Raw genomic sequence first — 288358 nt, 5'->3', positions numbered from 1 at the left:
GTCTTTCTCTACATTTTTTCCTTCCAAATATAGGAGTGTGTGTAAAAAAGACATCTATTTGAGAAATTCCCTGTAATTCACGTGCTACTATGGTCACCCCGGAATTCAGAGATGTGCAAATAACCACTGCTCCTCAACACCTTATCTTGTGCCCTTTTTGGAAATGCAAAGGTTTTCTTGATAGCAATTTTTTACTCCTTATATTTCAGCAAATGAATTGCTGTATACCCGGTATAGAATGAAAACGCACTGCAGGGTGCAGCTCATTTATTGGCTCTGGGTTCCTCGGGTTCTTGATGAACCTACAAGCCCTATATATCCCCGCAACCAGAGGAGTCCAGCAGACGTAACGGTATATTGCTTTCGATAATCTGACATTGCAGGGAAAAGTTACAGAGTAAAACGTAGAGAAAAATTGATGTTTTTTTCACCTCAATTTCAATATTTTTCTTTTTCAGCTGTTATTTTCTGTAGGAAACCCTTGTAGGATCTACACAAATGACCCCTTGCTGAATTCAGAATTTTGTCTACTTTTCAGAAATGGTTAGGTTTCTGGGATCCAGCATTGGTTTCATGACCATTCCTGTCACTGACTGGAAGGAGGCTGAAAGCACAAAAAATTGCACAAATGGGGTATGCCCCAGTAAAATGCCAAAATTGTGTTGAAAAATTGGGTTTTCTGATTCAAGTCTGCCTGTTCCTGAAAGCTGGGAAGCTGCTGAGTTTAGCACCGCAAACCCTTTGTTGATGCCATTTTCAGGGGAAAAACCACAAGCCTTCTTCTGCAGCCACTTTTTCCAATTTTTTTGAAAAAAACGAAATTTTCACTGTATTTTGGCCAATTTCTTGGCCTCCTTCAAGGGAACCCACAAAGTCTGGGTACCTCTAGAATCCCTAGGATGTTGGAAAAAAAGGACGCAAATTTGGCTTGGTTAGCTTATGTTGACAAAAAGTTATGAGGGCCTAAGCGCGAACTGCCCCAAATAGGCAAAAAAAGGCCCGGCACAGGAGGGGGAAAAGGCCTGGCAGCGAAGGGGTTAAAAGAGGTCAGGCTGCCTGAAACACAGAGAGTCCACAGTAAAACAGAAACAGGTAGCTGAAATAAACACTCTTGAACAAATAATACTATTTACCCAGAAAAATCTCAGGGCTCCTTACCTATGTATTTTTGCAATCCTTGAACACTGAGCTGTATCAGGACACAGGGAAGATGCTGAGGCTCACAAAATGGAGGTGGCTGTCTTGGGCTTCCCTCCACAAACTTAAGGGGCCAGAGCAGGTGTGGGATGGCGGGGCTCAGGTGCACCAGGGACTCAGAGAGGCAATCACCTAAGTCCAGTCCCTGTGGGCAGGGGAAGGGCAGCTGCTGCTCTATTCAGAATCTCCTTGGACACAGACAGGCTGAATCCACACTTCCAAGCGAGCAGGGTCTACTTTCCAGGTAAGGGAGAGATTATTTAAAAAACAAACACTGGAATGCTGCTGGGCGCGCACTCTGAAATCGGGCTTTTTTTAAAGGCAAAAAACAGGGGGGGCAGACAGTTTTTAAACACAATTCAAATCACAGAAACAGATTAAAACAGTCTCCTAAAACACACTCTGCAAGATGTATGTAGCCTTTTTACTTAGAAGAAAAAAAGGGGGGTTATGTGCCACAAACTAGCAAGGCAATTCACACAGTCACGGCAAACAAAAATAAAAAAAAACACCACTTTAAAACAGGCCAGGCTGCCTGAAACACAGAGAGTCCACAGTAAAACAGACACAGGTAGCTGAAATAAACACTTTTGAACAAAGAATACTTTTTATCCAGAAAAATCTCAGGGCTCCTTACCTAGGTCTTTTTGCAATTCTTGAACACTGGGCTGTATCAGGATACAGGGAAGATGCTGAGGCTCACAAAATGGAGGTGGCTGGCTTGGGTTTCTGTCCACAAACTTAAGGGGCTAGAGCAGGTGTGGGGGGATGAGACTCGGGTGCAACAGGGATTCAGAGAGCCAATCAGCTAAGTCCAGTCCCTGTGGGCAGGGGGAAGGGCAGCTGCTGCTCTATTCAGAATCTCCTTGGATACAGATAGGCTGAATCCACACTTCCAAGCTAGCAGAGTCTACTTTCCAGGTAAGGGAGAGATTGTTTAAAAAACAAACACTGGAATACTGCTGGGCGCGCACTCTGAAATCGGGCTTTGTTAAAGGCAGAAAACAGGGGGGGCAGACAGTTTTTAAACACAATTTAAATCATAGAAACAGATTAAACAGTCTCCTAAAAACACAATCTGCAAGATGTATGTAGCCTTTTTACTTAGAAGAAAAAAGTTGTGGGTATTTGCCACAAACTAGCAAGGCAATTAACACAGTCACTGCAAAAACAAATTAAAAAAAAACACCACTTTAAAATTGACTAGGCTGCCTGAAACAAAGAGAGTCCACAGTTTAACAGACACAGGTAGCCGAAAGAAACATTTTTGAACAAATGATACTATTTACCCAGAAAAATCTCAGGGCTCCTTACCTAGGTCTTTTTGCAATCCTTGAACACTTGGCTGTATCAGGACACAGGGAAGATGCTGAGGCTCACAAAATGGAGGTTGCTGTCTTTGGCTTCCCTCCACAAACATAAGAGGCCAAAGCAGGTGTTGGGGGCGGGGCTCAGGTGCAACAGGGACTCAGAGAGCCAATCAGATAAGTCCAGTCCCTGTGGGCAGGGGGAAAGGCAGCTTCTGCTCTATACAGAATCTCCTAGGATACAGACAAACTGAATCCACACTTCCAAGATAGCAGAGTCTACTTTCCAGGTAAGGGAGAGAATGTTTAAAAAACAAACACTGGAATACTGCTGGGCGCGCACTCTGAAATTGGGCTTTTTAAAGGCAAAAAACAGGGGGCCAGACAGTTTTTAAACACAATTTAAATCACAGAAACAGATTAAAACAGTCTCCTAAAAACACACTCTGCAAGATGTATGTAGCCTTTTAACTTAGAAGAAAAGGGGGGGGTGGAGTTATGTGGCACAAACTAGCAAAGCAATTCACACAGTCACAGCAAAAACAAATAAAAAAAAAACACCACTCTAAAAGAGACCAGTCTGTCTGAAACACAGAGAGTCTACAGTAAAACAGAAACAGGTAGAATAAATAAACACTTTTGAACAAATAATACTATTCACCCAGAAAAATCTCAGGGCTCCTTACCTAGGTCTTTTTGCAATCCTTGAACACTGGGCTGTATCAGGACACAGGGAGGATGCTGAGGCTCACAAAATGGAGGTGGCTGTCTTGGGCTTCCCTACACAAACTTAAGGGGCCAGAGCAGGTGTGGGACAAAGGGGCTCAGGTGCAACAGGGATTCAGAGAGCCAATCAGCTAAGTCCAGTCCCTGTGGGCAGGGGGAAGGGCAGCTGCTGCTCTATTCAGAATCTCCTTGGATACAGATAGGCTGAATCCACACTTCCAAGCTAGAAGAGTCTACTTTCCAGGTAAGGAAGAGATTGTTTAAAAAACAAACAATGGAATACTGATGGACACGCACTCTGGAATTGGGCTTTTTTAAAGGCAAAAAACAGGGTGGCAGACAGTTTTTAAACACAATTTAAGTCACAGAAACAGATTAAACAGTCTCCTAAAAACACACTCTGCAAGATGTATGTAGCCTTTTTAGTTAGAAGAAAAAAGGGGGGGGTTAGGTGCCACAAAGTAGCAAGGCAATTCACACAGTCACGGCACAAACAAATTAAAAAAAGACTCCACTTTAAAAGAGACCAGGCTGCATGAAACACAGAGAGTCCACAGTTAAACAGACACAGGTAGCTGAAAGAAACACTTTTGAACAAATAATACTATTTACCCCAAAAAAATCTGGGCTCCTTACCTAGGTCTTTTTGCAATCCTTGAACACTGGGCTGTGTCATAACACAGGGAAGATGCTGAGGCTCACAAAAAGGAGGTGGCTGTCTTGGGCTTCCCTCCACAAACTTAAGGGGCCAGAGCAGGTGTGGGGCGGCGGGGCTCAGGTGCAACAGGGACTCAGAGAGCCAATTAGCTAAGTCCAGTCCCTTTGGGCAGGGGGAAAGGCACCTGCTGCTCTATTCAGAATCTCCTTGGATACAGACAGGCTGAATCCACACTTCCAAGCTAGCAGAGACTACTTTCCAGGTAAGGGAGAGATTGTTCAAAAAACAAACACTGGAATACTGCTGGGCGCACACTCTGAAATTGGGCTTTTTAAAGGCAAAAAACAGGGGGGCAGACAGTTTTTAAACACAATTTAAATCACAGAAACAGATTAAAACAGTCTCCTAAAAACACACTCTGCAAGATGTATGTAGCCTTTTAACTTAGAAGAAAAGGTGTGGGGGGGGTTATGTGCCACAAACTAGCAAGGCAATTCACACAGTCACAGCAAAAACAAATAAAAAAATAACACCACTCTAAAAGAGACCAGTCTGTCTGAAACACAGAGAGTCTACAGTAAAACAGAAACAGGTAGAAGAAATAAACACTTTTGAACAAATAATACTATTCACCCAGAAAAATCTCAGGGCTCCTTACCTAGGTCTTTTTGCAATCCTTGAACACTGGGCTGTATCAGGACACAGAGAAGATGCTGAGGCTCACAAAATGGAGGTGGCTGTCTTGGGCTTCCCTCCACAAACTTAAGGGGCCAGAGCAGGTGTGGGGCGGCGGGGCTCAGGTGCAACAGGGACTCAGAAAGCCAATCAGCTAAGTCCAGTCCCTGTGGGCAGGGGGAAAGGCAGCTGCTGCTCTTTTCAGAATTGCCTAGGATACAGACAAACTGAATCCACACTTCCAATCTAGCAGGGTCTACTTTCCAGGTAAGGGAGAGATTGTTGAAAAAACAAACAATGGAATACTGCTGGACGCGCACTCTGGAATTGGGCTTTTTTAAAGGCAAAAAACAGGGGGGCAGACAGTTTTTAAACACAATTTAAATCACAGAAACAGATTAAAAAGTCTCCTAAAAACACACTCTGGAAGATGTATGTAGCATTTTTACTTAGAAGATAAAAGGGGGAGGGCTTATGTGCCACAAACTAGCAAGGCAATTCACACAGTCAAGGCAAAAACACATTTTTAAAAAACACCACTTTACAAGAGGCCAGGCGGCCTGAAACACAGAGAGTCCACAGTAAAACAGACAAAGGTAGCTGAAATAAACACTTTTGAACAAATAATACTATTTACCCAGAAAAATCTCAGTGCTCCTTACCTAGGTCTTTTTGCAATCCTTGAAGACTGGGCCGTATCACGACACATGGAAGATGCTGAGGTTCACAAACTGGAGGTGGCTGTCTTTGGCTTCCCTCCACAAACTTAAGGGGCCAAAGCAGGTGTGGGGGGGTGGGGCTGAGGTGCAACAGGGACTCAGAGAGCCAATCAGCTAAGTCCAGTCCCTGTGGGCAGGGGGAAGGGCAGCTGCTGCTCTATTCAGAATCTCCTTGGATACAGATAGGCTGAATCCACACTTCCAAGCTAGCAGAGTCTACTTTCCAGGTAAGGGAGAGATTGTTTAAAAAACAAACACTGGAATACTGCTGGGCGTGCACTCTAAAATGGGGCTTTTTTAGAGGCAGAAAACAGGGGTGCAGACAGTTTTTAAACACAATTTAAATCACAGAAACAGACTAAAACAGTCTCCTAAAAATACAGTCTGCAAGATGTATGTAGCCTTTTTAACTAGAAGAAAAAAGGGGGGGGCATATGCGACAAACCAGCAAGGCAATTCACACAGTTACTGAAAAAAACAAATTTAGAAAAAACACCACTTTAAAAGAGGCCAGGCTGCCTGAAACACAGAGAGTCCACAGTAAAACAGAAACAGGTAGCTGAAATAAACACTCTTGAACAAATAATACTATTTACCCAGAAAAATCTCAGGGCTCCTTACCTATGTATTTTTGCAATCCTTGAACACTGGGCTGTATCAGGACACAGGGAAGATGCTGAGGCTCACAAAATGGAGGTGGCTGTCTTGGGCTTCCCTCCACAAACTTAAGGGGTCAGAGCAGGAGTGGGGGGACGGGGCAGTGGTGCAACAGGGACTCAGAGAGCCAATCAGTTAAGTCCAGTCCCTGTGGGCAGGGGGAAAGGCAGCTGCTGCTCTATTCAGAATCTCCTTGGATACAGACAGGCGGCTGAATCCACACTTCCAAGCTAGCAGAGTCTACTTTCCAAGTAAGGGAGAGATTGTTTCAAAAACAAACACTGGAATACTGCTAAGCGTGCACTCTGAAATCGGGCATTTTTAAAGGCAAAGATCAGGGGGGCAGACAGTTTTTAAACACAATTTCAATAACAGAAACAGATTAAAACAGTCTCCTAAAAACATACTCTGCAAGATGTATGTAAACTTTTTACTTAGAAGAAAAAAGGGGGGGTTATGTGCCACAAACAAGCAAGGCATTTCACACAGTCATGGCAAAAACAAATTAAAAAAAAAACACCACTTCAAAGGAGGCCAGGCTGCCTGAAACACAGAGAGTCCACAGTAAAACAGACACAGGTAGCTGAAATAAACACTTTTGAACAAATAATACTATTTACCCAGAAAAATCTCAGGGCTCCTTACCTAGGTCTTTTTGCAATCCTTAAACACTGGGCTGTATGAGGACACAGGGAAGATGCTGAGGCTCACAAAATGGAGGTGGCTGTCTTGGGCTTCCCTCCACAAACTTAAGAGCCCAGAGCAGGTGTGGGGGGAGGGGCTCATGTGCAACAGGGACTCAGAGTCCAATCAGCTAAGTCCAGTCCCTGTGGGCAGGAGGAAAGGCAGCTGCTGCTCTATTCAGAATCTCCTTGGATACAGACAGGCAGATTCCACAATTCCAAGCTAGCAGAGTCTACTTTCCAGGTAAGGGAGAGATGGTTTAAAAAACAAACACTGGAATACTGCTGGGTGCGCGCTCTGAAATCGGGCTTTGTTAAAGGCAGAAAACGGGGGGCAGACAGTTTTTAAACACAATTTACATCACAGAAATAGAAAACTGGCTCCTATAAACACACCCTGCAAGATGTATGTAGCCTTTTTACTTAGAAGAAAAAATGGGGGGGGGTTTATGTGCCACAAACTAGCAAGGCAATTTATACAGTCACAGCAAAAACAAATTAAAAGAAAAACACCACTTTAAAATGGGCCAGGCTGCCTGAAACACAGAGAGTCCACAGTAAAACAGACACAGGTAGCTGAAATAAACACTTTTGAACAAATCATAATATTTACCCAGACAAATCTCAGGGCTCCTTACCTAGGTCTTTTTGCAATCCTTGAACACTGGGCTGTATCAGGACACAGGGAAGATGCTGAGGCTCACAAAATGGAGGTGGCTGTCTTGGGCTTCCGTCCACAAACTTAAGGGGCCAGAGCAGGTGTAGGGGCAAGGGTCAGGTGCAACAGGGACTCAGAGAGCCAATCAGCTAAGTCCAGTCCCTATAGGCAGGGGGAAAGGCAGCTGCTGCTCTATTCATAATCTCCTTGGAAACAGACAGGCTGAATCCACACTTCCAAACTAGCAGAGTCTACTTTCCAGGTAAGGGAGAGATTGTTTAAAAAACAAACACTGGAATACTGCTGGGCACGCACTCTGAAATAGGGCTTTGTGAAAGACAGAAAACAGGGGGGCAGACAGTTTTTAAACACAATTTAAATCACAGAAATGGATTAACAGTCTCCTAAAAACACAATCTGCAAGATGTATGTATCCTTTTTACGAAGAAGATAAAAGGGGGAGGGGGGTTATGTGCCACAAACTAGCCAGGCAATTCACACAGTCACAGTAAAAACAAATTTTTAAAAACACCACTTTAACCCCTTCCCCGCCACGGACGTAATGGTTACGTCCATGGCAGCGCCCGTGTGGCGCCATGGACGTAACCATTACGTCCAGGGACTGGCAGTCGGGGGAAGCGCTAGCGCTTCCCCCGAGGGCCGCCCCCCAACACCCCCAGGCCAGGGCTGAAAGGGGAATCCCTTCCCCTTTCACGCCCAACCCCCCGCACCCCCCCATGACGTCAGCGCGCGATCGCGCGCTGATTTCATGGAAACGGGGAATGACGCGCTGGAAGCCATTTGCTTCCAGCGCGTCAAGGGAGAAGGTGAGTATTTCACCTTCGTGCGGGGTGGGGGTGCTCTCAGAGAGGCATCGAGGGAAAGGAAAGGGTTTTCCTTTCCCTCGATGTCTCTTTGAGCATTCCTGCTGCCCGATCGCGATGCGATCGGGCAGCAGGAATGCCCACTAGACACCAGGGATTTCTGTATGTGTGTGTGTGAGTGAATATTAGTGTAGGGGAGCGACCCCTTGGGCAAGGGTCGCTCCCCTTTGGGGGCACATGCTTTTTACGTCGTTTCTGCCCCCCCTGGGGGCAGATTGGCCCTATTTTTAGGCCGATCTGCCCCCAAGGGGGGCAGAAAGCCACTAGACACCAGGGATTTTATTGTTGCTGTGTATTTTTTGTGTTGGGGGGCGGCCCCTTGGGCAAGGGTCGCTCCCCTTTGGGGGCACATGTATTTTACGTCGTTTCTGCCCCCCCTGGGGGCAGATTGGCCCTATTTTTAGGCCGATCTGCCCCCAAGGGGGGCAGAAAGCCACTAGACACCAGGGATTTTATTGTTGATTTGTATTTTTTGTGTTGGGGGGCGACCCCTTGGGCAAGGGTCGCTCCCCTTTGGGGGCAAATGTATTTTACGTCGTTTTTGCCCCCCCTGGGGGCAGATTGGCCCTATTTTTAGGCCGATCTGCCCCCAAGGGGGGCAGAAAGCCACTAGACACCAGGGATTTTATTGTTGATGTGTATTTTTTGTGTTGGGGGGCGGCCCCTTGGGCAAGGGTCGCCCCCAGGGGCCCTCATGTATTTTTGGGCAGTTCTGCCCCCCTTGGGGGCAGAGAGGCCTATTTTTTTTAGGCCTTTCTGCCCCCAAGGGGGGCAGAATCCCAATAGCGCCAGAAATAGTATGTATGTATGTGTGCTTTGTGTTGGGGGGTGGCCCCTTGGGCAAGGGTCGCTCCCCCCAGGGGCGCAATGTATTTATTGTCGTTTCTGCCCCCCTTGGGGGCAGATTGGCCCTATTTTTAGGCCGATCTGCCCCCAAGGGGGGCAGAAAGCCACTAGACACCAGGGATTTTATTGTTGATGTGTATTTTTTGTGTTGGGGGGCGGCCCCTAGGGCAAGGGTCGCCCCCAGGGGCCCTCATGTATTTTTGGGCAGTTCTGCCCCCCTTGGGGGCAGAGAGGCCTATTTTTTTTAGGCCTTTCTGCCCCCAAGGGGGGCAGAATCCCAATAGCGCCAGAAATAGTATGTATGTATGTGTGCTTTGTGTTGGGGGGTGGCCCCTTGGGCAAGGGTCGCTCCCCCCAGGGGCGCAATGTATTTATTGTCGTTTCTGCCCCCCTTGGGGGCAGATTGGCCCTATTTTTAGGCCGATCTGCCCCCAAGGGGGGCAGAAAGCCACTAGACACCAGGGATTTTATTGTTGATTTTTATTTTTTGTGTTGGGGGGTGGCCCCTTGGGCAAGGGTCGCCCCCAGGGGCCCACATGTATTTTTGGGCAGTTCTGCCCCCCTAGGGGGCAGATATGCCTATTTTTTAGGCCTTTCTGTCCCCAAGGGGGGCAGAATCCCCATAGCGCCAGGGATACTATGTATGTGTGTGTGTGCTTTGTGTGGGGGTGTGGCACCTTGGGCAAGGGTCGCCCCCCCCAAATGGTGCAATGTAATCTGGGTGATTTCTGCCCCCTCCCCTTGGGGGTAGATTGGCCTATTTTTTTTTTAGGCCCATCTTCCCCCAAGCAGAGAAGACTAGACACGGGAAAATGAAAAAATGGTTAGTGGCGGAGTGTTTGTCAACTGGCGAAGTATTTACTTTTATGATAATAACAGTTTTTCTCCTTTTTGTTTTAGTTCAAAGCTTTTGCTGACTTTGCTGTGGCTTGTTGCAGTTTTGGCAGTAGTTGTCCTGCGGTTTGCGTAGTTGCATGTTTTAGGTAAGTAAATAAATTTACTCCAAGTGAGTATTGTTGCAATGCATGAATGACATGTTTGTAGGTGGTGTACTGAATGCAGGATTGTGTGTGAAATTGTCCTTAGAGTTATGCACAATGATTATTGTGTTGTCTTATGTCTAATTTGCTTTTTTTTTTCTCTTTTTAGTGGGATATCGTTGGTGATTGCTGTGGCTGTGCAGAGTAGTTGCTGGTGAGTCAAGCTTTTTCAGGCAAGTGAGCAGTATAGTTTTTGAGTTTATAATTCTTAGTGATAAACCTATACTTTGTTACTTATCTTACACAGTGCTGGTTGTTGGTGGTGTATTTGTCCAGTTAATTTTAGTAGGAATGATCATGGCCAGCCGTAGGATGACCGCTCAGCAGGTTGTTAGTGTGCTTTTTGAGTCATCTTCTGACCATGAATATGAGACTGACTCTGCATCTGAGGCAGAGGAGGAAGTGCAGGATTCTGGAAGTGAATTTTCTGTCAGAGATGAATCATCTGATGATGAAGCCACTCTCAGTGCTGATGAAGGGCCTGTTTTAGAGGAGGACAGTGATGTGCCAATGGTGCAGGAGCCAGCGGCTGAAAGGCTTCCCATTGGAAGACCTGACGCATGGGTTGCACCAAACATGGAGCAGCCACAGTTGCCTGCGTTTACTGGTTTTCCAGGGTGTCGAGTTAATAGGGAAAACTTTTTGCCCGTCAACTTTTTTGAGTTGTTTATGGACGATATATTTTTGGAAGAGATTGTTGAGCAGACTAATTTGTATGCAGAGCAGTTTTTGAGGGACAACGCTGCCAGACTTAGGCCACACTCTAGAGCTAGCCGGTGGATTCCCACAAATCTGGAAGAGTTGAAAAAGTTCTTGGGTTTAACTTTTTTGATGGGGCTGATAAGGAAGCCGTCGCTGTCTTCATATTGGTCTACTAGTCCCTTGATGGCAACTGCTATATTTCCTGCCATCATGAGTCGTAACCGGTATGAGCTTCTTCTTCGGATGTTACATTTTGTAGATAATGCTTTAGCCTTGCCACGAGATCATCCTGATTCTGACCGTCTTTTTAAGATTAGACCTGTCCTTGATCATTTGGTAGATCGGTTTTCAGAGATCTATGTTCCAGGGAAAGAAATATCTGTAGATGAGTCTTTGGTCCTGTTCAAGGGTCGTTTGGTTTTTAGGCAGTACATTCCTAGCAAGAGGGCACGGTATGGAATTAAATTGTATATGCTGTCAGAAAGTAGTACAGGATATGTTTATAATTTCCGGGTCTACACTGGTAGGGATTCCAATATTGACCCCCCTGGTTGTCCTCCCACTTTTGGAGTTAGTGAGAAAATTGTGTGGGAACTTGGTAGACGACTGTTTAACAAAGGTCACCATTTATATGTAGATAACTTCTACACTGGAGTTCGGTTGTTCAAGGAGTTGTTCAGAGTGGACACTGTTGCTTGTGGCACAATCCGCTCTAATCGGAAAGGCTATCCAAAAGAGCTTGTCTGTAAAAAACTTGAGAAGGGACAGTGCAGTGCCTTGCGGAATGATGAGCTGCTAGCTCTGAAATTTGTAGACAAGAGGGATGTATACATGCTAAGCACCATCCATGATGAGAGTACTTCACCTGTGGCTGTTTGGGGTCAGGTTGCCGAAGTGCGCAAACCTGTGTGCATCTTAGACTATAATAAGCACATGGGTGGTGTTGATAGAGTAGATCAGAGGTTAGAACCTTACACTGCTGCTCGTAAGTCTTATGTGTGGTATAAGAAATTAGCGCTTCACTTGTTCCACTTGGCAACTTTTAATGCTTTTGTTGTGTTTAAGGATAGTTCTCCAGAGTCAAGGATGACATTTGTGAAATTTCAGGAGTCTATCATAGCTAGCCTTGTTGTGCTGGAACAGGCAAGAGTTCCTAGAGAAGCAGTGGTGGAGGATGTGGCTAGATTGAAAGATCGTCACTTTGCTGAGCACATTCCTCCCACGGCCAAAAAAAACTTTCCTGCTAAGAGATGTAGAGTCTGTGCTCGAAGAGGTATCAGGAAGGAGACTAGGATGTACTGCCCTGATTGTCCTTCAAAGCCTGGGCTGTGTGTGGGTGGCTGTTTCAGGAGCTACCACACACAGAAGAATTATTGGGAAATTCCGTGAGCGTAAACTGGTGTTTTATATTTTTATATGTTCGGTTTCACGGTTGGCATTAGTCATGTATTCAGTTAGAGCTTTTGTGTTTGTAGTTTTGTACTAATTTATGATTAGTGGTTTCTTTGTTGTTTAAAAACAAAAAAAAGGGGATGGCATGTGTAGAGTGGCGCTTGGCTGGCGGCGTGGGTGTGGTGGCGCTTGGCTGGCGGTGTGTGTGGGGTGGCGCTTGGCTGGCGGTGTGTGTGGGGTGGCGCTTGGCTGGCGGTGTGTGTGGGGTGGCGCTGGGCTGGCGGTGTGTGTGGGGTGGTGCTGGGCTGGCGGTGTGTGTGGGGTGGCGCTTGGCTGGTGGTGTGGGTGGGGTGGCGCTTGGCTGGCAGTGCCGGCCAAACGCCAGTCCACACACTCATCAGCTGGTGTGATTGCTGTATCAGGCATGTGGGCGTATGAAAGTGATGGGCCCTTGACTGGCGCTGTCTGTGGATGCGAGTCTTGTAATGTGCTGGGCCCGTGGCTGGCGGCGTGAATGGTCTAGTGCATGTCATGTATGAAAGGTGTGTGAATGGACTGTAAAGCGGTTGGTGCCTTGTCGTGGCTTTACAGCTCACGAGCTGTGAGTCATTGGTTCAGTTTTTTGGCCTTTCAGTTATTACCAGTGCATTTCACTTTTGTGAAATCTCTTGTTAATAAAATTTGATCTACTGAACCATCACTCACCCTCGTGCCAAATCCAACCAGTATGTGTGGTACAAATGACAAAACCTGCTCCGCTGTAATCAGGCGTCGCAGCACACTTGAGACACGCTAGGTGCCTCAGGTGGGACCCCGATGATGAAGCATGCCACCAACTTGGTTGGTGGGTGAGGGGTCTTCTTCACATAACCTAAGTGTGTTTCTTTTCACAATTTTAGTGTTTGGCACATCACGGACGTATGTGCACACATCAAAGTGATATATTCCAAAAATACCTGTGTTTGGGGGGGAGGGCCCACCTATGTTTTTGGTCCTGGGTGCGGCCGTCATGTAGGGAAACCTACAAAACCCAGAAACTTTTTAAAACTAGGCACCCCAAGGAGTCTAGGGAGGTGTGGCTTGTGTGGCTCCCCCAACATTTTCTTACCCAGACTCCTCTGTAAACCTCACAATTTGCATAAAAAAGCATATTTTCCTGATTTTTCTTAGTAGGATCACCGCTCCAGCACAAAATTCCTACTCCCCAGTTTTCCCCTCAGTCTCCCAAGTAAAATGACACCTCACTTATGTGGGTCCCCAAAGCAGAGTCCGTCTAAAGATGTATAAAAGAATATGCCCTTATAAACTTGCTGTGCTATCCCTTCTATCCCTTCAGGTTTTGGGCCTTATTATGTTGCAGGCACCTGGGCCACCCACACAAGTGAGGTATCATTTTTATCGGGAGACTTGGGGGAAAGCTGGGTGGAAGGAAATTTGTGGCTCCTATCAGATTCCAGAACTTTCTGCCACAGAAATGTGAGGAACATGTGTTTTTTTAGCCAAATTTTGAGGTTTGCAAAGGATTCTGGGTAACAGAACCTGGTCCGAGCCCCGCAAGTCACCCCTCCTTGGATTCCCCTAGGTCTCTAGTTTTCAGAAATGCACTGGTTTGGTAGGTTTCCCTAGGCGCCGGGTGAGCTACAGGCCAAAATCCGCAGGTAGGCACTGTTTTCTCCCAAAATTGTGGATGTGTCCACGTTGCGCTTTGGGGTGTTTCCTGTCGCAGGCGCTAGGCCTACCCACGCAAGTGAGGTATCATTTTTATCGGGAGACTTGGGGGAACGCTGGGTGGAAGGAAATTTGTAGCTCCTCTCAGATTCCAGAACTTTCTGCCACAGAAATGTGAGGAACATGTGTTTTTTTAGCCAAATTTTGAGGTTTGCAAAGGATTCTGGGTAACAGAACCTGGTCCGAGCCCCGCAAGTCACCCCTCCTTGGATCCCCCTAGGTCTCTAGTTTTCAGAAATGCACAGGTTTGGTAGGTTTCCCTAGGTGGCGGCTGAGCTAGAGGCCAAAATCTACAGGTAGTCACTTTGCTAAAAACAGCTCTGTTTTCTGTGATATGTCCACGTTGTGTTTTGGGGCATATCCTGTCGCGGGCGCTAGGCCTACCCACACAAGTGAGGTATCATTTTTATCGGGAGACGTGGGGGAACGCTGGGTGGAAGGAAATTTGTAGCTCCTCTCAGATTCCAGAACTTTCTGCCACAGAAATGTGAGGAACATGTGTTATTTTAGCCAAATTTTGAGGTTTGCAAAGGATTCTGGGTAACAGAACCTGGTCCGAGCCCCGCAAGTCACCCCTCCTTGGATTCCCCTAGGTCTCTAGTTTTCAGAAATGCACAGGTTTGGTAGGTTTCCCTAGGTGGCGGCTGAGCTAGAGGCCAAAATCTACAGGTAGGCACTTCGCAAAAAACACCTCTGTTTTTTTCCAAAATTTAGGATGTGTCCACGTTGCGCTTTGGGGTGTTTCCTGTCGCCGGCGCTAGGCCTACCCACGCAAGTGAGGTATCATTTTTATCGGGAGACTTGGGGGAACGCTGGGTGGAAGGAAATTTGTAGCTCCTCTCAGATTCCAGAACTTTCTGCCACAGAAATGTGAGGGACATGTGTTTTTTTAGCCAAATTTTGAGGTTTGCAAAGGATTCTGGGTAACAGAACCTGGTCCGAGCCCCGCAAGTCACCCCTCCTTGGATCCCCCTAGGTCTCTAGTTTTCAGAAATGCACAGGTTTGGTAGGTTTCCCTAGGTGGCGGCTGAGCTAGAGGCCAAAATCTACAGGTAGTCACTTTGCTAAAAACAGCTCTGTTTTCTGTGATATGTCCACGTTGTGTTTTGGGGCATATCCTGTCGCGGGCGCTAGGCCTACCCACACAAGTGAGGTATCATTTTTATCGGGAGACGTGGGGGAACGCTGGGTGGAAGGAAATTTGTAGCTCCTCTCAGATTCCAGAACTTTCTGCCACAGAAATGTGAGGAACATGTGTTATTTTAGCCAAATTTTGAGGTTTGCAAAGGATTCTGGGTAACAGAACCTGGTCCGAGCCCCGCAAGTCACCCCTCCTTGGATTCCCCTAGGTCTCTAGTTTTCAGAAATGCACAGGTTTGGTAGGTTTCCCTAGGTGGCGGCTGAGCTAGAGGCCAAAATCTACAGGTAGTCACTTTGCTAAAAACAGCTCTGTTTTCTGTGATATGTCCACGTTGTGTTTTGGGGCATATCCTGTCGCGGGCGCTAGGCCTACCCACACAAGTGAGGTATCATTTTTATCGGGAGACGTGGGGGAACGCTGGGTGGAAGGAAATTTGTGGCTCCTCTCAGATTCCAGAACTTTCTGCCACAGAAATGTGAGGAACATGTGTTTTTTTAGCCAAATTTTGAGGTTTGCAAAGGATTCTGGGTAACAGAACCTGGTCCGAGCCCCGCAAGTCACCCCTCCTTGGATCCCCCTAGGTCTCTAGTTTTCAGAAATGCACAGGTTTGGTAGGTTTCCCTAGGTGGCGGCTGAGCTAGAGGCCAAAATCTACAGGTAGTCACTTTGCTAAAAACAGCTCTGTTTTCTGTGATATGTCCACGTTGTGTTTTGGGGCATATCCTGTCGCGGGCGCTAGGCCTACCCACACAAGTGAGGTATCATTTTTATCGGGAGACGTGGGGGAACGCTGGGTGGAAGGAAATTTGTGGCTCCTCTCAGATTCCAGAACTTTCTGCCACAGAAATGTGAGGAACATGTGTTTTTTTAGCCAAATTTTGAGGTTTGCAAAGGATTCTGGGTAACAGAACCTGGTCCGAGCCCCGCAAGTCACCCCTCCTTGGATCCCCCTAGGTCTCTAGTTTTCAGAAATGCACAGGTTTGGTAGGTTTCCCTAGGTGGCGGCTGAGCTAGAGGCCAAAATCTACAGGTAGTCACTTTGCTAAAAACAGCTCTGTTTTCTGTGATATGTCCACGTTGTGTTTTGGGGCATATCCTGTCGCGGGCGCTAGGCCTACCCACACAAGTGAGGTATCATTTTTATCGGGAGACGTGGGGAAACGCTGGGTGGAAGGAAATTTGTAGCTCCTCTCAGATTCCAGAACTTTCTGCCACAGAAATGTGAGGAACATGTGTTATTTTAGCCAAATTTTGAGGTTTGCAAAGGATTCTGGGTAACAGAACCTGGTCCGAGCCCCACAAGTCACCCCTCCTTGGATTCCCCTAGGTCTCTAGTTTTCAGAAATGCACAGGTTTGGTAGGTTTCCCTAGGTGGCGGCTGAGCTAGAGGCCAAAATCTACAGGTAGGCACTTCGCAAAAAACACCTCTGTTTTTTTCCAAAATTTAGGATGTGTCCACGTTGCGCTTTGGGGTGTTTCCTGTCGCCGGCACTAGGCCTACCCATGCAAGTGAGGTATCATTTTTATCGGGAGACTTGGGGGAACGCTGGGTGGAAGGAAATTTGTAGCTCCTCTCAGATTCCAGAACTTTCTGCCACAGAAATGTGAGGGACATGTGTTTTTTTAGCCAAATTTTGAGGTTTGCAAAGGATTCTGGGTAACAGAACCTGGTCCGAGCCCCGCAAGTCACCCCTCCTTGGATCCCCCTAGGTCTCTAGTTTTCAGAAATGCACAGGTTTGGTAGGTTTCCCTAGGTGGCGGCTGAGCTAGAGGCCAAAATCTACAGGTAGTCACTTTGCTAAAAACAGCTCTGTTTTCTGTGATATGTCCACGTTGTGTTTTGGGGCATATCCTGTCGCGGACGCTAGGCCTACCCACACAAGTCAGGTATCATTTTTATCGGGAGACGTGGGGGAACGCTGGGTGGAAGGAAATTTGTAGCTCCTCTCAGATTCCAGAACTTTCTGCCACAGAAATGTGAGGAACATGTGTTTTTTTAGCCAAATTTTGAGGTTTGCAAAGGATTCTGGGTAACAGAACCTGGTCCGAGCCCCGCAAGTCACCCCTCCTTGGATCCCCCTAGGTCTCTAGTTTTCAGAAATGCACAGGTTTGGTAGGTTTCCCTAGGTGGCGGCTGAGCTAGAGGCCAAAATCTACAGGTAGTCACTTTGCTAAAAACAGCTCTGTTTTCTGTGATATGTCCACGTTGTGTTTTGGGGCATATCCTGTCGCGGGCGCTAGGCCTACCCACACAAGTGAGGTATCATTTTTATCGGGAGACGTGGGGGAACGCTGGGTGGAAGGAAATTTGTAGCTCCTCTCAGATTCCAGAACTTTCTGCCACAGAAATGTGAGGAACATGTGTTTTTTTAGCCAAATTTTGAGGTTTGCAAAGGATTCTGAATAACAGAACCTGGTCCGAGCCCCGCAAGTCACCCCTCCTTGGATTCCCCTAGGTCTCTAGTTTTCAGAAATGCACAGGTTTGGTAGGTTTCCCTAGGTGCCGGCTGAGCTAGAGGCCAAAATCTACAGGTAGGCACTTCGCAAAAAACACCTCTGTTTTTTTCCAAAATTTAGGATGTGTCCACGTTGCGCTTTGGGGTGTTTCCTGTCGCCGGCGCTAGGCTTACCCACGCAAGTGAGGTATCATTTTTATCGGGAGACTTGGGGGAACACTGGGTGGAAGGAAATTTGTAGCTCCTCTCAGATTCCAGAACTTTCTGCCACAGAAATGTGAGGAACATGTGTTTTTTTAGCCAAATTTTGAGGTTTGCAAAGGATTGTGGGTAACAGAACCTCGTCCGAGCCACACAAGTCACCCCTCCTTGGATTCCCCTAGGTCTCTAGTTTTCAGAAATGCATAGGTTTGGTAGGTTTCCCTAGGTGGCGGCTGAGCTAGAGGCCAAAATCTACAGGTAGTCACTTTGCTAAAAACAGCTCTGTTTTCTGTGATATGTCCACGTTGTGTTTTGGGGCATATCCTGTCGCGGGCGCTAGGCCTACCCACACAAGTGAGGTATCATTTTTATCGGGAGACGTGGGGGAACGCTGGGTGGAAGGAAATTTGTGGCTCCTCTCAGATTCCAGAACTTTCTGCCACAGAAATGTGTGGAACATGTGTTTTTTTAGCCAAATTTTGAGGTTTGCAAAGGATTCTGGGTAACAGAACCTGGTCCGAGCCCCGCAAGTCACCCCTCCTTGGATTCCCCTAGGTCTCTAGTTTTCAGAAATGCACAGGTTTGGTAGGTTTCCCTAGGTGGCGGCTGAGCTAGAGGCCAAAATCTACAGGTAGTCACTTTGCGAAAAACAGCTCTGTTTTCTGTGATATGTCCACGTTGTGTTTTGGGGCATATCCTGTCGCGGGCGCTAGGCCTACCCACACAAGTGAGGTATCATTTTTATCGGGAGACGTGGGGGAACGCTGGGTGGAAGGAAATTTGTGGCTCCTCTCAGATTCCAGAACTTTCTGCCACAGAAATGTGAGGAACATGTGTTTTTTTAGCCAAATTTTGAGGTTTGCAAAGGATTCTGGGTAACAGAACCTGGTCCGAGCCCCGCAAGTCACCCCTCCTTGGATTCCCCTAGGTCTCTAGTTTTCAGAAATGCACAGGTTTGGTAGGTTTCCCTAGGTGGCGGCTGAGCTAGAGGCCAAAATCTACAGGTAGTCACTTTGCTAAAAACTGCTCTATTTTCTGTGATATGTCCACGTTGTGTTTTGGGGCATATCCTGTCGCGGGCGCTAGGCCTACCCACACAAGTGAGGTATCATTTTTATCGGGAGACATGGGGGAACGCTGGGTGGAAGGAAATTTGTGGCTCCTCTCAGATTCCAGAACTTTCTGCCACAGAAATGTGAGGAACATGTGTTTTTTTAGCCAAATTTTGAGGTTTGCAAAGGATTCTGGGTAACAGAACCTGGTCCGAGCCCCGCAAGTCACCCCTCCTTGGATTCCCCTAGGTCTCTAGTTTTCAGAAATGCACAGGTTTGGTAGGTTTCCCTAGGTGGCGGCTGAGCTAGAGGCCAAAATCTACAGGTAGTCACTTTGCTAAAAACAGCTCTGTTTTCTGTGATATGTCCACGTTGTGTTTTGGGGCATATCCTGTCGCGGGCGCTAGGCCTACCCACACAAGTGAGGTATCATTTTTATCGGGAGACGTGGGGGAACGCTGGGTGGAAGGAAATTTGTGGCTCCTCTCAGATTCCAGAACTTTCTGCCACAGAAATGTGAGGAACATGTGTTTTTTTAGCGAAATTTTGAGGTTTGCAAAGGATTCTGGGTAACAGAACCTGGTCCGAGCCCCGCAAGTCACCCCTCCTTGGATTCCCCTAGGTCTTTAGTTTTCAGAAATGCACAGGTTTGGTAGGTTTCCCTAGGTGGCGGCTGAGCTAGAGGCCAAAATCTACAGGTAGTCACTTTGCTAAAAACAGCTCTGTTTTCTGTGATGTGTCCATGTTGTGTTTTGGGGCATATCCTGTCGCGGGTGCTAGGCCTACCCACACAAGTGAGGTACCATTTTTATCGGGAGACTTGGGGGAACATAGATTAGCAAAACAAGTACTATTGCCCCTTGTCTTTCTCTACATTTTTTCCTTCCAAATATAGGAGTGTGTGTAAAAAAGACATCTATTTGAGAAATTCCCTGTAATTCACGTGCTACTATGGTCACCCCGGAATTCAGAGATGTGCAAATAACCACTGCTCCTCAACACCTTATCTTGTGCCCTTTTTGGAAATGCAAAGGTTTTCTTGATAGCAATTTTTTACTCCTTATATTTCAGCAAATGAATTGCTGTATACCCGGTATAGAATGAAAACGCACTGCAGGGTGCAGCTCATTTATTGGCTCTGGGTTCCTCGGGTTCTTGATGAACCTACAAGCCCTATATATCCCCGCAACCAGAGGAGTCCAGCAGACGTAACGGTATATTGCTTTCGATAATCTGACATTGCAGGGAAAAGTTACAGAGTAAAACGTAGAGAAAAATTGATGTTTTTTTCACCTCAATTTCAATATTTTTCTTTTTCAGCTGTTATTTTCTGTAGGAAACCCTTGTAGGATCTACACAAATGACCCCTTGCTGAATTCAGAATTTTGTCTACTTTTCAGAAATGGTTAGGTTTCTGGGATCCAGCATTGGTTTCATGACCATTCCTGTCACTGACTGGAAGGAGGCTGAAAGCACAAAAAATTGCACAAATGGGGTATGCCCCAGTAAAATGCCAAAATTGTGTTGAAAAATTGGGTTTTCTGATTCAAGTCTACCTGTTCCTGAAAGCTGGGAAGCTGCTGAGTTTAGCACCGCAAACCCTTTGTTGATGCCATTTTCAGGGGAAAAACCACAAGCCTTCTTCTGCAGCCACTTTTTCCAATTTTTTTGAAAAAAACGAAATTTTCACTGTATTTTGGCCAATTTCTTGGCCTCCTTCAAGGGAACCCACAAAGTCTGGGTACCTCTAGAATCCCTAGGATGTTGGAAAAAAAGGACGCAAATTTGGCTTGGTTAGCTTATGTGGACAAAAAGTTATGAGGGCCTAAGCGCGAACTGCCCCAAATAGGCAAAAAAAGGCCCGGCACAGGAGGGGGAAAAGGCCTGGCAGCGAAGGGGTTAAAAGAGGTCAGGCTGCCTGAAACACAGAGAGTCCACAGTAAAACAGAAACAGGTAGCTGAAATAAACACTCTTGAACAAATAATACTATTTACCCAGAAAAATCTCAGGGCTCCTTACCTATGTATTTTTGCAATCCTTGAACACTGAGCTGTATCAGGACACAGGGAAGATGCTGAGGCTCACAAAATGGAGGTGGCTGTCTTGGGCTTCCCTCCACAAACTTAAGGGGCCAGAGCAGGTGTGGGACGGCGGGGCTCAGGTGCACCAGGGACTCAGAGAGGCAATCACCTAAGTCCAGTCCCTGTGGGCAGGGGAAGGGCAGCTGCTGCTCTATTCAGAATCTCCTTGGACACAGACAGGCTGAATCCACACTTCCAAGCGAGCAGGGTCTACTTTCCAGGTAAGGGAGAGATTATTTAAAAAACAAACACTGGAATGCTGCTGGGCGCGCACTCTGAAATCGGGCTTTTTTTAAAGGCAAAAAACAGGGGGGGCAGACAGTTTTTAAACACAATTCAAATCACAGAAACAGATTAAAACAGTCTCCTAAAACACACTCTGCAAGATGTATGTAGCCTTTATACTTAGAAGAAAAAAAGGGGGGTTATGTGCCACAAACTAGCAAGGCAATTCACACAGTCACGGCAAACAAAAATAAAAAAAAACACCACTTTAAAACAGGCCAGGCTGCCTGAAACACAGAGAGTCCACAGTAAAACAGACACAGGTAGCTGAAATAAACACTTTTGAACAAAGAATACTTTTTATCCAGAAAAATCTCAGGGCTCCTTACCTAGGTCTTTTTGCAATTCTTGAACACTGGGCTGTATCAGGATACAGGGAAGATGCTGAGGCTCACAAAATGGAGGTGGCTGGCTTGGGTTTCTGTCCACAAACTTAAGGGGCTAGAGCAGGTGTGGGGGGATGAGACTCGGGTGCAACAGGGATTCAGAGAGCCAATCAGCTAAGTCCAGTCCCTGTGGGCAGGGGGAAGGGCAGCTGCTGCTCTATTCAGAATCTCCTTGGATACAGATAGGCTGAATCCACACTTCCAAGCTAGCAGAGTCTACTTTCCAGGTAAGGGAGAGATTGTTTAAAAAACAAACAAAGGAATACTGCTGGGCGCGCACTCTGAAATCGGGCTTTGTTAAAGGCAGAAAACAGGGGGGCAGACAGTTTTTAAACACAATTTAAATCATAGAAACAGATTAAACAGTCTCCTAAAAACACAATCTGCAAGATGTATGTAGCCTTTTTACTTAGAAGAAAAAATTTGTGGGTATTTGCCACAAACTAGCAAGGCAATTAACACAGTCACTGCAAAAACAAATTAAAAAAAAACACCACTTTAAAATTGACTAGGCTGCCTGAAACAAAGAGAGTCCACAGTTTAACAGACACAGGTAGCCGAAAGAAACATTTTTGAACAAATGATACTATTTACCCAGAAAAATCTCAGGGCTCCTTACCTAGGTCTTTTTGCAATCCTTGAACACTTGGCTGTATCAGGACACAGGGAAGATGCTGAGGCTCACAAAATGGAGGTTGCTGTCTTTGGCTTCCCTCCACAAACATAAGAGGCCAAAGCAGGTGTTGGGGGCGGGGCTCAGGTGCAACAGGGACTCAGAGAGCCAATCAGATAAGTCCAGTCCCTGTGGGCAGGGGGAAAGGCAGCTTCTGCTCTATACAGAATCTCCTAGGATACAGACAAACTGAATCCACACTTCCAAGATAGCAGAGTCTACTTTCCAGGTAAGGGAGAGAATGTTTAAAAAACAAACACTGGAATACTGCTGGGCGCGCACTCTGAAATTGGGCTTTTTAAAGGCAAAAAACAGGGGGCCAGACAGTTTTTAAACACAATTTAAATCACAGAAACAGATTAAAACAGTCTCCTAAAAACACACTCTGCAAGATGTATGTAGCCTTTTAACTTAGAAGAAAAGGGGGGGGGGTGGAGTTATGTGGCACAAACTAGCAAAGCAATTCACACAGTCACAGCAAAAACAAATAAAAAAAAAACACCACTCTAAAAGAGACCAGTCTGTCTGAAACACAGAGAGTCTACAGTAAAACAGAAACAGGTAGAATAAATAAACACTTTTGAACAAATAATACTATTCACCCAGAAAAATCTCAGGGCTCCTTACCTAGGTCTTTTTGCAATCCTTGAACACTGGGCTGTATCGGGACACAGGGAGGATGCTGAGGCTCACAAAATGGAGGTGGCTGTCTTGGGCTTCCCTCCACAAACTTAAGGGGCCAGAGCAGGTGTGGGACAAAGGGGCTCAGGTGCAACAGGGACTCAGAGAGCCAATCAGCTAAGTCCAGTTACTGTGGGCAGGGGGGAAGGCAGCTGCTGCTCTATTCAGAATCGCCTAGGATACAGACAATCTGAATCCACACTTCCAAGCTAGCAGGGTCTACATTCCAGGTAAGGAAGAGATTGTTTAAAAAACAAACAATGGAATACTGATGGACACGCACTCTGGAATTGGGCTTTTTTAAAGGCAAAAAACAGGGTGGCAGACAGTTTTTAAACACAATTTAAGTCACAGAAACAGATTAAACAGTCTCCTAAAAACACACTCTGCAAGATGTATGTAGCCTTTTTAGTTAGAAGAAAAAAGGGGGGGGTTAGGTGCCACAAAGTAGCAAGGCAATTCACACAGTCACGGCACAAACAAATTAAAAAAAGACTCCACTTTAAAAGAGACCAGGCTGCATGAAACACAGAGAGTCCACAGTTAAACAGACACAGGTAGCTGAAAGAAACACTTTTGAACAAATAATACTATTTACCCCAAAAAAATCTGGGCTCCTTACCTAGGTCTTTTTGCAATCCTTGAACACTGGGCTGTGTCATAACACAGGGAAGATGCTGAGGCTCACAAAAAGGAGGTGGCTGTCTTGGGCTTCCCTCCACAAACTTAAGGGGCCAGAGCAGGTGTGGGGCGGCGGGGCTCAGGTGCAACAGGGACTCAGAGAGCCAATTAGCTAAGTCCAGTCCCTTTGGGCAGGGGGAAAGGCACCTGCTGCTCTATTCAGAATCTCCTTGGATACAGACAGGCTGAATCCACACTTCCAAGCTAGCAGAGACTACTTTCCAGGTAAGGGAGAGATTGTTCAAAAAACAAACACTGGAATACTGCTGGGCGCACACTCTGAAATTGGGCTTTTTAAAGGCAAAAAACAGGGGGGCAGACAGTTTTTAAACACAATTTAAATCACAGAAACAGATTAAAACAGTCTCCTAAAAACACACTCTGCAAGATGTATGTAGCCTTTTAACTTAGAAGAAAAGGTGTGGGGGGGGTTATGTGCCACAAACTAGCAAGGCAATTCACACAGTCACAGCAAAAACAAATAAAAAAATAACACCACTCTAAAAGAGACCAGTCTGTCTGAAACACAGAGAGTCTACAGTAAAACAGAAACAGGTAGAAGAAATAAACACTTTTGAACAAATAATACTATTCACCCAGAAAAATCTCAGGGCTCCTTACCTAGGTCTTTTTGCAATCCTTGAACACTGGGCTGTATCAGGACACAGAGAAGATGCTGAGGCTCACAAAATGGAGGTGGCTGTCTTGGGCTTCCCTCCACAAACTTAAGGGGCCAGAGCAGGTGTGGGGCGGCGGGGCTCAGGTGCAACAGGGACTCAGAAAGCCAATCAGCTAAGTCCAGTCCCTGTGGGCAGGGGGAAAGGCAGCTGCTGCTCTTTTCAGAATTGCCTAGGATACAGACAAACTGAATCCACACTTCCAATCTAGCAGGGTCTACTTTCCAGGTAAGGGAGAGATTGTTGAAAAAACAAACAATGGAATACTGCTGGACGCGCACTCTGGAATTGGGCTTTTTTAAAGGCAAAAAACAGGGGGGCAGACAGTTTTTAAACACAATTTAAATCACAGAAACAGATTAAAAAGTCTCCTAAAAACACACTCTGGAAGATGTATGTAGCATTTTTACTTAGAAGATAAAAGGGGGAGGGCTTATGTGCCACAAACTAGCAAGGCAATTCACACAGTCAAGGCAAAAACACATTTTTAAAAAACACCACTTTACAAGAGGCCAGGCGGCCTGAAACACAGAGAGTCCACAGTAAAACAGACAAAGGTAGCTGAAATAAACACTTTTGAACAAATAATACTATTTACCCAGAAAAATCTCAGTGCTCCTTACCTAGGTCTTTTTGCAATCCTTGAAGACTGGGCCGTATCACGACACATGGAAGATGCTGAGGTTCACAAACTGGAGGTGGCTGTCTTTGGCTTCCCTCCACAAACTTAAGGGGCCAAAGCAGGTGTGGGGGGGTGGGGCTGAGGTGCAACAGGGACTCAGAGAGCCAATCAGCTAAGTCCAGTCCCTGTGGGCAGGGGGAAGGGCAGCTGCTGCTCTATTCAGAATCTCCTTGGATACAGATAGGCTGAATCCACACTTCCAAGCTAGCAGAGTCTACTTTCCAGGTAAGGGAGAGATTGTTTAAAAAACAAACACTGGAATACTGCTGGGCGTGCACTCTAAAATGGGGCTTTTTTAGAGGCAGAAAACAGGGGTGCAGACAGTTTTTAAACACAATTTAAATCACAGAAACAGACTAAAACAGTCTCCTAAAAATACAGTCTGCAAGATGTATGTAGCCTTTTTAACTAGAAGAAAAAAGGGGGGGGCATATGCGACAAACCAGCAAGGCAATTCACACAGTTACTGAAAAAAACAAATTTAGAAAAAACACCACTTTAAAAGAGGCCAGGCTGCCTGAAACACAGAGAGTCCACAGTAAAACAGAAACAGGTAGCTGAAATAAACACTCTTGAACAAATAATACTATTTACCCAGAAAAATCTCAGGGCTCCTTACCTATGTATTTTTGCAATCCTTGAACACTGGGCTGTATCAGGACACAGGGAAGATGCTGAGGCTCACAAAATGGAGGTGGCTGTCTTGGGCTTCCCTCCACAAACTTAAGGGGTCAGAGCAGGAGTGGGGGGACGGGGCAGTGGTGCAACAGGGACTCAGAGAGCCAATCAGTTAAGTCCAGTCCCTGTGGGCAGGGGGAAAGGCAGCTGCTGCTCTATTCAGAATCTCCTTGGATACAGACAGGCGGCTGAATCCACACTTCCAAGCTAGCAGAGTCTACTTTCCAAGTAAGGGAGAGATTGTTTCAAAAACAAACACTGGAATACTGCTAAGCGTGCACTCTGAAATCGGGCATTTTTAAAGGCAAAGATCAGGGGGGCAGACAGTTTTTAAACACAATTTCAATAACAGAAACAGATTAAAACAGTCTCCTAAAAACATACTCTGCAAGATGTATGTAAACTTTTTACTTAGAAGAAAAAAGGGGGGGTTATGTGCCACAAACAAGCAAGGCATTTCACACAGTCATGGCAAAAACAAATTAAAAAAAAAACACCACTTCAAAGGAGGCCAGGCTGCCTGAAACACAGAGAGTCCACAGTAAAACAGACACAGGTAGCTGAAATAAACACTTTTGAACAAATAATACTATTTACCCAGAAAAATCTCAGGGCTCCTTACCTAGGTCTTTTTGCAATCCTTAAACACTGGGCTGTATGAGGACACAGGGAAGATGCTGAGGCTCACAAAATGGAGGTGGCTGTCTTGGGCTTCCCTCCACAAACTTAAGGGGCCAGAGCAGGTGTGGGGGGAGGGGCTCATGTGCAACAGGGACTCAGAGTCCAATCAGCTAAGTCCAGTCCCTGTGGGCAGGAGGAAAGGCAGCTGCTGCTCTATTCAGAATCTCCTTGGATACAGACAGGCAGATTCCACAATTCCAAGCTAGCAGAGTCTACTTTCCAGGTAAGGGAGAGATGGTTTAAAAAACAAACACTGGAATACTGCTGGGTGCGCGCTCTGAAATCGGGCTTTGTTAAAGGCAGAAAACGGGGGGCAGACAGTTTTTAAACACAATTTACATCACAGAAATAGAAAACTGGCTCCTATAAACACACCCTGCAAGATGTATGTAGCCTTTTTACTTAGAAGAAAAAATGGGGGGGGGTTTATGTGCCACAAACTAGCAAGGCAATTTATACAGTCACAGCAAAAACAAATTAAAAGAAAAACACCACTTTAAAATGGGCCAGGCTGCCTGAAACACAGAGAGTCCACAGTAAAACAGACACAGGTAGCTGAAATAAACACTTTTGAACAAATCATAATATTTACCCAGACAAATCTCAGGGCTCCTTACCTAGGTCTTTTTGCAATCCTTGAACACTGGGCTGTATCAGGACACAGGGAAGATGCTGAGGCTCACAAAATGGAGGTGGCTGTCTTGGGCTTCCGTCCACAAACTTAAGGGGCCAGAGCAGGTGTAGGGGCAAGGGTCAGGTGCAACAGGGACTCAGAGAGCCAATCAGCTAAGTCCAGTCCCTATAGGCAGGGGGAAAGGCAGCTGCTGCTCTATTCATAATCTCCTTGGAAACAGACAGGCTGAATCCACACTTCCAAACTAGCAGAGTCTACTTTCCAGGTAAGGGAGAGATTGTTTAAAAAACAAACACTGGAATACTGCTGGGAACGCACTCTGAAATAGGGCTTTGTGAAAGACAGAAAACAGGGGGGCAGACAGTTTTTAAACACAATTTAAATCACAGAAATGGATTAACAGTCTCCTAAAAACACAATCTGCAAGATGTATGTATCCTTTTTACGAAGAAGATAAAAGGGGGAGGGGGGTTATGTGCCACAAACTAGCCAGGCAATTCACACAGTCACAGTAAAAACAAATTTTTAAAAACACCACTTTAACCCCTTCCCCGCCACGGACGTAATGGTTACGTCCATGGCAGCGCCCGTGTGGCGCCATGGACGTAACCATTACGTCCAGGGACTGGCAGTCGGGGGAAGCGCTAGCGCTTCCCCCGAGGGCCGCCCCCCAACACCCCCAGGCCAGGGCTGAAAGGGGAATCCCTTCCCCTTTCACGCCCAACCCCCCGCACCCCCCCATGACGTCAGCGCGCGATCGCGCGCTGATTTCATGGAAACGGGGAATGACGCGCTGGAAGCCATTTGCTTCCAGCGCGTCAAGGGAGAAGGTGAGTATTTCACCTTCGTGCGGGGTGGGGGTGCTCTCAGAGAGGCATCGAGGGAAAGGAAAGGGTTTTCCTTTCCCTCGATGTCTCTTTGAGCATTCCTGCTGCCCGATCGCGATGCGATCGGGCAGCAGGAATGCCCACTAGACACCAGGGATTTCTGTATGTGTGTGTGTGAGTGAATATTAGTGTAGGGGAGCGACCCCTTGGGCAAGGGTCGCTCCCCTTTGGGGGCACATGCTTTTTACGTCGTTTCTGCCCCCCCTGGGGGCAGATTGGCCCTATTTTTAGGCCGATCTGCCCCCAAGGGGGGCAGAAAGCCACTAGACACCAGGGATTTTATTGTTGCTGTGTATTTTTTGTGTTGGGGGGCGGCCCCTTGGGCAAGGGTCGCTCCCCTTTGGGGGCACATGTATTTTACGTCGTTTCTGCCCCCCCTGGGGGCAGATTGGCCCTATTTTTAGGCCGATCTGCCCCCAAGGGGGGCAGAAAGCCACTAGACACCAGGGATTTTATTGTTGATTTGTATTTTTTGTGTTGGGGGGCGACCCCTTGGGCAAGGGTCGCTCCCCTTTGGGGGCAAATGTATTTTACGTCGTTTCTGCTTCCCCTGGGGGCAGATTGGCCCTATTTTTAGGCCGATCTGCCCCCAAGGGGGGCAGAAAGCCACTAGACACCAGGGATTTTATTGTTGATGTGTATTTTTTGTGTTGGGGGGCGGCCCCTTGGGCAAGGGTCGCCCCCAGGGGCCCTCATGTATTTTTGGGCAGTTCTGCCCCCCTTGGGGGCAGAGAGGCCTATTTTTTTTAGGCCTTTCTGCCCCCAAGGGGGGCAGAATCCCAATAGCGCCAGAAATAGTATGTATGTATGTGTGCTTTGTGTTGGGGGGTGGCCCCTTGGGCAAGGGTCGCTCCCCCCAGGGGCGCAATGTATTTATTGTCGTTTCTGCCCCCCTTGGGGGCAGATTGGCCCTATTTTTAGGCCGATCTGCCCCCAAGGGGGGCAGAAAGCCACTAGACACCAGGGATTTTATTGTTGATGTGTATTTTTTGTGTTGGGGGGCGGCCCCTAGGGCAAGGGTCGCCCCCAGGGGCCCTCATGTATTTTTGGGCAGTTCTGCCCCCCTTGGGGGCAGAAAGGCCTATTTTTTTTAGGCCTTTCTGCCCCCAAGGGGGGCAGAATCCCAATAGCGCCAGAAATAGTATGTATGTATGTGTGCTTTGTGTTGGGGGGTGGCCCCTTGGGCAAGGGTCGCTCCCCCCAGGGGCGCAATGTATTTATTGTCGTTTCTGCCCCCCTTGGGGGCAGATTGGCCCTATTTTTAGGCCGATCTGCCCCCAAGGGGGGCAGAAAGCCACTAGACACCAGGGATTTTATTGTTGACTTTTATTTTTTGTGTTGGGGGGTGGCCCCTTGGGCAAGGGTCGCCCCCAGGGGCCCACATGTATTTTTGGGCAGTTCTGCCCCCCTAGGGGGCAGATATGCCTATTTTTTAGGCCTTTCTGTCCCCAAGGGGGGCAGAATCCCCATAGCGCCAGGGATACTATGTATGTGTGTGTGTGCTTTGTGTGGGGGTGTGGCACCTTGGGCAAGGGTCGCCCCCCCCCCAAATGGTGCAATGTAATCTGGGTGATTTCTGCCCCCTCCCCTTGGGGGTAGATTGGCCTATTTTTTTTTTAGGCCCATCTTCCCCCAAGCAGAGAAGACTAGACACGGGAAAATGAAAAAATGGTTAGTGGCGGAGTGTTTGTCAACTGGCGAAGTATTTACTTTTATGATAATAACAGTTTTTCTCCTTTTTGTTTTAGTTCAAAGCTTTTGCTGACTTTGCTGTGGCTTGTTGCAGTTTTGGCAGTAGTTGTCCTGCGGTTTGTGTAGTTGCATGTTTTAGGTAAGTAAATAAATTTACTCCAAGTGAGTATTGTTGCAATGCATGAATGACATGTTTGTAGGTGGTGTACTGAATGCAGGATTGTGTGTGAAATTGTCCTTAGAGTTATGCACAATGATTATTGTGTTGTCTTATGTCTAATTTGCTTTTTTTTTTCTCTTTTTAGTGGGATATCGTTGGTGATTGCTGTGGCTGTGCAGAGTAGTTGCTGGTGAGTCAAGCTTTTTCAGGCAAGTGAGCAGTATAGTTTTTGAGTTTATAATTCTTAGTGATAAACCTATACTTTGTTACTTATCTTACACAGTGCTGGTTGTTGGTGGTGTATTTGTCCAGTTAATTTTAGTAGGAATGATCATGGCCAGCCGTAGGATGACCGCTCAGCAGGTTGTTAGTGTGCTTTTTGAGTCATCTTCTGACCATGAATATGAGACTGACTCTGCATCTGAGGCAGAGGAGGAAGTGCAGGATTCTGGAAGTGAATTTTCTGTCAGAGATGAATCATCTGATGATGAAGCCACTCTCAGTGCTGATGAAGGGCCTGTTTTAGAGGAGGACAGTGATGTGCCAATGGTGCAGGAGCCAGCGGCTGAAAGGCTTCCCATTGGAAGACCTGACGCATGGGTTGCACCAAACATGGAGCAGCCACAGTTGCCTGCGTTTACTGGTTTTCCAGGGTGTCGAGTTAATAGGGAAAACTTTTTGCCCGTCAACTTTTTTGAGTTGTTTATGGACGATATATTTTTGGAAGAGATTGTTGAGCAGACTAATTTGTATGCAGAGCAGTTTTTGAGGGACAACGCTGCCAGACTTAGGCCACACTCTAGAGCTAGCCGGTGGATTCCCACAAATCTGGAAGAGTTGAAAAAGTTCTTGGGTTTAACTTTTTTGATGGGGCTGATAAGGAAGCCGTCGCTGTCTTCATATTGGTCTACTAGTCCCTTGATGGCAACTGCTATATTTCCTGCCATCATGAGTCGTAACCGGTATGAGCTTCTTCTTCGGATGTTGCATTTTGTAGATAATGCTTTAGCCTTGCCACGAGATCATCCTGATTCTGACCGTCTTTTTAAGATTAGACCTGTCCTTGATCATTTGGTAGATCGGTTTTCAGAGATCTATGTTCCAGGGAAAGAAATATCTGTAGATGAGTCTTTGGTCCTGTTCAAGGGTCGTTTGGTTTTTAGGCAGTACATTCCTAGCAAGAGGGCACGGTATGGAATTAAATTGTATATGCTGTCAGAAAGTAGTACAGGATATGTTTATAATTTCCGGGTCTACACTGGTAGGGATTCCAATATTGACCCCCCTGGTTGTCCTCCCACTTTTGGAGTTAGTGAGAAAATTGTGTGGGAACTTGGTAGACGACTGTTTAACAAAGGTCACCATTTATATGTAGATAACTTCTACACTGGAGTTCGGTTGTTCAAGGAGTTGTTCAGAGTGGACACTGTTGCTTGTGGCACAATCCGCTCTAATCGGAAAGGCTATCCAAAAGAGCTTGTCTGTAAAAAACTTGAGAAGGGACAGTGCAGTGCCTTGCGGAATGATGAGCTGCTAGCTCTGAAATTTGTAGACAAGAGGGATGTATACATGCTAAGCACCATCCATGATGAGAGTACTTCACCTGTGGCTGTTTGGGGTCAGGTTGCCGAAGTGCGCAAACCTGTGTGCATCTTAGACTATAATAAGCACATGGGTGGTGTTGATAGAGTAGATCAGAGGTTAGAACCTTACACTGCTGCTCGTAAGTCTTATGTGTGGTATAAGAAATTAGCGCTTCACTTGTTCCACTTGGCAACTTTTAATGCTTTTGTTGTGTTTAAGGATAGTTCTCCAGAGTCAAGGATGACATTTGTGAAATTTCAGGAGTCTATCATAGCTAGCCTTGTTGTGCTGGAACAGGCAAGAGTTCCTAGAGAAGCAGTGGTGGAGGATGTGGCTAGATTGAAAGATCGTCACTTTGCTGAGCACATTCCTCCCACGGCCAAAAAAAACTTTCCTGCTAAGAGATGTAGAGTCTGTGCTCGAAGAGGTATCAGGAAGGAGACTAGGATGTACTGCCCTGATTGTCCTTCAAAGCCTGGGCTGTGTGTGGGTGGCTGTTTCAGGAGCTACCACACACAGAAGAATTATTGGGAAATTCCGTGAGCGTAAACTGGTGTTTTATATTTTTATATGTTCGGTTTCACGGTTGGCATTAGTCATGTATTCAGTTAGAGCTTTTGTGTTTGTAGTTTTGTACTAATTTATGATTAGTGGTTTCTTTGTTGTTTAAAAACAAAAAAAAGGGGATGGCATGTGTAGAGTGGCGCTTGGCTGGCGGCGTGGGTGTGGTGGCGCTTGGCTGGCGGTGTGTGTGGGGTGGCGCTTGGCTGGCGGTGTGTGTGGGGTGGCGCTTGGCTGGCGGTGTGTGTGGGGTGGCGCTGGGCTGGCGGTGTGTGTGGGGTGGTGCTGGGCTGGCGGTGTGTGTGGGGTGGCGCTTGGCTGGTGGTGTGGGTGGGGTGGCGCTTGGCTGGCAGTGCCGGCCAAACGCCAGTCCACACACTCATCAGCTGGTGTGATTGCTGTATCAGGCATGTGGGCGTATGAAAGTGATGGGCCCTTGACTGGCGCTGTCTGTGGATGCGAGTCTTGTAATGTGCTGGGCCCGTGGCTGGCGGCGTGAATGGTCTAGTGCATGTCATGTATGAAAGGTGTGTGAATGGACTGTAAAGCGGTTGGTGCCTTGTCGTGGCTTTACAGCTCACGAGCTGTGAGTCATTGGTTCAGTTTTTTGGCCTTTCAGTTATTACCAGTGCATTTCACTTTTGTGAAATCTCTTGTTAATAAAATTTGATCTACTGAACCATCACTCACCCTCGTGCCAAATCCAACCAGTATGTGTGGTACAAATGACAAAACCTGCTCCGCTGTAATCAGGCGTCGCAGCACACTTGAGACACGCTAGGTGCCTCAGGTGGGACCCCGATGATGAAGCATGCCACCAACTTGGTTGGTGGGTGAGGGGTCTTCTTCACATAACCTAAGTGTGTTTCTTTTCACAATTTTAGTGTTTGGCACATCACGGACGTATGTGCACACATCAAAGTGATATATTCCAAAAATACCTGTGTTTGGGGGGGAGGGCCCACCTATGTTTTTGGTCCTGGGTGCGGCCGTCATGTAGGGAAACCTACAAAACCCAGAAACTTTTTAAAACTAGGCACCCCAAGGAGTCTAGGGAGGTGTGGCTTGTGTGGCTCCCCCAACATTTTCTTACCCAGACTCCTCTGTAAACCTCACAATTTGCATAAAAAAGCATATTTTCCTGATTTTTCTTAGTAGGATCACCGCTCCAGCACAAAATTCCTACTCCCCAGTTTTCCCCTCAGTCTCCCAAGTAAAATGACACCTCACTTATGTGGGTCCCCAAAGCAGAGTCCGTCTAAAGATGTATAAAAGAATATGCCCTTATAAACTTGCTGTGCTATCCCTTCTATCCCTTCAGGTTTTGGGCCTTATTATGTTGCAGGCACCTGGGCCACCCACACAAGTGAGGTATCATTTTTATCGGGAGACTTGGGGGAAAGCTGGGTGGAAGGAAATTTGTGGCTCCTATCAGATTCCAGAACTTTCTGCCACAGAAATGTGAGGAACATGTGTTTTTTTAGCAAAATTTTGAGGTTTGCAAAGGATTCTGGGTAACAGAACCTGGTCCGAGCCCCGCAAGTCACCCCTCCTTGGATTCCCCTAGGTCTCTAGTTTTCAGAAATGCACTGGTTTGGTAGGTTTCCCTAGGCGCCGGGTGAGCTACAGGCCAAAATCCACAGGTAGGCACTGTTTTCTCCCAAAATTGTGGATGTGTCCACGTTGCGCTTTGGGGTGTTTCCTGTCGCAGGCGCTAGGCCTACCCACGCAAGTGAGGTATCATTTTTATCGGGAGACTTGGGGGAACGCTGGGTGGAAGGAAATTTGTAGCTCCTCTCAGATTCCAGAACTTTCTGCCACAGAAATGTGAGGAACATGTGTTTTTTTAGCCAAATTTTGAGGTTTGCAAAGGATTCTGGGTAACAGAACCTGGTCCGAGCCCCGCAAGTCACCCCTCCTTGGATCCCCCTAGGTCTCTAGTTTTCAGAAATGCACAGGTTTGGTAGGTTTCCCTAGGTGGCGGCTGAGCTAGAGGCCAAAATCTACAGGTAGTCACTTTGCTAAAAACAGCTCTGTTTTCTGTGATATGTCCACGTTGTGTTTTGGGGCATATCCTGTCGCGGGCGCTAGGCCTACCCACACAAGTGAGGTATCATTTTTATCGGGAGACGTGGGGGAACGCTGGGTGGAAGGAAATTTGTAGCTCCTCTCAGATTCCAGAACTTTCTGCCACAGAAATGTGAGGAACATGTGTTATTTTAGCCAAATTTTGAGGTTTGCAAAGGATTCTGGGTAACAGAACCTGGTCCGAGCCCCGCAAGTCACCCCTCCTTGGATTCCCCTAGGTCTCTAGTTTTCAGAAATGCACAGGTTTGGTAGGTTTCCCTAGGTGGCGGCTGAGCTAGAGGCCAAAATCTACAGGTAGGCACTTCGCAAAAAACACCTCTGTTTTTTTCCAAAATTTAGGATGTGTCCACGTTGCGCTTTGGGGTGTTTCCTGTCGCCGGCGCTAGGCCTACCCACGCAAGTGAGGTATCATTTTTATCGGGAGACTTGGGGGAACGCTGGGTGGAAGGAAATTTGTAGCTCCTCTCAGATTCCAGAACTTTCTGCCACAGAAATGTGAGGGACATGTGTTTTTTTAGCCAAATTTTGAGGTTTGCAAAGGATTCTGGGTAACAGAACCTGGTCCGAGCCCCGCAAGTCACCCCTCCTTGGATCCCCCTAGGTCTCTAGTTTTCAGAAATGCACAGGTTTGGTAGGTTTCCCTAGGTGGCGGCTGAGCTAGAGGCCAAAATCTACAGGTAGTCACTTTGCTAAAAACAGCTCTGTTTTCTGTGATATGTCTACGTTGTGTTTTGGGGCATATCCTGTCGCGGGCGCTAGGCCTACCCACACAAGTGAGGTATCATTTTTATCGGGAGACGTGGGGGAACGCTGGGTGGAAGGAAATTTGTAGCTCCTCTCAGATTCCAGAACTTTCTGCCACAGAAATGTGAGGAACATGTGTTATTTTAGCCAAATTTTGAGGTTTGCAAAGGATTCTGGGTAACAGAACCTGGTCCGAGCCCCGCAAGTCACCCCTCCTTGGATTCCCCTAGGTCTCTAGTTTTCAGAAATGCACAGGTTTGGTAGGTTTCCCTAGGTGGCGGCTGAGCTAGAGGCCAAAATCTACAGGTAGTCACTTTGCTAAAAACAGCTCTGTTTTCTGTGATATGTCCACGTTGTGTTTTGGGGCATATCCTGTCGCGGGCGCTAGGCCTACCCACACAAGTGAGGTATCATTTTTATCGGGAGACGTGGGGGAACGCTGGGTGGAAGGAAATTTGTGGCTCCTCTCAGATTCCAGAACTTTCTGCCACAGAAATGTGAGGAACATGTGTTTTTTTAGCCAAATTTTGAGGTTTGCAAAGGATTCTGGGTAACAGAACCTGGTCCGAGCCCCGCAAGTCACCCCTCCTTGGATCCCCCTAGGTCTCTAGTTTTCAGAAATGCACAGGTTTGGTAGGTTTCCCTAGGTGGCGGATGAGCTAGAGGCCAAAATCTACAGGTAGTCACTTTGCTAAAAACAGCTCTGTTTTCTGTGATATGTCCACGTTGTGTTTTGGGGCATATCCTGTCGCGGGCGCTAGGCCTACCCACACAAGTGAGGTATCATTTTTATCGGGAGACGTGGGGGAACGCTGGGTGGAAGGAAATTTGTGGCTCCTCTCAGATTCCAGAACTTTCTGCCACAGAAATGTGAGGAACATGTGTTTTTTTAGCCAAATTTTGAGGTTTGCAAAGGATTCTGGGTAACAGAACCTGGTCCGAGCCCCGCAAGTCACCCCTCCTTGGATCCCCCTAGGTCTCTAGTTTTCAGAAATGCACAGGTTTGGTAGGTTTCCCTAGGTGGCGGCTGAGCTAGAGGCCAAAATCTACAGGTAGTCACTTTGCTAAAAACAGCTCTGTTTTCTGTGATATGTCCACGTTGTGTTTTGGGGCATATCCTGTCGCGGGCGCTAGGCCTACCCACACAAGTGAGGTATCATTTTTATCGGGAGACGTGGGGAAACGCTGGGTGGAAGGAAATTTGTAGCTCCTCTCAGATTCCAGAACTTTCTGCCACAGAAATGTGAGGAACATGTGTTATTTTAGCCAAATTTTGAGGTTTGCAAAGGATTCTGGGTAACAGAACCTGGTCCGAGCCCCACAAGTCACCCCTCCTTGGATTCCCCTAGGTCTCTAGTTTTCAGAAATGCACAGGTTTGGTAGGTTTCCCTAGGTGGCGGCTGAGCTAGAGGCCAAAATCTACAGGTAGGCACTTCGCAAAAAACACCTCTGTTTTTTTCCAAAATTTAGGATGTGTCCACGTTGCGCTTTGGGGTGTTTCCTGTCGCCGGCGCTAGGCCTACCCATGCAAGTGAGGTATCATTTTTATCGGGAGACTTGGGGGAACGCTGGGTGGAAGGAAATTTGTAGCTCCTCTCAGATTCCAGAACTTTCTGCCACAGAAATGTGAGGGACATGTGTTTTTTTAGCCAAATTTTGAGGTTTGCAAAGGATTCTGGGTAACAGAACCTGGTCCGAGCCCCGCAAGTCACCCCTCCTTGGATCCCCCTAGGTCTCTAGTTTTCAGAAATGCACAGGTTTGGTAGGTTTCCCTAGGTGGCGGCTGAGCTAGAGGCCAAAATCTACAGGTAGTCACTTTGCTAAAAACAGCTCTGTTTTCTGTGATATGTCCACGTTGTGTTTTGGGGCATATCCTGTCGCGGGCGCTAGGCCTACCCACACAAGTCAGGTATCATTTTTATCGGGAGACGTGGGGGAACGCTGGGTGGAAGGAAATTTGTAGCTCCTCTCAGATTCCAGAACTTTCTGCCACAGAAATGTGAGGAACATGTGTTTTTTTAGCCAAATTTTGAGGTTTGCAAAGGATTCTGGGTAACAGAACCTGGTCCGAGCCCCGCAAGTCACCCCTCCTTGGATCCCCCTAGGTCTCTAGTTTTCAGAAATGCACAGGTTTGGTAGGTTTCCCTAGGTGGCGGCTGAGCTAGAGGCCAAAATCTACAGGTAGTCACTTTGCTAAAAACAGCTCTGTTTTCTGTGATATGTCCACGTTGTGTTTTGGGGCATATCCTGTCGCGGGCGCTAGGCCTACCCACACAAGTGAGGTATCATTTTTATCGGGAGACGTGGGGGAACGCTGGGTGGAAGGAAATTTGTAGCTCCTCTCAGATTCCAGAACTTTCTGCCACAGAAATGTGAGGAACATGTGTTTTTTTAGGCAAATTTTGAGGTTTGCAAAGGATTCTGAATAACAGAACCTGGTCCGAGCCCCGCAAGTCACCCCTCCTTGGATTCCCCTAGGTCTCTAGTTTTCAGAAATGCACAGGTTTGGTAGGTTTCCCTAGGTGCCGGCTGAGCTAGAGGCCAAAATCTACAGGTAGGCACTTCGCAAAAAACACCTCTGTTTTTTTCCAAAATTTAGGATGTGTCCACGTTGCGCTTTGGGGTGTTTCCTGTCGCCGGCGCTAGGCTTACCCACGCAAGTGAGGTATCATTTTTATCGGGAGACTTGGGGGAACACTGGGTGGAAGGAAATTTGTAGCTCCTCTCAGATTCCAGAACTTTCTGCCACAGAAATGTGAGGAACATGTGTTTTTTTAGCCAAATTTTGAGGTTTGCAAAGGATTGTGGGTAACAGAACCTCGTCCGAGCCACACAAGTCACCCCTCCTTGGATCCCCCTAGGTCTCTAGTTTTCAGAAATGCACAGGTTTGGTAGGTTTCCCTAGGTGGCGGCTGAGCTAGAGGCCAAAATCTACAGGTAGTCACTTTGCTAAAAACAGCTCTGTTTTCTGTGATATGTCCACGTTGTGTTTTGGGGCATATCCTGTCGCGGGCGCTAGGCCTACCCACACAAGTGAGGTATCATTTTTATCGGGAGACGTGGGGGAACGCTGGGTGGAAGGAAATTTGTGGCTCCTCTCAGATTCCAGAACTTTCTGCCACAGAAATGTGAGGAACATGTGTTTTTTTAGCCAAATTTTGAGGTTTGCAAAGGATTCTGGGTAACAGAACCTGGTCCGAGCCCCGCAAGTCACCCCTCCTTGGATCCCCCTAGGTCTCTAGTTTTCAGAAATGCACAGGTTTGGTAGGTTTCCCTAGGTGGCGGCTGAGCTAGAGGCCAAAATCTACAGGTAGTCACTTTGCTAAAAACAGCTCTGTTTTCTGTGATATGTCCACGTTGTGTTTTGGGGCATATCCTGTCGCGGGCGCTAGGCCTACCCACACAAGTGAGGTATCATTTTTATCGGGAGACGTGGGGAAACGCTGGGTGGAAGGAAATTTGTAGCTCCTCTCAGATTCCAGAACTTTCTGCCACAGAAATGTGAGGAACATGTGTTATTTTAGCCAAATTTTGAGGTTTGCAAAGGATTCTGGGTAACAGAACCTGGTCCGAGCCCCACAAGTCACCCCTCCTTGGATTCCCCTAGGTCTCTAGTTTTCAGAAATGCACAGGTTTGGTAGGTTTCCCTAGGTGGCGGCTGAGCTAGAGGCCAAAATCTACAGGTAGGCACTTCGCAAAAAACACCTCTGTTTTTTTCCAAAATTTAGGATGTGTCCACGTTGCGCTTTGGGGTGTTTCCTGTCGCCGGCGCTAGGCCTACCCATGCAAGTGAGGTATCATTTTTATCGGGAGACTTGGGGGAACGCTGGGTGGAAGGAAATTTGTAGCTCCTCTCAGATTCCAGAACTTTCTGCCACAGAAATGTGAGGGACATGTGTTTTTTTAGCCAAATTTTGAGGTTTGCAAAGGATTCTGGGTAACAGAACCTGGTCCGAGCCCCGCAAGTCACCCCTCCTTGGATCCCCCTAGGTCTCTAGTTTTCAGAAATGCACAGGTTTGGTAGGTTTCCCTAGGTGGCGGCTGAGCTAGAGGCCAAAATCTACAGGTAGTCACTTTGCTAAAAACAGCTCTGTTTTCTGTGATATGTCCACGTTGTGTTTTGGGGCATATCCTGTCGCGGGCGCTAGGCCTACCCACACAAGTCAGGTATCATTTTTATCGGGAGACGTGGGGGAACGCTGGGTGGAAGGAAATTTGTAGCTCCTCTCAGATTCCAGAACTTTCTGCCACAGAAATGTGAGGAACATGTGTTTTTTTAGCCAAATTTTGAGGTTTGCAAAGGATTCTGGGTAACAGAACCTGGTCCGAGCCCCGCAAGTCACCCCTCCTTGGATCCCCCTAGGTCTCTAGTTTTCAGAAATGCACAGGTTTGGTAGGTTTCCCTAGGTGGCGGCTGAGCTAGAGGCCAAAATCTACAGGTAGTCACTTTGCTAAAAACAGCTCTGTTTTCTGTGATATGTCCACGTTGTGTTTTGGGGCATATCCTGTCGCGGGCGCTAGGCCTACCCACACAAGTGAGGTATCATTTTTATCGGGAGACGTGGGGGAACGCTGGGTGGAAGGAAATTTGTAGCTCCTCTCAGATTCCAGAACTTTCTGCCACAGAAATGTGAGGAACATGTGTTTTTTTAGGCAAATTTTGAGGTTTGCAAAGGATTCTGAATAACAGAACCTGGTCCGAGCCCCGCAAGTCACCCCTCCTTGGATTCCCCTAGGTCTCTAGTTTTCAGAAATGCACAGGTTTGGTAGGTTTCCCTAGGTGCCGGCTGAGCTAGAGGCCAAAATCTACAGGTAGGCACTTCGCAAAAAACACCTCTGTTTTTTTCCAAAATTTAGGATGTGTCCATGTTGCGCTTTGGGGTGTTTCCTGTCGCCGGCGCTAGGCTTACCCACGCAAGTGAGGTATCATTTTTATCGGGAGACTTGGGGGAACACTGGGTGGAAGGAAATTTGTAGCTCCTCTCAGATTCCAGAACTTTCTGCCACAGAAATGTGAGGAACATGTGTTTTTTTAGCCAAATTTTGAGGTTTGCAAAGGATTGTGGGTAACAGAACCTCGTCCGAGCCACACAAGTCACCCCTCCTTGGATTCCCCTAGGTCTCTAGTTTTCAGAAATGCATAGGTTTGGTAGGTTTCCCTAGGTGGCGGCTGAGCTAGAGGCCAAAATCTACAGGTAGTCACTTTGCTAAAAACAGCTCTGTTTTCTGTGATATGTCCACGTTGTGTTTTGGGGCATATCCTGTCGCGGGCGCTAGGCCTACCCACACAAGTGAGGTATCATTTTTATCGGGAGACGTGGGGGAACGCTGGGTGGAAGGAAATTTGTGGCTCCTCTCAGATTCCAGAACTTTCTGCCACAGAAATGTGTGGAACATGTGTTTTTTTAGCCAAATTTTGAGGTTTGCAAAGGATTCTGGGTAACAGAACCTGGTCCGAGCCCCGCAAGTCACCCCTCCTTGGATTCCCCTAGGTCTCTAGTTTTCAGAAATGCACAGGTTTGGTAGGTTTCCCTAGGTGGCGGCTGAGCTAGAGGCCAAAATCTACAGGTAGTCACTTTGCTAAAAACTGCTCTATTTTCTGTGATATGTCCACGTTGTGTTTTGGGGCATATCCTGTCGCGGGCGCTAGGCCTACCCACACAAGTGAGGTATCATTTTTATCGGGAGACATGGGGAAACGCTGGGTGGAAGGAAATTTGTGGCTCCTCTCAGATTCCAGAACTTTCTGCCACAGAAATGTGAGGAACATGTGTTATTTTAGCCAAATTTTGAGGTTTGCAAAGGATTCTGGGTAACAGAACCTGGTCCGAGCCCCGCAAGTCACCCCTCCTTGGATTCCCCTAGGTCTCTAGTTTTCAGAAATGCACAGGTTTGGTAGGTTTCCCTAGGTGGCGGCTGAGCTAGAGGCCAAAATCTACAGGTAGTCACTTTGCTAAAAACAGCTCTGTTTTCTGTGATATGTCCACGTTGTGTTTTGGGGCATATCCTGTCGCGGGCGCTAGGCCTACCCACACAAGTGAGGTATCATTTTTATCGGGAGACGTGGGGGAACGCTGGGTGGAAGGAAATTTGTGGCTCCTCTCAGATTCCAGAACTTTCTGCCACAGAAATGTGAGGAACATGTGTTTTTTTAGCTTAATTTTGAGGTTTGCAAAGGATTCTGGGTAACAGAACCTGGTCCGAGCCCCGCAAGTCACCCCTCCTTGGATTCCCCTAGGTCTTTAGTTTTCAGAAATGCACAGGTTTGGTAGGTTTCCCTAGGTGGCGGCTGAGCTAGAGGCCAAAATCTACAGGTAGTCACTTTGCTAAAAACAGCTCTGTTTTCTGTGATGTGTCCATGTTGTGTTTTGGGGCATATCCTGTCGCGGGTGCTAGGCCTACCCACACAAGTGAGGTACCATTTTTATCGGGAGACTTGGGGGAACATAGATTAGCAAAACAAGTACTATTGCCCCTTGTCTTTCTCTACATTTTTTCCTTCCAAATATAGGAGTGTGTGTAAAAAAGACATCTATTTGAGAAATTCCCTGTAATTCACGTGCTACTATGGTCACCCCGGAATTCAGAGATGTGCAAATAACCACTGCTCCTCAACACCTTATCTTGTGCCCTTTTTGGAAATGCAAAGGTTTTCTTGATAGCAATTTTTTACTCCTTATATTTCAGCAAATGAATTGCTGTATACCCGGTATAGAATGAAAACGCACTGCAGGGTGCAGCTCATTTATTGGCTCTGGGTTCCTCGGGTTCTTGATGAACCTACAAGCCCTATATATCCCCGCAACCAGAGGAGTCCAGCAGACGTAACGGTATATTGCTTTCGATAATCTGACATTGCAGGGAAAAGTTACAGAGTAAAACGTAGAGAAAAATTGATGTTTTTTTCACCTCAATTTCAATATTTTTCTTTTTCAGCTGTTATTTTCTGTAGGAAACCCTTGTAGGATCTACACAAATGACCCCTTGCTGAATTCAGAATTTTGTCTACTTTTCAGAAATGGTTAGGTTTCTGGGATCCAGCATTGGTTTCATGACCATTCCTGTCACTGACTGGAAGGAGGCTGAAAGCACAAAAAATTGCACAAATGGGGTATGCCCCAGTAAAATGCCAAAATTGTGTTGAAAAATTGGGTTTTCTGATTCAAGTCTGCCTGTTCCTGAAAGCTGGGAAGCTGCTGAGTTTAGCACCGCAAACCCTTTGTTGATGCCATTTTCAGGGGAAAAACCACAAGCCTTCTTCTGCAGCCACTTTTTCCAATTTTTTTGAAAAAAACGAAATTTTCACTGTATTTTGGCCAATTTCTTGGCCTCCTTCAAGGGAACCCACAAAGTCTGGGTACCTCTAGAATCCCTAGGATGTTGGAAAAAAAGGACGCAAATTTGGCTTGGTTAGCTTATGTGGACAAAAAGTTATGAGGGCCTAAGCGCGAACTGCCCCAAATAGGCAAAAAAAGGCCCGGCACAGGAGGGGGAAAAGGCCTGGCAGCGAAGGGGTTAAAAGAGGTCAGGCTGCCTGAAACACAGAGAGTCCACAGTAAAACAGAAACAGGTAGCTGAAATAAACACTCTTGAACAAATAATACTATTTACCCAGAAAAATCTCAGGGCTCCTTACCTATGTATTTTTGCAATCCTTGAACACTGAGCTGTATCAGGACACAGGGAAGATGCTGAGGCTCACAAAATGGAGGTGGCTGTCTTGGGCTTCCCTCCACAAACTTAAGGGGCCAGAGCAGGTGTGGGACGGCGGGGCTCAGGTGCACCAGGGACTCAGAGAGGCAATCACCTAAGTCCAGTCCCTGTGGGCAGGGGAAGGGCAGCTGCTGCTCTATTCAGAATCTCCTTGGACACAGACAGGCTGAATCCACACTTCCAAGCGAGCAGGGTCTACTTTCCAGGTAAGGGAGAGATTATTTAAAAAACAAACACTGGAATGCTGCTGGGCGCGCACTCTGAAATCGGGCTTTTTTTAAAGGCAAAAAACAGGGGGGGCAGACAGTTTTTAAACACAATTCAAATCACAGAAACAGATTAAAACAGTCTCCTAAAACACACTCTGCAAGATGTATGTAGCCTTTATACTTAGAAGAAAAAAAGGGGGGTTATGTGCCACAAACTAGCAAGGCAATTCACACAGTCACGGCAAACAAAAATAAAAAAAAACACCACTTTAAAACAGGCCAGGCTGCCTGAAACACAGAGAGTCCACAGTAAAACAGACACAGGTAGCTGAAATAAACACTTTTGAACAAAGAATACTTTTTATCCAGAAAAATCTCAGGGCTCCTTACCTAGGTCTTTTTGCAATTCTTGAACACTGGGCTGTATCAGGATACAGGGAAGATGCTGAGGCTCACAAAATGGAGGTGGCTGGCTTGGGTTTCTGTCCACAAACTTAAGGGGCTAGAGCAGGTGTGGGGGGATGAGACTCGGGTGCAACAGGGATTCAGAGAGCCAATCAGCTAAGTCCAGTCCCTGTGGGCAGGGGGAAGGGCAGCTGCTGCTCTATTCAGAATCTCCTTGGATACAGATAGGCTGAATCCACACTTCCAAGCTAGCAGAGTCTACTTTCCAGGTAAGGGAGAGATTGTTTAAAAAACAAACAAAGGAATACTGCTGGGCGCGCACTCTGAAATCGGGCTTTGTTAAAGGCAGAAAACAGGGGGGCAGACAGTTTTTAAACACAATTTAAATCATAGAAACAGATTAAACAGTCTCCTAAAAACACAATCTGCAAGATGTATGTAGCCTTTTTACTTAGAAGAAAAAATTTGTGGGTATTTGCCACAAACTAGCAAGGCAATTAACACAGTCACTGCAAAAACAAATTAAAAAAAAACACCACTTTAAAATTGACTAGGCTGCCTGAAACAAAGAGAGTCCACAGTTTAACAGACACAGGTAGCCGAAAGAAACATTTTTGAACAAATGATACTATTTACCCAGAAAAATCTCAGGGCTCCTTACCTAGGTCTTTTTGCAATCCTTGAACACTTGGCTGTATCAGGACACAGGGAAGATGCTGAGGCTCACAAAATGGAGGTTGCTGTCTTTGGCTTCCCTCCACAAACATAAGAGGCCAAAGCAGGTGTTGGGGGCGGGGCTCAGGTGCAACAGGGACTCAGAGAGCCAATCAGATAAGTCCAGTCCCTGTGGGCAGGGGGAAAGGCAGCTTCTGCTCTATACAGAATCTCCTAGGATACAGACAAACTGAATCCACACTTCCAAGATAGCAGAGTCTACTTTCCAGGTAAGGGAGAGAATGTTTAAAAAACAAACACTGGAATACTGCTGGGCGCGCACTCTGAAATTGGGCTTTTTAAAGGCAAAAAACAGGGGGCCAGACAGTTTTTAAACACAATTTAAATCACAGAAACAGATTAAAACAGTCTCCTAAAAACACACTCTGCAAGATGTATGTAGCCTTTTAACTTAGAAGAAAAGGGGGGGGGTGGAGTTATGTGACACAAACTAGCAAAGCAATTCACACAGTCACAGCAAAAACAAATAAAAAAAAAACACCACTCTAAAAGAGACCAGTCTGTCTGAAACACAGAGAGTCTACAGTAAAACAGAAACAGGTAGAATAAATAAACACTTTTGAACAAATAATACTATTCACCCAGAAAAATCTCAGGGCTCCTTACCTAGGTCTTTTTGCAATCCTTGAACACTGGGCTGTATCGGGACACAGGGAGGATGCTGAGGCTCACAAAATGGAGGTGGCTGTCTTGGGCTTCCCTCCACAAACTTAAGGGGCCAGAGCAGGTGTGGGACAAAGGGGCTCAGGTGCAACAGGGACTCAGAGAGCCAATCAGCTAAGTCCAGTTACTGTGGGCAGGGGGGAAGGCAGCTGCTGCTCTATTCAGAATCGCCTAGGATACAGACAATCTGAATCCACACTTCCAAGCTAGCAGGGTCTACATTCCAGGTAAGGAAGAGATTGTTTAAAAAACAAACAATGGAATACTGATGGACACGCACTCTGGAATTGGGCTTTTTTAAAGGCAAAAAACAGGGTGGCAGACAGTTTTTAAACACAATTTAAGTCACAGAAACAGATTAAACAGTCTCCTAAAAACACACTCTGCAAGATGTATGTAGCCTTTTTAGTTAGAAGAAAAAAGGGGGGGGTTAGGTGCCACAAAGTAGCAAGGCAATTCACACAGTCACGGCACAAACAAATTAAAAAAAGACTCCACTTTAAAAGAGACCAGGCTGCATGAAACACAGAGAGTCCACAGTTAAACAGACACAGGTAGCTGAAAGAAACACTTTTGAACAAATAATACTATTTACCCCAAAAAAATCTGGGCTCCTTACCTAGGTCTTTTTGCAATCCTTGAACACTGGGCTGTGTCATAACACAGGGAAGATGCTGAGGCTCACAAAAAGGAGGTGGCTGTCTTGGGCTTCCCTCCACAAACTTAAGGGGCCAGAGCAGGTGTGGGGCGGCGGGGCTCAGGTGCAACAGGGACTCAGAGAGCCAATTAGCTAAGTCCAGTCCCTTTGGGCAGGGGGAAAGGCACCTGCTGCTCTATTCAGAATCTCCTTGGATACAGACAGGCTGAATCCACACTTCCAAGCTAGCAGAGACTACTTTCCAGGTAAGGGAGAGATTGTTCAAAAAACAAACACTGGAATACTGCTGGGCGCACACTCTGAAATTGGGCTTTTTAAAGGCAAAAAACAGGGGGGCAGACAGTTTTTAAACACAATTTAAATCACAGAAACAGATTAAAACAGTCTCCTAAAAACACACTCTGCAAGATGTATGTAGCCTTTTAACTTAGAAGAAAAGGTGTGGGGGGGGTTATGTGCCACAAACTAGCAAGGCAATTCACACAGTCACAGCAAAAACAAATTAAAAAATAACACCACTCTAAAAGAGACCAGTCTGTCTGAAACACAGAGAGTCTACAGTAAAACAGAAACAGGTAGAAGAAATAAACACTTTTGAACAAATAATACTATTCACCCAGAAAAATCTCAGGGCTCCTTACCTAGGTCTTTTTGCAATCCTTGAACACTGGGCTGTATCAGGACACAGAGAAGATGCTGAGGCTCACAAAATGGAGGTGGCTGTCTTGGGCTTCCCTCCACAAACTTAAGGGGCCAGAGCAGGTGTGGGGCGGCGGGGCTCAGGTGCAACAGGGACTCAGAAAGCCAATCAGCTAAGTCCAGTCCCTGTGGGCAGGGGGAAAGGCAGCTGCTGCTCTTTTCAGAATTGCCTAGGATACAGACAAACTGAATCCACACTTCCAATCTAGCAGGGTCTACTTTCCAGGTAAGGGAGAGATTGTTGAAAAAACAAACAATGGAATACTGCTGGACGCGCACTCTGGAATTGGGCTTTTTTAAAGGCAAAAAACAGGGGGGCAGACAGTTTTTAAACACAATTTAAATCACAGAAACAGATTAAAAAGTCTCCTAAAAACACACTCTGGAAGATGTATGTAGCATTTTTACTTAGAAGATAAAAGGGGGAGGGCTTATGTGCCACAAACTAGCAAGGCAATTCACACAGTCAAGGCAAAAACACATTTTTAAAAAACACCACTTTACAAGAGGCCAGGCGGCCTGAAACACAGAGAGTCCACAGTAAAACAGACAAAGGTAGCTGAAATAAACACTTTTGAACAAATAATACTATTTACCCAGAAAAATCTCAGTGCTCCTTACCTAGGTCTTTTTGCAATCCTTGAAGACTGGGCCGTATCACGACACATGGAAGATGCTGAGGTTCACAAACTGGAGGTGGCTGTCTTTGGCTTCCCTCCACAAACTTAAGGGGCCAAAGCAGGTGTGGGGGGGTGGGGCTGAGGTGCAACAGGGACTCAGAGAGCCAATCAGCTAAGTCCAGTCCCTGTGGGCAGGGGGAAGGGCAGCTGCTGCTCTATTCAGAATCTCCTTGGATACAGATAGGCTGAATCCACACTTCCAAGCTAGCAGAGTCTACTTTCCAGGTAAGGGAGAGATTGTTTAAAAAACAAACACTGGAATACTGCTGGGCGTGCACTCTAAAATGGGGCTTTTTTAGAGGCAGAAAACAGGGGTGCAGACAGTTTTTAAACACAATTTAAATCACAGAAACAGACTAAAACAGTCTCCTAAAAATACAGTCTGCAAGATGTATGTAGCCTTTTTAACTAGAAGAAAAAAGGGGGGGGCATATGCCACAAACCAGCAAGGCAATTCACACAGTTACTGAAAAAAACAAATTTAGAAAAAACACCACTTTAAAAGAGGCCAGGCTGCCTGAAACACAGAGAGTCCACAGTAAAACAGAAACAGGTAGCTGAAATAAACACTCTTGAACAAATAATACTATTTACCCAGAAAAATCTCAGGGCTCCTTACCTATGTATTTTTGCAATCCTTGAACACTGGGCTGTATCAGGACACAGGGAAGATGCTGAGGCTCACAAAATGGAGGTGGCTGTCTTGGGCTTCCCTCCACAAACTTAAGGGGTCAGAGCAGGAGTGGGGGGACGGGGCAGTGGTGCAACAGGGACTCAGAGAGCCAATCAGTTAAGTCCAGTCCCTGTGGGCAGGGGGAAAGGCAGCTGCTGCTCTATTCAGAATCTCCTTGGATACAGACAGGCGGCTGAATCCACACTTCCAAGCTAGCAGAGTCTACTTTCCAAGTAAGGGAGAGATTGTTTCAAAAACAAACACTGGAATACTGCTAAGCGTGCACTCTGAAATCGGGCATTTTTAAAGGCAAAGATCAGGGGGGCAGACAGTTTTTAAACACAATTTCAATAACAGAAACAGATTAAAACAGTCTCCTAAAAACATACTCTGCAAGATGTATGTAAACTTTTTACTTAGAAGAAAAAAGGGGGGGTTATGTGCCACAAACAAGCAAGGCATTTCACACAGTCATGGCAAAAACAAATTAAAAAAAAAACACCACTTCAAAGGAGGCCAGGCTGCCTGAAACACAGAGAGTCCACAGTAAAACAGACACAGGTAGCTGAAATAAACACTTTTGAACAAATAATACTATTTACCCAGAAAAATCTCAGGGCTCCTTACCTAGGTCTTTTTGCAATCCTTAAACACTGGGCTGTATGAGGACACAGGGAAGATGCTGAGGCTCACAAAATGGAGGTGGCTGTCTTGGGCTTCCCTCCACAAACTTAAGGGGCCAGAGCAGGTGTGGGGGGAGGGGCTCATGTGCAACAGGGACTCAGAGTCCAATCAGCTAAGTCCAGTCCCTGTGGGCAGGAGGAAAGGCAGCTGCTGCTCTATTCAGAATCTCCTTGGATACAGACAGGCAGATTCCACAATTCCAAGCTAGCAGAGTCTACTTTCCAGGTAAGGGAGAGATGGTTTAAAAAACAAACACTGGAATACTGCTGGGTGCGCGCTCTGAAATCGGGCTTTGTTAAAGGCAGAAAACGGGGGGCAGACAGTTTTTAAACACAATTTACATCACAGAAATAGAAAACTGGCTCCTATAAACACACCCTGCAAGATGTATGTAGCCTTTTTACTTAGAAGAAAAAATGGGGGGGGGTTTATGTGCCACAAACTAGCAAGGCAATTTATACAGTCACAGCAAAAACAAATTAAAAGAAAAACACCACTTTAAAATGGGCCAGGCTGCCTGAAACACAGAGAGTCCACAGTAAAACAGACACAGGTAGCTGAAATAAACACTTTTGAACAAATCATAATATTTACCCAGACAAATCTCAGGGCTCCTTACCTAGGTCTTTTTGCAATCCTTGAACACTGGGCTGTATCAGGACACAGGGAAGATGCTGAGGCTCACAAAATGGAGGTGGCTGTCTTGGGCTTCCGTCCACAAACTTAAGGGGCCAGAGCAGGTGTAGGGGCAAGGGTCAGGTGCAACAGGGACTCAGAGAGCCAATCAGCTAAGTCCAGTCCCTATAGGCAGGGGGAAAGGCAACTGCTGCTCTATTCATAATCTCCTTGGAAACAGACAGGCTGAATCCACACTTCCAAACTAGCAGAGTCTACTTTCCAGGTAAGGGAGAGATTGTTTAAAAAACAAACACTGGAATACTGCTGGGCACGCACTCTGAAATAGGGCTTTGTGAAAGACAGAAAACAGGGGGGCAGACAGTTTTTAAACACAATTTAAATCACAGAAATGGATTAACAGTCTCCTAAAAACACAATCTGCAAGATGTATGTATCCTTTTTACGAAGAAGATAAAAGGGGGAGGGGGGTTATGTGCCACAAACTAGCCAGGCAATTCACACAGTCACAGTAAAAACAAATTTTAAAAAACACCACTTTAACCCCTTCCCCGCCACGGACGTAATGGTTACGTCCATGGCAGCGCCCGTGTGGCGCCATGGACGTAACCATTACGTCCAGGGACTGGCAGTCGGGGGAAGCGCTAGCGCTTCCCCCGAGGGCCGCCCCCCAACACCCCCAGGCCAGGGCTGAAAGGGGAATCCCTTCCCCTTTCACGCCCACCCCCCCCGCCCCCCCCCCCCATGACGTCAGCGCGCGATCGCGCGCTGATTTCATGGAAACGGGGAATGACGCGCTGGAAGCCATTTGCTTCCAGCGCGTCAAGGGAGAAGGTGAGTATTTCACCTTCGTGCGGGGTGGGGGTGCTCTCAGAGAGGCATCGAGGGAAAGGAAAGGGTTTTCCTTTCCCTCGATGTCTCTTTGAGCATTCCTGCTGCCCGATCGCGATGCGATCGGGCAGCAGGAATGCCCACTAGACACCAGGGATTTCTGTATGTGTGTGTGTGAGTGAATATTAGTGTAGGGGAGCGACCCCTTGGGCAAGGGTCGCTCCCCTTTGGGGGCACATGCTTTTTACGTCGTTTCTGCCCCCCCTGGGGGCAGATTGGCCCTATTTTTAGGCCGATCTGCCCCCAAGGGGGGCAGAAAGCCACTAGACACCAGGGATTTTATTGTTGCTGTGTATTTTTTGTGTTGGGGGGCGGCCCCTTGGGCAAGGGTCGCTCCCCTTTGGGGGCACATGTATTTTACGTCGTTTCTGCCCCCCCTGGGGGCAGATTGGCCCTATTTTTAGGCCGATCTGCCCCCAAGGGGGGCAGAAAGCCACTAGACACCAGGGATTTTATTGTTGATTTGTATTCTTTGTGTTGGGGGCGGCCCCTTGGGCAAGGGTCGCTCCCCTTTGGGGGCAAATGTATTTTACGTCGTTTCTGCCCCCCCTGGGGGCAGATTGGCCCTATTTTTAGGCCGATCTGCCCCCAAGGGGGGCAGAAAGCCACTAGACACCAGGGATTTTATTGTTGATATGTATTTTTTGTGTTGGGGGGCGGCCCCTTGGGCAAGGGTCGCCCCCAGGGGCCCTCATGTATTTTTGGGCAGTTCTGCCCCCCTTGGGGGCAGAGAGGCCTATTTTTTTTAGGCCTTTCTGCCCCCAAGGGGGGCAGAATCCCAATAGCGCCAGAAATAGTATGTATGTATGTGTGCTTTGTGTTGGGGGGTGGCCCCTTGGGCAAGGGTCGCTCCCCCCAGGGGCGCAATGTATTTATTGTCGTTTCTGCCCCCCTTGGGGGCAGATTGGCCCTATTTTTAGGCCGATCTGCCCCCAAGGGGGGCAGAAAGCCACTAGACACCAGGGATTTTATTGTTGATGTGTATTTTTTGTGTTGGGGGGCGGCCCCTTGGGCAAGGGTCGCCCCCAGGGGCCCTCATGTATTTTTGTGCAGTTCTGCCCCCCTTGGGGGCAGAGAGGCCTATTTTTTTTAGGCCTTTCTGCCCCCAAGGGGGGCAGAATCCCAATAGCGCCAGAAATAGTATGTATGTATGTGTGCTTTGTGTTGGGGGGTGGCCCCTTGGGCAAGGGTCGCTCCCCCCAGGGGCGCAATGTATTTATTGTCGTTTCTGCCCCCCTTGGGGGCAGATTGGCCCTATTTTGCGGCCGATCTGCCCCCAAGGGGGGCAGAAAGCCACTAGACACCAGGGATTTTATTGTTGATTTTTATTTTTTGTGTTGGGGGGTGGCCCCTTGGGCAAGGGTCGCCCCCAGGGGCCCACATGTATTTTTGGGCAGTTCTGCCCCCCTAGGGGGCAGATATGCCTATTTTTTAGGCCTTTCTGTCCCCAAGGGGGGCAGAATCCCCATAGCGCCAGGGATACTATGTATGTGTGTGTGTGCTTTGTGTGGGGGTGTGGCACCTTGGGCAAGGGTCGCCCCCCCCCAAATGGTGCAATGTAATCTGGGTGATTTCTGCCCCCTCCCCTTGGGGGTAGATTGGCCTATTTTATTTTTAGGCCCATCTTCCCCCAAGCAGAGAAGACTAGACACGGGAAAATGAAAAAATGGTTAGTGGCGGAGTGTTTGTCAACTGGCGAAGTATTTACTTTTATGATAATAACAGTTTTTCTCCTTTTTGTTTTAGTTCAAAGCTTTTGCTGACTTTGCTGTGGCTTGTTGCAGTTTTGGCAGTAGTTGTCCTGCGGTTTGCGTAGTTGCATGTTTTAGGTAAGTAAATAAATTTACTCCAAGTGAGTATTGTTGCAATGCATGAATGACATGTTTGTAGGTGGTGTACTGAATGCAGGATTGTGTGTGAAATTGTCCTTAGAGTTATGCACAATGATTATTGTGTTGTCTTATGTCTAATTTGCTTTTTTTTTTCTCTTTTAAGTGGGATATCGTTGGTGATTGCTGTGGCTGTGCAGAGTAGTTGCTGGTGAGTCAAGCTTTTTCAGGCAAGTGAGCAGTATAGTTTTTGAGTTTATAATTCTTAGTGATAAACCTATACTTTGTTACTTATCTTACACAGTGCTGGTTGTTGGTGGTGTATTTGTCCAGTTAATTTTAGTAGGAAGGATCATGGCCAGCCGTAGGATGACCGCTCAGCAGGTTGTTAGTGTGCTTTTTGAGTCATCTTCTGACCATGAATATGAGACTGACTCTGCATCTGAGGCAGAGGAGGAAGTGCAGGATTCTGGAAGTGAATTTTCTGTCAGAGATGAATCATCTGATGATGAAGCCACTCTCAGTGCTGATGAAGGGCCTGTTTTAGAGGAGGACAGTGATGTGCCAATGGTGCAGGAGCCAGCGGCTGAAAGGCTTCCCATTGGAAGACCTGACGCATGGGTTGCACCAAACATGGAGCAGCCACAGTTGCCTGCGTTTACTGGTTTTCCAGGGTGTCGAGTTAATACGGAAAACTTTTTGCCCGTCAACTTTTTTGAGTTGTTTATGGACGATATATTTTTGGAAGAGATTGTTGAGCAGACTAATTTGTATGCAGAGCAGTTTTTGAGGGACAACGCTGCCAGACTTAGGCCACACTCTAGAGCTAGCCGGTGGATTCCCACAAATCTGGAAGAGTTGAAAAAGTTCTTGGGTTTAACTTTTTTGATGGGGCTGATAAGGAAGCCGTCGCTGTCTTCATATTGGTCTACTAGTCCCTTGATGGCAACTGCTATATTTCCTGCCATCATGAGTCGTAACCGGTATGAGCTTCTTCTTCGGATGTTGCATTTTGTAGATAATGCTTTAGCCTTGCCACGAGATCATCCTGATTCTGACCGTCTTTTTAAGATTAGACCTGTCCTTGATCATTTGGTAGATCGGTTTTCAGAGATCTATGTTCCAGGGAAAGAAATATCTGTAGATGAGTCTTTGGTCCTGTTCAAGGGTCGTTTGGTTTTTAGGCAGTACATTCCTAGCAAGAGGGCACGGTATGGAATTAAATTGTATATGCTGTCAGAAAGTAGTACAGGATATGTTTATAATTTCCGGGTCTACACTGGTAGGGATTCCAATATTGACCCCCCTGGTTGTCCTCCCACTTTTGGAGTTAGTGAGAAAATTGTGTGGGAACTTGGTAGACGACTGTTTAACAAAGGTCACCATTTATATGTAGATAACTTCTACACTGGAGTTCGGTTGTTCAAGGAGTTGTTCAGAGTGGACACTGTTGCTTGTGGCACAATCCGCTCTAATCGGAAAGGCTATCCAAAAGAGCTTGTCTGTAAAAAACTTGAGAAGGGACAGTGCAGTGCCTTGCGGAATGATGAGCTGCTAGCTCTGAAATTTGTAGACAAGAGGGATGTATACATGCTAAGCACCATCCATGATGAGAGTACTTCACCTGTGGCTGTTTGGGGTCAGGTTGCCGAAGTGCGCAAACCTGTGTGCATCTTAGACTATAATAAGCACATGGGTGGTGTTGATAGAGTAGATCAGAGGTTAGAACCTTACACTGCTGCTCGTAAGTCTTATGTGTGGTATAAGAAATTAGCGCTTCACTTGTTCCACTTGGCAACTTTTAATGCTTTTGTTGTGTTTAAGGATAGTTCTCCAGAGTCAAGGATGACATTTGTGAAATTTCAGGAGTCTATCATAGCTAGCCTTGTTGTGCTGGAACAGGCAAGAGTTCCTAGAGAAGCAGTGGTGGAGGATGTGGCTAGATTGAAAGATCGTCACTTTGCTGAGCACATTCCTCCCACGGCCAAAAAAAACTTTCCTGCTAAGAGATGTAGAGTCTGTGCTCGAAGAGGTATCAGGAAGGAGACTAGGATGTACTGCCCTGATTGTCCTTCAAAGCCTGGGCTGTGTGTGGGTGGCTGTTTCAGGAGCTACCACACACAGAAGAATTATTGGGAAATTCCGTGAGCGTAAACTGGTGTTTTATATTTTTATATGTTCGGTTTCACGGTTGGCATTAGTCATGTATTCAGTTAGAGCTTTTGTGTTTGTAGTTTTGTACTAATTTATGATTAGTGGTTTCTTTGTTGTTTAAAAACAAAAAAAAGGGGATGGCATGTGTAGAGTGGCGCTTGGCTGGCGGCGTGGGTGTGGTGGCGCTTGGCTGGCGGTGTGTGTGGGGTGGCGCTTGGCTGGCGGTGTGTGTGGGGTGGCGCTTGGCTGGCGGTGTGTGTGGGGTGGCGCTGGGCTGGCGGTGTGTGTGGGGTGGTGCTGGGCTGGCGGTGTGTGTGGGGTGGCGCTTGGCTGGTGGTGTGGGTGGGGTGGCGCTTGGCTGGCAGTGCCGGCCAAACGCCAGTCCACACACTCATCAGCTGGTGTGATTGCTGTATCAGGCATGTGGGCGTATGAAAGTGATGGGCCCTTGACTGGCGCTGTCTGTGGATGCGAGTCTTGTAATGTGCTGGGCCCGTGGCTGGCGGCGTGAATGGTCTAGTGCATGTCATGTATGAAAGGTGTGTGAATGGACTGTAAAGCGGTTGGTGCCTTGTCGTGGCTTTACAGCTCACGAGCTGTGAGTCATTGGTTCAGTTTTTTGGCCTTTCAGTTATTACCAGTGCATTTCACTTTTGTGAAATCTCTTGTTAATAAAATTTGATCTACTGAACCATCACTCACCCTCGTGCCAAATCCAACCAGTATGTGTGGTACAAATGACAAAACCTGCTCCGCTGTAATCAGGCGTCGCAGCACACTTGAGACACGCTAGGTGCCTCAGGTGGGACCCCGATGATGAAGCATGCCACCAACTTGGTTGGTGGGTGAGGGGTCTTCTTCACATAACCTAAGTGTGTTTCTTTTCACAATTTTAGTGTTTGGCACATCACGGACGTATGTGCACACATCAAAGTGATATATTCCAAAAATACCTGTGTTTGGGGGGGAGGGCCCACCTATGTTTTTGGTCCTGGGTGCGGCCGTCATGTAGGGAAACCTACAAAACCCAGAAACTTTTTAAAACTAGGCACCCCAAGGAGTCTAGGGAGGTGTGGCTTGTGTGGCTCCCCCAACATTTTCTTACCCAGACTCCTCTGTAAACCTCACAATTTGCATAAAAAAGCATATTTTCCTGATTTTTCTTAGTAGGATCACCGCTCCAGCACAAAATTCCTACTCCCCAGTTTTCCCCTCAGTCTCCCAAGTAAAATGACACCTCACTTATGTGGGTCCCCAAAGCAGAGTCCGTCTAAAGATGTATAAAAGAATATGCCCTTATAAACTTGCTGTGCTATCCCTTCTATCCCTTCAGGTTTTGGGCCTTATTATGTTGCAGGCACCTGGGCCACCCACACAAGTGAGGTATCATTTTTATCGGGAGACTTGGGGGAACGCTGGGTGGAAGGAAATTTGTGGCTCCTATCAGATTCCAGAACTTTCTGCCACAGAAATGTGAGGAACATGTGTTTTTTTAGCCAAATTTTGAGGTTTGCAAAGGATTCTGGGTAACAGAACCTGGTCCGAGCCCCGCAAGTCACCCCTCCTTGGATTCCCCTAGGTCTCTAGTTTTCAGAAATGCACTGGTTTGGTAGGTTTCCCTAGGCGCCGGGTGAGCTACAGGCCAAAATCCGCAGGTAGGCACTGTTTTCTCCCAAAATTGTGGATGTGTCCACGTTGCGCTTTGGGGTGTTTCCTGTCGCAGGCGCTAGGCCTACCCACGCAAGTGAGGTATCATTTTTATCGGGAGACTTGGGGGAACGCTGGGTGGAAGGAAATTTGTAGCTCCTCTCAGATTCCAGAACTTTCTGCCACAGAAATGTGAGGAACATGTGTTTTTTTAGCCAAATTTTGAGGTTTGCAAAGGATTCTGGGTAACAGAACCTGGTCCGAGCCCCGCAAGTCACCCCTCCTTGGATCCCCCAAGGTCTCTAGTTTTCAGAAATGCACAGGTTTGGTAGGTTTCCCTAGGTGGCGGCTGAGCTAGAGGCCAAAATCTACAGGTAGTCACTTTGCTAAAAACAGCTCTGTTTTCTGTGATATGTCCACGTTGTGTTTTGGGGCATATCCTGTCGCGGGCGCTAGGCCTACCCACACAAGTGAGGTATCATTTTTATCGGGAGACGTGGGGGAACGCTGGGTGGAAGGAAATTTGTAGCTCCTCTCAGATTCCAGAACTTTCTGCCACAGAAATGTGAGGAACATGTGTTATTTTAGCCAAATTTTGAGGTTTGCAAAGGATTCTGGGTAACAGAACCTGGTCCGAGCCCCGCAAGTCACCCCTCCTTGGATTCCCCTAGGTCTCTAGTTTTCAGAAATGCACAGGTTTGGTAGGTTTCCCTAGGTGGCGGCTGAGCTAGAGGCCAAAATCTACAGGTAGGCACTTCGCAAAAAACACCTCTGTTTTTTTCCAAAATTTAGGATGTGTCCACGTTGCGCTTTGGGGTGCTTCCTGTCGCCGGCGCTAGGCCTACCCACGCAAGTGAGGTATCATTTTTATCGGGAGACTTGGGGGAACGCTGGGTGGAAGGAAATTTGTAGCTCCTCTCAGATTCCAGAACTTTCTGCCACAGAAATGTGAGGGACATGTGTTTTTTTAGCCAAATTTTGAGGTTTGCAAAGGATTCTGGGTAACAGAACCTGGTCCGAGCCCCGCAAGTCACCCCTCCTTGGATCCCCCTAGGTCTCTAGTTTTCAGAAATGCACAGGTTTGATAGGTTTCCCTAGGTGGCGGCTGAGCTAGAGGCCAAAATCTACAGGTAGTCACTTTGCTAAAAACAGCTCTGTTTTCTGTGATATGTCCACGTTGTGTTTTGGGGCATATCCTGTCGCGGGCGCTAGGCCTACCCACACAAGTGAGGTATCATTTTTATCGGGAGACGTGGGGGAACGCTGGGTGGAAGGAAATTTGTAGCTCCTCTCAGATTCCAGAACTTTCTGCCACAGAAATGTGAGGAACATGTGTTATTTTAGCCAAATTTTGAGGTTTGCAAAGGATTCTGGGTAACAGAACCTGGTCCGAGCCCCGCAAGTCACCCCTCCTTGGATTCCCCTAGGTCTCTAGTTTTCAGAAATGCACAGGTTTGGTAGGTTTCCCTAGGTGGCGGCTGAGCTAGAGGCCAAAATCTACAGGTAGTCACTTTGCTAAAAACAGCTCTGTTTTCTGTGATATGTCCACGTTGTGTTTTGGGGCATATCCTGTCGCGGGCGCTAGGCCTACCCACACAAGTGAGGTATCATTTTTATCGGGAGACGTGGGGGAACGCTGGGTGGAAGGAAATTTGTGGCTCCTCTCAGATTCCAGAACTTTCTGCCACAGAAATGTGAGGAACATGTGTTTTTTTAGCCAAATTTTGAGGTTTGCAAAGGATTCTGGGTAACAGAACCTGGTCCGAGCCCCGCAAGTCACCCCTCCTTGGATCCCCCTAGGTCTCTAGTTTTCAGAAATGCACAGGTTTGGTAGGTTTCCCTAGGTGGCGGCTGAGATAGAGGCCAAAATCTACAGGTAGTCACTTTGCTAAAAACAGCTCTGTTTTCTGTGATATGTCCACGTTGTGTTTTGGGGCATATCCTGTCGCGGGCGCTAGGCCTACCCACACAAGTGAGGTATCATTTTTATCGGGAGACGTGGGGGAACGCTGGGTGGAAGGAAATTTGTGGCTCCTCTCAGATTCCAGAACTTTCTGCCACAGAAATTTGAGGAACATGTGTTTTTTTAGCCAAATTTTGAGGTTTGCAAAGGATTCTGGGTAACAGAACCTGGTCCGAGCCCCGCAAGTCACCCCTCCTTGGATCCCCCTAGGTCTCTAGTTTTCAGAAATGCACAGGTTTGGTAGGTTTCCCTAGGTGGCGGCTGAGCTAGAGGCCAAAATCTACAGGTAGTCACTTTGCTAAAAACAGCTCTGTTTTCTGTGATATGTCCACGTTGTGTTTTGGGGCATATCCTGTCGCGGGCGCTAGGCCTACCCACACAAGTGAGGTATCATTTTTATCGGGAGACGTGGGGGAACGCTGGGTGGAAGGAAATTTGTAGCTCCTCTCAGATTCCAGAACTTTCTGCCACAGAAATGTGAGGAACATGTGTTATTTTAGCCAAATTTTGAGGTTTGCAAAGGATTCTGGGTAACAGAACCTGGTCCGAGCCCCACAAGTCACCCCTCCTTGGATTCCCCTAGGTCTCTAGTTTTCAGAAATGCACAGGTTTGGTAGGTTTCCCTAGGTGGCGGCTGAGCTAGAGGCCAAAATCTACAGGTAGGCACTTCGCAAAAAACACCTCTTTTTTTTTCCAAAATTTAGGATGTGTCCACGTTGCGCTTTGGGGTGTTTCCTGTCGCCGGCGCTAGGCCTACCCACGCAAGTGAGGTATCATTTTTATCGGGAGACTTGGGGGAACGCTGGGTGGAAGGAAATTTGTAGCTCCTCTCAGATTCCAGAACTTTCTGCCACAGAAATGTGAGGGACATGTGTTTTTTTAGCCAAATTTTGAGGTTTGCAAAGGATTCTGGGTAACAGAACCTGGTCCGAGCCCAGCAAGTCACCCCTCCTTGGATCCCCCTAGGTCTCTAGTTTTCAGAAATTCACAGGTTTGGTAGGTTTCCCTAGGTGGCGGCTGAGCTAGAGGCCAAAATCTACAGGTAGTCACTTTGCTAAAAACAGCTCTGTTTTCTGTGATATGTCCACGTTGTGTTTTGGGGCATATCCTGTCGCGGGCGCTAGGCCTACCCACACAAGTCAGGTATCATTTTTATCGGGAGACGTGGGGGAACGCTGGGTGGAAGGAAATTTGTGGCTCCTCTCAGATTCCAGAACTTTCTGCCACAGAAATGTGAGGAACATGTGTTTTTTTAGCCAAATTTTGAGGTTTGCAAAGGATTCTGGGTAACAGAACCTGGTCCGAGCCCCGCAAGTCACCCCTCCTTGGATCCCCCAAGGTCTCTAGTTTTCAGAAATGCACAGGTTTGGTAGGTTTCCCTAGGTGGCGGCTGAGCTAGAGGCCAAAATCTACAGGTAGTCACTTTGCTAAAAACAGCTCTGTTTTCTGGGATATGTCCACGTTGTGTTTTGGGGCATATCCTGTCGCGGGCGCTAGGCCTACCCACACAAGTGAGGTATCATTTTTATCGGGAGACGTGGGGGAACGCTGGGTGGAAGGAAATTTGTAGCTCCTCTCAGATTCCAGAACTTTCTGCCACAGAAATGTGAGGAACATGTGTTTTTTTAGCCAAATTTTGAGGTTTGCAAAGGATTCTGGGTAACAGAACCTGGTCCGAGCCCCGCAAGTCACCCCTCCTTGGATCCCCCTAGGTCTCTAGTTTTCAGAAATGCACAGGTTTGGTAGGTTTCCCTAGGTGGCGGCTGAGCTAGAGGCCAAAATCTACAGGTAGTCACTTTGCTAAAAACAGCTCTGTTTTCTGTGATATGTCCACGTTGTGTTTTGGGGCATATCCTGTCGCGGGCGCTAGGCCTACCCACACAAGTGAGGTATAATTTTTATCGGGAGACGTGGGGGAACGCTGGGTGGAAGGAAATTTGTAGCTCCTCTCAGATTCCAGAACTTTCTGCCACAGAAATGTGAGGAACATGTGTTTTTTTAGCCAAATTTTGAGGTTTGCAAAGGATTCTGGGTAACAGAACCTGGTCCGAGCCCCGCAAGTCACCCCTCCTTGGATCCCCCTAGGTCTCAAGTTTTCAGAAATGCACAGGTTTGGTAGGTTTCCCTAGGTGGCGGCTGAGCTAGAGGCCAAAATCTACAGATAGTCACTTTGCTAAAAACAGCTCTGTTTTCTGTGATATGTCCACGTTGTGTTTTGGGGCATATCCTGTCGCGGGCGCTAGGCCTACCCACACAAGTGAGGTATCATTTTTATCGGGAGACGTGGGGGAACGCTGGGTGGAAGGAAATTTGTAGCTCCTCTCAGATTCCAGAACTTTCTGCCACAGAAATGTGAGGAACATGTGTTTTTTTAGCAAAATTTTGAGGTTTGCAAAGGATTCTGGGTAACAGAACCTGGTCCGAGCCCCGCAAGTCACCCCTCCTTGGATTCCCCTAGGTCTCTAGTTTTCAGAAATGCACAGGTTTGGTAGGTTTCCCTAGGTGCCGGCTGAGCTAGAGGCCAAAATCTACAGGTAGGCACTTCGCAAAAAACACCTCTGTTTTTTCCCAAAATTTAGGATGTGTCCACGTTGCGCTTTGGGGTGTTTCCTGTCGCCGGCGCTAGGCTTACCCACGCAAGTGAGGTATCATTTTTATCGGGAGACTTGGGGGAACACTGGGTGGAAGGAAATTTGTAGCTCCTCTCAGATTCCAGAACTTTCTGCCACAGAAATGTGAGGAACATGTGTTTTTTAAGCCAAATCTTGAGGTTTGCAAAGGATTCTGGGTAACAGAACCTCGTCCGAGCCACACAAGTCACCCCTCCTTGGATTCCCCTAGGTCTCTAGTTTTCAGAAATGCATAGGTTTGGTAGGTTTCCCTAGGTGGCGGCTGAGCTAGAGGCCAAAATCTACAGGTAGTCACTTTGCTAAAAACAGCTCTGTTTTCTGTGATATGTCCACGTTGTGTTTTGGGGCATATCCTGTCGCGGGCGCTAGGCCTACCCACACAAGTGAGGTATCATTTTTATCGGGAGACGTGGGGGAACGCTGGGTGGAAGGAAATTTGTGGCTCCTCTCAGATTCCAGAACTTTCTGCCACAGAAATGTGAGGAACATGTGTTTTTTTAGCCAAATTTTGAGGTTTGCAAAGGATTCTGGGTAACTGAACCTGGTCCGAGCCCCGCAAGTCACCCCTCCTTGGATCCCCCTAGGTCTCTAGTTTTCAGAAATGCACAGGTTTGGTAGGTTTCCCTAGGTGGCGGCTGAGCTAGAGGCCAAAATCTACAGGTAGTCACTTTGCTAAAAACAGCTCTGTTTTCTGTGATTTGTCCACGTTGTGTTTTGGGGCATATCCTGTCGCGGGCGCTAGGCCTACCCACACAAGTGAGGTATCATTTTTATCGGGATACGTGGGGGAACGCTAGGTGGAAGGAAATTTGTGGCTCCTCTCAGATTCCAGAACTTTCTGCCACAGAAATGTGAGGAACATGTGTTTTTTTAGCCAAATTTTGAGGTTTGCAAAGGATTCTGGGTAACCGAACCTGGTCCGAGCCACACAAGTCACCCCTCCTTGGATTCCCCTAGGTCTCTAGTTTTCAGAAATGCACAGGTTTGGTAGGTTTCCCTAGGTGGCGGCTGAGCTAGAGGCCAAAATCTACAGGTAGTCACTTTGCTAAAAACAGCTCTGTTTTCTGTGATGTGTCCACGTTGTGTTTTGGGGCATATCCTGTCGCGGGTGCTAGGCCTACCCACACAAGTGAGGTACCATTTTTATCGGGAGACTTGTGGGAACATAGATTAGCAAAACAAGTTCTATTGCCCCTTGTCTTTCTCTACATTTTTTCCTTCCAAATATAGGAGTGTGTGTAAAAAAGACATCTATTTGAGAAATTCCCTGTAATTCACGTGCTACTATGGTCACCCCGGAATTCAGAGATGTGCAAATAACCACTGCTCCTCAACACCTTATCTTGTGCCCTTTTTGGAAATGCAAAGGTTTTCTTGATAGCAATTTTTTACTCCTTATATTTCAGCAAATGAATTGCTGTATACCCGGAATAGAATGAAAACGCACTGCAGGGTGCAGCTCATTTATTGGCTCTGGGTTCCTCGGGTTCTTGATGAACCTACAAACCCTATATATCCCCGCAACCAGAGGAGTCCAGCAGACGTAACGGTATATTGCTTTCGATAATCTGACATTGCAGGGAAAAGTTACAGAGTAAAAAGTAGAGAAAAATTGATGTTTTTTTCACCTCAATTTCAATATTTTTCTTTTTCAGCTGTTATTTTCTGTAGGAAACCCTTGTAGGATCTACACAAATGACCCCTTGATGAATTCAGAATTTTGTCTACTTTTCAGAAATGTTTAGGTTTCTGGGATCCAGCATTGGTTTCATGACCATTCCGGTCACTGACTGGAAGGAGGCTGAAAGCACAAAAAATTGCACAAATGGGGTATGCCCCAGTACAATGCCAAAATTGTGTTGAAAAATTGGGTTTTCGGATTCAAGTCTGCCTGTTCCTGAAAGCTGGGAAGCTGCTGAGTTTAGCACCGCAAACCCTTTGTTGATGCCATTTTCAGGGGAAAAACCACAAGCCTTCTTCTGCAGCCCCTTTTTCCAATTTTTCTGAAAAAAACGAAATTTTCACTGTATTTTGGCCAATTTCTTGGCCTCCTTCAGGGGAACCCACAAAGTCTGGGTACCTTTAGAATCGCTAGGATGTTGGAAAAAAAGGACGCAAATTTGGCTTGGTTAGCTTATGTGGACAAAAAGTTATGAGGGCCTAAGCGCGAACTGCCCCAAATAGGCAAAAAAAGGCCTGGCACAGGAGGGGGAAAAGGCCTGGCAGCGAAGTGGTTAAAAGAGGCCAGGCTGCCTGAAACACAGAGAGTCCACAGTAAAATAGAAGCAGGTAGCTGAAATAAACACTTTTGAACAAATAATACTATTCACCCAGAATAATCTCAGGGCTCCTTATCTGGGTCCTTTTGCAATTCTTGAACACAAGCTGTATCAGGACACAGGGAAGATGCTGAGGCTCACAAAATGGAGGTGGCTGTCTTGGGCTTCCCTCCACAAACTTAAGGGGTCAGAGCAGGAGTGGGGGGACGGGGCTCAGGTGCAACAGGGACTCAGAGAGCCAATCAGCTAAATCCAGTCCCTGTAGGCAGGGGGAAAGGCAGCTGCTGCTCTATTCAGAATCTCCTTGGATACAGACAGGCAGAATCCACACTTCGAAGCTAGCAGAGTCTACTTTCCAAGTAAGGGAGAGATTGTTCCAAAAACAAACACTGGAATACTGCTAGGCGTGCACTCTGAAATCGGGCATTTTTAAAGGCAAAGATCAGGGGGGCAGACAGTTTTTAAACACAATTTAAATCACAGAAACAGTTTAAAACAGTCTCCTAAAAACACAATCTGCAAGATGTATGTAGCCTTTTTACTTAGAAGATAAAAGGGGGAGTGGAGTTATGTGCCACAAACTAGCAAGGCAATTCACACAGTCACAGTAAAAACAAATTAAAAAAAACACCACTTTAAAAGAGGCCAGGCTGCCTGAAACACAGAGAGTCCACAGTAAAATAGAAACAGGTAGCTGAAATAAACACTTTTGAACAAATAATACTTTTCACCCAGAATAATCTCAGGGCTCCTTACCTAGGTCCTTTTGCAATTCTTGAACAAAACCTGTATCAGGACGCAGGGAAGATGCTGAGGCTCACAAAATGGAGGTGGCTGTCTTGGGCTTCCCTCCACAAACTTAAGGGGTCAGAGCAGGAGTGGGGGGACGGGGCACTGGTGCAACAGGGACTCAGAGAGCCAATCAGCTAAGTCCAGTCCGTGTAGGCAGGGAGAAAGGCAGCTGCTGCTCTATTCAGAATCTCCTTGGATACAGACAGGCTGAATCCACATTTCCAAGCTAGCAGAGTCTACTTTCCAAGTAAGGGAGAGATTGTTTCAAAAACAAACACTGGAATACTGCTTGGCGCACACTCTGAAATCGGGCATTTTTAAAGGCAAAGATCAGGGGGGCAGACAGTTTTTAAACACAATTTAAATCACAGAAACAAATTAAAACAGTCTTCTAAACACACTCTGGAAGATTTATGTAACTTTTTTACATAGAAGAAAAGGGGGGTGGGGGTTATCTGCCACAAACTAGCAAGGCAATTCACACAGTCATGACAAAAACTAATTTGAAAAAAACACCACTTTAAAACAGTCCAGGCTGCCTGAAACACAGAGAGTCCACATTAAAACAGACACGGGTAGCTGAAATAAACACTTTTGAACAAATCATACTATTTACCCAGACAAATCTCAGGGCTCCTTACCTAGGTCTTTTTGCAATCCTTGAACACTGGGCTGTATCAGGACACAGGGAATATGCTGAGGCTCACAAAATGGCGGTGGCTGTCTTGGGCTTCCCTCCACAAACCTAAGGGTCCTGAGCAGGTGGGGGGGCGGGCGGGGCTTAGGTGCAACAGGGACTCAGAGAGCCAATCAGCTAAGTCCAGTCCCTGTGGGCAGGGGGAAAGGCAGCTGCTGCTCTATTCAGAATCTTATTTGATATAGACAGGCTGAATCCACACTTCCAAGCTAGCAGAGTCGATTTTCCACTTAAGGGAGAGATTGTTTAAAAAACAAACACTGGAATACTGCTGGGCATGAACTCTGAAATCGGGCTTTTTTGAAGGCAAAAAACAGGTGGCCTGACAGTTTCTAAACACAATTTAAATCACAGAAACAGATTAAAACAGTCTCCTAAAAACACACTCTGCAAAATGTATGTAGCCTTTTTACTTATAATAAAAAAGGGGCGTTATGTGTCACAAACTAGCAAAGCAATTCACACAGTAACAGCAAAAACTAATTTTAAAAAAGCACCACTTTAAATGAGGCCAGGCTGCCTGAAACACAGAGAGTCCACAGTAAAACAGACACATTTAGCTGACATAAACACTTTTCAACAAATAGTACTATTTCCCAGAAATATCTCAGGCCTCCATACCTAGGTCTTTTTGTAATCCTTGAACACTGGGCTGTATCAGGACGCAGGGAAGATGATGAGGCTCACAAACTGGAGATGGCTGTCTTGGGCTTTCCTCCACAAACTTAAGGGGCCAAAGCAGGTGTGGGGGGGCGGGGCTCAGGTGCAACAGGGACTCAGAGAGCCAATCAGCCAAGTCAAGTCCCTGTGGGCAGAGGGAAAGGCAGCTGCTGCTCTATTCAGAATCTCCTTGGATACAGACAGGCTGAATCCACACTTCCAAGTTAGCAGAGTCTACTTTTCAGGTAATGGAGAGATTATTTAAGAAGCAAACACTGGAATACTGCTGGGTGTGCAGTCTGAAAACAGGATTTTTTAAAGTCAAAGTACAGGGGGGCAAACTGTTTTTAAACACAATTGAAATCACAGAAACAGATTAAAACAGTCTCCTAAAAACACACTCTGCAGGATGTATGTAGCCTTTTTACTTAGAAGAAAAAAAGGGGGGGTAGGTGCCACAAATTAGCAAGGCAATTCACACAGTCACGGCAAACACAAATTTTTAAAAAAACACCACTTTAAAAGAGACCAGGCTGCCTTACACACAGAAAGTCCACAGTTAAACAGACACAGGTAGCTGAAATAAACACTTTTGAACAAATAATACTATTTACCCAGAAAAATCTCAGGGCTCCTTACCTAAGTCTTTTTGCAATCTTTGAACACTGGGCTGTATCAGGATACAGGGAAGATGCTGAGGCTCTCAAAAAAGAGGTGGCAGTCTCGGGCTTCCCTCCACAAACTTAAGGGGCCAGAGCAGGTGTGGGGGGTGGGGCTCAGGTGCAAAAGGGACTCAGAGAGCCAATCAGCTACGTCCAGTCCCTGTGGGCTGGGGGAAAGGCAACTGCTGCTCTATTCAGAATCTCCTTGGATACCGACAGGCTGAATCTACACTTCCAAGCTAGCAGAGTCTACTTTCCAGGTAAGAGAGAGATTGTTTCAAAAACAAACACTGGAATATTGCTGGGCGCGCACTCTGAAATCTGGCTTTTTTAAAGGTAGAAAACAGGGGAGCAGACAGTTTTTAAACACATTTTAAATCACAGAAACAGATTAAAACAGTCTCCTAAAAACACACTCTGCAGGATGTACGTAGCCTTTTTAATTACAAGAAAAAAGGGGGGTTTAGGTGCAAAAACTAGCAAAGCAATTCACACAGTCACGGCAAAAAAAAAAAAAAAAAAAAATCGCCACTTTAAAAGAGACCAGGCTGCCTGAAAAGAGAGTCCACAGGTAAACAGACACAGGTAGCTGAAATAAACACTTTTGAACAAATAATACTATTTACCCAGAAATATTTCAGGGCTCCTTACCTAGGTCTTTTTGCAATTCTTGAACATTGGGCTGTATCAAGACACAGGAAAGATGCTGAGGCTCACAAAATGGCGGTTGCTGTCTTTGGCTTCCCTCCACAAACTTAAGGGGTCAGAGCAGGTGTGGGGCGGCGGGGCTCAGGTGCAACAGGGACTCAGAGAGACAATCAGTTAAGTCCAGTCCCTGTGGGCACGGTGAAAGGCAGCTGGTGCTCTATTCAGAATCTCCTTGATACAGACAGGCTGAATCCACCCTTCGAACTAAGCACAGTCTACTTTCCAGGTAAGGGAGAGATTGTTTAAAAAACAAACACTGGAACAATGCTGGGCGCGCACTCTGAAATCTGGCTTTTTTAAAGGCAAAAAACAGGGGGGGCAGACAATTTCTAAATACAATTTAAATCTCACAAACTGATTAAAATAGTCTCCTAAAAACACACTCTCCAAGATGTATGTAGCCTTTTTACTTAGAAGAAAAAAGGGGGCGTTATGTGCCACAAACTAGCAAGGCAATTCACACAGTCACAGCAAAAATAAATTTAAAAAACACCACTTTAAAAGAGGCCAGGCTGCCTGAAACACAGAGAGTCCACAGTAAAACAGAAACAGGTAGCTGAAATAAACACTTTTGAACAAATAATACTATTCACCCAGAAAAATCTAAGGGCTCCTTACCTAGGTCTATTTGCAAACCTTGAACACTGGGCTGTATCAGGACACAGGGGAAATGCTGAGGCTCACAAAATGGCGGTTGCTGTCTTTGGCTTCCTTCCACAAACTTAAGGGGCCAGAGCAGGTCTGGGGGGACGGGGCTCAGGTGCAACAGGGACTCAGAGAGCCAATCAGCTAAGTCAAGTCCCTGTGGGAAGAGGGAAAGGCAGCTGCTGCTCTATTCAGAATCTCCTTGGATACAGACAGGCTGAATCCACACTTCAAAGTTAGCAGGGTCTACTTTCCAGGTAAGGGAGAGATTAAAAAAAAAAAAAACACTGGAATACTGCTGGGCGCTCACTCTGAAATCGGGTTTTTTTAAAGACAAAAAACAGGGGGGCAGACAGTTTTTAAACACAATATAAATCACATAAACAGATTAAAACAGTTTCCTAAACACACACTCTGCAAGATGTATGTAGCCTTTTTACTTAGAAGATAAAAGGGGGAGGGGGGTTATGTGCCACAAACTAGCAAGGCAATTCACACAGTCACAACAAAAACAAATAAAAAAAAAACACCACTTTGAAAGAGGCCAGGCTGCCTGAAACACAGGGAGTCCACAGTAAAACAGACAAAGGTAGCTGAAATAAACACTTGAACAAATAATACTATTCACCCAGAAATATTTCAGGGCTCCTTACCTAGGTCTTTTTGCAATCCTTGAACACTGGGCTGTATCAGAACACAGGGAAGATGCTGAGACTCACAAACTGGAGGTGGCTGTCTTGGGCTTCCCTCCACAAACTTAAGGGGCTAAAGCAGGTGTGGGGGGGCAGGGCTCAGGTGCAACAGGGACTCAGAGAGCCAATCAGCTAAGTCAAGTCCCTGTGGGAAGAGGGAAAGGCAGCTGCTGCTCTATTCAGAATCTCCTTGGATACAGACAGGCTGAATCCACACTTCAAAGTTAGCAGAGTCTACTTTTCAGGTAAGGGAGGGATTATTTAAGAAACAAACACTGGAATATTGCTGGGCGTGCAGTCTGAAAACAGGCTTTTTTAAAGGCAAAGAACAGGGGAGAAAACTGTTTTTAAACACAATTTAAATCACAGAAACATATTAAAACAGTCTCCTAAAAACACACTCTGCATGATGTATGTAGCCTTTTTACTTAGAAGAAAAGGGGGGGGGGGTTATGTGCCACAAACTAGCAAGGCAATTCACACAGTCACAGCTAAAACGAATATTTAAAAAAAAATCACTTTAAAAGAGGTCAGGCTGCCTGAAACACAGAGAGTCCACAGTAAAACAGACACAGGTAGCTGAAATAAACACTTTTGAACAAATAATACTATTTACCCTGAAAACTTTCAGGGCTCCCTACCTAGGTCTTTTTGCAATCCTTGAACACTGGGCTGTATCGGGACACAGGAAAGATGCTGAGACTCACAAAATGGAGGTGGATGTCTTGGGCTTCCCTCCACAAACTAAAGGGGCCAGAGCAGGTGTGGGGGGCAGGGCTCAGGTGCAACAGGGACTCAGAGAGGCAATCAGCTAAGTCCACTCCCTGTGGGCAGGCAGCTGCTGCTCTATTTAGAATCTCCTTGGATACAGACAGGCTGAATCCACACTTCCAAGCTAGCAGAGACTACTTTCTAGGTAAGTGAGAGATTGTTTAAAAAAACAAACACTGGAATACTGCTGGGAGCGCAGTCTGAAATTGGGCTTTTTTTTTAATCAAAAAACCGGGGGCAGACAGTTTTTAAACACAATATAAATCACAGAAACAGAATCAAAAAGTCTCCTAAAAACACACTCTGCAAGATTTATGTATTCTTTTTACATAGAAGAAAAGGGGGGGTTATGTGCCACAAACTAGCAAGGCAATTCATACAGTCACGGCAAAAACGAATTTGAAAACAACACCACTTTAAAAAAGGCCAGGCTGCCTGAAACACAGAGTCCACAGTAAAACAGACACAAGTAGCTGAAATAAACACTTTTGAACAAATCATACTATTTACTCAGACAAATCTCAGGGCTCCTTATCTAGGTCCTTTTGCAATCCTTGAACACTGGGCTGTATCAGAACACAGGGAAGATGCTGAGGCTCACAAACTGGAGGTGGCTGTCTTGGGCTTCCCTCCACAAACTTAAGGGGCCAGAGCACGTGTGGGAGGCAGGGCTCAGGTGCAACAGGGACTCAGAGAGGCAATCAGCTAAGTCCACTCCCTGTGGACAGGCAGCTGCTTCTCTATTCAGAATCTCCTTGGATACAGACAGGCTGAATCCACACTTCCAAGCTAGCAGAGACTACTTTCTAGGTAAGGGAGAGATTGTTTAAAAAAACAAACACTGGAATACTGCTGGGCTCGCAGTCTGAAATTTGGCTTTTTTTTTAAAAGCAAAAAACGGGGGCAGGCAGTTTTTAAACACAATATAAATCACAGAAACAGAATAAAACAGTCTCCTAAAAACACACCCTGCAAGATTTATGTAGCCTTTTTGCATAGAAGAAAAGGGGGGGGTTATGTGCCACAAACTAGCAAGGCAATTCACACAGTCACTGCAAAAAGAATTTGAAAAAAACACCACATTAAAAAAGGCCAGGCTGCCTGAAACACAGAGAGTCCACAGTAAAACAGACACAGGTAGCTGAAATAAACACTTTTGAACAAATCATACAATTTACCCAGACAAATCTCAGGGCTCCTTACCTAGGTCTTTTTGCAATCCTTGAACACTGGGCTGTATCAGAACACAGGGAAGATGCTGAGGCTCACAAACTGGAGGTGGCCGTCTTGGGCTTCCCTCCACAAACTTAAGGGGCCAAAGCAGGTGTGGGGGGGCGGGGCTCAGGTGCGATAGGGACTCAGAGAGCCAATCAGCTAAGTCAAGTCCCTGTGGGAAGAGGGAAAGGCAGCTGCTGCTCTATTCAGAATCTCCTTGGATACAGACAGGCTGAATCCACACTTCAAAGTTAGCAGAGTCTACTTTTCAGGTAAGGGAGAGATTATTTAAGAAACAAACACTGGAATATTGCTGGGCATGCAGTCTGAAAACAGGCTTTTTTAAAGGCAAAGAACAGGGGGGAAACTGTTTTTAAACACAATTTAAATCACAGAAACAGATTAAAACAGTCTCCTAAAAACACACTCTGCAGGATGTATGTAGCCTTTTTACTTAGAAGAAAAGGGGGGAGTTATGTGCCACAAACTAGCAAGGCAATTCACACAGTCACAGCAAAAACAAATATATAAACAAAAACACTTTAAAAAAGGTAAGGCTGCCTGGAACACAGAGAGTCCACAGTAAAACAGACACAGGTAGCTGAAATAAACACTTTTGAACAAATAATACTATTTACCCTGAAAACTTTCAGGTCTCCTTACCTAGGTCTCTTTGCAGTCCTTGAACACAGGGCTGTATCGGGACACAGGAAAGATGCTGAGAATCACAAAATGGAGGTGGATGTCTTGGGCTTCCCTCCACTAACTAAAGGGGCCAGAGCAGGTGTGGGGGGCAGGGCTCAGGTGCAACAGGGACTCAGAGAGGCAATCAGCTAAGTCCACTCCCTGTGGGCAGGCAGCTGCTGCTCTATTCAGAATCTCCTTGGATACAGACAGGCTGAATCCACTCTTCCATGCTAGCAGAGACTACTTTCTAGGTAAGTGAGAGATTGTTTAAAAAAACAAACACTGGAATACTGCTGGGAGCGCAGTCTGAAATTGGGCTTTTTTTTAAAGCAAAAAACCGGGGGCAGACAGTTTTTAAACACAATATAAATCACAGAAACATAATCAAAAAGTCTCCTAAAAACACACTCTGCAAGATTTATGTAGCCTTTTTACATAGAAGAAAAGGGGGGGTTATGTGCCACAAACTAGCAAGGCAATTCACACAGTCACGGCAAAAAGAATTTGAAAAAAACACCACATTAAAAAAGGCCAGGCTGCCTGAAACACAGAGAGTCCACAGTAAAACAGACACAGGTAGCTGAAATAAACACTTTTGAACAAATCATACTATTTACCCAGACAAATCTCAGGGCTCCTTACCTAGGTCTTTTTGCAATCCTTGAACACTGGGCTGTATCAGAACACAGGGAAGATGCTGAGGCTCACAAACTGGAGGTGGCTGTTTTGGGCTTCCCTCCACAAACTTAAGGGGCCAAAGCAGGTGTGGGGGGGCGGGGCTCAGGTGCAACAGGGACTCAGAGAGCCAATCAGCTAAGTCAAGTCCCTGTGGGAAGAGGGAAAGGCAGCTGCTGCTCTATTCAGAATCTCCTTGTATATAGACAGGCTGACTCCACACTTCAAAGTTAGCAGAGTCTACTTTTCAGGTAAGGGAGAGATTATTTAAGAAACAAACACTGGAATATTGCTGGGCGTGCAGTCTGAAAACAGGCTTTTTTAAAGGCAAAGAACAGGGGGGAAACTGTTTTTAAACACAATTTAAATCACAGAAACAGATTAAAACAGTCTCCTAAAAACACACTCTGCAGGATGTATGTAGCCTTTTTACTTAGAAGAAAAGGGGGGAGTTATGTGCCACAAACTAGCAAGGCAATTCACACAGTCACAGCAAAAACAAATATAAAAAAAAAAAAACACTTTAAAAAAGGTCAGGCTGCCTGGAACACAGAGTCCACAGTAAAACAGACACAGGTAGCTGAAATAAACACTTTTGAACAAATAATACTATTTACCCTGAAAACTTTCAGGGCTCCTTACCTAGGTCTTTTTGCAGTCCTTGAACACTGGGCTGTATCGGGACACAGGAAAGATGCTGAGAATCACAAAATGGAGGTGGATGTCTTGGGCTTCCCTCCACAAACTAAAGGGGCCAGAGCAGGTGTGGGGGGCAGGGCTCAGGTGCAACAGGGACTCAGAGAGGCAATCAGCTAAGTCCACTCCCTGTGGGCAGGCAGCTGCTGCTCTATTCAGACTCTCCTTGGATACAGACAGGCTGAATCCACACTTCCAAGCTAGTAGAGACTACTTTCTAGGTAAGGGAGAGATTGTTTAAAAAAACAAACACTGGAATACTGCTGGGAGCGCAGTCTGAAATTGGGCTTTTTTTTAAAGCAAAAAACCGAGGGCAGACAGTTTTTAAACACAATATAAATCACAGAAACAGAATCAAACAGTCTCCTAAAAACACTCTCTGCAAGATTTATGTAGCCTTTTTACATAGAAGAAAAGGGGTGGTTTTGTGCCACAAACTAGCAAGGCAATTCATACAGTCACGGCAAAAACGAATTTGAAAAAAACACCACTTTAAAAAAGGCCAGGCTGCCTGAAACACAGAGAGTCCACAGTAAAACAGACACACGTAGCTGAAATAAACACTTTTGAACAAATCATACTATTTACTCAGACAAATCTCAGGGCTCCTTATCTAGGTCCTTTTGCAATCCTTGAACACTGGGCTGTATCAGAACACAGGGAAGATGCTGAGGCTCACAAACTGGAGGTGGCTGTCTTGGGCTTCCCTCCACAAACTTAAGGGGCCAGAGCAGGTGTGGGGGGCAGGGCTCAGGTGCAACAGGGACTCAGAGAGGCAATCAGCTAAGTCCACTCCCTGTGGGCAGGCAGCTGCTGCTCTATTCAGAATCTCCTTGGATACAGACAGGCTGAATCCACACTTCCAAGCTAGCAGAGACTACTTTCTAGGTAAAGGAGAGATTGTTTAAAAAAACAAACAGTGGAATTCTGCTGGGCGCGCACTCTTAAATCGTGCTTTTTTAAAGGCAAAAAACAGGGGGCAGACAGTTTTTAAGCACAATTTAAATCACAGAAACAAATTAAAAAAGTCTCCTAAAAACACACTCTGTAAGATGTAAAAGCCTTTTTTCTTAGAAGAAAAAAGGGGGGGGGGGAGTTATGTGCCTCAAACTAGCAAGGCAATTCACACAGTCACGGCAAAAACTGATAAAAAACAAAAAAACACCTGCCTGAAACACAGAGAGTCCACAGTAAAACAGACACAGGTAGCTGAAATAAACACTTTTGATCAAATCATACTATTTACCCAGAAAAATCTCAGGGCTCCTTACCTAGGTCTTTTTGCAATCCTTGAAAACTGGGCTGTATCAGGACAGAGGGAAGATGCTGAGGCTCACAAAATGGAGATGGCTGTCTTGGGCTTCCCTCCACAAACTTAAGGGGCCAGAGCTGGTGTGGGGGACCGGGCTCAGGTGCAACAGGGACTCAGAGAACCAATCAGCTACGTCCCGTCCCTGTGGGCAGGGGAAAAGGCAGCTGCTGCTCTATTCAGAATCTCCTTGGATACAGACAGGCGGAATCCACACTTCCAAGCTAGCAGAGTCTACTTTCCACTTAAGGGAGAGACTGTTTAAAAAACAAACACTGGAGGGGGTGTGGCCAGGGCGTCAAGATGGCGGTCGCACTTTTGTAGTGCTCAGGACCCCTCCGTCATCCGCCTCTCATAAAATCACCATCCTTACACATCAACACTGTGAAAGCTTCATCGGGGTTCATTTATCCTGCCCCGTCTCGAGTGGCGGGTTCCCGGCCCTCCCAGCCCCATGAGATAGCGGTTTTGGCTGCCCAGCGTTCGACCGCTGCTTCCCCGATCAAGATGGTGGCTGAGGGACAGACCTGAGACGCGGCCCGCTGCGGCGGAAAGGCGTGGTGGCCCGGACGGCCTAGAGGCATGGCTGCAGACCCCGAGCCAAAGAAGGTGCGGGTCGCGGACGGGGCCACTGTGACTGGGAGAAATCAATTTAGGCCCCGGGCCGGCAGCGCTGCGATTCTCTGGTCCCTCTGATTTTTCCCCCTCTTCCCGTGGTGACCGAGGGCTGGGAAGGGGGTCGGGGGCGCTTCGTGGGACGGAGGCCTGGGTGCTTGGCCGCGAATTGTGCGGGGCCTGGCAGGCCCAGAGCCCGATATTAGGAGGAGGACCTGCAGACCGCTGGGAGGGCTGCCTGAGCGGACGGGTGGTCGCCGGGGCACGGGGATCCCTGCTGATGCTGCTATAGGATGGGACGCGGGGCCGGGATGGAGGGCCTACCACGGGTGTGATCAGCTGGAGGACCAAACTGGCCGGCTCGTTGCCCCCCTTACCCCCCGAGATAAGAGACTCCATGGCAGCGAGGGGCCCCCCAGCTGGAGCCCGGGAGAGGGTTTTGGAGCCCAGGGCTGGCTGCAGACGGGGCTTAGACATTACATCGCCTTGAGGGCGGCCAACTACGGACCGTGTTGTGGTGACGCGCTCCCCACTGGTCTCCCCGGGAGAGGGGAAAGAAGAAATTAAGTAGCAGTAACAAGCAGCAACCACAAACGTGAGCTGGGACAAACACTGGGATACAGAGAGGTGTATCTGGACCTTCGGGCCCCGTGAGCAGAGAGGGGCCCCATCTCCGTCCTTCGGACCACAGTGGGGTGCAGTCTGAAGGTGACACATTAGGGATTACAAGGAGTGCCTCCCTTTTCACCTTTCCTTATTCGCTGACCGCCCCTCCTCAGGGCGCCAGGCACCCTTACTGGCTGGACAGGGGAAGAGTCCCGGGATCATATCGAGTGAATAAAAACGCTGCCGGGGTAAAGGACACAGAAGGGGATAGGACAATAACAAAACAGAAAGATGAAATAAAGTCTGCAACACCGTGTTCCCACAATACCCCTGGAACTATCTAATAGGTTCATAAATTAGGATATACCACAGGGGGAATCAGATTAGATCCCTAGGGATCTCCCATTAGGCCCTACAGTAGGGCAGAACGAAATTGACCGATCACTGCAACCCTAGAGAGGTTAGAAACGCACCCAACATCATGGGCAAAGACAAAGCGATCAAACAAACAACGGCACAAACTCGTATGGACCAATTCACCACAGGTACAGTGGGCCCACGGTCGGAAGGCCCAACCACAAATGGCGGTAATAACCCACAAACATCGTCCAGCGACCTGGCGGCGATCCTTCAGGCAATTCAGGCCTCCCAGACAGCAGTCGAATCAAAAATAGGGGGGGTCAGAGTGGATGTCGCCCTGATCCGGCAAGATCTCCGAAATGCAGTATCCCGAATCACAGAGGCCGAGTCGAGAATCTCCACGACAGAAGATGAAATAACAACTCTAAAAACCCAAATCTCAATGCTGACCAAACGCACCTCAGATCTGCACAGGAGGGCTGAAGACGCCAAAAACAGATCTCGACGTAACAATCTTCGCCTACTGGGTCTTCCCAAGGCCACTGCAGAATCATCATTGGATACGTTCCTAGAGGAGTGGTTCCGGTCCTGGTTGCTGGCAGACCACCTCACGCCATGGTTCACAATCGAACGAGCCCATAGGTCGCGGCACGCAAGCCCTCCACCCGGCTCCCCACCCACACCAGTAATAATCTGCCTCTTCAACTTCAAAGACAGAGACTTGGTCCTGCGGGAGGCTCGCTCCAGGGGAGATCTCCTCTGCAATGGAACGAAAGTACTCCTTATCCCGGATTACACATTAGAGGTACAGCAACAACGCTGCTCGTTCATGGAAGTGAAACAAAAGCTTAGATCAATGGACATCCAGTATCATCTCCTGTTTCCAGCCAGACTCCGGGTGATCTATAATAATAAAACCTACTTCTTTGAGCAGCCGACCGCGGGATGAACCTGGCTAACGGAAGAAACCCCACTAGATATGCACAGAACAGGATCACGCCCACCGCTTAAGACAACACCAGCTCACCCAAGCGGGAAACAACCGATGCACAGTCAGCGCACACGCTCTCGGAAACGAAGAGGAAGACATAGATCCAGCTCAGACCCGCCTCCTGAGGCTCATCGATCGGAACCCAGACACCCACAATTGAAAGAGAATTCCAGAGCCACCCTGACAAGCCTGAAACCACAGGACACAACCAAGATCCAGCTAGAGACACAAGAAGACTCTGACTTGTCCCGTAGTCCTATCCTGTGACTGCATAGGTGGAACTTATTCTGGGAAAGACTTAAGACAATGAACACAGAAATAGAAGCATAATGCCTAACTTGATCACACATCGAGCATTGTACATTTATGCATGATCCGATACTAGGGAGGGGTCCATCGCCACCAATACCAAAGCCTTACCACTCAAAAGCATTCTCACCAGCTTTAGAAGTGAGGGGCTATGTATATGGGCGACAGATGCTTCTGGGGGGAAGTATGGGGTGGGGATGGAGTTGGGGGGGCAAGGGGGTTCCGGCCTCATTCTAAAGGCCAATGTTAGAATTTGTACGCAAAGGCAAGATTCATATTTTTTTTAATTGAGGCACAGGGCAGGATGCTTAATGACTCAACAGATATAATAGAGTCTGAGAATCGGCAGCAGGAAGATAGAAAGATAAGTCCTTCAGAGTCGCACAAACTAGTAGCTAAAGGTTGGCTCAACAACAGTAAAATTCCACCTACAATCATCCCCCCCATGAATCAAGTACAAATTATGTCATGGAACATCAACGGGCTCCTAAACAAAATTAAACGTACTGCAGTATTCACCTTCATACATAGATACCATCCAGAAATACTCATGTTGCAGGAAACCCACCTTTTGGGGGATAAATACCCATTCCTGACTCGTCGAGGATTTGATAGAGTGTACCATGCGGGATACACACGTGGGTCACGAGGAGTAGCCATATTATTGCATTGTACCTTCCCTATGACACACATCCAAGTACGGAGAGACCAACAGGGGCGGTTTGTAGCCGTTACCGGTAAGGTAGAAGGGATCACGTTCAATATAATAAGTATCTATGCCCCTCCCTCCCTGGTCAGCTCAACCCTCCATGCACTCACAAAACTTCTCTCTGACCTACCCCCTGGGCACACTATACTAGGTGGCGACTTCAAAGCAACCCCATACCCGACTTTAGATGTAGACGGCCAACTCACCACATATAGACGTACACTGGCAACCAAAATTAAGGGGTGGTTATCTGCCACGGGACTATGTGACGCCTGGCGGCTAGGGCATCCGAGGCAGAGACAATTCACCGACACCTCAGCAGCCCATGGCTCCCAATCCAGAATAGACCTGATGCTTCTTCTGAGCACAGATTGTACAACCCTCTCACACATCAATATTCTAGCCAGAGGAATCTATGACCATGACCCTCTCCAGATCATACTAGGCCCGGCCCGCCCCCAGCGTCGCCCCATGTGGCGGCTAAACGCATTGTGGGGGTCATTCCGACCCTGGCAGTCCATGACCGCCAGGGCCTGGGACCGCGGAAGCACCGCCAACAGGCTGGCAGTGCTTCCTGGGCCATTCTGACCGCAGCGGTAAAGCCGCGGTCAGAAAAGGTCAACCGGCGGTTTCCCGCCGGTTTACCCCTGGCCCAGGGAATACTCCATGGTGGTGGTGCTGCTTGCAGCGCCGCCATGGGGATTCCGACCCCCTTCCCGCCATCCTGTTCCTGGCGGTAACAGGATGGCGGGAACGGGTGTCGTGGGGCCCCTGGGGGCTCCTGCACTGCCCATGCCAGTGGCATGGCAGTGCAGGGGCCCCCTAACAGGGCCCCATAATGATTTTCAGTGTCTGCTTAGCAGACACTGAAAATCGCGACGGGTGCCACTGCACCCGTCGCACCCCTACAACTCCGCCGGCTCCATTCGGAGCCGGCTTCATTGTTGAGGGGGGTTTCCCGCTGGGCCGGTGGGCGGCCTTCTGGTGGACGCCCGCCGGGCCAGCGGGAAAGCCAGAATGGCCGCCGCGGTCTTTTGACCGCGGTGCGGTCATTCGGCAGTTCCCTCCAGGTGGGCGGCTCCCGCCGCCCTCCGGGGTCAGAATGACCCCCTGTATCTCCAAGATGAACACTTTAAGGAACAATTACGTCAGACACAAGCAGAATACTTCCACCTAAACAAAGGCTCGGTATCCTCGGAGGGCGCTCTATGGGCGGCAGGGAAGGCGGTATTAAGAGGTATGGCTAAAAATCTGATACGTTATCAGGAACGTGCCAAAGCGCTACATATCACACAGCTAGAGCTCCGAGCAATAAACCTCTAAAGAGACAACGTAATAAACCCAAGCGAGAAACTGATGCGACAACTCCTCCTAATCTGAGAGGAGATACGGGGTCAATCCCTGGAGGCCGCGAAACATTTATGGAGGGCCAGCACTGGAAGGATATATGGCTTTGGGGACAAGACCGGGAAGATGCTGTATTGGTTGATCTCCCGCAATCAGCCCTCCAAGATCGTCTCTGAAATTTATGACGGGGATGGGGCCCTGGTTATGGGTCATACCGAAATTGTGAATGCCTTTGCCAACTATTATCATACACTGTACCAAGCATCTACACAAATAGATTCACATCAAACACGTCAACTACTTGACGAGATCCCCCTCCCACAGTTACCTATGATAGAAGCACAGCTTTTAGAAGAACCCATTAGAGAGGAAGAAATTGGGGCGGCAATCTCGACATTAAACGCTGGCAAGACACCTGGTCCCGATGGGTTCCCCCCACAATATTATAAGGTGTTTAGAGAAGACCTGACCCCACGTCTCCTATGCCTTTTCGCAGAAATAGGAAAAGGTGGATCCTTTCCTCCTGAACTAGATACAGCCATGATCGTGGTGGTCCCCAAAACCCAGCCCCCTTCGCCTCAATGCGCGGATTACAGACCAATATCATCGATTAACACAGATATTAAAATTTTCACCTCTATCCTTCCCACTCGCATCAAAAGGGTACTGCCGCAGCTAATCCATCCTGACCAATGTGTGGTTTATAGCAACCCGCAGTACACAACACTGTTTCCGCCGGTCACACGTAGCCTTGGCGGAGAAACGTCGGTTGCCCCAAAGCCTGTCCCTCTTGCTCATAGATTTTGAAAAGGCTTTTGATTCGGTTGACTAGGGATTTCTTCTACTGGTGCTCCGACAGGCAGGCATAGAAAAACATTTTGCCACCTAATTAAATCATTATACACTAACCCTACGGCCTGTGTACATGTTAATGGTACCAAATCCCACAGGTTTGACATCCGCAGAGGTACTCGACAGGGATGCCCCCATCCCCTCTTTTGTTTACCCTGGCCATTGAGCCTCTAGCCCAGATGATCAGAGCGGGCTCAGTATACAGAGGATGGAAATGGGGTCCATCTCATGAAGACAGGATAGCTCTATATGCATATGACCAACATGCAAATTAAGTTTTAAATACCGAGGGATCTGGGCAACCTTTCTGACCAAATTAACATGGGCCAAAAATCTATCTCCTCTGCTAACAAGAATCAAAACGGACATTTAGAGATGGCAAACCCTCCCCTTGAATGTGATGGTGGCAGGTGGCCCTATACAAAATGATGATCTTGCCAAGACTCCTATACATATTCCAAAATGTTCCCATCCTCATCCCCCACTCCTGGTTCAAAAATCTCGAAAGCATCACCGGAAGATTTCTATGGAGAGGTAATAGACATTGAGTAGCGATACAACATTGCCAGAGAGGAATGTATGATGGAGGTTTGGGTGCGTCAGATCCCTATCTATATTACCTGGCTACCCAATTGATAGTGGTCCATGACTGGTTTAATGGGGGCTGGGAAGACCCGGCATATAAGACAGAATTGACACTCCTGGGGTTTCCACAGGTTCTTGACATGCTGTATGGAGCATCGCTTCCTCGTGACATGGAGGAAACAACCAAAGTGGTTTTCCTGGCATGGAGAGCCGCGTTACGCCACACTCACTGGAATACTGTTATCACCCTCCAGACTCCGCTATGGAGAAGGAAATGGATGTATGCCTCGGCCACGCTGGAGGGATTCGCAACATGAGACCTAATAGAAATTTCCCTGGTTGGGGAAATATGGAAAGGGAGGGCCATGAAACTGTTCCAAGACCTACAAGCAGAATTTCAATTAAACCAAACAGAGTTCTTTGGATACCTTCAACTAAGACATGCACTGCGAACCCATCTGCCCACTACCAGCCCTATACCGAACTTTAACCCACTGAAAGCCAAAATACTCATGGGAAATATGGAGGGTAAAGGCATTTCTCAACTTTACAAAACATTAATCAACAACACTCCTGATAACTTAGTCATTTTTAGGACTAAGTGGGAATCATGGCTCGGACCCCTAGAAGAAACGGAATGGAGGGAAGCCTTGATGGCGCCTAAGGTATTGGCAATATCGCAAGATTCTGCATGATACAATTCTATTATTTATATGGGGCCTATCTGACACCATCCAAACTACACAAAATGTGAGCCCGCCCTTCTGCCAAATGCCCCAGATGCCCAAATGAAGCAGCAGACTTCTTTCATATAAAAAAAAACAAAAGTACTGGGAAGGGGTGATCCGAGATATAGGAAGGGCACTGGGTCAAGAAATACAAAAATCAGCTAAGCTAATCCTATAGGAGTTAAAGGAAGAAATGGGAGGAACACGTGCTAAACTAACACTGACCGCTACGGCATTATTAGTCGCTAATAGAGATATCGCTGCAGCGTGGACGTCCCCAGAAGGCCAGTTGATCCAGAAATGAAGGAAGGGGTGGATTGGTGTGCCAATCAGGAGAAACTGGTATTTGAGTCTAGAGGGTGCCCACACAAATTCGAAAAGATATGGGGACAATGGCTAGAATTGATGACATAAACCAGATACGTAATAAGATACTTAGGGGGTCATTCTGACCTCGGCGGTAAAAGGCCCTTACCGCCGGTCAGAAGTCCGCCATTCTACCGCTGCGGCCGCGGTAAACCGCCACGGTCATTCTGACCACCAACTGTGAAACCGCCAAAAATCCGACATCCAAGGAAGGCCGCCTCATCAGCCTCATCAGCGGGCCGCGGAAAACTGGAGATGACCAAACCTCCACCGTCACGCCAACACAAACACACCCATGCCATTCTGACCCACGAATCCACGCGGCGGTCTTTCAACCGCGGTATTCCATTGGCGGTACACACCGCCGCGCTCAAAATACACACCCAGCTCCAAAACACAGCCACATTGGACAATTTGAAATACACACACCTGACACACATACAAACAACACTCCCACACATCCAATCAACTATAAAACACACACCCATATCACCCACAAACCCCCACTAGTTGGAAATCGGAGAGAAGGAGATAGAGATAGAGAGAGCGAGCACAGGAAACGAAAACCCCAACACACACAGGAACCCACCTTCATCACCCACACCACATTTACGCACACATCACCACATATCACCACGCACATCACCACAAACACCACCCCACACCTCATCCACACCACCCCATGGCACCCCAAAGACACCCCAGGTTCTCGGACCAAGAACTCAGGGTCATGTGGAGGAAATTATAAGGGTTGAGCCCCAGCTCTTCGGCACACAGGTGCAGCACACCACTATAGCAAGGAAGGCTGAGCTATGGCAAAGGATCGTAGACAGGGTCAATGCTGTGGGACAGCATCCCAGAAATCGGGAAGATATCAGAAAGCGATGGAACGACCTACGGGGGAAGGTGCGCTCGATCGTGTCGCGACACAACATCGCTGTGCAGAAGACTGGCGGCGGACCCCCACCCACTCCACCCCAATTCACTGCATGGGAGCAAGAGGTAGTAAACATCCTGCATCCTGATGGCCTCGCTGGAGTACACGGAGGAATGGACTCTGGTAAGTCGAATCTCAACTACTTCACCCCCCCCAACCACCAGCATCCCCCCCCTCACCCCCAATCTCAACCCCCCAGCACACAACCTCCCTGCCAATGTCTCACCAGCACAACCCACCCTAAACAACACCAACCCCCCCACCCTCACAACACCTCCCACAAGGGAATGCCAGCACTGGGGGACAAGGGCACTCAAAATGCACCCCATGGCACACACAGAAACAATAACCATACTCCTTTACCCCTGCAGGGCCCGAACGCCAACACACCGCCACGGAGGGTCCAGATTTGTCCATCCCACCCCCAGAACAGGCCCCCAGCGAGGACAGCAGCTCTGTCGACCTAGAACCTGATGACCAGCCCGGACCATCGGGGACCTCTGGACAGTCGGTTCCCCACACACAGACACAGGCCACAGCAGACCCAACCCCCTCTGGGAACACCAGCACAGCTCCCACCCAGCGGGCCCATGCCTCTGTCTCGCAGACGCGTCAATCAGCGGTGTGTCCGCCACTACAGGGCACCCAGGCTGACCCAACACCCCAACAACAACACGGACCTGGGGGCAGTGGTAGTGGGCACACCGTCCAGGGGACAGAGGCCCGGGGAAACAGGGCAACTGGGAAGGCTGCTGTGCGACAGGGGGGGGAGGACAGGCCCAGGGAACCAACTCTCCAAGAGGCCCTCACCACCATCATGGGAGCATACCATCACTCCCAGGAGACGATGGCGACGGTACTGGCCAGGTTCACCGAGATCCAGGCACAGCAGGAGGAACGGTACATGGGGTTCAGCAATGAACTCAGGAACATCGCTACCGCTATGGGGACCATAGTCCAGGCCCTCAACCGGATAGAAACCACATTGCGGGACCATGTGGCACCACAAAGGGCCCCTGTCACTAGCCAGGAACAGCCTACCACCTCCGCCGGCGCTAGTGGTAAGGAGGCCCCCACAGAATGACGGGCCCCCAGAACCCCACCTCCTGCTGAAGAACAACCACCCCGAAAGAGGAACCTGAGATCTCACAGGAAGACAGAGTAGGATGCCAAGACCCCCGCCAGGATAAGATACCCCCTGATGTCATCCCACTGTCCCACAGTATCACCCTGTCCAACCTTGAACTGCCCCTGCTCCATCCTTCCACAGGCATATGGAAAATGCACCTGTGAAACTGAGAACTGGGCTCTGCCATGGACATTACTCCACCCTCACCCATCACCGTTTTAATATCATGTACCAATATCTAGCTCTAAAAATAAATCACTCATTGCACTGAAATCATTCTGGAGTCAGCCTGTATTATTTACAAATGTATAACACATTACTGATCAATAATGTTCTGTTATTTTTGTGATGACAACATACCGATGTCAATAAGCATTAGTCCATGGGCTAACCAAGCAGAAGTCACGCAGTGGGTCATACAGAACTGAAAAGGGAAGGGAAAATCAAACATCAGTTTAAAAGAACTGGGGGGAAATACACAAAGTAAATATGCAGGGGGCTTTCAGTAAATGTTAAATGGCGTGGGTGATTCTTACCAGTGTGCTACTGAAAATACTGTTGGATAACTCTGTCCCTGTTGTCTGGGTCGTCCTCTTCGTCTTCCTCCTCTTCAATCTCCGCAGGCTCCACAGCTGCTTCAACACCACCATCTGGACCATCCTCCTGCAGGAAAGGCACCTGACGTCGCAATGCCAGATTGTGAAGCATACAGCAGGCCACGATGATCTGGCACACCTTCTTTGGTGAGTACATCAGGGATCCCCCTGTCATATGCAGGCACCTAAACCTGGCCTTCAGGAGGCCAAAGGTTCTTTCTATGATCCTCCTAGTTCGCCCATGGGCCTCATTGTACCGTTCCTCTGCCCTGGTCCGGGGATTCCTCACTGGGGTCAATAGCCAAGGCAGGTTGGGGTAACCAGAGTCACCAATTAGCCACACACGTTGTCTCTGTAGCTGTTCCATCACATAAGGGATGCTGCTATTACGCATCACATACGCGTCATGCACTGACCCAGGGAACTTGGCATTCACATGGGAGATGTACTGGTCAGCCAAACAGACCACCTGGACGTTCATAGAATGGTAACTTTTCCTGTTTCTGTACACCTGCTCATCGTCTTTTGGGGGTACTAAAGCCACATGGGTCCCATCAATGGCACCAATTATGTTGGGGATATGTCCAAGGGCATAAAAATCACCCTTCACAGTGGCCAACTCAACCTCCTCAGGGAATACAATGTAGCTCTGCATGTGTTTCGTCAGAGCAGACAACACTCTAGACAAAATTTTTGAAAACATAGGCTGAGACATTCCAGATGACATGGCCACTGTTGTCTGGAATGAGCCACTTGCCAAAAAATGGAGGACTGACAGAACCTGCAATAGAGGGGGAATTCCTGTGGGTTGGCGGATGGGGGACATCAGGGCTGGCTCCAGCTGGGCACACAGTTCATTTATAGTGGCTCGGTCAAGTCGGTATCGTAGTATGATATGGCGTTCTTCCATTGTCGACAGGTCCACCAGCGGTCGGTACACGCGAGGATTCATCTTTCTCCTCGCAAGTCCCAGCGGACGGTGCCTAGGAAGGACAACATGGAGCACAAAGTCAAGCAAATCACAGGTACGTTCACCACAGCATGCCGAGCACACGGTTATCTATGTATTAAAAGGCGTGTATGTGTAGCAATGCAAGGCCTAGGCCTGTGTGACGCAGTACAAAATATGCCATGTGGGCCCTTGAAATGGCGGCTGCCTGACCTGTGAAGTGGGACAATGGGATGTGAGGTCAATGCGCTGGCGTGGCACACCGTGGCGGTAGGCGGTCGAAGACCACTATACGAAGCCGCATTGGCTAACATTGAAGCCTATGGGTTTCAGGAGCCAATGACGAGGTGCGCCGGCGGTCGCGGTACGCACCGCAGCGGTAGGCACCGCCGCGGGCGTGACCGCCATTTTCTATCTGCTTAATCACTCGAGACCTGATCATCCACAGGAGAGGACCTATACTGCAAGTGCTGCTGTGACCTCGGTCTGGAAGTGACAATGGCTGCTGCGACTGGGGAAAGGGCCCCTGCCTTCACTGCGGAGGAGTTGGAGAAACTTGTGGATGGGGTCCTCCCCCAGTATGCGTTACTCTACGGTCCTCCAGACCAACAGGTAAGTACACTGGGTGCACATTGAATGGGCTATGCCTGTGTGGAGTGGGGTGGATGTAAGTTGGTGGGGTGGGGGGCGAATGAGGAGTGCAACGCACAACAGATGAGAGCATGTGCCATATGGCAAGGTTGGGGAGGGGGGGGCCAATCGCATCTAACATGCAGAAAATTGATTATTTTTTCCTTCCCACCCTGTACATGTCAAATAGGTCAGCGCCCATAAGAAAGTGGACATTTGGCGTGCCATCGCCAAGGAAGTCCGGGCCCTGGGGGTCCACGTCAGACGGGGCACCCACTGCCGCAAGAGGTGGGAGGACATCCGCCGCGGGACCAGGAAGACCGCCGAGTCACTGCTGGGGATGGCCTCCCAACCTAGGAGGGGTGCCAGTCGTACCCTGACCCCCCTGATGTCCCGGATCTTGGCGGTGGCCTACCCTGATTTGGATGGGCGCTTGAGGACATCACAGCAGACACAAGTGGGTGAGTATCAGCACAATCTGCTATCTCTCTGCGCAGTGGAGGCGTCTGGGTGGGGGAGGAGGGTTGTGGGTGACATTAGGCCAGGGCGCTTTCTGTAGTGTAGTCCTCTCCTTTAGGCATGGCCCTGTGCTCCCGGCCCCCACCTCTGTAGGGTGACAAGTACAGCTATCGATGGTCCAGCATCACACATGTGCGCCTTTGTCGTCTCTAGACCTGTTGTCCTAGTCAGAAGTACTGAGTAGTGTACCCCGAATGCGCGGCTTAGTGCATGAGGCTCCTGTGTCTGTCCTCTCCGCCAACGGTGTTGACATTGCATGCACTCAACCTGGTCTTCGTTTTTATCCCCCCACCCTTCTTCTTCATCTTCTTGTCCATGTGTGCATTAGCATCATCAGGCGGAGGAGAATTGGCATCGGAGCACGAGGGAGCTGCAAGTCACAAGGCCCTGGTGGGCCCAGGAACAGACACCGAGGGCACCAGTGATCCGGAGGGCGAGGGGAGCACCAAAACGGGGACCGGTGGTGACACCAGCGACACCGACAAGTCCTCGGATGGGAGCTCCCTAGCGGTGGTGGCAACATCCGGGCCCCCCGCCTCTACAGGTACAGCCGCCACCCAGCGCACCAGCCCCGCCCTCCCAGCAGCCCCTCAGCCTACGCTCCGTGCCCGCTCGCCCAGGAAGGCGGGCGTCTCCTTCGCCCCAGGCACCTCAGCCCCTGCCCCTGTTACCCCTGCTGCCCTCAGTGAGGAGGTCATTGACCTCCTTCAGACCATCATTGTTGGGCAGACTACCCTTTTGAATGCCATCCAGGGGGTAGAAAGGGAGGTGCATCGGAGCAATGCCTTCCTGGAGGGCATTCATTCGGGTCAGGCTGCCCATCAACGATCGTTCAATGCTCTGGCCTCAGCACTGACGGCAGCTATTGTCCCTGTTTCCAGCCTCCCTCTTCTGACTGCCTCCAGCCTGTCTCTGTCTCCTGTTCCTCAGCCTATCCCATCCACACCATCAGACCAGCCTGCACACACCTCAACACCCAAGGGCAGCTCATCCAGACACAAGCACCACAGAACCCACAAGCATTCACGCAAGCAACACCCAGATGCAGACATTCCAACAGTCACTACCACCTCTGTGTCCCCCTCCTCCTCGTCTCCCTCCTCCCTCCCTGTGACGTCTACACTCACACCTGCATGCACACCACCATCAGCCAGTGCTTCCATCACCAGCACACCCTCCAGTACAGTCCGCACACGTGCAGTCACCACCCCCACTGTGTCTGTCACCCCCTCTTCCAAGACACACAAAAGCAGGCAGACACCCACCCAACAGCCATCCACCTCACGACAGCCTCCAGCACAAGCACCTGCACCCAAAGACAGCACACCTGACTCTCCTACTACCACATCCTCTTCCTCCACTCCCATCACCACTTCTCCTACCCTTTACCTTGGTCCTAAAAAAGTTTTCCTCGCTAATCTTGACCTCTTTCCCTCCACTGACCCACCCCCTCCATCTGCAAAGAGTCCCAAGAGCACCTCAGCCACCACCAGCCCAGCTTCGAGTGTCACTGTGGTGCATGGGTTCTGGAGTCCACCCTTTGCCAGCAGTGACACTTCAATCAGCAGCAAGGGGACAGCCAGCCCCCCCCCAGGCAAGAGGACCCGGAAACTAAAGGGCCACCGTGAGAGGACTGACACGGCTGCCCCCAAGGAGCAAAGTTCGCCCACTTCACCAGCCACAACATCTAAGGGAGGCAAGGGCCCGAGAGCCCCATCTAAGGAGCGAAAGGGCAGCAGGGCGGAGAAGTCAGCCAGCAGGAGCGCGGAGCAGGAGGGGCCCACAAGCCCCATCCCGGGTGTTAGGGAGGACACCAAAGGGCCCAGGACTCCGTCACCGAAGGGTCCAGCAACAGCACGGTCGGAGGGCGACTGAGCAGGGAGTACAGGCCAGGTCTGGCTCCCTTGACTTACTGGATGAGCACCGCTGAACAGGGCCCCGCCGTGCAGAAGAGCACCGCTGAACAGGGCCCCGCCGTGCAGAAGAGCACCGCTGAACAGGGCCCCGCCGTGCAGAAGAGCACCGCTGAGCAGGGCCCCGCCGTGCAGAAGAGCACCGCTGAACAGGGCCCCGCTGTCTCAAGCACCGCTCCGCTGGGCCCTTCCTGTCAAGCAACGCTCCGCTGGGCCCCGCCGTCTCAAGCGCCGCTCCGCTGGGCCCCGCCGTCTCAAGCACCGCTCCGCTGGGCCCTTCCTGTCAAGCACCACTCCGCTGGGCCATTCCTGTCAAGCACCGCTCCGCTGGGCCCTTCCTGTCAAGCACCGCTCCGCTGGGCCCCGCCGTCTCAAGCACCGCTCCGCTGGGCCCTTCCGGTCAAGCACTGCTCCGCTGGGCCCCGCCATCTTAAGCACCGCTCCGCTGGGCCCCGCCGTCTCAAGCACCGCTCCGCTGGGCCCTTCCTGCATGCACTGTTAACGGTTCACTGTGCCCACCATGCCTCCTCCTTGACCAGTGGAGACTGTAATCCACCTGATGGACTGTGGCTTTGCACTCCCCAGGATGGCACAGTGGGCAACCCACCCACTGTAGAGACTTGTGAGACTGTGGCTTTGCACTCCCCAGGATGGCACAGTGGGCAACCCACCCACTTGTGAGACTTGAGAGACTGTGGCTTTGCACTCCCCAGGATGGAACAGTGGGCAACCCACCTACTGTAGAGACTTGAGAGACTGTGGCTTTGCACTCCCCAGGATGGCACAGTAGGCATGGTGGCCCCTTCGTGGTTCTGGCGTCGTGGACTCATGTGGCTGTGGTGCCCCCCTTTCCCTTCCCCCTGAGGTGCCTATAGTTTTTTCATCAGATGCCCCTGCAGTGTTCTCTCCAGAGGACTCAGGTCTCCTGTGTGGGCTTTGCCCTTGTGTTGTTACACTTTGGCCCACGGACACTTCGATTTTCTTTTGATGTGCAGGACTAATTGCCTCGGTTATCCATTGCACTGTATATAGACTTATTTTGATATTGATTTTTTGACTAGTTGACCATAACTTTTCAGAGCCTATTTTGTACATAAATTTTTATTCACAATTTAATTATGTCTTTGCATTTATCAGGGGGGTTTGGGTGGTGTCACTGTGACTTGTTGCTCTGCATTGGTGTGTACATAGTTTGGGGGGGTGGGGGTCGCATATGTGTGTGCCGTAAGCTTTCCTCCTCCCCCCTCCCGTGTGTCGTAGGTGCAGTACTCACCGTTGTCATCTGCGCCGGCGTTCGTACTCGTGGTAGATGAGCAGGTAGACGAGAGCAGGTAGGATGTTTAATTCGGGTTCCATGCTGTCCTCCTTCCTCGTGGAGTGCGTAGAGGTGAGCGTTTTCCCGTTCGTAGTCTGTTTCCGCCGTGTTTTTATCGGCGGGGCTCCCGCCCCGGAAAAGGTGGCGGATTGGTGAGTTATGATACTGTGGGCGGTACATTGTCTGCCGCCTGCCTGTTGGCGGTGACCGCCGCGCTGTTTGTCTGTACCGCCGTGGCGGGCGGAGTGTTAATTTGGCGGGCTGTGTTGGCGGTTCCCGCCAGGGTCAGAATTCCATTTTTTGGACCGCCAGCCTGTTGGCGGGTTGGCAGCCGCTTTATTACCGACCGCCAGGGTTAGAATCACCCCCTTAATGTTTCAAGGGGACACTACAATGGCTAGATCTGCTGATAGCACCACAACCCATTAATGCTAATGGCTAACAACGATGCTAAAACAATTATAAGATGTACAAATTTCATACGTCCTTGCCTTGTACTTGAACCTGTTTTTTCCTTCCTTTTCTATATATGTCTGAAAAACAATAAACATTTGTTTATCAAAAAAAAAAACACTGGAATACTGCCTTTTTACTTAGAAGAAAAAATGCGGGGGGTTTATGTGCCACAAACTAGCAAGGCAATTCACACAGTCACGGCAAAAACATTTTTTTAAAAAAACACCACTTTAAAAGAGGACAGGCTGCCTGAAACACAGAGAGTCCACAGTAAAACAGACACAGGTAGCTGAAATAAACACTTTTGAACAAATAATACTATTTACCCAGAAAAATCTCAGGGCTCCTTACCTAGGTCTTTTTGCAATCCTTGAACACTGGGCTCTAACAGGACACAGGGAAGATGCTGACACTCACAAACTGGAGGTGGCTGTCTTGGGCTTCCCTCCACAAACTTAAGGGGCCAAAGCAGGTATGGGGGGCGGGGCTCAGGTGCAACAGGGACTCAGAGACCCAATCAGCTAAGTCCAGGTCCTGTGGGCCGAAGGAAAGGCAGCTGCTGCTCTATTCAGAATCTCCTTGGATACAGACAGGCTAAATCCACACTTCCAAGCAGGCAGAGTCTACTTTTCAGGTAAGGGAGAGATTGTTTAAAATACAAACACTGGAATACTGCTGGGCGCACACTCTGAAATCGTGTTTTTTTAAAGGCAAAAATTAGGGGGGCAAACAGTTTTTAAACACAACTTAAATCACAGAAACAGATTAAAACAGTCTCCTAAAAACACACTCTGCAAGATGTATGTAGCCCACCTCCAGTCCCTGTGGGCAGGGGGAAAGGCAGCTGCTGCTCTATTCAGAATCTCTATGGATACAGACAGGCTGAATCCACCCTTACAAGCTAGCAGAGTCTACTTTCCAGGTAAGGGAGAGATTGTTTAAAATACAAACACTGGAATACGGCTTGGCGGGCACTCTTAAATCGTGCTTTTTTAAAGGCAAAAAACAGGGAGGCAGACAGTTTTTAAACACAATTTAAATCACAGAAACAGATTAAAACAGTCTCCTAAAAACACACTCTGCAAGATGTATGTAGCCATTTTACTTAGGAGAAAAAAGGGGGGCGGTTATGTGCCACAAACTAGCAAGGCATTTCACACAGTCACGGCAAAAACAAATTATTTAAAAAAAACACCACTTTAAAAGAGGCCAGGCTGCCTGAAACACAGAGAGTCCACAGTAAGACACAGGTAGCTGAAATAAACTAAGTCCAGTCCCTGTGGGCATGGGGAAAGGCAGCTGCTGCTCTATTCAGAATCTCCTTGGATACAGACAGGCTGAATCCACACTTCCAAGCTACCAGAATCTACTTTCAAGGTAAGGGAGAGATTGTTTAAAAAACAAACACTGGAATACTGCTGGCCGTGCACCCTTAAATCGTGCTTTTTTAAAGTAAAAAAAAACAGGGGGGCAGACAGTTTTTGCAATCCTTGAACACTTGGCTGTATCAGGACACAAGGAAGATTCTGAGACTCACAAAATGGAGGTTGCTGTCTTTGGCTTCCCTCCACAAACTTAAGGGGCCAGAGCAGGTGTGGGGGTGGGCGGGGCTCAGGTGCAACAGGGACTCAGAGAGACAATCAGCTAAGTCCAGTCCCTGTGGCAGGAGGAAAGGCAGCTGCTGCTCTATTCAGAATCTCCTTGGATACAGACAGGCTGAATCCACACTTCCAAGTAAGCAGAATCTACTTTTGAGGTAAGGGAGAGATTGTTTAAAAAACAAACACTGGAATACTGCTGGGTGCACACTCTGAAATCGGGCACTTTTAAAGGCAAAGATCAGGGGGGCAGACAGTTTTTAAACACAATTTAAATCACAGAAACAGATTAAAACAGTCTCCTAAAAACACACTTTGCAATATGTATGTAGCCTTTTTATTGAGAAGAAAAAGAGGGGGGGGGGTTATGTGCCACAAACAAGCAAGGCAATTCACACAGTCACAAAAAACAAATTTTAATAAAAACACCACTTTAAAAGAGGCCAGGCTGCCTGAAACACAGAGAGTCCACAGTAAAACAGACACAGGTAGCTGAAATAAACACTTTTGAACAAATAATACTATTTACCCAGAAAAATCTCAGGGCTCCTTACCTAGGTCTTTTTGCAATCCTTGAACACTGGGCTGTATCAGGACACAGGGAAGATGCTGAGGCTCACAAAATGGAGGTGGCTGTCTTGGGCTTCCCTCCACAAACTTAAGGGGCCAGAGCAGGTGTGGGACAGTGGGGCTCAGGTGCAACAGGGACTCAGAGTGCCAATCAGCTACGTCCAGTCCCTGTGGGCAGGGGGAAAGGAAACTGCTGCTCTATTCAGAATCTCCTTGGATACAGACAGGCTGAATCCAAACTTCCAAGCTAGCAGAGCCTACTGTCCAGGTAAGGGAGAGATTGTTAAAAACCAAACACTGGAACACTGCTGGACGTGCACTCTGAAATAGGGCTTTTTTGAAGGTATAAAACTGGGGGGCAGACAGTTTTTAAACACAATTTAAATCACAGAAACAGATTAAAACAGACTCCTAAAAACAAACTCTGTAAGATATATGTAGTCTTTTTACTTAGAAGAAAAAAAGGGGGGGGGGGGGTTAGGTGCCACAAAGTAGCAAGGCAATTCCCACATTCACAGCAAAAACAAATTAAAAAAAAAACACCACTTAAAAAGAGACCAGACTGCCTGAAACACAGAGAGTCCACAGTAAAACAGACACAAGTAGCTGAAATAAACACTTTTGAACAAATAATACTATTTACCCACAAAAATCTCAGGGCTCCTTAGCTAGGTCTTTTTGCAATCCTTGAACACTGGGCTGTAGCAGGACACAGGGAAGTTGCTGAGGCTCACAAAATGGAGGAGGCTGTCTTGGGCTTCCCTCCACAAACTTAAGGGGCCAGAGCAGGTGTGGGGGGGCAGGGCTCAGGTGCAAAAGGGACTCAGAGAGCCAATCAGCTACGTCCAGTCCCTGTGGGCAGGGGGAAGGCAACTGCTGGTCTATTCAGAATCTCCTTTGATACAGACAGGCTGAATCCACACTTCCAAGCTAGCAGAGTCTACTTTCCATGTAAGGGAGAGATTGTTTAAAAAACTAAAACTGGAATACTGCTGGGAGCACACTCTGAAATCTGGCTTTTTTAAAGGTAGAAAACAGGGGGCAGGCAGTTTTTAAACACAACTTAAATCACAGAAATAGATTAAAACAGTGTCCTAAAAACACACTCTGCAAGATTTATGTAGCCTTTTTACTTAGAAGAAAAAAGGGGAGGGGAGTTATGTGCCACAAAGTAGCAAGGCAATTCCCACATTCACAGCAAAAACACATTAAAAAAAAAATCTCCTTTGATACAGACAGGCTGAATCCACACTTCCAAGCTAGCAGAGTCTACTTTCCATGTAAGGGAGAGATTGTTTAAAAAACTAAAACTGGAATACTGCTGGGAGCACACTCTGAAATTGGGATTTTTTAAAGGTAGAAAAAAGGGGGACAGAGAGTTTTTAAACACAATTTAAATACCAGAAACAGATTAAAACAGTATCCTAAAAACACACTCTGCAAGATGTGTAGCCTTTTTACTTAGAAGAAAAAAGGGGGGGGTGTTTAGGTGCAAAACCTAGCAAGGCAATTCACACAGTCACGGCAAAAACAAATCTGAAAAAAACACCACTTTAAAAGAGACCAGGCTGCCTGAAACACTGAGATTCCACAGTTAAATAGACAAAGGTAGCTGAAATAAACACTTTTAAACAAATTATACTATTTACCCAGAAAAATCTCAGGGCTCCTTACCTAGGTCTTTTTGCAGTCCTTAAACAGTGGGCTGTATCAGGACACAGGGAAGATGCTGAGGCTCACAAAATGGAGGTGGCTGTCTTGGGTTTCCCTCCACAAACTTAAGGGGCCAGAGCAGGTGTGGGGGGAGGGGCTCATGTGCAACAGGGACTCAGAGAGCCAATCAGCTAAGTCCAGTCCCTATGGGCAGGAAGAAAGGCAGCTGCTGCTCTATTCAGAATCTCCTTGGATACAGACAGGCTGAATCCACACTTCCAAGCTAGCAGAGTCTACTTTCCAGGTAAGGGAGAGATTGTTTAAAAAACAAACACTGGAATACTGCTGGGCGCACACTCTGAAATTTGGCTTTTTTAAAGGTAGAAAATAGGGGGGCAGACAGTATTTAAACACAATTTAAATCACAGAAACAGATTAAAACAGCCTCCTAAAAACACACTCTGCAAGATGTATGTAACCTTTTTGCTTAGAAGTAAAAAAGGGGGGGAGGTTAGTTGCCACAAAGTAGCAAAGCAATTCACACATTCACGGCAAAAACAAATTTAAAAAAAACACCGCTTTAAAAGAGGCTAGTCTGCCTGAAACACAGAGAGTCCACAGTAAAACAGAAACAGGTAGCTGAAATAAACACTTTTGAACAAATAATACTTTTTACCCAGCAAAATTTCAGGGCTCTTTACCTAGGTATTTTTGCAATCCTTAAACACTGGGCTGTATCAGGACATAGGGAAGATGCTGAGGCTCACAAAATGGAGGTGGCTGTCTTGGGCTTCCCTCCACAAACTTAAGGGGCCAGAGCAGGTGTGGGGGGAGGGGCTCAGGTGCAACAGGGACTCAGAGAGCCAATCAGCTAAGTCCAGTCCCTGTGGGCAGGGGGAAAGGCAGCTGCTGCTCTATTCAGAATCTCCTTGGATACAGACAGGCTGAATCCACACTTCCAAGCTAGCAGAGTCTACTTTCCAGGTAAGGGAGAGATTGTTTAAAACACAAACACTAGAATACTGCTGGGCACGCACTCTTAAATCGGGCTTTTTTAAAGGCAGAAAACAGGGGGGCAGACAGTTTTTAAACACAACATAAATCACAGAAACAGATTAAAACAGTCTCCTAAAAACACAGTCTGCAAGATGTATGTAGCCTTTTTACTTTGAAGAAAAAAGGGGGGGCATGTGACACAAACTAGCAAGGCAATTCACACAGTCACTGCAAAAGTGAATTAAAAAAAAACACCACTTTAATAGAGGCCAGGCTGCCTGAAACACAGAGAGTCCACAGTAAAACAGAAACAGGTAGCTGAAATAAACACTTTTGAACAAATAATACTATTCACCCAGAAAAATCCCAGGGCTCCTTACCTAGGTCTTATTGCAAACCTTGAACACTGGGCTGTATCAGGACACAGGGAAGATGCTGAGGTTCACAAAATAGAGGTGGCTGTCTTTGGCTTCCCTCCACAATCTTAAGGGGCCAGAGCAGGTGTGGGGGGACGGGGCTCAGGTGCAACAGGAACTCAGAGAGCCAATCAGCTAAGTCCAGTCCCTGTGGGCAGGGGGAAGGACATCTGCTGCTCTATTCAGAATCTCCTTTAATACAGACAGGCTGAATCCACACTTCCAAGCTAGTAGAGTCTACTTTCAAGGTAAGGGAGAGATTGTTTCAAAAACAAACACTGGAATACTGCTGGGCGCGCACCCTGAAATCGGGCACTTTTAAAGGCAAAGATCAGGGGGGCAGTAAGTTTTTAAACACAATTTAAATCACAGAAACAGATTAAAACAGTCTCCTAAAAACACACTCTGCAAGATATATGTAGACTTTTTACTTAGAAGAAAAAAGGAGTGGGGGAGCTTCGTGCCACAAACTATCAAGGCAATTCACACATTCACAACAAAAATGACTAAACAAAAAAACACCACTTTAAAAGAGGCCAGTCTGCCTGAAACACAGAGAGTCCACAGTAAAACAGATACAGGTAGCTGAAATAAACATTTTTGAACAAATAATACTATTTACCCAGAAAATTATCAGGGCTCTTTACCTAGGTCTTTTTGCAATCCTTGAACACTGGGCTGTATCAGGACACAGGGAACATGCTGAGGCTCACAAAATGGAGGTGGCTGTCTTGGGCTTCCCTCCACAAACTTAAGGGGCAAGAGCAGGTGTGGGACGGTGGGGCTCAGGTGCAACAGGGACTCACAGAGCCAATCAGCTAAGTCCAGTCCCTGTGGGCAGGGGGAAAGGCAGCTGCTACTCTGTTCAGAATCTCCTTGGATACAGACAGGCTGAATCTACCCTTCCAAGCTAGCAGAGTCTACTTTCCAGGTAAGGGAGAGATTGATTAAAAAACAAACACTGAAATACTGTTGGGCGCGCACTCTGAAATTGGGCTTTTTTAAAAGCAAAAAACAGGGGGCAGACAGTTTTTAAACACAATTTAAATCACAGAAATAGATTAAAACAGTCTCCTAAAAACACACTCTGCAAGATGTATGTAGCCTTTTTACTTCGAAGAAAAAGGGGGGGGGGTTATGTGCCACAAACTAGCAAGGCAATTCACCCAGTCACAGCAAAAACAAATTAAAAAAAAAACACCACTTTAAAAGAGACCAGACTGCCTGAAACACAGAGAGTCCACAGTTAAACAGACACAGGTAGCTGAAACAAACACTTTTGAACAAATAATACTATTTACCCAGAAAAATCTCAGAGCTCCTTATCTAGGTCTTTTTGCAATCCTTGAACACTGGGCTGTATAAGGGCACAGGGAACATGCTGAGGCTCACAAAATGGAGGTGGCTGTCTTGGGCTTCCCTCCACAAACTTAAGGGGCCAGAGCAGGTGTGGGACGGCGGGCTCAGGTGCAACAGGGACTCAGAGATCCAATCAGCTAAGTCCAGTCCCTGTGGGCAGGGGGAAAGACAGCTGCTGCTCTTTTCAGCATCTCCTTGGATACAGACAGGCTGTATCCACTCTTCCAAGCTAGAAGAGTCTACTTTCCAGGTAAGATTGTTTAAAAAACAAACACTGAAATACTGCTGGGTGCGCACTCTGAATTTGGGCTTTTTTAAAGGCAAAAGACAGGGGGGCAGACAGTTTTTAAACACAATTTAAATCACAGAAACAGATTAAAACAGTTTCCTAAAAACACACTCTGCAAGATGTATGTAGCCTTTCGACTTAGAAGAAAAAAGGGGGGGTTACGTGCCACAAACTAGCAAGGCAATTCACACAGTCACAGCAAAAACAAATAAAAAAAAACACCACTTTAGAAGAGGCCAGTCTGCCTGAAACACAGAGAGTCCACATTAAAACAGACACAGGTAGCTGAAATAAACACTTTTGAACAAATAGTAGTATTTACCCAGAAAACATCTCAGGGCTCCTTACCTAGGTCTTTTTGCAATCCTTGAACACTGGGCTGTATCAGGACACAGGAAAGATGCTGAGGCTCACAAAATGGAGGTGGCTGTCTTGGGCTTCCCTCCACAAAATTAAGGGGCCAGAGCAGGTGTGGGGGGGCAGGGCTCAGGTGCAACAGGGACTCAGAGAGCCAATAAGCTACGTCCAGTCCCTGTGGGCAGGGGGAAAGCAACTGCTGCTCTATTCAGAATCTCCTTGGATACAGACAGGCTGAATCCACACTTCCAAGATAGCAGAGTCTACTTTTCAGGTAAGGGAGAGAGTGTTTAAAAAACAAACACTGGAATACTGCTGGGCGCGCACTCTGAATTTGGGCTTTTTTAAAGGCAGAAAAAAGGGGGACAGACAGTTTTTTAACACAATTTAAATCACAGAAACAGATTAAAACAGTCTCCTAAAAAGACACTCTGCAAAATGTATGTAGCCTTTTTACTTAGAAGAAAAAAGGTGGTTAGTTATGTGCTACAAACTAGCAAAGCAATTCACACAGTCATGGCAAAAACGAATTAAAAAAAAACACCACTTTAAAAGAGAACAGGCTGCCTGAAACAAAGAGAGTCCACAGTTAACCAGACACAGGTAGCTGAAAGAAACACTTTTGAACAAATCATACTATTTACCCAGAAAATCTCAGGGCTCCTTACCTAGGTCTTTTTGCAATCCTTGAACACTGGGCTGTATCAGGACACAGGGAAGATGCTGAGGCTCACCGAATGGAGGTGGCTGTCTTGGGCTTCCCTCCACAAACTTAAGGGGCCAGAGCAGGTGTGGGACGGTGGGGCTCAGGTGCAACAGGGACTCACAGAGCCAATCAGCTAAGTCCAGTCCCTGTGGGCAGGGGGAAAGGCAACTGCTGCTCTATTCATAGTCTCCTTGAATACAGACAGCCTGAATCTACACTTCGAAGTAGGCAGAGTCTTCTTTCCAAGTAAGGGAGAGATTGTTTCAAAAACAAACAATGGAATACTACTGGGCGCGCACTCTGAAATCTGGCTTTTTTAAAGGCAAAAATCCGGGGGGTAGACAGTTTTTAAACACAATTTAAATCACAGAAATAGATTAAAACAGTCTCCTAAAAACACACTCTGCAAGATGTATGTAGCCTTTTTACTTCGAAGAAAAAGGGGGGGGGGTATGTGCCACAAACTAGCAAGGCAATTCAAACAGTCACAGCAAAAAAAAAAAAAAAAAAAAAACACCACTTTAAAAGAGACCAGACTGGTGAAACACAGAGAGTCCACAGTTAAACAGACACAGGTAGCTGAAACAAACACTTTTGAAGAAATAATACTATTTACCCAGAAAAATCTCAGAGCTCCTTATATAGGTCTTTTTGCAATCCTTGAACACTGGGCTGTATAAGGGCACAGGGAACATGCTGAGGCTCACAAAATGGAGGTGGCTGTCTTGGGCTTCCCTCCACAAACTTAAGGGGCCAGAGCAGGTGTGGGACGGCGGGCTCAGGTGGAACAGGGACTCAGAGATCCAATCAGCTAAGTCCAGTCCCTGTGGGCAGGGGGAAAGGCAGCTGCTGCTCTTTTCAGCATCTCATTGGATACAGACAGGCTGTATCCACTCTTCCAAGCTAGCAGAGTCTACTTTCCAGGTAAGATTGTTTAAAAAACAAACACTGAAATACTGCTGGGTGCGCACTCTGAATTTGGGCTTTTTTAAAGGCAAAAGACAGGGGGGCAGACAGTTTTTAAACACAATTGAAATCACAGAAACAGATTAAAACAGTTTCCTAAAAACACACTCTGCAAGATGTATGTAGCCTTTCGACTTAGAAGAAAATAGGGGGGGTTACGTGCCACAAACTAGCAAGGCAATTCACACAGTCACAGCAAAAACAAATTTAAAAAAAACACCACTTTAGAAGAGGCCAGTCTGCCTGAAACACAGAGAGTCCACATTAAAACAGACACAGGTAGCTGAAATAAACACTTTTGAACAAATAGTAGTATTTACCCAGAAAACATCTCAGGGCTCCTTACCTAGGTCTTTTTGCAATCCTTGAACACTGGGCTGTATCAGGACACAGGAAAGATGCTGAGGCTCACAAAATGGAGGTGGCTGTCTTGGGCTTCCCTCCACAAAATTAAGGGGCCAGAGCAGGTGTGGGGGGGCAGGGCTCAGGTGCAACAGGGACTCAGAGAGCCAATCAGCTACGTCCAGTCCCTGTGGGCAGGGGGAAAGGCAGCTGCTGCTCTATTCAGAATCTCCTTGGATACAGACAGGCTGAATCCACACTTCCAAGATAGCAGAGTCTACTTTCCAGGTAAGGGAGAGATTGTTTAAAAAACAAACACTGGAATACTGCTGGGCGCGCACTCTGAAATTCAGCTTTGTTAAAGGCAGAAAAAAGGGGGACAGACAGTTTTTAAACACAATTTAAATCACAGAACAAGATTAAACATTCTCCTAAAAACACACTCTGCAAGATGTATGTAGCCTTTTTACTTAGAAGAAAAAAGAGGGGGCTATGTGCCGCAAACTAGCAAGGCAATTCACATAGTCGCGGCAAAAATGAATTAAAAAAAAACACCACTTTAAAAGAGGTCAGGCTGCCTAAAACACAGCGAGTCCACAGTAAAACGGACACAGGTAGCTGAAATAAACACTTGAACAAATAATACTATTTACCCAGAAAAATTTCAGGGCTCCTTACCTAGGTCTTGCAATCCTTGAACACTGAGTTGTATCAGGACACAGGGGAGATGCTGAGGGTCACAAAATAGAGGTGGCTGTCTTGGGCTTCCCTGCACAAACTTAAGGGCCAGAGCAGGTGTGGGACGGCGGGGCTCATGTGCAACAGGGACTCAGAGAGACAATCAGCTAAGTCCAGTCCCTGTGGGCAGGGGGAAAGGAAACTGCTGCTCTATTCATAGTCTCCTTGAATACAGACAGCCTGAATCTACACTTCGAAGTAGGCAGAGTCTTCTTTCCAAGTAAGGGAGAGATTGTTTCAAAAACAAACAATGGAATACTACTGGGCGCGCACTCTGAAATCTGGCTTTTTTAAAGGCAAACATCAGGGGTTAGACAGTTTTTAAACACAATTTAAATCACAGAAACAGATTAAAACAGTTTCCTAAAAATACACTCTGCAAGATGTATGTAGCCTTTTTACTTAGAAGAAAAAAGGGGGGGGTTATGTGCCATAAACTAGCAAGGCAATTCACACAGCCACGGCAAAAAACAATTTAAAAAAATCACCACTTTAAAAGAGGCCAGGCTGCATGAAACACAGAGAGTCCACAGTAAAACAGACACAGGTAGCTGAAATAAACACTTTTGAACAAATAATACTATGTACCCAGAAAAATCTCAGGGCTCCTTACCTAGGTCTTTTTGCAAAACTTGAACTCTGGGCTGTATCGGGACACAGGGATGATGCTGAGGCTCACAAAATGGCGGAGGCTGTCTTGGGTTTCCCTCCAGAAACTTAAGGGGCCAGAGCCGGTGTTGGGGGCGGGGCTCAGGTGCAACAAGGACTCAGAGAGCCAATCAGCTAAGTCCACTCCCTGTGGGCAGGGGAAAGTGAGCTGCTGCTCTATTCAGAATCTCCTTGGATACAGACAGGCTGAATCCACACTTACAAGCTGGCAGAGTATACCTTCCAGGTAAGGGAGAGACTGTTTAAAAAACAAACACTTGAATACGGCTGGGCGCGCACTCTGAGATCGGGCACTATTAAAGGCAAAGATCAGGGGGGCAGACAGTTTTTAAACACAATTTAAATCACAGAAACAGATTAAAACAGTCTCCTAAAAACACACTCTGAAAGATATATGTAGCCTTTTTACTTAGAAGAAAAAAGGAGGGGGGGAGCTTTGTGCCACAAACTAGCAAGGCAATTCACACATTCACAGCAAAAATGAATAAAAAAAAAACACCACTTGAAAAGAGGCCAGTCTGCCTGAAACACAGAGAGTCCACAGTAAAGCAGACACAAGTAGCTGAAATAAACACTTTTGAACAAATAATACTATTTACCCAGAAAAATCTCAGGGCTCCTTACCTAGGTCTTTTTGCAATCCTTGAACACTGGGCTGTATCAGGACACAGGGAAGATGCTGAGGCTCACAAAATGGAGGTGGCTGTCTTGGGCTTCCCTCCACAAACTTAAGGGGTCAGAGCAGGTGTGGGGGGGTGGGGCTCAGGTGCAACAGTGACTCAGAGAGCCAATCAGCTAAGTCCAGTCCCTGTGGGCGGGGCGAAAGCCAGCTGCTGCTCTATTCAGAATCTGCTTGGGTACAGACAGGCTGAATCCACACTTCCAAGCTAGCAGAATCTACTTTCCAGGTAAGGGAGAGATTGTTTAAAAAACAAACACTGGAAAACTGCTGGGCACACACTCTGAAACTGGGCTTTTTTAAAGGAAGAAAACAGGGGGGCAGACAGTTTTTAAACACAATTTAAATCACAGAAACAGATTAAAACAGTCTCCTAAAAACACACTCTGCAAGATGTATTTAGCCTTTTTACTTCGAAGAAAAAGGGGGGGGGGGGGTATGTGCCACAAACTAGCAAGGCAATTCACACAGTCACAGCAAAAAAAAAAAAAAAAAAAACACCACTTTAAAAGAGACCAGACTGGTGAAACACAGAGAGTCCACAGTTAAACAGACACAGGTAGCTGAAACAAACACTTTTGAAGAAATAATACTATTTACCCAGAAAAATCTCAGAGCTCCTTATATAGGTCTTTTTGCAATCCTTGAACACTGGGCTGTATAAGGGCACAGGGAACATGCTGAGGCTCACAAAATGGAGGTGGCTGTCTTGGGCTTCCCTCCACAAACTTAAGGGGCCAGAGCAGGTGTGGGACGGCGGGCTCAGGTGGAACAGGGACTCAGAGATCCAATCAGCTAAGTCCAGTCCCTGTGGGCAGGGGGAAATGCAGCTGCTGCTCTTTTCAGCATCTCATTGGATACAGACAGGCTGTATCCACTCTTCCAAGCTAGCAGAGTCTACTTTCCAGGTAAGATTGTTTAAAAAACAAACACTGAAATACTGCTGGGTGCGCACTCTGAATTTGGGCTTTTTTAAAGGCAAAAGACAGGGGGGCAGACAGTTTTTAAACACAATTTAAATCACAGAAACAGATTAAAACAGTTTCCTAAAAACACACTCTGCAAGATGTATGTAGCCTTTCGACTTAGAAGAAAAAAGGGGGGGTTACGTGCCACAAACTAGCAAGGCAATTCACACAGTCACAGCAAAAACAAATTTAAAAAAAACACCACTTTAGAAGAGGCCAGTCTGCCTGAAACACAGAGAGTCCACATTAAAACAGACACAGGTAGCTGAAATAAACACTTTTGAACAAATAGTAGTATTTACCCAGAAAACATCTCAGGGCTCCTTACCTAGGTCTTTTTGCAATCCTTGAACACTGGGCTGTATCAGGACACAGGAAAGATGCTGAGGCTCACAAAATGGAGGTGGCTGTCTTGGGCTTCCCTCCACAAAATTAAGGGGCCAGAGCAGGTGTGGGGGGGCATCGCTCAGGTGCAACAGGGACTCAGAGAGCCAATCAGCTACGTCCAGTCCCTGTGGGCAGGGGGAAAGGCAGCTGCTGCTCTATTCAGAATCTCCTTGGATACAGACAGGCTGAATCCACACTTCCAAGATAGCAGAGTCTACTTTCCAGGTAAGGGAGAGATTGTTTAAAAAACAAACACTGGAATACTGCTGGGCGCGCACTCTGAAATTCAGCTTTGTTAAAGGCAGAAAAAAGGGGGACAGACAGTTTTTAAACACAATTTAAATCACAGAACAAGATTAAACATTCTCCTAAAAACACACTCTGCAAGATGTATGTAGCCTTTTTACTTAGAAGAAAAAAGAGGGGGCTATGTGCCGCAAACTAGCAAGGCAATTCACATAGTCGCGGCAAAAATGAATTAAAAAAAAACACCACTTTAAAAGAGGTCAGGCTGCCTAAAACTCAGCGAGTCCACAGTAAAACGGACACAGGTAGCTGAAATAAACACTTGAACAAATAATACTATTTACCCAGAAAAATTTCAGGGCTCCTTACCTAGGTCTTCTTGCAATCCTTGAACACTGAGTTGTATCAGGACACAGGGGAGATGCTGAGGGTCACAAAATAGAGGTGGCTGTCTTGGGCTTCCCTGCACAAACTTAAGGGCCAGAGCAGGTGTGGGACGGCGGGGCTCATGTGCAACAGGGACTCAGAGAGCCAATCAGCTAAGTCCAGTCCCTGTGGGCAGGGGGAAAGGAAACTGCTGCTCTATTCATAGTCTCCTTGAATACAGACAGCCTGAATCTACACTTCGAAGTAGGCAGAGTCTTCTTTCCAAGTAAGGGAGAGATTGTTTCAAAAACAAACAATGGAATACTACTGGGCGCGCACTCTGAAATCTGGCTTTTTTAAAGGCAAACATCAGGGGTTAGACAGTTTTTAAACACAATTTAAATCACAGAAACAGATTAAAACAGTTTCCTAAAAATACACTCTGCAAGATGTATGTAGCCTTTTTACTTAGAAGAAAAAAGGGGGGGGTTATGTGCCACAAACTAGCAAGGCAATTCACACAGCCACGGCAAAAACCAATTAAAAAAAATCACCACTTTAAAAGAGGCCAGGCTGCATGAAACACAGAGAATCCACAGTAAAACAGACACAGGTAGCTGAAATAAACACTTTTGAACAAATAATACTATGTACCCAGAAAAATCTCAGGGCTCCTTACCTAGGTCTTTTTGCAAAACTTGAACTCTGGGCTGTATCGGGACACAGGGATGATGCTGAGGCTCACAAAATGGCGGAGGCTGTCTTGGGGTTCCCTCCAGAAACTTAAGGGGCCAGAGCCGGTGTTGGGGGCGGGGCTCAGGTGCAACAAGGACTCAGAGAGCCAATCAGCTAAGTCCACTCCCTGTGGGCAGGGGAAAGTGAGCTGCTGCTCTATTCAGAATCTCCTTGGATACAGACAGGCTGAATCCACACTTACAAGCTGGCAGAGTATACCTTCCAGGTAAGGGAGAGACTGTTTAAAAAACAAACACTTGAATACGGCTGGGCGCGCACTCTGAGATCGGGCACTATTAAAGGCAAAGATCAGGGGGGCAGACAGTTTTTAAACACAATTTAAATCACAGAAACAGATTAAAACAGTCTCCTAAAAACACACTCTGAAAGATATATGTAGCCTTTTTACTTAGAAGAAAAAAGGAGGGGGGGAGCTTTGTGCCACAAACTAGCAAGGCAATTCACACATTCACAGCAAAAATGAATAAAAAAAAAACACCACTTGAAAAGAGGCCAGTCTGCCTGAAACACAGAGAGTCCACAGTAAAGCAGACACAAGTAGCTGAAATAAACACTTTTGAACAAATAATACTATTTACCCAGAAAAATCTCAGGGCTCCTTACCTAGGTCTTTTTGCAATCCTTGAACACTGGGCTGTATCAGGACACAGGGAAGATGCTGAGGCTCACAAAATGGAGGTGGCTGTCTTGGGCTTCCCTCCACAAACTTAAGGGGTCAGAGCAGGTGTGGGGGGGTGGGGCTCAGGTGCAACAGTGACTCAGAGAGCCAATCAGCTAAGTCCAGTCCCTGTGGGCGGGGGGAAAGCCAGCTGCTGCTCTATTCAGAATCTGCTTGGGTACAGACAGGCTGAATCCACACTTCCAAGCTAGCAGAATCTACTTTCCAGGTAAGGGAGAGATTGTTTAAAAAACAAACACTGGAAAACTGCTGGGCACACACTCTGAAACTGGGCTTTTTTAAAGGAAGAAAACAGGGGGGCAGACAGTTTTTAAACACAATTTAAATCACATAAACAGATTAAAACAGTCTCCTAAAAACACACTCTGCAAGGTGTATGTAGCGTTTTTACTTAGAAGAAAAGAAAGGGGGGTTATGTGCCACAAACTAGCAAGGCAATTCACACAGTCACGGCAAAAACAAATTAAAACAAACACCACTTTAAAAGAGCCCAGGTTGCCTGAAACACAGAGAGTCCACCGTAAAACAGACACATGTAGCTGAAATGAACACTTTTGAACAAATAATACTATTTACCCAGAAAAATCTCAGGGCTCCTTACCTAGGTCTTTTTGCAATCCTTGAACACTGGGCTGTATCAGGACACAGGGAAGATGCTGAGGCTCACAAAATGGAGGTGGCTGTCTTGGGCTTCCTTCCACAAACTTAAGGGGCCAGAGCAGGTGTGGGGGGAGGGGCTCATGTGCAACAGGGACTTAGAGAGCCAATCAGCTAAGTCCAGTACCTGTGGGCAGGAGGAAAGGCAGCTGCTACTCTATCCAGAATCTCCTTGGATACAGACAGGCTGAATCCACACTTCCAAGCTAGCAGAGTCTACTTTCCAGGAAAGGGAGAGATTGTTTAAAAAACAAATACTGGAATACTTCTGGGCGCGCACTATGAAATCAGGCTTTGTTAAAGGCAGAAAACAGGGGGGTATACAGTTTTTAAACACAATTTAAATCACAGAAACAGATTAAACAGTTTCTTAAAAACACAATCTGCAAAATGTATGTAGCCTTTATACTTAGAAGAATAAAGGGGGGGGTTATGTGCCACAAACTAGCAAGGCAATTCACACAGTCACGGCAAAAACAAATAAAAAAAAAACACCACTTTAAAAAAGGCCAGGCTGCCTGAAACACAGAGAGTCCACAGTAAAAGAGACACAGGTAGCTGAAATAAACACTTCTGAACAAACAGTAGTATTTACCCAGAACAAATCTCAGGGCTCCTTACCTAGGTCTTTTTGCAATCCTTGAACACTGGACTGTATCAGGACACAAGAAAGATGCTGAGGCTCACAAAATGGAGGTGGCTGTCTTGGGCTTCCAACCACAAACGTAAGGGGCCAGAGCAGGTGTGGGTGGGCGGGGCTCAGGTGCAACAGAGACTCAGAGAGCCAATCAGCTACGTCCAGTCCCTGTGGGCAGGGGGAAAGGCAACTGCTGCTCTATTCAGAATCTCCTTGGATACAGACAGGCTGAATCCACACTTCCAAGCTAGCAGAGTCTACTTTGCAGGTAAGGGAGAGATTGTTTAAAAAACAAACACTGGAATACTGCTGAGCGCGCACTCTGAAATCGGTCTTTTTTTAAATGCAAAAAACAGGGGGGCAGACACTTTTTAAACACAATTTAAATCACAGAAACAGATTAAAACAGTTTCCTAAAAACACACTCTGCAAGATGTATGCAGCGTTTTTACTTAGAAGAAAAGAAGTGGGGGTTATGTGCCACAAACTAGCAAGGCAATTCACACAGTCACAGCAAAAACTAATTTAAAAAAAACACCACTTTAAAAGAGGCCAGGCTGCCTAAAACACAGAGAGTCAACTGTAAAGCAGACACAGGTAGCTAAAATAAAATCTTTTGAACAAATAATACTATTTAGCCAGAAAAATCTCAGGGCTCCTTACCTAGGTCTTTTTGCAATTCTTTAACACTGGGCTGTATCAGGACACAGGGAAGATGCTGAGGCTCACAAAATGGAGGTGGCTGTCTTGGTCTTCCCTCCACAAACCTAAGGGGCCAGAGCAGGTGTGGGAGGGCGGGGCTCAGGTGCAACAGGGACTCAGAGAGCCAATCAGCTAAGTCCAGTCCCTGTGGGCGGGGGAAAGGCAGCTGCTGCTGTATTCAGAATCTTCTTGGATACAGACAGGCTGAATCCACACTTCCAAGCTATCAGAGTCTACTTTCCAGGTAAGGGAGAGATTGTTTAAAAAACAAACACTGGAATACTGCTGGGAGCACACTCTGAAATCTGGCTTTTTAAAAGGCAGAAAACAGGGGGGCAGACAGTTTTTAAACACAACTTAAATCACAGAAACAGATTAAAACAGTCTTCTAAAAACACACTCTGCAAGAATTATGTGGCCTTTTTACTTAAAAGAAAAAAGGGGGGTGGGTTAGGTGCCACAAAGTAGCAAGGCATTTCACACATTCACAGCAAAAACAAATTAAAAAAAAAAACACCACTTTAAAAGAAACAAGGCTGTCTGAAACACAGAGAGTCCACAGTTAAACAGACACAGTTAGCTGAAATAAACTAAATTCAGTCCCTGTGGGCAGGGGGAAAGGCAGCTGCTGCTCTATTCAGAATCTCCTTGGATACAGACAGGCTGAATCCACACTTCCAAGCTAGCAGAGTCTCCTTTCCACGTAAGGGAGAGATTGTTTAAAAAACAAACACTGGAGGGGGCGTGGCCAGGGTGTCAAGATGGCGGTCGCACTTTTGTAGTGCTCAGGACCCCTCCGTCATCACCCTCTAATAAAATCACTATCCGTACACATCAACACCGTGAACGCTTCATCGGGGTTCCTTTATCCTTCCCGTCTCGTGTGGCGGGTTCCCGGCCCTCCCGGCCCCATGAGACCGAGGTTTTGGCTGCCCAGCGTTCCACCGTTGCTTCCCCCGATCAAGATGGCAGCTGAGGGACGGACCTGAGGCGTGGCCCGCAGCGGCGGAAAGGCGGCGGCCGCCCGAGCGGCCTAGAGGCAGGGCTGAGGACCCCGAGCCAGAGAAGGTGTGGGTCGCAGCCTGGGCTGCTGTGACTGGGAGAAATCAAGGTAGGCCCCGGGCCGGCAGCGCCGCGATTCTCTTGTCCCATTGATTTCCCCCCCCTTTCCCGTGGTGACCAATCTCTGAAAATGGGGGCGCTCAGTGGGCCGGAGGTCGGGGTGCTCGGCCGCAAATTGTGTCGGCCCTGGCAGGCCCAGAGCCCGATATTAGGAGGAGGACCTGCAGACCGCTGGGAGGGCCGCCTCAGTGGACGGGGGCTCGCCGGGGCACGGGGACCCCTACTGACCGTGTTGCGGTGACGAGCTCCCCACTGGTCTCCCCGGGAGAGGGAAAAGAAGAAATTAAGTAACAGTAACAAGCAGCAACCACAAACGTGAGCTGGGACAAACACTGGGATACTGAGAGGTAAATCTGGACCTTCGGGCCCTGTGAGCAGAGAGGGGCCCCATCTCCGTCCTTCGGACCACGGTGGGGTGCAGTCTGAAGGTGACACGTTAGTGATTACAAGGAGTGCCTCCCTTTTCACCCTTTCCTTTTTCGCTGACCACCCCTCCTTCAGACACCAGGCATCCTTACCGGCTGGACAGGGGAGGAGTCCCGGGACCATATCGAGTGAATAAAAACACCGCCGGGGTAAAGGACATAGAAGGGGATAGGACAATAACAAAACAAAACATTAAGATGAAATAAACTCTGCAACACTTTGTTCCCCCAATACCCCTGGAACTATCTAATAGATTCATAAATTAGGATATACCACAGGGGGAATCAGATTAGATCCCCAGGGATCTCCCATTAGGTCCTACAGTAGGGCAGAATGAAATTGACCGATCACTGCAACCCTAGAGAGGTTAAAACCACACCCAACATCATGGGCAAAGACAAAGCCATCAAACAAACAACAGCACAAACTCGTATGGACCAATTCACAACAGGTACAGTGGGGGCCCACGGTCGTAAGGCCCAACCACAAATGGCGGTAATAACCCACAAACATCGTCCAGCGACCTGGCTGCGATCCTTCAGGCGATTCAGGCCTCTCAGACAGCAGTTGAATCAAAAATAGGGGAGGTCCAAGTAGATGTCACCCTGATCCGGCAAGATCTCCGCAATGCAGTATCCCGAATCACAGAGGCCGAGTCGAGAATCTCCACGGCAGAAGATGAAATAACAACTCTAAAAACCCAAATCTCAATGCTGATCCAACGCACCTCAGATCTACACAGGAGGACTGAAGATGCCGAAAACAGATCTCGACGTAACAATCTTTGCCTAGTGGGTCTACCCGAGGCCACTGCAGAATCATCATTGGATACATTCCTAGAGGAGTGGTTCCGGTTCTGGTTGCCGGCAGACCACCTCACGCTATGGTTCACAATCGAACGAGCCCATAGGTAGCTGCGAGCAAGGCCTCCGCCCGGCTCCCCACCCAGGCCAGTAATAATCTGCCTCTTCAACTCCAAAGACAGAGACCTGGTCCTGCGGGAGGCTTGCTCCAGGGGAGACCTCCTCTGTAATGGAACGAAAGTACTCCTTTTCCCGGTTTACACATTACAGGTACAGCAACAACGACGCTCGTTCATGGAAGTGAAACAAAAGCTTAGATCAATGGACATCCAGTATCGTCTCCTGTTTCCAGCCAGCCTCCGGGTGATCTATAATAATAAAACCTACTTCTTTGAGCAGCCGACCGCGGCATGGACCTGGCTAATGGAAGAAACCCCACTAGATATGCACAGAACAGGATCACGGCCACCGCTTAAGACAACGCCAGCTCACCCAAGGGGGCAACAACCGAAGCTCAGTCAGCGCACACACTCTTGGAAACGAAGAGGAAGACATAAATCCAGCTCGGACTCCCCTCCAGGGGCTCATCGATCAGAACCCAGACACCCACAATCGAAACAGAATTCCAGAGCCACCCTGACAAGACTGAAACCACAGGACACAACCAAGATCCAGCTAGAGACACAAGAAGACTCTGACTTGTCCCGTAGTCCAATCCTGTGACTGCATGGGTGGAACTTATTCTGGGAAAGACTTAAGACAATGAACAGAGAAATAGAAGTGTTATGCCTAACTTTATCACACATCCAGTATTATACAATAATGCATGATCCGATACTAGGGAGGGGTCCACCGCCACCAATACCACAGCCTTACCACTCGAAAGCCATCTCACCAGTTTTAGAAGTGAGGGGCTATGTATATGGGTGACAGATGCTTCTGGGGGGAAGTATGGGATGGGGAGGCAGTTGGGGGGCAAGGGGGTTCCGGCCCCGTTCTAACGGCCAATGTTAGAATTTGTATGCGAAGGCAAGATTCATATTTGTTTTAATTGAGGCACAGGGCAGGATGCTTAATGATTCAACAGATATAATAGAGTCTGAGAATCGGCAGCAGGAAGATAGAAAGATAAGTCCTTCAGAGTCGCACAAACTAGTAGGTAAGGGTTGGCTCAACAACTGTAAAATCCCACCTACAATCACACACCCCCCATGAATCAAGTACAAATTATGTAATGGAACATCAACGGGCTCCTAGACAAAATTAAACGTACTGCAGAATTCACCTTCATACATAGATACCATCCAGAAATACACCAGGAAACCCACCTTTTGGGGGACAAATACCCATTCCTGACTCGTCGAGGATTTGATAGAGTGTACTATGCGGGATAAACACGTGGGTCACGAGGAGTAGCCATATTATTGCATCGTACCTTCCCTATGACACACATCCAAGTACGGAGAGACCAACATGGGCGGTTTGTAGCCATTACCGGTAAGGTAGAAGGGATCACGTTTAATATAATAAGTATCTACGCCCCTCCCTCCATGATCAGCTCAACCCTCCAGGCACTCACAAAACTTCTCTCTGACCTACCCCCTGGGCACACTTTACTAGGTGGCGACTTCAACGCAACCCCGGACCCGACCTTAGATGTAGACAGCTCACTCACCACATATAGACGTACACTGGCAACCAAAATTAAGGGGTGGTTATCTGCCACAGGACTATGTGACGCCTGGCGGATATGGCATCCGAGGCAGAGACAATTCACCCACACCTCAGCAACCCATGGCTCCCAATCCAGAATAGACCTGATGCTTCTTCCGAGCACAGATTGTACAACCCTCTCACACATCAAGATTCTAGTCAGAGGAATCTCTGAGCATGCCCCTCCCCGGCTCATACTAGGCCCGGCCCGCCCCCGGCGTCGCCCCATGTGGCGGGTAAACGCATGGTATCTCCAAGATGAACACTTTTAGGAACAATTACGTCAGGCACAACCAGAATACTTCCACCTAAACGAAGGCTCGGTAACCTCGGAGGGCAGTCTATGGGCGGCCGGGAAGGTGGTATTAGGAGTTATGGCTATAAATCTGATACGTAATCAGGAACGTGCCAAAACGCTACATATCACACAGCTAGAGCTCCGAGCAATAAACTGCGAAAGAGACAATGTAATAAACCTAAGCGCGAAATTGACGCGTCAACTCCTCCTAATCTGAGAGGAGATACGGGGTCAATCCCTGGAGGCTGCTAAACATTTATGGAGGGCCAGCACTGGAAGGATATATGGCTGGGGGAACAATACCGGGAAGATGCTGTATTGTTTGATCTCCCGCGATAACGCCTCTAAGATCGTCCCTGAAATTTATGACGAGGATGTGGCCCTGGTTACGAGTCATACCGAAATTGCGAATGCTTTTGCCAACTATTATCATACACTGTACCAAGCATCTACACAAATAGATTCACATCAAACACGTCAACTACTTGACGAGATCCCCCTTCCACAGTTACCTATGATAGAAGCACAGCTTTTAGAGGAACCCATTAGAGAGGAAGAAATTGGGGCGGCAATCTCGACATTAAACGCTGGCAAGACGCCTGGTCCCGATGGGTTCCCCCAGAATATTATAAGGTGTTTATAGAAGACCTGACCCCACGTCTCCTACGCCTTTTCGCAGAAATAGGAAAAGGTGGATCCTTTCCTCCTGAACAAGATACAGCCATGATCGTGGTGCTCCCCAAAACCCAGCCCCCTTCGCCTCACTGCGCGGATTCCAGACCAATATCACCGATTAACACAGAAATTAAAGTTTTTGCCTCTATCCTTGCCACTCGCATCAAAAGGGTCCTGCTGCAGCTAATCCATCCTGACCAATGTGGGTTTATGGCAACCCGCAGTACACAACACTGTATCCGCCGGCTACACATAGCCTTGGCGGAGAGACGCCGGTTGCCCCAAAGCCTGGCCCTCTTGCTCATAGATTTTGAAAAGGCTTTTGATTCGGTTGACTGGGGATTCCTTCTACTGGTGCTCCGACGGGCATGCATAGAAAAACAATTTTGCCACCTAATTAAAGCATTATACACTAACCCTACGGCCTGTGTACAGGTTAATGGGACCATATCCCACAGGTTTGACATCCGCAGAGGTACTCGACAGGGATGTCCCCTATCCCCTCTTTTGTTTACCCTGGCCATTGAGCCTCTAACCCAGATGATCAGAGCGGGCTCAGTATACCGAGGATGGAAATGGGGTCCATCTCATGAAGACAGGATAGCTCTATATGCAGATGATGTTCTGCTATATATGGAGGAACCCAGTATAATGGGTCCAAGGAGCCTTTGCCTTCTAAGGAAATACAAACTAATCTCAGGTCTCAGGATGAACTCCATCAAATCAATCCTGATCCCGCTAGCAAACACACATGATTGCTTCGATTGGCAAAATACCATACCCATATGCAAATTAAGTTTTAAATACCCAGGGATCTGGGTAACCCTTTTGCCCCAATTAACATGGGCCAAAAATCTATCTCCTCTGCTAACAAGAATTAAAACGGAAATGCAGAGATGGCAAACCCTCCCCTTGAATGTGATAGGGGGGTGGCCCTATACAAAATGATGATCTTGCCAAGACTCCTATACATATTCCAAAATGTTCCCATCCTCATCCCCCACTCCTGGTTCAAAAATCTTGAAAGCATCACCGGAAGATTTCTATGGAGAGGTAATAGACATTGAGTAGCAATACAACATTGTCGGAGAGGAATGTATGATGGAGGTTTGGGTGCATCAGATCCCTATCTATATTACCTGGCTACCCAATTGATAGTGGTCCATGACTGGTTTAATGGGGGCTGGGAAGACCCGGCGTATAAGACAGAATTGACACTCCTGGGGTTTCCACATGTTCTTGACATGCTGTATGGAGCATCGCTTCCTCTTGACATGGAGGAAACAACCAAAGTGGTCTTCCTGGAATGGCGAGCTGCGTTACGCCACACTCACTGGAATACCGTTATCACCCTCCAGACTCCGCTATGGAGAAGGAAATGGATGTATGCCTCGGCCACGCTGGAGGGATTCACAACATGGGACCTAATAGGCATTTCCCTGGTTGGGGACATATGCAAAGGAAGGGCCATTAAATCGTTCCAGGACCTACAAGCAGAATTTCAATTAAACCAGACACAGTTCTTTATATACCTTCAACTAAGACATGCACTGCGAACCCATCTGCCCACCACAAGCCCTATACTGGACTTTAACCCACTGGAAGCCAAAATACTCATGAGAAATATGGAGGGGAAAGGCATTTCTCAACTTTACAAAACACTATTCAACAACACTCCTAATAACTTAGTCATCTTTAGGACTAAGTGGGAATCATGGCTCGGACCCCTAGAAGAAACAGAATGGAGGGCAGCCTTGATGGCGCCCAAGGTATTGGCAATATCGGCAAGGTTCCGCATGATACAATTCTATTATTTATATGGAGCCTACCTGACACCATCCAAACTACACAAAATGGGAGCCCGCCCTTCTGCCAAATGCCCAAGATGGTCGAATGAACCTCAAGAAATACAAAAAACAGCTAAGCTAATCCTATTGGAGTTAAAAGGAAGAAAAGGGAGGAACACGTGCTAAACTAACACTGACAGCTATGGCATTATTAGTTGCTAATAGAGATATCGCTGCAGCGTGGATGTCCCCAGAAGGCCCGTTGATCCAGAAATGGAGGAAGGGGTTGGATTGGTGTGCCAATCAGGAGAAACTGGTATTTGAGTCTAGAGGTGTCACGTACTGCGCTGGACTTCTCACCTCTGGACTTCGGATTGGCGAATACACCAAGTCTTCTACAGGTCCTGGATGCTCCCAGATAAGGGCGACCCCTTCTCGTAGCACGGTGCCGCTTGACAGGCTACGCCAAAGCAGACCGTACCCTCCAGAAGGAGTCCCAGAGGGAAAAAAAACAACACTGGGGAAAAAACCTTTAACAGGAACTCCTGAAGAAAAACAAGAAAAAACAGGACTTGACAACAGGAAACAAAAATAGGCAAAATCCAGGGTACAAGGCAGGAAAAAAGGAACCGGCAAAAATATCCCAAGGCACAAGCAGGAACAAAGAACAGGCAAAAATCTCCCAAGGCAAAAGCAGGAACAAACAACAGGCAAAAATCTCCCAAGGCAAAAAAGCAGGAACAAAGAACATGAGCGAACAGCACAACCAGAAGGAAGTGTTTGCAACGCAAGGAGGAACAAGACTGACTGACTTATATACTGAGAAAAGGGAAGTGACATCGCAGGAAAGGGAAGTAACACCATCTTGGATTGGGAAAAGCCCATAGACCAGTATAGGAAAAAGTAAGTAGTATAAAAGAAAAACAGAGCATGCTGGGACAACAACACGAAGAAGACAAGATGGACACAACATGGATAGAGACAGGCAAAAGGCCAAACAAAAACCCACCACCAACAATAAAAGAAGAAAAAAGGATACAAGTAAGTGTAGCGTGACCGGGAGCGAAATATATGCTTCCCAGAAAGCTTAGTCAAAAAACGCGGGGAACGGCGCTCCCAATATCGGTAGCGCGTTCCACCCGCGAGGACAGAAAGAGACGCTGCGTCAGAGCGCAGCGTTACAGTAGGTCCCCTCCCCGAGGCTCCAGGTTTGTCAGGATGATTGTCAAAAAACAGGCGAACCAAACGGGGAGCATGGACGGAGGAAGCATCTTCCCACGAACAGTCACTGAGGGGGTATCCTTTGCAGTGGACCAAAAACTGTAGTTTGCGTCGAAAAATTCTGGAATCACAGATCTCCTGGACTTCATACTCAGGCTGTCCGTTGATAGAAAGAGGAGGTGGACGTTGGAACTGGCAATGGTAAGGATCAGGGACAAAGGGTTTTAACTGGGACACATGGAAAACAGGATGAACTCTCCAGGTATGAGGTAAGCGGAGACGCACAACTACAGGATTCAGGATGTGCGAAATTCGAAAGGGTCCATAAAAACGTGGTTTGAACTTATTGGTGGAAAACCGGGATGGTAGAAATCTGGAACAAAGCCATACCTTGTGGCCCACATGATACAAAGGTGCGGCTTGCCGATAACGATCCACCTTTCGCTTCATAGCTTGTTTCGAAGCTATGAGAGTAGTGTGAAGTAGGCCCTGGATTCGACGGATCTGTCGTGAAAAAGAAGTGACTGCAGGCACAGAAGAGGATGTTCGAGAAACAGTAGTGAAAGTCCTCGGATGAAATCCATAAGTACAATAAAAGGGTGTGGTCTTGGTTGCACTATGTATTGTGTTGTTATAGGAGAACTCGGCAAGAGCAAGATATTCCGACCAATTGCTTTGTGTGGCATTACAGTAACATCTCAGATACTGCTGAAGTTCTTGATTCACTCGTTCAGTTTGCCCATTCGTTTGTGGATGGAAACCCGAGGATAAAGAAATCTCAATGTTAAAGAAGGCACAAAAGGCTCTCCAGAAACGTGATACATATTGAGGCCCTCTGTCCGAAATGACCTCTAGAGGAAGACCATGGAGGCGAAAAATATCTCGTAGAAAAATGCGACTCATTTCTGGGGCCGTTGGTAGTTTCTTCAAGGCTGAAAAATGGGCCATCTTGGTGAATGAATCTACGGTTACCATAATTACTTGGTTACCAGAGGAAGTAGGTAGAGAGCATATGAAATCCGTGGATAGAGTACACCAAGGAGCGGAAGGAACCGGTAAAGGTCTTAATAAACCTGCCACCTTAGTTCGGGGTGTCTTAGTCTGAGCACAGACTGGGCATGCTGACACATAGGTTTCAGTGTCTGCCTTTAGCGAAGGCCACCAAAAAGATCGCTGAAGCAGTTCCTGGGTCTTCCTGATACCTCGATGACCGGCTATAGGAGAATCATGGCACATTTGCAGGGCTTCTGTCTGCACTTTCTTGGTAGGTAGGAAGAGAGCATGTTGATGATAGAAGTAGTAGAATAACAATTCTGTTGACAAAATGAAGACGTTAGGGATATAGTTCGTTTTTCCCAATTGATATAGGGGTTGTGTCTAGCTAACCAGGGAATTCCCAAAATCATGATGTGATTTGGTGAGGCTATGAGATCAAAGGCAACGTGTTCTTGATGCCCCCCAAATGTCAAACAAAGAGTAGGAGTTGAGGCCACCACAGGTCCTGAGGTTAATGGAGAGCCATCCACTGTGTGAACCTGCTCAGGGGTTTCTTTAGGAATGCGGGGAATTCCTTTACTAGTAGCCCAGGTCTCATCCAGATAGAGTCCACTGGCTCCACAATCAAGGAGAGCCAGAAGGTGTTCTTCTTGATCTTGTGAACTCTGTAACTTGACCAAGAGGATAAACAGGGTGGACATGCTTTCTTTGGAGGAACATATTGAAGGCACTTCAGCTCCTCCCGTCTCCTTCCTCCTTACAGGGGAGGGGAGCTGGCGTTTCCCGCAGGCCTTGAGGGACGTACCGGACAACTACAAATCAGGTGGCCAGCCTTACCACAGTATAGGCAAAGTCCCCTTCGTCGTCGTTCCTCCTTTTCTGACTCCGTCAATGGCCCACGAACCAGATCTATCTGCATGGGCTCTTCATGGGGAGGTGGAGAGGCTTCTGATGGACAATCTTCCGTTCGCCGACTGCTAGCACGGAAGGTACCGGGCTGGTATGGAGCTCTAGTTCTACGTCTTTCCATCTTGCGCTCTCGTAGTCTATACTCGATGTTCATAGATTGATCCATTAATTCTTTCATAGATCAAGCTGGGGAAGAGTGTACAAGCTCATCTTTAATTTCTTTACGCAGGCCTCGGCGGAAAAGGGTTACGAAGGTGCGTTCTACCCAGGAGGTTTCAGCTGCCAGCTGTTTGAAGCGGGTTATATACTGCAGTACATCCTGATTACCTTGCTGAATGTCACATAAGGCTTCTTCAGCTGCTGCTTCTACCCCAGGTCTCTCAAACATTTGTTTGAAAACAGTCAGGAAAGCAGAATAGTTAGCCAGGTCGGGTCATCTGCAGAAACCAGAGGAGTAGCCCAAGCAAGCGCTGGACCAGACAAGGCGCTGATCAGATAGCCCACCTTAGTCTTATCCGAAGATAACTGGAGTGGACGAAAGGCAAAGAAAACCGTCAGGGCGTCCAAAAATTCCTTCATCTTTAAAGGATCTCCAGAATATCGAGGAATAGTAGCAGATACGGGTGGTATGTCCATTGATCGGGAAGACAAGACCTGTCGTAGCGCAGTGTTCTCTGCCCGTAACTGTTGTAACTCTTGGGCTTGTTGTTGGACAGTCTGTAACATAGCTTGAGCATTTTCTGACACCTCTCCCTGTGGATCTTCCATGGCGCTCTCGCAACACAGAATCTTTTGGCGTTGCAATCTGTCACGTACTGCGCTGGACTTCTCACCTCTGGACTTCGGATTGGCGAATACACCAAGTCTTCTACAGGTCCTGGATGCTCCCAGATAAGGGCGACCCCTTCTCGTAGCCACGGTGCCGCTTGACAGGCTACGCCAAAGCAGACCGTACCCTCCAGAAGGAGTCCCAGAGGGAAAAAACCCCAACACTGGGGAATAAACCTCTAACAGGAACTCCTGAAGAAAAACAAGAAAAAACAGGACTTGACAACAGGAAACAAAAATAGGCAAAATCCAGGGTACAAGGCAGGAAAAAAGGAACAGGCAAAAATATCCCAAGGCACAAGCAGGAACAAAGAACAGGCAAAAATCTCCCAAGGCAAAAGCAGGAACAAAGAACAGGCAAAAAAGCAGGAACAAAGAACAGGAGCGAACAGCACAACCAGAAGGAAGTGTTTGCAACGCAAGGAGGAACAAGACTGACTGACTTATATACTGAGAAAAGGGAAGTGACAACACAGGAAAGGGAAGTAACACCATCTTGGATTGGGAAAAGCCCATAGACCAGTATAGGAAAAAGTAAGTAGTATAAAAGAAAAACAGAGCATGCTGGGACAACAACACGAAGAAGACAAGATGGATACAACATGGATAGAGACAGGCAAAAGGCCAAACAAAAACCCACCACCAACAATAAAAGAAGAAAAAAGGCTACAAGTATGTGTAGCGTGACCGGGAGCGAAATATATGCTTCCCAGAAATCTTAGTCAAAAAATGCGGGGAACGGCGCTCCAAATATCGGTAGCGCGTTCCACCTGCGAGGACAGAAAGAGACGCTGCGTCAGAGCGCGGCGTTACAAGAGGGTGCCCACATTAATTCGAAAAGATATGGGGACGATGGCTAGAATTGATGACATATTCCAGATACGTAATAAGATACTTAATGTTTCACGGGGACACTACGGTGGCTAGATCTGCTGATAGCACCACAACCCATTATTGTTGATGGCTAACAACGATACTAAAACAATGATGAGATGTACAAATTCCATTCGTCCTTGCCTTGTACTTGAACCTCTTTTTTCCTTCCTTTTCTGTATATGTCTGAAAAACAATAAAAATGTGTTTATCAAAAAAAAAAAAAAACACTGGAATACTGCTGGGCGCGCACTCTGAAATCGGTCTTTCTTAAAGGCAAAAAACAGGGGGGCAGACAGTTTTTAAAAACAATTTAAATCACAGAAACAGATTAAAACACTTGCCTAAAAACACACTCTGCAAGATGTATGTAGCCTTTTTACATAGAAGAAAAAGGGGGGAGGGGGAGTTATGTGCCACAAACTAGCAAGGCAATTCACACAGTCACAGCAAAAACAAATTAAAAAAACAACACTTTAAAAAAGGCCAGTCTGCCTGAAACACAGAGAGTCTACAGTAAAACAGACACAGGTAGCTGAAATAAACACTTTTGAACAAATAATTCTGTTTACCCAGAAAAATCTCAGGGCTGCTTACCTACGTCTTTTTGCAATCCTTGAACAATGGGCTGTATCAGGACACAGGGAAGATGCTGAGGCTCACAAAATGAAGGTGGCTGTCTTGGCCTTTTCTCCACAAACTTAAGGGGCCAGAGCAGGTGTGGGGGGGCGGGCCTCAGGTGCAACAGGGACTCAGAGAGTCAATCAGCTACGTCCAGTCCCTGTGGGCAGGGGGAAAGGAAACTGCTGCTCTATTCAGAATCTACTTGGATTCAGAAAGGCTAAATCCACCCTTCCAAGCTGGCAGAGTCAACTTTCCAGGTAAGGGAGAGACTGTTTAAAAAACAAACACTGGAATACTGCAGGGCATGCACTCTGAAATCGGGCTTTTTTAAAGGAAGAAAACGGGGGCAGACAGTTTTTAAACACAATTTAAATAACAAAAAATGATTAAAACAGTCTCCTAAAAACACAATCTGCAAGATGTATGTAGCCTTTTAAATTAGAAGAAAAAAGGGGGGGGTTAGGTGCAAAAACTAGCAAGGCAAATCACACAGTCACGGCAAAAACAAATTTGAAAAAAACAGCACTTTAAAAGAGACCAGGCTGCCTGAAACACAGAGAGTCCACAGTTAAACAGACACAGGTAGCTGAAATAAACACTTTTGAACAAATAATACTATTTACCCAGAAAAATCTCAGGGCTCCTTACCTAGGTCTTTTTTCAATCCTTGAACACCGGGCTGTATCAGGACACAGGGAAGATGCTGAGGCTCACAAAATGGAGGTGGCTGTCTTGGGCTTCCCTCCACAAACTTAAGGGGCCAAAGCTAGTGTGGGGGGGGCGGGGCTCAGGTGCAACAGGGACTCAGAGAGCCAATCAGCTAAGCCCAGTCACTGTGGGCAGGGGGAAAGGCAGCTGCTGCTCTATTCAGAATCTCCTTGGATACAGACAGGCTGAATCCACACTTCCAAGCTAGCAGAGTCTACTTTCCAAGTAAGGGAGAGATTGTTTCAAAAACCAACACTGGAATACTGCTGGGCGCGAACTCTGAAATCGGGCATTTTTAAAGGCAAAAAATAGGGGGGCAGACAATTTTTAAAAACAATTTAAATCAAGGAAACAGATTAAAACAGTCTCCTAAAAACACACTCTGCAAGATGTATGTAGCCTTTTTACTTTGAAGAAAAAAGGGGGGGGGCATGTGCCACAAACTAGCAAGGCAATTCACACAGTCACAGCAAAAGTGAATAAAAAAAACACCACTTTAACATAGGCCAGGCTGCCTGAAACACATTGAGTCCACAGTAAAACAGGCACAGGTAGCTGAAATAAACACTTTTGAACAAATAATACTATTTACCCAGAAACATTTCAGGGCTCCTTACCTAGGTCTTTTTGCAATCCTTGAACACTGGGCTGTATCAGAATAGAGGGAAGATGCTGAGGCTCACAAACTGGTGGTGGCTGTCTTGCGCTTCCCTCCACAAACTTAAGGGGCCAAAGCAGGTGAGGGGGGGTGGGGCTCAGGTGCAACAGGGACTCAGAGAGCCAATCAGCTAAGTCCAGTCCCTGTGGGTAGAGGGAAAGGCAGCTGCTGCTCTATTCAGAATCTCCTTGGATACAGACAGGCTGAATCCACACTTCCAAGCTAGCAGAGTTAACTTTTCAGGTAAGGGAGAGATTGTTTAAAAAACCAACACTGGAATACTGCTGGGCGCGAACTCTGAAATCGGGCTTTGTGAAAGACAGAAAACAGGGGGGCAGACAGTTTTTAAACACAATTTAAATCACAGAAACAGATTAAAACAGTCTCCTAAAAACACACTCTGCAAGATGTATGTAGCCTTTTTACTTACAAGATAAAAGGGGGGGGGGTTATGTGCCACAAACAAGCAAGGCAATTCACACAGTCACGGCAAAAGTGAATAAAAAAAAAAACACCACTTTAAAAGAGGCCAGGCTGCCTAAAACACATTGAGTCCATAGTAAAACAGGCACAGGTAGCTGAAATAAACATTTTTGAACAAATAATACTATTTACCCAGAAAAATTTCAGGGCTCCTTACCTAGGTCTTTTTGTAATCCTTGAACACTGGGCTGTATCAGAATAGAGGAAAGATGCTGAGGCTCACAAAATGGAGGTGGCTGTCTTGGGCTTCCCTCCACAAACTTAAGGGGCCAAAGCAGGTGTGGGGAGGTGGGGCTCAGGTGCAACAGGGACTCAGAGAGCCAATCAGCTAAGTCAAGTCCCTGTGGCAGAGGGAAAGGCAGCGCCTGCTCTATTCAGAATCTCCTTGGAAACAGACAGGCTGAATCCACACTTCCAAGCTAGCAGAGCCTACTTTTCAGGTAAGGGAGAGATTGTTTAAAAAACAAACACTGGAATACTGCTGGGTGCGCACTCTGACATCTGGCTTTTTTAAAGGCAGAAAACAGGGGGGCAAACATTTTGTAAACAGAATTTAAATAACAGAAACAGATTAAAACAGTCTCCTAAAAACATACTCTGCAAGATGTATGTAAACGTTTTACTTAGAAGAAAAAAGGGGGGGTTATGTGCCACTAACAAGCAATTCAATTCACACAGTCACGGCAAAAACTAATAAAAAAAAAACACCACTTCAAAGGAGGCCAGGCTTGCCTGAAACAAAGAGAGTCCACAGTAAAACAGACACAGGTAGCTGAAATAAACACTTTTGAACAAATAATACTATTTACCCAGAAAAATCTCAGGGCTCCTTACCTAGGTCTTTTTGCAATCCTTAAACACTGGGCTGTATGAGGACACAGGAAAGATGCTGAGGCTCACAAAATTGAGGTGGCTGTCTTGGGCTTCCATCCACAAACTTAAGGGGCCAGAACAGGTGTGGGGGGAGGGGCTCATGTGCAACAGGGACTCACAGTCCAATCAGCTAAGTCCAGTCCCTGTGGGCAGGAAGAAAAGCAGCTGCTGCTCTATTCAGAATCTCCTTGGATACAGACAGGCTGAATCCACACTTCCAAGCTAGCAGAATCTACCTTCCAGGTAAGGGAGAGATTGTTTAAAAAACAAACACTGGAATACTGCTGGGCACACACTCTTAAATCGTGTTTTTTTTAAAGGCAAAAAACAGAGGGGCAGACAGTTTTTAAACACAATTTAAATCACAGAAACAGATTAAAACAGTCTCCTAAAAACACACTCTGCAAGATGTATGTAGTCTTTTTACTTAGAAGAAAAAAGGGGAGGTTATGTGTCACAAACTAGCAAAGCAATTCACACAGAAACGGCAAAAACAAATAAAAAAAAAAACACCACTTTAAATGAGGCCAGGCTGCCTGAAACACAGATAGTCCACAGTAAAACAGACACATGTAGCTGAAATAAACACTTTTGATCAAATAGTACTATTTCCCAGAAATATCTCAGGCCTCCTTACCGAGGTCTTTTTGTAATCCTTGAACACTGGGCTGTATCAGGACGCAGGGAAGATGCTGAGGCTCACAAAATGGAGGTGGCTGTTTTGGGCTTCCCTCCACAAACTTTAGTGGCCAGAGCAGGTGAGAGGGGTCGGGGCTCAGGTGCAACAGGGACTCAAAGAGCCAATCAGCTAAGTCCAGTCCCTGTGGGCAGGAGGAAAGGCAGCTGCTACTCAATTCAGAATCTCCTAGGATACAGACAGGCTGAATCCACACTTCCAAGCTAGCAGGGTCTACATTCCAGGTAAGGGAGAGATTGTTTAAAAAACAAACACTGGAATACTGCTGGGCGCGCTCTCTGAAATCGGGCTTTGTGAAAGACAGAAAACAGGGGGGCAGACAGTTTTTAAACACAATTTAAATCACAGTAACAGATTAAACAGTCTCCTAAAAACACAATCTGCAAGATGTATGTAGCCTTTTTATTTAGAAGAAAAAAGGGAGACGGGTTAGGTGCAAAAACTAGCAAGGCAATTCACACAGTCGCGGCAAAAACTAATTTAAAAAAAACACCACTTTAAAAGAGGCCAGTCTGCCTGAAACACAGACAGTCCACAGTAAAATAGACACAATAGGTGAAATAAACACTTTTGAACAAATAATACTATTTACTCAGAAAAATCTCAGGGCTCCTTACCTAGGTCTTTTTGCAATCATTGAACACTGGGCTGTATGAGGACACAGGAAAGATGCTGAGGCTCACAAAATTGAGGTGGCTGTCTTGGGCTTCCATCCACAAACTTAAGGGACCAGAGCAGGTGTGGGGGGAGGGGCTCAGGTGCAACAGGGACTCAGAGAGCCAATCAGCTAAGTCAAGTCCCTGTGGCAGAGGGAAAGGCAGCTGCTGCTCTATTCAGAATCTCCTTGGAAACAGACAGGCTGAATCCACACTTCCAAGCTAGCAGAATCTACCTTCCAGGTAAGGGAGAGATTGTTTAAAAAACAAACACTGGAATACTGCTGGGAGTGCACTCTGAAATCGGACACTTTTAAAGGCAAAGATCAGGGGGGCAGACGGTTTTTAAACACAATTTAAATCACAGAAACAGATTAAAACAGTCTCCTAAAAACACACTCTGCAAGACATATGTAGTCTTTTTACTTAGAAGAAAGGAGGGGGGAGTTATGTGCCACAAACTATCATGGCAATTCACACAGTCACAGCAAAAATGAACTTTAAAAAAACACCACTTTTAAAGAGGCCAGTCTGCCTGAAACACAGACAGTCCACAGTAAAACAGACACAAGTAGCTGAAATAAACACTTTTGAACAAATAATACTATTTACCCAGAAAACTCTCAGAGCTCCTTAGCTAGGTCTTTTTCCAATCCTTGAACACTGGGCTGTATCAGGACACAGAGAAGATGCTGAGGCTCATAAAATGGAGGAGGCTGTCTTGGGCTTCCCTCCACAAACTTAAGGGGCCAGAGCAGGTGTGAGGGGCGGGGCTCAGGTGCAACAGGGACTCAGAGAGCCAATCAGCTACGTCCAGTCCCTGTGGGCAGAGGGAAAGGCATCTGCTGCTCTATTCAGAATCTCCTTGGATACAGACAGGCTGAATCCACACTTCGAAGCTAGCATAGTCTACTTTTCAGGTAAGGAAGAGATTGTTTAAAAAACAACCACTGGAATACTGCTGGGCGCGCACTCTGAAATCGGGCTTTTTTTAAAGGCAAAAAAAAGGGGGGCAGACAGTTTTTGAACACAATTTAAATCACAGAAACAGAATAAAACAGTCTCCTAAAAACACAATCTGCAAGATGTATATAACCTTTTTACTTAGAAGAAAAAAGGGGGGGGGGGGAGTTATGTGCCACAAACTAGCAATGCAATTCACACTGTCACAGGAAAATAATTTAAAAAAAATACCACTTTAAAAGAGGCCAGTCTGCCTGAAAGACAGAGAGTCTACAGTAAAACAGACACAGGTAGCTGAAATAAACACTTTTGAGCAAATAATGCTATTTACCCAGAAAAATCTCAGGGCTCCTTAGCTAGGTCTTTTTGCAATCCTTGAACACTGGGCTGTATCAGGACACAGAGAAGATGCTGAGGCTCACAAAATGGAGGAGGCTGTCTTGGGCTTCCCTCCACAAACTTAAGGGGCCAGAGCAGGTGTGGGTGGCGGGGCTCAGTTGCAACAGGGACTCACAGAGCCAATAAGCTACGTCCAGTCCCTGTGGGCAGGGGAAAGGAAAGTGCTTGTCTATTCTGAAACTCCTTGGATTCAGACATGCTGAATCTACACTTCGAAGCTAGCAGAGTCTACTTTCCAGGTAAGGGAGAGATTGTTTAAAAAACAAACACTGGAATACTGCTGGGCTCACATTCTGAAATCGGGCTATGTGAAAGACAGAAAACAGGGGGGCAAACAGTTTTTAAACACAATTTAAATCACAGAAAAAGATTAAAACAGTCTCCTAAAAACACACTCAGCAAGATGTATGTAGCATTTTTACTTATAAGATAAAAGGGGGAGGGGGGTTATGTGCCACAAACAAACAAGGCAATTCACACAGTCACAGCAAAAACAAATAAAAAAAACACCACTTTAAAAGAGGCCAGGCTGCCTTAAACACAGGGAGTCCACTGTAAAACAGACACAGGTAGCTGAAATAAACACTTTTGAACAAATAATACTATTTACCCAGAAAAATTTCAGGGCTCCTTACATAGGTCTTTTTGCAATCCTTAAACACTGGGCTGTATCAGGACACAGGAAAGATGCTGAGACTCACAAAATGGAGGTGGCTGTCTTGGGCTTCCGTCCACAAACTTAAGAGGCCAGAGCAGGTGTGGGGGCAGGGGTCAGGTGCAACAGGGACTCAGAGAGCCAATCAGCTAAGTCCAGTCCCTGTGGGCAGGGGGAAAGGCAGCTGCTACTCAATTCAGAATCTCCTAGGATACAGACAGGCTGAATCCACACTTCCAAGCTAGCAGGGCTAACATTTCAGGTAAGGGAGAGATTGTTTAAAAAACATACACTGGAATACTGCTGGGCGCGCACTCTGAAATCGGGCTTTGTGAAAGGCAGAAAACAGGGGGGCAGACAGTTTTTAAACACAATTTAAATCACAGAAACAGATTAAAACAGTCTCATAAAAACACACTCTGCAAGATGTATGTAGCATTTTTACTTAGAAGAAAAATGGGGGGGGGGGTTAGGTGCCAAACTAGCAAGGCAATTCACACAGTCACAGCTAAAACACATTTTAAAAAAACACCACTTTAAAAGAGCTCAGGCTGCCTGAAACACAGAGAGTCCCCAGTAAAACAGACACAGGTAGCTGAAATAAACACTTTTGAACAAATAGTACTATTTCCCAGAAGTATCTCAGGCCTCCTTACCTAGGCCTTTTTGCAATCCTTGAACAATGGGATGTATCAGGACGCAGGGAAGATTCTGAGGCTCACAAAATGGAGGTGGCTGTCATGGGCTACCCTCCACAAACTTAAGGGGCCAGAGCAGGTGTGGGGGGTGGGGCTCAGGTGCAACTGGGACTCATAGAGCCAATCAGCTAAGTCCAGTCCCTGTGGGCAGGGGGAAAGGCAGCTGCTGCTCTATTCAGAATCTCCTTGGATACAGACAGGCTGAATCCACACTTCCAAGCTAGCAGAGTCTACTTTCCAAGTAAGGGAGAGATTGTTTCAAAAACCAACACTGGAATACTGCTGGGCGCGAACTCTGAAATCGGGCATTTTTAAAGGCTAAAAACAGGGGGGCTGACAGTTTTTAAACACAATTTAAATCACAGAAACAGATTAAAACAGTCTCCTATAAACACTCTGCAAGATGTATGTAGCCTTTTTACTTTGAAGAAAAAAGGGGGGGTATGTGCGACAAACTAGCAAGGCAATACACACAGTCACAGCAAAAACGAATAAAAAAAAACACCACATTAAAAGAGACCAGGCTGCCTGAAACACAGAGTCCACAGTTAAACAGACACAGGTAGCTGAAAGAAACACTTTTGAACAAATAATACTATTTACCCAGAAAAATCTCAGGGCTCCTTACCTAGGTCCTTTTGCAATCCTTGAACACTGGGCTGTATCAGGACTCAGGGAAGATGCTGAGGCTCACAAAATGGAGGTTGCTGTCTTTGGCTTCCCTCCACAAACTTAAGGGGCCAGAGCAGGTGTGGGGGGGCGGGCGGGGCTCAGGTGCAGCAGGGACTCAGAGGGCCAATCAGCTAAGTCCAGTCCCTGTGGGCAGGGGGAAAGGCAGCTGCTGCTCTATTGAGAATCTCCTTGGATACAGACAGGATGAATCAACACTTCAAAGCTAGCAGAATCTACTTTCGAGGTAAGGGAGATTGTTTAAAAAACAAACACTGGAATACTGCTGACCGTGCACCCTTAAATTGTGCTTTTTTAAAGGCAAAAAAAAGAGGGGCAGATAATTTTTTAACACAATTTAAATCACAGAAACAGATTAAAACAGTCTCCTAAAAACACACTCTGCAATATGTATGTAGACTTTTTACTTAGAAGAAAGGGGGCGGGGGGTTATGTGCCACAAACTAGCAAGGCAATTCACACAGTCACAGCAAAAACTAATAAAAAAAAAAAAAAAACACTTTAAAAGATACCAGGCTGCCTGAAACACAGATAGTCAACAGTACAACAGAAACAGGGAGCTGAAATAAACACTTTTGAATAAATCATACTATTTACACAGACAAATCTCAGGGCTCCTTACCTAGGTCTTTTTGCAATCCTTGCCCACTGGGCTGTATCAGGACACAGGGAAGATGCTGAGGCTCACAAAATGGCGGTGGTGGTCTTGGGCTTCCCTCCACAAACTTAAGGGGCCAGAGCAGGTGTTGGGGGTGGGGCTCAGGTGCAACAGGAACTCAGAGAGCCAATCAGCTAAGTCCAGTCCCTGTGGGCAGGGGGAAAGGCAGCTGCTGCTCCATTCAGAATCTCCTTGGATACAGACAGGCTGAATCCACACTTCCAAGCTAGCAGAGTCTACTTTCCAGGTAAGGGAGATATTGTTTCAAAAACAAACACTGGAATACTGCTAGGCGCGCACTCTGAAATCAGGGATTTTTAAAGGCAAAGATCAGGGGGCAGACAGTTTTTAAACACAATTTAAATCACAGAAACAGATTAAAACAGTCTCCTAAAAACCCAATCTGCAAGATGTATGTAGCCTTTTTACTTAGAAGAATAAAGGGAGGGGGGTTAGGTGCAAAAACTAGCAAGGCAATTCACACAGTCGTGGCAAAAACTAATTTTAAAAAAACACCACTTTAAAAGAGACCGGGCTGCCTGAAACACAGAGAGTCCACAGATAAACAGACACAGGAGCTGAAAGAATCACTTTTGAACAAATAATACTATTTACCCAGAAAAATCTCAGGGCTCCTTACCTAGGTCTTTTTGCAATCCTTTAACACTTGGCTGTATCAGGACACAGGGAAGATGCTGAGGCTCACAAAATGGAGGTGGCTGTCATGGGCTTCCCTCCACAAACTTAAGGGGCCAGAGCAGGTGTGGAGGGGTGGGGATCAGGTGCAACAGGGACTCACAGAGCCAATCAGCTAAGTCAAGTCCCTTTGGGCAGGGGGAAAGGCAGCTGCTACTCTATTCAGAATCTCCTAGGATACAGACAGGCTGAATCCACACTTCCAAGCTAGCAGGGTCTACTTTCCTGGTAAGGGAGAGATTGTTTAAGAAACAACGCGCACTCTGCGCACTCTGAAATTGGGCATTTTTAAAGGCAAAAAACAGGGTGGCAGACAGTTTTTAAACACAATTTAAATCACAGAAACAGATTTAAACAGTCTCCTAAAAACACACTCTGCAAGATGTATGTAGCCTTTTTACTTAGAAGATAAAAGGGGGAGGGGGGCTTTGTGCCACAAACTAGCAAGGCAATTGACACAGTCACAGTAAAAACGAATTTTAAAAAAACACCACTTTAAAAGTGCCAGTCTGCCTGAAACACAGAGAGTCCACAGTAAAACAGACTCATGTAGCTGAAATAAACACTTTTGAACAAGTAATACTATTTTCCCATAAAAATCTCAGGGCTCCTTACCTAGGTCTTTTTGCAATCCTTGAACACTGGGATGCATCAGGACACAGGGAAGATGCTGAGGCTCACAAAATGGAGGTGGCTGTCTTGGGCTTCCTTCCACAAACTTAAGGGGCCAGAGCAGGTGGGGGCGGGATGGGGCTCAGGTGCAACAGGGACTCAGAGAGCCAATCAGCTAAATCCAGTCCCTGTGGGCAGGGGGAAAGGCAGCTGCTACTCAATTCAGAATCTCCTAGGATACAGACAGGTTGAATCCACCCTTCCAAGCTAGCAGGGTATACTTTCCAGGTAAGGGAGAGATTGTTAAAAAAACAAACACTGGAATACTGCTGGGCGCGCAATCTGAAATCAGGCATTTTTAAAGGCAAAGATCAGGGGGGCAGACAGTTTTTAAACACAATTTAATTCACAGAAACAGATTAAAACAGTCTCCTAAAAACACACTCTGCAAGATTTATGTAGCCTTATTACATAGAAGAAAATAGGGGGGGGGTTATGTGCCACAAACAAGCAAGGCAATTCACACAGTCACAGCAAAAACACATTTTTAAAAAACACCACTTTAAAAGAGGCTAATCTGTCTGAAACACAGAGAGTCCACAGTAAAACAGACACAGGTAGCTGAAATAAACACTTTTGAACAAAACATACTATTTCCCAGAAATATCTCAAGCCTCCTTACCTAGGTCTTTTTGTAATCCTTGAACACTGGGCTGTATCAGGACGCAGAAAAGATGCTGAGGCTCACAAAATGGAGGTGGCTGTTTTGGGCTTCCCTCCACAAACTTAAGGGGCCAGAGCAGGTGTGGGGGGTCGGGGCTCAGGTGCAACAGGGACTCAGAGAGCCAATCAGCTAAGTCCAGTCCCTGTGGGCAGAGGGAAATGCAGCTGCTACTCAATTCAGAATCTCCTAGGATACAGACAGGTTGAATCCACACTTCCAAGCTAGCAGGGTCTACTTTCCAGGGAAGGGAGAGATTGTTAAAAAAACAAACACTGGAATACTGCTGGCAGTGCACCCTTAAATCGTGCAAAAAAACCAGTCTCCTAAAAACACACTCTGCAAGATGTATGTAGCCTTTTTACTTAGAAGATAAAAGGGGGGGTTATGTGCCATAAACAAGCAAGGCAATTCGCACAGTCACAGCAAAAAATAATTTAAAAAAAACACCACTTTAAAAGAGGCCAGGCTGCCTGAAACACAGAGGCCCTCATTCTGACCTTGGCGGGCGGCGGAGGCCGCCCGCCAAAGTCCCGCCGTCAGGTTACCGTTCCGCGGTCGAAAGACCGCGGCGGTAATTCTGACTTTCCCGCTGGGCTGGCGGGCGGTCGCCTTCAGACCGCCAGCCAGCCCAGCGGGAAAGAGGCTTCCACGATGAAGCCGGCTCGGAATCGAGCCGGCGGAGTGGAAGCTGTGCGACGGGTGCAGTTGCACCCGTCGCGTATTTCACTGTCTGCGCAGCAGACAGTGAAATACATGTAGGGGCCCTCTTACGGGGGCCCCTGCAATGCCCATGCCAGTGGCATGGGCACTGCAGGGGCCCCCAGGGGCCCCGCGACCCCCCCTACCGCCATCCGGATCTCGGCGGTCCGACCGCCGGGATCTGGATGGCGGTAGTGGGGGTCGGAATCCCCGCGGCGGTGCAGCAAGCTGCGCCGCCGCGGAGGATTCAATGGGGCCGCGGTACACTGGCGAGACACCGCCAGTGGTGCCGGTCCGACCGCGGCTTTACCGCCGCGGTCGGAATCCCCATTGGAGCACCGCCGGCCTGTCGGCGGTGCTCCCGCGGTCCTCCGACTTGGCGGTCAAAGACCGCCAGGGTCAGAATGAGGGCCAGAGAGTCCACAGTAAAACAGACACTGGTAGCTGAAATAAACACTTTTGAATAAATAATACTATTTACCCAGACAAATCTCAGGGCTCCTTACCTAGGTCTTTTTGCAATCCTTGAACACTGGGATGCATCAGGACACAGGGAAGATGCTGAGGCTCACAAAATGGAGGTGGCTGTCTTGGGCTTCCTTCCACAAACTTAAGGGGCCAGAATAGGTGGGGGCGGGACGGGGCTCAGGTGCAACAGGGACTCAGAGAGCCAATCAGCTAAGTCCAGTCCCTGTGGGCAGTGGGAAAGGCAGCTGCTGCTCTATTCAGAATCTCCTTGAATATAGACAGGCTGAATCCACACTTCCAAGATAGCAGAGTCTACTTTCCAAGTAAGGGAGAGATTGTTTAGAAAACAAACACTGGAATACTGCTGGGCGCACACTCTTAAATCGTGTTTTTTTAAAGGCAAAAAACAGAGGGGCGGACAGTTTTTAAACACAATTTAAATCACAGAAACGGATTAAAACAGTCTCCTAAAAACACACTCTGCAAGATGTATGTAGCCTTTTTACTTAGAAGAAAAAAGGGGGGTTATGTGTCACAAACTAGCAAAGCAATTCACACAGTAACGGCAAAAACTAATTAAAAAAAACACCACTTTAAATGAGGCCAGGCTGCCTGAAACACAGAGAGTCCACAGTAAAACAGACACATGTAGCTGAAATAAACACTTTTGAACAAATAGTACTATTTCCGAGAAAAATCTCAGGCCTCCTTACCTAGGTCTTTTTGTAATACTTGAACACTGGGCAGTATCAGGACGCAGGGAAGATGCTGAGGTTCACAAAATGGAGGTGGCTGCACAAAATGGAGGTGGCTGTTTTGGGCTTCCCTCCACAAACTTAAGGGGCCAGAGCAGGTGTGGGGGGTCAGGGCTCAGGTGCAACAGGGACTCAGATAGCCAATCAGCTAAGTCCTGTCCCTGTGGGCAGGGGAAAAGGCAGCTGCTACTCAATTCAGAATCTCCTAAGATACAGACAGGCTGAATCCACACTTCCAAGCTAGCAGGGTCTACATTCCAGGTAAGGGAGAGATTGTTTAAAAAACAAACACTGGAATACTGCTGGGCGCGCAATCTGAAATCGGGCTTTGTGAAAGACAGAAAACAGGGGGGCAGACAGTTTTTAAACACAATTTAAATCACAGAAACAGATTAAACAGTCTCCTAAAAACACAATCTGCATGATGTATGTAGCCTTTTTACTTAGAAGAAAAAAGGGAGAGGGGTTAGGTGCAAAAACTAGCAAGGCAATTCACACAGTCGCGGCAAAAACTAATTAAAAAAAAAACACCACTTTAAAAGAGACCAGGCTGCCTGAAACACAGAGAATCCACAGTTAAACAGACACAGGTAGCTGAAAGAATCACTTTTGAACAAATAATACTATTTACCCAGGAAAACCTCAGGGCTCCTTACCTAGGTCTTTTTCCAATCTTGAACACTTGGCTGTATCAGGACACAGGGAAGATGCTGAGGATCACACAATGGAGGTTGCTGTCTTTGGCTTCCCTCCACAAACTTAAGGGGCCAGAGCAGGTGGGGGGGTAGGGCTCAGGTGCAACAGGGACTCAGAGAGCCAATCAGCTAAGTCCAGTCCTTGTCGGCAGGGGGAAAGGCAGCTGCTGCTCTATTCAGGATCTACTAGGATACAGACAGGCTGAATCGACATTTCCAAGCTAGCAGGGTCTACTTTCCAGGTAAGAGAGAGATTGTTTAAAAAACAAACACTGGAATATTGCTGGGCGCACACTCTTAAATCGTGGTTTTTTAAAGGCAAAAAACAGAGGGACAGGCAGTTTTTAAACACAATTTAAATCACAGAAACGCATTAAAACAGTCTCCTAAAAACACACTCTGCAAGATGTATGTAGCCTTTTTACTTAGAAGAAAAAAGGTGGGGTTATGTGTCACAAACTAGCAAAGCAATTCACACAGTAACGGCAAAAACTAATTAAAAAAAAACTCCACTTTAAATGAGGCATTGCTGCATGAAACCCAGAGAGTCCACAGTAAAACAGACACATGTAGCTGAAATAAACACTTTTGAACAAATAGTACTATTTCCAGAAAAATCTCAGGCCTCCTTACCTAGGTCTTTTTGTAATCCTTGAACACTGGGCTGTATCAGGACGCAGGGAATATGCTGAGGTTCACAAAATGGAGGTGGCTGCACAAAATGGAGGTTGCTGTTTTGGGCTTCCCTCCACAAACTTAAGGGGCCAGAGCAGGTGTGGGGGATAGGGGCTCAGGTGCAACAGGGACTCAGAGAGCCAATCAGCTAAGTCCTGTCCCTGTGGGCAGGGGAAAGGCAGCTGCTACTCAATTCAGAATCTCCTAGGATACAGACAGGCTGAATCCACACTTCCAAGCTAGCAGGGTCTACATTCCAGGTAAGGGAGAGATTGTTTAAAAAACAAACAATGGAATACTGCTGGGCGCGCACTCTGAAATCGGGCTTTGTGAAAGACAGAAAACAGGGGGGCAGACAGTTTTTAAACACAATTTAAATCACAGATACAGATTAAACAGTCTCCTAAAAACACAATCTGCATGATGTATGTAGCCTTTTTACTTAGAAGAAAAAAGGGAGAGGGGTTAGGTGCAAAAACTAGCAAGGCAATTCACACAGTCGCGGCAAAAACTAATAAAAAAAAAAACAACACTTTAAAAGAGACCAGGCTGCCTGAAACACAGAGAGTCCACAGTTAAAGAGACACAGGTAGCTGAAAGAATCACTTTTGAACAAATAATACTATTTACCCAGGAAAATCTCAGGGCTCCTTACCTAGGTCTTTTTCCAATCTTGAACACTTGGCTGTATCAGGATACAGGGAAGATGCTGAGGCTCACAAAATGGAGGTTGCTGTCTTTGGCTTCCATCCACAAACTTAAGGTGCCAGAGCAGGTGTAGAGGGGCGGGGCTCAGGTACAACAGGGACTCAGAGAGCCAATCAGCTAAGTCCAGTCCCTGTGGGCAGGGGGAAAGGCAGCTGCTACTCAATTCAGAATCTCCTAGGATACAGACAGGTTGAATCCACACTTCCAAGCTAGCAGGGTCTACTTTCCACGTAAGGGAGAGATTGTTAAAAAAACAAACACTGAAATACTGCTGGGCACGCACTCTGAAATCGGGCTTTGTGAAAGACAGAAAACAGGGGGGCAGACAGTTTTTAAACACAATTTAAATCACAGAAACAGTGTAAAACAGTCTCCTGAAAACACACTCTGCAAGATGTATGTAGCATTTATACTTAGAAGAAAAAAAGGGGGGGTTAGGTGCCACAAAGTAGCAATGCAATTAACACAGTCACAGCAAAAACGAATTACAAAAAAAAAACACCACTTTAAAAGTGGCCAGTCTGCCTGAAACACAGAGAGTCTACAGTAAAACAGACACAGGTAGCTGAAATAAACACGTTTGAACAAATAATACTATTTACCCAGAAAAATCTCAGGGCTCCTTACCTAGGTCTTTTTGCAATCCTTGAACACTTGGCTGTATCAGGACACAGGGAAGATGCTGAGGCTCACAAAATGGAGGTGGCTATCTTGGGCTTCCCTCCACAAGCTTAAGGGGCCAGAGTAGGTGTGGGGGGGACTCAGGTGCAACCGGAACTCAGAGAGCCAATCAGCTAAGTCCAGTCCCTGTAGGCAGGGGGAAAGGGAGCTGCTGCTCTATTCAGAATCTCCTTGGATACAGACAGGCTGAATCCACACTTCCAAGCTAGCAGAGTCTACTTTCCAAGTAAGAGAGAGATTGTTTCAAAAACAAACACTGGAATAGTGCTGGGCGCGCACTCTGAAATCGGGCATTTTTAAAGGCAAAGATCAGGGGGGCAGACAGCTTTTAAACACAATTTAAATCACAGAAACAGATTAAAACAGTCTCTTAAAAACACACTCTGCAAGATTTATGTAGCCTTTTTACATGGAAGAAAATCGGGGGGTTATGTGCGACAAACTAGCAAGGCAATTCACACGGTCACGGCAAAAACTAATTAAAAAAAAAACACCACTTTAAAAGAGACCAGTCTGCCTAAAACACAGAGAGTCCACAGTAACACACAGAGGTAGCTTACATAAACACTTTTGAACAAATAATACTATTTACCCAGAAAAATCTCAGGGCTCCTTACCTAGGTATTTTTGCAATCCTTAAACACAGGGCTGTATGAGGACACAGGGAAGATGCTGAGGCTCACAAAATGGAGGTGGCTGTCTTGGGCTTCCCTCCACAAAATTAAGGGGCCAGAGCAGGTGTTGGGGGCGGGCCTCAGGTGCAACAGGGACTCAGAGAGCCAATCAGCTAAGTCCAGTCCCTGTGGGCGGGGGGAAAGGCTGCTGCTGCTCTATTCAGAATCTCCTTGGATACAGACAGGATGAATACAAACTTCAAAGCTAGCAGATTCTACTTTCCAGATAAGGGAGAGATTGTATTAAAAAACAAACACTGGAATACTGCTGGGTGCACACTCTGAAATCGGGCTTTGTTAAAGGCTGAAAAAAAGGGGGCAGACAGTTTTTAAACACAATTAAAATCACAGAAACAGATTAAACAGTCTCCAAAAACACACTCGGCAAGATGTATGTAGCCTTTTTACATAGATGAAAAAAGGGGGGTGGTTATGTGCCACAAACTAGCATGGCAATTCACACAGTAATGGCAAAAACAAATTTAAAAAATACCAATTTAAAAGAGGCAAGGCTGCCTGAAACACAGAGAGTCCACAGTAAAACAGACACATGTAGCTGAAATAAACACTTTTGAACAAATAGTAGTATTTCCCAGAAATATCTCAGGCCTCCTTACCTAGGTCTTTTTGTAATCCTTGTACACTGGGCTGTATCAGGACGCAGGGAAGATGCTGAGGCTCACAAAATGGAGGTGGCTGTTTTGGGCTTCCCTCCACAAACTTAAGGGGCCAGAGCAGGTGTGGGACGGCGGGGGTCAGGTGCAACAGGGACTCAGAGAGCCAATCAGCTAAGTCCAGTCCCTGTGGGCAGGGGGAAAGGCAGCTGCTACTCAATTCAGATTCTCCTAGGATACAGACAGACTGAATCTACACTTCCAAGCTAGCAGGGTCTACTTTCCAGGTAAGGGAGAGATTGTTTAAAAAACAAACACTGGAATACTGCTGGGCGCGCACTCTGAAATTGGGATTTTTTAAAGGCAAAAAACAGGGGGGCAGACAGTTTTTAAACACAATTTAAGTCACAGAAACATATTGAAACAATCTCCTGAAAACACTCTCTGCAAGATGTATGTAGCCTTTTTACTTAGAAGAAAAGGGGGGGGGTATGTGCCACAAACTAGCAAGGCAATTCACACAGTCACAGCAAAAACTTTTTTTTTTTTAAAACACCACTTTAAAAGAGGCCAGGCTGCCTGAAACACAGAGAGCCCACAGTAAAACAGAAACAGGTAGCTGAAATAAACACTTTTGAACAAATAATACTATTTACCCAGAAAAATCTCAGGGCTCCTTACCTAGGTCTTTTTGCAAACCTTGAACACTGGGCTGTATCAGGACACAGGGAAGATGCTGAGCCTCACAAAATGGAGGTTGCTGTCTTTGGCTTCCCTCCACAAAATTAAGAGGCCAAAGCAGGTGTTGGGGGCGGGGCTCAAGTGCAACAGGGACTCAGAGAGGCAATCAGCTAAGTCCACTCCCTGTGGACAGGGGGAAAGGCAGCTGCTACTCAATTCAGAATCTCCTAGGATACAGACAGGTTGAATCCACACTTCCAAGATAGCAGGGTCTACTTTCCAGGTAAGGGTGAGATTGTTAAAAAAACAAACACTGAAATACTGCTGGGCACGCACTCTGAAATCGGGTTTGTGAAAGACAGAAAACAGGGGGGCAGACAGTTTTTAAACACAATTTAAATCACAGAAACAGTGTAAAACAGTCTCCTGAAAACACACTCTGCAAGATGTATGTAGCATTTTTACTTAGAAGAAAAAAGGGGGGGGGTTAGGTGCCACAAAGTAGCAATGCAATTAACACAGTCACAGCAAAAACGAATTACAAAAAAAAAACACCACTTTAAAAGTGGCCAGTCTGCCTGAAACACAGAGAGTCTACAGTAAAACAGACACAGGTAGCTGAAATAAACACGTTTGAACAAATAATAATATTTACCCAGAAAAATCTCAGGGCTCCTTACCTAGGTCTTTTTGCAATCCTTGAACACTTGGCTGTATCAGGACACAGGGAAGATGCTGAGGCTCACAAAATGGAGGTGGCTATCTTGGGCTTCCCTCCACAAACTTAAGGGGCCAGAGTAGGTGTGGGGGGGGGACTCAGGTGCAACCGGAACTCAGAGAGCCAATCAGCTAAGTCCAGTCCCTGAAGGCAGGGGGAAAGGCAGCTGCTGCTCTATTCAGAATCTCCTTGGATACAGACAGGCTGAATCCACACTTCCAAGCTAGCAGAGTCTACTTTCCAAGTAAGGGAGAGATTGTTTCAAAAACAAACACTGGAATACTGCTGGGCGCGCACTCTGAAATCGGGCATTTTTAAAGGCAAAGATCAGGGGGGCAGACAGCTTTTAAACACAATTTAAATCACAGAAACAGATTAAAACAGTCTCTTAAAAACACACTCTGCAAGATTTATGTAGCCTTTTTACATAGAAGAAAATCGGGGGGTTATGTGCGACAAACTAGCAAGGCAATTCACACAGTCACGGCAAAAACTAATTAAAAAAAAAAACACCACTTTAAAAGAGACCAGTCTGCCTGAAACACAGAGAGTCCACAGTAAAACACACAGGTAGCTTACATAAACACTTTTGAACAAATAATACTATTTACCCAGAAAAATCTCAGGGCTCCTTACCTAGGTCTTTTTGCAATCCTTAAACACAGGGCTGTATGAGGACACAGGGAAGATGCTGAGGCTCACAAAATGGAGGTGGCTGTCTTGGGCTTCCCTCCACAAAATTAAGGGGCCAGAGCAGGTGTTGGGGGCGTGCCTCAGGTGCAACAGGGACTCAGAGAGCCAATCAGCTAAGTCCAGTCCCTGTGGGCGGGGGGAAAGGCTGCTGCTGCTCTATTCAGAATCTCCTTGGATACAGACAGGATGAATACAAACTTCAAAGCTAGCAGATTCTACTTTCCAGATAAGGGAGAGATTGTATTAAAAACAAACACTGGAATACTGCTGGGTGCACACTCTGAAATCGGGCTTTGTTAAAGGCTGAAAAAAAGGGGGCAGACAGTTTTTAAACACAATTAAAATCACAGAAACAGATTAAACAGTCTCCAAAAACACACTCTGCAAGATGTATGTAGCCTTTTTACATAGATGAAAAAAGGGGGGTGGTTATGTGCCACAAACTAGCACGGCAATTCACACAGTAATGGCAAAAACAAATTTAAAAAATACCAATTTAAAAGAGGCAAGGCTGCCTGAAACACAGAGAGTCCACAGTAAAACAGACACATGTAGCTGAAATAAACACTTTTGAACAAATAGTACTATTTCCCAGAAATATCTCAGGCCTCCTTACCTAGGTCTTTTTGTAATCCTTGTACACTGGGCTGTATCAGGACGCAGGGAAGATGCTGAGGCTCACAAAATGGAGGTGGCTGTTTTGGGCTTCCCTCCACAAACTTAAGGGGCCAGAGCAGGTGTGGGACGGCAGGGGTCAGGTGCAACAGGGACTCAGAGAGCCAATCAGCTAAGTCCAGTCCCTGTGGGCAGGGGGAAAGGCAGCTGCTACTCAATTCAGATTCTCCTAGGATACAGACAGACTGAATCCACACTTCCAAGCTAGCAGGGTCTACTTTCCAGGTAAGGGAGAGATTGTTTAAAAAACAAACACTGGAATACTGCTGGGCGCGCACTCTGAAATTGGGATTTTTTAAAGGCAAAAAACAAGGGGGCAGACAGTTTTTAAACACAATTTAAGTCACATAAACATATTGAAACAATCTCCTGAAAACACTCTCTGCAAGATGTATGTAGCCTTTTTACTTAGAAGAAAAGGGGAGAGGGTATGTGCCACAAACTAGCAAGGCAATTCACACAGTCACAGCAAAAACTATTTTTTTTAAAAACACCACTTTAAAAAAGGCCAGGCTGCCTGAAACACAGAGAGTCCACAGTAAAACAGAAACAGGTAGCTGAAATAAACACTTTTGAACAAATAATACTATTTACCCAGAAAAATCTCAGGGCTCCTTACCTAGGTCTTTTTGCAAACCTTGAACACTGGGCTGTATCAGGACACAGGGAAAATGCTGAGCCTCACAAAATGGAGGTTGCTGTCTTTGGCTTCCCTCCTCAAACTTAAGAGGCCAAAGCAGGTGTTGGGGGCGGGGCTCAAGTGCAACAGGGACTCAGAGAGGCAATCAGCTAAGTCCACTCCCTGTGGGCAGGCAGCTGCTGCTCTATTCAGAATCTCCTTGGATACAGACAGGCTGAATCCACACTTCCAAGCTAGCAGAGACTACTTTCTAGGTAAGGGAGAGATTGTTTAAAAAAAAAAAAACACTGGAATACTGCTGGGCGCGCAGTCTGAAATTGGGCTATTTTTTTAAGCAAAAAACCTTGGGCAGACAGTTTTTAAACACAGTATAAATCACAGAAACAGAATAAAACAGTCTCCTAAAAACACACTCTGCAAGATTTATGTAGCCTTTTTACATAGAAGAAAAGGGGGGGTTATGTGCCACAAACTAGCAAGGCAATTCACACAGTCACGGCAAAAACAAATAAACAAAAACACCACTTTAAAAGAGGCCAGGCTGCCTGAAACACAGAGTCCACAGTAAAACAAACACAGGTAGTTTAAATAAACACTTTCAAACAAATAATTCTATTTACCCAGACAAATCTCAGGGCTCCTTACCTAGGTCTTTCTGCAATCCTTGAACACTGGGCTGTATCAGGACATAGGGAAGATGCTGAGGCTCACAAAATGGAGGTGGCTTTCTTGGGCTTCCCTCCTCAAACTTAAGGGGCCAGAGCAGGTGTGGGGGGTGGGGCTCAGGTGCAACAGGGACTCAGAAAGCCAATCAGCTAAGTCCAGTCCCTGTGGGCAGAGGGAAAGGCAGCTGCTGCTCTATTCAAAATCTCCTTGGATACAGACAGGCTGAATCCACACTTCCAAGCTAGCAGAGTCTACCTTCCAGGTAAGGGAGAGATTGTTTAAAAAACAAACACTGGAAGGGGCATGGCCAGGGCGTCAAGATGGCGGTCGCACTTTTGTAGTGCTCAGGACCCCTCCGTCATCCGCCTCTCATAAAATCACTATCCGTACACATCAACACTGTGAAAGCTTCATCGGGGTTCCTTTATCCTGCCCCGTCTCGAGTGGCGGGTTCCCAGCCCTCCCAGCCCCGTGAGACAGAGGTTTTGGCTGCCCAGCGTTCGACCGCTGCTTCCCCCGATCAAGATGGTGGTTGAGGGACAGACCTTGTAGTGAATCCTAGTTTGTTTTAATGGGATAGCAGGAGTTAGCTTAGCTGTAGGCTTGTAAACTCGTGCCCCCGTCACTTAGTGACTTTTAACCTACTTAGCTTGCTCTGTCTTAGCTCATTTAATTATTTATTTCCTCTAAGATGGCTGCCTTGTTTATAGTTAAGCCACTTGTTATGAGTTTTATTATCAGTGTCTCTGCGCCAAGGCGTCAAGATCAAGCGCGAAAGACAAATAAACAGTAGGTGTTCACACTTAGGGATTTTCCCTCTCTATACTTTCGAGTGATTGTTGATATTAATTGCCGTCCCAAGCATGCCTGTTATCTATTGTTTTGGAATACACCTGCGTCAGAAGACCTTGTAGATCTGTATAAATACATCACACTTTAGACAGATAATCAGAGGGATTCCGACCAGAGGGCATCGCCACCATCGCTGATACCGATGCTGCAGTCATCTTGACGCTGACCCAGTCTTCGTGTCCCTGCAAGTCTGAGATAGAGACCTCATTCCAAGGTAACGAGGGTTGGGGGCTCCTCTCATGGACACGGCTTTGGCAGATTAGGTTTAACAAACCCAGCTCTCCTTTAGGTAGGAGGTTAGGCCTATTCTCATTAGGGTAGTAATGCATATTCCATCTTATACATACATATATATTTCTTTCATATATTGCAAATTGGTGGGGGTCTTCATAACAATGACTCTCTTCTTCACAATACTGTTGCTTGGTATATTCATTATCCTAATCATTGCAGTTCATGAAACTTATCGCAAATTGCAGTTATGTTAAATAAAAACTATTATAACTTCACTGCATCTGTGTTATTGCCTTTGTTTGTATGAGACATAATGTATCTGTGAGAAAAGGGTAATTTCCGTTTAACCACGACAACCCTGAGATATCTTTCTTTGAGTCCATGCGTAAGCGACTGCCACAAATCACCTTTTACTATTGTGTTTCTGGTGAGGTACTGCTAGTGAGCCGGTAAGGTTTGGACAACAGTTGCAACTAGTTGTGGGAAAAGACTTACGTGATCATTCCAACCTCGGCGGTAAAAGGCGCTTACCGCCGTTCAGAAGACCGCCATAACACCGCCGCGTCCGCGGTAAACCGCCACAGTCATTCTGACCCACAACAGTCAAACCGCCAAAATACAGACATCCACAAAAGTCTGCCACACCAAAGGGCAGCAAGAAACTGGCGATGACCAAACCTCCACCGTCACGCCAACAGAAATACGCCCCCACTATCACAACACACGAATCCACGCGGCGGTCTTTCAACCGCGGTATTCCATTGGCGGTACACACCGCCGCGCTCAAAATACACACACACTTACAAAATACAACCACATTGGACAATTCAAAATACACACACCTGAGACACATACAAACACCACTCCCACACACCCAATTAAATATAAAATACACACCCACATCACCCACAAACCTCCACTCCTAGAGATTCGTGAACACGCATCGAGAAAAGACATCCGAGTGCCCAGACGCCCAATTCACTGTCACCCAGCAATATTTGCACGCACTTCACAAAACACAACAATACACATCACCACACTTAGCACTACACAATCCACCCTACACATCACCCACACCACCCCATGGCACCGCAAAGACACCCCAGGTTCTCTGATGATGAACTGAGAGTCATGTTGGAGGAAATTGTACGAGTAGAGCCACAGCTGTTCGGGGCACAGGTGCAGCACACCACCATTGCCAGGAAGATGGAGCTATGGAGCAGAATAGTGGACAGGGTCAACGCTGTGGGACAGCGCCCAAGAAATCGGGACGACATCAGGAAGAGGTGGAATGACCTACGGGGGAAGGTGCATTCCATGGTTTCCAGGCACAACATCGCGGTGCAGCGGACTGGCGGCGGACCCCCACCTCCTCCCCCAGAATTTACAACATGGGAGGAGCAAGTCTTGAACATCCTGCATCCTGAGGGCCTCGCTGGAGTAGGCAGAGGAATGGACTCTGGTAAGTCAAATCTTAACTAGTTCTTCCCCCCACCCCACCTGCATGCCAAATCATACCCCCACCCTCACCCCATCACATCCTACTCCTTGCAACTGTCTCACCATCACAACCCACCCATCCCAACACCTAGCCCTGCATGCGTCCACAAAGCATGGACACCCATCACCTAAGCATGCCCACTGCACATACACATACAACCCCCCCCCAACCACCGTCACAACAGCCCCCACAAAGGAATGCCAGCACTGGGGTACACGGGCACCCACCCATTGCACGCTGTGACACACACAGAAGCAATAACCATACTTTTATACCCCTGCAGGACCCGAACGCCACGTCACCGCGCAGGAGGGTCCACAAATGTCCACTCCACCCCCAGAAGAGGCCCACAGTGAGGACAGCAGCTCTGTCTCCCTGGATCTAGATGACCAGCCCGGTCCATCGGGGACCTCGGGACAGTCGGTTCCCCTCACACAGGCCACAGTAGACCTTCCCCCCTCTGGGAACACCAGCACAGCACCCACCCAGCGGGCCCATACCTCTGTCTCCAGGACACGTCAATCAGCGGTGTGTCCACCACCACAGGGAACCCAGGCTAACCCACCACCCCAACAACAACAGGGACCTGGGGGCCGTGGTAGTGGGCACACAGTCCAGGGGACAGAGGCCCAGGGAAACAGGGGAACTGGGAGGGCTGCTGTGCGACAGGGGGGGGACCGGCCCAGGGAACCCACTCTCCACGAGGCCCTCTCCTCCATCATGGGAGCATACCACCACTCCCAGGAGACGATGGCAATGGTACTGGCCAGGTTTCAGGAGATCCAGCTTCTGCAGGAGCAACAGTATATGGGGCTCAGGGAGGAACTAAGAAACATAAGTTCCGCCATGGGTACCATCGTAGTGGCCCTGAATGAGGTAGTCACGACATTGCGGGACACTGTGGCACCTCAAAGGGCCCCTGACACTAGCATGCACCAAGAACTGCCTACCACCTCCGCCGGCGCTAGTGGACAGGAGGCTCCGACACAAGACCAACAGGCCATCAGAACCCCACCCCCTGCAGAAGGAGAACCACCCCGCAAGCAGGCCCTGAGATCCAGGAAGAAGACAGAGTAAGATGTCAAGACCCCCCGCCACCAAAGGATACCACCCTGATTGTCATCCCACTGTCCCACATTGTCACCCTGTCCAACCTTAAACTGCCCCTGCTCCACTTCCCACAGGCATTTGGACAATGCACCTGTGAAACTGATAGTCTGGACTCTGCCATGGACAATCCTCCACCATCACCCCTCACCGATTTGCAACCACCCATCCAATTTAGAGCACTTGAATAAAAACACTTATTGCACAAAACAATCTGGCTGTGATTTAGAACAAATGTATTAGACATGACCGTGCCAAAATGTTAATTCACATTGTGATGCTAACAAACCGCTGTCACACAGCTGTAGTCCATGGGGAAACAAAGCAGATGTCACGCAGTGGGGCCCACATCTCTGAAAACGGAAGGGAAAGTCACAACACAGTTACCATACACTGGGGGAAAAAGTCAGACAGTAGAGAGGTAGGAGTCATTAAGTAAATGTAATATGCCGGTGTCTACTCTTACCTGTGTGTCACTGAAAATACTGCTGTATTACTGTGTTCCTGTTCTCTATGTCATCCTCTTCGGCTTCCTCCTCTTCACTCTCCACAGGCTCCACAGCTGCTACAACACCACCATCTGGACCATCCTCCTGCAGAAAAGGCACCTGGCGGCGCAAAGCCAGGTTGTGAAGCATACAGCACGCCACGATGATCTGGCACACCTTCTTTGGTGAGTACATTAGGGATCCACCTGTCATATGGAGGCACCTGAACCTGGCCTTCAGGAGGCCAAAGGTTTGCTCGATCACCCACCTAGTCCGCCCATGGGCCTCATTGTACCGTTCCTCTGCCCTTGTCCTGGGATTCCTCACTGGGGTCAGTAGCCAGGACAGGTTGAGGTAACCAGAGTCCCCTAATAGCCACACCCGGTGCCTCTGGAATTGACCCATCACATACGGAATGCTGCTATTCCGCAGGATGTAGGAGTCATGCACTGACCCAGGGAACTTGGCATTAACATGGGAGATGTACTGGTCAGCCAAACACACCATCTGTACATTCATGGAATGATAACTCTTCCGGTTCCTGTACACCTGTTCACTCCTGCTAGGGGGGACCAAAGCAACATGTGTCCCATAAATGGCACCTATGATGTTGGGGATATGTCCAAGCGCAGAGACATCAGCCTTCACTGTAGCCAAATCCCCCACCTCAGGGAAAACGATGTAGCTCCGCATGTGTTTCAGCAGGGCAGACAACACTCTGGACAACACCTTGGAAAACATAGGCTGGGACATCCCTGATGATATGGCCACTGTTGTTTGAAATGACCCACTTGCTAAGAAATGGAGTACTGACAGCACCTGCACTAGAGGGGGGATCACTGTGGGTTGGCGGATGGGTGACATCAGGTCTGGCTCCAGCTGGGCACACAGTTCCTGTATAGTGGCTCGGTCAAGCCTGTATGTCAGTATGACATGTCATTCCTCCATTGTCGACAGGTCCACCAGCGGTCTATACACAGGAAGATTCCTCCATCTCCTCGCATGTCCCAGCGGACGGTGCCTATGAAGGACAACAGCGAGCACAGAGTCAAGCAACCCACAGGTACGTAACCAAAGCTTGCACATAACACGATTCCCAATGGCTTGTATGAGTGTTGGTGCATGGCCTAGGTATGTGTGATGCAGTTGGTAATTATGCCATGTGGGCCCTTGAAATGGCGGCTGCCTGACCTGTGAAGTGCGACAGTGGGATGTGAGGTCAATGCGCTGACGTGGCACACCGCGGCGGTAGGCGGTCGAAGACCGCGGCGCAAAGCCACATTGGTTAACATTGAACCCTATGGGTTTCAGGAGCCAATGACGATGTGCGCCGGCGGTCGCGGTACGCACCGCCGCGGGCGTGACCGCCATTTTCTATCTGCTTAATCACTCAATACCTGATCTTCGACAGGAGAGGACCTACACTGCAAGTGCTGCTGTGACCTCGGTCTGGAAGAGACAATGGCTCATGCGATTGGGGAAAGGGCCCCTGCCTTCACTGCGGAGGAGTTGGAGAAACTTGTGGATGGGGTCCTCCCCCAGTATGCGCTACTCTACAGTCCTCCAGACCAACAGGTAAGTACACTGGGACCATGCTTAGTGGGCAATGCCTGGGTTGAGTGGGGTGGATGAAAGATGGTGGGGAGGGGAGCGATTGAGGCATGCATCAAACGACAGATGAGAGCATGTGCCACATGGCAAGGGTGGGGATGGGGGGCCACTCACATCGAGCATCCAGAAGGTGTTGACAATTTTTCTCTCCCTGTACATGTCACATAGGTCAGTGCCCACCAGAAAGTCGCGATTTGGCGTGCCATCGCCAAGGACGTCCGGACCCTGGGGGCCCACAACAGACGGGGCACCCACTGCCGGAAGAGGTGGGAGGACATCCGACGCTGGAGCAGGAAGACGGCGGAGGCTCAGCTGGGGATGGCCTCCCAACGTAGGAGGGGTGCCAGTCAACATTTGACCCCCCTGATGTCCCGGATCCTGGCGGTGGCCCACCCTGATTTGGATGGACGCGTGAGGACATCACAGCAGACACAAGGGGGTGAGTACAAATACATTCTGCTGACTTTGCGTGCAGTGGAGGTGTCTGGGTGGGGGAGGAGGGCTGTGGGTATCCCTAGGCCAGGCCGATTTCTGTAGGCTAGGCCCCTCCGTAAGGCATGGCCCTGTGCCCCCGCCCCCCACCTCTGTAGGGTGCCAAGTACAGGTATCCATGGCCCTGTGTCATCTATGTGTGAAGTTGTTGTCCATAGGCTTGTAGGCCATGTCCCACGGATTGCGTAGTGGACCCCAAGTGCGCGGCGTAGTGCAGGGGGCTTCTGTGTCTGTCTTGTCCGGTAGCGGTAATCCATGCACTCAACATGTCTTTATTTCTCCTCCCCCCCTTTTTTGTGGTCTTCCTGTTCATGTGTGCATAGCATCATCAGGCGGAGGAGAAGTGGCATTGGAGCACGAGGGAGCTGCATCTCACATGGCTATGGCGGGCCATGCAATTGACTCGGATTTAACCAGTGAGACGGAGGGCGAGGGTAGCTCCACAGCGGGGACTCGTGCTGATGTCAGTGACAGCGACTCGTCCTCTGAAGGGAGCTCCCTTGTGGTGGCGGCAACATCCGTGCCCCCCGCAACAACAGGTACAGCCGCAACCCAGCGCACCAGCACCGCCCTCCCAGTAGCACCTCAGCGTTTGCCCCGTGCCCGTTCACCCAGGAAGGTGGGCATCTCCTTCGCCCCAGGCACCTCAGGCCCTGCCCCTGTCACCCCTGCTGCCCTCAGTGAGGAGGTCATTGACCTCCTAAGGACCATCATTGTTGGGCAGTCTACCCTTTTGAATGCCATCCAGCGTGTACAAAGAGAGGTGCACCAGAGTAATGCATACCTGGAGGGCATTCATTCGGGTCAGGCTGCCCATCAGCGATCGTTCAACGCTCTGGCCTCAGCACTGACGGCAGCAATTGTCCCTGTCTCTAGCCTCCCCCCTCCAACTTCCTCCACCCAGACCCAATCCCCTGTACATCTGCCTATCCCAGACACACATACAGACCAGCCTGCACACACCTCAACACCCTAGGGAAGCTCATCCAGACATAAGCACCACACATTACACAAGCATTCACACAAGCAACATCCACATGCAGACATACCAACAGCCACTGCCTCCACTGTGTCCCCCTTCTCCTCATCTCCCTCCTCCCTCCCTGTCACGTCTCCACTCACACTTGCATGCACAACATCTTCAGCCACTACGTCCATCACTAGCACACCCACCAGAACACTCTGCACACGTGCAGTCACCACCCCCACTACCATTTACACGTCCCCTGTGTCCTCTCCCAGTGTGTCTGTCACCCCCTCTTCCAAACTACACAAACGCAGGCAGCCACCCACCCAACAGCCATCCACCTCACGACAGCCTCCAGCCCAAGCACCTGCACCCAAAGACACCAGACTTCACACTCCTACAACCACATCCTCTTCCTCCACTCCCATACCCACTACACCTACCCGTCCCTCTCTTTCCAAATTGCTTTTCTTTTCCAAACTTGACCTCTTTCCTACAACTCCCCCACCCCGTCCATCTCATAAGACTCCAATCAGCACCTCAGCCACCACAAAACCGGGACCTGTGAAGACTGTTGTCCATGGACTGTGGAGTCCCCCACCCTCAAGGGCATCAAGTTCAGCTAGGAGCCAAGGCACGGCCAGCCCACCCCCGGAAAAGCATGCTAAGATTGCCAGTGCCCGGCGCGAGCGACCAAAGACCCCAGGGACAAAAATCCCTACATTGGCTCCGGCAGGAAGTCGAGTGCCACCTGGCACACCGCCAAAGGTGGGAAAGACCCACAAGCGTGCAGGGAAGGGTGGGAAGGGCAGCACGCCCGACAAGTCCGGCAGCAGGCCAGCTGGCCAGGAAGGCCCCACCAGCCCCATCCCAGGTGTGCAGGAGGACACCCACAGGCCCGGTACTGCAGCCCAGGAGGGCCCCGCAAGCCACGTCCCAGGTGGGCAGGAGGATACCCACAGGCCGAGAACTGCAGCCCAGGAGGCCCCCGCAAGCCACCAGACAGATGTGGCTGGCGGGGCCTTCCTGCCCATGTCAGGTGGCGAGTGACATCCATGCCTGGGCCGGATCCGCTGACCAGGACACTCATCTCAAGCACCGATCCGCTGGGCACCGCCGTCTCAAGCACTGCTGAACAGGGCCCTTCATCTCAAGCACCGCTGAACTGGGCCCTTCATCTCAAGCACTGCTCTGCTGGGCACCGCCGTCTCAAGCACCGCTGAACAGGGCCCTTCATCTCAAGCACCGCTGAACTGGGCCCTTCATCTCAAGCACCGCTGAACTGGGCCCTTCATCTCAAGCACTGCTCCGTTGGGCACCGCTGTCTCAAGCACCGCTGAACAGAGCCCTTCATCTCAAGCACCGCTGAACTGGGCCCTTCATCTCAAGCACTGCTCCGCTGGGCACCGCCGTCTCAAGCACCGCTGAACAGGGCACCGCCGTCTCAAGCACCGCTGAACTGGGCCCTTCATCTCAAGCACTGCTCCGCTGGGCACCGCCGTCTCAAGCACCGCTGAACAGGGCCCTTCATCTCAAGCACCGCTGAACAGGGCACCGCCGTCTCAAGCACCGCTGAACAGGGCCCTTCATCTCAAGCACCGCTGAACTGGGCCCTTCATCTCAAGCACTGCTCCGCTAGGCACCGCCGTCTCAAGCACCGCTGAACAGGGCACCGCCGTCTCAAGCACCGCTGAACAGGGCACCGCCGTCTCAATCACCGCTGAACTGAGCCCTTCATCTCAAGCACCGTTGAACTGGGCCCTTCATCTCAAGCACTGCTCCGCTGGGCACCGCCGTCTCAGCACCGCTGAACAGGGCACCGCTGTCTCAAGCACCGCTGAACTGGGCCCTTCATCTCAAGCACCGCTGAACTGGGCCCTTCATTTCAAGCACTTCTCCGCTGGGCACCGCCGTCTCAAGCACCACTGAACAGGGCACCGCCATCTCAAGCACCGCTGAACTGGGCCCTTCATCTCAAGCACCGCTGAACTGGGCACCGCCGTCTCAAGCACCGCTGAACAGGGCACCGTCGTCTCAAGCACCGCTGAACAGGGCACCGCCGTCTCAAGCACCGCTGAACTGGGCCCTTCATCTCAAGCGCCGCTGAACTGGGCCCTTCATCTCAAGCGCCGCTGAACTGGGCCCTTCACCTCAAGCGCCGCTGAACTGGGCCCTTCATCTCAAGCGCCGCTGAACTGGGCCCTTCATCTCAAGCACTGCTCCGCTGGGCACTGCCGTCTCAAGCACCGCTGAACAGGGCACCGCCGTCTCAAGCACCGCTGAACTGGGCCCTTCATCTCAAGCACTGCTCCGCTGGGCACCGCCGTCTCAAGCACCGCTGAACAGGGCACCGCCGTCTCAAGCACCGCTGAACTGGGCCCTTCATCTCAAGCACCGCTGAACTTGGCCCTTCATCTCAAGCACTGCTCCGCTGGGCACCGCCGTCTCAAGCACCGCTGAACAGGGCACCGCCGTCTCAAGCACCGCTGAACTGGGCCCTTCATCTCAAGCACTGCTCCGCTGGGCACCGCCGTCTCAAGCACCGCTGAACAGGGCACCGCCGTCTCAAGCACCGCTGAACTGGGCCCTTCATCTCAAGCACCGCTGAACTTGGCCCTTCATCTCAAGCACTGCTCCGCTGGGCACCGCCGTCTCAAGCACCGCTGAACAGGGCACCGCCGTCTCAAGCACCGCTGAACTGGGCCCTTCATCTCAAGCACTGCTCCGCTGGGCACCGCCGTCTCAAGCACCGCTGAACAGGGCACCGCCGTCTCAAGCACCGCTGAACAGGGCCCTTCATCTCAAGCACCGCTGAACAGGGCACCGCCGTCTCAAGCACCGCTGAACAGGGCCCTTCATCTCAAGCACCGCTGAACTGCGCCCTTCATCTCAAGCACTGCTCCGCTGGGCACCGCCGTCTCAAGCACCGCTGAACAGGGCACCGCCGTCTCAAGCACCGCTGAACTGGGCCCTTCATCTCAAGCACCAGTGAACTGGGCCCTTCATCTAAAGCACTGCTCCGCTGGGCACCGCCGTCTAAAGCACCGCTGAACAGGGCACCGCCATCTCAAGCACCGCTGAACAGGGCACCGCCGTCTCAAGTACCGCTGAACAGGGCACCGCCGTCTCAAGCACCGCTGAACTGGGCCCTTCATATCAAGCACCGCTGAACTGGGCCCTTCATCTCAAGCACTGCTCCGCTGGGCACCGCCGTCTCAAGCATCGCTGAACAGGGCACCGCCGTCTCAAGCACTGCTGAACAGGGCCCTTCATCTCAAGCACCGCTGAACTGGGCCCTTCATCTCAAGCACCGCTGGCCCATTGGCGGAAGGGGCAGGCCCGCATCTGTGTCGGGCAGGGCTGCACGAAGCACTCTGGGCACTAGTCCCCCTCCAGTACCAGTGGAGACTGTTATCCACTTGAGAGACTGTGGCTTTGCACTCCCCAGGATGGCACAGTGGGCAACCCACCCACTGTAGAGACTTGAGAGACTGTGGCTTTGCACTCCCCAGGATGGCACAGTGGGCAACCCAGCCACTGTAGAGACTTGAGAGACTGTGGCTTTGCACTCCCCAGGATGGCATAGTGGGCAATCCACCCACTGTAGTGACTTGTGAGACTGTGGCTTTGCACTCCCCAGGATTGAACAGTGGGAAATCCACCCACTGTAGAGACTTGTGAGACTGTGGCTTTGCACTCCCCAGGATGGCACAGTGCCCATGGAGGCCCCTCGTGGATCTGGCATCGTGGACTCATCTGGCTGAGGTGCCCCCCTTCCCCTAAGTTGCCTGTAGTTTTCCTATCTGATGCCCCTGCAGTGTTCTCTCCGTTGGAGGCAGGTATCTTGTGTGGGCTTTGCCCATGTGTTTTGGTCCAGTGGCCCACGAACAATGGCTGATACACATATAATGTGGGGGGAGGGGCTCATGTGCAATAGGGATTCAGAGAGCCAATCAGCTAAGTCCAGTCCCTGTGGGCAGGAGGAAAGTCAGCTGCTGCTCTATTCAGAATCTCCTTGGATACAGACAGACTGAATCCACACTTCCAAGCAAGCAGAATCTACTTTCGAGGTAAGGGAGAGATTGTTTCAAAAACAACCACTGGAACACTGCTGGCCGTGCACCCTTAAATCGTGCTTTTTTAAAGTAAAAAAACGGGGGGGCTTACAGTTTTAAAACACAATTAAAATCACAGAAATGGATCAAAACAGTCTCCTAAAAACACACTCTGAAAGATGTATGTAGCCTTTTTACTTAGAAGATAAAAGGGGGAGTTATGTGCCACAAACTAGCAAGGCAATTCACACAGTCACGGCAAAAACACATTTAAAAAAAACACCACTTTAAAAGAGGCCAGGCTGCCTGAAACACAGAGAGTCCACAGTAAAACAGACACAGGTAGCTGAAATAAACACTCTTGAACAAATCATTCTATTTATCCAGACAAATCTCAGGGCTCCTTACCTAGGTCCTTTTGCAATCCTTGAACACTGGGCTGTATCAGGACGCAGGGAAGATGCTGAGGCTCACAAAATGGAGGAGGCTGTCTTGGGCTTCCCTCCACAAACTTAAGGGTCCAAGGCAGGTGTGGGGGGGCGGGGCTCAGGTGCAACAGGGACTCAGAGAGCCAATCAGCTAAGTCCAGTCGCTGTGGGCAGGGGGAAGGCAGCTGCTGCTCTATTCAGAATCTCCTTGGATACAGACAGGCTGAATCCACACTTCCAAGCTAGCAGAGTCTACTTTCCAGGTAAGGGAGAGATTGTTTAAAAAACAAACACTGGAATACTGCTGGGCGCGCACTATGAAATCGGGCTTTGTTAAAGGCATAAAACAGGGTGCAGACAGTTTTTAAACACAATTTAAATCACAGAAACAGATTAAAAAGTCTCCTAAAAGCACAATCTGCAAGATGTATGTAGCCTTTTTACTTAGAAGATAAAAAGGGGGGTTATGTGCGACAAACTAGCAAGGCAATACACACAGTCACGGCAAAAACGAATTAAAAAAAAACACCACTTTAAAAGAGACCAGGCTGCCTGAAACACAGAGAGTCCACAGTTAAACAGACACAGGTAGCTGAAAGAAACACTTTTGAACAAATAATACTATTTACCCAGAAAAATCTCAGGGCTCCTTACCTAGGTCTTTTTGCAATCCTTGAACACTTGGCTGTATCAGGACAAAAGGAAGATGTTGAGACTCACAAAATGGAGGTTGCTGTCTTTGGCTTCCCTCCACAAACTTAAGGGGCCAGAGCAGGTGTGGGGGTGGGCGGGACTCAGGTGCAACAGGGACTCAGAGAGCCAATCAGCTAAGTCCAGTCCCTGTGGGCAGGAGGAAAGGCAGCTGCTGCTCTATTCAGAATCTCCTTGGATACAGACAGGCTGAATCCACACTTCCAAGCTAGCAGAATCTACTTTCGAGGTAAGGGAGAGATTGTTTAAAAAACAAACACTGGAATACTGCTGGCCGTGCACCTTTACATTGTGCTTTTTTAAACTAAAAACAGGGGGAAAGACATTTTAAAACACAATTTAAATCACAGAAACGGATTAAAACAGTCTCCTAAAAACACACTCTGAAAGATGTATGTAGCCTTTTTACTTAGAAGATAAAAAGGGGGGTTATGTGCGACAAACTAGCAAGGCAATACACACAGTCACGGCAAAAACGAATAAAAAAAAACACCACTTTAAAAGAGGCCTGGCTGCCTGAAACACAGATAGTCCACAGTAAAACAGACACAGGTAGCTGAAATAAACACTTTTGAACAAATAATACTATTTACCCAGAAAAATCTCAGGGCTCCTTACCTAGGTCTTTTTGCAATCCTTGAACACTGGGCTGTATCAGGACACAGGGAAGATGCTGAGGCTCACAAAATGGAGGTGGCTGTCTTGGGCTTCCCTCCACAAAATTAAGGGGCCAGAGCAGGTGTTGGGGGCGGGGCTCAGGTGCAGCAGGGACTCAGTGAGCCAATCAGCTAAGTCCACTCCCTGTGGGCAGGGGGAAAGGAAACTGCTGCTCTATTCAGAATCTCCTTGGATACAGACAGGCTGAATCCACACTTCCAAGCTAGCAGAATCTACCTTCCAGGTAAGGGAGAGATTGTTTAAAAAACAAACACTGGAATACTGCTGGGCGCGCACTCTGAAATCGGACACTTTTAAAGGCAAAGATCAGGGGGGCAGACAGTTTTTAAACACAATTTAAATCACAGAAACAGATTAAAACAGTCTCCTTAAAACACACTCTGCAAGATATATGTAGTCTTTTTACTTAGAAGAAAGGAGGGGGGAGTTACGTGCCACAAACTATCAAGGCAATTCACAGAGTCACAGCAAAAATGAATTTTAAAAAAACACCACTTTTAAAGAGGCTAGTCTTCCTGAAACACAGAGAGTCCACAGTAAAACAGACCCCGGTTAGCTGAAATAAACACTTTTGAACAAATAATACTATTTACCTAGAAAATTATCAGGGCTCCTTACCTAGGTCTTTTTGCAATCCTTGAACACTGGGCTGTATCAGGACACAGGGAAGATGCTGAGGCTCACAAAATGGAGGTGGCTGTCTTGGGCTTCCCTCCACAAACTTAAGGGGCCAGAGCAGGTGTGTGGGTGGGCGGGGCTCAGGTGCAACAGGGACTCAGAAAGCCAATCAGCTAAGTCCAGTCCCTGTGGGCAGGGGGAAGGACATCTGCTGCTCTAGTCAGAATCCCCTTGAATACAGAGAGGCTGAATCCACACTTCCAAGCTAGCAGAGTCTACTTTCCAGGTAAGGGAGAGATTGTTTAAAAAACAAACACTGGAATACTGCTGGGCGCGCACTCTGAAATCGGGATTTAAAAAAAAGCAAAAAACAGGGGGGCAAACAGTTTTCAAACACAATTTAAATCACAGAAACAGATTAAAACAGTCTCCTAAAAACACACTCTGCAAGATGTATGTAGCCTTTTTACTTAGAAGAAAAAATGTGGGTGATTTATGTGCCACAAACTAGCAAGGCAATTTGCACAGTCACGGCAAAAACAAATAAAAAAAAAACACCACTTTAAAAGAGGCCAGGCTGCCTGAAACACAGAGAGTCCACAGTAAAACAGACACAGGTAGCTGAAATAAACACTTTTGAACAAATAATAGTATTCACCCAGACAAATCTCAGGGCTCCTTACCTAGGTCTTTATGCAATTCTTGAACACTGCGCTGTATCAGGACACAGAGAAGATGCTGATGCTCACAAACTGGAGGTGGGTGTCTTCAGCTTCCCTCCACAAACTTAAGGGGCCAAAGCAGGTATGGGCGGCAGGGCTCAGGTGCAACAGGGACTCAGAGAGCCAATCAGCTAAGTCCAGTTCCTGTGGGTACGGGGAAAGGCAGCTGGTGCTCTATTCAGAATCTCCTTAGAAACAGACAGGTTGAATACACCCTTCCAAGCTAGCAGGGTCTACTTTCCAGGTAAGGGAGAGATTGTTTAAAATACAAACAATGAAATACTGCTGAGCGCGCACTCTGAAATCGGGCTTCTTTTAAAGGCAAAAAACAGGGGGGCAGTCAGTTTCTAAACACAATTTAAATCACACAAACAGATTAAAATTGTCTCCTAAAAACACAATCTGCAAGATGTATGTAGCCTTTTTACTTAGAAGATAAAAGGGGGAGTGGGGTTATGTGCCACAAACTAGCAAGGCAATTCACACAGTCATGGAAAAAGTGAATTAAAAAAAAAAAAACACTTTAAAAGAGGCCAGGCTGACTGAAACACAGAGAGCCTACAGTAAAGCAGACACAGGTAGAAGAAATAAACACTTTTGAACAAATAATACTATTTACCCAGAAAAATCTCAGGGCTCTTTACCTACTTCTTTTTGCAATCCTTCAACACTGGGTGGTATCAGGACACAGGGAAGATGCTGAGGCTCACAAAATGGAGGTGGCTGTCTTGGGATTCCCTCCACAAACTTAATGGGCCAGAGCAGGTGTGGGGGGGCGGGGCTCAGGTGCAACAGGGACTAAGAGAGCCAATCAGCTACGTCCAGTCCCTGTGGGCAGGGGGAAAGGAAACTGCTGCTCTATTCAGAAACTCCTTAGATTCAGACAGGCTGAATCCACACTTCTAAGCTAGTAGAGTCTACTTTCCAGGTAAGGGAGAGATTGTTTAAAAAACAAACACTGGAATACTGCTGGGCGTGCACTCTGAAATCTGGCTTTTTTAAAGGTAGAAAACAGGGGAGCAGACAGTTGTTAAACATAATTTAAATCACAGAAACAGATTAAAACAGTCTCCTAAAAACACACTCTGCAAGATGTATGTAGCCTTTTTACTTAGAAGAAAAAAGGGGGGGGGATAGGTGCAAAAACTAGCAAGCCGATTCACCCAGTCACAGCGAAAATAAATTTAAAAACAACGCCACTTTAAAAGAGACCAGGCTGCCTGAAACACAGGGAGTCCACAGTAAAACAGACACAGGTAGCGGAAATAAACACTTTTGAACAAATAATACTATTTACTCAGAAAAATGTCAGGGCTCCTTACCTAGGTCTTTTGGCAATCCTTGAACAAGCAGCTGTATCAGGACACAGGAAAGATGCTGAGACTCACAAAATGGAGGTGGCTGTCTTGGGCTTCCCTCCACACACTTAAGGGGCCAGAGCAGGTGTGGGGGGGCGGGGCACAGGTGCAACAGGGAATCAGAGAGCCAATCAGCTAAGTTCACTCCCTGTGGGCAGGCAGCTGCTGCTCTATTCAGAATCTCCTTGGATACAGACAGGCTGAATCCACACTTCCAAGCTAGCAGAGTCTACTTTCCAGGTAAGGGAGAGATTGTTTAAAAAACAAACACTGGAATACTGCTGAGCGAGCACTCTGAAATCGGACTTTTTTTAAAGGCAAAAAAGAGGGGGGCAGACAGTTTTTAAACACAATTTAAATCACAGAAACAGATTAAAACAGTCTGCTAAAAAACACTCTGCAAGATGTATGTAGCCTTTTTACTTAGAAGAAAAAAGGGGGGGTTATGTGCCACAAACTAGCAAGGCAATTCACACAGTTACGGCAAAAACAAATTAAAACAAACACCACTTTAAAAGAGCCTAGGTTGCCTGAAACACATAGAGATCACAGTAAAACAGACACATTTAGCTTAAATAAACACTTTCAAACTAATAATTCTATTTACCCAGACAAATCTCAGGGCTCCTTACCTAGGTCTTTTTGCAATCCTTGAACACCGGGCTGTATCAGGACATAGGGAAGATTCTGAGGCTCACAAAATGGAGGTGGCTGTCTTGGGATTCCCTCCACAAACTTAAGGGGCCAGAGCAGGTGTGGGACGGCGGGGCTCAGGTGCAACAGGGACTCAGAGAGCCAATCAGCTAAGTCCAGTCCCTGAGGGCAGGGGGAAAAGCAGCTGCTGCTCCGTTCAGAATCTCAGTGGATACAGACAGGCTGAATCCACAATTCCAAGCTAGCAGAGTCTACTTTCCAGGTAAGGGAGAGATTGTTTAAAAAACAAACACTGGAATACTGCTGGGCGTGCACTCTGAAATCAGGCTTTTTTGAAGGTAGAAAACAGGGGGGCAGAGAGTTTTGAAACACAATTTAAATCACAGAAACATATTAAAACAGTCTCTTAAAACCAAACTCTGCAAGATTTATGTAGCCTTTTTACATAGAAGAAAGGGGGGGGGGGGTAATGTGCCACAAACTAGCAAGGCAATTCACACAGTCACAACAAAAATGTATTTGAAAAAAAACACCACTTTAAAAGAGGCCAGGCTGCCTGAAAAACAGAGAGTCCACAGTAAAACAGACACAGGTAGCTGAAATAAACACTTTTGAACAAATAATACTATTTACCCAGAAAAATCTCAGGGCTCCTTACCTAGGTCTTTTTGCAATCCTTGAACACTGGGCTGTATCAGGACACAGGGGAGATGCTGAGGCTCACAAAATGGAGGTGGCTGTCTTGGGCTTCCCTCCACAAATTTAATGGGCCAGAGCAGGTGTGGGGGCGGGCGGGGCTCAGGGGCAACAGGGACTCAGAGAGACAATCTGCTAAGTCCAGTCCCTGTGGGCAGGGGGAAAGGCAGCTGCTGCTCTATTCAGAATCTCATGGGATACAGACAGGCTGAATCCACACTTCCAAGCTGGCCGAGTCCACTTTCCAGGTAAGGGAGAGATTGTTTAAAAAACAAACACTGGAATACTGCTGGGCGCGCACTCTTAAATCGTGCTTTTTTAAAGGCAAAAAACAGGGGGTGCAGACAGTTTTTAAACACAATTTAAATCCCAGAAACAGATTAAAACAGTCTCCTAAAAACACACTCTGCAAGATGTATATAGCCATTTTACTTAGAAGTAAAGGGGGGGGGGTTATGTGCCACAAACTAGCAAGGCAATTCACACAGTCACGGCAAAAACAAATAAAAAAAAACACCACTTTAAAAGAGGCTAGGCTGCCTGAAACACAGAGAGTCCGCAGTAAAACAGACACAGGTAGCTGAAATAAACACTTTTGAACAAATACTACATTCCCAGAAAAATCTCAGGGCTCCTTACCTAGGTCTTTTTGCAATCCTTGAACACTGGGCTGTATCAGGACACAGGGAAGATGCTGAGGCTCACAAAATGGAGATGGCTGTCTTGGGCTTCCCTCCACAAACTTAAGGGGCCAGAGCAGTTGTGGGGGGACCGGGCTCAGGTGCAGCAGTGACACAGAGAACCAATTAGCTAAGTCCAGTCCCTATGGGCAGTGGGAAAGGCAGCTGCTGCTCTATTCAGAATATCCTTGGATACAGACAGGCTGAATCCACATTTCTAAGCTAGCAGAGTCTACTTTCCATGTAAGGGAGAGATTGTTTAAAAACAAACACTGGAGGGGGCGTGGCCAGGGCATCAAGATGGCGGTCGCACTTTTTTAGTGCTCAGGTCCCCGCCGTCATCCGCCTCTCATAAAATCACTATCCGTACACATCAACACCATGAAAGCTTCATCGGGGTTCCTTTATCCTACCCGTCTCGGGTGGTGGTTTCCCGGCACTCCCGGCCCCGTGAGACAGAGGTTTTGGCTGCCCAGCGTTCGACCGCTGCTTTCCCCGATCAAGATGGTGGCTGAGGGTCAGACATGAGGCGCTGCCCACTGCAGTGTAAAGGCGGTGGTGGCACGGACGGCCTGGAGGCAGGGCTGCGGACCCCGAGCCAGAAAAGGTGCTGGTCGCGGCTGGGGCCTCTGTGACTGGGAGAAATCAAGGTAGGCCCCGGGCCGGCAGCGCCGCGATTCTCTGGTCCCCCTGATTTTTCCCCCCTTCCCGTGGTGACGGAGTGCTGGGAAGGGGGTCGGGGCGCTCCGTGGGCCGGAGGCCTGGGTGCTTGCCTGCGAATTGTGCGGGGTCTGGCAGGCCCAGAGCCCGATATTAGGAGGAGGACCTGCAGACCGCTGTGAGGGCTGCCTGAGCGGACGGGTGCTCGCCGGGGAACGAGGACCCCTGCTGATGCTGCTAAAGGCTGGGACGCGGGGCCGGGATGGAGGGCCTACCACAGGTGTGATCAGCCGGAGGACCGAACCGGCGGGCTCGTTGCCCCCCTTCCCTCCGAGATAAGAGACTCTATGGCAGCGAGGGGCCCCCTGGCTGGAGCCCGGGAGAGGGTTTTGGAGCCCGGGGCTGGCTGCAGTCCAGGGCCTAGACATCATATCGCCTTGAGGGCGGCCAACTACGGACTGTGTTGTGGTGACGCGCTCCCCACTGGTCTCCCCAGGAGAGGGTAAAGAAGAAATTAAGTAGCAGTAACAAGCAGCAACCACAAACGTGAGCTGGGACAAACACTGGGATACCGAGAGGTGAATCTGGTCCTTTGGGCTCCGTGAAAAGAGAGGGGCCCCATCTCCGTCCTTCGGACCACGGTGGGGTGCAGTCTGAAGGTGACACATTAGGGATTACAAGGAGTGCCTCCCTTTTCACCCTTTCCTTATTCGCTGACCGCCCCTCCTCCGGACGCCAGGCATCCTTACTGGCTGGACAGGGGAGGAGTCCCAGGACCATATTGAGTGAATAAAAATGCTGCCGGGTAAAGGACATAGAAGTGGATAGGACAATAACAAAACAGTAAGATGAAATAAACTCTGCAACACTGTGTTACCCCAATACCCCTGGAACTATCTAATAGATTCATAAATTAGGATATACCACAGGGGGAATCAGATTAGATCCCCAGGGATCTCCCATCAGGCCCTACAGTAGGGCAGAACAAAATTGACCTATCACTGCAACCCTAGAGAGGTTAGAACCGCACCCAACATCATGGGCAAAGACAAAGCGATCAAACAAACAACGGCACAAACTTGTATGGACCAATTCACCACAGGTACAGTGGGCCCACGGTCGGAAGGCCCAACCACAAATGGTGGTAATAACCAACAAACATCGTCCAGCGACCTGGCGGCGATCCTTCAGGTGGTTCGGGCCTCCTAGACAGCAGTCAAATCAAAAATAGGGGAGGTCGGAGTGGATGTCGCCCTGATCCGGCAAGATCTCAGCAATGCAGTATCCCGAATCACAGAGGCTGAGTCGAGAATCTCCACAGCAGAAGATGAAATAACAACTTTAAAAAGCCAAATCTCAATGCTGACGAACGCACCTCAGATCTACACAGGAGGGCTGAAGACGCTGAAAAGAGATCTCGACATAACAATCTTTGCCTAGTGGGTCTTCCCGAGGCCACTGCAGAATCATCATTGGATACATTCCTAGAGGAGTGGTTATGGTCCTGGTTGCCGGCAGACCACCTCACACCATGGTTCACAATCGAACAAGCACATAGGTCGCTGCGCACAAGGCCTTCGCCCGGCTCCCCACCCATACCAATAATAATCTGCCTCTTCAACTTCAAAGACAGAGACCTGGTCCTGCGGGAGGCTCGCTCCAGGGGAGACCTCCTCTGCAATGGAACAAAAGTAGTCCTTTTCCTGGATTATACATTAGAGGTACAGCAACAACGCCGCTCGTTCATGGAAGTGAAACAAAAGCTTAGATCAATGGACATCCAGTATCATCTCCTCTTTCCAGCCAGACTCCAGGTGATCTATAATAATAAAACCTACTTCTTTGAGCACCCGACCGCGGCATGGACCGGGCTAATGGAAGAAACCCCACTAGATATGCACAGAACAGGATCACGGCCACCGCTTAAGACAACACCAGCTCACCCAAGGGGGTAACAACCGATGCGCAGTCAGCACACATGCTCTCGGAAATGAAGAGGAAGACATAGATCCAGCTCGGACTCGCCTCCCGGGGCTCATCGATCGGAACTCAGACACCCACAATCGAAAGAGAATTCCAGAGCCACCCTGACAAGCCTGAAACCACAGGACACAACCAAGATCCAGCTAGAGACACAAGAAGACTCTGACTTGTCCCGTAGTCCAATCCTGTGACTGCATAGGTGGAACTTATTCTGGGAAAGACTTAAGACAATGAACACAGAAATAGAAGCATTATGCCTAACTTGATCACACATCGAGTATTTAACATTTATGCATGATCCGATACTAGGGAGGGGTCCACCGTCACCAATACCACAACCTTACCACTCGAAAGCCATCTCACCAGATTTAGAAGTGAGGGGCTATGTATATGGGCGACAGATGCTTCTGGGGGGCAGTATGGGGTGGGGAGGCAGTTGGGGGACAAGTGGGTTCCAGCCTCGTTCTAAAGGCCAATGTTAGAATTTGTATGCAAAGGCAAGATTCATATTTTTTTTTTTATTGAGGCACAGGGCAGGATGCTGAATGACTCAACAGATATAATAGAGTCTGAGAATTGGCAGCAGGAAGATAGAAAGATAATTCCTTCAGAGTCGCACAAACTAGTAGCTAAAGATTGGCAAAACAACAGTAAAATTCCACCTACAATCACCACCCAACCCCCATGAATCAAGTACAAATTATGTCATGGAACATCAACGGGCTCCTAAACAAAATTAAACGTACTGCAGTATTCACCTTCATACATAGATACCATCCAGAAATACTCATGTTGCAGGAAACCCACCTTTTGGGGGATAAATACCCATTCCTGACTCGTCGAGGATTTGATAGAGTGTACCATGTGGGATACACACGTGGGTCACTAGGAGTAGCCATATTATTGCATTGTACCTTCCCTATGACACACATCCAAGTACGGAGAGACCAACAGGGGCGGTTTGTAGCCATTACCGGTAAGGTAGAAGGGATCACGTTTAATATAATAAGTATCTACGCCCCTCCCTCCCTGGTCAGCTCAACCCTCCATGCACTCACAAAACTTCTCTCTGACCTACCCCCTGGGCACACTATACTAGGTGGCGACTTCAACGCAACCCTGGACCCGACCTTAGATGTAGACGGTCCACTCACCACATATAGACGTACACAGGCAACCAAAATTAAGGGGTGGTTATCTGCCACAGGACTATGTGACGCCTGGCGGATATGGCATCCGAGGCAGAGACAATTCACCCACACATCAGCAGCCGGTGGCTCCCAATCCAGAATAGACATGATGCTTCTTCCGAGCACAGATTGTACAACCCTCTCACACATCAATATTCTAACCAGAGAATTCTCTGACCATGACCCTCTCCGGCTCATACTAGGCCCGGCCCGCTCGCGGCGTCGCCCCATGTGGCGGCTAAACGCATGGTATCTCCAAGATGAACACTTTAAGGAACAATTACGTCAGACACAAGCAGAATACTTTCACCTAAATAAAGGCTCAGTAACCTCAGAGGGCGCTCTATGGGCGGCAGGGAAGGCGGTATTAAGAGGTATGGCTAAAAATCTGATACGTAATCAGGAACATGCCAAAGCACTACATATCACACAGCTAGAGCTCCGAGCAATAAACCTCGAAAGAGACAACTTAATAAACCCAAGCGAGAAACTGATGCAACAACTCCTCCTAATCTGAGAGGAGATACGGGGTCAATCCCTGGAGGCCGCCAAACATTTATGGAGGGCCAGCACTGGAAGGTTATATGGCTGGGGGGACAAGACCGGGAAGATGCTGTATCGGTTGATCTCCCGCAATCAGGCCTCCAAGATCGTCCCTGAAATATATGACGGGGATGGGGCCCTGGTTACAGGTCATACCGAAATTGAAAATGCTTTTGCCAACTATTATCATACACTGTACCAAGCATCTACACAAATACATTCACATCAAACACGTCAACTACTTGACGAGATCCCCCTCCCACAGTTACCTATGATAGAAGCACAGCTTTAAGAGGAACCCATTAGAGAGGAAGAAATTGGGGCGGCAATCTCGACATTAAACGCTGGCAAGACGCCTGGTCCCGATGGGTTCCCCCCAGAATATTATAAGGTGTTTAGAGAAGTCCTGACCCCACATCTCCTATGCCTTTTCATAGAAATAGGAAAAGGTGGATCCTTTCCTCCTGAACTAGATACAGCCATGATCGTGGTGCTCCCCAAAACCCAGCCCCCTTCGCCTCACTGCGCGGATTACAGACCAATATCATCGATTAACACAGAAACTAAAAATGTTGCCTCTATCCTTGCCACGCGCATCAAAAGGGTCCTGCCGCAGCTAATCCATCCTGACCAATGTGGGTTTATAGCACGTAGCCTTGGCGGAGAGATGCTGGTTGCCCCAAAGCCTGGCCCTCTTGCTCATAGATATTGAAAAGACTTTTGATTCGGTTGACTGGGGATTCCTTCTACTGGTGCTCTGTCGGGCAGGCATAGAAAAACAATTTTGCCACCTAATTAAAGCATTATACAGAAACCCTACAGCCTGTCCCACAGGTTTGACATCCGCAGAGGTACTCGACAGGGATGTCCCCTATCCCGTCTTTTGTTTACCCTGGCCATTGAGCCTCTAGCCCAGATGATCAGAGCAGGCTCAGTATACCGAGGATGGAAATAGGGTCCATCTCATGAAGACAGGATAGCTCTATATGCAGATGATGTTCTGCTATATTTGGAGGAACCCAGTATAATGGGTCCAAGGAGCCTTTGCCTTCTAACGAAATACGAACTAATCTCAGGTCTCAGGATGAACTCCACCAAATCAATCCTGATTCCGCTAGCAAACACACGTGATTGCTTCGATTGGCAAAATGCCATACCCATACGCAAATTAAATTTTAAATACCTAGGGATCTGGGTAACCCTTTTGCCCGAATTAACGTGGGCCAAAAATCTATCTCCTCTGCTAACAAGAATCAAAACGGACATGCAGGGATGGCAAACCCTCCCCTTGAATGTGATGGGGCGGGTGGCCCTATACAAAATGATGATCTTGCCAAGACTCCTATACATATTCCAAACTGTTCCCATCCTCATCTCCCACTCCTGGTTCAAAAATCTCGAAAGCATCACAGGAAGATTTCTATGGAGAGGTAATAGACATTGAGTAGCGATACAACATTGCCGGAGAGGAATGTATGATGGAGGTTTGGGTGCGTCAGACCCCTATCTATATCAGCTGGCTAACCAATTGATAGTGGTCGATGACTGGTTTAATGGGGGCTGGGAAGACCCGACGTATAAGACAGAATTGACACTCCTGTGGTTTCCACAGGTTCTTGACATGCTGTATGGAGCATTGCTTCCTCGTGCCATGGAGGAAACAACCAAAGTGGTCTTCCTAGCATGGCGAGCCGCGTTACGCCACACTCACTGGAATACCGTTATCATCCTTCAGACTCCGCTATGGAGAAGGAAATGAATGTATGCCTCTGCCATGCTGGAGGGATTCGCAACATGGGATCTAATAGGCATTTCCCTGGTTGGGGACATATGGAATGGGAGGGCCATGAAATCGTTCCAAGACCTACAAGCAGAAATTCAATTAAACCAGACACAGTTTTTTGGATACCTTCAACTAAGACACGCACTGCGAACCCATCTGCCCACCACAAGCCCTATACCGGACTTTAACCCACTGGAAGCCAAAATACTCATGGGAAATATGTAGGGGAAAGGAATTTCTCAACTTTACAAAACACTAATCAACAACACTCCTGATAACTTAGTCATTTTTAGGACTAAGTGGGAATCATGGCTCGGACCCCTAGAAGAAACGGAATGGATGGAAGCCTTGATGGCGCCCAAGGTATTGGCAATATCGGCAAGGTTCCGCTTGATACAATTCTATTATTTATATGGGGCCTATCTGACACCATCCAAACTACACAAAATGGGAGCCCGCCCTTCTGCCAAATGCCCAAGATGCCCGAATGAACCAGCAGACTTCTTTCATATGGTATGGACCTGTCAAAAAATACAAAAGTACTGGGAAGGAGTGATCCGAGATATAGGAAGGGCACTGGGTCAAGAAATACAAAAATCAGCTAAGCTAATCCTATTTGAGGTAAAGGAAGAAATGGGAGGAACACGTGCTAAACTAGCACTGACAGCTACGGCATTATTAGTCCCTAATAGAGATATCGCTGCAGCGTGTATGTCCCCAGAAGGCCCGTTGATCCAGAAATGGAGGAAGGGGGTGGATTGGTGTGCCAATCAGGAGAAACTGGTATTTGAGTCTAGAGGGTGCCCACACAAATTCAAAAAGATATGGGGACGATGGCTAGAATTGATGACATAAACCAAATACGTAATAAGATACTTAGGGGGTCATTATAACATTGGCGGTAAAAGGCGCTTACCGCCGTGCAGAAGATCGCCAAAACACCGCCGCGGCCGTGGAATTCCGCCACAGCTATTATGACCCACATCTCGGAATCCTCTGAAATTCAGACACCCACACAAGACCGCCACACCAAAGGTCAGTGATAAACTCGCGAAAACAAAACCTCCACCGTCACGCCAACAGAAACACACCCATGCTATCACGACACATGAATCCACGCGGCGGTCTTTCAACCGCGGTATTCCATTGACGGTACACACTGCCGCGCTCAAAATACACACACATCTCCAAAACACCGCCACATTGGACAATTCAAAATACACACACCTGATACACATACACACACCACTCCCACACACCCATTGCAATATAAAACACACACCCACATCACCCACAAACCCTTACGACCCAAAATTAGAGACGAAGGCGACAGAGAGAGCACAGCAAGAGACAACCCCACCACACAGAGGCACACCACACCATCACCCACACAACATTACACGCACAATACACCACACACCACTACACATCACCACACACATCAACACTTACATCACCCAACACATCACCCACACCACCTCATGTCACGCCAAAGACACCCCAGGTTTTCCGAGGAGGAGCTCAGGGTCATGGTCGAGGAAATCCTACGGGTAGAGCCACAGCTATTTGGCTCACAGGTGCAGCACACATCCATAGCCAGGAAGATTGAGCTATGGCAAAGAATCGTGGACAGGGTCAACGCTGTGGGACTGGATCCAAGAAATCGGGAGGACATCAGGAAGAGGTGGAATGACCTACGGGGGAAGGTGCGTTCTGTGGTCTCCAGGCACAACATCGCGGTACAGCGGACTGGCGGCGGACCCCCACCTCCTCCCCCACAACTAACAACATGGGAGGAGCAAGTCTTGACCATTATGCATCCTGAGGGCCTCGGATGAGTCGGTGGAGGAATGGACACTGGTAAGTTAAATCTCAACTATTATACCCCCCCAACCTACCTGAATGCCATCACACACCCCTGCCCTCACCCCCTCCCCTATCACTCCAACTCCTCACTAATGTACTCATAACACAAACCACACATCCCAACACCAAGCCCTGCATGACACAACTAAGCATGGTCACCCATCACTAAAGCATGCTCACTGCACATACCCATAACAACCCCCTACCCATCATGACACAAGCCCCCACACACAAATGCTTGCACTGGGGTACACGCTCACCCACCCATTGCACACCATGACACACACACATGCAATAATCATGCTTTAACACCCCTGCAGGACCACTACGGAACATCACCACACCGGAGGGTCCAGACAACTCCACTCCACCCACAGAAGAGGCCCACAGTGACGACAGCAGCTCTGCCCTACTGGATCCTGATGACCAGCCCGGACCATCGGGGGCCTCGGGACAGTCGGTTCCCCTCACACAGGCACAGCCCAACACTAACCTTCCACCCTCTGGTAACACCAGCACAGCACCCACCCAGCGGGCCCATACCTCCGTCCCCAGGATAGGTCAATCAGCTGTGTGTCCACCACTACAAGGAAACCCAGGATAACCCACCACCCCAACAACAACAGGGACCTGGGGGCAGTGGTAGTGGGCACACGGTCCAGGGGACGGAGGCACAGGAACACAGGGGAACTGGGAGGGCTGCTGTGCGACAGGGGGCGTACAGGCCAAGGGAACCCACTCTCCACAAGGCCCTATCCTCCATCATGGGAGCATACCAACACTCCCAGGAGACGATGGCGACGGTCCTGGCCAAGTTTCAGGAGGCCCAGCGCATGCAGGACGAACTATATATGGGGTTCAGGGAAGAGCTCAGAACCATCAGCTCCGCCCTGGACACCATTGTAGGGGTGCTGAAGGACATACAAAAGACCATGAGGGACACCGTGGCACTCCAAGGGGCCCCTGACACTAGCATGGATGATGAACTGCCCACCACCTCTGCCGGCGTTAGTGGACAGGACGCCCCGCCACAGGACCACCCCACCAGCAACCCACCCCCTGCAGACGGAGAACCGCACCACAATCGGTCCCTGAGATCCAGGAACAGGACAGAGCAAGATGGCAAGACCCCCGTCAGGAAATGAGACCACCCTGATTGTCCTCCCCCTGTCCCACTTTGTTACCCTGTCCACCTTGGAACTGCCCCAGCTCCACTTCCTATGCCCACATGGGCAATGCACCTGTGAGACTTATGGACTGGACTCTGCCATGGACATTCCTCCACCGTCCCCCATCACCATATCACTACCACCCTCCATTTTTTAGCACTGCAATAAACACCCTTGAACAACAAAACAATCTGGAGTCAGTCTGTGATTTGGTAAATATGTATAATCAATGACAGTGTCAACATGCTTTCCATTTTTATAGCCAACATACCTATGTCACACATCACAAGTCCTTGAAGGATGCAAAAAGATGACACACATTGCTAACCACACCTGTGAAACCGTAATGGAAAGGTACAACTCAGTGAACAAATACTGCTATGAAATGACAGACAGGATAGAGGTAGAACTGTGAAAGAGAATGTAACGGTAAAAAGATAACTGTTGTCACCTGTGTGTCACTGGAAATATTGCTGTATGACTGACTCCCTTTTGTCTATGTCTTCTTCCTCAGTGTCCTCCTCATCACTGTCCACAGGCTCCACAGGCTGCACAGCTGCCACAACACCGCCATCTGGACCATCCTCCTGCAGAAAAGGCACCTGGCGTGGCAAAGCAAGATTGTGAAGCATCGAGCAGGCGATGATGATCTGGCACACCTTCCTTGGTGAGTAGAATAGGGAACCACCTGTCATATGGAGGCACCTGAACCTGGCCTTCAGGAGGCCGAAGGTGCGTTCGATCACCCTCCTAGTCCGCCCATGGGCCTCATTGTAGCGTTCCTCAGCCCTGGTCCTGGGATTCCTCACTGGGGTCAATAGCCTGGACAGCTTGGGGTAACCAGAGTCCCCCAATAGCCACACACGGTGCCTCTGGAGTTGACCCATCATATGAGGGATGCTGCTATTGCGCAGGATGTAGGCGTCATGCACTGAGCCAGGGAACAAAGCATTTACCTGCGAGATGTACTGGTCTGCCAAACATACCATCTGTACATTCATCGAATGATAACTCTTCCGGTTCCTGTACACCTGTTCAGTCCTGTGGGGGGGGACCAGAGCTACATGGGTTCCATCAATAGCACCTATGATGTTGGGGGTATGTACAAGGGCATAGAAGTCACCTTTCACTGTTGGCAAATCCTGCACCTGAGGGAAAACGATGTAGGTCCTTACGTGTTTCAGCAGGGCAGACAACACGTTGGAAAACATAGGCTGGGACATCCCTGATGCCATGGCCACTGTTGTCTGAAACAATCTACTTGCATGGAAATGGAGCACTGACAGCACCTGCACTTGAGGGGGGATTCCTGTGGGATGGCGGATTGTGACATCAGGTCTGGCTCCAACTGGGTACACAGTTCCTGGATTGTGGCACGGTCAAACCTGTAGGTGATGAGTAAATGTCGCTCCTCCATTGTCAACAGGTCCACCAGCGGTCGGTACACCGGAGGATTCCGCCATCTTCTCAAATGTCCAAGCTGACGGTGCCTAGGAAGGACAACAGCGACAACAGACTCAACAAAATCCCAGGTATGTACCCACAGATACACAGAACACGACACCAAAGACAAAGATCTTCCTGTATGTGTGTCGACTGTAGGCCTAGGTATGTGTGACGCAGTTGCAAATTAAGCCATGTGGGCCCCTGAAATGGCGGCTGCCTGACCTCTAAACTGGGACAGTGGGATGTGAGGTAACTGTGCTGGCATTGTACACCGTTGTGGTAGGCGGGCGAAGACCGCGGCGCAAAGCTGCATTGGTTAACATTGGACCCTATGGGTCCCAGGAGCCAATGATGAAGTGCGCCAGCGGTGATGAGACGCACCGCCGCGGACGTCACCGCCGCGGACGTGACCGCCATTTTCTATCTGTTCAATCACTTGATACCTGATCTTCGACAGGAGAGGAACTACACTGCAAGTGCTGCTGTGACCTCGGTCTGGAAGAGACAATGGCTGCTGCGTCTGGGGAAAGGGCCCCTGCCTTCACTGCTCAGGAGTTGGAGAAGCTCGTGGACGGGGTCCTCACCCAGTACATGCTACTCTACGGTCCTCCAGACCAACAGGTAAGTACACAGGGAGCAAGTTGTATGGGCTATGCCTGGGTGGAGAGGGCTGGTTGTAGGAGGGAAGGGGGCAGAGTGCAGTGAACATGAAGGACTGTGAATGCATGTGCCACATGGCAAGGGCAGGGATGGGGGCCACTCACTTTGACGGTGCTCTTGCTAATGACTTCTCTTCTTCCCCTGTGCATGTAATGTAGGTCAGCGCCCACCAGAAGAAGGACATTTGGCGTGCCATCGCCAAGGACATATGGACCCTGGGGGTCCACCAGAGACGGGGCACCCACTGCCGGAAAAGATGGGAGGACATTCGCCGCTGGAGTAAGAAGAGGGCGGAGGCTCAGCTGGGGATGGCCTCCCAACGTAGGAGGAGTACCCGTCGCCCCATGACCCCCCTGATGTTCCGGATCCTGGCGGTGGCCTACCCTGAGTTAAATGGGCACTTGAGGGCATCACAGCAGACACAAGGGTGTGAATACACAATCATTCTGGGGACTTTGCGCGCAGTTGAGGGGTCTAGGTGTGGGAGGAGGCAAGTGGGATTCCCTAGGCCAGGGCCACTTCCATAGGCTAGGCCCCTCCGTAATGCAGGCCATGTGGCACACCACCCCACCGCAGTACAGTGCCAAGTACAGGTATACATGCCCCTGTGGCATCCATGTGTGCAGATGTCCACCATAGCCATGTAGGCCAGATCCCAGGAATTGCATCTGTAGAGGCCGGGAGCACGGTGCAGTGCAGGGGGCTGCAGTGTCTGTATTGTCTGCCAACGGTAGCGGTATGCAATGAACTCAACCTGTCTTTCTTCTTTCGTCCCCCCCTTTTTTCTGCTCTCCATGTTCTTTTGTGCATCAGCATCATCAGGCGGAGGTACAGTGGCACCGGAGCATGAGGGAGCTGCATCCCACATGGCCATGGAGGGCCACACCACGGACTCAGAATGCACCAGTGGGACGGAGGGCGAGGGGAGCTTCACGTCGGGCACCGGATCCCCAAACAGCGACACGGAATTGTCCGCCGATGGGAGCTCCCTTGTGGTGGTGACACCATCTGTGCCCCACACTTCTACAGGTACAGCCGCCATCTCCCCTACCAGCACCGCCCTCCCAGAAGCCCCTCAGCGTTCGACCGTGCCCGCTCACCCAGGAGGGTGGGCATCACCTTTGCCCCAGGCACCTCAGGCCCTGCCCCTGTCATACCTGCTGCCCTCAGTGAGGAGGCCATTGACCTCCTCAGGTCACTCACTGTTGGGCAGTCTACCATTGTGAATGCCATCCAGGGTGTAGAAAGGGAGTTGCAACACGGTAATGCATTCCTGGAGGGCATTCATTCTGGTCAGGCTACTCTTCAGCGAACCCTGCAATCTCTGGCCTCAGCGCTGATGGCAGCCATTGTCCCCGTGTCTAGCCTCCCCCCTCCAACTTCCTCCACCCAGACCTAATCCCCTGTACCCCAGCCTATCCGAAGCACACTAACAGACAAGCATGCACACACCTCAACACACAAAAGTAGCTCAAGCAAACATAGGCACCACACATCCCACAGGCACTCACCCAAGCATCACCCACATACAGACACATCAACATCCACTGCCTCCCCCTCCTCATCGTCTCCCTCATCCCTCCCTGTCTCGTCTACACTCTCACCTGCATGCACTACATCTACAGGCACTAGGACTCGCACCAGAACACCCAGCACCACACCCCGCTCACCTGCACTCACCACCCCCACTCCCATTTACACGTCCCCTGTGTCCTCTCCCAGTGTGTCTGTGACGCCCCCTCCCAAAGTACACAAACGCGGGCACCCACACACACAACCATCCACCTCACGACAGCCTCCAGTACCTGCACCCAAAACACCTAAAGTGACACCTCCTACAACCACCTCCTCTTCCTCCACTCCCAGACCCCCTCCAGCTACCCATCCCAGTGTTCGTCAGAAACTCTCCCTCAGCAACGTTGACCTCTTTGCCCCCATCCCCACCCCTCCAATCCATAAGTCCCGTAGTAGCACCTCAGCCAAAAAGACTCCTGTACCAGTGGTGCGTGTTCAAGGTGTGTGGAGTGCACCGGCCACCAGGGCAGGCAGTGTGACACGGAGCCAAAGCGCTGCCAGTCCACCCCCTGTAAAGCACCCAAAGTTGGAAAGTGGCCGACGGGACAGGTTGAAGACTCCTGGCGGCAAAACTGGTCACAAGGGTCCCAGGGGGATTGCAGAGTCAGCTGTGACTCCTCCAAAGGTGGTGAAGGGCCGGAGTAAGTCTGCACAGTCTGGTGAGAGCAGCACGGCGGAGAAGGGCGCCATCCTCTCCGGCGGCGGGGACGCCACCGCCAGTACCGTCGTCACTGGTCAGGAGACCACCGCCAGAGTCATTGCCCAGGAGGGCCCGAGTATCCTCACTGGTCAGGAGACCACCGCCAGAGTCAGTGCCCAGGAGGGCCCGAGTATCGTCACTGGTCAGGAGACCACCGCCAGAGTCAGTGCCCAGGAGGGCCTGAGTATCGTCACTGGTCAGGAGACCACCGCCAGAGTTACCGCCAGAGTCTGTGCCCAGGAGGGCTATGGATGCCACAGCCCCGCTGGAAAATGAGGGACCGTCATGCCACACACCAGTGCACAGATCAGAGACCGCCATTGCAAAGCCCCGCTGAACAAGGGAATCACCGCCATGGTGAAGACCGCTGAACAGGGCACAGCACCGCTGAACAGGGCAGAGAACCGCTGAACAGATCAGAGACCGCCATGGCAAAGCCCCGCTGAACAAGGAAATCACCGCCATGGTGAAGAGCGCTGAACAGGGCACAGCACCGCTGAACAAGGGAATCACCGCCATGGTGAAGACCGCTGAACAGGGCACAGCACCGCTGAACAGGGCAGAGAACCGCTGAACAGATCAGAGACCGCCATGGCATAGCACCGCTGAACAAGGAAACACCGCCACATCAACCCTCGTTATCCCATATACAGCTGGGACTGTGACGGTACAGGAACCGTCACGGAGAGCTCAATGCAGTGTGGGCACCATTCCCCATCCAGAACCGTTGGAGACTGTTATCCACTTGAGAGACTGTGGCTTTGCACTCCCCAGGATGGAACAGTGGGCAAACCACCCACTGTGTAGACTTGAGAGACTGTGGCTTTGTACTCCCCAGGATGGTCCAGTGGGCAAACCAACCACTGTATAGACTTGAAAGACTGTTGCTTTGCACTCCCCAGGATGGTCCTGTGGGCAACCCACCCACTGTAGAGACTTGAGAGACTGTGGCTTTGCACTCCCCAGGATGGTACAGTGGGCAAACCAACCACTGTATAGACTTGAGAGACTGTGGCTTTGCACTCCCCAGGATGTAACAGTGGGCAAACCACCCACTGTATAGACTTGAGAGACTGTGGCTTTGCACTCCCCAGGATGGTACAGTGGGTAACTCACCCACTGTAGAGACTTGAGAGACTGTGGCTTTGCACTCCCCTGGATGGTACAGTGGGCAAACCAACCACTGTATAGACTTGAGAGACTGTGGCTTTGCACTCCCCAGGATGGTCCAGTGGGCAACCCACCCACTGTAGAGACTTGAGAGACTGGCTTTGCACTCCCCAGGATGGTCCAGTGGGCAACCCACCCACTGTAGAGACTTGAGAGACTGTGGCTTTGCACTCCCCAGGATACATCAATGGTCATGGAGCCCCGTCATGGATCTGGCGTGGTGCTGTAATCCGGCTGAGGTGCCCCCCCTTCCCTTCCCCCTGAGGTGCCTGTTGTATTTCTATCTGATGCCCCAGCAGTGTTCTCTCCGTTTGTGGACAGGTATCGTGTGTGGGCCTCGCCCATGCATTTTTGGCCCAATGGTGGACGGACATTGATATGTGCATACCTGCACTGCTTCTCGTAATGTATATACTTTTGAATGTGTATATATTTATCTGTATATATTTGGTACCTGTATTTTGATACATTACAATTTTTCGAATGATTTCCTTTGGTCTTTGCATTCTTCTGGGGGGGTTGTGGGTTGTTACTGTGATGTTTTGACATGCATAGCTGTGTGTGTTATAATGTGCAAGGGTGGGGGTGGGTGTTTTGCGTGTGTGTCCCCCTGACTTTTGCCTCCCCCCTCCCCTATGTTGAAGGTGCAGTACTCACTGTTGTCTTCGGCGACGCCGTTGCTGGTATTCATAAATGAGCAGGAAGACAAGGGCAGGTAGGATTTGTAATTCTGGCTCCATGTTGTCCTCCTTCCTCGTGGGATGTGTAGAAGGTAAGCATTTTCCCATTGCAAAAGCTGTTTCCGCCGTGTTTTTATCCACGTTGAGTCCGCCCCGGAAAAGGTAGCGGATTGGCGGGTTGTGATACTGTGGGCGGTACATTGTCTCCCGCCTGTCTGTTGGCGGTGACCACCGTGCTGCTTGTCTGTACCGCCGTGGCGGTCGGAGTGTTAAAGTGGCTGTCGATGTTGGCGGTTTCCGCCACGGTCATAATTCCCTTTTTTTGTCCGCCGGGCTATTTGCGGTATTACCGCACCTTTAACACTGTCCGCCAGGGTTGTAATGACCCCCTTAATGTTTCAAGGGGACACTACGGTGGCTAGATCTGCTGATAGCACCACAACCCATTATTGTTGATGGCTAACAACGATACTAAAACAATGATAAGATGTACAAATTCCATGCGTCCTTGCCTTGTACTTGAACCTGTTTTTTCCTTCCTTTTCTATATATGTCTGAAATACAATAAAAATTTGATTATTAAAAAAAAAACATTGGAATACTGCTGGGCGCGCACTCTGAAATTGGGCTTTTTTAAAGACAAAAAACAGGGGGGCAGACAGATTTTAAACACAATTTAAATCGAAGAAATAGATTAAAACTGTCTCCTAAAAACACACTCTGCAAGATGTATGTAGCCTTTTTACTTAGAAGAAAAAATGGGGGGGGGATTATGTGCCACAAACTAGCAAGGCAATTCACACAGTCACAGCAAAAACACATTTAAAAAAAACACCACTTTAAAAGAGGACAGGTTGCCTGAAACACAGAGAGTCCACAGTAAAACAGACATAGGTAGCTTAAATAAACACTTTCGAACAAATAATTCTATTAACCCAGACACATCTCAGGGCTCCTTACCTAGGTCTTTCTGCAATCCTTGAACACTGGGCTGTATCAGGACATAGGGAAGATGCTGAGGCTCACAAAATGGAGGTGGCTTTATTGGGCTTCCCTCCACAAACTTAAGGGGCCAGAGCAGGTGTGGGGAGCGGGGCTCAGGTGCAACAGGGACTCAGAAAGCCAATCAGCTAAGTCCAGTCCCTGTGGGCAGGGGGAAAGGCAGCTGCTGCTCTATTCAGAATCTCCTTGGATACAGACAGTCCGAATCTACACTTCCAAGCTAGCAGAGTCTACCTTCCAGGTAAGGGAGAGATTGTTTAAAAAACAAACACTGGAATACTGCTGGGCGCGCACTCTGAAATTGGGCTTTTTTAAAGGCAAAAAACAGGGGGCAGACAGTTTTTAAACACAATATAAATCACAGAAACAGAATAAAACAGTCTCCTAAAAACACACTCTGCAAGATGTATGTAGCCTTTTTAATTAGAAATAAAAAGGGGGGGGAGTTATGTGCCACAAACTATCAAGGCAATTCACACAGTCACAGCAAAAACACATTAAAAAAAAACACCACTTTAAAAGAGGCCAGGCTGCCTGAAACACAGAGAGTCCAAAGTAAAACAGACACAGGTAGCTGAAATAAACACTTTGGAACAAATAATACTATATACCCAGAAAAATCTCAGGGCTCCTTACCTAGGTCTTTCTGCAATCCTTGAACAATGGGCTGTATCAGGACACAGGGAAGATGCTGAGGCTCACAAAATGGAGATGGCTGTCTTGGGCTTCCCTCCACAAACTTAAGGGGCCAGAGCTGGTGTAGGGTATCTGGGCTCAGGTGCAACAGGGACTCAGAGAACCAATCAGCTAAGTCCAGTCCCTGTGGGCAGGGGGAAAGGCAGCTGCTGCTCTATTCAGAATCTTCTTGGATACAGACAGGCTGAATCCACTGTGGGGAAATATGGGGTGGGGAGGGAGTTGGGGGGCAAGGGGGTTCCGGCCTCGTTCTAAAGGCCAATGTTAGAATTTGTATGCGAAGGCAAGATTCATATTTTTTTTTATTGAGGCACAGGGCAGGATGCTTAATGACTCGACAGATATAATAGAGTCTGAGAATCGGCAGCAGGAAGATAGAAAGATAAGTCCTTCAGAGTCGCACAAACTAGTAGCTAAAGGTTGGCTCAACAACAGTAAAATTCCACCTACAATCACCACCCAACCCCCATGAATCAAGTACAAATTATGTCATGGAACATCAACGGGCTCTTAAACAAAATTACACGGACTGCAGTATTCACCTTCATACATAGATACCATCTAGAAATACTAATGTTGCAGGAAACCCACCTTTTGGGGTATGAATACCCATTCCTGACTCGTCGAGGATTTGATAGGGTGTACCATGCGGGATACACACGTGGGTCATGAGGAGTAGCCATATTATTGCATTGTACCTTCCCTATGACACACATCCAAGTACAGAGAGACCAACAGGGGCGGTTTGTAGCCATTACCGGTAAGGTAGAAGGGATCACGTTTAATATAATAAGTATCTACGCCCCTCCCTCCCTGGTCAGCTCAACCCTCCAGGCACTCACAAAACTTCTCTCTGAGCTACCCCCTGGGCACACTATACTAGGTGGCGACTTCAACGCAACCCCAGACCCGACCTTAGACGTAGACGTCCACTCACCACATATAGACGTACACTGGCAACCAAAATTAAGGGGTGGATATCTGCCACTGGACTATGTGATGCCTGGCGGATATGGCATCCGAGGCACAGACAATTCACCCACACCTCAGCAACCCATGGCTCCCAATCCAGAATGGACATGATGCTTCTTCCGAGCACAGATTGTACAACCCTCTCACACATCAATATTCTAGTCAGAGGAATCTCTGACCATGCCCCTCTCCGGCTCATAGTAGGCCCGGCCCGCCCCCGGCGTCGCCCCATGTGCCGGCTAAACGCATGGTATCTCCAAGATGAATACTTTAAAGAACAATTACGTCAGGCAAAAGCAGAATACTTCCACCTAAATGAAGGCTCTGTAACCTCAGAGGGCATTCTATGGGCGGCAGGGAACGCGGTATTAAGAGGTATTGCTAAAAATCTGATACGTAATCAGGAACGTGCCAAAACACTACATATCACACACCTAGAGCTCCGAGCAATAAACCTCAAAATAGACAACGTAATAAACCCAAGCGCGAAACTGATGCATCAACTCCTCCTAATCTGAGAGGAGATACGGGGTCAAACCCTGGAGGCCGCGAAACATTTATGGAGGGCCAGCACTGGAAGGATATATGGCTGGGGGAACAAGACCGGGAAGATGCTGTATTGGTTGATCTCCCACGATCAGGCCTCCAAGATCGTCCCTGAAATTTATGACGAGGATGTGGCCCTGGTTATGGGTCATACCGAAATTGCGAATGCTTTTGCCAACTATTATCATACACTGTATCAAGCATCTACACAAATAGATTCACATCAAACACTCAACTACTTGACGAGATCCCCCTTCCACAGTTACCCATGATAGAAGCACAGCTTTTAGAGGAACCCATTAGAGTGGAAGAAATTGGGGCGGCAATCTCGGCATTAAATGCTGGCAAGACGCCAGGTCCCGATGGGTTCCCCTCAGAATATTATAAGGTGTTTAGAGAAGACCTGACCCCACGTCTCCTACGTCTTTTCGCAGAAATAGGAAAAGGTGGATCCTTTCCTCCTGAACTAGATACAGCCATGATTGTGGTACTCCCCAAAACCCAGCCCCCTTCGTCTCACTGCCCTGATTACAGACCAATATCATCGATTAACACAGAAATTAAAAATGTTGCCTCTATCCTTGCCACTCACATCAAAAGGGTCCTGCCGCAGCTAATCCATCCTGACCAATGTGGGTTTATGGCAACCCGCAGTACACAACACTGTATCCGCCGGCTACACGTAGCCTTGGTGGAGAGACGCCGGTTGCCCCAAAGCCTGGCCCTCTTGCTCAAAGATTTTGAAAAGGCTTTTGATTCGGTTGACTGTGGATTCCTTCTACTGGTGCTCCGACGGGCAGGCATAGAAAAACAATTTTGCTACCTAATTAAAGCATTAAACACTAACCCTATTGCCGGTGTACAGGTTAATGGGACCATATCCCACAGGTTCGATATCCGCAAAGGTACTCGACAGGGATGTCCCCTATACCCTCTTTTCTTTACCCTGGCCCTTGAGCCTCTAGCCCAGATGATCAGAGCGGGCTCAGTATACCGAGGAAGGAAATGGGGTCCATCTCATGAAGACAGGATAGCTCTATATGCAGATGATATTCTGCTATATTTGGAGGAACCCAGTATAACGGGTCCAAGGAGCCTTTGCCTTCTAAGGAAATACGAACTAATCTCAGGTCTCAGGATGAACTCCACCAAATCAATCCTGATCCCGCTAGCAAACACATGTGATTGCTTCGATTGGCAAAATACCATACCCATACGCAAATTAAGTTTTAAATATCTAGGCATCTGGGTAACCCTTTTGCCCGAATTAACATGGGTCAAAAATCTATCTCCTCTGCTAACAAGAATCAAAACGGACATGCAGAGATGGCAAACCCTCCCCTTGAATGTGATGGGGCGGGTGGCCCTATACAAAATAATGATCTTGCCAAGACTCCTATACATATTCCAAAATGTTCCCATCCTCATCCCCCACTCCTGGTTCAAAAATCTCGAAAGCATCACGGGAAGATTTCTATGGAGAGGTAATAGACATTGAGTAGCAATACAACATTGCCGGAGAGGAATGTATGATGGAGGTTTGGGTGCGTCAGATCCCTATCTATATTACCTGGCTAACCAATTGATAGTGGTCCATGACTGGTTTAATGGGGGCTGGGAAGACCCGGCGTATAAGACAGAATTGACACTCCTGGGGTTTCCACAGGTTCTTGACATGCTGTATGAAGCATCGCTTCCTTGTGACATGGAGGAAACAACCAAAGTGGTCTTCCTGGCATGGCGAGCCGCGTTGCGCCACACTCACTGGAATACCGGTATCACCCTCCAGACTCCGCTACCGAGAAGGAAATGGATGTATGCCTCGGCCACGCTGGAGGGATTCGCAACATGGGACCTAATAGGCATTTCCCTGGTTGGGGACATATGGAAAGGGAGGGCCATGAAATTGTTCCAAGACCTACAAGCAGAATTTCAATTAAACCAGACACAGTTCTTTAGATACCTTCAACTAAGACATGCACTGCGAACCCATCTGCCCACCACAAGCCCTAAACCAGACTTTAACCCACTGGAAGCCAAAATACTCATGGGAAATATGGAGGGGAAAGGCATTTCTCAACTTTACAAAACACTAATCAACAACACTCCTGATAACGTAGTCATTTTTAGGACTAAGTGGGAATCATGGCTCGGACCCCTAGAAGAAACGGAATGGAGGGAAGCCTTGATGGCGCCCAAGGTATTGGCAATATCGGCAAGGTTCCGCATGATACAATTCTATTATTTACATGGGGCCTATCTGACACCATCCAAACTACACAAAATGGGAGCCCACCCTTCTGCCAAATGCCAAAGATGCCTGAATGAACCAGCAGACTTCTTTCATATGGTATGGACATGTCAAAAAATGCAAAAGTACTTGGAAGGGGTGATCCGAGATATAGGAAGTGCACTGGGTCAAGAAATACAAAAATCAGCTAAGCGAATCCTATTGGGGGTAATGGAAGAGATGGGAGGAACACGTGCTAAACGAACACTGACAGCTACGGCATTATTAGTCGCTAAGAGAGATATCGCTGCACCGTGGACGTCCCCAGAAGGCCCATTGATCCAGAAATGGAGAAAGGAGGGGGATTGGTGTGCCAATCAGGAGAAACTGGTATTTGAGTCTAGAGGGTGCCCACACAAATTCGAAAAGATATAGGGACGATGGCTAGAATTGATGACATAAACCAGATACGTAATAAGATACTTAGGGGGTCATTACAACATTGGCGGTAAAAGGCGCTTACCGCCCGTGCAGAAGATCGCCAAAACACCGCCGCGGCCGTGGAATTCCGCCACAGCTATTATGACCCACATCTCGGAATCCTCCGAAATTCAGACACCCACACAAGACCGCCACACCAAAGGTCAGTGATAAACTGGCAACTTAATGTTTCACTGGGACACTATGGTGGCTAGATCTGCTGATAGCACCACAACCCATTATTGTTGATGGCTAACAATGATACTAAAACAATGATAAGATGTACAAATTCTATGAGTCCTTGCCTTGTACTTCAACCTGTTTTTGCTTCCTTTTCTGTATGTGTCTGAAAAACAATAAAAATGTGTTTATAAAAAAAAAAAAAAAAAAACACTGGACTAATGCTGGGCGCGCACTCTGAAATCGGGCATTTTTAAAGGCAAAAAACAGGGGGGCAGACAGTTTTTAAACACAATTTAAATCACAGAAACAGATTAAACAGTCTTCTAAAAACACACTCTGCAAGATGTATGTAGCCTTTTGACTTAGAAAAGAAAAGAGGGGGGGTACGTGCCACAAACTAGCAAGGCAATTCACACAGTCATGCAAAAACACATTTTAAAAAAACACCACTTTAAAAGAGACCAGGCTTCCTGAAACACAGAGAGTCCAAAGTAAAACAGACACAGGTAGCTGAAATAAAAACTTTTGAACAAATAATACTATTTACCCAGAATAATTTCAGGGCTCCTTACCTAGGTGTTTTTGCAATCCTTGAACACTGGGCTGTATCAGGACACAGGGAAGATGCTGAGGCTCACAAAATGGAGGTGGCTGTTTTGGGCTTCCCTCCACAAACTTAAGGGGCCAGAGCAGGTGTTGGGGGTGGGGCTCAGGTGCAACAGGGACTCAGAGAGCCAATCAGTTATGTCCAGTCCCTGTGGGCAGGGGGAAAAGCAGCTGCTGCTCTCTTCAGAATCTCCTTGAATACAGACTGGATGAATCCACACTTCCAAGCTAGCAGAGTCTACTTTCCAAGTAAGGGAGCGATTGTTTCAAAAACAAACACTGGAATACTTCTGGGCGTGCATTCTGAAATCTGGCATTTTTAAAGACAAAGATCAGGGAGGCAGACAGTTTTTAAACACAATTTAAATCACAGAAACAGATTAAAACAGTCTCCTAAAAACACACTCTGCAAGATGTATGTAGCCTTTTTACTTAGAAGACAAAAAGGGGGGGTTAGGTGCCACAAAGTAGCAAGGAAATTCACACAGTCACAGCAAAAACAAATTAAAAAAAAACACCACTTTAAAAGAGACCAGGCTGCCTTAAACACAGAGAGTCCACAGTTAAACAAAAACAGGTAGCTAAAATATACACTTTTGAACAAATAATACTACTTACCCTGAAAAATCTCAGGGCTCCTTACCTAGGTCTTTTTGCAATCCTTGAACACTGGGCTGTATCAGGACACAGGGGATATGCTGAGGCTCACAAAATGGAGGTGGCTGTCTTGGGCTTCCCTCCACAAACTGAAGGGGCCAGAGCAGGTGTGGGGGGACGGGGCTCAGGTGCAACAGGGAGTCAGAGAGCCAATCAGCTAAGTCCAGTCCCTGTGGGCAGGGGGAAAGGCAGCTGCTGCTCTATTCAGAATTTCCTTGAATACAGACAGGCTGAATCCACACTTCAAAGCTAGCAGAGTCTACTTTCCAAGTAAGGGAGAGATTGTTTAAAAAACAAACAATGGAATACTGATGGGCACGCACTCTGAAATCTGGCTTTTTTTAAAGGCAAAGATCAGGGGGGTAGACAGTTTTTAAACACAATTTAAATCACAGAAACAGATAAAAAAATTCTCCTTAAAACACACTCTGCAAGATATATGTAGCCTTTTTACTTAGAAGAAAAAAAGGGGGGAGTTATGTGCCACAAACTAGCACGGAAATTCACACAGTCACGGCAAACGTGAATTAAAAAAAAACACCACTTTAAAAGAGGCCAGGCTGCCTGAAACACAGAGAGTCCACAGTAAAACAGACACAGGTAGCTGAAATAAACACTTTTGAAGAAATAATACTATTTACCCAGAAAAAGATCAGGGCTCCTTAACTAGGTCTTTTTGCAATCCTTGACGACTGGGCTGTATCAGAACAAGGGAAGATGCTGAGGCTCACAAACTGGAGGTGGCTGTCTTGGGCTTCCCTCCACAAACTTAAGGGGCCAAAGCAGGTGTGTGGGGCGGGGCTCAGGTGCAACAGGGACTCAGAGAGCCAATCAGCTAAGTCCAGTCCCTGTGGGCAGAGGGAAAGGCAGCTGCTGCTCTATTCAGAATCTACTTGGATACAGACAGGCTTAATGCACACTTCCAAGCTATCAGAGTCTACTTTCCAAGTAAGGGAGAGATTGTTTAAAAAACAAACACTGGAATACAGCTGGGCGCGCACTCTGAAATCGGGCTTTGTTAAAGGCAGACAACAGGGGGGCAGACAGTTTTTAAACACAATTAAAATCACGGTAACAGATTAAAACAGTCTCCTAAAAACTCACTCTGCAAGATGTATGTAGCCTTTTTACTTAGAAGAAAAAAAGGGGGGGGTAGGTGCCACAAAGTAGCAAGGCAATTCATACAGTTGCGGCAAAAACAAATTAAAAAAAAACACCAATTTAAAAGAGACCAGGCTGCCTGAAACACAGAGATTCCACAGTTAACAGACACAGGTAGCTGAAAGAAACACTTTTGAACAAATAATATTATTTACCCAGAAAAATCTCAGGGCTCCTTACCTAGGTCTTTTTGCAATCCTTGAACACTGGGCTTTATCAGGACACAGGGAAGATGCTGAGGCTCACAAAATGAGGGTGGCTGTCTTGGGCTTCCCTCCACAAACTTAAGGGGCCAGAGCAGGTGTGCGGGCGGACGAGGCTCAGGTGCAACAGGGACTCAGAGAGCAAATCAGCTAAGTCCAGTCCCTGTGGGCAGGGGGAAAGGCAGCTGCTGCTCTATTGAGAATCTCCCTGGATACAGACAGGCTAAATCCACACTTCGAAGCAAGCAGAGTCTACTTTCCAGGTAAGGGAGAGATTGTTTAAAAAACAAACACTGGAATACTGCTGGGCATGCACTCTGAAATCTGGCTTTTTTTAAAGTAGAGAACAGGGGGGCAGACAGTTTTTAAACACAATTTGAATCACAGAAACAGATTAAAACAGTCTCCTAAAAACACACTCTGCAAGATGTCTATAGCTTTTTACTTAGAAGAAAAAAGGGGGGGAGTTATGTGCACAAACTAGCAATGCAATTCACACTGTCACAGGAAAAAATAGTGTAAAAAAAATACCACTTTAAAAGAGGCCAGTCTGCCTGAAACACAGAGAGTCTACAGTTAAACAGACACAGGTAGCTGAAATAAACACTTCTGAACAAATAATACTGTTTACCCAGAAAAATCTCAGGGCTCCTTACCTAGGTCTTTTTCAATCCTTGAACACTGGGCTGTATCAGGACACAGGGAAGATGCTGAGGCTCACAAAATGGAGGTGGCTGTCTTGGGTTTACCTCCACAAACTGAAGGGGCCCGAGCAGGTGTGGGACAGCAGGGCTCAGGTGCAACAGGGACTCAGAGAGCCAATCAGCTAAGTCCAGTCCCTGTGGGCACGGGGAAAGGCAGCAGATGCTCTATTCAGAATCTCCTTGGATACAGACAGGCTGAATCCACCCTTCCAAGCTAGCAGAGTCTACTTTCCAGGTAAGGGAAAGATTGTTTAAAAACCAAACACTGGAATACTGCTGGGCGCGCACTCTGAAAACTGGCTTTTTTAAAGGCAAAAAACAGGGGGGCAGACAGTTTCTAAACACAATTTAAATCACAGAAATAGATAAAACAGTCTCCTAAAAACACACTCTGCAAGATGAATGTAGCATATTTACTTAGAAGATAAAAGGGGGAGTGGGGTTATGTGCCACAAACTAGCAAGGCAATTCACTCAGTCACGGCAAAAGTGAATTAAAAAAAAAAAACACAACTTCAAAAGTGGCCAGGCTGCCTGAAACACAGAGAGTCCACAGTAAAACAGACACAGGTAGCTGAAATAAACACTTTTGAACAAATAATACTATTTACCCAGAAAAATTTCAGGGCTCCTTAACTAGGTCCTTTTGCAATCCTTGAACACTGGGCTGTACCAGAACACAGGGAAGATGCTGAGGCTCACAAACTGGAGGTGGCTGTCTTGGGCTTCCCTCCACAATTTTAAGGGTCCAAAGCTGGTGTGGGGGGGCGGCGCTCAGGTGCAACAGGGACTCAGAGAGCCGATCAGCTAAGTCCAGTCACTATGGGCAGGGGGAAAGGCAGCTGCTGCTCTATTCAGAATCTCCTTGGATACAGACAGGCTGAATCCACATTTCCAAGCTAGCAGAGTCTACTTTCCAAGTAAGGGAGAGATTGTTTCAAAAACCAACACTGGAATACTGCTGGGTGCGAACTCTGAAATCGGGCATTTCTGAAGGCAAAAAACAGGGGGGCAGACAGTTTTTAAACATAATTCAAATCACAGAAACAGATTAAAACAGTCTCCTAAAAACACACACTGCAAGATGTATGTAGCCTTTTTACTTTGAAGAAAAAAGGGGGGGGGCATGTGCCACAAACTAGCAAGGCAATTCACACAGTCACGGCAAAAGTAAATAAAAAAAACACCACTTTAAAATAGGCCAGGCTGCCTGAAACACATTGAGTCCACAGTAAAACAGGCACAGGTAGCTGAAATAAACACTTTTGAACAAATAATACTATTTACCCAGAATAATTTCAGGGCTCCTTACCTAGGTGTTTTTGCAATCCTTGAACACTGGGCTGTATCAGGACACAGGGAAGATGCTGAGGCTCACAAAATGGAGGTGGCTGTCTTGGGCTTCCCTCCACAAACTTAAGGGGCCAGAGCAGGTGTTGGGGGTGGGGCTCAGGTGCAACAGGGACTCAGAGAGCCAATCAGTTATGTCCAGTCCCTGTGGGCAGGGGGAAAGGCAGCTGCTGCTCTCTTCAGAATCTCCTTGAATACAGACTGGGTGAATCCACACTTCCAAGCTAGCAGAGTCTACTTTCCAAGTAAGGGAGCGATTGTTTCAAAAACAAACACTGGAATACTTCTGGGCGTGCATTCTGAAATCTGGCATTTTTAAAGACAAAGATCAGGGAGGCAGACAGTTTTTAAACACAATTTAAATCACAGTAACAGATTAAAACAGTCTCCTAAAAACACACTCTGCAAGATGTATGTAGCCTTTTTACTTAGAAGAAAAAAGGGGGGGTTAGGTGCCACAAAGTAGCAAGGAAATTCACACAATCACAGCAAAAACAAATAAAAAAAAAAACACCACTTTAAAAGAGACCAGGCTGCCTTAAACACAGAGAGTCCACAGTTAAACAAAAACAGGTAGCTAAAATATACACTTTTGAACAAATAATACTACTTACCCTGAAAAATCTCAGGGCTCCTTACCTAGGTCTTTTTGCAATCCTTGAACACTGGGCTGTATCAGGACACAGGGGATATGCTGAGGCTCACAAAATGGAGGTGGCTGTCTTGGGCTTCCCTCCACAAACTGAAGGGGCCAGAGCAGGTGTGGGGGGACGGGGCTCAGGTGCAACAGGGAGTCAGAGAGCCAATCAGCTAAGTCCAGTCCCTGTGGGCAGGGGGAAAGGCAGCTGCTGCTCTATTCAGAATTTCCTTGAATACAGACAGGCTGAATCCACACTTCCAAGCTAGCAGAGTCTACTTTCCAAGTAAGGGAGAGATTGTTTAAAAAACAAACAATGGAATACTGATGGGCACGCACTCTGAAATCTGGCTTTTTTTAAAGGCAAAGATCAGGGGGGTAGACAGTTTTTAAACACAATTTAAATCACAGAAACAGATAAAAAAATTCTCCTTAAAACACACTCTGCAAGATGTATGTAGCCTTTTTACTTAGAAGAAAAAAAGGGGGGAGTTATGTGCCACAAACTAGCACGGAAATTCACACAGTCACGGCAAACGTGAATTAAAAAAAAACACCACTTTAAAAGAGGCCAGGATGCCTGAAACACAGAGAGTCCACAGTAAAACAGACACAGGTAGCTGAAATAAACACTTTTGAAGAAATAATACTATTTACCCAGAAAAAGTTCAGGGCTCCTTAACTAGGTCTTTTTGCAATCCTTGACGACTGGGCTGTATCAGAACACAGGGAAGATGCTGAGGCTCACAAACTGGAGGTGGCTGTCTTGGGCTTCCCTCCACAAACTTAAGGGGCCAAAGCAGGTGTGTGGGGCGGGGCTCAGGTGCAACAGGGACTCAGAGAGCCAATCAGCTAAGTCCAGTCCCTGTGGGCAGAGGGAAAGGCAGCTGCTGCTCTATTCAGTATCTACTTGGATACAGACAGGCTGAATGCACACTTCCAAGCTATCAGAGTCTACTTTCCAGGTAAGGGAGAGATTGTTTAAAAAACAAACACTGGAATACAGCTGGGCGCGCACTCTGAAATCGGGCTTTGTTAAAGGCAGACAACAGGGGGGCAGACAGTTTTTAAACACTATTTAAATCACGGTAACAGATTAAAACAGTCTCCTAAAAACTCACTCTGCAAGATGTATGTAGCCTTTTTACTTAGAAGAAAAAAAGGGGGGGGGGTAGGTGCCACAAAGTAGCAAGGCAATTCATACAGTTGCGGCAAAAACAAATAAAAAAAAAACACCAATTTAAAAGAGACCAGGCTGCCTGAAACACAGAGATTCCACAGTTAAACAGACACAGGTAGCTGAAAGAAACACTTTTGAACAAATAATATTATTTACCCAGAAAAATCTCAGGGCTCCTTACCTAGGTCTTTTTGCAATCCTTCAACACTGGGCTTTATCAGGACACAGGGAAGATGCTGAGGCTCACAAAATGAAGGCGGCTGTCTTGGGCTTCCATCCACAAACTTAAGGGGCCAGAGCAGGTGTGCGGGCGGACGAGGCTCAGGTGCAACAGGGACTCAGAGAGCAAATCAGCTAAGTCCAGTCCCTGTGGGCAGGGGGAAAGGCAGCTGCTGCTCTATTGAGAATCGCCCTGGATACAGACAGGCTAAATCCACACTTCGAAGCTAGCAGAGTCTACTTTCCAGGTAAGGGAGAGATTGTTTAAAAAACAAACACTGGAATACTGCTGGGCGCGCACTCTGAAAACTGGCTTTTTTAAAGGCAAAAAACAGGGGGGCAGACAGTTTCTAAACACAATTTAAATCACAGAAATAGATAAAACAGTCTCCTAAAAACACACTCTGCAAGATGTATGTAGCCTATTTACTTAGAAGATAAAAGGGGGAGTGGGGTTATGTGCCACAAACTAGCAAGGCAATTCACTCAGTCACGGCAAAAGTGAATTAAAAAAAAAAACACCACTTCAAAAGTGGCCAGGCTGCCTGAAACACAGAGAGTCCACAGTAAAACAGACACAGGTAGCTGAAATAAACACTTTTGAACAAATAATACTATTTACCCAGAAAAATTTCAGGGCTCCTTAACTAGGTCCTTTTGCAATCCTTGAACACTGGGCTGTACCAGAACACAGGGAAGATGCTGAGGCTCACAAACTGGAGGTGGCTGTCTTGGGCTTCCCTCCACAATTTCAAGGGTCCAAAGCTGGTGTGTGGGGGCGGCGCTCAGGTGCAACAGGGACTCGGAGAGCCAATCAGCTAAGTCCAGTCACTATGGGCAGGGGAAAAGGCAGCTGCTGCTCTATTCAGAATCTCCTTGGATACAGACAGGCTGAATCCACACTTCCAAGCTAGCAGAGTCTACTTTCCAAGTAAGGGAGAGATTGTTTCAAAAACCAACAATGGAATACTGCTGGGTGCGAACTCTGAAATCGGGCATTTCTGAAGGCAAAAAACAGGGGGGCAGACAGTTTTCAAACATAATTCAAATCACAGAAACAGATTAAAACAGTCTCCTAAAAACACACTCTGCAAGATGTATGTAGCCTTTTTACTTTGAAGAAAAAAGGGGGGGGCATGTGCCACAAACTAGCAAGGCAATTCACACAGTCACGGCAAAAGTAAATTAAAAAAAACACCACTTTAAAATAGGCCAGGCTGCCTGAAACACATTGAGACCACAGTAAAACAGGCACAGGTAGCTGAAATAAACACTTTTGAACAAATAATACTATTTACCCAGAAACATTTCAGGGCTCCTTACCTAGGTCTTTTTGCAATCCTTGAACACTGGGCTGTATCAGAATAGAGGGAAGATGCTGAGGCTCACAAACTGGTGGTGGCTGTCTTTGGCTTCCCTCCACAAACTGAAGGGGCCAAAGCAGGTGTGGGGGGGTGGGGCTCAGGTGCAACAGGGACTCAGAGAGCCAATCAGCTAAGTCCAGTCCCTGTGGGCAGAGGGAAAGGCAGCTGCTGCTCTATTCAGAATCTCCTTGGATACAGACAGGCTGAATCCACACTTCCAAGCTAGCAGAGTTAACTTTTCAGGTAAGGGAGAGATTGTTTAAATAACAAACACTGGAATACTGCTGGGCGCGCACTCTGACATCGGGCTTTTTTAAAGGCAGAAAACAGGGGGGCAAACAGTTTTTAAACACAATTTAAATAACAGAAACAGATTAAAACAGTCTCCTAAAAACACACTCTGCAAGATGTATGTAACCTTTTTACTTAGAAGAAAAAGGGGGGGTTATGTGCCACAAACTAGCAAGGCAATTCACACAGTCACAGCAAAAATGTTTTTTTTAAAACACCACTTTAAAAGAGGCCAGGCTGCCTGAACACAGAGAGTCCACAGTAAAACAGACACAGGTAGCTGAAATAAACACTTTTGAAAAAATAAAACTATTTACTCAGAAAAATCTCAGGGCTCCTTACCTAGGTCTTTTTGCAATCCTTGAACACTGGGCTGTATCAGAACGCAGGGAATATGCTGAGGCTCACAAAATGGAGGTGGCTCTCTTAGGCTTCCCTCCACAAACTTAAGGGGCCAGAGCAGGTGTGGGGGGAGGGGCTCATGTGCAACAGGGACTCAGAGTCCAATCAGCTAAGCCCAGTCCCTGTGGGCAGGAGGAGAGGCAGCTGCTGCTCTATTCAGAATCTCCTTGGATACAGACAGGCCGAATCCACACTTCCAAGCTAGCAAAGTCTACTTTCCAGGTAAGGGAGAGATTGTTTAAAAAACAAACACTGGAATACTGCTGGGTTCGCACTCTGAAATCGGGCTCTGTTAAAGGCAGAAAACATGGGGGCAGACAGTTTTTAAACACAATTTAAATCACAGAAACAGATTAAACAGTCTCCTAAAAACATAATCTGCAAGATGTTTGTAGCCTTTTTACTCAGAAGAAAAAAGGGGGGGTATGTGCGACAAACTAGCAAAATAATACACACAGTCATGGGAAATACGAATTAAAAAAAAACACCACTTTAAAACAGACCAGGCTGCCTGAAACACAGAGAGTCCACAGTTAAACAGACACAGGTAGCTGAAAGAAACACTTTTGAACAAATAATACTATTTACCCAGAAAAATCTCAGGGCTCCTTACCTAGGTCTTTTTGCAATCCTTGAACACTGGGCTGTATCAGGACACAGGGAAGATGCTGAGGCTCGCAAAATGGAGGTTGCTGTCTTTGGCTTCCCTCCACAAACTTAAGGGGCCAGAGCAGGTGTGGGGGGAGGGGCTCATGTGCAACAGGGACTCAGAGTCCAATAAGCTAAGTCCAGTCCCTGTGGGCAGGGGGAAAGGCAGCTGCTGCTCTATTCAGAATCTCCTTGGATACAGACAGGCAGATTCCACACTTCCAAGGTAGAAGAGTCTACTTTCCAAGTAAGGGAGAGATTGTTTAAAAAACAAACACTGGAATACTGCTGGCAGTGCACCCTTAAATCGGGCTTTGTTAAAGGCAGAAAACGTGGGGCAGACAGTTTTTAAACACAATTTAAATCACAGAAACGGATTAAAACAGTCTCCTAAAAACACACTCTGCAAGATGTATGTAGCCTTTTTACTTAGAAGATTAAAGGGGGGGGGGGTTATGTGCCACAAACAAGCAAGGCAATTCACACAGTCACGGCAAAAACAAATAAAAAAAAAACACCACTTTAAAAGAGGCCAGGCTTCCTGAAACACAGAGAGTCTACAGTAAAACAGACACAGGTAGCTGAAATAAACACTTTTGAATAAATAATACTATTTACCCAGAAAAATGTCAGGGCTCCTTACCAAGGTCTTTTTGCAATCCTTGAACACTGGGCTGTATCAGCACACAGAGAAGATGCTGAGGCTCACAAAATGTAGGTGGCTGTCTTGGGCTTCCCTCCACAAACTTAAGGGGCCAGAGCAGGTATGGGTGGCGGGGCTCAGGTGCAACAGGGACTCACAGAGCCAATCAGCTACGTCCAGTCCCTGTGGGCAGGGGGAAAGGAAAGTGCTTGTCTATTCTGAAACTCCTTGGATTCAGACAGGCTGAATCCACACTTCCAAGCTAGCAGAGTCTACTTTCCAGGTAAGGGAGAGATTGTTTAAAAAACAAACAGTGGAATACTGCTGGGCGCGCACTCTGAAATCTGGCTTTGTGAAAGACAGAAAACAGGGGGGCAAACAGTTTTAAAACACAATTTAAATCACAGAAACAGATTAAAACAGTCTCCTAAAAACACACTCAGCAAGATGTATGTAGCATTTTTACTTATAAGATAAAAGGGGGAGGGGGTTATGTGCCACAAACAAGCAAGGCAATTCACACAGTCACAGCAGAAACAAATTTAAAAAAAAACCACCACTTTAAAAGAGGCCAGGCTGCCTTAAACACAGGGAGTCCACAGTAAAACAGACACAGGTAGCTGAAATAAACACTTTTGAATAAATAATACTATTTACCCAGAAAAATCTCAGGGCTCCTTACCTAGGTCTTTTTGCAATCCTTATACACTGGGCTGTATGAGGACACAGGGAAGATGCTGAGGCTCACAAAATGGAGGTGGCTGTCTTGGGCTTCCCTTCACAAACTTAAGGGGTCAGAGCAGGAGTGGGGGGACGGGGCACTGGTGCAACAGGGACTCAGAGAGCCAATCAGCTAAGTCCAGTCCCTGTGGGCAGGAGGAAAGGCAGCTGCTGCTCTATTCAGAATCTCCTTGGATACAGACAGGCAGATTCCACACTTCCAAGCTAGCAGAGTCTACTTTCCAGGTAAGGGAGAGATTGTTTAAAAAACAAACACTGGAATACTGCTGGGTGCGCGCTCTGAAATCGGGCTTTGTTAAAGGCAGAAAACGGGGGGCAGACAGTTTTTAAACACAATTTAAATCACAGAAACAGATTAAACAGTCTCCTAAAAACACAATCTGCAAGATGTATGTCGCCTTTTTACTTAGAAGAAAAAAGGGGGGTTATGTGCGACAAACTAGCAAGGCAATACACACAGTCACGGCACAAACAAATAAAAAAAAACACCACTTTAAAAGAGACCAGGCTGCCTGAAACACAGAGTCCACAGTAAAACAGAAACAGATAGCTGAAATAAACTCTTTTGAACAAATAATACTATTCACCCAGAAAAATCTCAGGGATCCTTACCTAGGTCTTTTTGCAATCCTTGAACACTGTGCTGTATCAGGACACAGGGAAGATGCTGAGGCTCACAAAATGGAGGTGGCTGTCCTGGGCTTCCCTCCACAAACTTAAGGAGTCAGAGCAGGAGTGGGGGGACGGGGCAGTGGTGCAACAGGGACTCAGAGAGGCAATCAGCTAAATCCAGTCCCTGTGGGCAGGGGGAAAGGCAGCTGCTGCTCTATTCAGAATCTCCTTGAATACAGACAGGCTGAATAAAACACTTCCAAGCTAGCAGGGTCTACTTTCCAGGTAAGGGAGAGATTGTTTAGAAAACAAACACTGGAATACTGCTGGGCGCGCACTCTTAAATCAGGGTTTTTTTAAGGCAAAAAACAGAGGGGCAGACAGTTTTTAAACACAGAGAGTCCACAGTAAAACAGAAACAAGTAGCTGAAATAAACACTTTTGAACAAATAATACTATTTACCCAGAAAAATGTCAGGGCTCCTTACCTAGGTCTTTTTGCAATCCTTGAACACCGGGCTGTATCAGGACACAGGGAAGATGCTGAGGCTCACAAACTGGAGGTTGCTGTCTTGGGCTTCCCTCCACAAACTTAAGGGGCCAAAGCAGGTGTGGGACGGTGGCGCTCAGGTGCAACAGGGACTCAGAGAGCCAATCAGCTAAGTCCAGTCCCTGTGAGCAGGGGGAAAGGCAGCTGCTGCTCTATTCAGAATCTCCTTGGATACAGACAGGCTGAATCCACCCTTACAAGCTAGCAGAGTCTAATTTCCAGGTAAGGGAGAGATTGTTTAAAAAACAAACACTGGAATACTGCTGGGCGCGCACTCTGAAATTGGGATTTTTTAAAGGCAAAAAACAGGGGCCCAGACAATTTTTAAGCACAATTTAAATCACAGAAACAGATTAAAACAGTCTCCTAAAAACACACTCTGCATGATGTATGTAGCCTTTTTACTTAGAAGAGAAAAAGGGGGGGGGGGTTATGTGCCACAAACTAGCAAGGCAATTCACACAGGCACGGCAAAAAAAATTAAAAAACGACACCACTTTAAAAGAGGCCAGGCTGCCTGAAACACAGGGAGTCAACAGCAAAACAGACACAGGTAGCTGAAATAAACACTTTTGAACAAATAATACTATTTACCCAGAAAATTTTGAGGGCCCCTTACCTAGGTCTTTTTGCAATCCTTGAACACTGGGCTGTATCAGGACACAGGAAAGATGCTTAGACTCACAAAATGGAGGTGGCTGTCTTTGGCTTCCGTCCACAAACTTAAGGGGCCAGAGGAGGGGTGGGGGCAGGGCTCAGGTGCAACAGAGACTGAGAGAGCCAATCAGCTAAGTCCAGTCCCTATAGGCAGGGGGAAAGGCAGCTGCTGCTCTATTCAGAATCTCCTTAGATTCAGACAGTCTGAATCCACACTTACAAGGAGTAGAGTCTACTTTCCAAGTACAGGATCCCACCGCTGCCACCAAAAATGTTGGAAAATGGGTTATTGATAAGGGCAGGTAGGTACCTACACCTAGCAACAAGCCACTAACCTCCACTTAGGTCCAGTTAGGTGTCAGTAAATTAACCCCAGCTCAACCCTTGGTAGCTTGGCAACGAGCGTCAAGGCTTAACTTTGGAGACAGTGTGTAAAGCATTCAAATATCACAAAACAGTAATTAAATAAAACACAGGAAACAGTTTAAAAATCCAAAACCAATTTATAAAAATAGTTTATATTTTTATCTTTAAAATGACACCAAAACGAATAAAATTGGATAAAGGGAACCGGAGATATGAATTTTTAAAGAATTATTATTTTTCTAGAGCTTAGAAACAAAAAGCGCCAATCATGTCATCTGGTTGCACCTCGACCGGGGCAAAGTCAAACTTTCAGGACGACCGCGATGGAGCCCTGCTCGGCTACAGGTCGCGGGAGGCCTCGGTTAAAAAGTTACCTTCTGACTTAGTCTTTATTTTGAAGATTTTCTTCAGCCGGACGAACCTGCCAGTCCTATCCGACCTCCTGGAGCCCTTCTCCGGATACGCGATGCTGGATTCCTCAGTGGAGATTTTTACCTTCGGACGTAGTCGTTTTTTCGAGGTGAAAATCCTTCGACCGGGGTAAACCTGGATCTTGATCCGACGTCCATGGAGCCCTTCTCGGATACGATGGCTGGGAGGTACCGGTCAACTTTTTACCTTCGGACTTAGTCTCTTTTTCGGAGATTTTTCTTTACCGGGACGAACCACCAAATCAGGCCGGGTCGCGGTTGAGGCAAGCCGGCTAGAATTTTCGCGGCGGGTCGGTCCCTCTATGGAGCTTTTTTACAAAAATTCTCAAATCTTCTCCAAACTTCTGGGGCTTCACCCAGATGTTCGTTTAAGGTTCTTTTGGGGTCCACAGCTCACCCCAAGGGTCCAGAAGTTCTGAGATGGTACTTGGGGGGTGCGGACTACCACTCCCAGAATGCACCTGGCGCAAACTCCTTTTTGGCCACTGGACAGTGGTCAGCTGGTCACTTTCCTCAGGAGTTGGTGCAGGGGACTCTGGATAGCAATTTTCCACCTGTAGCAAAAGGGAGTCCCTCCTTGAACCAGTTGAAGCCAGGCAAAGTCCTTCTTGTGGTGAAGCCCAAGTGTGCAGCTGGTGCAGTCCTTCTGAGTGCAGGTTCCAGGTGCAGGCCAGGGGTCCAGCAGGGCAGTCCTTTTTCTCCTTTAGTTCTTTTCTTGTTGAATTCTGGTGGGGATCTGAGGTGTGGGTTCATGTCTGCCAGTTTTATCCTTGCTCCTGGGTGAAAAGCAGGGGGGTCCTGGTTCTCCAATCAGGTACAGGGTCGTCCCCCTGTGATGACCACTTCCTGGGAAGTATGGCAAAAATCCATCCCAGAAGGCAACATTCTCTAAAAATCCAACATGGCTGAATCTGATTTTTGGAGGTTACATCTGGCTGAGCCCACCCACTGGTGTGGCTAAAAATCATAAACCCACCCCTCGCCTGCCCTCTCCTAATCTAATCAAGGGGGCACCTAGTTGTCTGGGGTTGCAGGATGTGGGGGTGTTGCTGGTTGCTCCAAATGTCTTTCTCTGCCTTTAAAGACCAGTTTGGCAGCCCTCCTCCTTCCTGCCTCACCATCTGCTGAGGGGAGATTCTCTCCCACAAGCACATTCCTTTGTGTGAAGCCAGGCCACTTCACACCTCATCAAGGCAGCTTGGCTAAGCTGCTGCAGGCTGGCCAATCAGAGCACAGCAGCAAAAACAATGCAGGGCTGAAATTGGCAACTTTTTAGGTAAAGTCTAAAACTTTTTACCTGAACAAGTTATATTAAATCCAACAACTGGAAGTTGTGGGATTTATTACAACAATTAATTTGATACCAAATTCTTGGTATGCAACATTTAAGGAGACTTTAAAATGTAAAATAAAGTCCCCCTATTCTAGCCTATGAAGGCCATTTACTTCAATGAGGGAAAAATGAATTTGGCTGTTTTTACCTCACCAGGGTTTATAAATCTATTTTTATAAAGTCCCTTCTTATAGTTACATGGCACCCAGCCCTAGGGGCACATAGGGCACACCTTAGGGGTGACTTATATGTAAAAATAAGGTAGTTTAAGACTTTGGAACTACTTTTAATTCCAAAGTCGAATTTGCATATAACTTCAATTTAAAAGCAGCCAGCAAGGCAGGCCTGCCTTTAAAATGACACTGGGCACCTCAGCAGTGAACCTATGGGTGCACTACCTATGCTGTGGTCCCAAAACCTACATGCCCTACCATATACTAGGGACTTATAGGTAGGTTAACTTAGCCAATTATAATTAGCCTAATTTGCATATTGATTTTACACAGAGCACAGGCCCTGGGACTGGTTAGCAGTACCCAGGGCACCATCAGAGTCAGGAAAACACCAGCATAACGCGGAAAATGGGGGCAAAACGTTAGGGGGCCTCTGCAATCAGCCCTGTTTTCTCACACAAGCTCCCCCCCAGCCACACGCCCAGGAGACTCATCCCAACCCTGGGAGAGTCTTCCTGGCTTGTTAGGCGAGGAAGACAGTGAAGAAAACTGGCTGTCCCTTTGCAGGGCCTACTCTGCCTTACATCCTCCTGTCATGGACACTCCCTCTGGGTAGTGAAGCCATCCCAACAGAGAAAGGACCAATCTCAAACTGAAACTTCCCTCTAGGGGGGTCTTCCTCCTCTCTCTCTGCCAACTTGGTTAGTGAGGTGGCCACCTCCCCTACTCCTAACTTTGCTAGGGCAACACCTAGCTTACCCAAAGAGGTCACCCAACACTTGAGCAACCCCACCATGACCAACAGGGTCAGGGGGCCTACTTTGCTATTGGCCCTGGGGTCTGCCTCCCAGGCCAAGTACAGTGCTGTCAGGAAGGCTAGCACCCAGCAGAGGCTACTGACAGCTGTCAGTACCCAGAACCACACCCTAACCTCTCCACTGACAGGTGGCTGAGCTGCTTTAGGGGCAACTTTGGGGTCCTGGCACCCCTCTTGCTGTCTAGAGTGGGGGGCTACCACCTCCTGTGGCAGACACCCTCCTTCCACTCTCCCTTCTGTCAGTGCAGGGGCAACACCCTGCATCTGGACAGCTGCCTGTCTACTCAGGACTTCCTTGGGGTCAGGGGAGGCCTCACCAGTGCCAACTCTGGGCTCCCCCCCTACTGGGGCAGAAGGCCTTTGGCTCCCTGGAACTCTCTTTAAGAGTGGCCTACCCTTCCTTTTCTTCTTTCCTTTTCTTGGGGACCCCTGTCTCCTAACTGTAGAGACTGACTCCACAGGACTTTGGTTTGGGGGGGCGCCCTGGGCGACCGCCCCATCTGGGACCAGACCCACCTCTGGGAGGTCATTGCCCAGGATACAATCTAGGGGGAGGTTAGCACTGACTACCACCCTAAACCAGTCAAGGATACCCTCCCTCTCTAGGGGCACTATGGCTACAGGTTTGGTGGTGACCTCCCCTGTGGCTATCCTGACTTTCCTTGTCTCTCCTGGGACATACATGTCTGGGGTCACTAACCGGTCACTCACTATAGTGTGACTGGCACAGGTGTCTCTCAGGCCCGTGGTAGGGATCCCATTCACCTGAATGGGGTGGAAGTGCCTACTTCCACCCTCAGGGATCACCAGCTTACCATCTGGTCCTGTCTCCCAGCTCAATGCCAGGAGGACTTCATCATCTGAGGAGTCCTCCTCCATGGCTACACTGGACAGCCCAGTGCTAACCACCTTCTTTGGACAGGCTGCATCTCCTCTGAAGTGACCTGTCTGCTGACAGTCAAAGCAAGCCCTACTGTCTAAGAGCTTTTTTAACCCTGGGTCTCCCTGTCTCTGCTTGTCAGAGTGGGAGTGGGATTTACTCTCCTCCTTCTTAGGGTTCTGGGGTACAGAGGGAGTCTCTGTGGTGGGCTTACCACCTCCCTCCTTAGGTTTTTGGGGATCTGACCCCCCTTCTTGGAGTCTCCCACCTGGGACTTGACAACCACCCTGGTTCTCAACCACTCATCAGCTGCCTCCCCTAGCTCTCTAGGGTTGGTCTGCTTAGAGTCCACTAGATGCTGGCGTAACCTTTCTTGGGTACAATTGGTCAAGATGTGCTCTCTCATGATCAGATTGTATAACCCCTCATAAGTATTTACTTTGTTACCAATAATCCAGCCCTCTAGTGCCTTTAGTGAGGTGTCTACAAAGTCAACCCAAGACTGGGTACTGACCTTCTGGGTGTCCCTGAACTTCATTCTATACTGCTCTGGGGTCTGACCAAACTTCTTGGCTAAGCACCTCTTCATACTAGGGTATGAATCTGCCTCCTCCCCCCTTAAGGTCAAAATCCTATCCCTCCCTGAGTTGGGGACCAACTCCCACAAAAGGGAACCCCAGTATTGAGGCCTAACCCTTCTCATTTGGAGTGCCCTCTCAAAGGCCTCCAACCACTTGTCTATATCATCCCCCTCTACATAAGCAGGAACCACCCCCTTGGGTAATCTGGGGCAAACTCCCCCACCCATGGACACCTCAGCTTCTTTATCGCTGCCACCATCTCTTTTCTCCTTGTTTGCCCACTTTTTCTTTTCTAGGGCCAGCTTGTCTGCTTCCAAAGCTATATATGCTAGCTGGGCCTCCAGCTCTCTTTCCCTGATGGATGGGTTCTCTCCTCCTGAAAGGACCCCCTTTCCCACCACTAGCTTTGGGTCTGCCCCTAGTGACTGTATGTACTGAGGACCGTTCTTCCTCATCCTCACTTAGGCTCAGATGCCCTCCCTCCCCTGAGTGGTTAGAGCTAGCACCCTCCCCTGTTTCTTCCTCCTCTGGAGCTTCCCCTAGGTCTACCTCTTGGGTCTCAGCCCATGCTGTCAGGGATTTGATCAGGGCTTGCTTCCTGAGGTCAGTGGTTGCAGGCAACCCTCTTTCAGTACACAACCCCCTAAGCTGGACTACTGTCAGTGTGGGTAGGCTAGCCAGATCAAGCTCCATGGTTCCCTGGTTTTGTGTCAACAAAAACTTTTTGCAAAAATTGGAAACAATAATTTAGAAAAATTACAAAAATTCAATAATAGAAATTAATCCAAATTAAAAATTTCATTATTTATTTATTTTTTTTAAACTATTTTTGCACTAAGACAATTTAAAGGATTTTTAATTTGTTTTACTTAACACTGTAACGTGATACTGAACACAAGTACAGGATCCCACCGCTGCCACCAAAAATGTTGGAAAATGGGTTATTGGTAAGGGCAGGTAGGTTCCTACACCTAGCAACAAGCCACTAACCTCCACTTAGGTCCAGTTAGGTCTCAGTAAATTAACCCCAGCTCAACCCTTGGTAGCTTGGCAACGAGCGTCAAGGCCTAACTTAGGAGACAGTGTGTAAAGCATTCAAATATCAAAAAAACAGTAATTAAATAAAACACAGGAAACAGTTTAAAAATCCAAAACCAATTTATACAAATAGTTTATATTTTTATCTTTAAAATGACACCAAAACGAATAAAATCGGATAAAGGGAACCGGAGATATGAATTTCTAAAGAATTATTATTTTTCTAGCGCTTAGAAACAAAAAGCGCCAATCGGGTCATCTGGTTGCACCTCGACCGGGGCAAAGACAAACTTTCAGGCCGACCGCGATGGAGCCCTGCTCGGCTACAGGTCGCGGGAGGCCTCGGTTAAAAAGTTACCTTCTGACTTAGTCTTTATTTTGAAGATTTTCTTCAGCGGGACGAACCTGCCAGTCCTATCCGACCTCCTGGAGCCCTTCTCCGGATACGCGATGCTGGATTCCTCGGTGGAGATTTTTACCTTCGGACTTAGTCGTTTTTTCGAGGTGAAAATCCTTCGACCGGGGTAAACCTGGATCTTGATCCAACGTCCATGGAGCCCTTTTTGGATACGATGGCTGGGAGGTACCGGTCAACTTTTTACCTTTGGACTTAGTCTCTTTTTCAGAGATTTTTCTTTACCGGGACGAACCACCAAATCAGGCCGGGTCGCGGTTGAGGCAAGCCGGCTAGAATTTCCGTGGCGGGTCGGTCCCTCTATGGAGCTTTTTTTAAAAAATTCTCAAATCTTCTCCAAACTTCTGGGGCTTCACCCAGATGTTCTTTTAAGGTTCTTTTGGGGTCCACAGCTCACCCCAAGGGTCCAGAAGTTCTGAGATGGTCCTTGGGGGGTGCGGATTACCACTCCCAGAATGCACCTGGCGCAAACTCCTTTTTGGCCACTGGACAGTGGTCAGCTGGTCACTTTCCTCAGGAGTTGGTGCAGGGGACTCTGGATAGCAATTTTCCACCTGTAGCAAGCAGGGAGTCCCTCCTTGAACCAGTTGAAGCCAGGCAAAGTCCTTCTTGTGGTGAAGCCCAAGTGTGCAGCTGGTGCAGTCCTACAGAGTGCAGGTTCCAGGTGCAGGCCAGGGGTCCAGCAGGGCAGTCCTTCTTCTCCTTTAGTTCTTTTCTTGTCGAATTCTGGTGGGGATCTGAGGTGTGGGTTCAGGTCTGCCAGTTTTATCCTTGCTCCTGGGTGAAAAGCAGGGGGGTCCTGGTTCTCCAATCAGGTACATGGTCTTCCCCCTGTGATGACCACCTCCTGGGAAGTGTGGCAAAAATCCATCCCAGAAGGCAACATTCTCTAAAAATCCAACATGGCTGAATCAGATTTTTGGAGGTTACATCTGGCTGAGCCCACCCACTGGTGTGGCTAAAAATCATAAACACACCCCTCTCCTGCCCTCTCCTAATCTAATCAAGGGGGCACCTAGTTGTCTGGGGTTGCAGGATGTGGGGGTGTTGCTGGTTGCTCCAAATGTCTTTCTCTGCCTTTAAAGACCAGTTTGGCAGCCCTCCCCCTTCCTGCCTCACCATCTGCTGAGGGGAGATTCTCTCCCACAAGCACATTCCTTTGTGTGAAGCCAGGCCACTTCACACCTCATCAAGGCAGCTTGGCTAAGCTGCTGCAGGCTGGCCAATCAGAGCACAGCACCAAAAACAATGCAGGGCTGAAATTGGCAACTTTTTAGGTAAAGTCTAAAACTTTTTACCTGAACAAGTTATATTAAATCCAACAACTGGAAGTTGTGGGATTTATTACAACAATTAATTTGATACCAAATTCTTGGTATGCAACATTTAAGGAGACTTTAAAATTTAAAATGAAGTCCCCCCATTCTAGCCTATGAAGGCCATTTACTTCAATGAGGGAAAAACGAATTTGGCTGTTTTTACCTCACCAGGGTTTATAAATCTATTTTTATAAAGTCCCTGCTTATAGTTACATGGCACCCAGCCCTAGGGGCACATAGGGCACACCTTAGGGGTGACTTATATGTAAAAATAAGGTAGTTTAAGACTTTGGAACTACTTTTAATTCCAAAGTCGAATTTGCATATAACTTTAATTTAAAAGCAGCCATCAAGGCAGGCCTGCCTTTAAAATGACACTGGGCACCTCAGCAGTGCACCTATGGGTGCACTACCTATGCTGTGGTCCCTAAACCTACATGCCCTACCATATACTAGGGACTTATAGGTAGGTTAACTTAGCCAATTATAATTAGCCTAATTTGCATATTGATTTTACACAGAGCACAGGCCCTGGGACTGGTTAGCAGTACCCAGGGCACCATCAGAGTCAGGAAAACACCAGCATAAAGCGGAAAATGGGGGCAAAAAGTTAGGGGGCCTCTGCAATCAGCCCTGTTTTCTCACAACTTAGAAGAAAAAAAGGGGGGGGGGTAGGTGCCACAAATTAGCAAGGAAATTCACACAGTCACGGCAAACACAAATTAAAAAAAAAACACCACTTTAAAAGAGACCAGGCTGCCTTACACACAGAAAGTCCACAGTTAAACAGACACAGGTAGCTGAAATAAACACTTTTGAACATATAATACTATTTACCCAGAAAAATCTCAGGGCTCCTTACCTAAGTCTTTTTGCAATCTTTGAACACTGGGCTGTATCAGGATATAGGGAAGATGCTGAGGCTCTCAAAAAGGAGGTGGCAGTCTTGGGCTTCCCTCCACAAACTTAAGGGGCCAGAGCAGGTGTGGGGGGTGGGGCTCAGGTGCAAAAGGGACTCAGAGAGCCAATCAGCTAGGTCCAGTCCCTGTGGGCTGGGGGAAAGGCAACTGCTGCTCTATTCAGAATCTCCTTGGATACCAACAGGCTGAATCTACACTTCCAAGCTAGCAGAGTCTACTTTCCAGGTAAGAGAGAGATTGTTTCAAAAACAAACACTGGAATACTGCTGGGCGTGCACTCTGAAATCTGGCTTTTTTAAAGGTAGAAAACAGGGGAGCAGACAGTTTTTAAACATATTTTAAATCACAGAAACAGATTAAAACAGTCTCCTAAAAACACACTCTGCAGGATGTACGTAGCCTTTTTAATTACAAGAAAAAAGGGGGGTTTAGGTGCAAAAACTAGCAAAGCAATTCACACAGTCACGGCAAAAACAAATAAAAAAAACCGCCACTTTAAAAGAGACCAGGCTGCCTGAAAAGAGAGCCCACAGTTAAACAGACACAGGTAGCTGAAATAAACACTTTTGAACAAATAATACTATTTACCCAGAAATATTTCAGGGCTCCTTACCTAGGTCTTTTTGCAATTCTTGAACATTGGGCTGTATCAGGACACAGGGAAGATGCTGAGGCTCACAAAATGGAGTTTGCTGTCTTGGGCTTCCCTCCACAAACTTAAGGGGTCAGAGCAGGTGTGGGGCGGCGGGGGTCAGGTGCAACAGGGACTCAGAGAGCCAGTCAGCTAAGTCCAGTCCCTGTGGGCACGGTGAAAGGCAGCTGGTGCTCTATTCAGAATCTCCTTGGATACAGACAGGCTGAATCCACCCTTCGAACTTAGCACAGTCTACTTTCCAGGTAAGGGAGAGATTGTTTAAAAAACAAACACTGGAACAATGCTGGGCGCGCACTCTGAAATCGGGCTTTTTTAATGGCAAAAAACAGGGGGGCAGACAATTTCTAAATACAATTTAAAACTCACAAACAGATTAAAATAGTCTCCTAAAAACACACTCTGCAAGATGTATGTAGCATTTTTACTTAGAAGAAAAAGGGGGGGGGGTTATGTGCCACAAACTAGCAAGGCAATTCGCACAGTCACAGCAAAAATAAATTAAAAAAACACCACTTTAAAAGAGGCCAGGCTGCCTGAAACACAGGGAGTCCACAGTAAAACAGAAACAGGTAGCTGAAATAAACACTTTTGAACAAATAATACTATTCACCCAGAATAATCTCAGGGCTCCTTACCTAGGTCCTTTTGCAATTCTTGAACACAAGCTGTATCAGGACACAGGGGAAATGCTGAGGCTCACAAAATGGAGATGGCTGTCTTTGGCTTCCCTCCACAAACTTAAGGGGCCAGAGCAGGTGTGGGGGGACGGGGCTCAGGTGCAACAGGGACTCAGAGAGCCAATCAGCTAAGTCAAGTCCCTGTGGTAAGAGGGAAAGGCAGCTGCTGCTCTATTCAGAATCTCCTTAGATACAGACAGGCTGAATCCACACTTCAAAGTTAGCAGAGTCTACTTTTCAGGTAAGGGAGAGATTATTTAAGAAACAAACACTGGAATATTGCTGGGTGTGCAGTCTGAAAACAGGCTTTTTTAAAGGCAAAGAACAGGGGGGGGGGAACTGTTTTAAACACAATTTAAATCACAGAAACAGATTAAAACAGTCTCCTAAAAACACACTCTGCAGGATGTATGTAGCCTTTTTACTTAGAAGAAAAGGGGGGGGGGCGTGCATGTGCCACAAACCAGCAAGGCAATTCACACAGTTACTGAAAAAAACAAATTTAGAAAAAACACCACTTTAAAAGAGGCCAGGCTGCCTGAAACACAGAGAGTCCACAGTAAAAAAGACACAGGTACCTAAAATAAACACTTTTGAACAAATCATACTATTTACCCAGAAAAATCTCATGGCTCCTTACCTAGGTCTTTTTGCCATCCTTGACACTTGGCTGTATCAGGACACAGGGAAGATGCTGAGGCTCACAAAATGGAGGTGGCTGTCTTTGGATCCCCTCCACAAACTTAAGGGGCCAAAGCAGGTGTGGGGGGGCGGGCTGAGGTGCAACAGGGACTCAGAGAGCCAATCAGCTAAGTCCAGTCCCTGTGGGCAGGGGGAAAGGCAGCTGCTGCTCTATTCAGATTCTCCTTGGATACAGACAGGCTGAATCCACACTTCCAAGCTAGCAGAGTCTACTTTCCAGTTAAAGGAGAGATTGTTTAAAAAACAAACACTGGAATACTGCTGTGCACGCACTCTGAAATTGGGCTTTTTTAAAGGCAAAAAACAGGGGGGCTGACAGTTTCTAAACACAATTTAAATCACAGAAACAGATTAAAACAGTCCCCTAAAAACACACTCTGCAAGATGTATGTAGCCTTTTTACTTAGAAGATAAACGGGGGAGGGGGTTACGTGCCACAAACTAGCAAGGCAATTCACCCAGTCATAGCAAAAATGGATTAAAAAAAACACCACTTTAAAAGAGGCCAGGCTGCCTGAAACACAGAGTGTCCACAGTAAAACAGACATAGGTAGCTGAAATAAACACTTTTGAATAAATAATACTATTTACCCAGAAAAATGTCAGGGCTCCTTACCAAGTTCTTTTTGCAATCCTTGAACACTGGGCTGTATCAGGACACAGGGAAGATGCTGAGGCTCACAAAATGGAGGTGGCTGTCTTGGGCTTCCCTCCACAAACTTAAGGGGCCAGAGCAGGTGTGGGACGGCGGGGCACAGGTGCAGCAGGGACTCAGAGAGCCAATCATCTAAGAAAAGTCCCTGAGGGCACGGGTAAAGGCAGCTGCTGCTCTGTTCAGAATCTCCTTGGATACAGACAGTCTGAATCCACCCTTCCAAGCTAGCAGATTCTACTTTACAGGTAAGGAGAGATTGTTTCGAAAACAAACAATGGAATACTGCTGGACGCACACTCTTAAATCGTGCTTTTTTAAAGGCAAAAAACAGGGCGGCAGACAGTTTATTAACACAATTTAAATCACAGAAACGGATTAAAACAGTCTCCTAAAAACACAATCTGCAAGATGTATGTAGCCTTTTTACTTAGAAGAAAAGGGGGGTGGGGTTATGTGCCACAAAATAACAAGGCAATTCACACAGTCACGGCAAAAATGAATTAAAAAAAAACACCACTTTTAAAGAGGCCAGGCTGCCTGAAACACAGAGAGTACACAATAAAACAGACACATGTTGCTGAAATAAACACTTTTGAACAAATAGTACTACTTACACAGAAAAAAATCTCAGGGCTCCTTACCTAGGTCTTTTTGCAATCCTTGAACACTGGGCTGTATCAGGACACAGGAAAGATGCTGAGGCTCACTAAATGTATGTGGCTGTCTTGGGCTTCCCTTCACAAACTTAAGGGGCCAGAGCAGGTGTGGGACGGAGGGGCTCAGGTGCAACAGGTACTCAGAGAGCCAATCAGCTAAGTGGGCAGGGGGAAACGCAGCTGCTGCTCTGTTCAGAATCTCCTTGGATACAGACAGGCTAAATCCACCCTTCCAAGATAGCAGAGTCTTCTTTCCAGGTAAGGGAGATATTGTTTAAAAAACAAACAATGGAATACTGCTGGATGCGCACTCTGGAATTGGGCTTTTGTAAAGGCAAAAAACAGGGGGGCAGACAGTTTATAAACACAATTTAAATCACAGAAACGGATTAAAACAGTCTCCTAAAAACATACTCTGCAAGATGTATGTAGTCTTTTTACATAGAAGAAAATGGGGGGTGGTCATGTGCCACAAACTAGCAAGGCAATTCACACAGTTACTGAAAAAAACTAATTTTTAAAAAACACCACTTTACAATAGGCCAGGCTGCCTGAAACACAGAGAGTCCACAGTAAAACAGACAAAGGTAGCTGAAATAAACACTTTTGAACAAATAATACTATTTACCCAGAAAAATCTCAGTGCTCCTTACCTAGGTCTTTTTGCAATCCTTGAAGACTGGGCCGTATCAGGACACATGGAAGATGCTGAGGTTCACAAACTGGAGGTGGCTGTCTTTGGATCCCCTCCACAAACTTAAGGGGCCAAAGCAGGTGTGGGGGGGCGGGGCTGAGGTGCAACAGGGACTCAGAGAGCCAATCAGCTAAGTCCAGTCCCTGTGGGCAGGGGGAAAGGCAGCTGCTGCTCTATTCAGATTCTCCTTGGATACAGACAGGCTGAATCCACACTTCCAAGCTAGCAGAGTCTACTTTCCAGTTAAAGGAGAGATTGTTTAAAAAACAAACACTGGAATACTGCTGTGCACGCACTCTGAAATTGGGCTTTTTTAAAGGCAAAAAACAGGGGGGGCTGACAGTTTCTAAACACAATTTAAATCACAGAAACAGATTAAAACAGTCCCCTAAAAACACACTCTGCAAGATGTATGTAGCCTTTTTACTTAGAAGATAAACGGGGGAGGGGGTTACGAGCCACAAACTAGCAAGGCAATTCACCCAGTCATAGCAAAAATGGATTAAAAAAAACACCACTTTAAAAGAGGCCAGGCTGCCTGAAACACAGAGTGTCCACAGTAAAACAGACATAGGTAGCTGAAATAAACACTTTTGAATAAATAATACTATTTACCCAGAAAAATGTCAGGGCTCCTTACCAAGTTCTTTTTGCAATCCTTGAACACTGGGCTGTATCAGGACACAGGGAAGATGCTGAGGCTCACAAAATGGAGGTGGCTGTCTTGGGCTTCCCTCCACAAACTTAAGGGGCCAGAGCAGGTGTGGGACGGCGGGGCCCAGGTGCAGCAGGGACTCAGAGAGCCAATCATCTAAGAAAAGTCCCTGAGGGCACGGGTAAAGGCAGCTGCTGCTCTGTTCAGAATCTCCTTGGATACAGACAGTCTGAATCCACCCTTCCAAGCTAGCAGATTCTACTTTACAGGTAAGGAGAGATTGTTTCGAAAACAAACAATGGAATACTGCTGGACGCACACTCTTAAATCGTGCTTTTTTAAAGGCAAAAAACAGGGCGGCAGACAGTTTATTAACACAATTTAAATCACAGAAACGGATTAAAACAGTCTCCTAAAAACACAATCTGCAAGATGTATGTAGCCTTTTTACTTAGAAGAAAAGGGGGGTGGGGTTATGTGCCACAAAATAACAAGGCAATTCACACAGTCACGGCAAAAATGAATTAAAAAAAAACACCACTTTTAAAGAGGCCAGGCTGCCTGAAACACAGAGAGTACACAATAAAACAGACACAGGTTGCTGAAATAAACACTTTTGAACAAATAGTACTACTTACACAGAAAAAAATCTCAGGGCTCCTTACCTAGGTCTTTTTGCAATCCTTGAACACTGGGCTGTATCAGGACACAGGAAAGATGCTGAGGCTCACTAAATGTATGTGGCTGTCTTGGGCTTCCCTTCACAAACTTAAGGGGCCAGAGCAGGTGTGGGACGGAGGGGCTCAGGTGCAACAGGTACTCAGAGAGCCAATCAGCTAAGTGGGCAGGGGGAAACGCAGCTGCTGCTCTGTTCAGAATCTCCTTGGATACAGACAGGCTAAATCCACCCTTCCAAGATAGCAGAGTCTTCTTTCCAGGTAAGGGAGATATTGTTTAAAAAACAAACAATGGAATACTGCTGGATGCGCACTCTGGAATTGGGCTTTTGTAAAGGCAAAAAACAGGGGGGCAGACAGTTTATAAACACAATTTAAATCACAGAAACGGATTAAAACAGTCTCCTAAAAACACAATCTGCAAGATGTATGTAGCCTTTTTACTTAGAAGAAAAGGGGGGTGGGGTTATGTGCCACAAAATAACAAGGCAATTCACACAGTCACGGCAAAAATGAATTTAAAAAAAACACCACTTTTAAAGAGGCCAGGCTGCCTGAAATATAGAGAGTCTGCAGTAAAACAGAAACAGGTAGAAGAGATGAACACTTTTGAACAAATAATACTATTCACCCAGAAAAATCTCAGGGCTCCTTACCTAGGTCTTTTTGCAATCCTTGAACACTGGGCTGTATCAGGACACAGGGAGGATGCTGAAGCTCACAAAATGGAGGTGGCTGTCTTGGGCTTCCCTCCACAAACTTAAGGGGCCAGAGCAGGTGTGGGACGGCGGAGCTCAGGTGCAACAGGGATTCAGAGAGCCAATCAGCTAAGTCTAGTCACTGTGGGCAGGGGGAAAGGCAGCTGCTGCTCTATTCAGAATCTCCTTGGATACAGACAGGCTGAATCCACACTTCCAAGCTAGCAGAGTCTACTTTCCAGGTAAGGGAGAGATTGTTTAATAAACAAACACTGGGCACGCACTCTGAAATCGGACTTTTTTTAAAGGCAAAAAACTGGGGGCCTGACAGTTTCTAAACAAAATATAAATCACAGAAACGGATTAAAACAGTCTCCTAAAAACACACTCTGCAAGATGTATGTAGCCTTTTTACTTAGAAGATAAAAGGGGGAGGGGTTATGTGCTACAAACAAGCAAGGCAATTCACACAGTTTCAGAAAAAACAAATTAAAAAAAACACCACTTTAAAAGAGGCCAGGCTGCCTGAAACACAGAGAGTCCACAGTAAAATAGAAACAGGTAGCTGAAATAAACACTTTTGAACAAATAATACTATTCACCCAGAAATACTTTCAGGGATCCTTACCTAGGTCTTTTTGCAATCCTTGAACACTGGGCTGTATCAGGACACAGGGAAGATGCTGAGGCTCACAAAATGGAGGTGGCTATCCTGGGCTTCCCTCCACAAACTTAAGGGGTCAGAGCAGGTGTGGGGGGAAGGGGCTCAGGTGCAACAGGGACTCAGAGAGCCAATCAGCTAAGTCCAGTCCCTGTAGGCAGGAGGAAAGGCAGCTGCGGCTCTATTCAGAATTTCCTTCGATACAGACAGGCTGAATCCACACTTCCAAGCTAGCAGAGTCTGCTTTCCAGGTAAGGGAGAGATTGTTTCAAAAACAAACACTGGAATACTGCTGGGCGCGCACTCTGAAATCGGGCATTTTTAAAGGCAAAGATTAGGGGGGCAGACAGTTTTTAAACACAATTAAAATCACAGAAACAGATTAAAACAGTCTGCTAAAAACACACTCTGCAGGGTGTATGTAGCCTTTTCACTTAGAAGAAAAAAGGGGGGGAGCTATTTGCCACAAACTATCAAGGAAATTCACTCAGTCACTGCAAAAACACATTTTTAAAAAACACCACTTTACAAGAGGCCAGGCTGCCTGAAACACAGAGAGTCCACAGTAAAACAGACACAGGTAGCTGAAATAAACACTTTTGAACAAATAATACTATTTACCCAGAAAAATCTCAGTGCTCCTTACGTAGGTCTTTTTGCAATCCTTGAAGACTGGGCTGCATCAGGACACAGGGAAGATGCTAAGGTTCACAAACTGGAGGTGGCTGTCTTTGGCTTCCCTCCACAAACTTAAGGGGCCAAAGCAGGTGTGGGGGGGGTGGGGCTGAGGGGCAACAGGGACTCAGAGAGCCAATCAGCTAAGTCCAGTCCCTGTGGGCAGGAGGAAAGGCAGCTGCTGCTCTATTCAGAATCTCCTTGGATAGAGACACGCGGAATCCAAACTTCCAAGCTAGCAGAGTTTACTTTTCAGGTAAGGGAGAGATTGTTTAAAAATCAAACACTGGAATACTGCTGGGCGCGCACTCTGAAATAGGGGTTTTTAAAGGTAGAAAACAGGGGGGCAGACAGTTTTTAAACACAATTTTAATCACAGAAACATATTAAAACAGTCTCCTAAAAACACACACTGCAAGATTTGTGTAGCCTTTTTACATTGAAGAAAATGGGGGGGGGGAGTTATGTGCCACAAACTAGCAAGGCAATTCACCCAGTCATAGCAAAAATGAATTAAAAAAAAACACCACTTTAAAAGAGGCCAGGCTGCCTGAAACACAGAGAGTCCACAGTAAAACAGACACGGGTAGCTGAAATAAACACTTTTGAACAAATAATACTATTTACCCAGAAAAATCTCAGGTCTCCTTACCTATGTCTTTTTGCAATCCTTGAACACTGGGCTGTATCAGGACACTGGGAAAATGCTGAGGCTCACAAAATCGAGGTGGCTGTCTTGGGCTTCCCTCCACAAACTTAAGGGTCCAGAGCAGGTGTGGGGGGGGCAGGCACAGGTTCAACAGGGACTCCGAGAGCCAATCAGCTAAGTCCAGTCCCTGTGGGCAGGAGGAAAGGCAGCACTGCTCTATTCAGAATCTCCTTGGATACAGACAGGCTGAATCCACACTTCCAAGGTAGCAGAGTCTACTTTCCACGTAAGGGAGAGATTGTTTAAAAAACAAACACTGGAATACTGCTGGGCGCGCACTCTGAAATAATGGATTTTCAAAGAGAAAAAACAGGGGGGCAGACAGTTTTTAAACACAATTTAAATCACAGAAACAGATTAAAACAGTCCTCTAAAAACACACTCTGCAAGATGTATGTAGCCTTTTTACTTAGAAGATAAAAGGGGGAGGGGGGTTATGTGCCACAAACTAGCAAGGCAATTCACACAGTCACAGCAAAAAGGAATAAAAAAAACAGTACTTCACAAGAGGCCAGGCTGCCCTAAAACACAGAGAGTCCACAGTAAAACAGACACAGGTAGCTGAAATAAACACTTTTGAACAAATAATACTATTTACCCAGAAAAATCTCAGGGCTCCTTACCAATGTCTTTTTGCAATCCTTGAACACTGTGATCTATAATAATAAAATCTACTTCTTTGAGCAGCTGACCACAACATGGACCTGGCTAACGGAAGAAACCCCACTAGATATGCACATAACAGGATCACGACCACCGGTTAAGACAACACCAGCTCATCCAAGGGGGCAACAACCGATGCACAGTCAGCGCACACGCTCGCGGAAACGAAGAGGAAGATATAGATGCAGATCAGACTCCCCTCCCGGGGCTCATCGATCGGAACCCAGACACCCACAATTAAAAGAGATTTCCAGAACCACCGTGACAAGCCTGAAACCACAGGACACAAACAAGATCCAGCTAGAGACACAAGAAAACTCTGACTTGTCCCGTAGTCCAAACCTGTGACTGCATAGGTGGAACTTATTCTGGGAAAGACTTAAGACAATGAACACAGAAATAGAAGCATTATGCCTAACTTGATCACACATCGAGTATTATACATTTATGCATGATCCGATACTAGGGAGGGGTCCACCGCCACCAATACCACGTCCTTACCACTCAAAAGCCATCTCACCAGTTTTAGAAGTCAGGGGCGATGTATATGGGCGACTGATGCTTCTGGGGGGAAGTATGGGGTGGGGAGGGAGTTGGGGGGCAAGGGGGTTCCGGCCTCATTCTAAAGGCCAATGTTAGAATTTGTATGCAAAGGCAAGATTCATATTTTTTTTTAATTGAGGCACAGGGCAGGATGCTTAATGACTCAACAGATATAATAGAGTCTGAGAATCGGCAGCAGGAAGATAGAAAGATAAGTCCTTCAGAGTCGCACAAACTAGTAGCTAAAGGTTGGCTCAACAACAGTAAAATCCCACCTACAATCACCCCCCCCATGAATCAAGTACAAATTATGTCATGGAACATCAACGGGCTCCTAGACAAAATTAAACGTACTGCAGTATTCACCTTCATACATAGATACCATCCAGAAATACTCATGTTGCAGGAAACCCACCTTTTGAGGGATAAATACCCATTCCTGACTCGTCGAGGATTTGATAGAGTGTACCATACGGGATACACATGTGGGTCACGAGGAGTAGACATATTATTGCATTGTACCTTCCCTATGACACACAAACAAGTACGGAGAGACCAACAGGGGAGGTTTGTAGCCATTACCCATAAGGGAGAAGGGATCACGTTTAATGTAATAAGTATCTACGCCCCTCCCTCCCTGGTCAGCTCAACCCTCCAGGCACTCTCAAAACTTCTCTCTGACCTACCCCCTAGGCACACTATACTAGGTGGCTACTTCAAAGCAACCCCGGACCCGACCTTAGATGTAGACTGCCCACTCACCACATATAGACGTACACTGGCAACCGAAATTAAGGGGTGGTTATCTGCCACAGGACTATGTGACACCTGGCGGATATGGCATCCGAGGCAGAGACAATTCACCCACACCTCAGCAGCCCACGGCTCCCAATCCAGAATAGACCTGATGCTTCTTCCGAGCACAGATTGTATAACCCTCTCACACATCAAGATTCTAGCCAGAGGAATCTCTGACCATGCCCCTCTCCGGCTCATACTAGGCCCGGCCCGCCCCCGGCGTCGCCCCATGTGGCGGCTAAATGCATGGTATTTTCAAGATAACTCTTTAAGGAACAATTACGACAGGCACAAGCAGAATACTTTCACCTAAACGAAGGCTCAGTAATCTCAGAGGGCACTCTATGGGCAGCAGGGAAGGCGGTATTAAGAGGTATGGCTAAAAATCTGATACGTAATCAGGAACGTGCCAAAAAGCTACATATCACACAGCTAGAGCTCCGAGCAATAAACCTCGAAAGAGACAACGTAATAAACCCAAGCGAGAAACTGATGCGACAACTCCTCCTAATCTGAGAGGAGATATGGGGTCAATCCCAGGAGGCCACGAAACATTTATGGAGGGCCAGCACTGGAAGGATATATCGCTGGGGAAACAAGACCGGGAAGATGCTGTATTGGTTGATCTCTCGCGATCAAGCCTCCAAGATCGTCCACGAAATTTATGATGGGGATGGGGCCCTGGTTACGGGTCATACCGAAATTGCAAATGCTTTTGCCAACTATTATCATACACTGTACCAAGCATCTACACAAATAGATTCACATAAAACTCGTCAACTACTTGACGAGATCCCCCTCCCACAGTTACCTATGATAGAAGCACAGTTTTTAGAGGAAGGAACCCATTAGAGAGGAAGAAATTGGGGCGGCAATCTCGACATTAAATGCTGGCAAGACGCCTGGTCCCGATGGGTTCCCCCCAGAATATTATAAGGTATTTAGAGAAGACCTGACCCCACTTCTCTTACGCCTTTTGGCAGAAATAGGAAAATGTGGATCCTTTCCTCCTGAACTAGATTCAGCCATGATTGTGGTGCTCCCCAAAACCCAGCCCTCTTCACCTCACTGCACGGATTACAGACCAATATCATCGATTAACACAGATATTAAACTTTTTGCCTCTATCCTTGCCACTCGCATCAAAAGGGTCCTGCAGCAGCTAATTCATCCTGACCAATGTGTGTTTTATGGCAACCCTCAGTACACAACACTGTATTCTCCGGCTACACATAGCCTTGGCGGAGAGACGACGGTTGCCCCAAAGCCTGGCCCTCTTGCTCATAGATTTTGAAAAGGCTTTTGATTCGGTTGACTGGGGATTCCTTCTACTGGTGCTCCGAAGGCCAGGCATAGAAAAACAATTTTGCCACTTAATTAAAGCATTATACACTAACCCTACGGCCTGTGTACAGGTTAATGGGACCATATCCCACAGGTTCGACATCCGCAGAGGTACTCGACAGGGATGTCTCCTATCCCCTCTTTTGTTTACCCTGACCATTGAGCCTCGAGCCCAGATGATCTGAGCGGGCTCAGTATACAGAGGATGGAAATGGGGTCCACCTCATGAAGACAGGATAGCTCTATATGCAGATGACCCATACGCAAAGTAAGTTATAAATACCGAGGGATCTGGGTAACCTTTCTTCCCGAATTAACATGGGCCAAAAATCTATCTCCTCTGCTAACAAGAATCAAAACGGACATGCAGGGATCGCATTCCCTCCCCTTGAATGTGATGGTGCGGGTGGCCCTATACAAAATGATGATCTTGCCAAGACTCCTATACATATTCCAAAATGTTCCCATCCTCATCCCCCACTCCTGGTTCAAAAATCTCAAAAGAATCAGCGGAAGATTTCTATGGAGAGGTAACAGACATCGATTAGCGATACAACATTGCCGGAGAGGAATGTATGATGGAGGTTTGGGTGCGTCAGATCCCTATCTGTATTACCTGGCAAACCAATTGATAGTGGTCCATGAATGGTTTAATGGGGGCTGGGAACACCCGGCGTATAAGACAGAATTGACACTCCTGGGTTTTCCACACTTTCTTGACATGCTGTATGGAGCATCGCTTCCTCGTGACATGGAGGAAACAACCAAAGTGATCTTCCTGGCATGGCGAGCAACGTTACGCCACACTCACTGGAATACTGTTATCACCCTCCAGACTAAGCTACGGAGAAGGAAATGGATGTATGCCTCCGCCACGCTGGAGGGATTCACAACATGGGACCTAATAGGCATTTCCCTGGTGGGGGACATATGGAAAGGGAGGGCCATGAAATTGTTCCAATACCTACAAGCAGAATTTAAATTAAACCAGACACAGTTTTTTGGATACCTTCAACTAAGACATGCACTGCGAACCCATCTGCCCACCACAAGCCCCATACCGGACTTTAACCCACTGGAAGCCAAAATACTCATGGGAAATAAGGAGGGGAAAGGCATTTCTCAACTTTACAAAACACTAATCAACAACACTCCTGATAACTTAGTTATCTTTAGGACTAAGTTGGAATCATGGCTCGGACCCCTAGAAGAAACGCAATGGAGGGAAGCCTTGATGGCGCCCAAGGTATTGGCAATATCGCAAGATCCCGCATGATACAATTCTATTATTTATATGGGGCCTATCTGACACCATCCAAACTACACAAAATGGGAGCACGCCCTTCTGACAAATGCCCAAGATGCCCGAATGAACCAGCAGACTTCTTTCATATGGTATGGACCTGTCAAAAAATACAAAAGTACTGGGTAGGGGTGATCCGAGATTTAGGAAGGGCACTGGGTCAAGAAATACAAAAATCAGCTAAGCTAATCCTATTGAAGGTAAAGGAAGAAATGGGAGGAACACGTGCTAAACTAACACTAACATCTATGGCATTATTAGTCGCTAATAGAGATATCACTGCAGCTTGGACGTCCACAGAAGGCCAGTTGATCCAGAAATGGAGGAAGGGGGTGGATTGGTGTGCCAATCAGGAGAAACTGGTATTTGAGTCTAGAGGGTGCCCACACAAATTCGAAAAGTTATTGGGACAATGGCTAGAATTGATGACATAAAACAGATACGTAATAAGATACTTAATGTTTCAAGGGGACACTATGGTGGCTAGATCTGCTGATAGCACCACAACCCATTATTGTTGATGGCTAACAACGATACTAAAACAATGATAAGATGTACAAATTCCATGCGTCCTTGCCTTGTACTTGAACCAGGTTTTTCCTTCCTTTTCTATATATGTCTGAAAAACAATAAAAATGTGTTTATCAAAAAAAAACAAAAAAACACTGGAATACTGCTGGGCGCGCACTCTGAAATCTGGCTTTTTTAAAGGCAAAAAAACAGGGGTGCAGACAGATTTTAAACACAATTTAAATCACAGAAAGAGATTAAAACTGTCTCCTAAAAACACACTCTGCAAGATGTACGTAGCCTTTTTAATTAGAAGAAAAAACGGGGTGGGGGTATGTGCCACAAACTAGCAAGGCAATTCACACAGTCACGGCAAAAACAAATAAAAAAAAACAAACACACTTCAAAAGAGGCCAGGCTGCCTGAAACACAGAGAGTCCACAGTAAAACAGACAGAGGTAGCTGAAATAAACACTTTTGAACAAACAATACTATTTACCCAGAAAAATCTCAAGGCTCCTTATCTAGGTCTTTTTGCAATCCTTGAACACTAGGCTCTATCAGGACACAGGGAAGATGCTGAGACTCACAAAATGGAGGTGGCTGTCTTGGGCTTTCCTCCACAAACTTAAGGGGCCAGAGCAGGTGTTGGAGGCGGGGCTCAGGTGCATCAGGGACTCAGAGAGCCAATCAGCTAAGTCCAGTCCCTGTGGGCAGGGGGGAAGGCAGCTTCTGCTCTATTCAGAATCTCCTTGGATACAGACAGGCAGAATCCACACTTCCAAGCTAGCAGAGTCTACCTTCCAGGTAAGGGAGAGATTGTTTAAAAAACAAACACTGGAATACTGCTGAGCGTGCACTCTGAAATCTGACTTTTTTTAAAGGCAAAAAAGAGGGGGGCAGACAGTTTTTAAACACAATTTAAATCACAGAAACAGATTAAAACAGTCTCCTAAAAACACACTGTGCAAGATGTATGTAGCCTTTTTACTTAGAAGAAAAAAGGGGGGGTTATGTGCCACAAACTAGCAAGGCAATTCACACAGTTACGGCAAAAACAAATTAAAACAAACACCACTTTAAAAGAGCCCAGGTTGCCTGAAACGCAGAGAGTCCACCGAAAAACAGACACAGGTAGCTGAAATGAACACTTTTGAACAAATAATACTATTTACCCAGAAAAATCTCAGGGCTCCTTACCTAGGTCTTTTTGCAATCCTTGAACTCTGGGCTGTATCAGGACACAGGGAAGATTCTGAGGCTCACAAAATGGAGGTGGCTGTCTTGGGATTCCCTCCACAAACTTAAGGGGCCAGAGCAGGTGTGGGACCGTGGGGCTCAGGTGCAACAGGGACTCAGAGAGCCAATCAGCTAAGTCCAGTCCCTGTGGGCAGGGGGAAAGGCAGCTGCTGCTCTATTCAGAATCTCCTTGGATAAAGACTGGCTGAATCCACAATTCCATGCTAGCAGAGTCTACTTTCCAGGTAAGGGAGAGATTGTTTAAAAAACAAACACTGGAATACTGCTGGACGCGCACTCTGAAATCGGGCTTTTTTAAAGGTAGAAAACAGGGGGGCAGAGAGTTTTGCAACACAATTTAAATCACAGAAACATATTAAAACAGTCTCCTAAAAACACACTCTGCAAGATGTATGTAGCCTTTTTTCTTTGAAGAAAAAATGTGGGGGTTAGGTGCCACAAAGTAGCAAGGCAATTCACACAGTCACGGTAAAAACAAATTTCAAAATAAAAGCACTTTAAAAGAGACCAGGATACCTGAAACACAGAGAGTCCACAGTAAAACAGACACAGGTAGCTGAAATAAACGCTTTTGAACAAATAATACTATTTACCCAGAAAAATCTCAGGGCTCCTTACCTAGGTCTTTTTGCAATCCTTGAACACTGGGCTGTATCAGGACACAGGGAAGATGCTAAGGCTCACAAAATGGAGGTGGCTGTCTTGGGCTTCCCTCCACAAACTTAAGGGGCCAGAGCAGGTGTGGGACAGTGGGGCTCAGGTGCAACAGGGACTCAGAGAGCCAATCAGCTAAGTCCATTCCCTATGGGCAGGGGGAAAGGCAGCTGCTGCTCTATTCAGAATCTCCTTGGATACAGACAGGCTGAATCCACACTTCCAAGCTAGCAGAGTCTACTTTCCAGGTAAGGGAGAGATTGTTTAAAAAACAAACACTGGAATACTGCTGAGCGTGCACTCTGAAATCTGACTTTTTTTAAAGGCAAAAAAGAGGGGGGCAGACAGTTTTTAAACACAATTTAAATCACAGAAACAGATTAAAATAGTCTCCTAAAAACACACTCTGCAAGTTGTATGTAGCCTTTTTACTTAGAAGAAAAAGGGGGGGGTTATGTGCCACAAACTAGCAAAGCAATTCACGCAGTTACGGCAAAAACAAATTAAAACAAACACCACTTTAAAAGGGCCCAGGTTGCCTGAAACACAGAGAGTCCACCGTAAAACAGACACAGGTAGCTGAAATGAACACTTTTGAACAAATAATACTATTTACCCAGAAAAATCTCAGGGCTCCTTACCTAGGTCTTTTTGCAATCCTTGAACACTGGGCTGTATCAGGACACAGGGAAGATTCTGAGGCTCACAAAATAGAGGTGGCTGTCTTGGGATTCCCTCCACAAACTTAAGGGGCCAGAGCAGGTGTGGGACCGTGGGGCTCAGGTGCAACAGGGATTCAGAGAGCCAATCAGCTAAGTCCAGTCCCTGTGGGCAGGGGGAAAGGCAGCTGCTGCTCTATTCAGAATCTCCTTGGATACAGACTGGCTGAATCCACAATTCCATGCTAGCAGAGTCTACTTTCCAGGTAAGGGAGAGATTGTTTAAAAAACAAACACTGGAATACTGCTGGACGCGCACTCTGAAATCGGGCTTTTTTAAAGGTAGAAAACAGGGGGGCAGAGAGTTTTGAAACACAATTTAAATCACAGAAACATATTACAACAGTCTCCTAAAAACACACTCTGCAAGATGTATGTAGCCTTTTTACTTAGAAGAAAAAATTGGGTGGTTAGGTGCCACAAAGTAGCAAGGCAATTCACACAGTCACGGCAAAAACAAATTTAAAAATAAAAACAGTTTAAAAGAGGCCATGATACCTGAAACACAGAGAGTCCACAGTAAAACAGACACAGGTAGCTGAAATAAACACTTTTGAACAAATAATACTAATTACCCTGAAACATTTCAGAGCTCCTTACCTACGTCTTTTTGCAATCCTTGAACACTGGGCTGTATCAGGACATAGGGAAGATGCTGAGGCTCACAAAATGGAGTTGGCTGTCTTGGGCTTCCCTCCACAAACTTAAGGGGCCAGAGCAGGTGTGGGGGGCGGGGCTCATGTGCAACAGGGACTCAGAAAGCCAATCAGCTAAGTCCAGTCCCTGTGGGTAGGGGGAAAGGCAGCTGCTGCTCTATTCAGAATCTCCTTGGATACAGACAGGCTGAATCCACACTTCCAAGCTAGCAGAGTCTACTGTCTAGGTAAGGGAGAGATTGTTTAAAAAACAAACACTGGAATACTGCTGGGCGCGCACTCTGAAATCGGGCTTTTTATTTAAAGGCAAAAAACAGTGGGGAAGACAGTTTTTAAACACAATTTAAATCACAGAAACAGATTAAAACAGTCTGCTGAAAACACACTCTGCAAGATGTATGTAGCCTTTTTACTTAGAAGAAAAAAGGGGAGGGGCGGTTATGTGCCACAAACTAGCAAGGCAATTAACACAGTCACGGCAAAAACAAAATTAAAAAAAAACACCACTTTAAAAGAGGCCAGGCTGCCTGAAACACAGAGAGTCCACAGTCCAGTCCCTGTGGGCAGGGGGGAAAGGCAGCTGCTGCTCTATTCAGAATCTCCTTTTATACAGACAGGCTGAATCCACACTTCCAAGCTGGCAGAGTCTACTTTCCACGTAAGGGAGAGATTGTTTAAAAAACAAACACTGGAGGGGGCGTGGCCAGGGCATCAAGATGGTGGTCGCACTTTTGTAGTGCTCAGGACCCCTCCGTCATCCGCCTCTCATAAAATCACTATCCGTACACATCAACACCGTGAAAGCTTCATCGGGGTTCCTTTATCCTGCCCCGTCTCGAGTGGCGGGTTCCCGGCCCTCCCGGCCCGTGAGACAGAGGTTTTGGCTGCCCAGCATTCGACCGCTGCTTCCCCGATCAAGATGGTGGCTGAGGGACAGACCTGAGGTGTGGCCCGCTGCGGCCGAAAAGCGGCGGCGGCCCGGACGACCTGGAGGCAGGGCTGCGGACCCTGAACCAGAGAAGGTGCGGGATAAATCAAGGTAGGCCCTGGGCCGGCAGCACTGCGATTCTCTGGTCCCCCTGATTTTTCCCCCCCTTCCCGTGGTGACCGAGGGCTGCGAAGGGGGTCGGGTGCTCCATGGGCCAGAGGCCTGGATGCTCGGCCGCGAATTTTGCGTGGACTGGCAGGCCCAAAGCCCGATATTAGGAGTATTACCTGCAGAACGCTGGGAGGGCTGCCTGAGTGGACGGGTGCCCGCCAGGGCACACGGACCCCTTCTGATGCTGCTATAGGTTGGGACGAGGGGCCGGGATGGAGGGCCTAACACGGGTGTGATCAGCCAGAGGACCGAACCGGCGGGCTCGTTGCCCCCCTTCCCCCCCCGAGATAAGAGACTCCATGGCAGCAAGGGGCCCCCCGGCTGGAGCCTGGGGGAGGATTTTGGAGCCCGTGGCTGGCTGCATTCCAGGGCCTAGACATTATATTGCCTCGAGGGTGGCCAACTATGGACCTTGTTGCGGTGACGCACTCCCCACTGGTCTCCCAGGGAGAGGGGAAAGAAGAAATTAAGTAGCAGTAACAAGCATCAACCACAAACGTGAGCTGGGACAAACACTGGGATACCGAGAGGTGAATCTGGACCTTCGGGCCCGTGAGCAGAGAGAGGCCCCATCTCCATCCTTCGGACCACGGTGGGGGGCAGTCTGAAGGTGACACATTAGGGACTACAAGGAGTGCCTCCCTTTTCACCCTTTCCTTATTCGCTGACCGCCCCTCCTCCGGACGCCAGGCATCCTTACCGGCTGGACAGGGGAGGAGTCCCAGGACCATATTGAGTGAATAAAAATGCCGCCGGGGTAAAAGACATAGAAGGGGATAGGACAAAAGCAAAACAAAACAGTCGGATGATATAAACTCTGCAACACCGTGTTCCCCCAATACCCCTGGAACTATCTAAGAGATTCATAAATTAGGATATACCAAAGGGGGAATCAGATTAGATCCCAAGGGATCTCCCATCAGGCCCTACAGTAGGGCAGAACGAAATTGACCAATCACTGCAACCCTAGAGAGGTTAGAACCGCATCAAACATCATGGGCAAAGACAAAGCGATCAAACAAACAAAGGCACAAACTCGTATGGACAAATTCACCACAGGTACAGTGGAACCACGGTTGGAAGGCCCAACCACAAATGGCGGTAATAACCCACAAACATCGTCCAGCAACCTGGCGGCGATCCTTCAGGCAATTCAGGCCTCCCAGACAGCAGTCTAATAAAAAATAGGTGAGGTCGGAGTGGATGTCGCCCTGATCTGGTAAGATCTCCGCAATGCAGTATCCCGAATCACAGAGGCCGAGTCGAGAATCTCCGCGGCAGAAGATGAAATAACAACTCTAAAAACCCAAATCACAATGCTGACCAAACGCACCTCAGATCTAAACAGTAGGGCTGAAGATGCCAAAACAGATTTTGACGTAACAATCTTCGACTAGTGGGTCTTCCGAAGGCCACTTCAGAATAATCATTGGATACGTTCCTAGAGGAGTGGTTCCGGTCCTGGTTGCCTGCAGACCACCTCACGCCATGGTTCACAATCGAACGAGCCCATAGGTCGCTGCACGCAAGGCCTCCACCCCGCTCCCCACCCATACCAGTAATAATCTTCCTCTTCAACTTCAAAGATAGAGACCTGGTCCTGCGGGAGGCTCGCTCCAGGGGAGACCTCCTCTGCAATGGAACGAAAGTACTGCTTTTCCTGGATTACACATTAGAGGTACAGCAACAACGCCGCTCATTCATGGAAGTGAAACAAAAGCTTAGATCAATGGACATGCAGTATCTTCTCCTGTTTCCCGCCAGACTCCGGGTGATCTATAATAATAAAACCTACATCTTTGAGCAGCCGACTGCGGCATGGACCTGGCTAACGGAAGAAACCCCACTAGATATGCACAGAACAGGATCACGGCCATCGCTTAAGACAACACCAGCTCACCCAAGGGGGCAACAACCGATGCGCAGTCAACGCACACACTCTCGGAAATGAAGAGGAAGACATAGATCCAGCTCGGACTCACCTCCCGGGGCTCATCGATCGGAACCCAGACACCCACAATCGAATGAGAATTTCAGAGCCACCCTAACAAGCCTAAAACCACAGGACACAACCAAGATCCAGCTAGAGACACAAGAAGACTCTGACTTGTCCCGTAGTCCAATCCTGTGACTGCATAGGTGGAACTTATTCTGGGAAAGACTTAAGACAATGAACACAGAAATAGAAGCATTACGCCTAAGTTGATCACACATCGAGTATTATACATTTATGCATGATCCGATACTAAGGAGGGGTCCACCGCCACCAATACCACAACCTTACCACTCGAAAGCCATCTCACCAGATTTAGAAGTGAGGGGCTATGAATATGGGCGACAGATGCTTCTGGGGGGAAGTATGGGGAGGGGAGGCAGTTGGGGGGCAAGGGGGTTCCAGCCTCGTTCTAAAGAACGTTAGAATTTGTATGTGAAGACAAGATTCATATTTTTTTTTAATTGAGGCACAGGGCAGGATGCTTAATGACTCGACAGATATAATAGAGTCTGAGAATCGGCAGCAGGAAGATAGAAAGATAAGTCCTTCAGAGTCGCACTAACTAGTAGCTAAAGGTTGGCACAACAACTGTAAAATTCCACCTACAATCACACACCCCCCATGAATCAAGTACAAATTATGTCATGGAACATCAACGGGCTCCTAAACAAAATTAAACGTACTGCAGTATTCAACTTCATACATAGATACCATCCAGAAATACTCATGTTGTAGGAAACCCACCTTTTGGGGGATAAATAACCATTCCTGACTCGTTGAGGATTTGATAGAGTGTACCATGCGGGATACACCCGTGGGTCACGAGGAGTAGCCATATTATTGCATTGTACCTTCCCTATGACACACATCCAAGTACGGAGAGACCAACAGGGGCGGTTTGTAGCCATTAACAGTAAGGTAGAAGGGATCACATTTAATATAATAAGTATCTACGCCCCTCCCTCCCTGGTCAGCTCAACCCTCCAGGCACTCACAAAACTTCTCTCTGATCTACCCCCTGGGCACACTATACTAGGTGGTGACTTCAACGCAACCCCGGACCCGACCTTAGATGTAGACAGCCCACTCACCATATATAGACGTACACTGGCAACCAAAATTAAGGGGTGGTTATCTGCCACGGGACTATGTGACTCCTGGCAGATATGGCATCCGAGGCAGAGACAATTCACCCACACCTCAGCAACCCATGGCTCCCAATCCAGAATAGACCTGATGCTTCTTCCGAGCACAGATTGTACAACCCTCTCACACATCAATATTCTAGCCAGAGGAATCTCTGACCATGACCCTCTCCGGCTCATACTAGGCCCGGCCCGCCCCCGGCGTTGCCCCATGTGGCGGCTAAATGCATGGTATCTCCAAGATGAACAATTTAAGGAACAATTACGTCAGTCACAAGCAGAATACTTCCACCTAAACGAAGGCTCGGTAACCTTGGAGGGCGCTCTATGGGCGGCAGGGAAGACGGTATTAAGAGGTATGGCTAAAAATCTGATACATAATCAGGAACGTGCCAAAGCGCTACATATCACACAGCTAGAACTCCGAGCAATAAACCTCGTAAGAGACAGCGTAATAAACCCAAGCGAGAAACTGATGCGACAACTCCTCCTAATCTAAGAGGAGATATGGGGTCAATCCCTTGAGGCCGCGAAACATTTATGGAGGGCCAGCACTGGAAGGATATATGGCTGGGGGGACAAGATCGGGAAGATGCTGTATTGGTTTATCTCCCACAATCAGTCCTCCAAGATCGTCCCTGAAATTTATGACGGGGATGGGACCCTGGTTACGGGTCATAACGAAATTGCGAATGCTTTTGCCAACTATTATCATACACTGTACCAAGCATCTACACAAATAGATTCACATCAAGCACGTCAACTACTTGACGAGATCCCCCTCCCACAGTTACCTATGATAGAAGCACAGCTTTTAGAGGAACCCATTAGAGAGGAAGAAATTAGGGCGGCAATCTCGACATTAAACGCTGGCAAGACGCCTGGTCCCGATGGGTTCCCCCCAGAATATTATAAGGTGTTTAGAGAAGACCTGACCCCACGTCTCCTACGCCTTTTCGCAGAAATAGGAAATGGTAGATCCTTTCCTCCTGAACTAGATACAGCCATGATCGTGGTGCTCCCCAAAACCCAGCCCCCTTCGCCTCACTGCGCGGATTACAGACCAATATCATCGATTAACACAGAAATTAAAATTTTTGCCTCTATCCTTGCCACGCGCATGAAAAGGGTCCTCACGCAGCTAATCCATCCTGACCAATATGGGTTCATGGCAACCCACAGTACACAACACTTTATTGGCCGGCTACACGTAGCCTTGGGGGAGAGACGCCGGTTGCCCCAAAGCCTGGCCCTCTTGCTCATAGATTTTGAAAAGGCTTTTGATTCGGTTGACTGGGGATTCCTTCTACTGGTGCTCCGACGGGCAGGCATAGAAAAACAATTTTGCCACCTAATTAAAGCATTATACACTAACCCTACGGCCTGTGCACAGGTTAATGGGACCATATCCCACAAGTTCGACATCCGCAGAGGTACTCGACAGGGATGTCCCCCATCCCCTCTTTTGTTTAACCTGCCCATTGAGCCTCTAGCCCAGATGATCAGAGCGGGTTCAGTATACTGAGGATGGAAATGGGGTCCATCTCATGAAGACAGGATAGCTCTATATGCAGATGATGTTCTGCTATATTTGGAGGAACCCAGTACAACGGGTCCAAGGAGCCTTTGCCTTCTAAGGAAATATGAACTAATCTCAGGTCTCAGGATGAACTCCACCAAATCAATCCTGATCCCGCTAGCAAACACACATGATTGCTTTGATTGGCAAAATACCATACCCATACGCAAATTAAGTTTTAAATACCTAGGGATCTGGGTAACCCTTTTGCCCGAATTAACATGGGCCAAATATCTATCTCCTCTGCTAACAAGAATCAAAACGGACATGCAGAGATGGCAAACCCTCCCCTTGAATGTGATGGGGAGGGTGGCCCTATACAAAATGATGATCTTGCCAAGACTCCTATACATATTCCAAAATGTTCCCATCCTCATCCCCCACTCCTGGTTCACATATCTCGAAAGTATCACCGGAAGATTTCTATGGAGAGGTAATAGACATTGAGTAGCGATACAATATTGCCGGAGAGGAATGTATGATGGAGGTGTGGGTGCGTCAGATCCCTATCTATGTTACCTCGCTACCCAATTGATAGTGGTCCATGACTGGTTTAATGGGGGCTGGGAAGACCCGGCGTATAAGACAGAATTGACACTCCTGGGTTTTCCACAGGTTCTTGACATGCTGTTTGGAGCATCGCTTCCTCGTGACATGGAGGAAACAACCAAAGTGGTCTTCCTGGCATGGCGAGCCGCGTTACGCCACACTCCCTGGAATACCGTTATCACCTTCCACACTCCGCTATGGAGAAGGAAATGGATGTATGCCTCGGCCACGCTGGAGGGATTCGCAACATGGGACCTAATAGGCATTTCCCTGGTTGGGGACATATGGAAAGGGAGGGCCATGAAATTGTTCTAAGACCTACAAGCAGAATTTAAATTAAACCAGACACAGTTCTTTAGATACCTTCCACTAAGACATGCACTGCGAACCCATCTGCCGACCACAAGCCCTATACCGGACTTTAACCCACTGGAAGCCAAAACACTCATCGGAAATATAGAGGGGAAAGGCATTTCTCAACTTTACAAAACACTAATCAACAACACTCCTGATAACTTAGTCATCTTTAGGACTAAGTGGGAATCATGGCTCGGACCCCTAGAAGAAACGGAATGGAGGGAAGCCTTGATGACGCCCAAGGTATTGGCAATATCGGCAAGGTTCCGCATGATACAATTCTATTATTTATATGGGGCCTATCTGACACCATCCAAACTACACAAAATGGGAGTCCGCCCTTCTGCCAAATGCCCAAGATTCCCGAATGAACCAGCAGACTTCTTTCATATGGTATGGACCTGTCAAAAAATACGAAAGTACTGGGAAGGGGTGATCCGAGATATAGGAAGGGCACTGGGTCAAGAAATACAAAAATCAGCTAAGGTAATCCTATTGGAGGTAAATGAAGAAAAGGGAGGAACACGTGCTAAACTAACACTGACAGCTATGTATTATTAGTCGCTAATAGAGATATCGCTGCAGCGTGGACGTCCCCAGAAGGCCAGTTGATCCAGAAATGGACGAAGGGGGTGGATTGGTGTGCCAATCAGGAGAAACTGGTATTTGAGTCTAGAGGGTGCCCACACAAATTCGAAAAGATATGGGGACGATGGCTAGAATTGATGACATAAACCAGATACGTAATAAGATACTTAGGGGGTCATTACAACATTGGCGGTAAAAGGCGATTACCGCCGTGCAGAAGACCGCCAAAACACCGCTGCGGCCGTGGAATTCCGCCACAGCTATTATGACCCACATCTCAGAATCCGCCGAAATTCAGACACCCACACAAGACTGCCACACCAAAGGTCAGTGATAAACTGGTGAAAATACAACCTCCACCGTCACGCCAACAGAAACACACCCATGCTATCACGACACACGAATCCACGCGGCGGTCTTTCAACCGCGGTATTCCATTGGCGGTACACACCGCCGCGCTCAAAATACACACACATCTCCAAAACACCGCCACATTGGACAATTCAAAATACACACACCTGATACACATTCACACACTACTCCCACACACCCATTGCAATATAAAACACACACCCACATCACCCACAAACCCTTACGACCAAAAATTTGAGACGAAGGCGACAGAGAGAGCACAGCAAGAGACAACCCCACCACACAGAGGCACACAACACCACCACCCACACAACATTACACGCACAATACACCACACACCACTACACATCACCACACACATCAACACTTACATCACCCCACACATCACCCATACCACCTCATGTCACGCCAAAGACCCCCAGGTTTTCTGAGGAGGAGCTCAGGGTCATGGTGGAGGAAATCCTACGGGCAGAGCCACAGCTATTTGGCCCACAGGTGCAGCACACATCCATAGCCAGGAAGATGGAGCTATGGCAAAGAATTGTGGACAGGGTCAACGCTGTGGGACAGGATCCAAGAAATCGGGAGGACATCAGGAAGAGGTGGAACGACCTACGGGGGAAGGTGCGTTCTGTGGTCTCCAGGCACAACATCGCGGTACAGCGGACTGGCGGCGGACACTCACCTCCTCCCCGACAACTAACAACATGGGAGGAGCAAGTCTTGACCATTATGCATCCTGAGGGCCTCGGAGGAGTCGGTGGAGGAATGGACACTGGTAAGTTAAATCTCAACTATTATACCCCCCCACCCTACCTGCATGCCATCACACACCCCTGCCCTCACCCCCTCCCCTATCACTCCAACTCCTCACTAATGTACTCATAACACAAACCACACATCCCAACACCAAGCCCTGCATGACACAACTAAGCATGGTCACCCATCACTAAAGCATGCTCACTGCACATACCCATAACAACCCCCTAACCATCATGACACAAGCCCCCACACACAAATGCTTGCACTGGGGTACACGCTCACCCACCCATTGCACACCATGACACACACACTTGCAATAATCATGCTTTTACACCCCTGCAGGACCACTACGGAACATCACCACACCGGAGGGTCCAGACAACTCCACTCCACCCACAGAAGAGGCCCACAGTGACGACAGCAGCTCTGCCCTACTGGATCCTGATGACCAGCCCGGACCATCGGGGGCCTCAGGACAGTCGGTTCCCCTTACACAGGCACAGCCCAACACTGACTTTCCACCCTCTGGTAACACCAGCACAGCACCCACCCAGCGGGCCCATACCTCCGTCCCCAGGATACGTCAATCAGCTGTGTGTCCACCACTACAGGGAACCCAGGATAACCCACCACCCCAACAACAACAGGGACCTGGGGGCAGTGGTAGTGGGCACACGGTCCAGGGGACGGAGGCACAGGAACACAGGTGAACTGGGAGGGCTGCTGTGCGACAGGGGGCGGACAGGCCAAGGGAACCCACTCTCCACGAGGCCCTATCCTCCATCATGTGAGTATACCACCACTCCCAGGAAACGATGGCGACGGTCCTGGCCAAGTTTCAGGAGGCCCAGCGCCTGCAGGACGAACTGTATATGGGGTTCAGGGAGGAGCTCAGAACCATCAGCTCCGCCCTGGGCACCATTTTAGGGGTGCTGAAGGACATACAAAAGACAATGAGGGACACCGTGGCACTCCAAGGGGCCCCTGACACTAGCATGGATGATGAACTGCCCCCCACCTCCGCCGGCGCTAGTGGACAGGACGCCCCGCCACAGGACCACCACACCAGCACCCCACCCCCTGCAGAAGGAGAACCACCCCGCAAGCGGTCCCTGAGATCCAGGAACAGGACAGAGCAAGATGGCAAGTCCCCCGCCAGGAAATGAGACCACACTGATTGTCCTCCCTTTCCCACTTTGTTACCCTGTTCCGATTGGAACTGCCCCAGCTCCACTTCCTATGCCCATATGGGCAATGCACCTGTGAGACTTATAGACTGGACTCTGCCATGGACATTCCTCCACCGTCCCCCATCACCATATCACTACCCCTCTCCATTTTTTAGCACTGCAATAAACACCCTTGAACCACAAAACAATCTGGAATCAGTCTGTGATTTGGAAATATATGTATAATCAATGACAGTGTTAACATGCTTTCCATTTTTATAGCCAACATACCTATGTCACACATCACAAGTCCTTGAAGGATGCAAGAAGATGACACACGTTGCTAACCACACCTGTGAAACCGCAATGGAAAGGTACAACTCAGTGAACAAATACTGCTATGAAATGACAGACAGGATAGAGGTAGAACTGTGAAAGTGAATGTAATGGTAAAAAAGATAACTGTTGTCACCTGTGTGTCACTGGAAATATTGCTGTATGACTGACTCCCTGTTGTCTATGTCTTCTTCCTCAGCGTCCTCCTCATCACTGTCCACAGGCTCCACAGGCTGCACAGCTGCCACAACACCGCCATCTGGACCATCCTCCTGCAGAAAAGGCACCTGGCGTCGCAAAGCAAGATTGTCAAGCTTCGAGCAGGCGATGATGATCTGGCACACCTTCCTTCGTGAGTAGAATAGGGAACCACCTGTCATATGAAGGCACCTGAACCTGGCCTTCAGGAGGCCGAAGGTGCGTTCGATCACCCTCCTAGTCCGCCCATGGGCCTCATTGTAGCGTTCCTCAGCCCTGGTCCTGGGCTTCCTCACTGGGGTCAATAGCCAGGACAGGTTGGGGTAACCAGAGTCCCCCAATAGCCACACACGGTGCCTCTGGAGTTGACCCATCATATGAGGGATGCTGCTATTGCGCAGGATGTAAGCGTCATGCACTGAGCCAGGGAACATAGCATTTACCTGCGAGATGTACTGGTCTGCCAAACATACCATCTGTACATTCATCGAATGATAACTCTTCCGGTTCCTGTACACCTGTTCACTCCTGTGGGAGGGGGGACCAGAGCTACATGGGTTCCATCAATAGCACCTATGATGTTGGGGATATGTCCAAGGGCATAGAAGTCACCTTTCACTGTTGACAAATCCTGCACCTGAGGGAAAACAATGTAGCTCCTTACGTGTTTCAGCAGGGCAGACAACACTCTGGACAACACGTTGGAAAACATAGGCTGGGACATCCCTGATGCCATGGCCACTGTTGTCTGAAACGATCCACTTGCAAGGAAATGGAGCACTGACAGCACCTGCACCCGACGGGGGATTCCTGTGGGATGGCGGATTGGTGACATCAGGTCTGGCTCCAACTGGTTACACAGTTCCTGGATTGTGGCACGGTCAAACCTGTAGGTGATGAGTAAATGTCGCTCCTCCATTGTCAACAGGTCCACCAGCGGTCGGTACACCGGAGGATTCCGCCATCTTCTCAAATGTCCAAGCTGACGGTGCCTAGGAAGAACAACAATGACAACAGACTCAACAAATCCCAGGTATGTACCCACAGATACACAGAACACGACACCAAAGACAAAGATCTTCCTGTATGTGTGTCGACTGTAGGCCTAGGTATGTGTGACGCAGTTTCAAATTAAGCCATGTGGGCCCCTGAAATGGCGACTGTCTGACCTCTAAACTGGGACAGTGGGATGTGAGGTAACTGTGCTGGCGTTGTACACCGTCGCGGTAGGTGGGCGACGACCGCGGCGCAAAGCTGCATTGTTTAACATTGGACCGTATGGGTCCCAGGAGCCAATGAGGAAGTGCGCCGGCGGTGATGAGACGCACCGCCGCAGATTTCACCGCTGCGGACGTGACCGCCATTTTCTATCTGTTCAATCACTTGATACCTGATCTTCGACAGGAGAGGAACTACACTGCAAGTGCTGCTGTGACCTCGGTCTGGAAGAGACAATGGCTGCTGCGTCTGGGGAAAGGGCCCCTGCCCTCACTGCTCAGGAGTTGGAGAAGCTTGTGGACGGGTCCTCCCCCAGTACACTCTACTCTACGGTCCTCCAGACCAACAGGTAAGTACACAGGGAGCACGTTGTATGGGCTATGCCTGGGTGGCGAGGGCTGGTTGTAGGAGGGAAGGGGGCAGAGTGCAGTGAACATGAAGACCTGTGAATGCATGTGCCACATGGCAAGGGCTGGGATGGGGGCCACTCACTTCGACGCCCACCAGAAGAAGGACATTTGGCGTGCCATCACCAAGGACGTACGGACCCTGGGGGTCCACCAGAGACGGGGCACCCACTGCTGGAAAAGATGGGAGGACATTCGCCGCTGGAGCAAGAAGACGGCGGAGGCTCAGCTGGGGATGGCCTCCCAACGCCCCATGACCCCCCTGATGTTCCGGATCCTGGCGGTGGCCTACCCTGAATTGGATGGGCGCTTGAGGGCATCACAGCAGACACAAGGGGGTGAGTACACAATCATTCTGGGGACTTTGCGCGCAGTTGAGGGGTCTAGGTGTGGGAGGAGGGCTGTGGGATTCCCTAGGCCAGGGCGACTTCCATAGGCTAGGCCCCTCCCTAATGCAGGCCATGTGGCACACCACCCCACTGCAGTAGAGTGCCAAGTACAGGTATACATGCCTCTGTGGCATCCATGTGTGCAGATGTCCACCATAGCCATGTAGGCCAGATCCCAGGAATTGCATCTGTAGAGGCCAGGAGCACGGCGTAGTGCAGGGGGCTGCTGTGTCTGTATTGTCCGCCAACGGTAGCGGTATGCCATGCACTCAACCTGTCTTTCTTCTGTCGTCCCCCCACTTTTTCTGCTCTCCATGTTCTTTTGTGCATCAGCATCATCAGGCAGAGGTACAGTGGCACCGGAGCATGAGGGAGCTGCATCCCACATGGCCATGGAGGGCCACACCATGGACTCAGAATGCACCAGTTGGACGGAGGGCGAGGGGAGCTTCACATCGGGCACTGGATCCCCAAACAGTGACACAGACTCATCCGCCGATGGGAGCTCCCTTGTGGTGACGGCACCATCTGTGCCCCACACTTCTACAGGTACAGCCGCCACCTCCCCTATCAGCACCGCCCTCCCAGCAGCCCCTCAGCATTCGCCCCGTGCCCGCTCACCCAGGAGGGTGGGCATCACCTTCGCCCCAGGCACCTCAGTCCCTGCCCCTGTCACCCCTGCTGCCCTCAGTGAGGAGGCCATTGACCTCCTCAGGTCACTCACTGTTGGGCAGTCTACCATTGTGAATGCCATCCAGGGTGTAGAAAGGGAGTTGCAACACAGTAATGCATTCCTGGAGGGCATTCATTCTGGTCAGGCTGCCCTTCAGTGAACCCTGCAATCTCTGGCCTCAGCACTGATGGCAGCCATTGTCCCTATGTCTTGCCTCCCCCCTCCAACTTCCTCCACCCAGACCCAATCCCCTGTACCCCAGCCTATCCCAAGCACACTAACAGACAAGCATGCACACACCTCAACACACACAAGTAGCTCAGGCAAACATAGGCACCACACATCCCACAGGCACTCACACAAGCATCACCCACATACAGACACAGCAACATCCACTGCCTCCACTGTGTCCCCCTCCTCATCGTCTCCCTCATCCCTCCCTGTCTCGTCTACACTCTCACCTGCATGCACTACATTTACAGGCACTAGGACCCGCACCAGAACACCCAGCACCACACCCCGCTCACCTGTACTCACCACCCCCACTCCCATTTACACGTCCCCTGGGTCCTCTCCCAGTGTGTCTGTGACGCCCCCTCCCAAAGTACACAAACGCGGGCACCCACACACCCAACATCCATCCACCTCACGACAGCCTCCAGTACCTGCACCCAAAACACCTAAAGTGACACCTCCTACAACCACCACCTCTTCCTCCACTCCCAGGCCCCCTCCAGCTACCCATCCCAGCAACGTTGACCTCTTTGCCCCCATCCCCACCCCTCCAATCCATAAGTCCCGTAGTAGCACCTCAGCCAAAAAGACTCCTGTACCAGTGGTGTGTGGAGTGCACCGGCCACCAGGGCAGGCAGTGTGACACAGAGCCAAAGCCCTGCCAGTCCACCCCCTGTAAATCACCCAAAGTTGGAAAGTGGCCGACGGGACAGGTTGAAGACTCCTGGCGGCAAAACTGGTCACAAGGGTCCCAGGGGGATTGCAGAGTCAGCTGTGACTCCTCCAAAGGTGGTGATGGGCCGGAGAAGGTCTGACAGTCTGGTGAGAGCAGCACGGCGGAGAAGGGTGCCATCCTCTACGGCGGCCGGGACGCCACAGCCAGCACTGTCGTCACTGGTCAGGAGACCACCGCCAGAGTCATTGCCCAGGAGGGCCCGAGTATCGTCACTGGTCAGGAGACCACCGCCAGAGTCATTGCCCAGGAGGGCCCTAGTATCGTCACTGGTCAGGAGACCACCGACAGAGTCAGTGCCCAGGAGGGCCAGAGTATCGTCACTGGTCAGGAGACCATCGCCAGAGTCAGTGCCCAGGAGGGCCCGAGTATCGTCACTGGTCAGGAGACCACCGCCAGAGTCATTGCCAAGGAGGGCCCGAGTATCGTCACTGGTCAGGAGACCACCGCCAGAGTCAGTGCCCAGGAGGGCCCGAGTATCGTCACTGGTCAGGAGACCACTGCCAGAGTCATTGCCCAGAAGGGCCTGAGTATCGTCACTGGTCAGAAGACCACCGCCAGAGTTACCGCCAGAGTCAGTGCCCAGGAGGGCCCCAGCTGCCACAGCCCCGCTGGAAAATGAGGGACCATCATGCCACACACCAATGCATAGATCAGAGACCGCCATGGCAAAGCCCAGCTGAACAAGGGAATCACCGCCATGGTGAAGACCGCTGAATAGGGCACAGCACCACTGAACAGGGCAGAGAACCGCTGAACAGATCAGAGACCACCATAGCAAAGCCCCGCTGAAAAAGGGAATCACCGCCATGGTGAAGACAGCTGAACAGGGCACAGCACCGCTGATCAAGGGAATGACTGCCATGGTGAAGACCGCTGAACAGGGCACAGCACCGCTGAACAGGGCAGAGAACCGCTGAACAGGGCAGAGAACCGCTGAACAGATCAGAGACCGCCATGGCATAGCACCGCTGAACAAGGAAACACTGCCACATCAAGCATGGTTATCCCATGTACAGCTGGGACTGTGACGGTACAGGAACCGTCACGGGGAGCTAAATGCAGTGTGGGCACCATTCCCCGTCCAGAACCATTGGAGACTATTATCCACTTGAGAGACTGTGGCTTTGCACTCCCCAGGATGGAACAGTGGGCAAACCACCCACTGTTTAGACTTGAGAGACTGTGGCTTTGTACTCCCCAGGATGGTCCAGTGGGCAAACCAACCACTGTATAGACTTGAGAGACTGTGGCTTTGCACTCCCCAGGATGGTCCAGTGGGCAACCCACCCACTGTATAGACTTGAGAGACTGTGGCTTTGCACTCCCCAGGATGTAACAGTGGGCAAACCACCCACTGTATAGACTTGAGAGACTGTGGCTTTGCACTCCCCAGGATGGTACAGTGGGCAACTCACCCACTGTAGAGACTTGAGAGACTGTGGCTTTGCAATCCCCAGGATGGTACAGTGGGCAAACCAACCACTGTAAAGACTTGAGAGACTGTGGCATTGCACTCCCTAGGATGGTCCAGTGGGCAACCCACCCAATGTAGAGACTTGAGAGACTGTGGCTTTACACTCCCCAGGATGGTCCAGTGGGCAACCAACCCACTGTAGAGACTTGAGAGACTGTGGCTTTGCACTCCCCAGGATACATCAATGGTCATGGAGCCCCGTCGTGGATCTGGCGTGGTGCTGTAATCCGGATGAGGTGCCCCCCCCTTCTCTTCCCCCTGAGGTGCCTGTTGTATTTCTATCTGATGCCACAGCAGTGTTCTCTCCGTTTGTGGACAGGTATCGTGTGTGGGCCTCGCCCATGCATTTTTGGCCCAATGGTGCACGGACATTGATATGTGCATACCTGCACTGCTTCTCGTAATGTATATACTTTTGAATGTGTATATATTTATCTGTATATATTTGGTACCTGTATTTTGATACATTACAATTTTTCGAATGATTTCCTGTGGTCTCTGCATTCTTCCGGGGGGGTTGTGGGTTGTTACTGTGATGTTTTGACATGAATAGCTGTGTGTGTTATAATGTGCGAGGGTGGGGGTGGGTGTTTTGCGTGTGTGTCCCCCTGACTTTTGCCTCCCCCCTCCCCTATGTTGTAGGTGCAGTACTCACTGTTGTCTTCGGTGACGCCATTGCTGGTACTCATAAATGAGCAGGAACACAAGGGCAGGTAGGATTTGTAATTCTGGCTCCATGGTGTCCTCCTTCCTCGTGGGATGTGTAGAAGGTGATTGTTTTCCCATTGCAAAAGCTGTTTCCGCCGTGTTTTTATCCACGGTGAATCCGCCCCGGAAAAGGTGGCGGATTGGCGGGTTGTGATACTGTGGGCGGTACATTGTCTCCCGTCTGTCTGTTGGTGGTGACCGCCACGCTGCTTGTCTGTACCGCCGTGGTGGTCGGAGTGTTAAAGTGGCTGTCTATGTTGGCGGTGTCCGCCACGATCATAATTCCCTTTTTTTCTCCGCCGGACTGTTTGCGGTATTACCGCACCTTTAACACCGTTCGCCAAGGTTGTAATGACCCCCTAAATGTTTCAAGGGGACACTACGGTGGCTAGATCTGCTGATAGCACCACAACCCATTATTGTTGATGGCTAACAACGATACTAAAACAATGATAAGATGTACAAATTCCATGCGTCCTTGCCTTGTACTTGAACCTGTTTTTTCCTTACTTTTCTATATATGTCTGAAAAACAATAAAAATTTGTTTATAAAAAAAAAACACTGGGATTCTGCTGGGCGCGCACTCTGAAATTGGGCTTTTTTAAAGGCAAAAAACAGTGGGGCAGACAGATTTTAAACACAATTTAAATCGAAGAAATAGATTAAAACTGTCTCCTAAAAACACACTCTGCAAGATGTATGTAGCCTTTTTACTTAGAAGAAAAAATGGGGGGGGTTATGTGCCAAAAACTAGCAAGGCAATTCACACAGTCACAGCAAAAACAAATTTTAAAAAAACACAACTTTAAAAGAGGCCAGGCTGCCTGAAACACAGAGAGTCCACAGTAAAACAGACACAGGTAGCTGAAATAAACACTTTTGAACAAATAATACTATTTACCCTGAAACATCTCAGGACTCCTTACCTAGGTCTTTTTGCAATCCTTGAACACTAGGCTGTATCATGACACAGGGAAGATGCTGAGGCTCACAAAATAGAGGTGGCTGTCTTGGGCTTCCCTCCACAAACTTAAGGGGCCAGAACAGGTGTTGGGGGTGGGGCTCAGGTGCAACAGGGACTCAGAGAGTCAATCAGCTCAGTCCACTCCCTGTGGGCAGGGGGAAAGGCAGCTGCTGCTCTATTCAGAATCTCCTTGGATACAGACAGGCTGAATCCACACTTCCAAGCTAGCAGAGTCTACCTTCCAGGTAAGTGAGAGATTGTTTAAAAAACAAACACTTGAATACTGCTGGGCGCGCACTCTGAAATTGGCCTTTTTTTTAAAGACAAAAAACACGGGGCAGACAGTTTTTAAACACAATATGAATCACAGAAACAGAATAACAAGTCTCCTAAAAACACACTCTGCAAGATGTATGTAGCCTTTTTACATTGAAGAAAAGGGGAAGGTTATGTGCCACAAAATAGCAAGGTAATTCACATAATCACGGCAAAAACGAATTTGAAAAAAAACACCACTTTAAAGAAGGCCAGTCTGCCTGAAACACAGAGAGTCCACAGTAAAACAGACATAGGTAGCTGAAATAAACACTTTTGAACATATAATACTATTTACCCAGAAAAATCTCAGGGCTCCTTACCTAAGTCTTTTTTCAATCCTTGAACACTGGGCTGTATCAGGACACAGGGAAGATGCTGAGGCTAACAAAATGGAGGTGGCTGTCTTGGGCTTCCGTCCACAAACTTAAGGGGCCAGAGCAGGTGTTGGGGGTGGGGCTCAGGTGCAACAGGGACTCAGAGAGCAAATCAGCTCAGTCCACTCCCTGTGGGCAGGGGGAAAGGCAACTGCTGCTTTGTTCAGAATCTCCTTGGATACAGACAGGCTGAATCCACACTTCTAAGATAGCAGAGTCTACTTTCCAGGTAAGGGAGAGATTGTTTAAAAAACAAACACTGGAATAATGCTGGGCGCGCACTCTGAAATTGGGCTTTGTTAAAGGCAGAAAAAAGGGGGTCAGACAGTTTTTAAACACAATTTAAATCACAGAACCAGATTAAACATTCTCCTAAAAACACATTCTGCAAGATGTATGTAGCCTTTTTACTTAGGAGAAAAAAGAGAGGGGTATGTGCCACAAACTAGCAAGGCAATTCAAATAGTCACGGCAAAAACGAATAAAAAAAAAAAACCACTTTAAAAGAGACCAGGCTGCCTGAAACACAGAGAGTCCACAGTAAAACAGACACAGGTAGCTGAAATAAACACTTTTGAAGAAATAATACTATTTACCCAGACAAATCTCAGGGCTCCTTAACTAGGTATTTTTGCAATCCTTGAACACTGGGCTGTATCAGGACACAGGGAAGATACTGAGGCTCACAAAATGGAGGTGGCGGTCTTGGGATACCCTCCACAAACTTAAGGGGCCATAGCAGGTGTGAGGGGGCGGGGCTCAGGTGCAACAGGGACTCACAGAGCCAATCAGCTACGTCCAGTCCCTGTGGGCAGGGGGAAAGACAGCTGTTGCTCTATTCAGAATCTCCTTGGATACAGACAGGCTGAATCCACCCTTCAAACTTAGCACAGTCTACTTTCCAGGTAAGGGAGAGATTGTTTAAAAAACAAACACTGGAACAATGCTGGGCGCACACTCTGTAATCGGGCTTTTTTAAAGGCAAGAAACAAGGGGGGCAGACTGTTTCTAAACACAATTTAAATCTCACAAACATATTAATATAGTCTCCTAAAAACACACTCTGCAAGATGTATGTAGCCTTTTTACTTAGAAGTAAAGGGGGGGGGTATGTGCCACAAACTAGCAAGGCAATTCACACAGTCACGGCAAAAACTAATTAAAAAAAAACACCACCTCAAAAGAGGCCAGGCTGCCTGAAACACAGAGACTCCACAGTAAAACAGACACAGGTAGCCGAAATATACACTTTTGAACAAACAATACTATTTACCCAGAAAAATCTCAAGGCTCCTTACCTAGGTCTTTTTGCAATCCTTGAACACTATGCAGTATCAGGACACAGGGAAGATGCTGAGGCTCACAAAATGGAGGTGGCTATCTTTGGCTTCCCGCCACAAACTTAAGGGGCCATAGCAGGTGTGGGGGAGGGCGGGGCTCAGGTGCAACAGGGACTCAGAGAGCCAATCAGCTAAGTCTAGTCCCTGTGGGCAGGAGGAAAGGCAGCTGCTGCTCTATTCAGAATCTCCTTTGATACAGACAGGCTGAATCCACACTTCCAAGCTAGCAGAGTTACCTTCCAGGTAAGGGAGGGATTGGTTAAAAAACAAACACTGGAATACTGCGGGGTGCGCACTCTGAAATCGGGCTTTTTTAAAGGCAAAAAACAGGGGGGCAAACAGTTTTTAAACACAATTCAAATCACAGAAACAGATTAAAACAGTCTCCTAAAAGCACACTCTGCAAGATGTATGTAGCCTTTTTACTTAGAAGAAAAAAGAGGGGGTTATGTGCCACAAATTAGCAAGGCAATTCGCACAGTCACGGCAAAAACGAATTAAAAAAAAAACACAACTTTAAAAGAGGCCAGGCTGCCTGAAACACAGAGAGTCCACAGTAAAACAGAAACAGGTAGCTGAAATAAACACTTTTAAACAAATAATACTATTCACCTAGAAAAATCTCAGGGCTCCTTACCTAGGTCTTTTTGAAATCCTTGAACACTGGGCTATATCAGGACACAGGGAAGATGCTGAGGCTCAAAAAATGGAGTTGGCTGTCTTGGGCTTCCCTCCACAAACTTAAGGGGCCAGAGCAGGTGTGGGACGGAGGGGCTTAGGTGTGGGACGGCGGGGCTCAGGTGCAACAGTGACTCAGAGAGCAAATCAGCTAAGTTCAGTCCCTTTGGGCAGTGGGAAAGGCAGCTGCTGCTCTGTTCAGAATCTCCTTGGATACAGACAGGCTGAATCCACCATTCCAAGCTAGCAGAGTCTACTTTCCAGGTAAGGGAGAGATTGTTTAAAAAACAAACACTGAAATACTGCTGGGCGCGCACTCTGAACTTGGGCTTTTTTAAAAGCAAAAAAAAGGGGGGTAGACAGTTTTTAAACACAATTTGAATCACAAAAACAGATTAAAACAGTCTCCTAAAAACACACTCTGCAAGATGTATGTAGCCTTTTTACTTCGAAGAAAAAAGGGGGGGGAGTTATGTGCACAAACTAGCAAGGCAATTCACACAGTCACGGCAAAAACGAATTTATTAAAAACACCACTTTAAAAGAGACCAGGCTGCCAGAAACACATAAAGTCAACAGTTAACCAGACACAGGTAGCTGAAAGAAACACTTTTGAACAAATCATACTATTTACCCAGAAAATCTCAGGGCTCCTTACCTAGGTCTTTTTGCAATCCTTGAACACTGGGCTGTATCAGGACACAGGAAAGATGCTGAGGCTCAAAAATGGAGGTGGCTGTCTTAGGCTTCCCTCCACAAACTTATCGCGCCAGAGCAGGTGTGGGGGGGCAGGGCTCAGGTGCAACAGGGACTCAGAGAGCCAATCAGCTAAGTCCACTCCCTGTGGGCAGGGGGAAAGTCAGCTGCTGCTGTATTCAGAATCTCCTTGGATACAGACAGGCTGAATCCACACTTCCAAGCTAGCAGACTCTACTTTCCAAGTAAGGGAGAGATTGTTTAAAAAACAAACAATGGAATACTGCTGAGCGCGCACTCTGAAATCGGTCTTATTTTAAAGGCAAAAAACAGGGGGGAAGAGAGTTTTTAAACACAATTTAAATCACAGAAACAGATTAAAACAGTTTCCTAAAAACACACTCTGCAAGATATATGGATCCATTTTACTTAGAAGAAAAAAGGGGGTGGTTAGGTGCCACAAAGTAGCAAGGCAATTCACACAGTCACTGCAAAAACAAATAAAAAAATAAACACCACTTTAAAAGAGGCCAGGCTGCCTGAAACACAGAGAGTCCACAGTAAAACAGACAGAGGTAGCTGAAATAAACAATTTTGAACAAATAATACTATTTACCCAGACAAATCTCATGGCTCCTTTCCTAGGTCTTTTTGCAATCCTTGAACACTGGGCTGTATCAGGACACAGGGAAGATGCTGAAGCTCACAAAATGGAGGTGGCTGTCTTGGGCTTCCCTTAACAAACTTAAGGGGCCAGAGCAGGTGTGGGGGGAGGGGCTCAGGTGCAACCGGGACTCAGAGAGCCAATCAGCTAATTCCAGTCCCTGTGGGCAGGAGGAAAGGCAGCTGCTGCTCTATTCAGAAACTCCTTGGATACAGACAGGTTGAATCCACTCTTCCAAGCTAGCAGAGTCTACTTTCCAGGTAAGGGAGAGATTGTTTAAAAAACAAACACTGGAATACTGCTGGGCGCGCAATCTGAAATCGGGCATTTTTAAATGCAAAAAACAGGGGGGCAGACAGTTTTTAAACACAATTTAAATCACAGAAACAGATTAAAACAGTCTCCTAAAAACACACTCTGCAAGATGTATATAGCCTTTTTACTTAGAAGAAAAATGGGGGGGGGGAGTTATGTGCCACAAACTAGCAATGCAATTCACACAGTCACGGCAAAAACAAATTAAAACAAACAGCACTTTAAAAGAGGCTAGGCTGCCTGAAACACAGAGAGTCCTCCATAAAAAAGACACAGGTAGCTGAAATGAACTCTTTTGAACAAATAACACTACTTACCCATAAAAATCTCAGGGCTCTTACCTAGGTCTTTTTGCAATCTTTGAACACTGGGCTGTATCAGGACACAGGGAAGATGTTGAGGCTTACAAAATGGAGGTGGCTGTCTTGGGCTTCACTCCACAAACTTAAGTGGGCAGAGCAGGTGTGGGTCAGCGGGGCTCAGGTGCAACAGAGATTCAGAGAGCCAATCAGCTAAGTCCAGTCCCTGTGGGCAGGAGGAAAGGCAGCTGCTGCTCTATTCAGAAACTCCTTGGATACAGACAGGCTGAATCCACTCTTCCAAGCTAGCAGAGTCCACTTTCGAGGTAAGGGAGAGATTGTTTAAAAAACAAATACTGGAATACTGCTGGGCGCGCACTCTGAAATCGGGTTTTGTTAACGGCAGAAAACAGGGGAGCAGACAGTTTTTAAACACAATTTAAATCACAGAAACAGATTAAAACAGTCTCCTAAAAACACAATCTGCAAGATGTATGTACCCTTTTTACTTAGAAGAAAAAGGGGGGTGGGGGGGGTATGTGCCACAAACTAGCAATGCAATACACACAGTCACAGCAAAAAAAAAAAAAATACCTCTTTAAAAGATGCCAGTCTGCCTGAAACACAGAGAGCCTACAGTAAAACAGACACAGGTAGCTGAAATAAACACTTTTGAACAAATAATACTACTTACCCAGAAAAATCTCAGGGCTCCTTACCTAGGTCTTTTTGCAATCCTTGAACACTGGGCTGTATCAGGACACAGGGAACATGCTGAGGCTCACAAAATGGAGGTGGCTGTCTTGGGCTTCCCTCCACAAACTTAAGGGGCCAGAGCAGGTGTGGGGGGGCGGGTCTCATTTCCAACAGGGACTCAGAGAGCCAATCAGCTACGTCCAGTCCCTGTAGGCTGGGGGAAAGGAAACTGCTGCTCTATTCAGAATCTCCTTGGATACAGACAGGCTGAATCCACTTTTCCAAGCTAGCAGAGTCTACTGTCCAGGTAAGGGAGAGATTGTTTAAAAAACAAACACTGGAATACTGCTGGACACGCACTCTGAAATTGGGCTTTTTTGAAGGTAGAAAACAGGGGGGCAAACAGTTTTTAAACTCAATTTAAATCACAGAAACAGATTAAAACAGTATCCTAAAAACACACTCTGCAAGATGTATGTAGCCTTTTTACTTAGAAGAAAAAAGGGTGGTTTAGGTGCAAAAACTAGCAAGGGAATTCACACAGTCACGGCAAAAACAAATTTGAAAAAAACACCACTTTAAAAGAGACCAGGCTGCCTGAAACACAGAGAGTCCACGGCTAAACAGACAAAGGTATCTGAAATAAACCGTTTTGAACAAACAATACTATTTACCCAGAAAAATCTCAGGGCTCCTTACCTAGGTCTTTATGCAATCCTTAAACAGTGGGCTGTATCAGGACACAGGGAAGATGCTGAGGCTCAAAAAATGGAGGTGGCTGTCTTGGGCTTCCCTCCACAAACTTAAGGGGCCAGAGCAGGTGTGGGTGTGTGGGGCTCAGGTGCAAAAGAGACTCACAGAGCCAGTCAGCTAAGTCCAGTACCTGTGGGCAGGAGGAAAGGCAGCTGCTGCTCTTTTCAGAAACTCCTTGGATACAGACAGGTTGAATCCACTCTTCCAAGCTAGCAGAGTCTACTTTTCAGGTAAGGGAGAGATTGTTTAAAAAACAAACACTGGAATACTGCTGAGCGCGCACTCTGAAATCGGTATTTTTTTAAAGGCAAAAAACAGGCAGACAGTTTTAAACACAATTTAAATCACAGAAACTGATTAAAACAGTTTCCTAAAAACACACTCTGCAAGATGTATGTAGCCTTTTAACTTAGAAGAAAAAAGGGGGGGGGGTTACGTTCCACAAACTGGCAAGGCAATTCTCATAGTCACGACAAAAACGAATTAAAACAAACAGCACTTTAAAAGAGGCCAGGCTGCCTGAAACACAGAGAGTCCTCCATAAAAAAGACACAGGTAGCTGAAATGAAAACTTTTGAACAAATAATACTATTTACCCAGACAAATCTCAGGGCTCCTTACCTAGGTCTTTTTGCAATCCTTGAACAATGGGCTGTATCAGGACACAGGGAAGATGATGAGGCTCACAAAATGGAAGTGGCAGTCTTGGGCTTCCCTCCACAAACTTAAGGGGCCAGAGCAGGTGTGGGGGGGCTGGGCTCAGGTGCAACAGGGACTCAGAGAGCCAATCAGCTAAGTCCAGTCCCTGTGGGCAGGGGGAAAGGCAGCTGCTGCTCTATTCAGAATCTCATTGGATACAGACAGGCTGAATCCACACTTCCAAGCTAGCAGAGTCTACTTTCCAGGTAAGGGAGAGATTGTTTAAAAAACAAACACTGGAGGGGGCGTGGCCAGGGAGTCAAGATGGCGGTCGCAATTTTGTAGTGCTCAGGACCCCTCTGTCATCCGCCTCTCATAAAATCACTATCCGTACACATCAACACAGTGAAAGCTTTATCGGGGTTCCTTTATCCTGCCCCGTCTTGAGTGGCGGGTTCCCGGCCTTCCCGGCCCGTGAGACAGAGGTTTTGGCTTCCCAGCGTTCGACCGCTGCTTCCCCCGATCAAGATGGTGGCTGAGGGACAGACCTGAGGCGTGGCCCGCTGCGGCGGAATGGCGGCGGTGGCCCGGACGGCCTGGAGGCAGGGCTGTGGCCCCCAAGCCCGAGAATGCGCGGGTCGCGGCCGGGGCCGCTGTGACTGGGAGAAATCAAGGTAGGCCCCAGGCCGGCAGCGCCGCGATTCTCTGGTCCCCCTGATTTATCCCCCCCTTCCTGTGGTGACCGAGGGCTGGGAAGGGGGTCGGGGGCGCTCCGTGGGCCGGTGGCCTGGGTGCTTGGCCGCAAATTGTGCGGGGCCTGGCAGGCCCAGAGCCCGATATTAGGAGGAGGACCTGCAGATCGCTGGGAGGGCCGCCTGGGTGGACGGGTTCTCGACGGGGCACGGGGACCCTTGCTGATGCTGCTATAGGCTGGGACGCGGGGCCGGGATGGAGGGCCTACCACAGGTGTGATTAGCCGGAGGACCGAACCGGCGGGCTTGTTGCCCCCCTTCCCCCCCCAGATAAGAGACTCCATGGCAGCGAGTGGCACCCCGGCTGGAGCCCGGGAGAGGGTTTTGGAGCCCAGGGCTGGCTGCAGTCCGGGGCCTAGACATTACATTGCCTCAAGGGCGGCCAACTATGGACCTTGTTGCGGTGACGCACTCCCCACTGGTCTCCCCGGGAGAGGGGAAAGAAGAAATTAAATAGCAGTAACAAAGCATCAACCACAAACGTGAGCTGGGACAAACACTGGGATACCGAAATGTGAATCTGGAACTTCGGGCCCCGTGAGCAGAAAGGGGCCCCATCCCCATCCTTAGGACCACAGTGGGGTGCAGTCTGAAGGGGATTACAAGGAGTGCCTCCCTTTTCACCCTTTCCTTATTCGCTGACCGCCCCTCCTCCGGACACCAGGCATCCTTACCGGCTGGACAGGGGAGGAGTCCCAGGACCATATCGAGTGAATAAAAATGCCGCCGGGGTAAAGGACATAGAAGGGGATAGGACAATAACAAAACAAAACAGTCGGATGAAATAAACTCTGCGACACCGTGTTCCCCCAATACCCCTGGAGCTATCTAATAGATTCATAAATTAGGATATACCACAGGGAGAATCAGATTAGATCCCCAGGGATCTCCCATCAGGCCCTACAGTAGGGCAGAACGAAATTGACCGATCACTGCAACCCCAGAGAGATTAGAAACGCACCCAACATCATGGGCAAAGACAAAGCGATCAAACAAACAATGGCACAAACTCGTATGGACTAATTCACCACAGGTACAGTGGGCCCACCGTCGGATGGCCCAACCACAAATGGCAGTAATAACCCACAAACATCGTCCAGCGACCTGGCGGCGATCCTTCAGGCGGTTCAGGCCTTCCAGACAGCAGTCGAATCAAAAATAGGGGAGATCGGAGTGGATGTCGCCCTGATCCGGCAAGATCTCCGCAATGCAGTATCCCAATCACAGAGGCCGAGTCGAGAATCTCCATAGCAGAAGATGAAATAACAACTTTAAAAAGCCAAATCTCAATGCTGACCGAACGCACCTCAGATCTACACAGGAGGGCTGACGACGCCGAAAAGAGATCTCGATGTAACAATCTTTGCCTAGTGGTTCTTCCCGAGGCCACTGCAGAATCATCATTGGATACATTCCTAGAGGAGTGGTTCTGGTCCTGGTTGCCGGCAGACCACCTCACGCCATGGTTCACAATCAAACAAGCCCATAGGTCGCTGTGCGCAAGGCCTCCGCCCGGCTCCCCACCCATACCAGTAATAATCTGCCTCTTCAACTTCAAAGACAGAGACCTGGTCCTGCGGGAGGCTCGCTCCAGGGGAGACCTCCTCTGCAATGGAACGAAAGTAGTCCTTTTCCTGGATTACACATTAGAGGTACAGCAACAACGCCGCTCGTTCATGGAAGTGAAACAAAAGCTTAGATCAATGGACATCAAGTATCATCTCCTGTTTCCAGCCAGACTCCAGGTGATCTATAATAATAAAACCTACTTCTTTGAGCACCCGACTGTGGCATGGACCAGGCTAATGGAAGAAACCCCACTAGATATGCACAGAACAGGATCAGGGCCATCGCTTAAGACAACACCAGCTCACCCAAGGGGGCAATAACCGATGCGCAGTCAGCACACACGCTCTCGGAAACGAAGAGGAAGACATAGATCCAGCTCGGACTCGCCTCCCGGGGCTCATCGATCGGAACCCAGACACCCACAATCGAAAGAGAATTCCAGAGCCACCCTGACAAGACTGAAACCACAGGACACAACCAAGATCCAGCTAGAGACACAAGAAGACTCTGACTTGTCCTGTAGTCCAATCCTGTGACTGCATAGGTGGAACTTATTCTGGGAAAGACTTAAGACAATGAACACAGAAATAGAAGCATTATGCCTAACTTGATCACACATCGAGTATTATACATTTATGCATGATCCGATACTAGGGAGGGGTCCACCGCCACCAATACCACAACCTTACCACTCAAAAGCCATCTCACCAGTTTTAGAAGTGAGGGGCTATGTATATGGGCGACAGATGCTTCTGGGAGGGAAGTATGGGGTGGGGAGGGAGTTGGGGGGGCAAGGGTGTTCCGGCCTCGTTCCAAAGGCCAATGTTAGAATTTGTATGCGAAGGCAAGATTCATATTTATTTTTTTATTGAGGCACAGGGCAGGATGCTTAATGACTCAACAGATATAATAGAGTCTGAGAATCGGCAGCAGGAAGATAGAAAGATAAGTCCTTCAGAGTCGTACAAACTAGTAGCTAAATGTTATCTCAACAACTGTAAAATTCCACCTACAATCACACACCCCTCATGAATCAAGTACAAATTATGTCATAGAACATCAACGGGCTCCTAAACAAAATTAAACGTACTGAAGTATTCACCTTCATACATTGATACCATCCAGAAATACTAATGTTGCAGGAAACCCACCTTTTGGGGGATAAATACCCATTCCTGACTCGTCGAGGATTTGATAGAGTGTACCATGCGGGATACACACGTGGGTCACGAGGAGTAGCCATATTATTGCATTGTACCTTCCCTATGACACACATCCAAGTACGGAGAGACCAACGTGGGCGGCTTGTAGCCATTACCGGTAAGGTAGAAGGGATCACGTTTAATATAATAAGTATCTACGCCCCTCCCTCCCTGGTCAGCTCAACCCTCCAGGCACTCACAAAACTTCTCTCTGACCTAACCCCTGGGCACACTATACTAGGTGGTGACTTCAACGCAACCCCGGACCCGACCTTAAATGTAGACGGCCCACTCACCACATATAGACGTACACTGGCAACTGAAATTAAGGGGTGGTTATCTGCCACAGGACTATGTGACGCCTGGCGGATATGGCATCCGAGGCAGAGACAATTCACCCACACCTCAGCAGCCCATGGCTCCCAATACAGAATAGACCTGATGCTTCTTCCGAGCACAGATTGTACAACCCTCTCACGCATCAATATTCTAGCCAGAGGAATCTCTGACCATGACCCTCTCCGGCTCATACTAGGCCTGGCCCGCCGTCGCCCCATGTGGCGGCTAAACGCATGGTGTCTCCAAGATGAACACTTTAAGGAACAATTATGTCAGGTACAAGCAGAATACTTCCACCTAAACGAAGGCTCAGTAGCCTTGGATGGCGCTCTATGGGTGGCAGGGAAGGCGGTATTAAGAGGTATGGCTAAAAATCTGATACGTAATCAGGAACGTGCCAAAGCGATACATATCACACAGCTAGAGCTCCGAGCAATAAACCTCGAAAGAGACAACGTAATAAACCCAAGCGAGAAACTGATGCGACAACTCCTCCTAATCTGAGAGGAGATACGGGGTCAATCCCTGGAGGCCGCGAAACATTTATGGAGGGCCAGCACTGGAAGGATATATGGCTGGGGGGACAAGACCGGGAAGATGCTGTATTGGTTGATCTCCCGCAATCAGGCCTCCAAGATCGTCCCTAAATATATGACGGGGATGGGGCCCTGGTTACAGGTCATACTGAAATTGCAAATGCTTTTGCCAACTATTATCATACACTGTACCAAGCATCTACACAAATACATTCACATCAAACACGTCAACTACTTGACGAGATCCCCCTCCCACAGTTACCTATGATAGAAGCACAGCTTTTAGAGGAACCCATTAGTGAGGAAGAAATTTGGGCGGCAATCTCGACATTAAACGCTGGCAAGACGCCTGGTCCGATGGGTTCCCCCCAGAATATTATAAGGTGTTTAGAGAAGACCTGACCCCACGTCTCCTATGCCTTTTCATAGAAATAGGAAAAGGTGGATCCTTTCCTCCTGAAGAAGATACAGCCATGATCGTGGTGCTCCCCAAAACCCAGCCCCCTTCGCCTCACTGCGTGGATTACAGACCAATATCATTGATTAACACAGAAATTAAAATTTTCGCCTCTATCCTTGCCACGCGCATCAAAAGGGTCCTGCCGCAGCTAATCCATCCTGACCAATGTGGGTTTATGGCAACCCGCAGTACACAACACTGTATCCACCGGCTACATGTAGCCTTGGCGGAGAGACGCCCGTTGCCCCAAAACGTGGCCCTCTTGCTCATAGATATTGAAAAGGCTTTTGATTCGGTTGACTGGTGATTCCTAATTTTGCCACCTAATTAAAGCATTATACAGAAACCCTACAGCCTGTGTACAGGTTAATGGGACCATATCCCACAGGTTTGACATCCGCAGAGGTACTCAACAGGGATATCCCCTATCCCCTCTTTTGTTTACCCTGGCCATTGAGCCTCTAGCCCAGATGATCAGAGCGGGCTCAGTATACCGAGGATGGAAATAGGGTCCATCTCATGAGGACAGGATAGCTCTATATGCAGATGATGTTCTGCTATATTTGGAGGAACCCAGTATAATGGGTCCAAGGAGCCTTTGCCTTCTAACGAAATTCGAACTAATCTCAGGTCTCAGGATGAACTCCACCAAATCAATCCTGATTCAGCTAGGAAACACACGTGATTGCTTCGATTGGCAAAATGCCATACCCATACGCAAATTAAATTTTAAATACCTAGGGATCTGGGTAACCCTTTTGCCCGAATTAACATGGGCCAAAAATCTATCTCCTCTGCTAACAAGAATCAAAACGGACATGCAGGGATGGCAAACCCTCCCCTTGAATGTGATGGGGCGGGTGGCCCTATACAAAATGATGATCTTGCCAAGACTCCTATACATATTCCAAACTGTTCCCATCCTCATCCCCCACTCCTGGTTCAAAAATCTCGAAAGCATCCCTGGAAGATTTCTATGGAGAGGTAATAGACATTGAGTAGCGATACAACATTGCCGGAGAGGAATGTGTGATGGAGGTTTGGGTGCGTCAGATCCCTATCTATATCAGCTGGCTAACCAATTGATAGTGGTCGATGACTGGTTTAATGGGGGCTGGGAAGACCCGACGTATAAGACAGAATTGACACTCCTGTGGTTTCCACAGGTTCTTGACATGCTGTATGGAGCATTGCTTCCTCGTGCCATGGAGGAAACAACCAAAGTGGTCTTTCTGGCATGGCGAGCCGCGTTACGCCACACTCACTGGAATACCGTTATCACCCTTCAGACTCCGCTATGGAGAAGGAAATTAATGTATGCCTCTGCCATGCTGGAGGGATTCGCAACATGGGACCTAATAGGCATTTCCCTGGTTGGGGACATATGGAATGGGAGGGCCATGAAATCGTTCCAAGACCTACAAGCAGAATTTCAATTAAACCAGACACAGTTTTTTGGATACCTTCAACTAAGACACGAACTGCGAACCCATCTGCCCACCACAAACCCTATACCGGACTTTAACCCACTGGAAGCCAAAATACTCATGGGAAATATGGAGGGGAAAGGCATTTCTCAACTTTACAAAACACTAATCAACAACACTCCTGATAACTTAGTCATTTTTAGGACTAAGTGGGAATCATGGCTCGGACCCCTAGAAGAAACTGAATGGATGGAAGCCTTGATGGCGCCCAAGGTATTGGCAATATAGGCAAGGTTCCGCATGATACAATTCTATTATTTATATGGGGCCTATCTGACACCATCCAAACAACACAAAATGGAAGCCCGCCCTTCTGCCAAATGCCCAAGATGCCCAAATGAACCAGCAGACTTCTTTCACATGGTATGGACCTGTCAAAAAATAAAAAAGTACTGGGAAGGAGTGATCCGAGATATAGGAAGGGCACTGGGTCAAGAAATACAAAAATCAGCTAAGCTAATCCTATTTGAGGTAAAGGAAGAAATGGGAGGAACACGTTCAAAACTAGCACTGACAGCTATGGCATTATTAGTCGCTAAGAGAGATATCGCTGCACCGTGGACGTCCCCAGAAGGCCCATTGATCCAGAAATGGAGAAAGGAGGAGGATTGGTGTGCCAATCAGGAGAAACTGGTATTTGAGTCTAGAGGGTGCCCACACAAATTCGAAAAGATATAGGGACGATGGCTAGAATTGATGACATAAACGAGATACGTAATAAGATACTTAATGTTTCACTGGGACACTATGGTGGCTAGATCTGCTGATAGCACCACAACCCATTATTGTTGATGGCTAACAATGATACTAAAACAATGATAAGATGTACAAATTCCATGCGTCCTTGCCTTGTACTTCAACCTGTTTTTGCTTCCTTTTCTGTATGTGTCTGAAAAACAATAAAAATGTGTTTATTTAAAAAAAACAAAAAAACACTGGACTAATGCTGGCCGCGCACTCTGAAATCGGGCATTTTTAAAGGAAAAAAACAGGGGGGCAGACAGTTTTTAAACACAATTTAAATCACAGAAACAGATTAAACAGTCTTCTAAAAACACACTCTGCAAGATGTATGTAGCCTTTTGACTTAGAAAAGAAAAGAGTACGTGCCACAAACTAGCAAGGCAATTCACACAGTCACGGCAAAAACACATTTGAAAAAAACACCACTTTAAAAGAGACCAGGCTTCCTAAAACACAGAGTCCAAAGTAAAACAGACACAGGTAGCTGAAATAAAAACTTTTGAACAAATAATACTATTTACCCAGAATCATTTCAGGGCTCCTTACCTAGGTGTTTTTGCAATCCTTGAACACTGGGCTGTATCAGGACACAGGGAATATGCTGAGGCTCACAAAATGGAGGCGGCTGTCTTGGGCTTCCCTCCACAAACTTAAGGGGCCAGAGCAGGTGTTGGGGGTGGGGCTCAGGTGCAACAGGGACTCAGAGAGCCAATCAGTTATGTCCAGTCCCTGTGGGCAGGGGGAAAGGCATCTGCTGCTCTCTTCAGAATCTCCTTGAATACAGACTGGGTGAATCCACACTTCCAAGCTAGCAGAGTCTACTTTCCAAGTAAGGGAGCGATTGTTTCAAAAACAAACACTGGAATACTTCTGGGCGTGCATTCTAAAATCTGGCATTTTTAAAGACAAAGATCAGGAAGGCAGACAGTTTTTAAACACAATTTAAATCACAGAAACAGATTAAAATAGTCTCCTAAAAACACACTCTGCAAGATTTATGTAGCCTTTTTACTTAGAAGAAAAAAGGGGGGGTTAGGTGCCACAAAGTAGCAAGGCAATTAACACAGTCACAGCAAAAACAAATACAAAAAAAACACCACTTCAAAAGAGACCAGGCTGCCTTAAACACAGAGAGTCCACAGTTAAAAAAACACAGGTAGCTGAAATATACACTTTTGAACAAATAATACTACTTACCCTGAAAAATCTCAGGGCTCCTTACCTAGGTCTTTTTGCAATCCTTGAACACTGGGCTGTATCAGGACACAGGGGATATGCTGAGGCTCACAAAATGGAGGTGGCTGTCTTGGGCTTCCCTCCACAAACTTAAGGGGCCAGAGCAGGTGTGGGGGGACGGGGCTCAGGTACAACAGGGACTCAGAGAGCCAATCAGCTAAGTCCAGTCCCTGTGGGCAGGGGGAAAGGCAGCTGCTGCTCTATTCAGAATTTCCTTGAATACAGACAGGCTGAATCCACACTTCCAAGCTAGCAGAGTCTACTTTCCAAGTAAGGGAGAGATTGTTTAAAAAACAAACAATGGAATACTGATGGGCACGCACTCTGAAATCTGGCTTTTTTTAAAGGCAAAGATCAGGGGGGTAGACAGTTTTTAAACACAATTTAAATCACAGAAACAGATAAACAAATTCTCCTTAAAACACACTCTGCAAGATGTATGTAGCCTTTTTACTTAGAAGAAAAAAAGGGGGGAGTTAGGTGCCACAAACTAGCAAGGCAATTCACACAGCCACAGCAAAAACTAATTTTTTAAATAAACACCACTTTAAAAGAGGCCAGGCTGCCTGGAACACAGAGAGTCCACATTAAAACAGAAACGGGTAGCTGAAATAAACACTTTTGAACAAATAATACTATTCACCCAGAAAAATCTCAGGGCTCCTTACCTAGGTCTGTTTGCAATCCTTGAACACTGTGCTGTATCAGGACACAGGGAAGATGCTGAGGCTTATAAAATGGAGGTGGCTGTCTTGGGCTTCCCTCCAAAAACATAAAGGGCCAGAGCAGGTGTGGGGGGCGGGGCTCAGGTGCAACAGGGACTCAGAGAGCCAATCAGCTACATTCAGTCCCTGTGGGCAGGGGGAAAGGAAAGTGCTTGTCTATTCAGAAACTCCTTGGATTCAGACAGTCTGAATCCACACTTCCAAGCTAGCAGAGTCTACTTTCCAGGTAAGGGAGAGTTTGTTTAAAGAACAAACACTGGAATACTGCTAGGCGCACACTCTGAAATCTGGCTTTTTTAAAGGTAGAAAGCAGGAGGGGCAGACAGTTTTTAAACACAATTTAAATCACAGAAACAGATTAAAACAGTCTCCTGAAAACACACTCTGCAAGATGTAAGTAGCCTTTTTACTTAGAAGAAAAAAGGGGGGGGTTAGGTGCAAAAACTAGCAATGCAATTCACACAGTCACGGCAAAAACAAATTTGAAAAAAAAACCACTTTAAAAGAGACCAGGCTGCATGAAACACAGAGAGTCCACAGTGAAATAGACATAGGTAGCTGAAATAAACACTTTTGAACAAATAATACTATTTACCCAGAATAATCTCAGGGATCCTTACCTAGGTCTTTTTGCAATCCTTGAACACTGGGCTGTATCAGGACACAGGGAAGATGCTGAGGCTCAAAAATGGAGGTGACTGTCTTGGGCTTCCCTACACAAACTTAAGGGGCCAAAGCAGGTGTGGGACGGCAGGGCTCAGGTGCAACAGGGACTCGGAGAGCCAATCAGCTAAGTCCAGTCCCTGTGGGCACGGGGAAAGGCAGCAGCTGCTTTATTCAGAATCTCCTTGGATACAGAGAGGCTGAATCCACCCTTCCAAGCTAGCAGAGTCTACTTTCCAGGTAAGGGAGAGATTTAAAAAAAAAAAAACACTGGAAAACTGCTGGGCGCGCACTCTGAAATCAGGCTTTTTTAAAGGCAAAAAAAAGGGGGACAGAGAGTTTTTAAACACAATTTAAATCTCAGAAATAAATTAAAACAGTCTCATGAAAACACACTCTGCAAGATGTATGCAGCCTTTTTACTTAGAAGATAAAAGGGGGAGTGGGGTTATGTGCCAAAAACTAGCACGGAAATTCACACAGTCACGGCAAAAGTGAATTAAAATAAAACACCACTTTAAAGGAGGCCAGGCTGCCTGAAACACAGAGAGTCCACAGTAAAACAGACACAGGTAGCTGAAATAAACACTTTGAACAAATAATACTATTTACCCAGAAAAAGTTCAGGGCTCCTTAACTAGGTCTTTTTTCAATCCTTGACGACTGGGCTGTATCAGAACACAGGGAAGATGCTGAGGCTCACAAACTGAAGGTGGCTGTCTTGGGCTTCCCTCCACAAACTTAAGGGGCCAAAGCAGGTGTGTGGGGCGGGGCTCAGGTGCAACAGGGACTCAGAGAGCCAATCAGCTAAGTCCAGTCCCTGTGGGCAGGGGGAAAGGCAGCTGCTGCTCTATTCAGAATCTCCTTGGATACAGACAGGCTGAATCCTCACTTCCAAGCTAGCAGGGTCTACTTTCCAGGTAAGGGAGAGATCGTTTAAAAAACAAACACTGGAATACAGGTGGGCGAGCACTCTGAAATCGGGCTTTGTTAAAGGCAGAAAACAGGGGGGCTGACAGTTTTTAAACACAATTTAAATCACAGAAACAGATTAAAACAGTCGCCTAAAAACACACTCTGGAAGATGTATGTAGCCTTTTTACTTAGAAGAAAAAAATGGGGGGTTAGGTGCCACAAAGTAGCAAGGCAATTCACACAGTCGCAGCAATTTTTTTTTTTTAAAACACCACTTTAAAAGACACCAGGCTGCCTGAAACACAGAGAGTCCACAGTTAAACAGACACAGGTAGCTGAAAGAAACACTTTTGAACAAATAATTTTATTTACCCAGAAAAATCTCAGGGCTTCTTACCTAGGTCTTTTTGCAATCCTTCAACACTGGGCTGTATCAGGAAACAGGGAAGATGCTGAGTCTCACAAAATGGAGGTTGCTGTCTTTGGCTTCCCTCTACAAACTTAAGGGGCCAGAACAGGTGTGCGGGCGGACGGGGCTCAGGTGCAACAGGGACTCAGAGAGCCAATCAGCTAAGTCCAGTCCCTGTGGGCAGTGGGAAAGGCAGCTGCTGCTCTATTCAGAATCTCCCTGGATACAGACAGGCTAAATCCACACTTCCAAGCTAGCAGAGTCTACTTTCCAGGTAAGGGAGAGATTGTTTAAAAAACAAACACTGGAATACTGCTGGGCGCGCACTCTGAAATCTGGCTTTTTTTAAAGTAGAAAACAGGGGGGCAGACAGTTTTTAAACACAATTTGAATCACAGAAACAGATTAAAACAGTCTCCTAAAAACACACTCTGCAAGATGTATATAGCTTTTTACTTAGAAGAAAAAAGAGGGGGGAGTTATGTGCACAAACTAGCAATGCAATTCACACTGTCACAGGAAAAAATAATGTAAAAAAAATACCACTTTAAAAGAGGCCAGTCTGCCTGAAACACAGAGAGTCTACAGTTAAACAGACACAGGTAGCTGAAATAAATACTTCTGAACAAATAATACTATTTCCCAGAAAAATCTCAGGGCTCCTTGCCTAGGTCATTTTTCAATCCTTGAACACTGGGCTGTATCAGGACACAGGGAAGATGCTGAGGCTCACAAAATGGAGGTGGCTGTCTTGGGCTTACCTCCACAAACTGAAGGGGCCCGAGCAGGTGTGGGACAGCAGGGCTCAGGTGCAACAGGGACTGAGAGAGCCAATCAGCTAAGTCCAGTCACTGTAGGCAGGGGGAAAGGCAGCTGCTGCTCTATTTTAGAATCTCCTTGGATACAGACAGGCTGAATCCACCCTTCCAAGCTAGCAGAGTCTACTTTCCAGGTAAGGGAAAGATTGTGTAAAAAACAAACAAATGTAATACTTCTGGGCGCGCACTCTGAAATCGGGCTTTTTTAAAGGCAAAAAACAGGGGGGCAGACAGTTTCTAAACACAATTTAAATCACAGAAATAGATAAAAAAGTCTCCTAAAAACACATTCTGCAAGATGTATGTAGCCTATTTACTTAGAAGATAAAAGGGGGAGTGGGGTTATGTGCCACAAACTAGCAAGGCAATTCACACAGTCACGGCAAAAGTGAATTAAAAAACAAACACCACTTCAAAAGTGGCCAGGCTGCCTGAAACACAGAGAGTCCACAGTAAAACAGACACAGGTAGCTGAAATAAACACTTTTGAACAAATAATACTATTTACCCAGAAAAATTTCAGGGCTCCTTAACTAGGTCTTTTTGCAATCCTTGATCACTGGGCTGTACCAGAACACAGGGAAGATGCTGAGGCCCACAAACTGGAGGTGGCTGTCTTGGGCTTCCCTCCACAAACTTAAGGGGCCAAAGCTGGTGTGGGGGGGCGGGGCTCAGGTGCAACAGGGACTCAGAGAGCCAATCAGCTAAGTCCAGTCACTGTAGGCAGGGGGAAAGGCAGCTGCTGCTCTATTCAGAATCTCCTTGGATACAGACAGGCTGAATCCACACTTCCAAGCTAGCAGAGTCTACTTTCCAAGTAAGGGAGAGATTGTTTCAAAAACCAACACTGGAATACTGCTGGGTGCGAACTCTGAAATCGGGCATTTTTGAAGGCAAAAAACAGGGGGGCAGGCAGTTTTTAAACACAATTTAAATCACAGAAACAGATTAAAACAGTCTCCTAAAAACACACTCTGCAAGATGTATGTAGCCTTTTTACTTAGAAGATTAAAGGGGGGGGGCGGTTATGTGCCACAAACAAGCAAGGCAATTCACACAGTCACGGCAAAAACAAATTAAAAAAAAACACCACTTTAAAAGAGGCCAGTCTGCCTGAAACACATAGAGTCTACAGTTAAACAGACACCGGTAGCTGAAATAAACACTTCTGAACAAATAATTCTATTTCCCAGAAATATCTCAGGGCTCCTTACCTAGGTCTTTTTTCAATCCTTGAACACTGGGCTGTATCAGGACACAGGGAAGATGCTGAGGCTCACAAAATGGAGGTTGTTGTCTTTGGCTTCCCTCCACAAACTTAAGGGGCCAGAGCAGGTGTGCGGGCGGACGGGGCTCAGGTGTGACAGGGACTCAGAGAGCCAATCAGCTAAGTCCAGTCCCTGTGGGCAGGGGGAAAGGCAGCTGCTGCTCTATTCAGAATCTCCCTGGATACAGACAGGCTGAATCCACACTTCCAAGCTAGCAGAGTCTACTTTCCAGGTAAGGGAGAGATTGTTTAAAAAACAAACACTGGAATACTGCTGGGCGCGCACTCTGAAATCTGGCTTTTTTAAAGGTAGAAAACAGGGGGGCAGACAGTTTTTAAACACAATTTGAATCACAGAAACAGATTAAAACAGTCTCCTAAAAACACACTCTGCAAGATGTATATAGCTTTTTACTTAGAAGAAAAAAGGGGGGGGAGTTATGTGCACAAACTAGCAATGCAATTCACACTGTCACAGGAAAAAATTATGTAAAAAAAATACCACTTTAAAAGAGGCCAGTCTGCCTGAAACACAGAGAGTCTACAGTAAAACAGACACAGGTAACTGAAATAAACACTTTTGAACAAATAATGCCATTTACCCAGAACATTCTCAGGGCTCCTTACCTAGGTCTTTTTGCAATCCTTAAACACTGGGCTGTATGAGGACACAGGGAAGATGCTGAGGCTCACAAAATGGAGGTGGCTGTCTTGGGCTTCCATCCACAAACTTAAGGGGCCAGATCAGGTGTGGGGGGAGGGGATCATGTGCAACAGGGACTCAGAGTCCAATAAGCTAAGTCCAGTCCCTGTGGGCAGGAGGAAAAGCAGCTGCTGCTCTATTCAGAAACTCCTTGGATACAGACAGGCAGATTCCACACTTCCAAGCTAGAAGAGTCTACTTTCCAGGTAAGAGAGAGATTGTTTAAAAAACAAACACTGGAATACTGCTGGCAGTGCACCCTTAAATCGGGCTTTGTTAAAGGTAGAAAACGTGGGGCAGACAGTTTTTAAACACAATTTAAATCACAGAAACGGATTAAAACAGTCTCCTAAAAACACACTCTGCAAGATGTATGTAGCCTTTTTACTTAGAAGATTAAAGGGGGGGGGTTATGTGCCACAAACAAGCAAGGCAATTCACACAGTCACGGCAAAAACAAATAAAAAAAAACACCACTTTAAAAGAGGCCAGGCTGCCTGAAACACAGGGAGTCCACAGTAAAACAGACACTGGTAGCTGAAATAAACACTTTTGAATAAATCATACTATTTACCCAGACAAATCTCAGGGCTCCTTACCTAGGTCTTTTTGCAATCATTGAACACTGGGCTGTATCAGGGCACAGGGAAGATGCTGAGGCTCACAAAATGGAGGTGGCTGGCTTGGGCTTCCCTCCACAAACTTAAGGGGCCAGAGCAGGTGTGGGAGGGTGGGCTCAGGTGCAACAGGGACTCTGAGAGCCAATCAGCTACGTCCAGTCCCTGTGAGCAGGGGGAAAGGCAGCTGCTGCTCTATTCAGAATCTCCTTGAATACAGACAGGCTGAATCCACACTTCCAAGCTAGCAGAATCTACCTTCCAGGTAAGGGACAGATTGCTTAAAAAACAAACACTGGAATACTGCTGGGCGCGCACTCTGAAATCGGACACTTTTAAAGGCAAAGATCAGGGGGGCAGTCAGTTTTTAAACACAATTTAAATCACAGAAACAGATTAAAACAGTCTCCTAAAACACACTCTGCAAGATGTATGTAGCCTTTTTACTTTGAAGAAAAAAGGGGGGGCATGTGCCACAAACTAGCAAGGCAATTCACACAGTCACGGCAAAAGTAAATAAAAAAAAACACCACTTTAAAATAGGCCAGGCTGCCTGAAACCCATTGAGTCCACAGTAAAACAGGCACAGGTAGCTGAAATAAACACTTTTGAACAAATAATACTATTTACCCAGAAACATTTCAGGGCTCCTTACCTAGGTCTTTTTGCAATCCTTGAACACTGGGCTGTATCAGAATAGAGGGAAGATGCTGAGGCTCACAAACTGGTGGTGGCTGTCTTGGGCTTCCCTCCACAAACTTAAGGGGCCAAAGCAGGTGAGGGGGGGTGGGGCTCAGGTGCAACAGGGACTCAGAGAGACAATCAGCTAAGTCCAGTCCCTGTGGGCAGAGGGAAAGGCAGCTGCTGCTCTATTCAGAATCTCCTTGGATACAGACAGGCTGAATCCACACTTCCAAGCTAGCAGAGTTAACTTTTCAGGTAAGGGAGAGATTGTTTAAATAACAAACACTGGAATACTGCTGGGCGCGCACTCTGACATCGAGCTTTTATAAAGGCAAAAAACAGGGGGGCAAACAGTTTTTAATCACAATTTAAATAACAGAAACAGATTAAAACAGTCTCCTAAAAACACACTCTGCAAGATGTATGTAACCTTTTTACTTAGAAGAAAAAGGGGGGGGTTATGTGCCACAAACTAGCAAGGCAATTCACACAGTCACAGCAAAAATGTTTTTTTTTAAAACACTCTTTAAAAGAGGCCAGGCTGCCTGAACATAGAGAGTGCACAGTAAAACAGACACAGGTAGCTGAAATAAACACTTTTGAACAAATAAAACTATTTACCCAGAAAAATCTCAGGGCTCCTTACCTAGGTCTTTTTGCAATCCTTAAACACTGGGCTGTATGAGGACACAGGGAAGATGCTGATGCTCACAAAATGGAGGTGGCTTTCTTGGGCTTCCCTCCACAAACTTAAGGGGCCAGAGCAGGTGTGGGGGGAGGGGCTCATGTGCAACAGGGACTCAGAGTCCAATCAGCTAAGCCCAGTCCCTGTGGGCAGGAGGAGAGGCAGCTGCTGCTCTATTCAGAATCTCCTTGGAAACAGACAGGCCGAATCCACACTTCCAAGCTAGCAAAGTCTACTTTCCAGGTAAGGGAGAGATTGTTTAAAAAACAAACACTGGAATACTGCTGGGTGCGCACTCTGAAATCGGGCTCTGTTAAAGGCAGAAAACATGGGGGCAGACAGTTTTTAAACACAATTTAAATCACAGAAACAGATTAAACAGTCTCCTAAAAACATAATCTGCAAGATGTATGTAGCCTTTTTACTCAGAAGAAAAAAGGGGGGGGTATGTGCGACAAACTAGCAAAACAATACACACAGTCACGGCAAAAACAAATTAAAAAAAACACCACTTTAAAAGAGACCAGGCTGCCTGAAACACAGAGAGTCCACAGTTAAACAGACACAGGTAGCTGAAAGAAACACTTTTGAACAAATAATACTATTTACCCAGAAAAATCTCAGGGCTCCTTACCTAGGTCTTTTTGCAATCCTTGAACACTGGGCTGTATCAGGACAAAGGGAAGATGCTGAGGCTTGCAAAATGGAGGTTGCTGTCTTTGGCTACCCTCCACAAACTTAAGGGGCCAGAGCAGGTGTGGGGGCGGGCGGGGCTCAGGTGCAGCAGCGAATCAGAGGGCCAATCAGCTAAGCTCAGTCCCTGTGGGCAGGGGGAAAGGCAGCTGCTGCTCTATTCAGAAGCTCCTTGGATACATACAGGCAGAATCCACACTTCAAAGCTAGCAGAATCTACTTTCGAGGTAAGGGAGAGATTGTTTAAAAAACAAACACTGGAATACTGCTGGGTGCGCACTCTGAAATCGGGCTCTGTTAAAGGCAGAAAACATGGGGGCAGACAGTTTTTAAACACAATTTAAATCACAGAAACAGATTAAACAGTCTCCTAAAAACATAATCTGCAAGATGTATGTAGCCTTTTTACTCAGAAGAAAAAAGGGGGGGGTATGTGCGACAAACTAGCAAAACAATACACACAGTCACGGCAAAAACAAATTTAAAAAAACACCACTTTAAAAGAGACCAGGCTGCCTGAAACACAGAGAGTCCACAGTTAAACAGACACAGGTAGCAGAAAGAAACACTTTTGAACAAATAATATTATTTACCCAGAAAAATCTCAGGGATCCTCACCTAGGTCTTTTTGCAATCCTTCAACACTGGGCTGTATCAGGACACAGGGAAGATGCTGAGGCTCACAAAATGGAGGTTGCTGTCTTTGACTTCCCTCCACAAACTTAAGGGGCCAGAGCAGGTGTGGGGGCGGGCGGGGCTCAGGTGCAGCAGCGAATCAGAGGGCCAATCAGCTAAGCTCAGTCCCTGTGGGCAGGGGGAAAGGCAGCTGCTGCTCTATTCAGAATCTCCTTGGATACATACAGGCTGAATCCACACTTCCAAGCTAGAAGAGTCTACTTTCCAGGTAAGGGAGAGATTGTTTAAAAAACAAACACTGGAATACTGCTGGCAGTGCACCCTTAAATCGGGCTTTGTTAAAGGCAGAAAACGTGGGGCAGACAGTTTTTAAACACAATTTAAATCACAGAAACGGATTAAAACAGTCTCCTAAAAACACACTCTGCAAGATGTATGTAGCCTTTTTACTTAGAAGATTAAAGTGGGGGGTTATGTGCCACAAACAAGCAAGGCAATTCACACAGTCATGGCAAAAACAAATTAAAAAAAAACACCACTTTAAAAGAGGCCAGGCTGCCTGAAACACAGGGAGTCCACAGTAAAACAGACACTGGTAGCTGAAATAAACACTTTTGAATAAATCATACTATTTACCCAGACAAATCTCAGGGCTCCTTACCTAGGTCTTTTTGCAATCATTGAACACTGGGCTGTATCAGGACAGAGGGAAGATGCTGAGGCTCACAAAATGGAGGTGGCTGGCTTGGGCTTCCCTCCACAAACTTAAGGGGCCAGAGCAGGTGTGGGAGGGTGGGGCTCAGGTGCAACAGGGACTCTGAGAGCCAATCAGCTACGTCCAGTCCCTGTGAGCAGGGGGAAAGGCAGCTGCTGCTCTATTCAGAATCTCCTTGGATACAGACAGGCTGAATCCACATTTCCAAGCTAGCATAATCTACCTTCCAGGTAAGGGACAGATTGTTTAAAAAACAAACACTAGAATACTGCTGGGCGCGCACTCTGAAATCGGACACTTTTAAAGGCAAAGATCAGGGGGGCAGTCAGTTTTTAAACACAATTTAAATCACAGAAACAGATTAAAACAGTCTCCTAAAAACACACTCTGCAAGATGTATGTAGCCTTTTTACTTTGAAGAAAAAAGGGGGGGCATGTGCCACAAACTAGCAAGGCAATTCACACAGTCACGGCAAAAGTAAATTAAAAAAAACACCACTTTAAAATAGGCCAGGCTGCCTGAAACCCATTGAGTCCACAGTAAAACAGGCACAGGTAGCTGAAATAAACACTTTTGAACAAATAATACTATTTACCCAGAAACACTTCAGGGCTCCTTACCTAGGTCTTTTTGCAATCCTTGAACACTGGGCTGTATCAGAATAGAGGGAAGATGCTGAGGCTCACAAACTGGTGGTGGCTGTCTTGGGCTTCCCTCCACAAACTTAAGGGGCCAAAGCAGGTGAGGGGGGGTGGGGCTCAGGTGCAACAGGGACTCAGAGAGACAATCAGCTAAGTCCAGTCCCTGTGGGCAGAGGGAAAGGCAGCTGCTGCTCTATTCAGAATCTGCTTGGATACAGACAGGCTGAATCCACACTTCCAAGCTAGCAGAGTTAACTTTTCAGGTAAGGGAGAGATTGTTTAAATAACAAACACTGGAATACTGCTGGGCGCGCACTCTGACATCGAGCTTTTTTAAAGGCAGAAAACAGGGGTGCAAACAGTTTTTAAACACAATTTAAATAACAGAAACAGATTAAGACAGTCTCCTAAAAACACACTCTGCAAGATGTATGTAACCTTTTTACTTAGAAGAAAAAGGGGGCGGGGGGGTTATGTGCCACAAACTAGCAAGGCAATTCACACAGTCACAGCAAAAATGTTTTTTTTTAAAACACCACTTTAAAAGAGGCCAGGCTGCCTGAACACAGGGAGTCCACAGTAAAACAGACACAGGTAGCTGAAATAAACACTTTTGAACAAATAAAACTATTTACCCAGAAAAATCTCAGGGCTCCTTACCTAGGTCTTTTTGCAATCCTTAAACACTGGGCTGTATGAGGACACAGGGAAGATGCTGAGGCTCACAAAATGGAGGTGGCTGTCTTGGGCTTCCCTCCACAAACTTAAGGGGCCAGAGCAGGTGTGGGGGGAGGGGCTCATGTGCAACAGGGACTCAGAGTCCAATCAGCTAAGCCCAGTCCCTGTGGGCAGGAGGAGAGGCAGCTGCTGCTCTATTCAGAATCTCCTTGGATACAGACAGGCCGAATCCACACTTCCAAGCTAGCAAAGTCTACTTTCCAGGTAAGGGAGAGATTGTTTAAAAAACAAACACTGGAATACTGCTGGGTGCGCACTCTGAAATCGGGCTCTGTTAAAGGCAGAAAACATGGGGGCAGACAGTTTTTAAACACAATTTAATTCACAGAAACAGATTAAACAGTCTCCTAAAAACATAATCTGCAAGATGTATGTAGCCTTTTTACTCAGAAGAAAAAAGGGGGGGGGTATGTGCGACAAACTAGCAAAACAATACACACAGTCACGGCAAAAACTAATTGAAAAAATACACCACTTTAAAAGAGACCAGGCTGCCTGAAACACAGAGAGTCCACAGTTAAACAGACACAGGTAGCTGAAAGAAACACTTTTGAACAAATAATACTATTTACCCAGAAAAATCTCAGGGCTCCTTACCTAGGTCTTTTTGCAATCCTTGAACACTGGGCTGTATCAGGACACAGGGAAGATGCTGAGGCTTGCAAAATGGAGGTTGCTGTCTTTGGCTTCCCTCCACAAACTTAAGGGGCCAGAGCAGGTGTGGGGGCGGGCGGGGCTCAGGTGCAGCAGCGAATCAGAGGGCCAATCAGCTAAGCTCAGTCCCTGTGGGCAGGGGGAAAGGCAACTGCTGCTCTATTCAGAATCTCCTTGGATACATACAGGCTGAATCCACACTTCAAAGCTAGCAGAATCTACTTTCGAGGTAAGGGAGAGATTGTTTAAAAAACAAACACTGGAATACTGCTGGGCGCGCACTCTGAAATCGGGCTTTGTTAAAGGCAGAAAACAGGGGGGCTGACAGTTTTTAAACACAATTTAAATAACAGAAACAGATTAAAACAGTCTCCTAAAAACACACTCTGTAAGATGTATGTAGCCTTTTTACTTAGAAGAAAAAAAGGGGGGGTTAGGTGCCACAAAGTAGCAAGGCAATTCACACAGTCGCGGCAAAAACAAATTAAAAAAAAACACCACTTTAAAAGAGACCAGGCTGCCTGAAACACAGAGAGTCCACAGTTAAACAGACACAGATAGCTGAAAGAAACACTTTTGAACAAATAATATTATTTACCCAGAAAAATCGCAGGGCTCCTCACCTAGGTCTTTTTGCAATCCTTCAACACTGGGCTGTATCAGGACACAGGGAAGATGCTGAGGCTCACAAAATGGAGGTTGCTGTCTTTGACTTCCCTCCACAAACTTAAGGGGCCAGAGCAGGTGTGGGGGAGGGCGGGGCTCAGGTGCAGCAGCGAATCAGAGGGCCAATCAGCTAAGCTCAGTCCCTGTGGGCAGGGGGAAAGGCAGCTGCTGCTCTATTCAGAATCTCCTTGGATACATACAGGCTGAATCCACACTTCAAAGCTAGCAGAATCTACTTTCGAGGTAAGGGAGAGATTGTTTAAAAAACAAACACTGGAATACTGCTGGGCGCAAACTCTGAAATCTGGCTTTTTTAAAGGCAGAAAACAGGGGGGCTGACAGTTTTTAAACACTATTTAAATAACAGAAACAGATTAAAACAGTCTCCTAAAAACACACTCTGCAAGATGTATATAGCTTTTTACTTAGAAGGAAAAAGGGGAGGGAGTTATGTGCACAAACTAGCAATGCAATTCACACTGTCACAGGAAAAAATAATGTAAAAAAAATACCACTTTAAAAGAGGCCAGTCTGCCTGAAACACAGAGAGTCTACAGTAAAACAGACACAGGTAACTGAAATAAACACTTTTGAACAAATAATGCTATTTACCCAGAAAAATCTCAGGGCTCCTTACCTAGGTCTTTTTGCAATCCTTAAACACTGGGCTGTATGAGGACACAGGGAAGATGCTGAGGCTCACAAAATGGAGGTGGCTGTCTTGGGCTTCCATCCACAAACTTAAGGGGCCAGATCAGGTGTGGGGGGAGGGTCTCATGTGCAACAGGGACTCAGAGTCCAATAAGCTAAGTCCAGTCCCTGTGGGCAGGAGGAAAAGCAGCTGCTGCTCTATTCAGAATCTCCTTGGATACAGACAGGCAGATTCCACACTTCCAAGCTAGAAGAGTCTACTTTCCAGGTAAGGGAGAGATTGTTTAAAAAACAAACACTGGAATACTGCTGGCAGTGCACCCTTAAATCGGGCTTTGTTAAAGGCAGAAAACGTGGGGCAGACAGTTTTTAAACACAATTTAAATCACAGAAACGGATTAAAACAGTCTCCTAAAAACACACGCTGCAAGATGTATGTAGCCTTTTTACTTAGAAAATTAAAGTTGGGGGGGGTTATGTGCCACAAACAAGCAAGGCAATTCACACAGTCACGGCAAAAACAAATAAAAAAAAACACCACTTTAAAAGAGACCAGGCTGCCTGAAACACAGGGAGTCCACAGTAAAACAGACACTGGTAGCTGAAATAAACACTTTTGAATAAATCATACTATTTACCCAGACAAATCTCAGGGCTCCTTACCTAGATCTTTTTGCAATCATTGAACACTGGGCTGTATCAGGACACAGGGAAAATGCGGACGCTCACAAAATGGAGGTGGCTGGCTTGGGCTTCCCTCCACAAACTTAAGGGGCCAGAGCAGGTGTGGGAGGGTGGTGCTCAGGTGCAACAGGGACTCTGAGAGCCAATCAGCTACGTCCAGTCCCTGTGAGCAGGGGGAAAGGCAGCTGCTGCTCTATTCAGAATCTCCTTGGATACAGACAGGCTGAATCCACACTTCCAAGCTAGCAGAATCTACCTTCCAGGTAAGGGACAGATTGTTTAAAAAACAAACACTGGAATACTGCTGGGCGCGCACTCTGAAATCGGACACTTTTAAAGGCAAAGATCAGGGGGGCAGTCAGTTTTTAAACACAATTTAAATCACAGAAACAGATTAAAACAGTCTCCTAAAAACACACGCTGCTGCTCTATTCATAATCTCCTTGAAAACAGACAGGCTGAATCCACACTTCCAAACTAGCAGAGTCTACTTTCCAGGTAAGGGAGAGATTGTTTAAAAAACAAACACTGGAATACTGATGGGCACGCACTCTGAAATCGGGCTTTGTGAAAGACAGAAAACAGGGGGGCAGACAGTTTTTAAACACAATTTAAATCACAGAAATGGATTAACAGTCTCCTAAAAACACAATCTGCAAGATGTATGTAGCCTTTTTACTTAGAAGATAAAAGGGGGAGGGGGGTTATGTGCCACAAACTAGCCAGGCAATTCACACAGTCACAGTAAAAACAAATTAAAAAAAACACCACTTTAAAAGAGGCCAGGCTGCCTGAAACACAGAGAGTCCACAGTAAAATAGAAACATTTAGCTGAAATAAACACTTTTGAACAAATAATACTATTCACCCAGAATAATCTCAGGGCTCCTTACCTAGGTCCTTTTGCAATTCTTGAACACAAGCTGTATCAGGACACAGGGAAGATGCTGAGGCTCACAAAATGGAGGTGGCTGTCTTGGGCTTCCCTCCACAAACTTAAGGGGTCAGAGCAGGAGTGGGGGGACGGGGCTCAGGTGCAACAGGGACTCAGAGAGCCAATCAGCTAAATCCAGTCCCTGTAGGCAGGGGGAAAGGCAGCAGCTGCTCTATTCAGAATCTCCTTGGATACAGACAGGCTGAATCCACACTTCGAAGCTAGCAGTGTCTACTTTCCAAGTAAGGGAGAGATTGTTTCAAAAACAAACACGGGAATACTGCTAGGCGTGCACTCTGAAATCGGGCATTTTTAAAGGCAAAGATCAGGGGGGCAGACAGTTTTTAAACACAATTTAAATCACAGAAACAGTTAAAAACATTCTCCTAAAAACACAATCTGCAAGATATATGTAGCCTTTTTACTTAGAAGATAAAAGGGGGAGGGGAGTTATGTGCTACAAACTAGCAAGGCAATTCACACAGTCACAGTAAAAACAAATTTTAAAAAACACCACTTTAAAAGAGGCCAGGCTGCCTGAAACACAGAGAGTCCACAGTAAAATAGAAACAGGTAGCTGAAATAAACACTTTTGAACAAATAATACTTTTCACCCAGAATAATCTCAGGGCTCCTTACATAGGTCCTTTTGCAATACTTGAACAAAACCTGTATCAGGACGCAGGGAAGATGCTGAGGCTCACAAAATGGAGGTGGCTGTCTTGGGCTTCCCTCCACAAACTTAAGGGGTCAGAGCAGGAGTGGGGGGACGGGGCACTGGTGCAACAGGGACTCAGAGAGCCAATCAGCTAAGTCCAGTCCCTGTAGGCAGGGGGAAAGGCAGCTACTACTCTATTCAGAATCTCCTTGGATACAGACAGGCTGAATCCACACTTCCAAGCTAGCAGGGTCTACTTTCCAGGTAAGGGAGAGATTGTTTAAAAAACAAACACTGGAATACTGCTGGGAGCGCACTCTGAAATTGGTCTTTTTTAAAGGCAAAAAACAGGGGCCCAGACAATTTTTAAACACAATTTAAATCACAGAAACAGATTAAAACAGTCTCCTAAAAACACACTCTGCATGATGTATGTAGCCTTTTTACTTAGAAGATAAAAGTGGGAGGGGAGTTGTGTGCCACAAACTAGCAAGGCAATTCACACTGTCACAGCAAAAACACATTTTTAAAAAACACCACTTTAAAAGAGGCCAGGCTGCCTGAAACACAGAGAGTCCACAGTAAAATAGAAACAGGTAGCTGAAATAAACACTTTTGAACAAATAATACTATTTACCCAGAAAAATGTCAGGGCTCCTTACCTAGGTCTTTTTGCAATCCTTCAACACCGGGCTGTATCAGGACACAGGGAAGATGCTGAGGCTCACAAACTGGAGCTTGCTGTCTTGGGCTTCCCTCCACAAACTTAAGGGGCCAAAGCAGGTGTGGGACGGTGGTGCTCAGGTGCAACAGGGACTCAGAGAGCCAATCAGCTAAGTCCAGTCCCTATAGGCAGGGGGAAAGGCAGCTGCTGCTCTATTCAGAATCTCCTTGGATACACACAGGCTGAATCCACACTTCCAAGCTAGCAGAGTCTACTTTCCACATAAGGGAGAGATTGTTTAAAAAACAAACACTGGAGGGAGTGAGGCAAGGGCTTCAAAATGGCGGTCACACTTTTGTAGTGCTCAGGACCCCTCCGTCATCCGCCTCTCATAAAATCACTATCCGTACACATCAACACCGTGAACACTTCATCGGGGTTCCTTTATCGTGCCCCGTCTTGTGTGGCGGGTTCCCGGCCCTCCCGGCCCTGTGAGACCGAGGTTTTGGCTACCCAGGGTTCGACCACTGTTTCCCCCGATCAAGATGGCGGCTGAGGGACGGACCTGAGGCGCGGCCCGCTGCGGCGGAAAGGCGGTGGCAGCCCAGACGGCCTGGAGGCAGGGCTGCGGACACCGAGCCACAGAGGTTGCGGGTCGCGGCCGGGGCTGCTGTGACTGGGAGAAATCAAGGTAGGCCCCGGGCCGGCAGCACCGTGATTCTCTGGTCCCCCTGATTTTCTCCCCCTTCCCGTGGTGACCGAGGGCTGGGAAGGGGGGCGTTCCGTGGGCCGGAGGTGGGGTGCTCGGCCGCGAATTGTGTGGGGCCCTGGCAGGCCCAGAGCCAGATATTAGGAGGAAGACCTGCAGACCGCTGGGAGGGCCGCCTGAGAGGACGGGTGTTCGCTGGGGCACAGGGACCCTTACTGATGCTGCTATAGGCCGGGACGCGGGGCCGGGATGGAGGGCCTACCAGGGGTGTGATCAGCCGGAGTACCGAACCGGTGGGCTCGTTACCCCCTCTCCCCCCCAAGATAAGAGACTCCGTGGCAGCAAGGGGTCCCCCGGCTGAAGCCCGGGAGAGGGTTTTGGATCCCAGGGCTGGCTGCAGTCCGGGGCCTAGACATTACATCGCTTCGAGGGCAACCAACTACGGAGTAACAGCAGCAACCACAAACGTGTGCTGGGACAAACACTGGGATACCGAGAGGTGAATCTGGACCTTCGGGCCCCATGAGCAGAGAGGGGCCCGATCTCCGTCCTTCGGACCACGGTGGGGTGCAGTCTGAAGGTGACACATTAGGGATTACAAGGAGTGCCTCCCTTTTCACCCTTTCCTTATTCTCTGACCGCCCCTCCTCCGGACGCCAGGCATCCTTACCGGCTGGACAAGGGAGGAGTCCCGGGACCATATCGAGTGAATAAAAACGCCACCGAGGTTAAGGACATAGAAGGGGATAGGACAATAACAAAACGAAACAGTAAGAAGAAATAAACTCTGCAACACCGTGTTCCCCCAATACCCCTGGAAGTATCTAATAGATTCATAAATTAGGATATACCACAGGGGGAATCAGATTAGATCCCCAAGAATCTCCCATCGGGCCCTACAGTAGGGCAGAACGAAATTGACCGATCACTGCAACCCTAGAGAGGTTAGAACCACACCCAACATCATGGGCAAAGCGATCAAACAAACAATGGCCCAAACTCGTATGTACCAATTCACCACAGGTACAGTGGGCCCACGGTCGGAGGGCCCAACCACAAATGGCGATAATATCCCACAAACATCGTCCAGCGACCTGGCGGCGATCCTTCAGGCGATTCGGGCCTCCCAGACGGCAGTCAAATCCAAAATAGGGGAGGGCGGATAGGATGTCGCCCTGATGCGGCAAGATCTCCGCAATGCAGTATCCCGAATCACAGAGGCCGAGTCGAGAATCTCCACGGCAGAAGATGAAATAACTCTAAAAACCCAAATCTCAATGCTGACCAAACGCACCTCAGATCTACACAGGAGGGCTGAAGACGCCGAAAACAGATCTCGACGTAACAATCTTTGCCTAGTGGGTCTTCCTGAGGCCACTGCAGAATCATCATTGGATACATTCCTAGAGGAGTGGTTCTGGTCCTGGTTGCCAGCAGACCACCTCACGCCATGGTTCACAATCGAACAAGCCCATAGGTCGCTGTGCGCAAGGCCTCTGCCCGGCTCCCCACCCAGGCCAGTAATAATCTGCCTCTTCAATTCCAAAGACAGACACCTTGTCCTGCGGAAGGCTCGCTCCAGGGTAGACCTCCTCTGCAATGGAACGAAAGTACTCCTTTTCCCGGATTACACATTAGAGGTACAGCAACAATGCCGCTCGTTCATGGAAGTGAAACAAAAGCTTAGATCAATGGACATCCAGTATAGTGTCCTGTTTCCAGCCAGCCTCCGGGTGATCTATAATAATAAAACCTACTTCTTTGAGCAGCCGACCGTGGCAAGGACCTGGCTAACGGAAGAAACACCACTAGATATGCACAGAACAGGATCACGGCCACCGCTAAAGACAACACCAGCTCACCCAAGGGGGCAACAACCGATGCGTAGTCAGCGCACACGCTCTCGGAAACGAAGAGGAAGACATAGATCCAGCTCGGACTCCCCTCACGGGGCTCATCGATCGGAACCCAGACACCCACAATCGAAAGAGAATTCCAGAGCCACCCTTACAAGCCTGAAACCACAGGACACAATCAAGATCCAGCTAGAGACACAAGAAAACTCTGACTTGTCCTGTAGTCCAATCCTGTGACTGCATAGGTGGAACTTATTCTGGGAAAGACTTAAGACAATGAACACAGAAATAGAAGTGTTATGCCTAACTTGATCACACATCGAGTATTATACATTTATGCATCATCCGATACTAGGGAGGGGTTCACCGCCACCAATACCACAGCCTTACCACTCAAAAACCATCTCACCAGTTTTAGAAGTGAGGGGCTATGTATAGGGGTGACAGATGCTTCTGGGGAGAAGTATGGGGTGGGGAGGGAGTTGGCGGGCAAGGGGGTTCCGGCCTCGTTCTAAAGGCCAATGTTAGAATTTGTATGCAAAGGCAAGATTCATATTTTTTTTTTATTGAGGCACAGGGCAGGATGCTTAATGACTCAACAGATATAATAGAGTCTGAGAATCGGCAGCAGGAAGATAAAAAGATAAGTCCTTCAGATTCGCACAAACTTGTAGCTAAAGGTTGGCTCAACAACTGTAAAATCCCACCTACAATCACACCCCCCCCCCATGAATCAAGTACAAATTATGTCATGGAACATCAACGGGCTCCTAGACAAAATTAAATGTACTGCAGTATTCACCTTCATACATAGATACCATCGAGAAATACTCATGTTGCAGGAAACCCACCTTTTGGGGGATAAATACCCATTCCTGACTCGTCGAGGATTTGATAGAGTGTACCATGCGGGATACACATGTGGGTCACAAGGAGTAGCCATATTATTGCATCATACCTTCCCTATGACACACCTCCAAGTACGGAGAGACCAACAGGGGCGGTTTGTAGCCATTACCGGTAAGGTAGAAGGGTTCACATTTAATATAATAAGTATCTACGCCCCTCCCTCCCTGGTCAGCTCAACCCTCCAGGCACTCACAAAACTTCTCTCAGACCTACCCCCTGGGCACACTATACTAGGTGGCGACTTCAATGCAACCCCACCTTAGATGTAGAGCAATAAACCTCGAAAGAGACAACGTGATAAACCCAAGCGAGAAACTGACACGACAACTCCTCCTAATCTGAGAGGAGATATGGGGTCAATCCCTGGAGGCCGCAAAACATTTATGGAGGGCCAGCACTGGAAGGATATATGGCTGGGGGAACAAGACCGGGAAGATGCTGTATTGGTTGATCTCCCGCGATCACGCCTCGAAGATCGTCCCTGAAACTTATGACGGGGATGTGGCCCTGGTTACGGGTCATACCGAATTTGCGAATGCTTTTGCCAACTATTATCATACACTGTACCAAGCATCTACACAAATAGATTTACATCAAACACGTCAACTACTTGACGAGATCCCCCTCCCACAGTTACCTATGATAGAAGCACAGCTTTTAGAGGAAAAAACCCATTAGAGAGGAAGAAATTGGGGCGGCAATCTCGACATTAAACGCTGGCAAGAAGCCTGGTCCGATGGGTTCCCCCCAGAATATTTAAAGGTGTTTAGAGAAGACCTGACCCCACGTCTCCTACGCCTTTTCGCAGAAATAGGAAAAGGTGGATCCTTTCCTCCTGAACTAGATACAGCCATGATCGTGGTGCTCCCCAAAACCCAGCCCCCTTCGCCTCACTGCGCGGATTACAGACCAATATGATCGATTAACACAGATAGTAAAATTTTCACCTCTATCCTTGCCACTCGCATCAAAAGGGCCCTGCCACAGCTAATCCATCCTGACCAATGTGTGGTTTATGGCAACCCGCAGTACACAACACTGTTTCCGCCGGCCACGCGTAGCCTTGGCGGAGAGACGCCGGTTTGCCCCAAAGCCTGTCCCTCTTGCTCATAGATTTTGAAAAGGCTTTTGATTCGGTTGACTGGTGATTCCTTCTACTGGTGCTCCGACGGGCAGGCATAGAAAAACAATTTTGCCACCTAATTAAAGCATTATACACTAACCCTACGGCTTGTGTACAGGTTAATGGGACCATATCCCACAGGTTTGACATCCGCAGAGGTACTCGACAGGGATGTCCCCTATCCCCTCTTTTGTTTACCCTGGCCATTGAGCATCTAGCCCAGATGATCAGAGCGGGCTCATCATAGCGAGGATGGAAATGGAGTCCATTTCATGAAGACAGGATAGCTCTATATGCAGATGACACACACGCAAATTAAGTTTTAAATACATAGGGATCTGGGTAACCTTTCTGCCCGAATTAACATGGGCCAAAAATCTATCTCCTCTGCTAACAAGAATCAAAACGGACATGCAGAGATGGCAAACCCTCCCCTTGAATGTGATGGGGCGGGTGGCCCTATACAAAATTATGATCTTGCCAAGACTCCTACACATATTCTAAAATGTTCCCATCCTCATCCACCACTCCTGGTTCAAAAATCTCGAAAGCATCACCGGAAGATTTCTATGGAGAGGTAATAGACATCAAGTAGCGATGTAACATTGCCGGAGAGGAATGTATGATGGAGGTTTGGGTGCGTCAGATCCCTATCTATATTACCTGGCTACCCAATTGATAGTGGTCTTAATGGGGGCTGGGAAGACCCATCGTATAAGACAGAATTGACACTCCTGGGGTTTCCACAGGTTCTTGACTTGCTGTATGGAGCATCGCTTCCTCGTGACATGGAGGAAACAACCAAAGTGGTCTTCCTGGCATGGAGAGCCGCGTTACGCCACACTCACTGGAATACTGTTATCACCCTCCAGACTCTGTTATGGAGAAGGAAATGGATGTATCCCTCGGCCACGCTGGAGGGATTCACAACATGGGACCTACTAGGCATTTCCCTGGTTGGGGAAATATGGAAAGGGAGGGCCATGAAATTGTTCCAAGACCTACAAGCAGAATTTCAATTAAACCAGACACAGTTCCTTGGATACCTTCAACTAAGACACGCACTGTGAACCCATCTGCCCACCACAAGCCCTATACCGGACTTTAACCCACTGGAAGCCAAAATACTCATGGGAAATATGGAGGGGAAAGGCATTTCTCAACTTTACAAAACACTAATCAACAACACTCCTGATATCTTAGTCATTTTTAGGACTAAGTGGGAATCATAGCTCGGACCCCTAGAAGAAACGGAATGGAGGGAAGCATTGATGGCACCCAAGGTATTGGCAATATCGCAAGATTCCGCATGATACAATTCTATTATTTATATGGGGCCTATCTGACACCATCCAAACTACACAAAATGGGAGCCCGCCCCTCTGCCAAATGCCCAAGATGCTCGAATGAACCAGCAGACTTCTTTCATATGGTATGGACCTGTCAAAAAATACAAAAGTACTGGGAAGGGGTGATCCGAGATATAGGAAGGGCACTGGGTCAAGAAATACAAAAGTCAGCCAAGCTAATCCTATTGGGGTAAAGGAAGAAATGGGAGGAACACGTGCTAAACGAACACTGACAGCTACGGCATTATTAGTCGCTAATAGAGATATCACTGCAGCGTGGACGTCCCCAGAAGGCCCGTTGATCCAGAAATGGAGGAAGGGGGTGGATTGGTGTGCCAATCAGGAGAAACTGGTATTTGAGTCTAGAGGGTGCCCACACAAATTCGAAAAGATATGGGGAAAATGGCTAGAATTGATGACATAAACCAGATACGTAATAAGATACTTAATGTTTCAAGGGGACACTACGATGGCTAGATCTGCTGATAGCACCACAAACCATTATTGTTGATGGCTAACAACGATACTAAAACATTGATAAGATGTACAAATTCCATACATCCTTGCCTTGTACTTGAACCAGTTTTTTCCTTCCTTTTCTATATATGTCTGAAAAACAATAAACATTTGTTTATAAAAAAAAACACTGGAATACTGCTGGGTGTGCACTCTGAAAGCGGGCCTTTTTAAAGGCAAAAAACAGGGGGGCAGACAGTTTTTAAACACAATTTACATCACAGAAATAGATAAAAACTGTCTCCTAAAAACACACCCTGCAAGATGTATGTAGCCTTTTTACTTAGAAGAAAAAATGGGGGGGGTTATGTGCCACAAACTAGCAAGGCAATTTACACACTCACGGCAAAAACAAATTAAAAAAAAAACACCACTTTAAAAGAGGACAGGCTGCCTGAAACACGGAGAGTCCACAGTAAAACAGACACAGGTAGCTGAAATAAATACTTTTGAACAAATCATACTATTTACACAGATAAATCTCAGGGCTCCTTACCTAGGTCTTTTTGCAATCCTTGAACACTGGGCTGTATCAGGACACAGGAAAGATGCTGAGGCTCACAAAATGGAGGTGGCTGTCTTGGGCTTCCCTCCACAAACTTAAGGGGCCAGAGCAGGTGTGGGACGGCAGGGCTCAGGTGCAACAGGGACTCAGAGAGCCAATCAGCTAAGTCCAGTCCCTGTGGGCACGGGAAAAGGCAGCTGGTGCTCTATTCAGAATCTCCTTAGATACAGACAGGCTGAATCCACCATTTAAAAGCTAGCAGGGTCTACTTTCCAGGTAAGGGAGGGATTGTTTAAAAAACAAACACTGGAATACTGCTGGGCGTGCACTTTGAAATCGGGCTTTTTTAAAGGCAAAAAAAAGGGAGGCAAAAAGTTTTTAAACACAATTCAAATCACAGAAACAGATTAATACAGTCTCCTAAAAACACACTCTGCAAGATGTATGTAGCCTTTTAACTTAGAAGAAAAAAGGGGGGGTTATGTGCCACAAACTAGCAAGGCAATTCACACAGTCACGGCAAAAACGGATTTAAAAAAAACACCACTTTAAAAGAGGCCAGGCTGCCTGAAAAACAGAGAGTCCACAGTAAAACAGACACATGTAGCTGAAATAAACACTTTTGAACAAATAGTACTATTTCCCAGGAATATCTCAGGCCTCCTTACCTAGGTCATTTTGTAATCCTTGAACACTGGGCTGTATCAGGACGCAGGGGAGATGCTGAGGTTCACAAAATGGAGGTGGCTGTCTTTGGCTTCCCTCCAAAAACTTAAGGGGCCAGAGCAGATGTGGGACGGCAGGGATCAGGTGCAACAGGGACTCAGAGAGCCAATCAGCTAAGTCCAGTCCCTGTGGGCACGGGAAAAGGCAGCTGCTGCTCTATTCAGAATCTCCTTGGATACAGACAGGCTGAATCCACACTTTCAAACAGGCAGAGTCTACTTTTCAGGTAAGGGAGAGATTGTTTAAAAAACAAACACTGGAATACTGCTGGTCGCACACTCTGTAATCAGGCTTTTTTAAAGGCAAAAAACAGGGGGGCAAACAGTTTTTAAACACAATTCAAATCACAGAAACGATTAAAACAGTCTCCTAAAAACACTCTCTGCAAGATGTATGTAGCCTTTTTACTTAGAAGAAAAGGGGGTGGGTTATGTGCCACAAACTAGCAAGGCAATTCACACAGTTACGGCAAAACAAATTAAAAAAAAAAACACTTTAAAAGAGGCCAGGCTGCCTGAAACACAGAGAGTCCACAGTAAAACAGACACAGGTAGCTAAAATGAACACTTTTGAACAAATAATAGTATTTACCCAGAAAAATCACAGGGCTCCTTACCTAGGTCTATTTGCAATCCTTGACAATGGGCTGTATCAGGGCACAGGGAAGATGGTGAGGCTCACAAAATGGAGGTGGCTGTCTTGGTCTTCCCTTAACAAACTTAAGGGGCCAGAGCAGGTGTGGGGGGGCGGGGCTCAGGTGCAACAGGGACTCAGAGAGACAATCAGCTAAGTCCAGTCCCTGTGGGCAGGGGGAAATGCAGCTGCTGCTCTATTCACAATCTCCTAGGATACAGACAGGCTGAATCCACTCTTCCAAGAGAGCAGATTCTACTTTCCAGGTAAGGGAGAGATTGTTTAAAAAACAAACACTGGAATACTGCTGGCCATGCACCTTTACATCGTGCTTTTTTAAAGTAAAAAAACAGGGGGGCAGACATTTTAAAACCCAATTTAAATCACAGAAACGGATTAAAACAGTCTCCTAAAAATACACTCTGAAAGATGTATGTAGCCTTTTTACTTAGAAGATAAAAAGGGGGTTATGTGCGACAAACTAGCAAGGCAATACACCCAGTCACGGCAAAAACGTATAAAAAAAAACACCACTTTAAAAGAGACCAGGCTGCCTGAAACACAGATAGTTCACAGTTAAACAGACACAGGTAGCTGAAAGAAACACTTTTGAACAAATAATACTATTTACCCAGAAAAGTTTCAGGGCTCCTTGCCTAGGTCTTTTTGCAATCCTTGAACACTTGGCTGTATCAGGACACAAGGAAGATTCTGAGACTCACAAAATGGAGGTTGCTGTCTTTGGCTTCCATCCACAAACTTAAGGGGCCAGAGCAGGTGTGGGGGGGCAGGGCTCAGGTGCAACATGGAGTGCCAATCAGCTACGTCCAGTCCCTGTAGGCAGGGGGAAAGGAAACTGCTGCTCTATTCAGAATCTCCTTGGATACAGACAGGCTGAATCCAAACTTCCAAGCTAGCAGAGCCTACTGTCCAGGTAAGGGAGAGATTGTTAAAAACCAAACACTGGAATACTGCTGGACGCGCACTCTGAAATAGGGCTTTTTTGAAGGTATAAAACAGGGGGGCAGACAGTTTTTAAACACAATTTAAATCACAGAAACAGATTAAAACAGACTCCTAAAAACAAACTCTGTAAGATATATGTAGTCTTTTTACTTAGAAGAAAAAAAGGGGGGGGTTAGGTGCCACAAAGTAGCAAGGCAATTCCCACATTCACAGCAAAAACAAATTTAAAACAAAACACCACTTTAAAAGAGACCAGACTGCCTGAAACACAGAGAGTCCACAGTAAAACAGACACAAGTAGCTGAAATAAACACTTTTGAACAAATAATACTATTTACCCAGAAAAATCTCAGGGCTCCTTAGCTAGGTCTTTTTGCAATCCTTGAACACTGGGCTGTAGCAGGACACAGGGAAGATGCTGAGGCTCACAAAATGGAGGAGGCTGTCTTGGGCTTCCCTCCACAAACTTAAGGGGCCAGAGCAGGTGTGGGGGGGCAGGGCTCAGGTGCAAAAGGGACTCAGAGAGCCAATCGGCTACGTCCAGTCCCTGTGGGCAGGGGGAAAAGGCAACTGCTGGTCTATTCAGAATCTCCTTTGATACAGACAGGCTGAATCCACACTTCCAAGCTAGCAGAGTCTACTTTCCATGTAAGGGAGAGATTGTTTAAAAAACTAAAACTGGAATACTGCTGGGAGCACACTCTGAAATCTGGCTTTTTTAAAGGTAGAAAACAGGGGGCAGACAGTTTTTAAACACAACTTAAATCACAGAAATAGATTAAAACAGTGTCCTAAAAACACACTCTGCAAGATTTATGTAGCCTTTTTACTTAGAAGAAAAAAGGGGGGGGTTAGGTGCAAAACCTAGCAAGGCAATTCACACAGTCACGGCAAAAACAAATCTGAAACAAAAACACTTTAAAAGAGGCCAGGATACCTGAAACACAGAGATTCCACAGTTAAATAGACAAAGGTAGCTGAAATAAACACTTTTAAACAAATAATACTATTTACCCTGAAAAATCTCAGGGCTCCTTACCTAGGTCTTTTTGCAGTCCTTAAACAGTGGGCTGTATCAGGACACAGGGAAGATGCTGAGGCTCACAAAATGGAGGTGGCTGTCTTGGGTTTCCCTCCACAAACTTAAGGGGCCAGAGCAGGTGTGGGGAGAGGGGCTCATGTGCAACAGGGACTCCGAGAGCCAATCAGCTAAGTCCAGTCCCTGTGGGCAGGAAGAAAGGCAGCTGCTGCTCTATTCAGAATCTCCTTGGATACAGACAGGCTGAATCCACACTTCTAAGCTAGCAGAGTCTTCTTTCCATGTAAGGGAGAGATTGTTTAAAAAACAAACACTGGAATACTGCTGGGCGCGCACTCTGAAATCGGGCTTTTTTAAAGGCAGAAAACAGGGGGGCAGACAGTTTTTAAACACAATTTGAATCACAGAAACAGATTAAAACAGTCTCCTAAAAACACACTCTGCAAGATGTATGTAGCCTTTTTACTTAGAAGAAAAAAGGGGAGGGGCGGTTATGTGCCACAAACTAGCAAGGCAATTAACACAGTCACGGCAAAAACAAATAAAAAAAAAACACCACTTTAAAAGAGGCCAGGCTGCCTGAAACACAGAGAGTCCACAGTCCAGTCCCTGTGGGCAGGGGGAAAGGCAGCTGCTGCTCTATTCAGAATCTCCTTGGATACAGACAGGCTGAATCCACACTTCCAAGCTGGCAGAGTCTACTTTCCACATAAGGGAGAGATTGTTTAAAAAACAAACACTGGAGGGGGCGTGGCCAGGGCGTCAAGATCGTGGTCGCACTTTTGTAGTGCTCAGGACCCCTCCGTCATCCGCCTCTCATAAAATCACTATCCGTATACATCAACACTGTGAAAGCTTCATCGGGGTTCCTTTATCCTGCCCCGTCTCGAGTGGCGGGTTCCCCGCCCTCCCGGCCCGTGAGACAGAGGTTTTGGCTGCCCAGCGTTCGACCGCTGCTTCCCCCGATCAAGATGGTGGCTGAGGGACAGACCTGAGGTGTGGCCCGCTGTGGCCGAAAAGCGGCGGCTGCCCGGACGACCTGGAGGCAGGGCTGCGGACCCTGAACCAGAGAAGGTGCGGGATAAATCAAGGTAGGCCTTGGTCCGGCAGCACTGCGATTCTCTGGTCCCCCTGATTTTTTCCCCCTTCCCGTGGTGACCGAGGGCTGCGAAGGGGGTCGGGCGCTCCATGGGCCAGAGGCCTGTGTGCTTGGCCGCAAATTGTGCTTGGCCTGGCAGGCCCAGAGCCCGATATTAGGAGTAGGACCTGCAGACCGCTGGGAGGGCTGCCTGAGTGGACGGGTGCCCGCCAGGGCACACGGACCCCTTCTGATGCTGCTATAGGCTGGGACGAGGGGCCGGGATGGAGGGCCTAACACGGGTGTGATCAGCCGGAGGACCGAACCGGCGGGCTTGTTGCCCCCCTTCCTCCCCCCGAGATAAGAGACTCCATAGCAGCGAGGGGCCCCTGGCTGGAGCATGGGGGAGGATTTTGGAGCCCGTGGCTGGCTGCAGTCCGGGGCCTAGACATTATATTGCCTCGAGGGCGGCCAACTACGGACCTTGTTGCGGTGACGCGCTCCCCACTGGTCTCCCAGGGAGAGGGGAAAGAAGAAATTAAGTAGCAGTAACAAGCATCAACCACAAACGTGAGCTGGGATAAACACTGGGATACCGAGAGGTGAATCTGGACCTTCGGGTCCATGAGCAGAGAGAGGCCCCATCTCCATCTTTTGGACCACAGTGGGGTGCAGTCTGAATGTGACACATTAGGGATTACAAGGAGTGCCTCCCTTTTCACCCTTTCTTTATTCGCTGACCGCCCCTCCTCCGGACGCCAGGCATCCTTACCGGCTGGACAGGGGAGGAGTCCCAGGACCATATCGAGTGAATAAAAATGCCGCCGGGGTAAAGGACTTAAAAGGGGATAGGACAATAGCAAAACAAAACAGTCGGATGATATAAACTCTGCAACACCGTGTTCCCCCAATACCCCTGGAACTATCTAATAGATTCATAAATTAGGATATACCAAAGGGGGAATCAGATTAGATCCCCAGAGATCTCCCATCAGGCCCTACAGTAGGGCAGAACGAAATTGACCAATCACTGCAACCCTAGAGAGGTTAGAACCGCACCCAACATCATGGGCAAAGACAAAGCGATCAAACAAACAAAGGCACAAACTCGTATGGACAAATTCACCACAGGTACAGTGGAACCACGGTTGGAAGGCCCAACCACAAATGGCGGTAATAACCCACACACATCGTCCAGCGACCTGGCGGCGATCCTTCAGGCGATTCAGGCCTCCCAGACAGCAGTCGAATAAAAAATAGGGGAGGTCGGAGTGGATGTCGCCCTGATCTGGCAAGATCTCCGCAATGCAGTATCCCGAATCACAGAGGCCGAGTCGAGAATCTCCGCGGCAGAAGATGAAATAAAAACTCTAAAAACCCAAATCTCAATGCTGACCAAACGCACCTACGATCTAAACAGTAGGGCTGAAGATGCCAAAAACAGATTTCGACGTAACAATCTTCGACTAGTGGGTCTTCCAAAGGCCACTTCAGAATAATCATTGGATACGTTCCTAGAGGAGTGGTTCCGGTCCTGGTTGCCTGCAGACCACCTCACGCCATGGTTCACAATCGAACGAGCCCATAGGTCGCTGCACCAAAGGCCTCCACCCCGCTCCCCACCCATACCAGTAATAATCTTCCTCTTCAACTTCAAAGATAGAGACCTGGTCCTGCGGGAGGCTCGCTCCAGGGGAGACCTCCTCTGCAATGGAATGAAAGTACTGCTTTTCCTGGATTACACATTAGAGGTACAGCAACAACGCCGCTCATTCATGGAAGTGAAACAAAAGCTTAGATCAATGGACATCCAGTATCTTCTCCTGTTTCCAGCCAGACTCCGTGTGATCTATAATAATAAAACCTACTTCTTTGAGCAGCCGACTGCGGCATGGACCTGGCTAACGGAAGAAACCCCACTAGATATGCACAGAACAGGATCACGGCCACCGCTTAAGACAACACCAGCTCACCCAAGGGGGCAACAACCGATGCGCAGTCAACGCACACACTCTCGGAAATGAAGAGGAAGATATAGGTCCAGCTCGGACTCACCTCCCGGGGCTCATCGATCGGAACCCAGACACCCACAATCGAATGAGAATTCCAGAGCCACCCTGACAAGCCTAAAACCACAGGACACAACCAAGATCCAGCTAGAGACACAAGAAGACTCTGACTTGTCCCGTAGTCCAATCCTGTGACTGCATAGGTGGAACTTATTCTGGGAAAGACTTAAGACAATGAACACAGAAATAGGAGCATTACGCCTACCTTGATCACACATCGAGTATTATACATTTATGCATGATCCGATAATAAGGAGGGGTCCACCGCCACCAATACCACAACCTTACCACTCGAAAGCCATCTCACCAGATTTAGAAGTGAGGGGCTATGAATATGGGCGACAGATGCTTCTGGGGGGAAGTATGGGGTGGGGAGGCAGTTGGGGGGCAAGGGGGTTCCAGCCTCATTCTAAAGGCCAATGTTAGAATTTGTATGTGAAGACAAGATTCATATATTTTTTTAATTGAGGCACAGGGCAGAATGCTTAATGACTCGACAGATATAATAGAGTCTGAGAATCGGCAGCAGGAAGATAGAAAGATAAGTCCTTCAGAGTCGCACTAACTAGTAGCTAAAGGTTGGCACAACAACTGTAAAATTCCACCTACAATCACACACACCCCATGAATCAAGTACAAATTATGTCATGGAACATCAACGGGCTCCTAAACAAAATTAAACGTACTGCAGTATTCAACTTCATACATAGATACCATCCAGAAATACTCATGTTGTAGGAAACCCACCTTTTGGGGGATAAATAACCATTCCTGACTCGTCGAGGATTTGATAGAGCGTACCATGCGGGATACACCCGTGGGTCACGAGGAGTAGCCATATTATTGCATTGTACCTTCCCTATGACACACATCCAAGTACGGAGAGACCAACAGGGGCTGTTTGTAGCCATTACCAGTAAGGTAGAAGGGATCACATTTAATATAATAAGTATCTACACCCCTCCCTCCCTGGTCAGCTCAACCCTCCAGGCACTCACAAAACTTCTCTCTGACCTACCCCCTGGGCACACTATACTAGGTGGTGAATTCAACGCAACCCCGGACCCGACCTTAGATGTAGACAGCCCACTCACCATATATAGACGTACACTGGCAACCAAAATTAAGGGGTGGTTATCTGCCACGGGACTATGTGACGCCTGGCAGATATGGCATCTGAGGCAGAGACAATTCACCCACACCTCAGCAGCCCATGGCTCCCAATCCAGAATAGACCTGATGCTTCTTCCGAGCACAGATTGTACAACCCTCTCACACATCAATATTCTAGCCAGAGGAATCTCTGACCATGACCCTCTCCGGCTCATACTAGGCCCGGCCCGCCCCCGGCGTTACCCCATGTGGCGGCTAAATGCATGGTATCTCCAAGATGAACACTTTAAGGAACAATTACGTCAGTCACAAGCAGAATACTTCCACCTAAACGAAGGCTCAGTAACCTTGGAGGGCGCTCTATGGGCGGCAGGGAAGGCGGTATTAAGAGGTATGGCTAAAAATCTGATATATAATCAGGAACGTGCCAAAGCGCTACATATCACACATCTAGAGCTCCGAGCAATAAACCTCGAAAGAGACAGCGTAATAAACCCAAGCAAGAAACTGATGCGACAATTCCTCCTAATCTAAGAGGAGATACGGGGTCAATCCCTTGAGGCCGCAAAACATTTATGGAGGGTCAGCACTGGAAGGATATATGGCTGGGGGGACAAGACCGGGAAGATGCTGTATTGGTTTATCTCCCACAATCAGGCCTCCAAGATCGTCCCTGAAATTTATGACGGGGATGGGACCCTGGTTACGGGTCATAACGAAATTGCGAATGCTTTTGCCAACTATTATCATACACTGTACCAAGCATCTACACAAATAGATTCGCATCAAGCACGTCAACTACTTGACGAGATCCCCCTCCCACAGTTACCTATGATAGAAGCACAGCTTTTAGAGGAACCCATTAGAGAGGAAGAAATTGGGGCGGCAATCTCGACATTAAACGCTGGCAAGACGCCTGGTCCCGATGGGTTCCCCCCAGAATATTATAAGGTGTTTAGAGAAGACCTGACCCCACGTCTCCTACGCCTTTTCGCAGAAATAGGAAATGGTAGATCCTTTCCTCCTGAACTAGATACAGCCATGATCGTGGTGCTCCCCAAAACCCAGCCCCCTTCGCCTCACTGCGCGGATTACAGACCAATATCATCGATTAACACAGAAATTAAAATTTTCGCCTCTATCCTTGCCACGCGCATGGAAAGGGTCCTCATGCAGCTAATCCATCCTGACCAATGTGGGTTCATGGCAACCCGCAGTACACAACACTGTATCCACCGGCTACACGTAGCCTTGGCGGAGAGACGCCGGTTGCCCCAAAGCCTGGCCCTCTTGCTCATAGATTTTGAAAAGGCTTTAGATTCGGTTGACTAGGGATTCCTTCTACTGGTGCTCCGACGGGCAGGCATAGAAAAACAATTTTGCCACCTAATTAAAGCATTATACACTAACCCTACGGCCTGTGTATAGGTTAATGGGACCATATCCCACATGTTCGACATCTGCAGAGGTACTCAACAGGGATGTCCCCCATCCCCTCTTTTGTTTACCCTGGCCATTGAGCCTCTAGCCCAGATGATCAGAGCGGGTTCAGTATACTGAAGATGGAAATGGGGTCCATCTCATGAAGACAGGATAGCTCGATATGCAGATGATGTTCTGCTATATTTGGAGGAACCCAGTATAACGGGTCCAAGGAGCCTTTGCCTTCTAAGGAAATATGAACTAATCTCAGGTCTCAGGATGAACTCCACCAAATCAATCCTGATCCCGCTAGCAAACACACATGATTACTTTGATTGGCAAAATACCATACCCATACGCAAATTAAGTTTTAAATACCTAGGGATCTGGGTAACCCTTTTTCCCGAATTAACATGGGCCAAATATCTATCTCCTCTGCTAACAAGAATCAAAACAGACATGCAGAGATGGCAAACCCTCCCCTTGAATGTGATGGGGAGGGTGGCCCTATACAAAATGATGATCTTGCCAAGACTCCTATACATATTCCAAAATGTTCCCATCCTCATCCCCCACTCCAGGTTCACATATCTCGAAAGTATCACCGGAAGATTTCTATGGAGAGGTAATAGACATTGAGTAGCGATACAATATTGCCGGAGAGGAATGTATGATGGAGGTGTGGGTGCGTCAGATCCCTATCTATATTACCTCGCTACCCAATTGATAGTGGTCCATGACTGGTTTAATGGGGGCTGGGAAGACCCGGCGTATAAGACAGAATTGACACTCCTGGGTTTTCCACAGGTTCTTGACATGCTGTATGGAGCATCTCTTCCTCGTGACATGGAGGAAACAACCAAAGTGGTCTTCCTGGCATGGCGAGCCGCGTTACGCCACACTCCCTGGAATACCGTTATCACCCTCCAGACTCCGCTATGGAGAAGGAAATGGATGTATGCCTCGGCCACGCTGGAGGGATTCGCAACATGGGACCTAATAGGCATTTCCCTGGTTGGGGACATATGGAAAGGGAGGGCCATGAAATCGTTCCAAGACCTACAAGCAGAATTTCAATTAAACCAGACACAGTTCTTTAGATACCTTCCACTAAGACATGCACTGCGAACCCATCTGCCCACCACAAGCCCTATACCGGACTTTAACCCACTGGAAACCAAAACACTCATCGGAAATATAGAGGGGAAAGGCATTTCTCAACTTTACAAAACACTAATCAACAACACTCCTGATAACTTAGTCATCTTTAGGACTAAGTGGGAATCATGGCTCGGACCCCTAGAAGAAACGGAATGGAGGGAAGCCTTGATGACGCCGAAGGTATTGGCAATATCGGCAAGGTTCCGCATGATACAATTCTATTATTTATATGGGGCCTATCTGACACCATCCAAACTACACAAAATGGGAGTCCGCCCTTCTGCCAAATGCCCAAGATGCCCGAACGAACCAGCAGACTTCTTTCATATGGTATGGACCTGTCAAAAAATACAAAAGTACTGGGAAGGGGTGATCCGAGATATAGGAAGGGCACTGGGTCAAGAAATACAAAAATCAGCTAAGGTAATCCTATTGGAGGTAAATGAAGAAAAGGGAGGAACACGTGCTAAACTAACACTGACAGCTATGTATTATTAGTCGCTAATAGAGATATCGCTGCAGCGCGGACGTCCCCAGAAGGCCAGTTGATCCAGAAATGGAGGAAGGGGGTGGATTGCTGTGCCAATCAGGAGAAACTGGTATTTGAGTCCAGAGGGTGCCCACTCAAATTCAAAAAGATATGGGGACGATGGCTAGAATTGATGACATAAACCAGATACGTAATAAGATACTTAGGGGGTCATTACAACATTGGCGGTAAAAGTCGATTACCGCCGTGCAGAAGAGCGCCAAAACACCGCTGCGGCCGTGGAATTCCGCCACAGCTATTATGACCCACATCTGAGAATCCGCCGAAATTCAGACACCCACACAAGACTGCCACACCAAAGGTCAGTGATAAACTGGCGAAAACACAACCTCCACCGTCACGCCAACAGAAACACACCCATGCTATCACGACTCACGAATCCACGCGGCGGTCTTTGAACCGCGGTATTCCATTGGCGGTACACACCGCCATGCTCAAAATACACACACATCTCCAAAACACCGCCACATTGGACAATTCAAAATACACACATCTGATACACATGCACACACTACTCCCACACACCCATTGCAAAATAAAACACACACCCACATCACCCACAAACCCTTAAGACCATAAATTTGAGACGAAGGCGACAGAGAGAGCACAGCAAGAGACAACCCCACCACACAGAGACACAGCACACCATCACCCACACAACATTACACGCACAATACACCACACACCACTACACATGACCACACACATCAACACTTACATCACCCCACACATCACCCACACCACCTCATGTCACGCCAAAGACCCCCAGGTTTTCCGAGGAGGAGCTCAGGGTCATGGTGGAGGAAATCCTACGGGCAGAGCCACAGCTATTTGGCACACAGGTGCAGCACACATCCATAGCCAGGAAGATCGAGCTATGGCAAAGAATAGTGGACAGGGTCAACGCTGTGGGACAGGATCCAGGAAATCGGGAGGACATCAGGAAGAGGTGGAACGACCTACGGGGGAAGGTGTGTTCTGTGGTCTCCAGGCACAACATCGCGGTACAGCGGACTGGCGGCGGACCCTCACCTCCTCCCCCACAACGAACAACATGGGAGGAGCAAGTCTTGACCATTATGCATCCTGAGGGCCTCGGAGGAGTCGGTGGAGGAATGGACACTGGTAAGTTAAATCTCAACTATTATACCCCCCCACCCTACCTGCATGCCATCACACACCCCTGCCCTCACCCCCTCCCCTATCACTCCAACTCCTCACTAATGTACTCATAACACAAACCACACATCCCAACACCAATCCCTGCATGACACAACTAAGCATGGTCACCCATCACTAAAGCATGCTCACTGCACATACCCATAACAACCCCCTAACCATCATGACACAAGCCCCCACACACAAATGCTTGCACTGGGGTACACGCTCACCCACCCATTGCACACCATGACACACACACATGCAATAATCATGCTTTTACACCCCTGCAGGACCACTACAGAAAATCACCACACCGGAGGGTCCAGACAACTCCACTCCACCCACAGAAGAGGCCCACAGTGACGACAGCAGCTCTGCCCTACTGGATCCTGATGACCAGCCCGGACCATCGGGGGCCTCAGGACAGTCGGTTCCCCTCATACAGGCACAGCCCAACACTGACTTTCCACCCTCTGGTAACACCAGCACAGCACCCACCCAGCGGGCCCATACCTCCGTCCCCAGGATACATCAATCAGCTGTGTGTCCACCACTACAGGGAACCCAGGATAACCCACCACCCCAACAACAACAGGGACCTGGGGGCAGTGGTAGTGGTAGTGGGCACACGGTCCAGGGGACGGAGGCACAGGAACACAGGTGAACTGGGAGGGCTGCTGTTCGACAGGGGGCGGACAGGCCAAGGGAACCCACTCTCCACGAGGCCCTATCCTCCATCATGTGAGCATACCACCACTCCCAGGAGACGATGGCGACGGTCCTGGCCAAGTTTCAGGAGGCCCAGCGCCTGCAGGACGAACCGTATATGGGGTTCAGGGAGGAGCTCAGAACCATCAGCTCCGCCCTGGGCACCATTGTAGGGGTGCTGAAGGACATACAAAAGACAATGAGGGACACCGTGGCACTCCAAGGGGCCCCTGACACTAGCATGGACGATGAACTGCCCACCACCTCCGCCGGCGCTAGTGGACAGGACGCCCCGCCACAGGACCACCACACCAGCACCCCACCCCCTGCAGACGGAGAACCACCCCGCAAGCGGTCCCTGAGATCCAGGAACAGGACAGAGCAAGATGGCAAGTCCCCCGCCAGGAAATGAGACCACACTGATTGTCCTCCCCGTGTCCCACTTTGTTACCCTGTCGCGATTGGAACTGCCCCAGCTCCACTTCCTATGCCCATATGGGCAATGCACCTGTGAGACTTATAGACTGGACTCTGCCATGGACATTCCTCCACCGTCCCCCATCACCATATTACTACCCCTCTCCATTTTTTAGCACTGCAATAAACACCCTTGAACCACAAAACAATCTGGAGTCAGTCTGTGATTTGGTAAATATGTATAATCAATGACAGTGTCAACATGCTTTCCATTTTTATAGCCAACATACCTATGTCACACATCACAAGACCTTGAAGGATGCAAGAAGATGACACACGTTGCTAACCACACCTGTGAAACCGCAATGGAAAGGTACAACTCAGTGAACAAATACTGCTATGAAATGACAGACATGATAGAGGTAGAACTGTGAAAGTGAATGAAATGGTAAAAAGATAACTGTTGTCACCTGTGTGTCACTGGAAATATTGCTGTATGACTGACTGCCTGTTGTCTATGTCTTCTTCCTCAGCGTCCTCCTCATCACTGTCCACAGGCTCCACAGGCTGCACAGCTGCCACAACTCCGCCATCTGGACCATCCTCCTGCAGAAAAGGCACCTAGCGTCGCAAAGCAAGATTGTGAAGCTTCTAGCAGGCGATGATGATCTGGCACACCTTCCTTCGTGAGTAGAATAGGGAACCACCTGTCATATGGAGGCACCTGAACCTGGCCTTCAGGAGGCCGAAGGTGCGTTCGATCACCCTCCTAGTCCGCCCATGGGCCTCATTGTAGCGTTCCTCAGCCCTGGTCCTGGGCTTCCTCACTGGGGTCAATAGCCAGGACAGGTTGGGGTAACCAGAGTCCCCCAATAGCCACATACTCTGGAGTTGACCCATCATATGAGGGATGCTGCTATTGCGCAGGATGTATGCGTCATGCACTGAGCCAGGGAACATAGCATTTACCTGCGAGATGTACTGGTCTGCCAAACATACCATCTGTACATTCATCGAATGATAACTCTTCCGGTTCCTGTACACCTGTTCACTCCTGTGGGAGGGGGGACCAGAGCTACATGGGTTCTTTTAATAGCACCTATGATGTTGGGGATATGTCCAAGGGCATAGAAGTCACCTTTCACTGTTGGCAAATCCTGCACCTGAGGGAAAACGATGTAGCTCCTTACGTGTTTCAGCAGGGCAGACAACACTCTGGACAACACGTTGGAAAACATAGGCTGGGACATCCCTGATGCCATGGCCACTGTTGTCTGAAACGATCCACTTGCAAGGAAATGGAGCACTGACAGCACCTGCACCCGAGGGGGGATTCCTGTGGGATGGCGGATTTGTGACATCAGGTCTGGCTCCAACTGGGTACACAGTTCCTGGATTGTGGCACGGTCAAACCTGTAGGTGATGAGTAAATGTCACTCCTCCATTGTCAACAGGTCCACCAGCGGTCGGTACACCGGAGGATTCCGCCATCTTCTCAAATGTCCAAGCTGACGGTGCCTAAGAAGAACAACAGCGACAACAGACTCAACAAATCCCAGGTATGTACCCACAGATACACAGAACACGACACCAAAGACAAAGATATTCCTGTATGTGTGTCGACTGTAGGCCTAGGTATGTGTGACGCAGTTGCAAATTAAGCCATGTGGGCCCCTGAAATGGCGGCTGTCTGACCTCTAAACTGGGACAGTGGGATGTGAGGTAACTGTGCTGGCGTTGTACACCGTTGCGGTAGGTGGGCGACGACCGTGGCGCAAATCTGCATTGTTTAACATTGGACCCTATGGGTCCCAGGAGCCAATGAGGAAGTGCGCCGGCGGTGATGAGACGCACCGCCGCGGATGTCACCGCCGCGGACGTGACCGCCATTTTCTATCTGTTCAATCACTTGATACCTGATCTTCGACAGGAGAGGAACTACACTGCAAGTGCTTCTGTGACCTCAGTCTGGAAGAGACAATGGCTTCTGCGTCTGGGGAAAGGGCCCCTGCCTTCACTACTGAGGAGTTGGAGAAGCTCGTGGACGGGGTCCTCCCCCAGTACACGCTACTCTACGGTCCTCCAGACCAACAGGTAAGTACACAGGGAGCACATTGTATGGGCTATGTCTGGGTGGCGAGGGCTGGTTGTAGGAGGGAAGGGGGCAGAGTGCAGTGAACATGAAGACCTGTGAATGCATGTGCCACATGGCAAGGGCTGGGATGGGGGCCACTCACTTCGACGGTGCTCTTGCTAATGACTTCTCTTCTTCCCCTGTGCATGTCATGTAGGTCAGCGCCCACCAGAAGAAGGACATTTGGCGTGCCATCACCAAGGACTGCTGGAAAAGATGGGAGGACATTTGCCACTGGAGCAAGAAGATGGTGGAGGCTCAGCTGGGGATGGCCTCCCAACGCCCCATGACCCCCCTGATGTTCCAGATCCTGGCGGTGGCCTACCCTGAATTGGATGGGCGCTTGAGGGCATCACAGCAGACACAAGGGGGTGAGTACACAATCATTCTGGGGACTTTGCGCGCAGATGAGGGGTCTAGGTGTGGGAGGAGGGCTGTGGGATTCCCCAAGCCAGGGCGACTTCCATAGGCTAGGCCCCTCCGTAATGCAGGCCATGTGGCACACCACCCCACCGCAGTAGAGTGCCAAGTACAGGTATACATGCCCCTGTGGCATCCATGTGTGCAGATGTCCACCATAGCCATGTAGGCCAGATCCCAGGAATTGCATCTGTAGAGGCCAGGAGCACGGCGTAGTGCAGGGGGCAGCTGTGTCTGTATTGTCCGCCAACGGTAGCGGTATGCCATGCACTCAAACCTGTCTTTCTTCTGTCGTCCCCCCCCTTTTTCTGCTCTCCATGTTCTTTTGTGCATCAGCATCATCAGGCGGAGGTACAGTGGCACCGGAGCATGAGGGAGCTGCATCCCACATGGCCATGGAGGGCCACACCACAGACTCAGAATGCACCAGTTGGACGGAGGGCGAGGGGAGCTTCACATCGGGCACCGGATCCCCAAACAGTGACACAGACTCATCCGCCGATGGGAGCTCCCTTGTGGTGACGGCACCATCTGTGCCCCACACTTCTACAGGTACAGCCGCCACCTCCCCTATCAGCACCGCCCTCCCAGCAGCCCCTCAGCATTCGCCCCGTGCCCGCTCACCCAGGAGGGTGGGCATCACCTTCGCCCCAGGCACCTCAGGCCCTGCCCCTGTCACCCCTGCTACCCTCAGTGAGGAGGCCATTGACCTCCTCAGGTCACTCACTGTTGGGCAGTCTACTATTGTGAATGCCATCCAGGGTGTAGAAAGGGAGTTGCAACACAGTAATGCATTCCTGGAGGGCATTCATTCTGGTCAGGCTGCCCTTCAGTGAACCCTGCAATCTCTGGCCTCAGCACTGATGGCAGCCATTGTCCCTATGTCTTGCCTCCCCCCTCCAACTTCCTCCACCCAGACCCAATCCCCTGTACCCCAGCCTATCCCAAGCACACTAACAGACAAGCATGCACACACCTCAACACACAAAAGTAGCTCAAGCAAACATAGGCACCACACATCCCACAGGCACTCACACAAGCATCAACCACATACAGACACAGCAACATCCACTGCCTCCACTGTGTCCCCCTCCTCATCGTCTCCCTCATCCCTCCCTGTCTCGTCTACACTCTCACCTGCATGCACTACATCTACAGGCACTAGGACCCGCACCAGAACACCCAGCACGACACCCCGCTCACCTGTACTCACCACCCCCACTCCCATTTACACGTCCCCTGGGTCCTCTCCCAGTGTGTCTGTGACGCCCCCTCCCAAAGTACAAAAACGCGGCCACCCACACACCCAACATCCATCCACATCACGACAGCCTCCAGTACCTGCACCCAAAACACCTAAAGTGACACCTCCTACAACCACCTCCTCTTCCTCCACTCCCAGGCCCCCTCCAGCTACCCATCCCAGCAACGTTGACCTCTTTGCCCCCATCCCCACCCCTCCAATCCATAAGTCCCATAGTAGCACCTCAGCCAAAAAGACTCCTGTACCAGTGGTGTGTGTTCAAGGTGTGTGGAGTGCACCGGCCACCAGGGCAGGCAGTGTGACACAGAGCCAAAGCCCTGGCAGTCCACCCCCTGTAAATCACCCAAAGTTGGAAAGTGGCCGACGGGACAGGTTGAAGACTCCTGGCGGCAAAACTGGTCACAAGGGTCCCAGGGGGATTGCAGAGTCAGCTGTGACTCCTCCAAAGGTGGTGATGGGCCGGAGTAAGTCTGACAGTCTGGTGAGAGCAGCACGGCGGAGAAGGGTGCCATCCTCTCCGGCGGCCGGGACGCCACCGCCAGCACCGTCATCATTGCTCGGGAGACCACCGCCAGAGTCATTGCCCAGGAGGGCCCGAGTATCATCACTGGTCAGGAGACCACCGCCAGAGTCATTGCCCAGGAGGGCCAGAGTATAGTCACTGGTCAGGAGACCACCGCCAGAGTCAGTGCCCAGGAGGGCCCGAGTATCGTCACTGGTCAGGAGACCACCGCCATAGTCAGTGCCCAGGAGGGCCCGAGTATCGTCACTGGTCAGGAGACCACCGCCAGAGTCATTGCCCAGGAGGGCCCGAGTATCGTCACTGGTCAGGAGACCACCGCCAGAGTCAGTGCCCAGGAGGGCCCGAGTATAGTCACTGGTCAGGAGACCACCGCCAGAGTCATTGCCCAGAAGGGCCGAGTATCATCACTGGTCAGAAGACCACCGCCAGAGTTACCGCCAGAGTCAGTGCCCAGGAGGGCCCCAGCTGCCACAGCCCCGCTGGAAAATGAGGGACCATCATGCCACACACCAATGCATAGATCAGAGACCGCCATGGCAAAGCCCAGCTGAACAAGGGAATCACCGCCATGGTGAAGACCGCTGAACAGGGCACAGCACCGCTGAACAGGGCAGAGAACCGCTGAACAGATCAGAGACCACCATAGCAAAGCCCCGCTGAACAAGGGAATCACCGCCATGGTGAAGACAGCTGAACAGGGCACAGCACCGCTGATCAAGGGAATGACTGCCATGGTTAAAACCGCTGAACAGGGCACAGCACCGCTGAACAGGGCAGAGAACCGCTGAACAGATCAGAGACCGCCATGGCATAGCACCGCTGAACAAGGAAACACTGCCACATCAAGCATCGTTATCCCATGTACAGCTGGGACTGTGACGGTACAGGAACCATCACGGGGAGCTAAATGCAGTGCGGGCACCATTCCCCGTCCAGAACCATTGGAGACTATTATCCACTTGAGAGACTGTGGCTTTGCACTCCCCAGGATGGAACAGTGGGCAAACCACCCACTGTTTAGACTTGAGAGACTGTGGCTTTGTACTCCCCAGGATGGTCCAGTGGGCAAACCAACCACTGTATAGACTTGAGAGACTGTGGCTTTGCACTCCCCAGGATGGTCCAGTGGGCAACAAACCCACTGTAGAGACTTGAGAGACTGTGGCTTTGCACTCCCCACGATGGTACAGTGGCAAACCAACCACTGTATAGACTTGAGAGACTGTGGCTTTGCACTCCCCAGGATGTAACAGTGGGCAAACCACCCACTGTATAGACTTGAGAGACTGTGGCTTTGCACTCCCCAGGATGGTACAGTGGGCAACTCACCCACTGTAGAGACTTGAGAGACTGTGGCTTTGCACTCCCCAGGATGGTACAGTGGGCAAACCAACCACTGTATAGACTTGAGGGACTGTGGCTTTGCACTCCCTAGGATGGTCCAGTGGGCAACCCACCCACTGTAGAGACTTGAGAGACTGTGGCTTTACAATCCCCAGGATGGTCCAGTGGGCAACCAACCCACTGTAGAGACTTGAGAGACTGTGGCTTTGCACTCCCCAGGATACATCAATGGTCATGGAGCCCCGTCGTGGATCTGGCGTGGTGCTGTAATCCGGCTGAGGTGCCCCCCCTTCTCTTCCCCCTGAGGTGCCTGTTGTATTTCTATCTGATGCCACAGCAGTGTTCTCTCCGTTTATGGACAGGTATCGTGTGTGGGCCTCGCCCATGCATTTTTGGCCCAATGGTGCACGGACATTGATATGTACATACCTGCACTGCTTCTCGTAATGTATATACTTTTGAATGTGTATATATTTATCTGTATATATTAGGTACCTGTATTTTGATACATTACAATTTTTCGAATGATTTCCTGTGGTCTTTGCATTCTTCCGGGGGGGTTGTGGGTTGTTACTGTGATGTTTTGACATGCATAGCTGTGTGTGTTATAATGTGCGAGGGTGGGGGTGGGTGTTTTGCGTGTGTGTCCCCCTGACTTTTGCCTCCCCCTTCCCCTATGTTGTAGGTGCAGTACTCACTGTTGTCTTCGGCGACGCCATTGCTGGTACTCATAAATGAGCAGGAAGACAAGGGCAGGTAGGATTTGTAATTCTGTCTCCATGGTGTCCTCCTTCCTCGTGGGATGTGTAGAAGGTGAGCGTTTTCCCATTGCAAAAGCTGTTTCCGCCGTGTTTTTATCCACGGTGAATCCGCC

This window comes from Pleurodeles waltl, chromosome 3_1, assembly GCF_031143425.1.
Source record: "Pleurodeles waltl isolate 20211129_DDA chromosome 3_1, aPleWal1.hap1.20221129, whole genome shotgun sequence".
In the NCBI taxonomy this organism is placed as follows: Eukaryota; Metazoa; Chordata; class Amphibia; order Caudata; family Salamandridae; genus Pleurodeles; species Pleurodeles waltl.
This window is presented reverse-complemented; position numbering follows the sequence as displayed.